At 43.7% G+C, this 282,552-nt stretch overlaps 5 protein-coding genes across 9 annotated transcripts; 1 reads left to right on the top strand and 4 right to left on the bottom strand.

The window, feature by feature from the left end:
- Positions 1-5,030: 5,030 nt before the first annotated feature.
- Positions 5,031-19,348, bottom strand: PPIB (peptidylprolyl isomerase B). Its single transcript, XM_083183694.1, has 5 exons — positions 19,086-19,348; positions 9,321-9,434; positions 9,137-9,230; positions 7,686-7,870; positions 5,031-5,455 (listed from the first exon to the last, which is right to left on the bottom strand). Exons 1-5 carry the CDS (start codon positions 19,218-19,220, stop codon positions 5,333-5,335), a joined length of 651 nt encoding a protein of 216 aa, XP_083039820.1. The 5' UTR covers positions 19,221-19,348; the 3' UTR covers positions 5,031-5,332.
- Positions 19,349-59,780: 40,432 nt separating this feature from the next.
- Positions 59,781-185,239, bottom strand: CSNK1G1 (casein kinase 1 gamma 1). Of its 5 annotated transcripts, XM_083183690.1 has the most exons (15): positions 184,553-185,239; positions 149,395-149,498; positions 121,590-121,995; positions 119,343-119,383; positions 116,925-116,994; positions 111,183-111,334; positions 110,533-110,767; positions 99,564-99,649; positions 98,677-98,761; positions 97,470-97,618; positions 93,713-93,820; positions 88,602-88,712; positions 87,698-87,804; positions 86,665-86,688; positions 59,781-64,776 (listed from the first exon to the last, which is right to left on the bottom strand). In XM_083183690.1, the coding sequence occupies exons 3-15, from the start codon at positions 121,768-121,770 to the stop codon at positions 64,719-64,721; spliced, it is 1,407 nt and encodes a 468-aa protein (XP_083039816.1). In that variant the 5' UTR covers positions 121,771-121,995; positions 149,395-149,498; positions 184,553-185,239; the 3' UTR covers positions 59,781-64,718. The 5 variants fall into 5 exon arrangements, with proteins under 5 accessions (XP_083039816.1, XP_083039814.1, XP_083039817.1 ...); XM_083183688.1 differs by lacking the exon at positions 149,395-149,498; XM_083183691.1 differs by lacking the exons at positions 86,665-86,688; positions 149,395-149,498 and having other exon boundaries at positions 184,553-185,233.
- A 7,369-nt stretch (positions 185,240-192,608) lies between these two features.
- Positions 192,609-195,085, bottom strand: LOC146074947 (uncharacterized). The gene is made up of 2 exons (XM_083183687.1): positions 194,581-195,085; positions 192,609-193,728 (listed from the first exon to the last, which is right to left on the bottom strand). Exons 1-2 carry the CDS (start codon positions 194,992-194,994, stop codon positions 193,156-193,158), a joined length of 987 nt encoding a protein of 328 aa, XP_083039813.1. The 5' UTR covers positions 194,995-195,085; the 3' UTR covers positions 192,609-193,155.
- Positions 195,086-211,824: 16,739 nt separating this feature from the next.
- PCLAF (PCNA clamp associated factor) lies at positions 211,825-216,483 on the bottom strand. The gene is made up of 4 exons (XM_083179741.1): positions 216,327-216,483; positions 213,161-213,244; positions 212,898-213,075; positions 211,825-212,228 (listed from the first exon to the last, which is right to left on the bottom strand). The coding sequence occupies exons 1-4, from the start codon at positions 216,379-216,381 to the stop codon at positions 212,189-212,191; spliced, it is 357 nt and encodes a 118-aa protein (XP_083035867.1). The 5' UTR covers positions 216,382-216,483; the 3' UTR covers positions 211,825-212,188.
- A 21,175-nt stretch (positions 216,484-237,658) lies between these two features.
- Positions 237,659-275,972, top strand: TRIP4 (thyroid hormone receptor interactor 4). The gene is made up of 13 exons (XM_083183686.1): positions 237,659-237,861; positions 240,792-240,958; positions 243,066-243,211; positions 244,486-244,704; positions 249,296-249,374; positions 249,775-249,904; positions 250,196-250,411; positions 252,122-252,242; positions 252,620-252,798; positions 259,549-259,673; positions 263,064-263,155; positions 266,004-266,106; positions 275,026-275,972. Exons 1-13 carry the CDS (start codon positions 237,782-237,784, stop codon positions 275,139-275,141), a joined length of 1,773 nt encoding a protein of 590 aa, XP_083039812.1. The 5' UTR covers positions 237,659-237,781; the 3' UTR covers positions 275,142-275,972.
- The last annotated feature ends 6,580 nt before the right edge of the window (positions 275,973-282,552 follow it).

Raw genomic sequence — 282,552 nt, 5'->3', positions numbered from 1 at the left:
GTTTCTTATTTGGGAAGAAATAATCACTAATACACAATTATAGAATTTATGGTCTTCTTAGTATATCTTGATCTGTGGTAGGGTGAATGTTTCGCAGAAGGAATAAATTCTTATTTGTAAGGTTGTTGGAATTACAAAATAGGGTACTTGTGAGTTATCCGGGCGTCCGATTTTTAAATCGGGTCGGATCGGGACATCGCATCGCATCGCATGCGACCATCGGATGCGATGCGATGCGATGACCCGATTTTTCCATAGGAATCAATGTTAAAATGGACTGAGTCCATTTTAACATGGAATTCAATGGGAAAAAGGGTACTTTTCATACCCCTACTATCCAAGTGGGCATGGAGTTGGATATAAACCTGTGGCGAGCGTAGCGAGCCCGAAGCGTGGCGAGCGTAGCGAGCCCCGCGAGGGGACACGGAATACCGTCCCCTCGCGGGGCTCGCTTCGCTCGCCACGCTTCGGGCTCGGTGGCTCGCTACGCTCGCCACAGGTTTATATCCAACTCCATGCCCACTTGGATAGTAGGGGTATGAAAAGGACCCCTTTTTCCATAGGAATCATTTTAACATTGATTCCTATGGAAAAATCGGGTCATCGCATCCGATGGTCGCATGCGATGCGATGCGATATCGCATCGCATCTGATTGTATGCCTTAACTTAAGGCATACAATCAAAAAATCGGACGCCCGGATAACTCACAAGTACCCAAAATAGTTTATTCTAAGTTAGTGCATATAACAGCACTATGTGGCTTTGTTATATTGATGTTAGTAGGTGTTAATATTTAATATGCACAGTACTGGCATTAGAGAATGAAAAACACATTTTCTGATGAAGGTGGAGAAATACCAGAACTTTTACTTACTTTATCTGCCATTCAGTTTATAAAGGCTGACTTCAGTCAAGGTGGATTGAATGTGCTAACCAGCTGAGAGTTGTCCAACAGACAAATATACGCAGGTGTACATCTGCAGAGGCCTTGCATGCATATATATTAACAGCCTAAAAGGAAAATACTATATCGAAGTGGTAAATATTTAATAAAAAAATGATTGTTCCAATGCTGGTATTGTGCATGATACATATCAACACCTACTAACATCAGGATAACAAGGTCACATTGTTATATGCTCTGTTATATGTGAAACTACACATCCCAGCATGCCTTGCCGTAGTTTTAGCATTCCCTAATTTCAAAACTATGGTAAGGCCTTCTGGGATGTGTAGTTTCACAACAGCTGGAGGGCCGCATGTTGGACATGCCTGGTGTACAATTCTTTCTTTCTGTGTTTTCCTTTTAAAATAAAGTGGGTCGCACTTTTCAGAACGTAGCCAATTCCAGGAAAAACCCTGCTAGCAACTCTCAGCACAGCTGGACCCAGTCAGACATAAGCTGGTCCCAGGGTTGATGCACCTTTGCACACAAAATCACATATTTAAAAGCTTATGTGTAAATGGGAATTCAATGCAGGTGTGAGCAAATAATATTGTATGGCAGATGTACTGTACAAAGTAATGGACAGTGATAAATTGGAGAAAGTAGCAAGCATCAGTTTTCTGTTTGGGTGTTACTATCTTTTACCATTTTCTCTCTCCAAACCTGAGTGTCTTTGCAAGGAGGTGGACTGTGCATACAAATATACAGCAACAATGTTTCATAATGCTGCACAGCCTATTGCACTTGGCATACACATTGGGCATTATTTTAAACAATAAGCACGATAACAACCAGTCATAATGACGTCTTCATGCATATACTAGATCTGGGGTAGCCAACCCTAGTCCTCGAGAGCTACCAACAGTGCATGTTTTGCAGGTCTCCTCACAGAATCACAAGTGAAGTAATTAGCTCCAGCTGTGGATCTTTTAAAATGTGTCAGTGAGTAATGAGTGCAGCTGTGCAGCAGCTAGGTTGTCTGGAAAATGTGAACTGTTGGTAGCTCTCGAGGGCTAGGGTTGGCTACCACTGTACTAGATCATTAACAATGCATTCTCCCACGAGTCTTTAGCGATAACCTTTCGTCTGTACATACAGCTCAATCTATGTATAATCGGCAAGGACAACTCTACTCCTAGATGTGGTCGCTGTTTGTGAAATCGCCCAGTGTGTAAGCACATTGTCTCGAAGTTTAAGAAAACCATGAGCGATATCACACTGTTTGCAGCGTCTTCTAGTGTGTAAGCAGCTTTAGAATCATCACATTTTGGCTTCTATATCAGTTATTTCTCACTTTATTTTTTTTCTTTACTGAAAGTAAAGAAGTGTGTACTCAGAAAATACCATTGGTCACCAAGTGCCTCAGGAATACAAGTGCATTATACTTAATTATAAAGAAGAGAAGACACTGCAACAATAGCCTGTAGTTACACATGGCCTAAAGCAGACATAGGGCCAATGACTAACGTAGGAGCAACTTTTTATTGTACTGCACAAGTGTTGCAATTAGCAATGGCAGACAGCAAGGATTCATAGAGTGAGTGATAAGTAGTGACCATTTGTGGGAGTATCTGTGGTGGATTAAAAAAATGCAGGCACATTGCAGTCATTTCAGAGGCATGTCTGAGCCTGCAAATTCATTACCCTTTTACAGGCTCCAGGGGCTTGCTTGCAATAGACATTCTAAGCAACCATAGATAAGCTCAGTTGATCAAGCAGGTGTGTCTGCACCAGACAGGGGCATTAACATATTGCAGCACCATGAAGTCATACTTGCCTACCTGACCCTCAATGCAGGAGAAAATGCTCTGCTCCTGGACTTCCATGGTAATGTATGATTGCCAGCACCTGTGGGGAGCTAGGTAATTGATAAGAAAGGTGTTTCACCACAGGTGATGGCAATCATACATTACCAGGGAAGTCCAGGAACAGAGCATTTTCTCCCTCATGGAGAGGGTCAGGTAGGCAAGTATGTATTAAGTAGGAAATTGCAGTAAAGTCAGCATGAAGAGAGCAAACCAATTATAAAGATACCAAAGTGGCATAAAGTGTACAAACATTCTAAAAAAACAAACAAACCCATGAAGAGCATTATATACCAATTGTAAGGTTTAAATAAATCTGAAGAATGGTGCATTAAGGAAGGAAGGAAGGAAGGAAGATCATGCCCCAGTGGCAGTAAGGAGCGCCACAAACCAATATTAAAATATAATTACTTTGCATGTCTGGCTCTTCAATTGGCAAAGTTTGAAGTAAATATGAAGTCAAATACATTTAGATTAAATTTTGCAACCAGTAACAGAAAAATGCATGTTTGGCATATTTAGTAGTACATAGTAAAACAGCAGTCACACATGGTGCTTGTTTAATTCTTCTTAATTGGGGGTATTAGCCCCAATTTTTTTTTGACTATTCAATTTTGTCTACCCTCCCAAAATAATATTAGCTAAATACAAAACCTGTATTTTCACTAAAAACCACCCTATTTTTCAGCCAAAATCATGTCGGTTTTCAGGGATTTTTCTTTGCCTGAGCCGGGGCTAACTGAACAGCCCACAGCAGCAAAACTACAGATGAGCAGTGATTGCAGATAATGGAACCCCCCCCCCCCCTATCTAATGTATCCATTTAGGGATAGGAGAAGAAAAAAAAAAAAAAAAAAAGAAGAAGGCCTCAGGATATCCAGATTGTATGGGCGTACTTTTAGCTTTGTAATTCTGGCAATTGTACACTACTGCCACTGGATGTTTCCCCTATCACCTCTACAATACTTATTTTTGGAGGTCAGAGGGATGTGCAGAAACTTGGAGGTTTCTACCAAAAGCTCATCCTTTCAGTCTCTGTATTAAATACATTTTGCTGTTCCCATTATGATGTTACTGACCCTGTGACACTACATAAACAACATGTATATATATATATATATATATATATATATATATATATATATATATATATATATATATATATATATATATATATATATATATATATATATATATATATATATATATATATATATATATATATATATATATATAAACCTTCCCCCCCCCCAATGCTTGATAGTCAAGTACGTACAAATCCATAGAACTTAAAAAAAAAAAAAAAAGGAAGAGGTATTTCTCCTCCCAATTTATTTATATCAATTCAGATCTGTCCCTTCTCCCACTAGAGTCAAAGTACTCAGGATTGAATAGCAGATTACACACCAATCTTTGTAATGCTGCCCGCCCATACACTAGGGCGATCTTGCATACAATCCTTTGATTTTGACTGTATCTGTGCGATAAAGCAAAGGATTGTAAGCCCGAATAATGGGTCCTTGACAATGCGTGGGCATATAGAAAAATGTGCTGCACATAACATTTATCAAATTTCATGGAGAAAACACATGTGGTTTTTAACCACATGTGATCCCTCAAATGCAATCGGCAGCAAGTTCAGGCACTGGAGGAGCTCAGCGGCGGCATTTGAAAAAACTATTTAGAAAGCACTGGTTGGCCCTCTGATTGGCTGAGTTTTAAAAGTCAGCCATCGATACGCTCTGCTGCCACCAGCATTCCTTCACAGCACTGCCCTCCACAGCTCTGGTCCTCGCTCTGTCGCCACCAGCCCTCTTCGAGCACCAGATGTGGCACGCAACATCACTGTGCCAGTGTAGGAAAAAACCCACACTGGGCACCACAAAATGCAATCTGACATCGCATTGCGATATCGCATAAGTGTACGGGCACCATAAAGTCCAGATTAAAACTGAATCAACACCCCTGAGGTGGTTTAGACCCAGGTGTTACATTTACTTGGCACTCATTGGCAAGCAACTATTTTGATTCATCATAATGACCTGTAATGTTTGCCTTATTTAGGATTTTTTTTTCCACATTTGAATTTATGTCACAAATGTGAGCAATGCTGGCAATTTTAGTGGATATTTTGAACATCTCAGACGTTGGTACTCAAAGGGTTAACCATGACCAATACTAAAAGTTGTCAATCAGAAGTAGCGTGTCTAATTACGAATGGATATCCGCTGCAAAAAGAAAAGATTTACAGAAGAAAAAAAAATAAAAATATCTGCACTTGTTTTATAGAAACCATTTATTTCAATTTATTGTACACATTACTTATGTTTCATATGTCCAAAAGGGGGGAAAAAAACATAAGTGGGTGGAATGTGTAAGTCAATTTATTTATGTTCCAATGGACTGACACTTCTTTTGGTCACTTTAAATCAGTTCTGAGTTACACAGAAGCCCCTGTATAAGTTGGAGAGCTCTTTGCCAATCATTATGGAACAAAAGGCAACTGGTTTAATAGATTTTCAAGCTAATTTATCCAGTGATGTAAGAGCATTTCCTGGCCGAGCTTTCATGGCCATGTTATTACTCTTTAGCAATTGCAAACGGCTTCTCCACAATAATCGTTCCACAGTCCACAATTACCACATCTTTAAGAGGCTTGTCTCGTGCATCTGTCTTGGTGGATTCAACTTTTCTCACCACATCCTGAGAAAGAAATAGAAAAATGTATAAAAAAAAAAAAGTTTAGGTACTTGTATATTATCACAGAGCCCACGATATTCAGTCGTATGGCACTGTATTCCATTTAAAATTGTATACCATTGTATATGGCATACAATGCAATGAGATGCGATTTTAAATTGTATATACAATCTTTAATTGTATAAGCACCTTAATAGGTGCTTACAATGTTAAATGCACCCCCATGCCACTGCCAACCCAAAGCGCGGTGAGCACAGCGAGCTCGCGAGGGGCGGCGGTACGCGTCCTCCAATCTTTTCATACCCCCACTATCCACGTCGGCGTGGGGTTGATTTTATATAGTGTGGCGAGCGCAGCGAGGGGCCGTGCATTACTTCACATGTATTCCGCGTCCGCTTGCCACACTATATAAAGTCAACTCCACGCCAACGTGGATAGTGGGGGTATGAAAAGGTCGGAGGATGCTTACCGCTGCGCTCGCCATGCTTCAGGTTGGCGTTGATAGCACGGGTGGTGTGGGGGTGCTTTTAACACTGTAAGCACCTATTACGGTGCTTATACAATTATTTTTCTTATAGGGGGCACATTTAACATTGAAAACACCCATTAGGGTGCTTAAACAATTTAAAATCTTATACCATTGTATATGCCATACAAGTCGATGGTATACAATTTCAAATTGTATAACATATATGCCTTATGGTATGCAATGCGATGGGCGCTGTGATAATACACAAATACCAAAGTTTAATAAAAATGAAAGACACTGGCTTTCCTTTTCAACAAATAAGCTTTAATAGCATAGTAACTTGACACTCCATTATTAGGGGACCTTGCAAAACGTAGTTAAATAAGTGAACCACCCATAGGTTGTATAAACCCGAATATGTAAAAGGAACAGGAAATATGTGAGTATTAGTGAACCCACAGGAACGCAAAAAAATTGGTCATCTTAAAAGCGTTACAAACGTTTTTAATTCAGTTAGTGCAGCAAGCCTTTGTAAGGATCAGGGTTTTCTAAAGCTGGGTAGTATTGTTTAATGTGTATGCACTATATCAGTGGTAACCAACAGTGCACATTTTGGTACTTATGTAGTATCTGGGCTGCCGATTTCTAAATCGGGTACATCGCATCGCATGCGACCATCGGATGCGATGCGATGCGATGACCCGATTTTTCCATAGGAATCAATGTTAAAATGGACTGAGTCCATTTTAACATGGAATTCAATGGGAAAAAGGGGTCCTTTTCATACCCCTACTATCCAAGTGGGCATGGAGTTGGATATAAACCTGTGGCGAGCGTAGCGAGCCACCGAGCCCGAAGCGTGGCGAGCGTAGCGAGCCCCGCGAGGGGACAAAGAATACCGTCCCCTCGCGGGGCTCGCTTCGCTCGCCACGCTTCGGGCTCGGTGGCTCGCTGCGCTCGCCACAGGTTTATATCCAACTCCATGCCCACTTGGATAGTAGGGGTATGAAAAGGACCCCTTTTTCCCATTGAATTCCATGTTAAAATGGACTCAGTCCATTTTAACATTGATTCCTATGGAAAAATCGGGTCATCGCATCCGATGGTCGCATGCGATGCGATGCGATATCGCATCGCATCGCATCTGATTGTATGCCTTAACTTAAGGCATACAATCAAAAAATCGGCAGCCCAGATACTACATAAGTACCCACATTTTCCATTCGACCTAGCTGCTGCAGAGGTGTACTAATTACTCACTGACATTTTAAACAGATCCACAGGTGGAGCTAATTATTTCACTTGTGATTCTGTGGGAAGACCTGGAAAACATTAACTGTTGGTAGCTCTGGAGGACTGGACTTGGCTATCCCTGCACTAGATCATTCACTGGCCATATCCAGGAGCATGCCGTCACTGACGATAGTCAGGATATAACTACATGTACAGAGGGGGTTGTTAACGACTCAGTTATAGTGCATTGTTAAAAATTATAGTGTGTTCACATTAGCTGATACTCACAAAAATATCATTAACATGCATATAGTTGGTAAAAATCTGTGTACCAAGCAATTTTCTCCATGAGCAATATCATTAACTATTATTGGGACTCCCAGGAGAACCGTATAGTGCATATTGCCCTGAATATTATTGTACGGCGACCTCATCAGCTCCCCGCTCTACACATGCAGTCATTGATTAAATAAATAATCTACTTGCATTCACACAGACATGATCATCAGCGTTCACAGATTACGGTCTTACCTCTCCTTCTATAACTTTACCAAACACCACATGTTTCCCATCGAGCCAGGACGTTTTAACAGTGGTGATGAAAAACTGTGAGCCGTTTGTGTCCTTGCCAGCATTGGCCATGCTGACCCAAAAGTTGCCATAGTGCTTCAGTTTAAAGTTTTCATCAGGAAACCTGTCTCCATAGATGCTTTTACCTAGGTTAAAGGACAGGTGGAATAAAAACACAAATGATGCAATGGTTACAAATATTAATTTTCCAATGTGCAATGGGTAAAAGCCTTTTCGATAACAGATTGTCTCAAGTGCATCACACAAGAGGGGATTCTAAAACCATTCTCCTACATGCTCACTTGGGATTTATAGAAGTGGTTCTGAAACACAGCCCTCATGTTTCCCAACAGGTCACATTTGTGTTTCAGTCTAGGGAAATAGCAGCATAAGTAATGATCCCACCTAACTACATTAATTCACCTGTGCATGCCTACAGATCCAGAGAACAGGACCTGCTGGGGAAACTTGAGAATTGGAATTACGAACCCTGCCTAGTCTATAGAATCCCAAATGGATTTACCAACAGGAACAAAACAATGGTTCTAAAATTTGGACTTTTGGTACTTGTCTGCTAATTTTGAAAACTGATCAGTGAAGAGACCCTCTAAGATCCAGGAAAAAAAAAAAAAACACTGTTTGTTGGCATTATCTAGTCACACTCTCAATCTTCAATTATTGTACTGTGGCACACCAGAGCTGCAGGAAGACCGGGTGCAATAAACAGTTATAGTGCCCCCATAATGGCCTCTTTACGTAAAAAAAACAACCCAAACACATTCTAGAGCTATATCTATATATTTATTTCATGGATGTATTTCGTGTTGCTCTGTATAGATACAAAGTAAAAGGCTGAGGGGCATTTCATCAGATACAGGTTGAGTATCCCTTATCCAAATTTTTCCGAAACCCAAGCACAACTTGGGACATTTGCAACAGCACTACTGAGGACATGATATGTAACTGGCACTATATATGTGCAAGGAAAGATTGCGTGGCATTTAAATGTAGTATCTGAAATACTACACAAACTGTGCTTCATGTTTTGAAACCTTGTTTTATGCACAAATGTGTTTTCATGTGTTTGTACATCATTGAAATATAAAGATATTATGGTATGGAATAATCTGTTATCCAAAATGCGGGGGACCAGAAGACTTTTGGATAAGGGATACTCAACCCGTACAGACTATATTTTAAGAAGATGTTCAATATTTGGGGTTTAGCGGTCACCAAGAAGCACCACAATATTTCAATCAAACGTAATGGAAGATGCTCAATGTACTATTCTTTTCAAAACAATCAAAAGGGAAGTTGAAGTATTTTTATGTTAATTAGTAGTTAATCCCAGAAATAGTTACATGTATAACACTTTTTGGATAGGCAAGATGTGTTATTGGAGGGGTACTTACCTCCGGTTCCATCGCCCCTTGTAAAATCCCCACCCTGAATCATGAAGTCTTTTATCACACGGTGGAACTTGCTGCCCTTATAGCCAAACCCTTTCTGAAAGCGAGAAGAGTAGTTAGTGGAGAGAATGAGAAGCATCTAAGGCCAGTTTAACGCCCTGCCCCACAAGTCTCATTCATAACTCACCTCTCCAGTTGACAATGCTACAAAATTTTCAACAGTCTTGGGAACAGTTTTTCCAAAAAGGGCGATCACTATACGCCCGGCAGGCTCATCTCCAATATTAATATCAAAGTACACCTGTAGAGAAAGTAAAGTAAAGAAACAGGTCAGCTGTGCAAATTACAGTTTGAGCCGTGTAAGTGTATTATACGCCAACATTGCTCGAGCAGGATTTCATGTAACCCCAAAAAACGTATTCAGGTCTTGTAAACAAATAGGGGTATGCAATCTCCCGACGGGGGAAATAGCAGCAGGGACCTATTCAATGCTGTCTTCTCCGACAGCACTGAAGAGGGATCACAGCAGAATGAGCCTGACTTTTAGAAGCGGTCAGGCCCATTCTGCCGATAACTGCCATGATCCCGGCCACAGATAGACAATCCATGGCCATTTATGTGGACACGCCAACTTTTCACCAATCAGCAGGCTGGACATTGAATCCATAGGGTCAGATATGTGGTGCTGGATTTGCTTTTGTTACTCACATATTTAGCATTGGAAGACACAAATAATGGTTTTGCCTATTTAAATTGTCCATGAATAATTTAAAATGGTCCTGCACCACCAATACAGGGCACCCCTTGGTGCCATGGCACAGTTTGGGAACCACTGGGTTAGATTATTTAGCACTGCTCTTAATTATAGCATATTTATTGGAAGCTTTGTGTCTGTTCTCCACAAAAGCAGACCATGAACTTATCCCAGATCTATATGGCAAGGGGTCAGTTCACATTGAGCTAGTCAACCAACATACACCCTAGGAGCATCTGAGCATTTTGATAAGAACAAAGTCTAGATCCTAGTGGAAAAAAAGGGCCCCTGACATCAGAAGCATGACACAGCACAACAGTGGGAGGAGCAATTACCAGACATGGGAGGTCAAATGTAAACCTGCAGGCTCACTTGGCTTGCCACACTTTCGGCTTTACCTCCTGGTTACTAAAAGCAATAGATGGTGGCGTGGATAGTGACCGTGCTATTCCAACCTTGCTTCTCCCTTTAGGGGAAGATTCAATACGGTGCGCAGCGAATATCCCTGGGGAGGGAGCTCCCACAGCTATTCTCATCAGCGTGCCCCTAACTCCAACCAGTGGATTTTTGCTTGCACCCATCCTGGGAGTGAGCAAAAATCTGACTAAACAAGGGCAGCAATTAAGTTTTAAGCCATAGCACGGTGCAAACAGCATTGCCATGGGGCACCCAAGTCAGAAAATGCTGGTACTTGTGAATAAACACCTGTGAGTAGCACTGTTCTCCAACTTAGCAAAAGCACTGATTACAACAATTCCAGTCACTCCCTCCTGGCGCTATTCCCTGCGCACCGCAAACTTCTGTCTGAAAACCGCCAGACATTGCAACCATTTAAAGAGCCACCATTTTACTCAAGACTTTCATGAATAGGAAAACAAAATCAGTCCATGGGGTTGATGATCTGATTCAACTAGCCATGTCGCAGGGGCCCGGACTATTCGACTTAAGCATTCACACTGCACTTCTCGGGTAGGATCAAACGGAAACACAAGGAAAGTAGGCAGATTCTTTAACCCATTGGGGGGGGGGGGGCTAGCAATAATTTGCCAAACGGCAAATCGGCATAGGCAAAACCAGAAGAAGCTGTCCGCAAATCTATATGGTTTTCCCCTGGCCAGGCAAAAAGAATTAAGCAAATTTAAAATTTGATAAGACATTAAAGATCTTCTGACAGGTAAAAATCTATGTAGAAATTTCAATATACACACACACACACACACACACACACACACAATCACCTCACTCCGTTATCCCAGGCGGTACTGAACCACGGATTCCAGAATGAAAGCAGACTGGCTGCACACACTCACAGTAGGGCTGGTTCCCAATCAGAGCTTAAACCAGCCTGACTATGGTATAATTGGCACTCCCATCTCCCCCTTGGGGAAAATATGTTATTATTTAAATAATAAAAAAATATATAATAATAATATATATTATTATAATATATATATTTTTTTTTTAAGAAGCTGCTGCTCCCGAACAGGGCAGAGGGCCCATCAGATCAATTTTACTGTATAAGTACTGTATATGCCTTAAGAAATTGCATACGATTTGTCACGTGTTAATAACTTGCATGCAATATATCTTTAAAATTAGCACTCAAGTACAAAATCTGACATGCAGGACTCCCGCGGAACTCAAGTCTTCAAATTTGGTGCAATTTTAAGCCTCAGATAAATTGCCCTATTGTATGGCCACCTTAAGTGGAAGACCATTTCCCTCTATTACCCCTTTCACATCACAAAACTGGGTCAATCACTTTCAAATTAAATCTGTGCACCAGCGATTTCTAGTCAAAATCAAGAAGGAGCATGCTCCGGCGACCAGTATAGTGCTAGTTGCAGGAGCACACTCCTAGCATCTGGCGCACTGTACACACTAGAAAACAAGGGCCATATGGCCGCTCAGCAACCATTTCTGGCTAATATCAGCCCGTGTGTACAGTATACACAAATATCAGATGCTTACTTGCGATATACTAAGGATGGCTAGACTGCCACTGATTTCACTGAACAAAGTTCATGAATTGTGGACCAGGACTACAATGCTATACACAATATTGAAATGCAAATATCAATTGCTGAATGCCTATATTAAAGAGACACGAGTCATATTTTCAATAAATATATTTTATTACATACATTCATTTAAGATAGATGTATAGATCATGCATTAATTATGGTGTATGTTTTAGTGTCTGCTTTCTGCTAATTAGTCTTGTGCATAAATCCCAATTTTGAGCTATTCATGTAAGGTATGGAGTGAAGGTCAGTTACCGCTGTTGCTACTGAAACACCTGTTTAAAGTTCTAAAGATAATGAGCTATTTGTAGATATTTTTATTCAAAGCCTAGAAGTCGGATTTTGTCACCCAATCTGGTAATGCAAGTAAACTGGTTCCATCTGTTCCGGAAACAAATGGAGACACACAGGCCGATACATCAGCCATTCAACTGAACAGCCAATATATTGCTGAACATCGGCCAGTGTGTACCAGCGGTTTGTCTAAAGGACTATGCTCAGACATATAGGGCGGTATTCAATGAGGCTGATCTCGCCAGGTTTTTATGGCGATTTTGTGCTGTAAGGCGAATTTCTGACTAAAACGGTGAATCACCCTATTCAATGACCAGATGGCGAATACATTTCAAGGTTTTTTTTCACCATGATTCACCGAGTAGCACCTTTTTATGGTGAAGTGGAAGGTGAACTTTTAAAATAAAGTGTTTTGTTTTTTACAATTGGTGTCCAAAAATCTGGAATTTTATTCTGAGGAGGGGCATGCTATTTTTACAGCACATGAATATATATTTAATTAAAAAAATATATATATATATATATATATATATATATGGTGTGGGGGGGACGGTGGCACTCAGCAACAAAGAAATACACCAGGCAGGATTAGTGAGCCAACGTTTCGAGGCGCGGCGGCCTCTTTATCAAGGTGAAAACAACCAAACCAGTGCAAAACAAGTGAATTAAATACCTGTGCAGCCTCTTTCCGTCCTCCCTCGCCTGAACTCCCGGTGGCGCCGTCTGATGTTCAGGCGAGGGAGGACGGAAAGAGGCTGCACAGGTATTTAATTCACTTGTTTTGCACTGGTTTGGTTGTTTTCACCTTGATAAAGAGGCCGCCGCGCCTCGAAACGTAGGCTCACTAATCCTGCCTGGTGTATTTCTTTGTTGCTGAGTGCCACCGTCCCCCCCACACCCTGCATATGGTCAGCATCCCTGACAACAGAGGGCACCAGATTTTCAGCAAGTATTGCATATTTGTGACTACCACAGTGGAGTGCCGCCCCCACAGACTTATATATATATATATATATATATATATATATATATATATATATATATATATATATATATATATATATATATATTCATATATTCACTTCACCCGATCATTACATATGCATGATCAGGTGTAGTGAATATACCCGGTCCCCTGCTGGCACCCCCGGGGGGGCTGTCTGTGCTGCCTGGCTCCCGGGGAGCCCACTTTCCCCCCACAAACGTTCTGGGGCAAGCAGGGAGACTTCCATCTCCCTGCCTGCCACCGTCCTCAGGCTCCCTGCAGCGTCCGCCACAGGAGCTCAAATTCGCCAGTCAGGGGCAGCGAGCCCCTGACTCGTTGAATACCGGAGCCGGCGAGGCTCCGGAACGCAGCGAGCAGTGGCGAATGTGCAGCGAATCCTAAACAGGATTCGCTGCACATCGCCGGTATTCACATTGAATACCGCCCATAGTGTCCAGTGTGTAACATAACCAACCCCAGATATAGCTAAATATCCACCAACTGCCCGTACCAGGAGCCAGTGGTGACTGACAGCTCAACCAAACAGGCACATGTAAATTCACCCATTTAGTTCTGACGCTAATCATGAAGGATCAGGTAGTATGTATGGGAAACACGCATATACCTATTGTGTGATCGGGCAGCATATCAGTTGATCTTCAAATTATATCTACTGTGTGCCATGGCACCCTAGGGTGCCCTGGGTTGGTGGGTCCAGGACCTATTCCAATTATTTATGGGCAATGTAACAGATCAAACCAGTGCTTGTGGCTCCCAATCATAAAATATGCAGAGAAGCAGAAGCGAATCCAGTCCCTCGCCACCTAAATTATCTCAATTATTGACATAAAACAAAACTTTTTTTTAAAAGTACTAAATAATTATTGTACTAGGGTGCTGTGATTTTGGAAAAGTTTAGTAACCACTTATTTAACCCAAGGTTAACCCAAGGCTTGACAATTTTTTTTTTTTAAATCTAGGAGCCAAGACGAAAGTGTAGGAGCCAGACAAGCTTAAGGGTGCCCATACATGGTGCGATGTGCACCATACATTTTTATTTAAAATCGCATCACATTTTGTTCTAAACACATGCTATGTGCTACAACAGCATGTGTTTTGAACTAGATGCAATACTTTTTGTACCATGCACTGCTCAGAGAACGGTACAAAAAGGTACCATGTATGGGCACTATATCTCACCCACTAAAATAAATAATTAGGGAAAAAAACTGGCCATCTGTCAGGCGGTGGAGAGCAGGTATATGTTAAAAAAATGTGTATCACTCACTCCAAAGTGGTTATCCGCCCCGGTGCCTGTCCTGTTAGGAATGTAGCAAGGAAAGAGACTGCCACTCCTGGGTCTGCGAAAACTTGTATTCAAATCATGGAAAAACCAACGTTTCGGGGCAGAGCCCCTTTGTCAAGGTGTATGTGAGAACATTCTCAGTCTTCTTTCCTTATTATTATTTTGGTACTTGTGTCGTTTCACGGCGCCGTGCTACTTCCGGGTGTACGCTCGCCACGAAATATGTCCAAAAAAGTAACTTAACTTCATGCCAACATGGATAGTTCATACCTCCACTATCCATGTTGGCATGGAGTTGATTTTAAATAGCGTGGCGAGCCACCGAGCCCGCAGCGTGGGCGAGCGAAGCGAGCCCCGCAAGGGGACTCAGACGCTGGCGCCGTGAAACTACACAAGTACCATTATTTTTTTAATGTACATTCTGGTCATATGTGGGTGTGTACCCTAAGCTTCCCCCAACTGGTGCTTTAAACAAACCTGCCTAAGGTAATTGAAATGAAATAAAATTTTAGCACAAATCGCTGAACAACCATATTGCCAGTGATTTCATTTGCTGAGGGAGATAAATCGCAGGGATCGATCTACCGCTGCCAGCCCTCCATGGTTGCAGGAGCATGCTCCTCTGATTATGGCTAAAATAGTGTAAATGAGGTAGAGACAGAATAGCTTGCAATTTTCAGCCCAAATTGCTGGTCGCTGATGAAAACGGTACACTGAGCAATATAGCTCAGCAATTTTCAGCCAAAATTACTCAGACCAAATCGCACCGTGTGTGCACAGCTTAAACATTATTAATGCCGTTTTGTAAAGAAAAAAAAAAAAAAAAGCTTATTTTGTAACCTTTATTTCTATACCCCCTGCAGCTTATGTAATATTACATTAAGTTTCTATTTTAAGGGTTCAATAATTGCCTAAAATGAACAATAGTCAGATTTTAGAGGTACTTGTACGGCGCCCATCGCATCGCAGACCATAAGGCATGCGATGGTATAAAATTTTAAAATGTATACCATCAAATTGTATGGCATTGTATGCCATTCTATCGCATATACAATGGTATGCGATTTAAAATTGTATAAGCACCCTAATGGGTTTTCCCATGTTAAAAGTGGCCCCTATAAGTTAAACATGTTGGGTGCTTAATATGTTAAAAAGCACCCCCACTATCAACGCCAACCCGAAGTGTGGCGAGCGCAGCGGTATGTGTCCTACGACCTTTTCATACCCACACTATCCACGTCAGCATGGAGTTGATTTTGTATAGTGTGGCGAGCGCAGCGAGCCCCGTGAGGGGACGCGGAATACATGTAAAGTAATATGCGTCCGCTCACCATGCTTCGGACTCGGTGGCTCGCCACACTATATCAGATCTACTCCACGCCGACGTGGATAGTAGGGGTATGAAAAGGTCATAGGACGCGTACCGCCACGCTTTGGGTTCACGTTCATAGTGGGGGTGCATTTAACATTGTAAGCCCCCATTAGGGTGCTTATACAATTAAACATCGTATAGGGGGCTTATACAATTTTAAATCGCATCGTAGTGCATCGGGTGTATGCCATGCAACCAAATATCGTGGACGCCGTGCTAGTACACAAGTACCAATTTAGAAAACATAAATGTATTAGGGGTGGCCACCTATTTAAAGCAGGCAATTGTATCAATATGCTACAAATGAGTCATCACTTAACAGAAGACTAGTTGAATTGAAAGAAATAGAAATAAATTGCTGGCATAAGTGAAACCAATAAGCCCATGGCACAGACATGCATTCAACAGCCTACAGCATTGGTGGATGGGCTGAACGGATCAAACTTTTGTCTGCTTGTTCCCTTTAGTACAATACATCAGCTAAACTGACAGTTTCCTGTCATAAAGTAACAGCAGTCAGCAGTACTACAAACATGTACCGGGATAAAAGCATAACCTGTGGATTTTAGTCAAACACAAAGTGACTGACCTTATCAATACTAAAGGTGCATACACAGTGAGATTACACTTTCTATTCGATCTGGATCAGTGTCTGGATTGGTTATAGTGTTCACATTCTATTTTGACTATGTAGTACAGATCTGTACTATATAGTGGGGTATGCAATCTCCCACCGCTATTTCCGACAGAGGATTATTCAATGCTGTCTTTAATGACAGCATCAAAGAGGGATCACGGCAGAATGAGCCAGACTTTAGAAGCGGTCGGGCCTGTTCTGCTGATAACAGCCGTGGATTGTCACGATCCCAGACGCAGATAGACAATCTTCAGACAGGCCCACTTTTCACTGATCGGCTAGGGGGAATTCAATTTTCTATCTGGGAAAATGCAAATGGACCCGGATCACGGCTGTTGGGAGGGATCGACAGCCGTGATCCGGGATTGCATACCCCATAGGGCTATTACACACACTCTGGCTCCTGCCGGGCGGCGAAACCAAACACGGCCAAGAAGCCATGCCGCACACAGCAGTTAATAACGGACACAAATGTGTCCATTCACATAGGACGGCCACCCGGTTGCAGCCGGATCCCACCACTGGAAGGGACGGCTGCCGCCATCCCCACCATTGTAAACTGCTGTGTGCAGCACGGCTTCCTGGCCGTGCTGGGTTTCCCCGCCCAGCAGGAGCGTGTGAAATAGCCCATAGCCTTGCTTGCCAAGACTATTTTTCTAGTCGATTCACACTACACTGGAGTGCGCATTGGAATTGAATCTGCATTGAATGTAGAAACACAATTCAATGCCCAATCTGTTTTCTATTAGATTTGATAAGCAAAAATTGAATAGAAAAAAAAAAAAATAGTGCACACCTCACCGTGTGTACAATAGAAATGTGTAGTGATGCTGTGGCGCTTCAGAAACGTACACTTTTTAGGACGTTAACTACAATGTCCTATTAAAAAAAAAAAAACACACACACAAGGCCATGCCACATATGGGACATCTGTACAGGTGGTAAAAAAAAAAATTGTTAACACCATGAGGAAGTTTATTAAACAAACCAAAAAAAAAAACCCATGCCTAAATAGGCTTATTTTTTATGCAAATAGAAAAATCCTTTTTTTTTCCTCTTTCTTATGAAAACCTACAAAAAAAATGGTCGTTAAAAATTCAGAAGATACAAAGCTAGATTTTTCTCTTTTAGTGTGACCTGTGGGCTTTTTTTTCTAATGGAATAGCCCATAATGTTAACTGACAAGGCATGTTTTGGGGTTTTCATGACACGCCCAAATATAGACTTGGTGTAGCAACTGTACACCAGAAATCCAGGCTAGCATGCTTGAACCAGAACTTTTTTCTTGTTTCTGCTCACCTCCTCAGGCAGCAGCGAGCAGAACCGTTGGCTGGTACAACTGAATAGATGCCATCAGCACACAAAACTGCTGCAGGCAGCAGAAACTACTGAATTGGTCACAAAACCCACTACCATGCTTGTTATCAATGCTGCAAATTTTCAAATTATTCTGAACAAGCAGTCCACAGATATTTTAAGGCACTGCGAATACTTACCAGGCAAAAATGAATTAGCACTATCATTTTAAGTTTCATTCGGGTTATTTCAATGAGCATTTTCAAGGTACATTAGCTCTTTTCTGACCTCCAATTGATGGGAAGACTTTGGTACAGGTAAGAGCTCTGCTACTTACCTACAGCCATGTAGGTGAGGACTGGCTCATCACTACACTGTTCGGCAAAAGAATTATAGGGATGGCAGTCTGAGGACATTTTTTCAATCCCAGGATCAATTTAATGGTGGCAAAGCAGGTATCTGCACTGCATATGCCACCGTATGCCTACCCCCTGTCCCTCAATCAACAGACATGTCTGTCCGTCTGTCTCCGATCCTGATATTACCCACCCTAATTATACCTGCACATATAAAGCTTCAGACTTCAGCTCTCTGCCGAGGTGTAGCATCTCGTCTAACGGAGCAGGGGAGTAAAAACTCCAGCTCTGGTAATACTTGCTAGAGCACATCAGCCTGGTGCTGATGCGCAGTAATCTGAAGCTCATAGGCTACCGCCATCTCAAGCTGGCAATAGCCCAGAGCCCTATGTGATATTTGTACATCAGGCAGAATCACTTCCACCATAGAAACTTAGCGTCAGAGATACCTGCAGCAGTCCTTCTGTGAAACATGCTGTAGCCCCTAAAGCCATCTATATAGCCCCTGTGGGCCCCTATAGCCATCTATTTGCAGGCTCAAGTTCAGAGCACGGGATGCCCCAGGCTAGCATAACAGGATTGCCTGAGAACACTCTGCACATAGAGGAGCAGAGGGAGCCCGCGGAGACACATTCTCACGTTCTGCCCAATTGTGATGCGGTTGGCTGGCAGGCTGGTGCAGATAGCGCGGGGGTCCCGCGCTATGGTCTGGATATAGATTTTTCCAGCAGATTTGTGCGGCTCTGGCTGACCCGTGCCCGGCACACCGGGGTGTAGCTTTGGTGTGAGCCCAGCCCCAGATGCCCGTGTCTCCCGCAGGGACAGCGGCAGCAAAGGAAGATGCCAGAGCCCGGGAGACGGGTGGCAGGAGGCGCCGGCGGGCTGATGCTATAGGCGGGGGGCGCTGGTGCCATCTCCCCATTATTACCTTGTGGGTGACCTTAGGCCCTTTCTTCTTCTCATCGGCCTCGGAGGCGCCGGGAAAGAGCAAGAAGATGACGGAGCCCGCGATCAGGGCAGCGGCAAAGATTAGCTTCATGTTTCTCTCCAGCAGCCGCAGCATGAAAGACGGGGAGCACGGGCCGGGGCGCGGGAGAGATAAACCACGGCAGGCGTGACGTCACCGCGACACGGACTCTACCACCTTGCTGCAAACACGAGGGTAGAGAGAGAGACTTCTAAATCAACATACTAGGCACAGCCCGATGCGGTGAACAAACAATGTCATACACATACAGTACGCACAGGTATTTACAATATTGGACTCGTCCCATAAATAGGCTCCGTCCATGGTCAGGTGAGCGGCCCAGCGGTACCCGGAGGGGTAATGATGATAGTGATGGCGGTCGCTGTTTCTATGCTCAGTGCCCCCTGCCCCATGGTTTATTAGTAGATACGGGACGTGTCAGTACCGACATAATAAAAAGAGGAAAAAATAATCACTATGAGAGACATTGCGGGTTATACCATCCTGCAGCGCTCCCCCCAGTATGTGCCACGTTACGAGTTTGGCATTGGTTATACAAAAGCAGCCAATCAGAAACCGACATGCCAGACGCTACGGCCTATGGCGCTGTACGGGGCGTTATCGGAGCTCGGATGCTCAGCATGCGCGCCGGGAGGCGGTGGTATGTGACTGCGACGAGACGACGACGTGGAGAGAGCAGAGCAGCGCTGCAGCAGGGGGCTCGGGCCCGGGGGATGTGGCAGAATAGCAAGAGCAAATATAAGGCGCGCGATAGGAGACGTTGCCCATGACAACCACCAGCTTCTAGATAAAATATAATAGTTAAATGATAGCTGCGAGCTGATTGGTTGTGATTGATATGGTGTCAGTGGTATCGGTCTTACCACACATTCCTTAACCAAGGAATGTCACCTGGAGCATCAGCCCGGACACTGTATATCGGATACAATTCACAGCACCTTCCTATATACTACATTAGTCTGGCATATTCATACAGTTTACAGGTCTGCAGTATCAGAAAAACAAAACTATTCAGTTAAGCTTGACATCCATGGTGGGAAACCATCTGGTACTCCCCCCATCGATGTCAAAACCATTCAACATTGGCCATAAACCATTGATGATTTCTAATCATGAATGGTCGATGGCCATCCCTGCCCCAGACACAACATACCACACACTGCAATGTCCAATATGCCATATACTTACCTACCAATACTGGAGATAGAGGAGAAGCAACATCTGCAAATTAGGGGGGCATGACCTACTATCGTGGTACTCCTACGAGGCCACATCCCCTATTTTTTCCATTGTGGGGGCATGGCCAGCGCTCAGAGCTGCTGGCTATGCCGCCAGCCTCTCTGAATAAACGCTGTGCCATATATACACATGCCACCAGCAGTGCCAGTTACACAATGCCCCCCAATACCCGCAGTAATGCCATAAACACAATGCCCCCCAGCAGTGCCAGATAAACAATGCCCACCCGATTGTGGTGCCATTCTAAATAAATACTCTGGTGGTACTGTGTGCGTGCACCATAAAATGGGCATAGCCACATGGGGTGTGGCCAATTAAAAAAGGGTGTGTGATACACATATGCTCCCAATAGTGCAGTGCCAGATATACATATGCCCCCAATAGTGCCAGATATACATATGCCCCCAATAGTGCCAGATACACATATGCCCCCAATAGTGCCAGATACACATATGCCCCCAATAGTGCCAGATACACATATGCCCCCAATAGTGCCAGATACACATGCTCCTACAGTGCCAAAAGCACATATGCCCCAAATGTGCCAGAATTTCCAAGCAGCAGCACAACTCAGCGTTGTTGCTCCTGCTGCTGCTGGCGGAGAGGAGAGTCTGGTGTCCCCCTGCTGGTTGTCTGTTTCCTCCTCCGCCGCTTCTCTTCTGAAATGATGAGTGCACAGCACATTGCGCTTCTCCGCACTACCATTTGACTGGGCCGTCAGTCAATCCTAGCTCATGATTGGCTGTCGGCCCACGAGCTCTGATTGGCTGACGGCCTAGTCACAGTGATACAGTGAGGGGAAGGAGAGACACATGATACGGGGGAGCCTCAGAAGCGTTTGAAATGGTTGATCACACACTTCTCATACAAACACTGCACTCCCTAGGTCTTAATGATACAGCCCGTGCTTGGTTCTCATCTTACCTATCTGATTGCTCTTTCAGGGTTCACTTCTCTGACTTTACTTCCTCTTCACTACCTCTGTCAGTTGGAGTTCCGCAAGGCTCAATCTTAGGGCCTCTGCTCTTCTAGGCTAGTCACCTGGTGTAGTGCCAACAATCTGCAGCTGAATGCGTCAACAACGGTAGAGATGATTATAGACTTAAGGAAGAATCCCCCTACTCTCCCCCCGCTAACGGTTGAAGGTAGTGTAGTGGCGGTAGTAGAATCCTTCAGATTCTTAGGCTCCAACATTGCCAGGGACCTGAAGTTGAGGGCTACCATCGATGGCATTGTGGGAAAAGCCCAACAGAGACTGTTCTTCCTAAGTCAACTCCGGAAGTTCAAACTGCCTCAGGAACTCCTAATGCTCTTCTACTCTGCAGTTATACAATCCATGATCTGTACCTGTCAGGACCTCGGTTCTCATGCTGCTCGCATGCGCCCCTTACCGGCACGCTGCTGTAATCTGCTCCGCAGATCAGCTGTTTGTACACTCTGCAACCCCTGGCGCCATCTCACAAGGTATTCCCTGTGTCACCTAGGACTCCAGGTGTATTCCCTGTCCTGATTGCGGGTCACATGATCCAGGTAAGCTCCAACTTACTTCCTGGTCTGTGTATTGCTGCTGCGGCTAATTCCACAAGCCTGCAGCTGATTCCCTAATCACCTGGAGGAATAAAAGCCTGCTTCCCAGCCTCCTCCCCGTCTTCATCAACTTGTCAGTTCCCCTGCAACTTCTCCAGCGTCAAGCTCCCTTCAAGACTCCCCACTTGCTCCAGAGGTCCGGTTACCTGAGTCTGCTGTTACCTGCTTCCATCCTCAGCGGTCCTGGTTATTCCACTCCTGCCAGAAGCTTCCACGAGTTCCATCTGCCGTGTGATCCAGCTCTCTGTGTGCAGCCCAGGTTACCTGCTCAGCATCCAGATACCAGTGGGGCCCTTTACCTCGTGGCTTCCAGGCCGCCCCAGCGATCCCCATAGAGTCCCCTCCGGCTCCCAGGCCGCATCACAAGTACTCTTCTCCGGCTCCCAGGCCGCACCATCGAATACCATCGACCGGCTCCCAGGCCGCATCCCACGGTACTCAGTCCCCTATACTGTGTACACTTTGCTACCTTCATTCCTCTCTGCCCTCTGTGTTGCTACCAAGCATTCAGTGCCATCGATCACCATCAATAGTTTAATTACCCCATAACATCTTTGCTCTACCAGTCTCCAGAGTATCAACCCTGCCAAAGCCACAGGGGAACCTGGGTAGAGGGCCGCGACCTGGTCGGCAGTTGCAGCTAAGTCCATATCCCCCTGCTGGGGTCACTGGTGAACACCACTGTCGGCTTAGACCCCGCGCCTCTGCCTTGGGTTCAGCCAATCCTCTGTGTCCTTGGCAGGTCATCATTCTCCATCCCTCCATGCATGAGCTCCAGATACCTCAAGCCTCCCAGCTTCCGATTCCCTGCACCCTCCACTAGCTCACCCAGGTCAGTGCCGGGAACACAGCAAGTCCAGGCCGTGACAGTACCTCAATCATAGTCTCGTATGGCTCAGGCTCGGCTTATGACAGAAATAGATTACAGCAAATTGTAAGAGCAGTGGAAAAAATCATAGGATCGGATCTCCCGGCGATTGAGGACTAATTAGTGTAAAACGGCCAATCCGGAGCAGACTTTCTCGGCTCCTGATTGGCCGACCAAAGACTACGTCGGACCAAGAGGACAGATCTTCGCAGGAGGACCTGGGTGAGTTGGATTTCCTTCCACAGGCCCCCCATGGTTTTCTTCGGACCCAGACGCCGCCAACATGTAGCCGAACGCCGACATGGACCAGGACACCGGACCAAGACCCAGGGACCTACCTACGGGCTCACGATAGGTATCAGTATGTATGGGCTTTGGCTGTATTAGTTTTATTTTTATTGTGTGTCAGTGTGTGTTTGTTTGACTATTTTTATTACTGTGGAACTACAAGTGCCAGCGGGCCCTTTAATGCCCCGCATGCTGGGACTTGTGGTTCTCCAAGTCCCAGCTTGCGGGGGAGGCTTGCTGGGACTCATAGTTCCACAGTATTAAACAATAGTTTTATCTTTCTTTTACACTGAAATCAGTCCGGTGACCACCACACCGGGTCACCAGGGACAGCACCAGGCTTCAGCCTGTTCAGGTAAGTCCTGGAGTGGGGGGGTCCCCACTCCCCCCGGGCCCCTGGCCAGGCTGACTGGTCAGTAGGGTAATGTTTTGGCCATGGGACCTTATATAATAAGCGTCGCCCGGCTGTGACATTACCCTGCTGGCTGGTTCTTAAAATACGGGGGACCCCTAGTCATTTTGTCCCCCGTATTTTCGGAACCAGCCCTGCTGCTGGTTTTAAAAAATCAGGGAACCCCTATTTGCCGGGCTTCCTGAGATTTTTTTTTTTCTATTACCGGCTCTTTTAGCCTGGTGCTGGTTACGGCTGTGGCGGGGACCCCACGCCATTTTTTTTTTCTATTATTATTTTTTTTTTTTTTTTTACACCTTGCAGCCTGCACGGATCTGACTGATCCGTGCAGACTGCCTGTAGGAATTCGTATTAGCGGCCGTATATACGGCCATTAATACAAATTAATAGGACATCGGAGGGTTACAAAGCAGTCTTATTTGACTGCTTTGTAAATTCCCCTCCGGAAAACGACTTTGCATAGGGCTGAAACAGCAGTATGCAGTCGTAGTCATTCGTATCAAGAATCCGAATACAATTTTTTGTATTCAGATTCTTAGTAAATTTCCCCCTTCTTCTCTAGGCCTCATAGTTTTGGAGATAGAGGTGGCTCAAAATTTTGAAAAATTGCTTGGAGATGCAGTTCCTGATGTTTCAGTTTTATGTGAGGTGTATATGGAAAAAGTTCTAATACACATATCACTTTTGACATTTTGACCCTTGGTCATTCAAAACATGAAGAATTTTGTCTGAATCTGAAGTCATTATACATTCCTTTACTTCAAACTAAATTCTTTTTTTGGGTGCAAAAAAGAAAGTCGGATTAATAAGCATTATCAAGTCAGGGAAGTTATGTCCCTTTGCTGTTTAAAAATTGAACCTTTAAAGTTATATAAAAGAAAGATTAGCTGCAATCATTTTACAGTAAATTTGACTTCACCACACAGAGCAGGTGCAAGGTTTGGAAAAAAAAAATCACTATTTGAAAATAAAAAACGTCAGGATATTTAACATTGGTTAATGTAACATCAAGTGTACAAAGTGTCATAAATATCTGAGGCGGTGGGTGCCATGTCTGGTTGAACGGACATGGAGTGGGATTGCACTGCATGCATGACAGACAGACTATGGGCTTAATGTCCAGCTAATGACCTTCATCACGAGAAGGGGATGGTACTGCAGCCGTTGTCTCAGGCACCACCTTGTTGCTCAGGGAAACTGCTGCTGCCATGGCTGTGCAGTGAATAAGGTGGCAAACTGTACATGACAAATAGCTTGGAGCTGCTTTCATCTTCAACTGGATAACCATAGCACGGTCCCAGGGAGAGGAGATCAGGGGTGAGAGCAACCCCAGGAAGAAGCACAGGTATGCAAGAGAGAGTAGATAGTGGCAGAGTCAAATATCATGCGCACAATTGTAGCAAATTGCATTGTATTTACCATAGGCAGACAGTGTTCCTTTATTAGTTCATGGAACTAAATAAGTACTGCTACCAGAGGCTATACCATACAGCTGAGTTTGAGGTCTCTTCCAAGTCCTAGGTTCCGTTTGACCATGTACAAGATACGTGGGGCAGATGTATTAAGCCGTAACAAGAGATAAATGCAAGGTTGATAACAAGAGATAAATGTCCAGCCAATCAGCTCCTTACTGACTTTTTTCAAACACAGCCTGTAACATGGCAGTTAGGATGTGATTGGCTGGATGTTTATCTCTCTTTATCACCCTTGCATTTATCTCTTGTTAAGACTTAATACATCTGCCCCATTCTCTGGTACTGACTTTAGTTTACATATGTAAATGTCACTTTGCGAAAACACGTTAAATGTGGATAAATAGAACAGGTTGAGTATCCCTTATCCAGATATCTCTAATACAAATTATTCTGAAAATCATAGTTTCCAGAATATATTCTTCTTTTTTTTTTTTTTGTTAAAAGCACTACTGGGGACAGGATATGTAACAGCCACTAAACATGATCAAGAAAATGATTGCTTAACATTCAAATTCAGTGTCTGAAATTGTACACAAACTTTGTTTAATCTTTATACATTATATATTTGTGTGTTTGATGTGTTTATACAAAATAAATCAAGATACTGTACCTCATTGAAATGTAAAAAATATTCCGTTATCCAAAATGCTTTTGGTCCCGAGAATTTTGGATCAGGGATACTCAACCTGTACTGTTTATAACCAGAACTGGACCCAGTTTCTTATATAGCGCACACATATTTTGCAGCTCTTTACAGAGTATAGTTGAACATTCACATCTGTTCCTGTCCCAGTGGAGCTTACAATCTATATTCCCTACCACACACACACACACACATTCTAGGGTTAATTTTTGTTAGAAGCCAAATAGCCTACCAGTATATTTTTGGATTGTGAGAGGAAACCAGAGTACCCATAGGAAACCCACGCAAGTACAGGGATGATATACAAACTCCGCACAGTTAGGGCCATGGTGGGAATCAAACCCATTCCCATTGGGACAGGGACCCCTTCTAAATACCACTATGGGGCCCACAGAGTTCTGATTACACCCTTGTGTTTAATAAACAACCCCCTTCTTAACACTTTAGGTGAGCTGTGTACACAAGAAAAGGAGATTTGTCCACTATACTTATTTTGGTACTTCTGTAGTTTCACGGCGCCACCACGCGCACAGTCTGTAACAGAAACTTGGCAGCCTGCCAGAGGCTCTGTTTCACTGTGCGCGTGCTGCTCTAGCTCTGTCTGACTGAGCTTGTGCCGCTCTAGCTGGACGTAAACAGCGCAGCGGCCGGCCAGCAGCAGCAGCGCTGCCCAGGCGCTGACAGGTCAATGTCACTGTGGCACTTGTAGTTCCACAGTGAAATAGGCAGCGCCTGGGCATCGCTGACAACGGGGGTATGTTAAAGTGGACACCCCGGCACAGCGATGCGTCTGAATCTCGAGTCACATAGATAGCCGCTAAGAAGCCGGAAAGCCTGAATTCAGACGTGGCCCTAGGGGAACACTATTGAAACCCACCCTCAGTGCCACTAGTGGACGCCACAGCTGTGGACTGTGTAAATCCCACTATCCACGCCCACCCGAAGCGTGGCGAGCGGCGGCGGTACGCGTCCTACGACCTTTTCATACCCCCACTATCCACGTCGGCGTGGAGTTGAGAATAGATTAGTGTGGCGAGCGCAGCGAGGGGACGCAGGTACCTTCACAGCTATCCGCGTCCCCTAGCGGGCTTCACAGGTGTCAGCGTCCGCTCGCCACGCTTCGGGCTCGGTGCGTGGCGAGCGGACGCTGACACCTGTGAAGCCCGCGAGGGGACGCGGATAACTGTGAAGGTATCCGCGTCCGCTCGCCACGCTTCGAGCTCGCTGCTCTCGCCACACTAATCTATTCTCAACTCCACGCCAACGTGGATAGTGGGGGTATGAAAAGGTCGTAGGACGCGTACCGCTGCGCTCGCCACGCTTCGGGTGGGCGTGGATAGTGGGATTTACACGGTCCACAGCTGTGGCGTCCACTAGTGGCACTGAGGGTGGGTTTCAATAGTGTTCCCCTAGTGCCACCTAAACTTCTTAGCGGCTATCTATGTGACTCGAGATTCAGACGCAGTTGCGTCTGAATCTCGCGTACAGTTTAGAAGCCCCGGCATCGCTGTGCCGGGGTGTCCACTTTAACATACCCCCGTTGTCAGCGGTGCCCAGGCGCTGCCTATTTCACTGTGGAACTACAAGTGCCACAGTGACATTGACCTGTCAGCACCTGGGCAGTGCTGCTGGCCGGCCGCTACGCTGTTTACGTATAGAAGAGCGGCACGCGCACAGTGAAACAGAGCCTCTGGCAGGCTGCCAAGTTTCTCTTACAGACTGTGCGCGCGGTGGCGCCGTGAAACTACAGAAGTACCCTTATTTTAAATGACACATATATAAGATATAAATACGTCTTGGAAGTCTTCACTATCTAGAACATGTTTAATAAAATAAAGTTTTAAGTATATGAACGCTTAAAAATGTGAAACAAAAAACAGAAAAAAGTATCTCAAATAGAATGTCTCACTTATTTGCAATCTTGAAACATATTTCATGGCTCAAACGCTTCCTCGAGAAGTCCAGGCAAATATTGTATAGTCACCTCTCAACATTTCATGCCCATATCATGGTTGGCAATTTTTACGAATTTGATGGGGTTTTTTTCTAAATGTTTTATTGACATCAGAAACCAATATAAATGCCATACAACAAATATGCAACAGAGTCTGGAATAATATAAATATTCTGAAAAAATATCTTCGTGCTCCATCAATGTTGTATGTACTGATGGAGCATTCGTATTGGTGTAAATCTCATTGGTGTAAATTTACTAAAATGGGAGTTTTATTGAACATTGGATGTTTCCTATAGCAATCAATCAGAATCTACTTATTTTTTAGCACCTTCTAGAAGATAATAGATAGAGTCTGATTGGTTGCCCATAGTGACACCCCATCTTAGTAAATACACTCAATTGTCTCTCCTGTAACTGAATAGCAAAACCCGATGGGTGCAGGAAAAAACAATAAACCATGTATTTTTTTTTTTTTATTTCCCACCCTTACCCTTGAATTACAATGGTACAATGGATGACAATTAGGACTGCGCTCAGAGCAGCTATCAAGTGGAAATATCAAGGATAGTGGGTCGCCAAACCCTCTAGAACAAATATGGAAAAAACAATAAGATATCTCTTTCTCAAAACAGCGCTCTTACCACCTCTAAAATATTTTTTAGGGAGATGATATGGAAAGTTCTCAGTTTCCTGTTCTTCTCAAATTTTCTTCCCGCATCCAAGATATGGAAAAAAATGAGAAGAATATAATAGTGTAGCAAGTCTAGATAATAGGATTTTTCAAACGGGGTCCCAAAAATATTCCGCTCCGGGGTGTGACGAAAATACTTTTTTATGGGATCACCGTGGTGCCAAAGATGTTAATTTCTGCTTACACTTGCTTACATAAAATGCGACGTCGCCATACACATAAAGGTTTCTTTTCACCGTTTTCTCATTTGCACCTTCTTCTCTTATTCTTTCCTCTCAAATGAGTTTATGAAATATAAACACGGAGGAACGATATCAGTGGGTGTCAAATGAGAAATTCTGAATAAATATTACCCAATCGGTTAGACTACATACCTAGTAGGTCTATGGGGTGTGTAGTTTAACTTTTAGAAAAGGGACCACCCTTGTGTTCTAAAAGTAGGAATAGCTTACACTATGCTTACATATAACAAAACATCACCATATATATAAAGGTATCTTTTTCCTTAAATTTTTCAAGCAGATGCTCACGTTTTGCTTACTTGTAATTTCTGTTACTCCTCATATCAGGGTATCTTTGGTAATTCTCTGATCCAAACAAAGGAGAGATGCTTCCAAATAATAGGCAAACTCAATTTATTTAAAAATTGAATATTAAAAAGGCAAAAACATCGGAGTTGGAATACAGGACCATACAGAGGACAAGGTGACCGGAACACACTCACCCACACAGGTTCTGACCAATGTAGTTACCCCAATAAAAGCCACCAACGCGTTTCGACTACTGTCTTTATCAAGGTGTACTGTGCATCACTCCTATAGCTTCTTTTATACCTGAGGGGAGGAAGGACATCCCATCCGGGGTGTGTCTATCCCCTCAGACCGGAAGTGGACTAAAAGTATAGTTTTGGCATTCGCAGTGTAGCTTATATATACTGCGCTACTATCCTAAATCCATTTCAGCCCATAAGAGGGGAAAAAAATGGGCTTACAGGTAACTGACAGCTGATATAAGTGCTGTTCGTTTATTTTGCGTTCCACGCTCGTGGAACGCACGCACTTCCGCCTTCGTCGGAGTGTGACTACTTCCGACGTCCGGGGTATCATACAGGTTATGACGCGTGCGTTCCATCTAGATGGAACGCAAACGCCGCTACTGCACTTCCTGATAGCGGGGGGAAACATTAATCCACGCGTTCCGTTCTAATGGAACGCAGACGCTACTTCCTTACTAGGTTTCTGATAATGTACAGCATAATGCAGTTGCATATAGATAGGCAAGATAGAAAAATTACACAATATAAATCTAAATATGAAATACAGAAATGCTAAAAAATGCTAAAAGACATAATTCATATTCAAAACAGTACATATTATAAAAATCATAAAAACCATTTTATCTCGAAATCGAGATTTAACCCACCAGGATGTAAGGTGCCGAAATTGAATATAGTGCGCATTTCTGTTTGTGCTAAAACCTCTTCTACGTTATTTTTTCGCCATGTACCATTAACAAGCTGTATACCACAAAATAGGACAAGGTGTTTGGGGTCACTATTGTGGCAATCCTTAAAGTGTGCTGATACATTGTGAGTAATCAGACCCTTTTTAATGTTTCGCACATGTTCTGCCATTCTGTCTTTTAAACGTCTGGACGTCCGCCCTATATACTGCTTATTGCAAGAACACTGTAGCAAATATACAATATTTTTACTATGACAGGTGATAAACTGTTTGATAGAAAACTCTTTTCCAGTTTTTGTTGCAGTGACTTTAATTATTTTTGTTTGGTCACTTTTACAGTTTTTACACATAGTGCAAGTACCACACCTGTGGAACCCCTCCGTTTTGATGGTACCCTTTTTCTCAGGTTGGTTTAGTGCACTGCTAACAAGTTTGTTTTTAATATTCTTAGCCCTGCGATATATGAATTTAGGTTTTATATCAAGAAATTCACTCAGGGTGGGATCATGAAGTAGAATATCCCAATGTTTTTTAATTACAAACTCTAATTTCTTATATTGACTGTTATACTTGGTAATGAATGGAATATTTTTCGACGAAAAATTCTTAGTTGGGGTATCTGTTGTCGATAATATACCTGTCACGATCCGAGCTCTCAGACAGACTTTCTTACCGGCTAAGTGCCTCCGCGGGTTCAGCTTGCGGTCCAGACGTCACCCCTGCCGGCGTCCTGTCTGCCGTGCGCCATCGCCGCTGCCATCCTCCAGTCTGCTCAGCGCTGCTGGGTCCGCGGCTGCGCGGCGCACCGCTCTCCTTGTCCCCAGTGACAGTACTCAGTGCACGGCAATCCACCTGTCCGCCGCCATTGCTTCCAGTATCCAGCATGGTGTGCGCAAACATACTTTCCCGCCATAGCCTGACATGGGGGCTGCCATGTTTTCCCAGTCACATGTCATTCCCGTCCAATCCTGTGTGATCTGATCTCCCAGTCATACCTGCCCGGCCAATCCTGGCCACCCAGTGGGTATAAGTATGCTGGGAGCTCTCAGATCAATGCTAGTGCTTCAGTTGTCTCCTGTATATGGTCAGCTGTCCTTGTCTCCGTGCAAGTGTCTCTCTCTGCTGGTGTTGTCTTCCATGCTGCAGTGTATTCCAGGTTATTCCATCTCCTGTTGAAGTCCAGGTTATTCCATCACCTGTGAGCCTGCCTCGTCAGCCCAGCGATCCAGCCTAGCTCCAGGACTCTGGTCCTCCGATGCTCCTGCATCATCCATCTCCGATGTTCTACCATCGATAGTCCGACACTCCGGACCCACAGTCAAGCTTCCGTCCGTCATTCCGGACCCACAGTCAAGCTCCTATCTTCCGTCCGTCATTCCGGACCCACAGTCTCCATATCCGATATCCATCCGATGTTCCACCATCGATACTTCATTCATCATACCTGTAAAGTATTGCAATCTGCATGAACTGTCATTACTCCTGCATACTTTACTGCCTGTACCGTTACAACCTTCTGCATAATAAATCTGGTTGTACTTTTACCTCTGACTACTTATTGGCTCTGGGTGCACTGTCGCGCAGTTCATGCGCAGGGGTCCTCTCCAACCTCCCCGGTTCAGGTACCGGTCCAGGTCCCCACCAGAGGTCTCAGTCTTGTCGACTGAGTCCCCTGGTGTGACAGTAAGCACTAGCCAAATGGATCCAGCCGCAAACCAAGCTTCTCCACCCAGCCCTGTACAGCAACTGGCTGTTCGCTTGGATCAGCAAGAGGCTGCGCAGAGCCAAGTGATTCATTGCCTGCAAGATCTGTCTTCCCGGCTGGATAAGTTACAGACCACTCTCAGTGGCCCTGAGCCTGTCAGAGAACTTCCAAGTCCCGTTCATCCTCCTGTAATGGCTGCTGCACCTCGCCTTCATCTGTCTGTCCCCACCAAGTATGATGGGAATCCCAAGACCTGTCGAGGCTTTCTCAATCAGTGTGAGATTCACTTCGAGCTGCAACCCAGCAACTTCCCTACTGAAAGGGTCAAGATTGCCTACATCATCTCCCTCCTGTGTGGAGCGGCACTAGAGTGGGCATCTCCCTTATGGGAAAGATCTGATGCCATCCTGTCCAATTACAAGGACTTCGTGTCAACATTCCGGCGTATCTTCGATGAGCCTGGGCGATCAGCATCTGCCTCCACTGAACTCCTCCGTCTCAGACAGGGATCCCGCTCCGTCGGGCAATATCTGGTCCAGTTCCAGATTCTGGCGTCTGAACTCTCCTGGTGTGATGGGGCCTTATACGCAGCTTTCTGGCATGGTCTATCCGATCGTATCAAGGATGAACTTGCTACAAGAGACTTACCCTCAGGTCTAAGTGACCTTATTTCATTGTGTGTTAAAGTAGACCTACGCTTCCGAGAAAGGGCTATAGAACGTCACAAGAGCGCTCCAGTTAAAGTGCCAACTCCTCCGCCTTCTTTACCCACTGCTCCTGCGGTCCACTCCAAAGAAGAACCAATGGAGATAAATCGTTTCCGCTTGTCTCCAGGAGAACGTCGACGTCGACGGTTGGCACAGCTCTGCCTGTATTGTGCCGATCCTGCACATCAAATTTCTGCATGCCCAAAGCGTCAGGAAAACTCCTCCTCCTAGCCCGTCAAGGAGAGGGTAGGCTAGGAGTAATTAAATCCTCTCCATCAGCAACCGATTGTGTCCTTCCAGTTTCCCTACAAGTTGGTCAGCATTTCAAGACTGTCTCCGCGCTTCTTGATTCCGGTGCCGCTGGCAACTTTGTTACTTCAGAACTGGTCCGCAAGTGGGGGTTGCCCACTGAAAGTCTTTCCAAGACTGTCTTCCTTACTGCTGTGGATGGCAGTAGGATTCCTGATGCGACAGTCTCCCGCAGAACTTTGCCACTTACAGTAAAAGTGGGAGTCCTGCACACTGAACTTTTGTCCTTCCTGGTTTTACCCCGAGCCACTCATGCTCTGGTTCTGGGTTTACCCTGGCTCCGTCTTCACAATCCTCGTCTTGATTGGAAGACATCTGAAATCCTTTCCTGGGATCCTTCCTGCTCCGGTACCTGTCTCCAAAAGGTACTCCCAGCTCGTCATTCTTCAGCCGATGCAGCAGACCTTCCGCCTCTTCCCTACCAAGAGTACTCAGATGTATTCAGCAAGTCTGGCGCTGATGTCCTACCTCCTCACAGACCGTGGGATTGCCCTATTGAACTTATCCCAGGCAAAGAACCACCCAGAGGTAGAACCTATCCTCTCTCTCTTCCAGAGACTCAAGCCATGACCAGTTACATCAAGGAAAATCTGGCAAAGGGATTCATCCGTCCTTCGACTTCTCCTGCTGGCGCAGGATTCTTCTTCGTCAAAAAGAAGGATGGAGGCCTACGTCCCTGCATTGATTATCGCGGCCTCAATGACATTACAGTAAAGAACCGATATCCGTTGCCTCTCATCACCGAGCTGTTTGACCGTGTCAGCGGTGCAACCATCTTTACAAAACTCGATCTGAGAGGTGCATACAATCTCATCCGCATACGAGAGGGCGACGAGTGGAAGACGGCGTTTAATACCAGAGACGGCCACTATGAGTACCTCGTCATGCCCTTTGGGCTCAGCAATGCCCCAGCCGTGTTCCAGCACTATGTCAATGAGATCTTTCGGGACATTCTGTACAGTCATGTAGTTGTATATCTCGATGACATTTTAATCTACGCCAATAACATCACAGAACATCGTTATTGGGTCAAAGAGGTTCTGTCCCGGCTGCGAGCTAATCATCTCTACTGTAAACTGGAGAAGTGTGTCTTCGAGGTGAAGTCTATACCCTTCCTCGGGTACATTGTCTCCGGTTCCGGTCTTCAAATGGATCCAGGAAAACTGCAGGCCATCCAAGATTGGCCAATTCCCTCTTCGCTGAAAGGTATTCAACGTTTCCTGGGTTTTGCCAATTATTACAGAAAATTCATTCGTAACTTCTCTTCTATTGTGGCTCCCATCACTGCCTTGACTAAAAAGGGGTCTAATCCAGCGAAGTGGCCGGCAGAAGCCATCGAAGCCTTCCATCTGTTGAAACAGAGGTTCACTTCCGCTCCTGTTTTAAGACAACCTGATACCACCTTGCCCTTTATTCTCGAGGTTGATGCCTCCTCCGTGGGTGTTGGGGCAGTCCTCTCGCAGAAAGCGCCCGATGGTCGTCTTCATCCCTGTGGGTTCTACTCCCGTAAGTTCCTGCCTGCAGAGCGTAACTATGCCATCGGTGACCAAGAGCTTCTCGCCATCAAGTTGGCATTAGAAGAGTGGAGATATCTTCTAGAGGGCCCTGTTCATGAGATCACAATTATCACAGACCATAAGAATCTTCTGTATCTCAAGTCTGCTCAATGTTTAAATCCCCGTCAAGCCAGATGGACACTTTTCTTTTCCAGGTTCCGTTTCAAGCTGTCGTTCTGTCCAGGGACACAAAACCGAAAAGCTGATGCCCTTTCCCGCTCATGGGAGCAAGAAAGTGAGTCAAAGTCCACACATCAACATTTTATTATTGATCCAGTGGCCTTCTCCGCAACGAGAGTTTCAAATCTCACGCCCCCTACAGGGAAAAGATATGTAAAGCCAGCTCTAAGAAAGAAGTTGCTCTGTTGGGCGCATGCTTCAAAATTCGCTGGCCATGCAGGCATTCAGAAAACTTACGAGTTTATCACCAGGTCCTACTGGTGGCCGTCCCTCAAACAGGATGTACAGGACTTTGTTTCCTCTTGTGCCAAATGTGCTCAGCACAAGACCAGTCGTCAGTCTCCTCCTGGGCAATTGATGCCACTGTCAGTGCCACATCGTCCTTGGACGCATATTTCTATGGACTTTGTAACTGATCTTCCAGAGTCTGACAAATTCACCACCATCTGGGTGATTGTTGATCGGTTCACCAAGATGGCTCACTTCGTTCCCCTCACCGGTCTTCCGTCAGCTTCCAAGCTGTCCCAGCTCTTCATCAAAGAGATATTCAAGCTTCATGGACTGCCTCTCGAAATCATCTCCGATAGAGGAGTCCAATTCGTAGCCAAATTCTGGCGAAGCCTGTGCTCCCTGCTTCAAATCAAGCTAAAGTTTTCCACAGCCTACCACCCTCAAACCAATGGCCAAACGGAGAGGGTGAATCAGGACCTTGAAGCATTTCTCCGCACATATGTCTCTTCTTCCCAAGATGACTGGGCTCAACTCCTTCCATGGGCAGAGTTCTGCCATAATAACCAATATCATTCTTCATCTAATGTCACTCCATTCCTTGCCAACTATGGGTTTCATCCTCGAGTTCCTGACTTCACTCTGCAACCTGTGTCCTCTGTTCCAGCGGTCGACACGACCATCCGGCAATTCGTCAAATCCTGGAAGCTTATTCGTTCTTCACTCCTGAAAGCTTCAAGCAGGTACAAAAAATTTGCCGACAGGAAACGCAGAGCTGTGCCAGCCCTCCGTCCCGGAGATCGTGTCTGGTTGTCAACCAAGAATCTTCGATTGAGAGTGCCATCGATGAAGTTCGCTCCCCGATATATTGGTCCTTTCCCAGTTGAGCGAGTCGTCAATCCAGTAGCTTACAAGCTCAAGTTGCCGCCCTATTTGAAAGTGCCAGCTACATTCCACATTTCGCTGCTCAAGCCGCTGGTTCTGAATCGCTTTCATTCCAAGCTCCCCAAGGCTCCTAAGGTTTGCACCCAGCGTGGAACAGAATATGAGGTCAGTAAGATCTTGGACTCTCGCATCCGATATGGTCGTCTGCAATATCTGATCGATTGGAAGGGCTACGGCCCCGAAGAGCGATCATGGACCAATGCCATCGATGTCCATGCTCCCAGACTCATCCGGGCGTTCCACTCCAAGTTTCCCCGCAAGCCTAAAAGGTGTCCTGGGGCCACCCTTAAAGGGGGGGGTGCTGTCACGATCCGAGCTCTCAGACAGACTTTCTTACCGGCTAAGTGCCTCCGCGGGTTCAGCTTGCGGTCCAGACGTCACCCCTGCCGGCGTCCTGTCTGCCGTGCGCCATCGCCGCTGCCATCCTCCAGTCTGCTCAGCGCTGCTGGGTCCGCGGCTGCGCGGCGCACCGCTCTCCTTGTCCCCAGTGACAGTACTCAGTGCACGGCAATCCACCTGTCCGCCGCCATTGCTTCCAGTATCCAGCATGGTGTGCGCAAACATACTTTCCCGCCATAGCCTGACATGGGGGCTGCCATGTTTTCCCAGTCACATGTCATTCCCGTCCAATCCTGTGTGATCTGATCTCCCAGTCATACCTGCCCGGCCAATCCTGGCCACCCAGTGGGTATAAGTATGCTGGGAGCTCTCAGATCAATGCTAGTGCTTCAGTTGTCTCCTGTATATGGTCAGCTGTCCTTGTCTCCGTGCAAGTGTCTCTCTCTGCTGGTGTTGTCTTCCATGCTGCAGTGTATTCCAGGTTATTCCATCTCCTGTTGAAGTCCAGGTTATTCCATCACCTGTGAGCCTGCCTCGTCAGCCCAGCGATCCAGCCTAGCTCCAGGACTCTGGTCCTCCGATGCTCCTGCATCATCCATCTCCGATGTTCTACCATCGATAGTCCGACACTCCGGACCCACAGTCAAGCTTCCGTCCGTCATTCCGGACCCACAGTCAAGCTCCTATCTTCCGTCCGTCATTCCGGACCCACAGTCTCCATATCCGATATCCATCCGATGTTCCACCATCGATACTTCATTCATCATACCTGTAAAGTATTGCAATCTGCATGAACTGTCATTACTCCTGCATACTTTACTGCCTGTACCGTTACAACCTTCTGCATAATAAATCTGGTTGTACTTTTACCTCTGACTACTTATTGGCTCTGGGTGCACTGTCGCGCAGTTCATGCGCAGGGGTCCTCTCCAACCTCCCCGGTTCAGGTACCGGTCCAGGTCCCCACCAGAGGTCTCAGTCTTGTCGACTGAGTCCCCTGGTGTGACAATACCCTCCTGGCTGTCCGTCTGTTTTTTTAACATCCGTTTCCTGTCATAGGTTTTATATTTTTCAAAGGGGATTTTTACTTCTTCCAATGGATATCCTTTGTCGACGAATTGCTGTTTTAAAGTATCTCCTTGGGTTATATAGTCTTCATGTTTAGAGCAGTTTTTTCTAATTCTATAGAATTGGCTATTGGGTACTGAAGATAACCAATTTCTATGATGATTGCTATTATGGGGGATAAAAGAATTGCAATCGGTGGGTTTCACATATGTACGGGTATTGATCTTATCCTCTTCTATAAAGATTGAGAGGTCCAAGAAATGTACCAATTCTTGGCTAATATCGTAGGTTAATACAATGTTTTTGGTGTTGTTATTCAAATGTGTACAGAATTCTTCTAGCGATTTTGAATCTCCCCTCCATATAAACAATATATCGTCAATATATCGTACCCAGAGGACCATTTTGTCCCCGAGGTCATGCCCACCCCAGACACACTGTTGCTCCCAGTGTGCCATGAATAGGTTTGCATACCCCGGGGCAAACCTGGTCCCCATGGCAGTCCCATTAGTCTGCAAATAAAAGGACTGGTCGTACCAGAAGAAGTTATTTTCCAGAATAAATTTTATTCCTGCTTTCACAAACTCAGTTTTAGGTCTGGTAGATTCTTCTTCTTCCATAAAATAAGATACTGCTTCTATACCGTCTTTGTGTTCTATTACAGTGTATAACGATGATACATCGGCTGTTATTAAGGTGAAGCCAGGTCCCCATTCTACATTTTCCAACTGGTTGATAACGTCTGTTGAGTCCTTCAGATATGATCTAGTTTTAACTACCAATGGCTAGATGATCGAGTCCAAGTAGTGAGATAAATTAGCAGTAATAGATTCTGTGCCGGCGACTATTGGTCGTCCTGGGGGTCTATCTTTACTTATGGATTTTAGGCAGCATGTATAGGACTGGTACGGACGGATTCGATATTATTATATATTTGCGGACAGTCTCGGTAAGGATGCCTTTTTTCTCATAAATGTCGAGTAGAGCTACTAAGTTCTTTTTAGTCTTTTCTGAAGGGTCTCCTCTAAGTTTTTTATACGTATGGGTATCAGACAATTGTCTGATGATCTCTTCATGGTAGTAGGTATAGTCCATAACGACAATCCCCCCCCCCCCCTTGTCCGCCGGCTTAATAACCAGGTCCTTGTTTTCTTGTAAATTTTTCAAAATTTCCTTCTCTGATTTTGTTAGGTTATTCTTTTGGATATTTTTTGTATTCTTTGTATTCATCATTTCTATCTCTTCTTTGACTAGTTTTTCAAACGTTTCTATGAAACACCCTTTCTTATAAGTAGGGAAAAATACTGATTTTGGTCTGAATTGATCAAACTGAACGTTATCATCTGAGGGCTTATCTGCAAAAAAATTTTTTAAGGTCAACTTACGCACAAAGCGTTGAAGATCTACATATGCTTCAAACGGGTCCAAAAAGCTGGAGGGGGCAAATTTAAGGCCCTTACTTAGGACGTGGACTCGATATCTGACAAGACATATTTGCTGATGTTATAAATTTTAGTGTATCCATTTTTTGGTATTTCTTTCCCAGTGGTGTTTTTTGCCATAGATGTTTTTTTCTTTTTTAGCCTACGGCGATTTTTCTTTAATTTTTTGTTGCCTCCTCTTTTGCCTCTCTTTGTGACTGGTTTGGTGGGACTAAGCCCATTTATTCTAAAAAATCATTATCGTTGTTATGTAGTTTGTCAAATCTATTGGAGCGTCTAATTCTGGGGTATGGTGTTTGTTCTATCCAACTCGACTCTCTCTCATTTCTAGAACTTCTTTTATGTAGTATTGGACTATAGTCATCTGATTTCTGATTATACTCATTATTTCTGTCTTTGTACTGACGAGAATATTGATGGGTGCTATAGTGGACATCCTCGTAATTCCTTCTATTATATCTATTTCCATACCGATAATTTACATATGGTCTATCTATATAATTTCTTTGATGGTCAGATCTATATTGAGAGCGTGGACGAACATCATAGTTATTTCTTCTAGGGTTTTCTCTTTCATAGTTATGTTTGTAATAAGGTTTCTCTTTATAATTTCTTTGGTAGTTTGGTCTATTATGATATTGATTATTTTTGGGATTCCTATATCTTTGTGGGGACCTTCTCTCACCTCTATAATTTTGCATGGGTTTAAAGGGAGTTTTGTCTTTTTTTGTCATAATTCTTTGTTGTCCCCTCTTAATATCATCCAGATCTCTTTGATATTTTTTCTTTTTTTTCTCCATTAGTTCCTTCTCGTTACGTTTAATTTTAGCAATAATCGCTTCCTCCATCTCCTTGAATTCCAATGAATCTTTGACGGGTTCTACCAAACTTTTTAGTGTGTCAACCTCTATTTCTAATTTTTTCAACTCTTTTGCTCTCTCTCTGATGATTAATCTCATCAATGAGATAGAGCAAGAATCTAATATTTGTAACCACTCTTTTTCAAAATCAGGTGATCTGTTGGAGAAGGAGGGTAATTTCTCTATTTTTAGGCCCCGGGGAATGATTTCCTCTGCAACATATCTTTCAAGTGAGTCCAACTCCCACCATATTCTTCCTTCCTTGATTAATGTGTTTTGGATTTTAAACATGATACTATCCAAATCATCATCAATCAAGGTAGTAGGATCCATTTTATCTGAAAATAGATCATCCATCTTTTCTCTCCTCACATTTCTGTGGGAAAACATTATTTTCAGCAGCGGTCACCAAAAAGTCTTTGACGAAAAATGGAATGACAATGGTACAATGGATGACAATTAGGACTGCGCTCAGAGCAGCTATCAAGTGGAAATATCAAGGATAGTGGGTCGCCAAACCCTCTAGAACAAATATGGAAAAAACAATAAGATATCTCTTTCTCAAAACAGCGCTCTTACCACCTCTAAAATATTTTTTAGGGAGATGATATGGAAAGTTCTCAGTTTCCTGTTCTTCTCAAATTTTCTTCCCGCATCCAAGATATGGAAAAAAATGAGAAGAATATAATAGTGTAGCAAGTCTAGATAATAGGATTTTTCAAACGGGGTCCCAAAAATATTCCGCTCCGGGGTGTGACGAAAATACTTTTTTATGGGATCACCGTGGTGCCAAAGATGTTAATTTCTGCTTACACTTGCTTACATAAAATGCGACGTCGCCATACACATAAAGGTTTCTTTTCACCGTTTTCTCATTTGCACCTTCTTCTCTTATTCTTTCCTCTCAAATGAGTTTATGAAATATAAACACGGAGGAACGATATCAGTGGGTGTCAAATGAGAAATTCTGAATAAATATTACCCAATCGGTTAGACTACATACCTAGTAGGTCTATGGGGTGTGTAGTTTAACTTTTAGAAAAGGGACCACCCTTGTAATCTAAAAGTAGGAATAGCTTTTAAAATTTTTAATTTTTCAAGCAGATGCTCACGTTTTTGACGATATATTGTTTATATGGAGGGGAGATTCAACATCGCTAGAAGAATTCTGTACACATTTGAATAACAACACCAAAAACATTGTATTAACCTACGATATTAGCCAAGAATTGGTACATTTCTTGGACCTCTCAATCTTTATAGAAGAGGATAAGATCAATACCCGTACATATGTGAAACCCACCGATTGCAATTCTTTTATCCCCCATAATAGCAATCATCATAGAAATTGGTTATCTTCAGTACCCAATTCTATAGAATTAGAAAAAACTGCTCTAAACATGAAGACTATATAACCCAAGGAGATACTTTAAAACAGCAATTCGTCGACAAAGGATATCCATTGGAAGAAGTAAAAATCCCCTTTGAAAAATATAAAACCTATGACAGGAAACGGATGTTAAAAAAACAGACGGACAGCCAGGAGGGTATATTATCGACAACAGATACCCCAACTAAGAATTTTTCGTCGAAAAATATTCCATTCATTACCAAGTATAACAGTCAATATAAGAAATTAGAGTTTGTAATTAAAAAACATTGGGATATTCTACTTCATGATCCCACCCTGAGTGAATTTCTTGATATAAAACCTAAATTCATATATCGCAGGGCTAAGAATATTAAAAACAAACTTGTTAGCAGTGCACTAAACCAACCTGAGAAAAAGGGTACCATCAAAACGGAGGGGTTCCACAGGTGTGGTACGTGCACTATGTGTAAAAACTGTAAAAGTGACCAAACAAAAATAATTAAAGTCACTGCAACAAAAACTGGAAAAGAGTTTTCTATCAAACAGTTTATCACCTGTCATAGTAAAAATATTGTATATTTGCTACAGTGTTCTTGCAATAAGCAGTATATAGGGCGGACGTCCAGACGTTTAAAAGACAGAATGGCAGAACATGTGCGAAACATTAAAAAGGGTCTGATTACTCACAATGTATCAGCACACTTTAAGGATTGCCACAATAGTGACCCCAAACACCTTGTCCTATTTTGTGGTATACAGCTTGTTAATGGTACATGGCGAAAAAATAACGTAGAAGAGGTTTTAGCACAAACAGAAATGCGCACTATATTCAATTTCGGCACCTTACATCCTGGTGGGTTAAATCTCGATTTCGAGATAAAATGTTTTTTATGATTTTTATAATATGTACTGTTTTGAATATGAATTATGTCTTTTAGCATTTTTTAGCATTTCTGCATTTCTGTATTTCATATTTAGATTTATATTGTGTAATTTTTCTATCTTGCCTATCTATATGCAACTGCATTATGCTGTACATTATCAGAAACCTAGTAAGGAAGTAGCGTCTGCGTTCCATTAGAACGGAACGCGTGGATTAATGTTTCCCCCCGCTATCAGGAAGTGCAGTAGCGGCGTTTGCGTTCCATCTAGATGGAACGCACGCGTCATAACCTGTATGATACCCCGGACGTCGGAAGTAGTCACACTCCGACGAAGGCGGAAGTGCGTGCGTTCCACGAGCGTGGAACGCAAAATAAACGAACAGCACTTATATCAGCTGTCAGTTACCTGTAAGCCCGTTTTTTTCCCCTCTTATGGGCTGAAATGGATTTAGGATAGTAGCGCAGTATATATAAGCTACACTGCGAATGCCAAAACTATACTTTTAGTCCACTTCCGGTCTGAGGGGATAGACACACCCCGGATGGGATGTCCTTACTCCCCTCAGGTATAAAAGAAGCTGTAGGAGTGATGCACAGTACACCTTGATAAAGACAGTAGCCGAAACGCGTTGGTGGCTTTTATTGGGGTAACTACATTGGTCAGAACCTGTGTGGGTGAGTGTGTTCCGGTCACCTTGTCCTCTGTATGGTCCTGTATTCCAACTCCGATGTTTTTGCCTTTTTAATATTCCATTTTTAAATAAATTGAGTTTGCCTATTATTTGGAAGCATCTCTCCTTTGTTTGGATCAGAGAATTACCAAAGATACCCTGATATGAGGAGTAACAGAAATTACAAGTAAGCAAAACGTGAGCATCTGCTTGAAAAATTTAAGGAAAAAGATACCTTTATATATATGGTGATGTTTTGTTATATGTAAGCATAGTGTAAGCTATTCCTACTTTTAGAACACAAGGGTGGTCCCTTTTCTAAAAGTTAAACTACACACCCCATAGACCTACTAGGTATGTAGTCTAACCGATTGGGTAATATTTATTCAGAATTTCTCATTTGACACCCACTGATATCGTTCCTCCGTGTTTATATTTCATAAACTCATTTGAGAGGAAAGAATAAGAGAAGGTGCAAATGAGAAAACGGTGAAAAGAAACCTTTATGTGTATGGCGACGTCGCATTTTATGTAAGCAAGTGTAAGCAGAAATTAACATCTTTGGCACCACGGTGATCCCATAAAAAAGTATTTTCGTCACACCCCGGAGCGGAATATTTTTGGGACCCCGTTTGAAAAATCCTATTATCTAGACTTGCTACACTATTATATTCTTCTCATTTTTTTCCATATCTTGGATGCGGGAAGAAAATTTGAGAAGAACAGGAAACTGAGAACTTTCCATATCATCTCCCTAAAAAATATTTTAGAGGTGGTAAGAGCACTGTTTTGAGAAAGAGATATCTTATTGTTTTTTCCTTACCCTTGAATTATTCACTGTGTGTATTTATTTATTTATTTACCTATTTATTACAGGTTTCTATATAGCACAACAAATTATATTGCATTATACAATTGGAAAACAGTGATAAAACTAAATGAATAGTTAGTGAGAGAGGTAGTACGCCCCCGAAGGTACGATCGAGGAAAATTAGGCATTGCTACACAAGGATAGCATGGTCCACCATATTGCAATGGTTCTTGGTGGGCTGTATGATATGGATAGCCAGGAGTGACACCCCCTGCCATGCTGGAGACACAGGGTGCCCTGTAAAGGGGTCATAGCCTCACAGGGACCTGTTTTCACCACTTCGGGGTTGTTTCCAGCCTCCCCGGCCAATCTTGCTGCCCCCAGAGGTGTGGCTATCTGCAGTTCCGGCTCTTTATCTGTAACAGGAGCCAAGTGCTGCAGGATATTATCACACTGCAACAGCCTGCTCACGCCAATACAGAAAAGTCGGTACTTTAGTGTCATCTCTCTTGATGGTGATAACCAGGTGCAGGGTGTACCCCCACACTCCTGCTAGTGATATAACTGTGGTCAACTAGCAACTTTGGCCTGGAGTCAGGAGTATGGGAAAGTGAAGAAAGAGAAAATAAGTGAGGATATAATTAGATTGTAATTGGATAGGAAAGGTTTATGAAGGTTATGTGGGCGGTGCTGGAATTTAATAAGGTTGCCGGAATTGGTGAGTTTTCAGGGAACACTTGAAGGTTTATAGACTAGAGGAGAATTATTGTGCTTGGGAGGGCATGCCACATAACTAATGCAGCTCAAAGAACGTTGTGATAAAACAGGGCATTATTATCCCACATACTAGATACAATGGACCTGGTTGGCAATTATGAAAATGTCATAGGCATTTTGACATTTCACTATCAATCTAGTATTTAGAAACAATTATCTGTAAACCTGAGAATGTTTTTTTCAATGATAATGTGCAGTGTAAGCTACAGTATTAGCAATGTACGGATTATTATTTGTAGATATGTAGTGCAGAACTTTATGGTTAGTGATTCTAAAAGCTGTAATAACTAGGATGCAGCTTAATCTCCTAATGCCCTCCTCTGTGTCGCTAAAACTGGCTGTATTCTACACTATCAGATAAAAATCCCCATTGGGCCTTATTCTAGTTCACGCTTTCTGACAAAATCCTTCTCAAGCCCTGTACATACACATCGATTTGCTTTTGATTCGATGTTAGATTCGATTTTCTATTAGATCTAGCATTAGATCTTTCCATTCGATTTGGCATTAGATCTGTACTTTTACATTAGATATTGAATTCGATATACATTTATGGTACATTGTACACATTCGATTTACTAGATCAAATTCTATATTTCCTTGGCTGCACAGTAGATTTTTCTGTTCGATTTTGTGAAAAACCGAAAGTGACACAAAAACCATTAAATTTCATTTAGGATCGGGAAAAATAGATGCATGTGTACAGGGCTTCAGATAGACAAAACCATGGGCCTTATTCTAGTTCACTCTTTCTGACAAAATCCTTCTTGGAGGGACAAAACCATGTGCACTGCATGGGGCAGATGTAACATGTGCAGACAGAATTAGATTTGGGTGAGTTATTTTGTTTCTGTGCAGGGTAAATACTGACTGCTTTATTTTTACACTGCAATATAGATCTCACTTTGCAGTAAAACCCCACCCAAATCGAATTCTCTCTGCACAAGTAACATCTGCCCCACCTGCAGTGCACATGGTTTTGTCCATCTAAGAAGGATTGTGTCAGAAAGAGTGAACTAGGATAAGGCCCTATGTGCACTGCAGCTGGGGCAGATGTAACTTGTGCAGAGAGAGTTAGATTTGGGTGGAGTTTTACTTCAAAGTGACCTTTTCATACCCCCACTATCCACGTCGGCGTGGAGTTGATTTTATATAGTGTGGTGAGCGCACCGAGCCTGAACCGTGGCAAGCGCAGCGAGCCCCACGAGGGGACGCGGATTACTTAACATGTAATCCGTGTCCCCTCGCTATGCTCGCCACACTATATAAAATCAACTCCACGCCAATGTGGATAGTGGGGGTATGAAAAGGTCGGAGGACGTGTTGCGCCGCTGCTCGCCACGCTTCGGGCTAACGTGGATAATGGGGGTGTGTTATGGACACATTCACACCAATAATATCATTCATCTGACACAGTAATGACAATGTGTGTTAAAGAGTAACTGGTCAAATTTAGTTAATTAAAAATAATGATTCAAGAACATATAACAATTCATTGTTACTATAATTGTTATTGAATCATTGTCACTTATTTATGATTAATGTATTCAAAAATTAAAGTGACAATGATTCAATAACAATTATAGTAACAATAAGATTAATTGAAAAGTCAATCAGCTTCTGGGAGCAAAGTCAGTGCATGCATGATTCTATCAAATGGGTGATCTCCTGCCAAAAATTTTCTCCAAATGAACTCTTGCAAATATGAGTCTAAATGGTGGCGAGCTGTCCCATGTTGGCGCTTGTTCCTCCATTTAGCTGAACCCCAAAATCTCTTAATTGTTTGGAGTGGACACCACTTTCCGGATCCACAAAATTGTACTTGTGACTAACACAAGCATGGTGGTATCCTGCCCGTTCCATTTTGTCCATGCTGTAAGCATGCCAGCAATCACTATAAATAGTGGTCCCGGATCTATGTTGGTGTTAATAGCGGCCATGAGGGTGCTGGCATCCCGTTGTGGCACTGTGGTTATAAAACACTGTCCCGTTTCACAGGATATCCCTCCAAACACCCATTGCTGAGGTAAAACTCTGCCCACATTACTCTTCCTTTTGACAAAGAGACTTTCATCTACCTCTACGATCTGTCCAGGGCCCCCAATGCGGCGCTGCGGCTGTGACAGCAAGTCCACTGTGCATGCCTCCCGCATCCAGTTATTGTAGCGGACCACTGTTAGACAGGTTCAGCTCACGCTGGCAAAAGTCAATAGAGGTCATCTCCTCTGACCATGCGTAAATGAACCACACCGGCTTCACAAAAGGCAAGCGGCACCCCGGGAAGAAATGGGCCGCTCTCAGGCTCACCTTTTGACGGCATGTCTTTATGTGGCACCTCCACATGCACTCCTTAACAGACAACATCAGGTGCCCTTTAGTGCACGTTGCCGTCACTAGCAGCAGGTGACGCTCCTGTAAGAAACGAACGGCGTCCTCCTCATTCTGCGGTTGGGTAAACAGGCTCACAGATGAAGATGCTGCCATTGCACAGGAATCAGTCGAAATTAAGCAAAATTCACTGAAAAATGCACTGAAACTACTATAAATCTCTCTAGCTCTGGAAAACATGTCTAATCTCACAAAATCACCTCAGAGAGAATTTCTGACAAGATGTGCCAGGGGGCGGGAATAACACAGAGCGGGAAGGGTAAAATCGCATCGCATGGTAATAGAACGTTATGCAATGCGATTTCACTAAGTTGACGTACGTATGGAAAGTGGGCGCTGTGATAATACACAAGTACCAAATAAAGCAGCCAGTATTTACACTGCACAGAAACAAAACAACACCCAAATCTAATTCTCTCTGCACATTTTACATGCAGTGCACATGGTTTTGTCCATCTAAGAAGGATTTGGTCAGAAAGAGTAAACTAGAATAAGGCCCTATATGAGTATCCTCCTCCACCCTGATCACTGCTTCCCACGCTAGAGTACAGGACTTTGCCTATGCTGCACCCCTTCAGTGGAAAGCACTCCTTCGCTCCATTATACTCTCACCGACCTTGCAAAGCTTCAAACGGGCACTGAAAACTCACCTACTCATCAAAGCATACCCTTCCACTGCATAAACTAGTCCTGCATAAACTAGCTGGCTCTCCGACCCCTTGCCGGTTTACATCCTATCTAGCCACCACCCACTTGCTTGCACCTCTTGTAATCTGTCTGTCTCCCTTTCCTACTAGATTGTAAGCTCCTCCGAGCAGGGCCCTCTTCCCGCCTGTTGTCAAAGCCCTCTTCTCTTCACATTTCAATCACAGCTCTCCTATACTCAAACACTCAGTGACCATCTTCGTCCGCAAACTCCTCTACATAATTGACCTCAAGCCTCTAGTTGTATATTGAGTCTTCACTACGTGTTAAGTTGTAATGTGTATTGAACTGTGGCGCTCTTTATTTGTACTCTATTTTTGTAATGCCAAGTTTTGTCTCCCTGTACTGTTCCTTGTGGCGCCTTATAAATAAAATTATTATAATAAAAAATAGTATAACTGCTCCTCTCTAGCATACAGGTCTCTGAGACAATAACACAGTGAGTATTTTTCCCTACTGTGCATGCTCAAAATGCCAGGGAAATAGCTGCAATGCCATTTTCCCAGAGACATGCACATGAACTTGTGTCTCTGGGTAAAGGCCTCCATACACTTATCCGATTTTGGAAGATTTCACCCAATTCCGACATCCCACCCAACCCGATGCGCGGTCCCTTGCGCGTTGTGTTGGACCCTACAGACTGAACATGCTGCAGGTTCAATCTGTCAGATTGGACCCATCAGCGGCACATCGCGGGTGCTCTTTAGCACCCACAATATGTTGGTCCGATTTGTAGGTGTGTGCCAGCGGTGAAGCACCTCTAAAACACCCGTGTGAAGGGGGTGGCGACGTGGGGGTCCAGGCTGCATGAAGCGCCTGAGGGCTATGGGTGCAGCGTCGCAGTGCGGTGGGCAGTCCCGCTGCTGATCAACTGAGAGAGAGAGCAAACAGCGGCAGGCCTATCTTTTGAGGGTTTTTTAAAATTCCACCGCTGCTGTCTGCAGTGTCCACTCAGCACTTCCCGGAGATTGCGGACTGCCTGCCCCACCACAATGCTGCACGCACAGCCCCCGGGTGCTTCACACAGCCTGGACCACACTCTGCTTATTTTTTTCTTCTCCTGCCGCCACAGCTCCCTGGGAATTACATGGGATAAATTGCATGCTCTCCCAGGCAGCCTTTCTTGCCACAGGACTCAGTAGAGATAAGTATTGGAATAATGGCTGTAGGATGTGCTGTGTGGGCTCTGCTGGATCCAGAGGCCATGTGCATTGCACACACTGCACCCATTATAGATATGCGAGTACGGAGAACAAATTGTAGAACCGGTCATACATGGTAGAAGGTTTTTATACCTGACTAATCAATAATCTGTGCTTGGTTGTGGCCATACATTGTGCAATTATCGAATCAAGCAACCCCCCCCAGAAAGGCAGTCCTAGGAGGGGTTGCCTGCAAGTCCAGACTGTGCCAGTCCCCTAAGCTAAAGCACCGTACACTCGGGTGACCCTTCCTCCGTACTAAGCAACGGGCACAACACGGTACACCCGTGATGCTGTATACTGTGGGCGACAGCGACGTGTGGGACTGCGCATCACCATTGCTGCAGGGCATACACATGGAGCAATCAGTGCTCCATTTCAAAGCTATCTGGCCAGAGCGCTTAGAAATGCGGCTGAAATCGTCCCGTGTGTCTGCCCCTTTACAGTATCTGGACGATTGATAAAAGATTAATACTTTAAACATCCACATGGACCTTGATTGGGAACAGAAAAGTATGTAACGTTCCACGCTACACTAATTGGGGGTCCACATGCTCAGATAATGACATCGACACACACATAAACAAAACTTCACCACGTTCTTTTTGCTTGTGTCAACCTTTCGTCACTGTCTACCTTTAGGTGTCGGCCTATTGATGATCTGTCTAGACACTTTTGCTACAAGGCAGTGTTAAAACTGTGGCAAGGCATGCTAGGATTTGTAGTTTCACAACATCTGGAGGGCCGCAGGTTGAGGACCCATGCTGTAGACCTTTTAACTGCTGTAACGACAGCCTTATTTATTCAGTTTCTTATATAGCGCACACATATTCCGCAGCGCTTTACCGAGAATATTTGAACATCAGTCCCTGCCCCAGTGGATTTTACAATCTATATTCCCTATATTCTAGGTATAATTTGATGGGAGCCAATTAGCCTACCAGTATATTTTTGGATCATGGGAAGAAAACGGAGTACCCAGAGTAATCCCATGCAAACATGGGGCAAATATACAAACTCTTCACAGTTAGGGCCACAGTGGGTATCGAACCCATGACCTCAGTGCTGTGAGGCAATAATCTTTACTATTACACAATAGTCTCGAGAATTTTGGATAAGGGATACTCAACCTGTATTAATCCAATACAGTACATCCCTTTGTTTTTCTATATCTAGCCATCTGGGGCGGACAACCACATTGCCAGCTGCTGATAGTCACGCACCTCTCATAACTCCATCTATTTTTCTGTATTAATCTAATACTTGTAGGGAGCAATTATGTCTAAAAATGATTTTTTTTTTATATGGACAAGAACAGTGTGAGCTAAAGCATTAGCAATATGCTGAACCGTGTGCATAGATATGTGGAGCACAATTGTTTCTTCAGAGGTTACAAAAACATTAACAAGAAATGTTTCTAAGCAGATTTGCTAAGATGCAGCTTGGTCTGGCAGGGTGTTTTGCGTACCGATAAAGGTGGCTATACTCTGTCCTATCAGCAGGGCCGATGCCACCACTAGGCAGGTTTAGGTATTTGTCTAGGGAGCGGGCCACTGGTGGGCGGAAGATAGAGCAGGGTTCTCCCTCTGGATGGTATGGCCACCTCCGCATCACCCATCCTCCCCTCCCCTCCGCCCCATGGAGTGACAGGCTGGGGTGACAACCGCACACCACGTGCCCTGTCTTTCTGCAAACAGTGCACGCTCACACCCGCCTGTGTCCTGGATGTGTCATGGAGGTGAGCGCCGCATCGCCCGGCACCCCTAAGCCAAAGATTTATTTATCACATGGATAGTCAGAAAAAATATAAAGATAAGTACATTTTATTTATATCTTATCCTTAGCGTTGATTATGTGGTAATGGACAGGGATTCATTTCTGTTTGTGTATATTACATTGGCCATAAATAATATGAATTGGTCATGGACTAGCAATCCAGGGCACCTCTGCAATTCCCCCAAGGCATCTCTGGGTGCCACTGGACACAGTTTAGGAATCACTGCCATATACTAAGCAAGTACCTGAAGCAGTTTCTGATTCCATACTGTCCCAGCCGAGTACTGCGATCTGTAGATGAAGGACTCCTAACAGTACCTAGAATCTCATCTGGGGGTCGAGCTTTTAACCATGTGGCTCCAACTCTATGGAACTCACTTTACTGCACAGTTCGAGAGGTCCCCACTCTATAATCCTTCAAAAACAGACTCATGACTTTCCTGTTTACTCAAACATTTCTGTAATACCTTTAAGTATAGTTCATGAAAAGCTTTACTGTACTTCATTGTTCCTGTACTGTATTACATTCATTCTATTTGTACTTTGAGTCCTATTGGAGAAAGAGCGCTATATAAATACAATTATTATTGTCCTGATCAATCAATAATTGTTTAGTGTATGGGCAGCATAAGGGCAGGCATTCTCCACTGTGACCTCCTTCACTTACATGATGGAAAGAGGTGTATACAGGGGATGTAGTCATATGGATTACAGTTTAGTTGGCATCTGCAGAATGTGAACACAGTATGTGAAAATACCAATATTCTGCACAGATTTCCAACAGAGGGTTAGGCTATGGTAGGATACATTAGGGTGGGTGATGTGATATTTCTGTTTTGCAAAAACATTTGACACGGTTCCATATAATAACAGAATTAAACTATTAAGTCTCCTCGGAAAAGGATACAAAGGAGTAGAAATGTAGTAGAAGTACAGAAGAGAATGTATACTTACAAATGTTATAATGAATCAGGTGCACCACATGGATCAGATTTTTATTTTTAAATACGGTCTCATTCAGTAACGTATTTTACCTAACTGCTGCCCAAATAGAATCTGCCATTCAAGTGACAGGCTGCCCGCCCGTGACATCCCATTCATTTATGCTTATGTGCAGGATCACAATCCTGCCCATACACATAAGCTGCAGAGTTCAGCTCAACTGACACTGCTCCTACTGTACATGACCTAATAATGGCAGAACACAGAATGACAGGTAGAAGCCACGCCCACCACAAGCTCCATTCACCACTGACAGAGACCTGTTTAGGTTTATTGACCAGGTACTGGATTACGACTATGTGCAGAGTGTTTTAGACTAAATGGGAACATTATAGACATCTTTATTTTTTTTTTAAAATCAAAATACATAATACCGCAACTGTATTACTTACACATTAAATATAACTAAGAAATTAGAGGACCTGGAAAAGTGCTTTGGAACATGTCTGTGACTAGGCCATGCACTGATGCCACCCCATACTATTAGGGCCCAGGCAGGGGCAGGGCCTCTGGGAGGGGGCATGGTCACGCCCCTTGAAAATAACAGGCCGCCGGTGCAGCTCTTTCCCCAGCTCAGCACACGACACTTAGCAGCCTGTCCTCTCTCTCCCCACTGCCCCCACCCCATTATTGACACGGTAGAGACTAGATCCCCTTCAGTTTTGATTACAGGATGTGATGTTCAGTTGTTAAATGCCCTCACAACATTTTTTCTTTTATCTGTAATTGACGTAGACGTGGGTTATTTTGTTTTATTTTAGCTGCATTGTACCCTCGTGGGCTTGCTACGCTCGCTCGTTTCGCTCGCCACAGATTTATCTCCCCCCTCCAGGTATACCTGGACCCAGGGCATGATGGGAAAAATGTCAAAACTGCCACTACTGATATATATTATCAACAGCACAAATAACAACTGCACTGCAGAGCTCCACCTCCTGCACGTTGGGGTAGATGGATGAAGCAGTGATAAGAGTGGAGAAGTGTGCTCAGGCAATCAATCATCTGCTACCTATAATTTCATACCATGTACTTGATAAACATGGCTTTAAAGCTGATTAGTTGCCATTGCACTCTTGTCACTGCTTCCTATATCTATCTTCGTGTGTAGAGAAAGACCTGGGGTGAGATTTAATAGGATGAGAGATTCAGAAAGTGAGAGATTTGGGAAGAAATCTCCAGTTTTTTTAAAGCGGCAATCATTTACACTGCAAAACCAGTTTGATTTTGCAGTGTAAATGATTGCCGCTTTAAAAAAACTGGAGATTTCTTCCCCAATCTCTCACTTTCTGAATCTCTCATCCTATTAAATCTCACCCCACGTATTCCTCCCACAGACTGAGCGAGGAGCTGTTGTGTGCAGGGCTGATCACAGCAGCTGCTTCTCATTTTTAATTCAGCTGAGCTCACACCTTGAGCCCCGTACACACGGGGGGGGGGGGGAGATATATTGCTCAGGAATATATTCCTAAGCAATATATTGCCCAGTGTCTCCTTTGCATCAGCGACCAGAGATGGTCACTGATGAAAAGGAACCTCTGCTGGGGGAGCCGCAGAGGTAATTAACTGCAAGCTCCTGCGACCAGCGATTACAATGGGGCAGAAAACGGAGATTTATCGCTGGTGCGCACTCCAATCACTGGCAATATGGTCGCCTACAACCATATTCCCAGCGATTATAGCCCCTATCGCCCCCGTGTGTGCACAGCATTACAGACTTATTGGCAGCCGGGAGAACAGTCAGGGGTGCCACCGGCGTACTCACTGCATGTTATTAGGAGGGTCCTATCAAATGAACTGGCGGAAAAGCGAAAACCGCCCAAAAACTTCATCACCAACCTCAATGTATCAAAAAGACTTTATGAGGTATATGGTGGAGGGAATTGGACCATTGCTAAATACCCAACATATCTTTCAGCTCACATATAAAGAGGAACCATGCAAACTGCTGAGAATAAAGCTGGCCACACACTACGGCAACGTCTCTCCTCTGAGAAGTCACACTCGTACCTCCCCTTGAGCCATCTGGGATTGCATGCTATCCAAACCAAGCCTACCTGGCTTGACTGCAATCCTGCAGATCTGCGCATCGCATCAGGCCTTCTGTCAAATGCTTTTTATGTGATAGGTTGCCGCAATTGCATAAAAATTGGTCAGATTGCATGTATATTGCCTAGCGTATGAGCATCTTAAATGTGACTTGCAGAGCATGTTAGTCTGCAGCATATACTTATTTTAGGACAGCTGGTCAACATACTGGCATTAGAGATGCCAGCAGTCGGAACACTGATGCTGAAATCTCGGCACAGGTCAGGAAACCAGCACTGGTACACAGACTCAGTATTCCGAATGAAAATATGTTGGGGCTGGTTAGTGTGGGTAGATGGCTTTGAAAAAAGTATATACAAAAATACTCAGGGGCACAGCTGAATGTTACATGGACAGTATATAGATATATTACACAACTGAATGTTACATGGAGGTTGAATATTGTACAAAAGTTGATGGGAGGGAAATTTATAGTTTTATTGGAGCCTGCTGTCCTTATTTAAATTTGAGCCATTAACCAGATAATTAGATCTCAGATCAGTGGAAAGATGAGCACAGTCACAACTATTTTTTTATTTTTCAAGAATGAAGTACTCATTTTGAAGACCTTTACCTTCAGGAAGCAGGATGGGACCAAATATGGGCCCTTATTCTGATCGGTGCGGCCGGAGCCGATTATGCGGCCAGGACCGTGCGTGCGAAACCCCGCCTTCCATACGGATCGCCAACTCCATCCGTATGCGGTAAGAAGCTGTCCGACCGGACTGCACGTGTATTTTTCACGGAATACGCCTCCTCCATCTAAGGGAACCTCCCCCATCATTCGATGGTCACAGACCCGCCCGCAACCTCAGACCACACAGACATTTTTCCATGCAAAAGCAGGGATCTGGGTGGGCAGCTGACATCCGGCGATGTCATATGTCCGCCCCCTACACGTGCGTCACGGCCGCATTACCATACGTACGCCCAGCGTTTTCATGGGAACTCCCATGAAACGCGGGGCGTATGCATATGGTAATGAGCCCAAATAGCCCTTCACGCCCCTCTCCACCCCCTGTTCGGAGTGTTCACATATCATGCGGGATTTGGCCGTACGCCCCGCTCGCACATGCGCAGAGACGCCTCTGCACATGCGCAGACACAAAACATCGGCGGGCCAAACGCACGCGGACATATCCGCACCGATCAGAATAAGGGCCATAGTGAGACAGATCCAGCTGAAAAAGACTTGTGTTTGCCTTTATGGGAAATCTAACTATACATCTAGAAGGAAACAGAAATAATGATTATATAAGCAATCACTGTGATGTGAATCGTCTTCACTCCTACAGAATATCTAAATATACTGAAGAACTAGATGACAGGTTGGATAATCAGGATGTAACCTTCGTCATCAAAACATACCCATATTTGCTCCATCACTAGACAGAATTATTTCTACTGTATAAAGCTCTGACATATCATGCCTTACAGAAGGTTGAGGGGGCGCATCATTTTAGCCCCGCCCCCTACTCGAAGACCCGCGAATCGCAGTGTTTGCGTGGAATGGGAGCAGGGCTTTGAGTCAGCTGCCTTGTTTCCACTCCCAACCATGAGATTCGGCTGGCTTCTCCCGAAGAGGCAAATGTAAAAGTCGGCAAGTTTGGTCTATGTTGACATAAAAAAAATACTTGTGTCAACCATATCTATGTCGACCTATGGTATATATATGACCCTCTATATCATAACCATGTTGATTAGGATCTTGTCTCTTTGCGCTAGCTGTATGCACTGGAGTATGCGTAAAGTTGGATAGCCTTAATGCAACTCTCCATGAAGGGCACTAGCAGAAGAATTATGTTTTAGAGTGATTAGCAGAACAAATATTGATATGAGACTCGCAGGACAACTTTCCAACTGCTACAGCAAGAGCCTATCTCGGAGCAGACTGCAATTAAACTTGGACTGCACACCAGGAGCACAACTCAAGCAGGCTGCAGGAAACACTGACCTGTATGTTGGAGCACAACAGTTGGCTGCAGGAAACACCAGGCATTGGATGCCAGAAGCACAACTGACACGGGATGGACTGCAGACTGTAGTGATATATGCTAAGAAGCAATGATAGAGCTGGTTTATACTGGAAAGAAATTGCATGAAACAAAGGCTAATGCAAGTTTGCTGTAATACACGGAGGCTGAATGTACTAAAGATAAAAAAGAGCAGGTACTGTGCACTCAGCAGCTCCTTGCTTAAATTTGGCACTCTAGGCTCAGAAGAACCTGTTGCTGTAGGCTAATTCCCAGAGCAAGTCATGATCTAATCCAAAATGGCAGCACCATATACTTTCTAGTGTATTGGGTATTGTAAATGACAATGTTGGACTTTAGAATTAAGGATGATGTTAACACTTCTTCACCATGCTGTGACTAGATGAGTAGATGTAGGTGAGCAACAGAAGCTTCAGAGGGAAATATGGAAAGAATTGTGAATGTGATAAGAAAAGAACATAACTCCAGCGGAATGGGATCATTATATAGACACACATAGGTCTCCAAGCACTAGGTCGATATGGGTTAGGTCAATAGGGTCATTAGGTCAACACAAGCATATTTTATTTTCCCACCACACCCTAGTGGATGGTGGGGCATGAAATAGAAAAGACTCAGTTTCTGGAACAGGAACTGAAGGCATGGAAGACTATTATAGAATCCACTAAATCAGTGGTTCCCAACCCTGGTCCTCAAGTACCCCCCAACAGTGCACGTTTTGCAGGTCTCCAATCAGTGAAATAATGAGCTCCACCTGTGGATCTTTTAGAATGTGCATGAATAATCTGTGCACCTACTGGGTAACCTTGAAAATGTGCACTGTTGGGGGTACTTGAGGACCAGGGTTGGGAACCACTGCACTAAATGGAGGAGAGTGGGAGGGAGAGATGTTGCTGTGGACAAATTCTGCTCATGAAAGGTTGAACCAGTAATCTTTTGAGGATATCTACAGCCAGGGCAGGCGACAGGGGGGGTCAAGTGTGACGGGCCCCAGAGATATGAAGGGCCCCAGAGCTTCCATGCCTGGGCACGGCCACTGCCTGTACTAGCTGGCCTGTCAGTGACCCTTGTGGGCCGGCCGTCTACTGTGCATCATCTGTTTTTGGCTGAGTCTGACTGACTCACTCACTGTGTGCCACTGCCGTCTACTGTGTGTGTGCCCTGCCACTTGGCGCTTAGAGCCATCTACTCCGTGTGTGTGCGCATGGCCTGGTGCCGCAGGCGCACAGCCTTACCCACCGCTGGTGCTGTGGCCTCAGTTTCTGGCTCCTGTACTTTTACTGCGCTGGTCGTCTGTTCCGCACTCTGCGAAAGACCTGCCCTGCCTGCTCGTAGTGCTCAGCATTCTTTTGTGAAAGTGACAGGACAGCAGCAGCCGGAGCCAGCAATAAGCAGGAGCCAAGCCAGCAGGACTGAGAATGGAAGAAGTCCGCACCTGAAAGCAGGATCTGGAGCAGCGAAAGGTTAAGGCTCATGCAGAAGAGCGTTGTTTGGATTTGGGATTAGGTGGGGGGCCCCAGAAATATCATTGTACAGGGCCCCAAGATTTCTGTTGCCGGCCCTGTCTACAGCTAAAGAAAAGTCTCCAAATCCAAATAATGATGCACTCACTTTAGCAATTTGATTGTGGCTGGTACACAGAGAATATTAATTGCAAAGCTTTTACAGAGGCCAAATTGTACTCTTCTCAGAATGGGGTGACCACTCCATGGTGCTGACGTCTTGGTACTTATATGTTAGTTGGGCGCCCACTATAGTAAGTACGTTCATACCCCCACTATCCATGTCGGCATGGAGTTGATTGTATATAGTGTGGCGAGTGCAGTGAGCCACCGAGCCCGAAGCGTGGGGAGTGTAGCAAGGCCAGTGAGGGGACGCGGAAAACGAAGCAAATAGCTTAGTGGGCGCCCAACTAACATAAGTACCAACTTCTCTAATCTGTTACTTAAGAATCCCCACATAATTTTGTTCCTTCAATGCTGCCATGTATGTGCAGCCGGCTGACCACACGTGTGGCATCCACGTTAACTTGCTAGGGTCCAGTAAAAATATTTTTTTTTGTCTGATGGGGTCCCAGAGCAAACTAGTTTGAGAACCCCTGTGCTAAGCAAATATATCCACAGCCACATTAACATGGTAAATTGATTATGGGCCAGATTTATTATGCTGTTCCTGATGGACTCCTACTACCTTGGAATTTACATAGAACTATTACATTGAAAGGATTGGTGACTGCTTGCATCATTGGCATCTCATTGCAGCGATCTTACTATTTCTTGAAAATATTTTTCTACATTAAATGTATTAAAGGAATTTATGTAGTTTAATGCCATTATTTTGGGAAGTCTAAATGCGTGTGTTTATATATACATGTAACATTTTATCATGCATATTTTCTCATCAGAAGAACCATTTTATTTTCTGAAAAAGTGCTCAGATGGCTGGTTGAACATCCCTTCACTGCCTGAGGAAGAGATAACTTGAACCTAGGTTTATCCCTGTCAGGCAGTCTTGCATTGATGTGAGAAATAAAACTTTAGCAAGGAAAGTTACATTAAGACTTCAAATATTAAAATGAGTGTCAACGCATATCTCCAATCTCTCTCTATCATCTTTTATTATGCTGTTAGAGCACAATACCAAGCAGCACCCACTCTGCCTCTATACAAATGCAGGGTCAAGATACAGAATATTGGATCAACGCATAGGGCTCATTAGTCATCATTCAAACAATGTGTAACATGTTAACTGTATAATTATCAGACCCAAATACTTTATTACACCCACAAGTCTTTCTAATTTAAGCAACAGATTGATTTGAGACTAAACTGAATACCTTATCTGGTCTTATGATGATGAAAATACTCGTAACACACCTCCAACTGATAACCCTAGCCTTATATAGGCTACCGACTGTTATTTACCATTTCCTCAAATCATTTAAAGCAGGCATGTCCAACGTTGGCCCTCCAGATGTTTTGAAACTACACATCCCAGCATGCTTTGCAATAGTTGTAGCATTCTGTAATAACAAAACTGTGGCAAAGCATGCTGGGATGTGTAGTTTCACAACATCTGGAGGGCCAACGTTGGACATGCCTGATTTAAAGCATGGGTCTTCAACCTGTGGCCCTCCAGATGTTGTGAAACTACATGTTCCAACATGCATTGCCACATTTTTTCCTATAAGAGCATGCCAAAACTGTCAGGGCATGCTGAGACATGTAGTTCCACAACATCTGGAGGGCCACAGGTTGAAGACATGTGATTTAAATTATATATAAAATGGTTTTATTCATTTCAAGTGAAGTATCTGGAACATAAATTTTGACTGCGTCTAGAACACTTTCACTATTGGCTTCTAGTAAAAACCGCAGACAATGCTGACTTTGTATAACGTAGCTTGAGGACACAAATATCAGACTGCACTTATTTCACTCCCACCCTTGGACCTTTTTCTTCTGTGTGCAAGTACAGTATACTTTTAATGCAGGCAAGCATGAAGGGACTTGTAGGATTGAAATGGGTGTTGTGAAGTTTAATTATTGCATGGAATAGGGCCAAAGATGTAGGAGCCCAAAAGGCAGTAGAGCAGATATTGTAGGACTAACACCTATTAGTATATATCACTATAACTGCACCATTATGAAGTGGCTGGGACATAGGCATACATAACATGCATAGCATTTAGACACTGCAAGTTACTCTTTACACCATGTTAAAAAGGTACAGGAGTACATGTTGTTAATATGGGTATGGGTCATTAGGTCAACAGTCAAAAAAGGGTCAACGGCTATTGATACAGTCAAAAGGTCGACACATGAAAAATGTCAGAATGAGTTTAAGTTTTTTGGGGTGTCAATTGACATAGGTCAACATGAACACCGTAAAAGTGTGCGGCTGTTCTCAGCACACTTATCTTCTCCCTCTATGCCCAATGGGATGTTAAAGTATGAACAAGTGGGTTAAAAAAAATAATGAAAAATGCATGTAGAACTTTTGCTTGAGTCGACCTTTTGACCATTGACCTATACTGATCTACCTAGACCTGGGGTAGCCAACCCTAGTCCTCGAGAGCTACCAACAGTGCATGTTTTGCAGGTCTCCTCACAGAATCACAAGTGAGCTAATTAGCTCCAGCTGTGGATCTTTTAAAATGTGTCAGTGATTAATGAGTGCAGCAGCTAGGTTGTCTGGAAAATGTGAACTGTTGGTAGCTCTCGAGGGCTAGGGTTGGCTACCACTGACCTAGACAATGTCAACCTAATGACCACATACCGTTATTATAGTCGATGCCAAAGCATATAGATACTTAAAATAAGGCCCTAATCTCCAAAAACATTGGCGTTTCTTGGTGCCTTATCCAAGTAACTGCATACTCTTAGTACAGACAATGGTAGGTTATGCCTTTGTGTAAGCTATGACTGTAGTGTGCTGTATCTGCTACCCCTCTAATGTAGTAAACACGCAAAACATGGTAATATCACCTCACACTTCCTAGCACGTATAGAACCTCAGCTCTGTAACAATATTTTAAGCAGTCATATTTACAGTAGATGAATAAATTACTGAACCAATACTTTAATATATATAGATATTAAAAATGGACATTCACACTAATATAATTTGACACCAAATGTAAGATTTTATATGCGAATGTGCAATATACTATGCAATGAAATGTATGGGAAACTACAAAATCTCAAAATGAATGTTCAAAAGGTAACAAATATGTCTATCACGGTCTAACCATAGGTTTACTCAAGTAATAAGCATTCTGAGAGTAATCATTAAGCTGCAGTCATTTACAAGGCAAAACCAGGTTGGCTTTGCTTTATACATAATGGTCCACACAATTGTTATGCTTGGACTAAATCACAGACCTCCAGCTACTCAGTCCCCATTACATATACCCCCATAGAATTCTACGTACTTTTATTTACCAGTTAGTCAAAAGTTAATTTTCTTTAAAACATTGCAGCAAAAAAGGTACATGGAGAGGACAATAGTATTTTAGGTACTTGTGACTTATCTGAGCGCCCAATGTTGAAATTGTATGCCAGTACCCTAAGCATGCGATTTGATGCGATTTCCCTTGAAATTCCCTTGAAGAGAAAATCGCGTTGCATTGTATGCTATTGTATTGCATGCGATGCGATTTTAATATGTACAGGCACCCAGATGCCTGTTTCATATGTGAAATGGCCCCCCAGACCCCATTTTTAATTGTATACCCACCCTGATGGCTAAATGCCCCCCATTGTTAACGCCACCCCACTATCAACGCCAACCCGAAGCGTGGCGAGCGCAGCAGTACGCGTTCTCCGACCTTTTCATACCCCCACTATCCACGTCGGCGTGGAGTTGATTTTATAGGTGCCTTCACATATTAAAATCGCGGCAAATCGCAGCGCATGCAATCTGATTGTATGCGATTTGACGCGATTTTTAGGTGCGATGAAGAAAATCGGGCGCCCAGATAAGTCTATAGACTACTACTTCTAAAGCAAGATTTTAAAGTCTACTGAAAACCTCCCAAACGCCCTCTTATCCAGTTGTTTGTGCAGAATTAAACCAATTGTTCTACATTTTTATTCAACACCAGTTCCTAAATCGAAAAACTCAAACTAGTAGACCATTTTTTTTATTTTCTAATCCCTCTTCAATAATAAATTTTCATATGTAAAAACAAAAGAAACACTGGTACTTATGTAGTATCTGGGCGTCCGATTTTGTGATTGTATGCCTTACCTTAAGGCATACAATCAGATGCAATGCGATGCTGCATAGGATTCAATGTTAAGAAGGTTCATTTCCCCACTATCCAAGTGGGCATAGAGTTGATTTTATATAGCGTGGCGAGCCCGAAGCGTGGCGAGCGAAGCGAGCCCCGCGAGGGGACGCATATTTCTTAAAAAGTATTCTGTGTCCGCTCCCCACGCTTCGGGCTCACAGGTTTATATCCAACTCCATGCCCACTGAGTTCCACTTACAGCTAGAATAAGAAATACTATACATAACTGAACTGTTGACACCACAGAATGCTATGTCATAGGTACAGTTGATATAAGGGAAGCTGTATCAATTACACTAAAATCATTTGCCCTTACCAACATATACCATTGCGGTCTGATCTGTATTGATGATGTAATGGAAGCATTACTGCCTCACAGTACAGAGGTCTTGGGCTTGATTCAAACTATGGCCATAATTTTGTGGCAATTGTATACTCTCACTGTGCTTGTGCGGCTATCCAACGGATTCTCCAGAAGTATACTGGCAGGTTAACTGGCTCACAAAAAACTAAACCTAGTCGGTAACTGTGTGTACATGGGCAGACTACATGGCCCAAGTGGTGTCATATCTAGTTTCTTCATATGTGGCTTATACCCCTTTCAGATAGAAAAGTCTGAAAATCCCGGCAAATACACAGCATTTCAAATGCTGTGTCCTTTTGCAGAGAGCAGCCTGACCCCCCTTCACACAGAAGAACAAAATTATCGGGTTGAAAATTTCTACCCGGTAATTTGCTGAATAACACGGGTATTTCTTCTGTGTGAAAGGGTCAACCCCAGTCATAAATCCCATGTCCTCGACCCTGGTCAATTCCATGGTCATAGACACGGGATTTACGACCCGAGTGTGCAGTTTCCCACAGAAAAAGGACCCGTGTTATTCACCAAATTAACGGGTAGAAATGCTTCAGCCGGTAATTTCGTTTTCTGTCTGAAAGGGTTATTAATTAAATCAGGGACTTTCCTAATTATTTGTTTTTGCTTCCAAGAGATTGTATTTTAAAAAGGATTTTACAAATTAGGTTATTTGGTGGCCAAGGATTAATAGAAATGAGAATAGTTTTACATTTTATTGCAACAAAAACGTAAAGCACTTATAGTGATCAAACAGCTTGCACCTGTTTTCTGTGGTGCAATTTTAATATTTTTGGAGTGCAACCTTAACACAAACACTAGTTTTAAAATATGAAAGCCAATAACAGAAATAACCCGTTATTTACTATATCAAAAAGAGCTACAAATATTAAAAACCTCTTATACTGTGAGAAGTCAATTCAGAGAACCTGTGTAAAAACATATACTACTGAGGCCTTCTGCCTTTTTTATATAAAGGCTGACATAACTTATATTGTATTGCCCATTAACATTAATGGGGTACTAGCGAACCTGACCATGTAACTTTACACATGCTGCTTTTCTGGTCCGTGGGGGTTCCGTAATGGAGCCCGGACCAAAAGGCAAGGGCCTAGGCCCTGTGATATTATTAAAATATGTGGGTAGGTGCCCCCGGGCCAACCTTGTTTTGACACTATTACCTACCTGCAATCATCAGGACATCCATCCCAGGATCGACCAGCTCCCTGAAGCATGATGTACCAAGATTTAATTAGCTAGGAACAGTTTTATAATGAAGTGTTTTTAGATTTTTTTTATGAGGGCATTTAACGCTTATGTTGCATCAAGTATTAAAGCTACTGAATGCTTTAAGAGAAAGGTGTGTGTCCATGCATACAATCTATTTCCATTATCAGCTGTAAAGCAGTTACAAACTTTACAATCCCATACTGAACACAAAATAGTAAATCCCATTTGTCAACCCATACAGTGGTAAAATCTTTCACTACAATGAGCCCGAGCTAAAGAAAGTCAGTAGTATGCACAGTACCTCAACATGTTCACTTTACGTTAACTTTTAAATGTGGAGACAGACATACATATACATATTTTATATATTGGTGTGTATATGAACAGAATGAGTAGATTAAAAAGTGTAAACATTTTACACAAACAGCGTTCAAATTAATTTACTGTAAATAGAACCATAATGTACTTTTCAATGTGGTAACAGTTTTTCTAAGAAGCCATTCCCTCTTCTCAGTTACAGGTCCACCAGGAAAAAGAAAAGAAAAAACACATTCTCAATGAAAAATGCATTCAAACCCTCCCAACTCAGGATCCAATGTAATAACCTCACATTCCTCAATCAGAAACATTAAACAGACAAACATTTATTAAGTCCTTAAAAGAAACACAAAACGGCATAAAAAAAATCCCCTTCTAGCTACAGTGCAATGCAATACTCTAAATTAAATATACCTTAAAAACAAAAACTAAAAAAAAAAAAAAAAAAACAAGATGGTGATCTTTGTACATTGCAGGTACATGGGAAGTTTCCTGAGGGGATGATCCATCAATGTGGAATAGTAGGAAACAGAAGGAGGATTAACTTAAGTCCTTTGTTTACCTCCAAAAACAAAGTAAAGTATCTTTACGAGGCATATCCTTGTGGCAATAATTTTCAGTGTCTGGAAGCTTGAAATGAAGAATCAGAATAAAATAAAAGGCACTGGAGCAGTAGGGAAACCTCTGTATCATACCACTTCTGGGTACCCCAATCTCATCAGTGCATCAGGAATAACCATTTCTGGATAGCAAAGGCTCACAAATGGTTAACAAGCTGCAGTACAACCTACATGATGCTGGATTATGCATAATTCCTCAATTTCAGACTGAAAATGTTAGACTTCATGGCTGGTTCTAAGCCCAGGGTAAGAACAGAAATGTAATGTAGAAATCGGATTGGCTGACCACTAAATTAGAGCACGATCATTCCTAGCATTCTAGTGTAACGTGTTTAATTGGCGGATTGCTATATATCATGGCAATCTGAGAATTGCTTTCTTGTTCTATTTACACGAATACCTAGATTTCATTGTTGCGCAAAAAGAACAAAATCCATCTGCTTTGATAAAACAATCTTGACCATATCTACAAAAAAAACAACCTAGAACCAGCTTTGATTGGTTAAAAGATTAAATATATATATATGAAAGGAAAAAAAAAATAAAGTAATGGATTCACAGTTTTCTTCAGCCTAACTCAGTGTATACTATAGAATAGGGGAACATTAGTTACCCTTCATATTTGAAACAAAAAACCACAAAGTTGTTTTGTAGGAAAGGTATTGTCCACAATACCATGCTCAAATAACAGATTAGAGAATTCTGATGGTGCCTATACCAAAAAAAAAAAAAAAAGCATAACATTGCAAAAAGATCAACAGTAGGAATTCAAGCATAGAGAGGTATTCCGATAGTATTTAGTCCATTTCTCAGTTTCTATTCTAATTTCTTTTCCCCTGAAGCAGCAACACTAAATACTTCTCCTCAGTTTATCAGTTGTGGCCTGCTGTTTACATAAAGCTAAGCAGGAGACAAGGCTTCATCATCCTAAAACCTGAGCCCAAGCCTCGCTCTGAGGTGAACGTGCAGCAGAGCAAGAGAATGTACACATCTTACAAAAAGGTATATTTAGTTTAAAGCCAGTAGTGCAACACAGACTCCGTGAGGCATTTACCCATGCAGGAAGCAGCCCATCTACTGTGGAATGCTTTAAATTGTCTATACTTTATTTCTAAGGAGATAGAAAAGGAACAAAGGCGTTAAAAAAAAAAAGTGAAGGAATAAACAGGATTCTTAAAATATAAAGTAGTCAAGTTTCTGTTCACTCCATTCACAAGTATTGGGATGGAGGTGAAATAGGGAGCCCATACGCAACCCCCAGCCCATGGCTATAAAGAAGGTTGGTGGGCTGCTGCATTCAAGCAATGGAGGGAGTGCAGTAACCAATACAGTTAACAAATAAATGGGAAGGGGTGGTCCCTGACAAACCCTATTCTGAGCCATAGGCATGCCCTTTCTCTTAGGACTCTTGGCTCTGAGAGATTGGCATTATTGCACCTTGTCTCAGGAACCATTTGTGGGTCGGCCCTCCATATCAGCCGACGACATTCGATTTTCTGGTGTTTTTATTTCCTTTGAGATTTACACCACGTAGAACCTACATCCTCTCCCCCAAAGCCCTGGAGTCATTGACACAGCGACACTGTAGACGGAATTCTCATTTTTCTACCCAGAGGATTATGGGAGTTCACTTGTGGTGTCTCTGAGAGTGGTTCTTCCTTTTTCTTTTAAAAAAACAGCAGCACCTGCCATGGAAAGAGAAAAACAGTGGAGATCAAAGACTGAAACCAGACTTCAATGAAATAATTACCTTCTTACTGGAGACTTCAACTCAAACGATTACTAATAGTTGTATGGCATTCATGTCTGTTTAACAGAACACCATTACTATTCTAGAATGTCAAGAAATACCTTTTAAAAAGCATATATCCACTTTTGTACTGTACATCAGCTTAACATTTCTCCTGAAAAGGTACAATAGGTCTCCTAACCTCACTCTGCAGCCCTTCTAAAACAATACACAATAAATGAAGACTGAAGGCACCACACGTACAGCAGGACAGTGTGTTGGAATGAGGAGGACAAGAAATACACCAGTGTGTTACATGCAGAATAAAACAGGGACAGTGAAAAGGAGAAGACACCTTCACCAGAGACAAACTCAGAGTTTGGGTAGTAGGAGATGTTCTCCAATCCCACCCATTGCAAACACAACTACCAAATGAATGATCCAAAGTAGCCTCCCTTCATTCCAGTGTACAGTATATATTATACAACCGCAGCTGTGTCTATCACTCACTTGCACTGGAAACAAAACATTATTATTTGCCCATGAAAGTTTCTCTGATGTTGGGAACTGCACAAAAACACATTCACTCTTGTAGATTTTGACAGTATAACAAATAATACACAGTATATATGTATGCGGTTATTGCTGAGAAAAACAAGGGTTTCAGAGCTCTGTAGTCTGCCAAAAGCTATAGATTGCTAATACCAAATAGAATAGTGTGCCATGTGAAGAGGCCAGTCTGCTGTGGTTTTGCCACACATCACCTCCAATCTAAACATAATTAATAGCAAGTATGGTAAACAGAATGGAAGAATGCAATCGCAGACTTTTAGAAAAGAAAATGTGCTGTTAACAAAACACGTTAATGGTGTCAGCACATTTCCCAGTCAGCATGTAGGTGGAATGGACTATATACAGCAAGGTTCTATAGGGGTGCTGCTCTTTCTATAAGCACAATATTCGGGGCACTACACTCTTTCGGAATGGACTATATGTTCATATTTGCATGACTGGCATGTAACATTAGTAAACCCATAATCATTTTGAAATTGTAGATCTATGCTTAACTGATATACTAGATTAGATAAACTATCTAGCAGACTACCTATTGTTATCCTTATATTCAGATTTATCATCTGTCTATAAGTTGTATTCACATATCCCACATCACGAACCAGGGCCAGACTAAAGCCCCTAAGTGGTCTTCGGTGAAGGCTAGCCCTATGTAGTCTGCATGTGGCAATAGAAGACAGGCAAAGGAAACCTTTTAATCTAATACCTTAGCAAGCAATACAATATACTGGGGGGTTTTGCAGTAGTTATGAATATTTATTTAACTAAAGTACAGCTTTATGTTCATTTTCTGCAAATTTATGTATTTAACAAAAATTAGCATATTCATTAGCCACTTGCCTGGTGTAGCTACATTTGATGAAACCAATGGGAAATGCCCACTGGGAGGCTGGCAGAAGATAATCTTCCAAAAGCTGCCAACCTCAGAGGGGACCCTCTGCACACTGGGCTCCTCCCACAATGGCCCTTATTCAGATCTGATCTCAGTACAAATTTGTTCTCAAAATGGGCAAAACCATGTGCACTGCAGGTGGGGCAGATGTAACATGTGCAGAGGGTTAGATTATTTTTACACTGCAATTTAGATTTCAGTTTCAACATACTCCACCCAAATCTAACTCTCTCTGCACATGTTACATCTGCCCCACCTGCAGAGCACATGGATTTGCCCATTTGAGAACAAATTTGTACTGCAATCAGATCTGAATAAGGGACAATGTGTTCAGGACACTGTTGGCCACAATAAACATGAAGTCTGGCAGCCAGTAGTATATTTCTCACGCAACTTATTATACTTTGACACTTTGGTAGGGGTAGTGGGGGAATTAAAAGACAGTAAATTGTGTTGCAGGCAGTATTAGTGGTGGTGGTATTGAGGTTGGGTGAAGGGGGCAGCTACATTATGGGGGGAGACCAACAAAGTCCCCCCCCTACAAATGTACCCTTGGTGGTGGCACCTATACTGTAGTACTCTGACAAAATCCTTTTTAGAGGGACAAAACCATGTGCACTGCAGGTGGGGCAGATATATCATGTGCAGATAGAATTAGATTTGGGTGGGGTTTTACTTCAAAGTGAGATCTATATTGCAGTGTAAAAATAAAGCAGTCAGTATTTACCCTGCACAGAAACAAAATACCTCACCCAAATCTAATTCTCTCTGCACATGTTACATCTGCCCCCCCCCCCCCCCCGCAGTGCACATAGTTTTGTCTATCTAAGAAGGATTTTGTCAGAAAGAGTGTACTAGAATAAAGCCCTTAGTTACACATAACATGCTAAAGGGCCATGCAAAAATGTCCATGAGATAAATATTCTCCACTTAGGCCAACTCAAGCAACTTTAAGTGTCTGTCCTGTGCTTTATCGTAATTAAAAAGCAGATCCTTAAAAGGAATAGAACTTGTCTGAAATTAAACTGCAACATTTTCCATTTCAGCATTAAGAAATACAATACAATACAAAACATACAATATTTACATTTTAATTAAAGAGCTTCTGTTCCTATTGACTTTAGCTGTAACATATAGAAAACCTTCAAAATGAATATTACTTTGAGGGGAAAAAACAAACTTTTTTCACATAAACGGCTAAGAACGGGAAAAAAAAGGAAAAAAACGGACAGGAGAAAACAGGTCATACATATCAATCTCTACCTAGTATAAAATAAATGCTCATTGTTACGATACATCTTTAACCCCTTCCTGACAGAGCCAGTTTTTGCGTTCCTGACAGAGCCCTTTTTTTCAAATCTGACATGTATCACTTAAGTGGGGATAACTTTTTTTTGCTTTTACTTATCCCAGTGATTTTGAGATTGTTTTTTCGTGACACATTGTACTTCAAATTAGTGGTAAATTTGGGTCGATAGAGTCTGTGTTTTTTTGTGAAAAATACCAAAATGTCGTAAAAAAATGGAAAATTTAGCAATTTGCAAAATGTTAAATTTTCTGCTTGTGAGACAAATAATCATACCACTCAAAATAGTTAATAACTAACATAGACCATATGTCTACTTTATGTTTCCATCATTATTTCAACTTCCTTTTAATTTTTTTGGACACTAGGAGGCTTACAATATGAATAGCAAATTCTCAAATTTTCAAGAAAATTTCAAACACTGATTTTTTTAGGGACCAGTTCAGTTCTGATGTGACTTTGAGGGACTTGTATGTGAGACACCCCCATAAATGATACCATTTCAAAAACTGCACCCCTCACAGTATTCAAAACAGCATTTTGGAAGTTTGTTAACCCTTTAGGTGTTTCACAGGAATTAAAACAAAGTGTAGGTGAAATTTCAAAATTTCATTTTTTTTGCAGATTTGCAATTTTAATACATTTTTCTAAGGAACACAGTACATTTTACTAGAGAAATGTGACTAAAAATTGATTCCCCCAATTCTTTTGTTTTCATAAATATCCTATATGTGGCCCTAGTGTGCACGTTGACCAAACCACAGGCTTCATAATAGAAGGAGCACCTACTTGATTTTGGAGCCTCCTTTTTATGAGATTATTTTTTAGGCACCATGTAGGTTTCTAGGCACCATAAGATGCTAAAATTTAGGAACCCCCCCACAAGTGACCCCATTTTGCAAACTACACCCCTCAGGGAATTCATCTAGGGGTATAGTGTACATTTCAAACCCCCAGGGGTTTCACCAATTGTGGTACAACTGGGCAGTGAAAATTAAAAATTAAATTTTTTACACAAAAATGCAGTTCTGGCTCAAAATTTTTCATTTTCAGAAGGTATGAAGGAGAAAAAGCACCCCAAAATCTGTGCCCCAATTTCTCCCGAGTACGGCAATGCCTCACATGTGACCAAAAAATACCATTTGGGTGCATGGCAGGACTCAGAAAGGAAGGAGTGATTTTTGGATTTTGCAGCTCAGATTCTGGTGGAATGTTGGTGGGTGCTATGTTGCATTAGCATGACCCCCCAAGCACCAATACAGTGGAACCCCCCCACAAGTGACCCCATTTTGCAAACTACACCCCTCAGGGAATTCATCTAGGGGTATAGTGTACATTTCAAACCCCCAGGGGTTTCACCAATTTTGATACAACTGGGCAGTGAAAATGAAAAATTACATTTTTTTACACAAAAATGCAGTTCTGGCTCAAAATTTTTCATTTTCATAAGGTATGAAGAAAAAAAAGCACCCCAAAATCTGTGCCCCAATTTCTCCCGAGTATGGCAATGCCTCATATGTGACCAAAAAATACCAGTTGGGTGCATGGCAGGACTCAGAAGGGAAGGAGTGATTTTTGGTGGTGGAATGTTGGTGGGTGCTATGTCGCATTAGCAAGACCCCCAAAGCACCAATACAGTGGAACCCCCCCACAAGTGACCCCATTTTGCAAACTACACCCCTCAGGGAATTCATCTAGGGGTATAGTGTACATTTCAAACCCCCAGGGGTTTCACCAATTTTGATACAACTGGGCAGTGAAAATGAAAAATTACATATTTTTACACAAAAATGCAGTTCTGGCTCAAAATTTTTCATTTTCAGAAGGTATGAAGGAGAAAAAGCACCCAAAATCTGTGCCCCAATTTCTCCCGAGTACGGCAATGCCTCACATGTGACCAAAAAATACCATTTGGGCGCATGGCAGGACTCAGAAGGGAAGGAGTGATTTTTGGATTTTGCAGCTCAGATTCTGGTGGAATTTTGGTGGGTGCTATGTCGCATTAGCAAGACCCCCCAAGCACCAATACAGTGGAACCCCCCCACAAGTGACCCCATTTTGCAAACTACACCCCTCAGGGAATTCATCTAGGGGTATAGTGTACATTTCAAACCCCCAGGGGTTTCACCAATTTTGATACAACTGGGCAGTGAAAATGAAAAATTACATTTGTTTACACAAAAATGCAGTTCTGGCTCAAAATTTTTCATTTTCAGAAGGTATGAAGGAGAATAAGCACCCCAAAATCTGTGCCCCAATTTCTCCCGAGTACGGCAATGCCTCACATGTGACCAAAAAATACCAGTTGGGTGCATGGCAGGACTCAGAAGGGAAGGAGTGATTTTTGGATTTTGCGGCTCAGATTCTGGTGGAATGAATGGTGGGTGCTATGTGGCATTAGCAAGACCCCCGAAGCACGGTGAAATGATGAACCTAAAAATCCATAGATGTGTGGTATATTTTAAAACACTCCTTTATACATAGGCCGGGTTTGTCGGGGCAAGTGTCACACTGGAAAATAGTTTGCTTTCTTATTCCCTTTTTATAGCAAACTTTGCACCTTTTTTGTGTCCTGCCCTTTTTTCCAGTGGAGGGGATTTCATCAGGAAAATGCTGCCCTGGTACAATACGGGGGCCAGTACTAGAAGTACTGGGGCCCTCTGCCTGCTGGTTCCCAAATACTAGGCCCTTTATGACTTCCTCTTGAAAGTGCATAAATGTCCCCCTCTGGCCGGTAGAACGGAATAGCACGTAAGCGTTATACAGTGCCATCTGGATGATATACACGGCCAGCTTCTTGTACCAGATTTTTGTTTTCCGCAGGGCACTGTATGGCTTCAGTACCTGATCTGAAAGATCCACTCCGCCCATGTACCTATTGTAATCCAGGATACAATTAGGTTTTGAGGTGTGGGTACTGGTACCTCGTACAGGGACGGAGGTGGTACTGTCTCCGTGAATTGTTGTCAGTATAAGGACATCCCTCTTGTCCTTATATTTGACCAACAACATATTTTCGGTGCATATTCCCCTGCTTTCACCCCTTCTCATTACTTGGGCAATGTGCGTTTTTGGGAGGCCTCTTTGGTTCTTGCGCACAGTACCGCAAGCTGCTGTACCTCTTGAACCAAGGGCCTTAAACAGGGGGATGCTGGTGTAAAAGTTATCCACATCGAGGTGATAACCTTTATCCAGGAAGGGGTGCACTAAATCCCAGACAATTTTTCCACTAACACCTACGAGGGAGGGGGGGCATTCTGGCGGTTCAATTCTTGAATCCTTCCCTTCATATACCCTAAACCTGTGGGTGTACCCTGAGGTGCTTTCACACAGCTTATACATTTTTATGCCATACCTTGCCCTCTTACTGGGAAGGTACTGGCGGAATTTAACCCTTCCTTTAAAATGTATAAGGGACTCGTCTATGCAAATGAATTTATCTGGGATGTACATCTCTTCAAATTTGGCACTGAAATGATCAATGACCGGCCTGACTTTGAATAGCCGGTCAAAGGTGGGATCATCTCTGGGTGGGCACTGTGCATTATCGTTGTAATGCAAAAATTTAAGGATCGTCTCAAATCGAGCCCGGGGCATGGCCATACGGTAAAATGGGGTGCTGTACAGAACATCTGTACTCCAATATTGCCTAATTTCTGGCTTTTTTACTATGCCCATATGAAACACCAGACCCCAAAACGTCATCATCTCTACTGCATCTACAGGGGTCCACCTAGCAAATGATGACGTGGGGTTTTGAGCAATAAACTGCTGGGCATATAAATTAGTTTGGTCCACCATTAAATTTATAAAATCATCAGAGAAAAATAATTTAAAAAAGTCAATTTCTCTGAGACCTGTGGAATCAAATTGGATTCCTGGCATGGCCAAAAACTCAGGAACCTGGGGCTCAAAATTGTCTGGTGGTGGGGTCCATACGAGATCAATTATTGGGGGGGGGGTCTCAGCTGCTCTACGGGGGCGTCTTTGAGGGGGTCCCTCATCACTAGAGGAGGAAGAGGAGCTTAAGACGAAGCCTTCAAATTCCCCGCTTGCATCACTGGCTGTGTCAGAGTCAGAGGCAAGCATGGCATATGCCTCCTCCGCTGAATACATTCTTCTGGATGACTGGGATGACATTTGGGATGACATTTGGGATGACATTTGGGATGCCATTTTTATTTTTGTGTTACTGGTAGTGAAATGTTTCAACACGTGTATAGTGTAGGGGGGGGGGGGTACAAACTTTATTTCGACCCGGGGGGTATGTAGTGTGTAGTGTGTATGTAGTGCAGAAAAAAAAAAATACTTTATACAAAAAAAAAAAATTGAAGGGGTTAAAAAAAATAAAAATTGAAGGGGTTAAAAAAAAAAAAAAAAAAAAAAAGGTCCTGCGCCAAAAATTGAGCACAGATGTTGGTCAGTAACGTCCGTCACTGAACAGCGCTCAAAGGCAACAGGAATTTGATCAAAAAAAAAAAAAAAAAGATCAACCCTGTGCCGAAAAAGCTGATCAGTGATGTACGTCACTGATCAGCGCACAGTGGCCACAGGACACCCACAAAATCACAGTGTGTGTAAAAAAAAAATTAAAAAAAGACCCCACAGCAGCCTCAAAAAAAAAAAAAAGGTGATCAGTGATGCGACACTGATTACCAGTGAGGGGCAGCAGGTGCACAACCTTTGGTGCAACTGACAGTGCAACTGGCAGCAACTGGCAGGTATATATAAAAAAAAAAAAACCTCTGCACCCCCAAAAAGTTGCTGATCACCTCAGATATAGTGATCAGCACAAAAGGCGGGGGCAGCAGACACAAAATTTAGCACTCTCTATCACTCTCTGTCACTATCTCTCTCTATCTCTCTATCTCTCACTATCTATCACTCTATGACACTGCAGCAGCAGCACTGACAGTTATATATATGAAAAATAACCCCTGCACCCCCAAAAAGTTGCTGGGGGTGCACAAAATATAGCAGTCTCTATCACTCTCTCACTATCTCTCTATCTCTCTATCTCTCACTATCTATCCCTCTATAACACTGCAGCAGCAGCACTGACAGGTATATATATATATATATATATATATATATATATATATATATATATATATATATATATATATATATATATATATAAAAAAAAAACCTGCGCCCCCAAAAAGTTGCTGATCAGTTAATTTATACTGATCAGCACAAAAGGGGGGGCAGCAGTCAGTTATATAAAAAATATATAGCACAATCTGTCACTATCTCTCTATCTCTCTCTATCTCTCTATCTATAACTATATCACACTGCAGCAGCACAAAATATAGCACTCTCTGACACTATCTCTATCTATCTCTCTCTATCTAACGCTATTACACTGCAGCAGCACAAGTTCACAACACAGGAAGTCACAAGTAGTAACAGGATCCAGGAAGCATCCAGCACACTACAAGCAGTGATGAAGCAGTGATCAGGTAAGTATTTTGCTCGGTTCAGGTCAGTATACTGCGGCAGCTAGGCACGGTGACCGCACTGCACGCAATTCCAGACCGGAATGGCATCTGCAGTGCAGTCACCGTTAGTTTAAATCCCCCTCCTTGGCTGTGATTGGTCCGTCGGTCCGACGAACCAATCACGGCCTTTGGGGGCGGGCGGGGTGAGGTGGGGTGACACCAGTGTCACCCTTACACCCCGCGGTGATTGGTGCTGTACTTTACAGCACCAATCACCTCCGATCGCGTGTCACCGGCGAACGTTATTCGCCGGTGACACAGAAAACGCTGTGAATGGCTGTTCACACTGAACAGCCAATCACAGCGATCGCCGACGGGGGGGCGGCATCGCAGCCCCCCCTGGGCATGCAGGGACATGTCTGCTGTCAGGGACAGCAGACATGTTGAAACTGTCACCGCGTCTATAGACGCGGTGACAGTTACAAGCCATGACGTACATTTACGCCATGTGTCGGGAAGTACTTCCCGACCATGACGTAAATGTACGTCAAATGTCGGGAAGGGGTTAACAGCTTAGACAACGTGGCAGATACTGATTGAACTCTACTGGATATACCTAGGCTCCAGAGGGCGCAGTGCACCTAACGGTATATGAAAATTCTGCAAATCGTATATAAGTCCCACTGGCAGTATTGCGCAATACATTAACAGACTAAGGGAACACTGTTAATTGAATATCCCCACTCCTTAAAGAGAGGAAGTACAAACTCTGCATAAACCATCTGGTCCATTCTGAATGATGGTGAAAAAAACCGCAGCGGAGGCGGCGGCGGCAGCTAAACTTGAAAAATACGCACGCAATACCCAGACCTCCAAAATGGCGTCCCAGAGCGTACCTAGCTCACCCTCCTCTCGAACAGAGCTAGAAGATTCAAACATAGAACCAGTACAATCGACACAACAGATCCTACAAGCAATTAATGCCTCAGAGCAACGCGTAACAGAGAAGATCGGCCAGGTCCAAGTAGACGTCTCTTTGCTGAGACAAGACATACAAAATATCAGGGAAAGGGTGCAAGAAGCAGAACATCGTATCTCACAAGTAGAAGTCACTACCGCTCCCTTAATGAAAAAAGTAGAGACCCTTGCTCAACAAATGGTGAGCATCCAGTCTAAGATGTCGGATATGGAAGGAAGAGCCAGACGGAATAATATCCGCATTGTCGGACTCCCGGAGAGGACGGAGGGGTCCGATCCAGAAAAATTCATTGAACAATGGCTCATGAAAATATTCCTAAAAGAATCATTCACGCAGCAGTTCGCTATTGAAAGAGCGCATAGGATACCACTGAGACCATTACCTCCAGGAGCTCCGGCAAGAACTTTAATAGCCAGATTACTGCATTATAAAGATAGGGACACTATCATGAGACTGGCACGAGAGAAGGGTACAGTTATGTATGACAACCATAAAATAGCATTTTACCCAGACTTTGCCACGGATGTACAAAAAAGTAGAGCCGGCTTTATACAGATTAAGAGACGCATGCGAGATCTGGACATAAAATACTCAATGATATTCCCGGCAAGACTGCGAGTAATCTATGAAAACGAAACCCACTTTTTCTTAAATCCAAAAGACGCCGAGGACTGGCTTGAGAAAAAAAATATAAGAAAATCTGATGCCCAAAATTAAAATCTGATGGGGGAGGAAGTCTAAGAAAGGAGAGAAAACGGCACTTTTTTTTAATTTTTTTTTTATTTTTTTCCTTTTCCTCTCCTTCTTGCACATGCGACACGAGACTGTATGGGAGATAAACATTATGTATTCAGCTAGTATGGTTATTATTATATGCAAAATTAAACTTAATACAGCTTAAAGTGGAGACTTTTTTTTTTCTACTAAAAATGTTTTTTTTTTTTTTTTTTTTTTTTTGCCGTCAAGAAATAATAGGGATGACATGGATACAAATGTGGGAGCCTCCATGTGCTAATATAGCCATGGGAACTAGAAGGTTCCTTTACTCCCGGTAGGGAATGTAGCTTGGTGTATGTTGAGTGTAATGGGAACTAGGTATACCTTAAGGGATGAGGCTATACAGGGTGGGCTAGGGTGGGGGGATGGGTTGTTATATGTATTGTATTTGTATGTAAAAATGTTTTTGTGTAAAACAGGTCAATTGAAAATAATTTCTAATAATGCGCATAGGACGTCCGACATAAAATGGGATGAATCAGTCCATGTTTTGAGGGGTCATTATATGCCTAGTAAATGCCGTAAAATGTATGAAATATGGTGGATGGAACAGACAGAAGCATATATATGGCTGAGCAGTTAAAAGGGATAGGGTTCCTGAGCTGGAACGTCAGGGGATTGAACAATAAAATAAAAAGGAATCTAGTGATGTCGCAGCTCAGGAAATATAAAGCCGATGTTGTATGCCTCTTAGAAACACACTTGTATGGGGATAAAACCAAGGCGCTAAATAAATCATGGGTGGGTACATCGCTCCACTCTACATTTACCAACAATGCTAGAGGTGTAACGGTGTTGATAAGGAAATCTATAAAATGTCAAATAGAAACTAGTGTTATTGACCCCCAGGGTAGGTTCGTCTTTCTTAAAGCTATCATAAGTTTTAAACCTCTAAATATTTTGGCAATTTATATTCCCCCCCTTATAATAATGAGGTAATGAGGCAGATAATGTCATTTATTGCAGGATCCCCCGATACACCAGTAATATGCATGGGTGACTATAATAATATAATGAGCAATGAACTTGATCGATGGAAGGCTAATAGAAGTCAAATGAAGCCCCCAGATAAAATTCAAATGACTGCATTTTCGAAATTAACACAAGAAATGGGCCTAGTAGACATATGGAGGGTCAGGAACCCAGATGTCCTTCAGTTTACATGTTATTCCCCTACGCATAATACTTTCTCTCGAATAGATTTATTTCTGATATCTCCCTCCCTTGCCCCTGCTATACTTAAAGTAGAACATCTATCTAAAGGAATATCGGATCACTCCCCTATATGTCTCACCATTGATCTGAATCAGGAGCGGGGTAAAACAACGTGGAAATTAAACCCATACTGGCTAGAGGTAATAGATAGAAATAAAGAAATGCAGACAGAATGGGAAAATTATATGGAGGACAATAAGATGCATTATAACCTAGGAACACGCCATGATGCTCTGAAAGCTGTATTAAGAGGCTCCTGCATTAAAAAAATAGCAGAAATTAAGATAAATAGTAGAAAAAAAGAGAAAGACCTAGAAACTAAATTCCAGCAGTTGGAAGCCGTCTATATCAACTTTAGGACATTAGGTAATAAGACAGAAATGTTAAATGCAAAAGAGGAGTGGGTAGAATATTTGTTCAATAAATCTAAAAGGAAAATGCAATTCAGCGGGCACTGTCAGTACTATCAATCGGAAATAGGGGGCAGTCAACTAGCCTACCTTGCTAAAGACGGGAAAAGCTGTAATGTAATCTCCAGCATTAAAGATCAGCACGGCAATACATGCTATACAGGGAAAGAGATAGTGGAGGTGTTCCGCAAGTACTATGCTGGCCTATACGGATCTGGAGAGAAATGTACATATTCGGAACTTCAGGAATATCTAAAGCATATTACAATGCCCTCTCTGACGATAGAAGATGCGGATATGTTAGAAGTCCCATATACCAAAGAGGAAGTGGCAGAGGCCATCTCCTCCCTTCCCAATGCGAAAGCACCGGGGAGGGATGGGATTCCCATAGAAATATATAAAAAGTATGCAGACTTTTTTGTACCATATTTGACAGACTTATTTAACTCATTGTTAGAATGGGGCTCCCTTCCCCCCACGATGTTGGAAGCGGTTATCATTTTGATATTGAAGAAGGAAAAGGATCCTGTCTCTCCAGATTCATATAGGCCAATATCGTTATTAAATACAGACGCAAAGATATTGGCCAAGATAATGGCCATCAGATTAAACAGGGTGATTGAGTCCATAGTGCACATGGATCAGGCAGGTTTTATGCCAGGTAGAACCACTACCCAAAATCTGCGTCGTCTATTTTGCCACCTACAAGGGGAGCAGAATGGGGAGACAGAGGCCTTGGTTGTGTCTTTGGACGCAGCCAAGGCCTTCGATACGGTAGACTGGGACTACTTGTGGGCAGTCCTACAGAAACTGGGATTTGGGCCCCGATTCATCAAATATATCCAGATGCTGTATACATCCCCACACGCAATGATGTCGGTAAATGGATATGTTTCAGATTCCTTTGAACTTAGGAGAGGAACTCGGCAGGGATGTCCGCTATCCCCCGCCCTGTTTGCCATGGCAATCGAGCCATTGGCCTGTAAGATAAGGTCAGACCCAGATATCAGGGGAATCTCGATAGGTGAAAAGGTAGATGTTATAGCACTCTATGCCGATGACATGCTAATCTTCTTGCAAGAACCAGGGAAGTCTCTTCAAATAATGCTAGATCAAGTAAAAGGGTTTGGGAGAGCATCAGGGTTGCGTATTAACTGGGACAAGTCGAGCATGCTCCCAATATCAGGGAGGATACCTGAGGAGTATCGTAACCAGTACCAGTTGAAATGGACCCTTAAATTTAAGTATTTGGGCATTTGGATAACTCCAAAAATGCATATGTTTGTCCAGTTAAATGTAGAGCCAATTACAGTTTGGTTTAAGGAAAAGGCACACATATGGAAAAAACTTCCAATTACAGTCACTGGGCGCATAAATATGATGAAGATGGCAGTACAGCCAAAATATCTATATGTCTGTCAAAACTCACCTATATATATATCCAAGGCAGTATTCACACATATAGAAAAAACCATACTCTCATTTATCTGGAAAGATAAACAAGCCCGTGTGGCAATCAGAACCCTATACAAACCAAAAGAAAAAGGAGGACTATCACTGCCAAACTTTAGAAACTATTACATGGCTTCACAATTGGCACATGCTCAGGGATGGGTTAATAACAACCTGGACCAAACTACCCAGGCCCTCTTTGAAAAGCAGATGGGTCAGTGGGAATCTCCAGTTCATTTCCTGCTGTCTGGATGTCCCCTAAAAGGGATCCATCCAATGCTTCGACAGATGGCACTGATCTGGAGACAGGTGCATGAGACGGGGGAATGGACGGGAATAGAAGCCCAATGTCCCATATGGTTTAATAGGAATTATAAAGAGTTTGTAAAAATATCAGTAGATAATATATGGGAAAAATGTGGTATAGTGGAAATGGGACAATTGTATGACAATGAACAATTTAAAACATTTAGTCAATTGAGTATTGAATTTAATATACCAAATAAACAATTTTTTAGATATCTCCAGCTACGGCATGCCATATATAAGCAATTTGGAGGATACACTTTGGAGACCTACACATCCCCCATTAAAAAAATGTTACAAACTATGAATGGGAGGTCGCAGATTTCTAAATTATATGCTAATATAAACTCGAATCAACATCCTGAGATATTAGAAAAATTAAAAAACAAATGGGAAATGGATGTAGGTCACCTGTCAACAGAAAACTGGAAAAGCATACTAAGGTCAATTAAATACGCAACAAGTAGTATTAGATACCAGCAGATATATTTTTATGTCCTCCACAGGGTTTACCGCACTCCAATGATGCTATATAAGGCAGGTATAAGGGACAATACTAGATGCCCAAAATGCACCATGGAAGGAACAGGGTTTTGGCACCTGATATGGGAATGCTCTAGAGTACAGATGTTCTGGGAGGAGGTATGGAATGATATTAGACTTACTGTCCCAAATATAGCACAGTGCGGCCCCAGGGCATGTCTTTTTGGATTAGAGTTAGGAGGAAGCAATGAAACACAACTATATCAGTATATTATCACTTTGACGACCCTGGCGAAAGTGATCATTGCACGAACTTGGTTCGCAACGAACCAACCGGATATAGTAAAATGGAGAGCCTTGGTGAGAGATGTGATTAGGCACGAGAACCATATGCACTATACAAGGAAAACGATGACTAGGTTTCATGATAAATGGGATAGATGGCGGAACTCCAGACTACATAAAATAAATGATGAAGAAGAAGAGCAGCGATATGATGGGCACTGATTCATTCAACACAAGAAAAGGGGTAAGGAAAGAGGGAGGGGGGGAGGGAGTGGTAAAAGGGAAGATAATACATGGCCACAAATTATATATATATAAAAAAAAAAAAAAATCACATATGTCAAATATGTTGAAGATGGTTTTTTGCACATTAAATGCACATACTATTAAATAAAAGTAAATTAATAGAAATGAATTTATACACGAGTAAATACTAAAGTAAATAGGTAAAAAATTTTGAATATATAGATAAAGTTTCTTTTTTTTTTTGCACAAGTAAATACATTTGAAAATTACACTATAAAATCTGGTATATAAAGGGTTAGATATCGATTTAATAATAATGTGCTGCATGAATCAATGCCTAAATTAAAAAGGAATTTAAATGAAAGGAAAAGAAAGTAGAAAGGAAGGGGAATATCCCGAAATATCTATAAAAAGTGGACTGTATTAATAAAGAATGCTAGGAGGAGTATGCGTGGTGAAATAATGTATTGTAATTGATCAATGACCTGTAATTGTTATTATTTAAATGTATGTTAGTCATGTAAATATAATTGTAAGTGTATGTTTGTGATATTATTTATGTTTCTATTTTTGTATTTGTTTCTTCTTCTTTTTTCATATATAAAATCAAATAAAGAATTTTAAATTAAAAAAAAAAAAAAAAACAGCTTAGACAACGTAAGCCAAGAAAGCACTCAAATGGCTATTTCTGTTTAACTAAACCTTGTCACTGCTCTGTTCCCTATTGTCATAAATTAAAAGTTTCATATGCCTAAACCTTCACTGACAAATGCTCCATAGAACTGAAAAAAACATCAAAATCTGTCCAGTAGTTCTTGAGATTAGCTTCAACGGACAGATGCCTAACAGAGACTTTATTTAAGAATAGTAAATAAAAAAATATATAAAATACATACGCAAACCTGGCGGCACTACGGTAATGTATAAGCGGCCTCGGTGCCCAAATAAAAACTAAACAGAAGTCCAACAAACAACTGCACTTGAAAGAGCAAAAACAGGAATATGACCTGAAATATACCTGTTCTTGTTCTGTTGGAATTTATCTTTTGAATACCATTATTCCTTGGAAACATACATAGATTCTGTATGCTTGTTTGTTCCATTTTTTTCCCTTAGGTGCCCTGCTTAACTTGTTATAGCTTTTGTTAGCCGTTTGACTGTGGACATGAAGAAAGGCAATATCTGAGCTCTCCGCTTCCCCATCTTCCTTTGTACACTACAATACAGATTATCAGGCAGCCAGGAGGAAGTGTATCTTTATTGCAAAAATGGTGCATCATTCTCTAAACCCTAAAGCTGTGTACACACAGAGCAATATTAAGCACATATCGCTGGCAATATGGTCACTGAGTAACCATATTGCCAGTGATTTTTATGTGCTGTGGGCGATAAATCGCCGGGTGCACGCTCCTGTGTTCAGCCCCTAATGATCACTGGTCGCAACCAGCTGTTTCCCCCTGTGGCTCCCCCCCGGCAGAGTCTCCTTTTCATCAGAGACCATCTCTGGTCGCTGATGAAAACAGGACACTGAGCAATATGATTGCACCTTGTGTAAGTGCTATAGACAAATGCAGAAGAGATTAAAAATATGTGTATTAAATATTTTATTAACTGGTAAATTTGATGCACACTGACACTGATAAAACAATATATTTGGATGTTATCTGAAATAAAATGTATGGGATTACTGGTCAGTCTAAATGGAAACCAAGTTAATAAATGAAACCAATCATTGCTGTGTATCTCAGTCAGTGCAGAGTTCTTTAGGTTTGTGTGGAGATTGTAACTGAACATGTCAGCCCAGGAGACCAAATTCAAGCCTGCGTAGATGTAAATGGGACTGCAGCAAGTATAGCGTGCTACAGCAAAAATATCTACCCCCATAGCTCTGTCTGCAAGACTAATGTTAGACATTCACTATGAAATGTCTGACAATCCTTTATGTGACAAGCTGAAGCCCTCAAATATGAGATAAAAGGTGCGTACACACGGGCATAAAATCACTGGCAATCACTGGCAATATGGTCGCTGAGCGATCATATTGCCAGTGATAGGAGTGTGCACCAGCGATAAAATCACCGGGTGGGCGCTCCCGTTTTCAGTCCCCTAATGGTTGCTGGTCGGAGGAGCAACTTCCTCTGCCTCTTCTCCCGGCAAAAGACTCCACACAATGATACTGAGCGCTGATTGTATATTCGGTACTGCTGCTGAACCTGTAGGGGGATTACCAAAACCCCTTTTTTATGTACAGAACCAGAAAAAGAAAGATAGGAACAGCGCTGTACTGAATATATGAAATATTTAATAAAATTTACACATTTAAAATACAATATTTTGGCCAATTTAGACAAACAAGACACACAAACATAACAAGAACTCCCCCTTTGGTGTTAGAACTGGTTAGTTTTGTTATGCATGCAATTGCAGACTTTCATTGCTCATTAGCAGAGCCAGTTAGTAGGTTTAGACAGTTCAAGTCCCCACAAAAATGTGCACATTAGTATTGTGATAATACTTATTGTAATCCAGGGGTATTCAGTACAGCGCTGTTCCTATCTTTCTTTTTCTGGTTCTTCTCCCGGAAGTGTGACATTTTCATATGCAACCATCTCTGGTCGCTGATGAAAACGGAAAACACTGAGCAATATGATTGCTGAGCAATATATTGCCAGCAATCATATTGCTCCGTGTGTACACAGCTTTAATATGGCCATACAATATCGGTGATCCTTTTCTGGTGAGGAACATGGGAAATGTCAGACTGCCCATTATCGGATCCATCAGACAGGTTAGGCGATTTAATCAGGTCCAGCAGACAGATAGGTATTGCATGGTCATTGAAATATGCTGTTCAATTATTGACCCAATCACCTGATTGCTTTCTACAAAAATTGAAGGCGCATAAGTAGGAGACAACAGCCACGCTCAGATTCTAAATATATAGAAATCTTTCATACTAGTGTATATTTAGAGGTTACTTTTACCAAATAGCTTTTGTGTGGTAATATGAATTTTTATTTTACAATTGTGCAGGATATCCCCATCAGCATATGGTACTGTTCCAATAGAAGGAATTATACCTCAATTTATTCATAGGCAATATTTTTCTTGTAAAAAATATTGTATAACAGGTTTCGCTCTACACATACGTTGATGCATGCGCATAAAATTACGAACCGGTAGAAGGAGCAGTATAGTGCGGTAGTGCTAAACCGTTTGTAAACTACCAAAAAAAACAAAACTAAATTATGTTGGAATACTTATCCTTATTAAGTATTGCTACATTATTTTCATCTTTTTTTCTCACAGACTATTAAAGTTTTAGCGCCGCCACACTGTACCGCTCCTTCTTCCGTAAGATACCCATTTCGTGGGTCCAAGGGATCTAACCCACAGTGTATAGTTGGGCAGCTTCGTCTTCGTGACGCATTACATTTGCTCCTTACCCATTTTTTTCCATTATAAAATTATAAAAGACTAGTGAAATGATTCAGCATACACCACCTCATCTTAGTAAATCCCAGCTCCGCCCCCTCCATTACATAACCCTCTGTTCCCGGCATAATGATCCTCTGCTGCATGTGGGCTGTCCAATATTTGCTATGGTGGGATTCCTAAATGGAGTTATTTTTATTGAGTATGATGGTGAAAGGACCGATCTGGCCAGTTGTATTAAAAAGAACACAAAAACCTCATCAATCCAATATAAACCTATTTACTTATCTACACATGGAATGGTCTAGGTGTAAACAAAATAAGGCAAATTATAAAATCTTTAAGACACGAGGGTAATATTACAATTAGACACATTTCGTAACCTGCTTGGTCGTTATTTGGTTGTAAGTTATGGCTATATAGGCCAGGATAGACATTAAAACTATGTACATAAAACGGCAATGGCGGATCGGAAGGAATTTTGATGACACATGGAGATTTAAGCACTAAGTACATATTATCACTTCTTATCCCTTTTTTTTTTCTCCCTTCTCTCATTTTTCTTTTTTCATGGTCACACAACACTGATAATAATGAGTTCTATACTCGAGAGTGATTCAAGATAAACATGGACACTTTTGCAATTCCACAACGTTGTTCATATGATAATACAAGATATGGATAAAAACTCACCCGCACATGTTATATTATATCCTTAGACACGACGATGCAATTATAACACTATTTACATAGATGTGATGAACAAATCAGGGCCGGTGCAAGGCTACTCAGCACCCTAGGCAAAAGTTCAACCTACTGCCCCCCCCCCCCCCCCCCATACTTGCCTAACATTCTGGAATGGTGGGGAAGATCCTAAACATTGGGGGGGGGGTCCTCCCAGCCCCCCTGGGAAGGTGGGCATGTCCCCTGCTTTCCCTGTAGCCCCCCACCACCACCACAACAGAGTACAAAGAGGAGGGGGCAGCAAAGTAGGGAAATATGCCCCCAGGGAAAGTATGGAGGTGAGATCTTAGAGGTTCCACAGCCACCACCTGCATTAAGTACAAGGATCCTCATAGACATCATTGATTTTTTTGATAGGCAGACTTGGTGGCGCCCCCCAGATTCCGGCGCCCTAGGCAGCTGCCTAAAGCTGCCTAATGGTAGAGCCGGCCCTGGAGCAAATACTTCTGGAAATTGGCAGGATTTTATTAGTATCCAGGGACAGACTAGGAATCATGCCAAGCATATACTCCACTCTTAGTCGATAGATGTAGTCCTTATACCTTGCCCCCTATAGGGGTAGCTGACCCGGGCCCCCTAAGGGAAACTAAAGCAGGGTCTACCCTTAGCCCGTTCTCTAAGTAAGCACGGGGTATCCTCTATATGACTTAGGCCCAAATAAATATGGGCAAAATGCCTTTCTTCCAGGCCAGGTATCAAAGAAGATTGGCAAAAGTATGTAAGCCACAACAGTCGTCTCGACCCTATCTTCATATAATTAGTGTATTCTTGTTTATCTTCGGCCAGCTGAGCAGCGCAGTCATTAGACAGAGTTTATGATGTGATGTATTCCTGTACCACAGTGTCTTTTTATGATTATGATTTGTATGTTTATGGAAATTGAAATAAAGACTTAAAGTTAAAAAAAAATTATAAAATCTTTATTTTTTTCTACTTTTTAATTTTCTTTTTAAAATATATGTGTTGCACTACTTTTTGCATGCGCTGAAGGACTCAGCGAAAAACTAAAGTGATGCCAGCAGGACCACATACCTGGTGAATTTCTGCCCATTCACTTTGAATGTGGTGTGCGGTGATTGGGGTATAAGGAACGGTCATTGAAAACTGACCAGAAAAGTTTTATTCAGTCATTCGGGGACTACTTTAGGAGATCAAAGAATCAATTTTCAGTGCCCAGGTCAGTAAAAAAAAAAAAAGATTGTACAGACTTAACAAGTGGTTAATTTAGTGCAATACCTACTTCTAGCCTGTGGATGTCACTATTGTTTTTAAAGTATATAGAAATATTTATGATCTTTAAAAGTGCATCAAAGTGCATGGAAGTATATATAACTAGTCACGTTGGATGCCTGCATAATTTATATTCACTGCAAGAATGCCATCTCTTCCGATTTCCATGCCCTGCCTCACATCTGAATGACTACCAATTCCCTAGTGCAGCTTGAAAAGGAGCGCATCAATATGCAGCACAGCTACAAACAGTGGCCTTGTATATAAACTGTATTTACTTACTATGTATACATAGTGAATAAGAAACTGCAAGAAAACCACAAGCTGGTTATAAAATAAGTTACAATAAAGTGTCTGACTTCTAAATGACTCCCATTGAAAGTTAGTACCCTTGTTTTAATCAGTCAGAATAACAACAACATACATATTTTCAGGTCTGAATATAGCTCCTTTAAACAGTTATACTATGGGCAAGATGGATCTAGCTTCAAAAAGTTATAATATGGAGTGTGGTAAGCAACCAGCTCCTGCCATGTTATAGGCTGAATTTGAAAAATGACAGGTAGGAGCTGATTGGCTGGTTGTTTATCACTCTCCAAATTATCACTTTGTGAAGCTTGAAATATCTGGCTCTATGAATCAATTCACTTCCAAAACGAATTTCTAATCCTTCTGCATGAGTAGTGAGCCTTGCGCTACGTCCACATAACCATTAGATTTCAGAGTGCATATGAGAGACCAACCTTTCATAATGGTAATTAAACACCATGAAGTTACAGAATGCAAGAGCAGATTGGGGTTAACAAAAAAGAAGTGCCTGCCTGGAATGGACACCGCTCTCTCTAGACACAGGCACTCTGTCCCTCCTGAAAGTTTAATGATGGTCTCTCTTGTATTCCATTGTTAGAAAATGGAACAGGAGGGGAGAATTAATAAAAACCGCGGTGTGTGCACATGCCCTTAGCTGTACCCCAGCTCACCAGGCAGGATGTATGTATTAAGTACCGTACAGTACAGTTGGCACAATGAAAATAACTAATGACCAGCTGGCAGAAGGCTGCTACGGTGCAACTAATGAGTGGAGAAATACTGTTGTTCAACAGTGTAGAACTGACAGTCTGCTGGTAAGTTATATACAGTGTGTTACAATCCAGCATGAGATTTTGACTATATAGTCAAAATCTTATGAAGATTGCACAGGTTTTTTACCTTGCGATCACGATGCGCGCTCACGTGACAGCACAAATCGAAACCCAGACAGACAGGGCAGCAATGACTATATAGTGCAAATCGAATGTAGATAGCATGAATAGTATGTAAAAAGTACAGAGTTAGCAAAGATTGTATAGCAGTCGAATCTTAAGTCGAATAGCAAGGGAATCTCACCGTGTGTACATATCATAAGAGGTGTCAAACTCATGGCCCTCCAGGTGTTGTGGAACTACTCATCCCAGTATGCCCTGCCACAGTTTTAGCAATCCATTATATAAAATCGGTGTCAGGGCTTGCTGGGATGTGTAGTTCCACAATAGCTGGAGGGCCATGAGTTTGACACCACTGACCTACAGCAACTCAACTAAATACAAGGATAACCAACTTTTCCATATAAAAGGCCCATACACACTAGAGGATATAGTGAAAGATATCGCTCTGTAAGGGCTTTCACATAATTAACGATGCACACGCCCATGCATTGTTAATGATTGATGTATGCTGAACATGCAAGCCAATTTGGCTATTGATAGCCAAACAAACTGCATGTTTAGCGGATCCCAGTGACGTCACTGAACGGTATCAGCAGCCAATATCATTCAGTGTGTACGCACAATATCGCCAGCCCTCGGCATATGTGTATGGGGCTTAAGCTTAGCTTTCCTCCCAACAAAAAAATGCACAACCAAAGCTGCGACCTGTAAACGTCTGAGCCAGAAATCCCCGGAAAGCAAGCTCTTGTTATTTATTCCATAACTAGGCTGGATGGCCTAATGAGCACTACCCCGGAATAGGTACACATGGATAAATTAGAAGGGGTCCTCTCCCTGGTGTGCGCTCCGCAGAGAGAGACTCACCACAAGTTGAGCATTTTCACGCAGCTACAGAGTGTTAAAAGACAGAGAGAGAGAAAGATATATTAATACACCCAAGAGACACTAGGGAGAGGATGGGGGATGCAGCCATGCAGACAACATGCCTTGCAGGTCAGAATAAAGGGATATTAAGGTCAGGAGAGGCTGTGACTGTCCAGACACTTGGCGATAAACCAGCTTCCTTCCTTCTTGGCAGAGGGCAACATGTAAGAATTCTTATACTAGATAGAGACCACAATGCCATATGATTAACGTAAATCTATTTAACGGTTTGGAGATTTCCTGTTTTCTGTCTATCTGCAGCTGATTTTGAAAATCAGGGCCCAATCCAGTGGTCTTAAATGTAGATTTGGCATTACTAGCTGACTGATCAATTGCTGTTTCATGGCAAATGCCTTAGGAGTGCACTGATGTATACAGATACACTTTATAATGACAGGTAATTCCCAGGCTAGCTCTAATGATTACATCAATGGTGGGCAGGTGTTTCCCTGGCATAGGATATTCCAGACATCTGACTACTACTAATGGCAACACCAAAGAGGTAACAAAACAAAAAAACACACTGGATATAGTAAGGTGGCTAGCGTTACATTACACTTAATGTGAACATTTTGTAAAATTGAAATAAATAATGAAGAAAGGAGATTCAGAAGCTGGAGTGAGAAACACCTAAACAATCTTATCCCCTTTCTAAGCCCTGTAATGATCACACAAACTGGTTATTATGGCATACACGAGCAGCCCCAAAACCCCTCATTCTATCTATAGACGTGGCACCAATCACTTTACAGACAGTATGACTAGCAGTTGTGGCTGTGCAGCAATATGTGTCCTCTTAAAAACTAAGCTTGCATGCAGAAAAGACTTTAGGCGGTGATTGTATAGTGTAGGTAAGATGTGCTGACAAAAAGGCACAAAGACAGTAATGTTGATGAGGCACATGGGAAGAGGTGTAGATGGGAGACACATGCAGGGTAGGAATCCAAATAGTACAGAAGTAGGTGGCACATACTTTGCTTCCTCCACAACCTCCACGTCGGCCTGCGCTGTGATCGGTGCGTTGGAGTGACCACCTGTTTGGTCATCGGCATTCAGCTGCCCATTGGTTGAACTCATCACCTGTGCCAGACAATAATAAAACAAGCAATGGTCACACAAAGCACAGGACTAATACAAAAATAAATTAAACAAAGTTGTATCTTGCATGCTAGTAAAAAGTTTTTTTTTTTCTAAACGTTGTGCCCTTAAAACGTATATACTGTGTATACAATTATTATTCAACTCACAATAGATGTCACTAAGTCATTAACTAACTGAACTCTAGCATCCTATTCTATGTGTGCTTGTCATGCAGGATCTGGGAGTGACAGAATATGGCACTGCCGCTACCACACCGGGCCCTACAGCAGTGGTTCTTTTCTTTGATGCTCAAGGACTCCCAACAGTTCATGTGTTCCAGGTCACCCTGCAGGTGCACAGGTGTACTCATTTTAAGAGATCCACAGGTGGAGCTAATTACTTCACTTTCGATTCTGTGTGGAGAGACCTGTAAACGTGAACTGCTGGGGGTCCTTGATGACTGAGGATGAGAACCACTGCTCCACAGAACTTTCAGCTCACTCACTGGCAGCACACATTTCCTTACTTAAGGAAATACACTGGAGTATAGGAATTAGCTCCAAAATTAATAGGATACCACCCCCACCCCCTACCGCAGATTCTAGTACAATAATTGATGGAAACCTCCCTTAACACATGCACTTAAGATTAATTCCCATATTACTCAAAGATTCTTTTACTGATTAATTCCCATATTACTCAAAAGATTCTGTTACCGATATGCTAATAATCTCGTACAACATTTCTTTATAATTTGTCATGTGATTCCAAAGAATAAACCCAACATGCTCTAATACCTGCACAGATCCCCCATGCCGGTCTGATGCCAGGTGAGGTGCCAGGTATGCGGGGTGAGCCTGTCTGCCGGCCTGTAGCTCCCAAGCTCCTCGGCGGTCTGGGGCACCCGTCTGCGCAGAGGCATTAGGAAGCATGCGATTGCAAGGTGAGGGGGATTTGGGGAGAAGGAGGTCAGCAGCCAAAGCAATGGAAACAGATCACTGTGTTAGTGAGGGTGAGTAGAAAGCCAAGCTATGGCCGCGTGCTGCAAGCAGAGCAATATACTCAGCCCTCTCCATACGGAAAAAGGAGACGTGCATTGTGCTTTCTCTGGCAAGAGAGGGCTGGTACAGCAGTGCAAATACATTATAAATACACAAAAGTAATGGGATAGTAGAAAGATGTTCTTGTTTCACAAAGCTCCAAAGCATCAGTCCAAATGGTATTTGTTAATACACTTTTAAAGCTACATAAATGCTTAAATGTCAACTAAAATCTCACATGAGAACAAAGATAAAAACGTAGACATTTTCAGAACTGGTCATATTCCAGTACATGTTCAGGTACATCTAGCCTCCTTTTGAGTTAAACAGCCCTTCAGTAACATTTACAATTAAAATACATCTTATTTGCAAAACAAAGTGGCCATGTCTATAGCTACATAAGTTTCCCAGAAAAAAACAAAAACATAATTTTGTATGCAGATCATTTTAAAAGAGAAGCTGCTTGTGTGCTATTCATTCTGTTTTGTGAGTAACATGAATTTTAATGGAAAAAGTTGCCAAAAAAGATGCCCAACTCTACCGTCAAATGGAGCTCATTCGTTATGTCAGTTCCCAAACTGTGTGTCGTGGCACCCTGGGTGCCTTGGGGGACTTGCAGGGGTGCCCTGGGTTTGTGGTCCAGGACCAATTCAAGTTTTTTTTATGTCCATTATAATGGTCAAATTGTGAACAAACAGAAGTGAATGCTGCCCATTACCACATAACAATGAAGATGAGATATAAACAATTTATTTTACTTAATATTGGCTTCGGACTTTCTCAATAAGAAATCTTTAGCATATGGGTGCCGCAAAAACATTTCTGATGCTTCGGGGGTGCCGTGATTTAAAACCTTTGGGAATCCCGGCATTACGTATAAAGTAACTTGTACTGCATGGAGCTTAAGCTGGCCATACATCAGAAAGATATTGTACCCAATCATACAATCTCAATTGATTGTAAGATGGATTGTATGCAGATTGTGTGCACATCTTGTGTACACAATCATACAATCAATCATAAGATGGATTGTATGACTGATTGTATGATGGATTGTATGCAGATTGTGTGCACATCTTGTGTACAAAATCATGCAGCAGATGGATTGTATGACTGATTGTATGATGGATTGTGTGTCCAAAAACCACCAAGGACTGCTGGGGATTTCAAGGGAAATTGTACACAATCATGAGTGCAATCGATCTTAAGATCGATCTTTCTGATGTATGGCCAGCTTTAGATGTGGACACATCTGTTTTTACCGGTTATAAAAGGAATACTTTGCTTAGTACACTGTAGTACTAAAGGACGACTCCAAAGAGATAGTCAATGCCATTAAAAACTAATCTTCAGTGTAAAGCCAAAGTAGTCCTGGAAGTAATGATATGGTCCCCACAGAATGCATAGGTCAATGTCCTCAAGTCTGTCTAGGATTACATGGAGACAGAAAAATTTGAGCAACCCCACATCCCCAGAAGATCTGTAGAACAATCTCCTTCAGATTTTCTATTGATCTAACCCTAAAAGGTGTGACTACATATCTACTTTTAGAGGATTAGTAAAAGATGGTATTCCTAACCGGGTGATATACATGCCTATGGAATCATTTAAACATACAGGAGTGAATAATCATAGAGTCCTGTCAGCATAATCCATTGTGAACGGTACAGAAACAAAACTTACATATAAGGATTTACACCCAAGCTACTAAATAGGAAGGCGTTAAGGAGCTTCCAATAAAAGAAAAACTAAAAAGACACCAGAAATACTACAATAAATTGAGACAACGTATACAGTTTATATCACTATAAAGATTCTTTCAGATTATTACAAAATAATTGGCACACCCCTGATGAAGTCTCTAGAATGAGACGAAACGCGTCGTGTTTGTTGATATCATCCATAATCAAAGGATAATACCAAAGGCAAGCATTAACTACCTAAAAGTTGGTTTTAATGTTTTTATACATGTATTAACAAATGTTTTTTACATGAAAGAAAAATCTTAAGTGTGTACAAATTGGTTAAATAAGGATTGGGGAAAGACAGAAATGGGTTAAATTCTAATCATATGTAAGGGCACCATATAACACTATTGTGGGATATATATATATATATATATATATATATATATATATATATATATATATATATATATATTTATTTATTGTTACCGACATGTAAAGATGTACAGACTAAGATATTATCATGACAACATACAGCATTATATTTGCAGCACTACAGGGAGGACAAAGATACAATAGATTTTGTCCTTGTATATTAGAGAATGGCATCCTTGATATGTCTAGTCTGATGGAACACTTAGAGAACCAATTAAAAATGTATTTAGAATACGACTAAAGTTTCAAATCATTATGTTCTATGTTTTGAAAAAAGTTCAAAGTGGACAAATTTGAACGTCAATAGCCTGCAACTGCAAATTAAAAATTTAAATAATCAGTTATATTAAAAAAAGGGAATGAGATGTGTCTTTATGGGACAGTCTACACACAACTTGCTCTCCAACAACTTGGAAAAGATAGCCAGGTCTTGCAAATCCTCCAAAAGTTGTATAGAGACAAAAAGCAATTTCTTAAAAACTATATATATATATATATATATATATATATATATATATATATATATATATATATATATATATATATATATATATATATATATGTGTACAGAATGAGCGATAGCGATCACAATCTACATCATCCAGGACCACTATCCTTGCTTAAGTAAAATCACTTAACAAAATTTATGCATCTGTATGGGCGATCTAGACACTGGGAAATAGCCTGCCATAAAAAGCTTAGCAAAAAGGCTTAGCACACATCCCAATGTGTGTATGCCCTTATCAGTGATTCTAATTCAAAATGACCACTAAGGCTCAGCATTAATCGCGGTCAAAGCAATGTTGAACTAAATGGACTATAAATTTGCAGCTACATTACAAAAGTAAAAAAGTTAAGAATATTAGTGAAAACTTCACCCCAATAAATGCACTTAAGAGGCAATCTCCTTTAAATCTCAACATTTCCTATATGTAGCAGACATGGAGTTTACATACAGCTGTTTGACATACATAATTTAGGGACTAATTCAGAATGGATCACTAATTAGAGAATTAAATAACCTGGTAGAATATAAAATGAATGTGCATGCAAAGCTCTTGCACTGCGCACATGCATATTGGAAATAAATATCCGCACACATAGCAATCTCATAGCAGCCGCCGTTTGATTGACAGGAAGCCAGCGTTTAGGGGCGGAAACATGGAATTTTCTGGGTGTGTTTGTAAAAACACAGGCGTGCCCAGGTGTTATTGGGACACGACTCTGCATTGACCACACTCAGCCTGATCTTTAGCAGATTAGTGGAAGCCTTAAGGTGGCCATACACATGCATATTTATCTTCAGATCTGTCTGGTTGGAACAAAAACATGGTTATGGAAGAGAGCAAATGACAGATGACCATTTGCTTGGAAATGCTGGAAAACTGACAAACTGTCACTCATCCATAATCATGTTTTTGTTCCAACCAGTCAGATCTGAAGATAAATCTTACTAGTGTATGGGCACCTTTAGAATGGCAAAGATGAAAAAAAGAAAAGTCTATGTTATGGTTTATGTGAATGCATCTATGAATGCAGTGCTATTTGCGATACATTAGCAGATTTGCAATGGACGCTTATTCTTTCTTTCTGGGCCGTGACTTTTTGATTGCAGGGAACTGCTGTTTCTCCAATTAACAATCCATGTTGAATTAGACCATTAATGTGGTTCCCATGTACTTGCTTATCATGGGATCTCATTTTGACTTGGCCCAGACAATGATGTTACACTCTTTTCCTCCTCAATGAACACCGGACTGTCAAGAGGAATATCTCTTAAGACAAATATCAACTACACTAAAAGATTTGGATTGTGCAGCAACTCATAATAGACTGCCTAGTTTCTAACAAACATATGTTTATACAATAAACCTTTATGACTCCAATGTCTATATAAATAAATACAATAAAAAATGTAGCGTGTAAACTGTATTATGATGAGAGTTGTCATTCAAAATCGGAAGGGTCCATTTAAATGTATGAGAAGGTGGTGGCAATTTTTTATTCAGATAAGGATCTTAACATCAAACTAGAATGAATGTCAATATTTTTGCCTATGAGCTACAATGCTTTCTATACTAAAAACGAGTATGATCAAACCATATCACCGTCTCATTTGTCTACTGCACCAGTGTCATACCTGGGATACACTAGAAGCATGCAATGGATCATTAAGAGTTACTACTTACATTAGGCACAAAGAATGGAAATTATATATATATATATATATATATATATATATATATATATATATATATATATATATATACGTACATTTACTAAAAAAGGCACATGTATGTGTTGCTCCTAGCAACTAATAACATTACAACATTTTATAGTATGCAATAGAGAAATGACACAAAAATATCCGTTTGGGATAGATTTGATAGGTGTTTGCTATAGGAGTCATAGGGGTAGAGGACCTATAAACATGACTTGCAGGACACAGAACAGAATGACAGCCAAGGAGGACATGTTATACCCAGTACCACTGTAAAAGTAAAACTGATGCTTTTGGAGCTTAGGAAATAACTTGGAGCAAATCATTCAGCATAAAGGGCAGGATACTCTCCCAGTGCTTACTCTAAGCAAACACACAAATAAACATGTGATTTACCAGAAGATTATTTTATTTAGGGTTAATGCCAGGCAAAGCAGCAGAGAGATGCTCCAGTTGTTACTGGTAAAATAGGTGCATGATAAACATGGGTAGAACGTAGTGTGTTACTTAGCAGGGAAAGAACTGACCTGGTTTCTCAGGGGTTGAGTCTGTGATGGTCGCTCCCGATGGACATGGCTGTCCCTGGTTATAGCAGATGTTCCAGAATCTACATGGACGGATCCCACCGGGGTAGGCTGGAAGAAGCATTTGTAATTACTGCCCCTTCAAAGTAGTCTAGACCCAAACAAAGTAAACAGCAAGTACATATCCTACAGTTAACATAGGTGTATTACTGAGCAAAATAATACACAAGACACAAAAAACACATTCCTACCTAAACCTGCTCAGCATGGACACTTTGGGGCATGGCAGAAGCCTAGAGGAAGTGCTTGGTCTGTACATTTCTGAAGTAATAGAAATGCCCACTACATGAGACACATTCAATCCCTCCACTATTTCCAATGGGGGAAATAGCAGTGGGCGCCTATTCAATGCTTAATTGCATCCTCTGCTTCCTCCACACAGAGCGCCACAGAATGATGATGTGTGATATCTTTAGACACACATCCACCCGTGACACTGTGCGGGATGGAACAGAGACTCAAAATCAGGCGCACATTAACCAATACAATTTCCTTAAATAATTATAAAGTGTTACACTTGCAGCTCTTAACTGGGGAGTATCTGCAAAACCCCAAAAGTAGGTAAAATTTTCAAAGAATATCACAAGAATATATAAAGAGCGCAATTGTGACACTGGAATTACTGGTAAAAAAATATGTTTTTTATTTTTTGTTAATATAATATCTTGATCTTTATAATTAGCACACACCTAATCAATAGGCAGACAAGCTAGTATGCCATCTTAAAACACATGTAATACATTATACATATAATAATAGCAAGAAAAATATATATAAATAAAATACAGTTTAAATGAAGGACATGGACATCCAATAAATTGTTAGGCTGGCCAGCTCAACTTTAAAACACTTAAATGAGTGTATATATTTCTGAATTTGAACAATAGATTTCTCCAACCGGTATTTGTTAGTAAGCAATCAAATGTGCATTAGCCAAGAACTTGAGGCTTAATGTGCCACTTTCAACACAGTCTTTTTAGATGTTATTTATTTGCCCATATTTTTAAAGGCTTTTTATGCAAGGATGACGCTTAATTCAAACAGTCACGATAGAACCGTAGTGGGAAAAGCTTGTTCTGTGTGCTGTATCAGATGTTTTACAGCAGACCTTCAATGAGGTTAGATAGTAATGGCTTTGTACTCCGGGCTACAGGTGCTGACAGTGGGTTTTTTTTAGATCAGGGAGACATATAGATAAATTGTGGTTGCTGCTTACAGAATAATGAGTGCAATATAATATTTGATTTTTCCTGCACTCAAAGGCTGTCCGTACTCACTCAGCTGGGGACGGACGCCTGTGGGAGCAGACTTACGGCCACGATGTTTCTCCTCACTGCATGCAGAAGTGTGGTATTCAGCAAGGACGTGGACTCCAACTACCGTGTGTGGCTGTGTCTTTACAACATCCTGGTCCCTGTGCTGTTCTACAAACATCACGACGGTGCCGGTTACTTACCTCTGACGGGTGGATGCTGAATACCACACTTCTGCATGCAGTGAGGAGAAACATCGTGGCCGTAAGTCTGCTCCCACAGGCGTCCGTCCCCAGCTGAGTGAGTACGGACAGCCTTTGAGTGCAGGAAAAATCAAATATTATATTGCACTCATTATTCTGTAAGCAGCAACCACAATGTATCTATATGTCTCCCTGATCTAAAAAAAAACCACTGTCAGCACCTGTAGCCCGGAGTACAAAGCCATTACTATCTAACCTCATTGAAGGTCTGCTGTAAAACATCTGATACAGCACACAGAACAAGCTTTTCCCACTACGGTTCTATCGTGACTGTTTGAATTAAGCGTCATCCTTGCATAAAAAGCCTTTAAAAATATGGGCAAATAAATAACATCTAAAAAGACTGTGTTGAAAGTGGCACATTAAGCCTCAAGTTCTTGGCTAATGCACATTTGATTGCTTACTAACAAATACCGGTTGGAGAAATCTATTGTTCAAATTCAGAAATATATACACTCATTTAAGTGTTTTAAAGTTGAGCTGGCCAGCCTAACAATTTATTGGATGTCCATGTCCTTCATTTAAACTGTATTTTATTTATATATATTTTTCTTGCTATTATTATATGTATAATGTATTACATGTGTTTTAAGATGGCATACTAGCTTGTCTGCCTATTGATTAGGTGTGTGCTAATTATAAAGATCAAGATATTATATTAACAAAAAATAAAAAACATATTTTTTACCAGTAATTCCAGTGTCACAATTGCGCTCTTTATATATTCTTGCCTATTCAATGCTGTCTTGCCAGACAGCATTGCAGGGGCAGATCGACAGTATGGGCCCAACTTTAAAAGTTGCCAGGCCCGGTTTGCCGATAACGGACAAATCTCAACAATCTACAGCCGTTTAAGTGGACACACCCCCTTTTCGCCGATCGGCAGGCGGGACATTGAATCTTGTCTGGCGATATGCTGTTGAGAAAAACGAAAATGGGCCAGGGTCACGGCTTTCGGGATGGATCGACAGTTGTGACCCTGGATTGAATAGCCCCATTGACTATTACATTACAGCAAGCATACTGCTTTACCATTTTAACTTTTTGTCCTATTTCATCACCACTTTAGACCATGTGTACAGTAAGACTCGTGTTGCTGCTAGACTGATTTCCAGATGACATCCCACCATGGCTCTAACACCTAAATAGCCGTTTGGCTTTACTCAAGCAGTGCAGAAAGTGAGCACTATGGATCACATATCACAATAAATGGCTAAACCAAAGCAGAACAAAATGACAAAAAATATACAGGTAACAAAAAATAAATAAAACACCAATCATGCAGAATTGAAATGACTATCAGTTACTTATGGTTTCACTAATTGTATGTGTATGCTAGGGTCGTAGGCCATACAGAAAGGCTTTAATCTTAAGGCACATACACATTGGGCGACTTTGAGCTGAAAGCAGCTCAGTTTACTCATCTAAGCTGCCCAGACGCTCATCTGCTGGTGTTACCAGCAGATGAGCAACGGTGTGGACGGCTTTCCATAGCTTCCTGCTATGGAAAATCGTCCACACCCTGAAAAAAATAAATAAAAAAAATAGGCAAAACAGGCGAAAACCGCTGCGTGTGTATGCACTGATCATTTTTTTTCATCCCAGCGATTTATACTATACTTTCTCACCATGCACGCTGGGCAAATACGCCCAGTGTGTGTGGACCTTTAGACTGTTATGGGTCTCATTGGGGCAGTATGGATGATGTAATGGTTAGCATTACTGCCTCACAGCACTGAGGTCATGGGTTTGATTCCCACCATGGCTCTAACTGTGCTGAGTTTGTATATTCTCCCCGTACTTGCGTGGGTTTCCTCCGGGCACTCCGGCTTCCTCCCACAATCCAAGAATATACTGGATGGCTAATTGACTTCCAACAAATTAACCCTAGAATGACTGTGTGCATGTACATGTGGTAGGGATTATAGATTGTAAGCTCCACTGGGGCAGGGACTGATATGAATGTTCAAATATTCTCTGTATAGCGCTGCGGAATATGTATGCGCTATATAAGAAACTTTTAACAAATAAATTATAAGCAAACCAATCCATTCACAATTGCACTCCCTAGTTTAATTATTGTTATAACAATTAATAAATCCTGTATTGAGCTCACTGTTGTCAAAGTACCTTTGTCAATTAAGTCTCTGTTGGAGACGCAAGTAAAATAATAAAAACACTCACAATTGGCCTGCCAACCCAGTCGTAAACATAGTCAAAGGTGTATCCTTTCCTTTCAAAGAGTTCCGAAAAAAGTGTCCGTAGATAGTCATAATCTGGCTTCTCAAAGAAATCCAACCGCCTCACATATCGCAAGTAAGTTGCCATTTCCTCTGGTGACACAGAAGCACAAAATTAAAATCTGCTTTTCCAAGTTGATATTTGAGAAAACCTGAATGACCCATCCAGCACACTAAACATAATGGAATATATATCTGTAGTCTCTGCACAACTCAGTTACAGAGGCCCAAGACGATAATGTGAAAAAATATGATCTAAAACAGACTTCTTTAGTGATTTTGAAAGCTAAAACATGTGAATGCAGTCCTATTTTCATATTAACCTTATGTTTGTAATCATCCATGTATATTTACATTATCACTCTGAGATTGGCTAAAGCCTTTAGCTTTTTACTGATCATTAGATGATCATCTTCATAGCTGCGGATCTTATTGGCCCTCAGCAACGGTTAATCCGTGCCTGGCTCCTTCCCCATGTGACCTATTTTGAAGACTAGCCCAACTGGGTGAAAGCTTCTAACATACTGTATTGCCTAGGAGGAATCACCACAATGCTCAGAGGCTGGGGTGAAGTATCTTTAAAAACAGGGCTTTGGTTTGGTGTATTTAGCGGTGTAAGCTTAAAGACAAGTAGACTGTACTCAATGCATATACTTCTAACTGCTTGGAATTCCATTAGTCATGTCAATCATGTACATATCAACTTGTGTAAAATATTAAGAAATAATGAATGTCCTTTGTAATAACCATATACAACAAAGCTGCATGGGCAATATTATATGCAATGCCAGCTTGTCATCCCTCGCAATGACTTGTTTAATAAATACATCAGCTGCATTGGGTACCATACACTCCTCCACAGCTGGATGATAGGGATCTCAGAACAATATGCCTGAAAAATCTAATTGATCTTTATAAATCGGCTTTATTGAGCGATTAAAAAAAAAAACCCACTGGAGCATCTTTTTAATTGTGGATTGTACCCTGAGGAAGGGGCGCTGACCCCGAAAATGTATACATTTGTTGATATCCACTTTTGATAAAACCTTTTGCATTGGAGAAACAAACTGACTAGAGTGCCTTTTCTTTTGGAAAGAGATAGATTTTTTTTTTTAGGAGACCCTTTCACTGCTAGAGACCAGTAATGTTACCTGGAAAATTCTCACAGAGGACTTCTACAGGTGTATTACGCTTTGTGTCTCCAATCTTCTGGTACCGCTCCTTAAGCGTATCTGCCTGTGTGTTTGAAACAGGAAATATATTCATTATGAATAATAAGCTATTCTGTAATTAAAAGTAGTGGAACTGTAACAGATATGGACATTTATCAGCCTGCACAGATTTGGCAATTTAGGCAGCAAATGACAAACCCGTACATGGATTTTTTGGGGTTGTTCCAAACAGGTTTCATAAACATGGAAAGCTGAACTCCTGGCAGTAGCGAGTAACAGTAGTTTAATATGTGTCATGATCCATTTACAATACCTGTGCATGTCTTTCAGAACCTACAGCACTGAATAAGCAGGCTTCTATGAGTGAATACAGCCAAGAAGCCCAGTTTCTTCTTTTATAGGTCCTTATAAAACAGAGTAAGGTCCCTTTTTAAATTTGTGTCTGGAATGATACAGCATTTCTACTACATTGTGAAATTCTGGCTAATTCTGACTACATGAATGGAAGTTCTGACCATGTTACATTGACATTTTAGCATGTTAAGTCAACTATGGCACCCGTCCAACTGTAACAATGCTACAGGTCAATGAGGACTGGAAGTTTGATTAACGCACTAGTCACCCATGTAAAAGATAAATCAATTAACCTGATAAGAGATTAATAAGATAATGAAATCAATTACATAATTTAGAAAGTCACTATATACAGTTCTGTTTAAACCATTTTGCCCTCCATAAGCTGTATTTGGCCTGGAGTGAAAAATACACTCAATACTGTGCAAGGGGAAAGAGCATTCATCTTCTAGATTTGCTTTTTGGCATTTGTGCACGTCACGTCATAGAAAGGAAGGGTGAACCATGCTTACCTTTAGCCCTTGCCATGGAAGGCTTCCTCGCAAGAAGTACATAAACATGTGTCCCAAGGCCTCTAGATCATCCCTCCGACTTTGCTCTTTAAAATAACACAGAAATAAGAAAAAAATCATGAAATAAGAAAACCAGGAAATACCATAATTCTAGAAGAAACAGTACTGTATTTTTATGGCAAGGAGATCGGGAAACTATTTTACATACACAGCATTTCACTTTTGGACTTATGGTTCTTTGTGAAAGGCAAGCCTCTATACCCCTCTAGTCCTACGATGTCCAATCTATTGTATCACCAAGGCACCTAAAAACTTGGCAGAATATACTTAATTCTAAAAATCCTTTAGACAAGTTTTGTGGCCCCTGGCTCACCTCACAAAAAGATCCCTCTCCAATTGAGTTAGGATGAGCTCCCTCCCTTTATATTGGTATATACCCACCAGGATCACTCAACCTCTTTTCTCATATCTTTTGTCTATGTCTGACTCTACTCTTCATGACCTGAACACCGAACACCATCCCTTTCCTCACCTCCTTCCTGCTCTTTTGCATCTCTTAACTATAAAATCAGTCAATATACTGTAATCTATACTTCGATTATTGCATTTTAACTTATTGTTTTCTTCTGTGAGGGGTATTTAATACCGGCAGATCTTTCCTATCCTCCGAAATATCTGCAGTTTTCACGTAAAATAGATTGAATACACATTTGATCTATTTAAGGTTCTTGTTTTTGGGGACTTTGGAAACACTCTAAAAATGCCTTTTTCTGCAAAAACGATTGCTAATTGGCAAAGTTAGCAGACATTTCCGCGGATGCAGATTTAGCTTTTTAAAGACCCAAATCTGCAGCATGAGACTGATTGAAAAGGTCCTGGCCAATATTTTTGAGTATTGGGAATATTAGCCAGCCTTTCAATGAACTTTGTTAAAAATTCATTTACACACACGTGATAAAATAGAATCTTTGAGAGAAGTGGTAGATTATCCACACCCTACCACAATTTTTTTATGCTATATAAATAAAGATTCTTCTGTGGTAATACAGTACATGGATATTTGGGTGTGGTACAGGGTTCCGACAGTCATTAGGCAGATGTCGGGATCCCGACTGGCCGGACTAAAACAGCATGGTGAGCGCAACAAAGCCCCTTGCTGGCTAGCTGTGCTCGCCACACTGCGCTCGCCACCTATTCTATTCTCCCTCTATGGGGGTCATGGACTGCCACGCAGGACCCCGCCCGGCACCCGGATATTTAATCATACCCAGTTTGTCTATAAAAAAACAAAACCAGTTTATAGATTCAACAATGCATACATAACCTTCATCATGTTCTATTGAGGAGGTAAAGTAAATAACATTACTGATAAAATTCTATTTTACAGTTGTTGCCATAGAAATCATGCCATCACGCTACAGGGCCTGTCACTGCAGCTATCAAGAAAGTATAATAACCTTAATTTACATAGAACCTGGATATTATGTAGGGCTGCATAGAGTGAATATTTCAAACCATCATTTTCTGCGCCATTGGAACGAACAATGTGTATCCCTTACGGCACAGGGTTAGCTTGTCAGTAGCCAAAAAACTAACTCAATACATTTTATTTGCAGCATAAATGGCAACCAGAGAACCAGGAGAACAAATACACAATTTGAGAAAGTACAAACTCTACACAAATAATGTGATGGCGGAAATTTGTTGCAGTAAGCTTCATCTCCAAAATTAAGCACTAGCTGGCAAAGATTTCTGCTCGCACCCGCGGGAAGGTACGAGCAGAAATCAGTGTTGAGCGCTTAATAGGGCCCATATACAGTGCGATGTGCGCTCCCGTGCGCAGCACAAGGCATGTGCTGCAGGTACTTTTTGAACTAGATCGCATCTAGTTCAGAACGCACGGTGCTTTAGCACATCGAATGCGTTTTGAACAAGATGCAATGTGATCTAATTTAAAATGCACGGTGCGCATTGCACTGTGTATGGGCAACTTTACTGTGGCTTAACTGAATAGTACAAGGCACTTAACCCAGGAGCTAATTCCTCATTGCACTAGGTGAAATTTGCTCTGTTACCAAATCACTTTAAACAGACTTAAAGGATATACATATTACATTCCTGCAAGTGTTTGTAATGCAACAAAAAGATGGCAGACATCTAAAAAATTTTTTAAAAAAATCACAATTAAAAAAAAAAAAAAAAATGCTCAAAAGTTTTATCATCTCACACAGGTGTACACCTGTACACCTGTGTGAGATGCTTGCGTGTCCCAGTGTAATGGAGTCCCTTTCAGCCAGCGGGGACATTCTGGTGAGCGCTGGAGATGACGGAGAGGAGCTCCATCTGTACATCATGCACTTACTTACATACTTCATGCCAAACAGCCCCTCTTGACATGTCTTGTCCCTGAGGATAATCTAGTGGCAAACACCATTTTTACTGAGATTGCATCTTCGATGCAACATGACAAGGACAATGTGTAGAGCAATTGATATATGACATTTTCATATGTGTGTGTGACTAAAGGCCTCCATACACTAGCGTGACTTATCGAAGGCTTAAAGTCGCATTCTATTTTCCTTCAACTCCCTGTCAGTTTCCCAGACAGCAGGGTCGCATAGGATACACCGCATACGGTCCTTTTGCATACAATGTATCGTATGTGATTGCAGTCATGGATGCGAGATCTGATAAATCTTTGTGGCAGCCATGGTGATCTGTGCCTCCAATGCACATGGGACTGCACATTGGATCCAGAGGTAAAACAAGATTTGACACTTTTCACGCAATTTCACTGCCCGATGCATCAGAATTACATGAATAGGGCCAAGTTCATACGAAAATATATTGGTAGTGTATGGGCACATTGAGTCTCTAAATCTGTTAATATGAAGTGCTACAATGTAGCAATTTCAGCTTTTTTCCAATACAATGCTGCATTGTATACAAACTCAGCCACACACAACATACAAGTGTCATATCAGATTAACCCAAAGGTTGCATGGGACCTGGTGGTTTATTCACGCCAGGCATCTCGCACTGCATAGCATATTGAGGCTAGATATCTGAGGATACAGCTGTACATGCAGCACAGAGATGAGACAGCAGATCTCAGAGCTGCAGTCCTCTGGTGTATAAAGCTTAGAACTTATCACTTGCCAGAAAACGTATATCTTCCATGGTGGTTCTATGGGGAATCGAGCACTCAGTGCGGCTGTTAGTTTCTCTGGCCCCCCCAGTATTTCCTCCCTGCGAGCCTCCTCAATAACAGTGGCATCAGGTGATGTGTGGAGAGCTGGCCAGCACAGCTGGCTAATTTTTCTACTAAGCACCAAAAAGCTCACACTTTATAGGCATGGGGATGGATGCCTGGGGATTCTGTCTGCCTCAGCCTGCCCACATTCGGCCAGAGAGTGGTCAGGTTCTCCAGCAGAATCCAGGAAGTAGAGCAAAGGAGGGAAGCAGACTTTCAGGCACCTGTCCAGATGGTCTCTGGCACAACAAAATTAGCATTCCACATTGTCTATTAGGGACAATGTGTCATATGTGTATGCGCAGCACATGTACAAAGCTTGATTAAGAGACCCAGGTGATATTGAGTGGTGGAATTAGATTAAAAGACTGCAAGCCTCATGTGTGCATTTTCTCTGAACACCAGCAGACTTGTGTGACATATTGCATGCTGTGAACTGTCCCCACAGTGATCTGGTTTTAAAAAACAACAACCTATGAGCAATCTTTTTGCTTCAAGATGCCTGCAACTACTGTATCCTGTGACCACCATGGTAGTCTGATATCTGGACATTCTAGATAGAAAGTCTTCAGCTTGTAGACAGTGGGCTCTATTAGCTAGTCAGTACTGCTGGTCCACATTGCGGGACCAGTGGAAATTGGCCAACACTAACCAGGAAGTGTTGCACCAATGTGTCCGTATATACAGAGAAGTAGGCGATTCTGGTGGTAGGAGACTGGGGCACATTGTTCCGGGTGCTGGTGTAGGAGCCTGATGGCGGCAGTGAGTTACCCTCTCACTATCTGATCATCAGTAACAGACAGTAACTGATGGTGAGAAAGAATTCCTAGGATTGATTAAATAAGACCATTAATATTACTCAGGGACGACTACCCCCTCCTCCCCCTCTATTCTATCAGTGCCAAAAATCTGTGACAATCTGGCGGAGCAAGGTCCGTATCACAAATATGCTATATAAATTTCTTGGTAAGTGGTAAAAGAACTATATTATTAAAGTACTATATGATCTGTATTCACCTGCATTGTAACACTATACATGTTCAAAAATAAAGCTTCTATAAAATATGTAATTATATAAACTGCAGTCAAGCAAACCTGACTAATTCTGTGCACACACTGTACAATTTTACATTCGATTTAGACTATTTAGTCAAAATCGAATGGAGATAAAACATGTTTTTAAGCTTTCTATCCTGATTCGATGCCAATGCGCGCTCCCGTTCAGCTGAAATTAAAAAGCAAAATAGACAGTGCAGCAATGACTTTAGTGCAGATTGAATGTAGATAGTATGAATTGTATGTAATTAGCACATGAGTTCGCAAAGATTGCAAAGCAATCAAATTATATGGTGTGCACACACGGAGAAATTCCTTTGCTATGCAATCTTTGCTAACTCTGTACTATTTACATCCAATTCACGCCATCTACATTTGATTTGTACTATATTGTCATTGCTGCACTGTCCATTTGGCTTTTCTATTTCAACTGAACGGGAGCGCGCATTGGCATCGAACCAGGATAGAAAGCATAAAAACATGTTCTACCTCCATACGATGTATATGCGACCCCGATTCAATTTTCACTATATAGTCAAAACCGAATGTCAAATTGTACAGTGTGTATACAGCATTAGTCAAATAGCAAAGGAATCTCATTGTGTGTACACACCATTACTGTAACAAAAAAAACGATGCATCTAAACTTGGATGAGGAGCTTGCTCAGTGTTTGCCAGTTTGAACTGAATGGGGCAGTGTTGTGTCACCTTAAGGAATCTCAGGAGTGATAGCAATAGGATGACCAATGAAGACTAATATAGAGTCTGACATTAGGACATGTAATTGAAACCACAGTAGACATCAGATCTCTCCACAGCCAAACCAGAGATGGATCACTGCAATAGGTATATTGGTAGCACTAGCAAAGAAACAATATAGTGATGGAACAGGGAGCTACAATGTATGCAGAAAGTCAATTATGTAGAGATCTACAAACAAAATAAATGGAGCTAATACACTGCAATGAACTGATGGCTGTATAACTTATACGTATATGGAACTGGGACAAGGGGTCTAAAGCAAAATGGTCAACAACCATTAGGCCGACAAGCAAAAAGGTCGACATGGGGGGTTTTCACCTTTTTTTTTACCCGAATGTCGACACAGTTTGGAGTGCACCGCATCCCTATAGATTGTAAGCTTGCAGGAGGGCACTCCTACCTCCAAGTCTGTCTGTCGTTACCCAGTTTGTTTTATCACTGTCTACCATTGTAAAGCGCAATGGAATCTCCTGCGCTATATAAGAAACTATGACTAAATAAATAAATAAATCCCTTGGGCATAGTGCCTCGCTACGCTCAGCACACTATTTTATTCTCCCACCACCACGCCCATGTGGATGGTAGGCTATGAAATACCGCCTGCAGATCCCATGTATATACTAATAAGCCTGATCGAAGCAAAAGTGTTGAAAGTTAGTCTGCAACCTTCTGTGTTTGTGCATGTGTGAGAAAGATGTAGTTTCACTCTCTGCCAGCAGATGGCAGTGTTTAGGAGAATCACGGACTCTAGCAGAGAGATGACACTTTGAATACAAGACCACTTCGCAATATTAACAATGTCTGTATAATAAAAACAAATTTTTATTAGAAGTTTAATTCAGTTTAACACTACTCATATGTTTTAGCGATAGGCCTCATGTTTAGCTGTACTATACCAATGCATCTGACTTGTTCTAAGAGAGTCTAGGAGACCAATTGACATGGTGGCTATCCTTTAAAATGGAACTTAAGGTGCAATTAAACTTTAAATAAGAATACCATTAAAACAGATATAGTCTTTTACTATATCATTTTAAGGGGGATGTTCAATGTGGGGGTCACGGCAGTCTAGCTTGCTCGACCGCCGTGACCCTGTCCCGTTCTCAGTCAGCTTGACCGAGACCATGAAGGCGGGATTCAATGTCCTGCCTGCAGTGGGACAAGATGGGACGTGGCCGCGAGTTGCGGCCGGGAAGAGGCGAACTGCAGCCGGCAACTCGCCACTTCCCGGCAGAATGAGCCCGTCTGCTTGTGATGTCAGGCTAGTTCTGCCGAGAAACCCTGCTCAATGCTGTCGGGGAAGACAGCATTGAATAGGGCCTGGCGAGCATCTCCCCACGGGGGATTGAATACCCCCTAAGTGTGTGTGTAGCCCTGCTACACTTATTGGTGCTATAGATGACGAAGTGGGGTTTTCAATTTGTGACGATATTTCCAACAGTTAGAAACATAGTCAATTTTCAGCAAAAAAGGGTCAAATTTACATTCAACCTATTCAATCTGTCTTTTTGTTGGAAAATTTCCTAAGGTCACTTTAAATTATCAGAAATGTACCTCCTGATGATGGTCCTATTTGGAATAAAACTTTAAGAATTCTGAATTACCATATTGGAATAAATCTGCATTGTTTTCAAGTGCAATAACAAATTTCCTGGTGGGTGCCCCTTCTCTATGGTTCATATATTTGGATACAGAGTCTGGCCATTGTGGGAGACATAAGATTTACTGACAGTTTTTCAAGCGCTCCTTTCGTGTATCTCCTTCGCATGGACCACTGTAGATCACTCGTGGGACATGAAAAGGAGAAAAAAAAGCAATATGGTGTAACACCTTCAAATGTGGGTGAATCAATGTAGATATTGCTGTAAGATGGGAACCGTACCCTCTTTGATTGTCCACACACAGGTAGACAATAATCGCTTAATGGAGTAAGGTCTGGAAATTAGGTCCTCAAACACATCCTTTGGCCTTGTCCGTGGTCGCCCAACATGTAAAATATTTGAGCAGAAAATTCTCCAATGGTGAAATAACGTTTTTATTATTAAAAAACAATGCACAATGTATAAATGGGTAATAAACGATGGACTCTCACCAGAACACTATGTCTACTTGTATGAAAAGCAGACATAGACAGCATGAATGGAAAAACCTCAGGCGTCTCTGGAAGCTGGAAGATGTAACCAAGTCCTGGTGGTCCGTCCAAAGTCTATCAGTCCATTCAGCCAACGTGTTTCAGACATGAAAATCTAAAGTTTTTTATGTATTTGGGGTCGCAGTTGTGTTCCTCCCGGAAATGTTGCGAAAGAGCATGATTTCCGGGAGGAACACAACTGCGACCCCAAATACATAAAAAACTTCGCAGCCCTCAAAAAAAATCAATATGGGAGAAAGGGGGGGGGGGGGGGGGGGTAATATTGCCACACTATTAGCCAAGAGTGAGAGGAGTATGATCTATCAATTCAAAACATTAGTGCCCAATGGACTCAATAAAGATTTTGAATTAAAATGGTTTTTATAGGTCTTTTAATCATCCTCTGTCCCCTGCTGATTTTTTGTATTTAAATATATCTCTTTTATCATGGATTTACATTAATGTATCGATTATGGTTTTTAAGTGGTTTTATGAAATCATTTGCTCATTTTTTTCATGAATTTTTTAACATATTTTTAATGTGCACGATCCCTCTATTATTTATATGTCATTGCGAGGTGTACTCATTTATATCTTATCTTTTCCTTATATATGCGGGGACATCAAAAATCCACGCACCGCCAAACAAAATGGCGGTGGAACGCAAGCTAAAGTTGTATCCATCCACATGGAACGCATATATGGGGACATTAAATACGGCCGGACCCACGCATAAACTAGGAAACAAGAGATGAATACTATATGCATACCACCGCGGAACCGGAAGTGACGCAGAGACGCATACACCTTACGACTTCCGGTATCAGCTGGAACGCACGGAAGTGCAGATGCGCAAAATACCGGCATCATACCACATCTCCCATAATAGAGGGAGAAAAAATCCAGGAATTGAACATCATTATTATGTATAGGACTAGAGGTTAGAAATCCATGTCTGGAAATAGGTCTCACTGTGTGATTAGAAGGTCTGGGTATAAATACCCGGACATAGGGGTATGTCTCTATGCCTTGATAAAGGACTTTCATGTCTGAAACGCGTTGGCTGAAGGGACTGATAGACTTTGGACGGACCACCAGGACTTGGTTACATCTTCCAGCTTCCAGGGACGCCTGAGGTTTTTCCATTCATGCTGTCTATGTCTGCTTCTCATACAAGTAGACATAGTGTTCTGGTGAGAGTCCATCGTTTATTACCCATTTATACATTGTGCATTGTTTTTTAATAATAAAAACGTTATTTCACCATTGGAGAATTTTCTGCTCAAATATTTTACATGTTGGGCGACCACGGACAAGGCCAAAGGATGTGTTTGAGGACCTAATTTCCAGACCTTACTCCATTAAGCGATTATTGTCTACCTGTGTGTGGACAATCAAAGAGGGTACGGTTCCCATCTTACAGCAATATCTACATTGATTCACCCACATTTGAAGGTGTTACACCATATTGCTTTTTTTTCTCCTTTTCATGTCCCACGAGTGATCTACAGTGGTCCATGCCAAGGAGATACATGAAAGGAGCGCTTGAAAAACTGTCAGTAAATCTTTTGTATTGTTGGTCTGTGTTTGGTGCACTTTGGTGAAGCACCCACTGTACAGGTTTAGCTGCTCTGCAGCGCAGGATTCTCCCCCAAAAACCCCATTTGCATGTATTGTGGGAGACATACCCGTTGTTGCTTACCGCAGTTTGAGGAGAGTGCGACCAGTAATGGAATATAAATATATCATGTATCTCGGAAGTAAAAGGTCTTAATTTGTGTAAAGTCAACATTTCAATTATTTTATTACAATTTTCTTCAAGAATAAAAACAGATTACGATCTTGCCTTATTTATAGTGAAACATTGAAGGCTGACTAGTGCACTCCCATGTGCGGCTCAATTCCGGTATGTGATGACGTTATGCACAGTGATGCACATGCATGGCGCATCATCATTAGACACATCATGGTGGTCCGTCGAGGAGGTGTATATGTAACCAAGGTAACAATGTTATGTAAGCAAAGACTGGCACTAAGAGAAACACTAAGTAATGTAAATCTAGTGTGCATAACATAACATTTAGTTACCTTGGTTATCAATATAGACCCCCTTGGTGGTCCTCTGTGATCCAGCCAATTACGTAGCTCACTGGAGCCCGTCGTGACACCAGATTTTCACTGCGCAGGACGTCATCAAGTACAGTTGCACGGATTGAGCTGCACATATGAGTGCACTAGTCCGCCTTAGATGAGACTGAGATGAGGTAAGATTGTTATCTGTTTTTATTCCTAAAAAAAAATCTAAGAAAAACAATTAAAACTTTGGCTTTACAGAAGCTGTGGCGATTGAATTCCAACGTGTGCCACCATTCTATTTGATAAGTAAGGGGCTGCATACCCATCATCTGGATGGGAACCCAGGTAACTACTACTACTTTTTATATGGAGTTTTTGTAATATATCATCTCTGCGCAAGCTGTCAAATGTAACATTGCTGACACATTATACACCTCAATACGTAAACAATTCAGAAATTAGTGATTCACACTCAGTGATGTGAACGGTCGTCAATAGTACATCAAATGATGAATATAAAATACTAGATATAAAACACATAGGGCCAGATTTGTGGCCAACTGAATCTGCTCCAAAATACACCGTCAAATAAATTCTGCCTACAAAAAAACATAATACATTTTGATCCATGTGTTTTTAAAAAGAGCATAAAGTGTGGCTGCGCTTACGAAAGGTTACAGCGTGGACCCTTGGGCCATGTCAGTAAAATCCACCACAGGTTCAGCGGTGGTTCAGAGACAAGACCAATATGTTAAAATTATATGCCATCATATCTTTGATTTTGGTACATATAAACTCATGAAGGTTGGCCAATACCACATGTTATTTGCATTTCATTTTTAACCTAGTAAATGCAAAGCATGACATACTGCAAATAATGACTATGTTTTATAGTTTATATGATGGAGCATTGAACTAGAACATAAACAAATTTAACATCTAAATACTTATTTTTGTATTTCTGAAATTCCCTATTAGTCAAGGTTTTAAAGATATCCATGGTTGAGCACATGTGGCCTAGTTAAAACCCCAGTCAATTTAATGTAGCCATCAGTGCTCAACCATGGATATCCTCAAAACCTGGATAGTAATGAAGAGAGTATTATTGGAGTATTATATACTTTGGGCAGTACGGATGGTGTAATGGTTAGCATTACTGCCTCACATCACTGAGGTCATGGGTTCTATCCCCAACATGGCTCCAACTGTGCAGCGTTTGTATATTCTCCCAGTACTTGTGTGGGTTTCCTCCAGGTACTTCGGTTTCCTCCCCCAATCCAAAAATATACTGCTAGGCTGATTGGCTCCCAACAAAATTAACCCTAGAATGTCTGTATGTGTATATGTGGTAGGGAATATAGATTGTAAGCTCCACTGGGGCAGGGACTGATGTGAATTATCAAATATTCTCTGTAAAGCGCTGCGGAATCTGTATGCGCGATATAAGAAACTTAATAAATAAATATTGCCAGCAAAAATCAAATGTATTTTGTTATGCAGAATGAAATATTAATGACACTAAATCATTCTCTTCTGGAATACCAGGAAACAACAACACCCCTCTCCACATATAGACATTAGCCAGCTATATGATCATACAGGCATGAAGGGTGTTCATGTTCAATACTTTCTAGTACACCAATTAAATTGCATGCATATAAAAGGATAAAAAAAAGAAAAGCATTGCAAACCTTTCCCCAGGTGGGTGTTTATGGACATATATCTGGCTGTTCCAGTCAGGCTCTTGTGTTCCCGATAAGGTATGTGCTTTTTGGTTTCTGGATCTATATACTCCTTGGCCAGTCCAAAGTCTATTATGTGAATGACATGTTCCTTCTTATTCCCTTGACGACCAATTAAGAAGTTCTCTGGCTTAACGTCTCTGTAAATTAGGTTCTTGGAATGAACGTATTCCATCCTTGAAATCTGCAGATTTTAGACACAAAGCAATCAGAAAGAACTCCCATTAACTTGGAACTTGCAGATTAGTGAGGTTTTTCTTACAAAAGCTGGTAGTGTACTTTGAAAGTCTGAGTGATTGCCCAGATTTATTTTTTGAAAAAGCTTCTCATAGTACTAATTATAGAACCATAAAGGGAGGATGATGACAATGGTCCTGCACCAGTCCTTGGTGCTAAAGTGCCAAGAATGAATGTAAACATGGGAACTAAAATGAACAGCTCTCATTTAGAATTAAAACCATAACATAGAATACAACAATCATCATAAATATAAAATACTGATATGGTTACAATAAATGCACAAGAAAAGAGAAACCAAATAAATAACTTTGGGAAAACTGAGCAGCTAGGATGGAGATAGGAGGAAAAGTGCTGCTCACCAACTGAATAGCGATCATCAGCACAGTCTTCAAGGTGAAAGTCCTGTCACATAGGTCAAACAAGTCTTCTAAACTTGGACCAAGGAGCTCGAGTACCATGGCATTGTACTTTCCACACGGGCCAAAGTAGAAGACCTGGGGAAGTCCATCAGCTGTAATAAAGAAATTAGTAGTAAATTAGAAGGCAAAAAAAAAACCAACAGAATCCGTTAAAATAAATTCCTTAATTGGTTGAAGCAATTCTGTATTTTTGTTTTGTTATGAGAATTCTGATATATGTCTAACAGTATGGAATTAATTTCAGGTTTAGATTTTGCAGTTAGACTGCAAAATAGTCTTGAGGTCAGGCTACACTTCCTTGCTGCTGTGCCATGACACATAAACCACATCAGCTCATGCGTTCAGTATCCTATTTTTGATTCAAAAAGGTTATATATAATCTAAATCTATGCAGTTTCACTGGCTACAAATAGGCTTTGACCTGCTATACAACTATTTGTATTTCTAGATGTTCTATAAAAGAATTTGAAATTTCATGCAAATACTTTTGGTTCCAAGCTTGGAAGTAGGCTTAAAAAGCTAAGTTATAAACCTGATTTAGCAATAATGCTCGTGATTCCATTTTACTTGTATACATTTGTACTCATCCAACAAAATGTATTATAAAATAGATCGATAGACAGTCTACTCTAAGCCAACAGTTCACTCGGACTTCCACAATTTATATATTGCTGAGGATTCCCCTGTACCTTTAACAAACAGCAGAGGGCAGCATAATGTGCTAACAGTACATCCAATATACACAGGTATAAACAATTTAACTTGCAGGAATGATTATATCTCCAGGAAGATGTGCAGCAAGAGCTCACGAATAAGCAACCAATACTAACATTAGGAATGCTTTTAATCACTTTATGATTTTATAAGTAGTGATTCATAAGATTTATTTATTTTTAACAGTATCTTATATAGCACACACACACATATTCTGCAGTGAATATTTGATCATTCACATCAGTCCCTGCCCCAGTGGAGCTTACAATCATCTATATTCCCTACCACATGTACACGCACACACAGACATTCTAGGGTTAATTTGTTGGGAGCCAATTAGCCTACCAGTATATTTATGGATTCTGGGAGGAAACCAGAGCACCCGTAAGAAACCCACGCAAGTACGGGGAGAATATACAAACTCCCCACAGTTAGGCTCATGGTTTGAATCGAACCTCAGTGCTGTAAGGCAGTAATGCTAACCATTACACCATCCGTACTGCCCTACAGTACATTACTTACATTGAGCTGGATGACACTTTAGAACTTGTGTGTCCCCAACCTATGTAAAAGCCCAGCTATGCTCTCCTTCCTGCTTCAATCATGTGCCAGATTAGGCAGCAATGGGGCAGATGTATCAACTAGCGTTAGCTGGGGGAATTACATTTTTACAAATATACGAACAGCGCACCTAACGTGCGCTAGGGACAGTCCACCAAGTAACACTTGGCGGGGCTGACCCCTGCAATTTCCCCAGCAAGTAGCGGCAAGGGCAATGTAAGACCAGCCTCCTAGGCATACATCATCCATTAACTGTCCGGGCCGCTTCACCAGCTCAGGGCTAGCATTCTCCTATCCCCACTGCAGGGTTCCAGGGTTAACGGCTCTCCTTATGGGTACTCCCACAGCGCTGTGCTTTAAAAAACAAAGCCTAGGCTGGCGGTGGCTAACCTCGACACTACAGCTGAACTACACATCCCAGCATGCCCTGCTACAGTTTTCCTATTTGGCCATGCTAAAACTGATGCAAGCCATGCTGGGATGTGTAGATCAACAACAGCTGGAGTGTCAAGGTTACATAGTTACATAGTAGGTGAAGATGAATAAAGACTTGCGTCCATCTAGTTCAACCTATGTTTATAGCAGCTAATCCCTTGTTGTATAGTATGTTCTGATATTTTAAAGACAGATTGTTAGCCTTCACTAGCCTAGGAGGCTGTTAAGACATCCCCCTGGCAGCTAGTTACTGGGAAGGATTGCAGGGGACAGCCCCGCCAAGCATTACTCAGCGGGCTGTCCCTAGTGCACGTTAGGTGTGCTTTTAGTACATCTGCAAAAACTTAATCCCTCCCTGTTAACGAGCATTAAGTGCAGAAATGCACTTAACGCTAGTTCATACATCTGCCCCAATGTGCTGCTTGTCTGAAATACCTGCCCCAGCAGGAGGAAAGGAGCAACGAAGGGCTCTTTACAGATGCTGGGAAGCTTACTGGATGCCTAGTATAGTTGCAGGTTCAGGTACATAACATTCAATACTACTGTTTAGCTTAAAGGCACCTTAAAGTGAAAAGTAATTGTTTCTTTTTCCTTGTAATATAATAAAAGCTTTTGCAGAGAACATGGCCAAACATTTCCGAATTTCATGCTGCTTTTTATAAAAAAAAAAAAAAACACAACAACAACACACACCTTAGAAAACAATGATATTTCTCCAGAATAATACACAATTAGTACACAATCTACAAAACACATTCATATTTGAACTACAGCAAATTTAGTGTGAAGCCAGTTAACCCTACTGGTAGGTTCCTGCACCATAGGAAGAAGCTGGCAGGAAACCAATGAGAAGAAAAAGTGGAACAAAGACAATGATAAACATTAGTGCATACCATGTGCCACCATTCTGCATCACTACGCTTGGCACTTTTAGAAAAAAAAAAAAAAAATACACAAACAATTATTTTGAGAGAGGTTTGTGGTCTGTGATAACTGGAGTATGGGTTAAGGATTACACTGCTAAGCTGGGTGTATTATGAGCCGTGTAATCTCTGGCTGTTGGAAATAGAATAGATTAAGAAGGGGAAAAAAAGCAAAGCAGCAGAGTATAATTTAGAAATGGTAGGAGATACTCTGAAATCGTTATGTTATTCTGCAATCAACATGGTCACCATAGCAAACTGCATTGTTATCAGTCACTCTCACACATCAGCACTAACAGTTTTGCAGTTCTATAACAAGTGTCTGCACCACTCATAAAAACGTACAACCCTTATGACCAAAGTACTGTAGAAGGCCTAGTATTCTTGTAACTGATACTCCTGCAGTAGCATACATTCACTCTATATGATCAACATATGTCAAAAAGGAAAAACCCCTATAGCACCCCTCTGTTCAAGTGTCAGAGTCAATTAAATTACTTTCCACCATCCCCTGGTCATTGGGTAGATTGATCTATTATCTATTTTAACAGTCATTAGACCAACGTCTGGACTACAACGGGGGTGTGTGTGTTTAAGCTCCTTGGGCGGTCGCCACTGTGGGCTCGGTGGCTCGCCACAGGTTCTATTCTCCTTCTATTGGGTTTGTGGACCCCCCATGTGGGAGAATAGCCCCGTAAATCAGGATCCCGACTGTCGGGAGGCCATCTGGCGCCCTTACCTATGTATCATTCACTTATTGTTCCCATTTTTACTTCATGCAGCCCAAAGCTTGTCTTTGTAGATGAATGACAGCAGCAATGCACGGTCAGCACTTTTATTTGCATACGGTAGCTGTGGGTGCCCACATAATGGATACAAAAACCTTACTATATAGAAGTACATAACCCAAGTACAATCTCTTTGGTACTCCACATAAACGAATGAAATACTTAACTAGCAACATTGCATTTCAGGAGAAAAAAAAATAGTGTTTTGCACTACGTTATTTCAACAACATTTCATATTACTCTCAATACATATCCTTTCAATAAAAAAAAACTTTCCATAACAGTCCCAGAATAGAATTCCAAACCTCCAAGTAAACTATATCAAACAGATTCGGAGGGAAGCAATAACCAAATTATCTCTCGTCTTACAAGGCTGAGGACGGGGAAGATTATTATTATTAATTCATTCAAAAGCACTGCTATTGTAGAATGAAACAAATTATTTACATACAGACATGTGAAACAGGCTTTACACACAACCAGGGCAAACATGAGATAGCAATCTAAGGTAATACTCCCTAAGTGCATTTAACTTCTTAAAGATCCCCTTCTAGTGAATGCCTACACTCCTACAGGTTCCACTAAACCATTTATAAATGGAGCATAGAAACATTTTTGATACCAACCTTTAATAAGGAGCTAAGAAATATACCTAAAACTGGTTACATCATCTTAATAATTTGGTTATAAAAAAACCTGAGAAAACTACTTTCCCTGATCTCTGGATAAGTTATGGGGCCTACACATGTAGCGATGTGTGGAGATGGGCGTTCTGATTGCCAAGCACAAAGAGCTCCAAAGAGATGTACCACTGGGTTCTCTGGTAAGAACACTGGCGCTGACAACCGGCATTTATAGATTTACATGCTGGATATGCATCCCTGGGCGATTGAGAAGCAAGGGACCGTGCATCACTATCGCTATGGCCCCTACGCACACAGCGATGTCGGGCCTTTTTCTGAGCGATGTAGTTAAATTGAGTAACATCGCTCAGAAAATGGCCTGAAATCTCTACGTGTGTAGGCTCCATTACTCTTTTGGGTACTCTTTACCTAGAACGGCGCCCATCGCGGTGATCGCGACATCGCGGGCAGCACATAAACGGCCGCGACGCGATGCCCGCGATCACCGCGATTTTCCCATAGGGAACAATGTTAAAAAGCCAGATTGACCGCGATTTTGCATTCAATGCCTCAATGCCCGCGATTTTCCCATAGGAATCAATGTTAAATGGGCTACAGAGCCCAAATAGGCTAAATTAACCCTTAAATGTCACCCCAATTTTTTGTACGCCACCCCACGATCCACGCCAACCCGAAGCGTGGCGAGCGCAGCGAGCCCGCGAGGGGCGGCGGTACGCGTCCTCCGACCTTTTCATGCCCTACTATCCACGTCGGCGTGGAGTTGAGAATAGAATAGTGTGGCGAGCGCAGCGAGCCACCGAGCCCGAAGCGTGGCGAGCGCAGCGAGCCCCGCGAGGGGACGCGGATACCTTCACAGTTATACGCGTCCCCTCGCGGACTTCACAGGTGTCCGTGGCGACGCGGACACCTGTGAAGCCCGCGAAGGGACGCGTTTACCTGTGAAGGTATCCGCGTCCCCTCGCGGGGCTCGCTGCGCTCGCCACGCTTCGGGCTCGGTGGCTCGCTGCGCTCGCCACACTATTCTATTCTCAACTCCACGCCGACGTGGATAGTAGGGCATGAAAAGGTCGGAGGACGCGTACCGCCGCCCCTCGCGGGCTCGCTGCGCTCGCCACGCTTCGGGTTGGCGTGGATCGTGGGGTGGCGTACAAAAATTGGGGGGACATTTAAGGGTTAATTGGGGCTATTTGGGCTCTGTAGCCCATTTAACATTGATTCCTATGGGAAAATCGCGGGCATTGAGGCATTTTACAGTAAAATCGCGGTCAATCAGGCTTTTTAACATTGTTCCCTATGGGAAAATCGCGGTAATCGCGGGTACCCGATTTTGATGTACCCGCGATTTACCCGCGATGCCCGCGATTACCGCGATTTTTTACCCCCGACGCCCGCGATTCTGATCGCGGGCGCCGTTCTAGGTAAAGAGTACCCTCTTTTGTAACAAACTTGCTAATGTGAGTAAATTTCAATGTCTCAGCTATTCACAGCTCAAACGCCGTCATTAGCCCCACACGGACAATTCATACATAACACAACCACACCTTACTGCTACGTTAGTGAAGACTAACACTTGTCAAATAACTTCTACAAAATGTCATGCATAAATAGCTTCTGTACCTGTTGTCCCGAGTTGCTTGTAAAACCGGTATTCAAGATGAAGCTGAGGAGCACGTGATTTAATTGGTTCCTATGGGGTAAAAAAAAAAAAAAAAAAAAACTTTCACTTTATTTCAAACTACAATCTGTATATAAAGCAATTAATACCACCAATAATGTTATTTTAGAACATATGCCCAAAATGACCAATCACAGACTGTGGAAGTGTGACTGGCTGATCACCACTATACATTTGTGTGGACAATCACCAATTTAAAAAGCTGAATCTGCTCTACTTAACTGCAAAGACTTTTTAGTTTGGTCGGTGTAGGAGTCATATATAACTAATATAGTTATGGATCACTGAAGGGTTTTAAATGAAAATTAATATCATATTGCGAACGGTTAGCTATATCTGCCAACGTCACTGATGGACTCAACAACCCTCACTACGAAACCTATTGCATACAGGCAATGTGAGAATGCTCATTCCGCTACAATTCTGAAAACCTTCCATTCATGCATTAACATAAGGAATCAGTAGCAAGAGGGCTGAACACAGAAATATCAACTTACAGTATAATCCCCATACACACTAAGCTATTAGCAGCACCGCCGATATAAGAAGGGCCCTTCTGCGTGATCTCTTTTAAAAACTTGCTTAGTGTGTATAGAGTTTAGACCATTTTGTGCATATCTAAACTACCAAAAACAATACTGGTATTTAAAATGGATTAAATATACAAGAACCTCTTGCTATGTAAATATATAAAATGTTTTTATTTTTTATATTTTCAACTGGGAAAAGGAAAGGAGGGAACCAAAAGTATGGTCTATAAGGCAGATTTAGAAGACGTCACGTCATGGTAGCTGTTAGCAGTAAACTGGGCTCTTTGTCAGAGAGTGGGGTTTAAGGTCTTTATGGCTCTTCTAAACTTTTACCTATTAGATGCCCATTGCTCAGCTAGGGCAGTGTACTAATGACCACAGAACCTAGAATTACAAGATCTTAATGCTTTACATTCTCCTCTACACTTACTGTGTCATCAAATTATTCAGTAATCCTGGTCTAGCATGCGATCAAGGAGACTACACAATGTTCTGCACAATGCTCCGAACTTACACAGAGGTTATTATCATAGGTGTGTGCAGCACATTTTATTAGGTGTTGAACAGTCAATGGGGTGTGCCTTACACCTTCTATTGGGCATGTCTACCATCATCTATTGGCACTCACTACCATATAAAACATCTCTTAGCTACACCATAATATCCAGCCTATCACAGTTTTAATCTTCTAATTACTCTGTGTAACAGTATATGCAAAAAAAGTCAAACATATATGAAAGACACAGGTATGGAGTGATAGGACAATGGCCAAGTACAATTAACAATGCAAAATACACATAATTGATTGACGGGCACTTCCTTTAATGGATAACAGTTCTAAAACATATTGCTGGTATTGCTAGTGGCAGGGAGGTGTTCATAAGGGAGGGCACAGAATTAGGGTGTAGCTGTGCACCCCCAACACGCAATGTGCGCACACCTATGGTTATTATATATGTGGATAGAGAACCACATTCCATGCAGTTGCTAGGAACTACATTTGTAGTGGAACCTCCCACATCAGTGTATAAAAGTTGTGGAAGATCTGCATGTAAATAAAACGGTTGATGAATCAAATGGATTTCATTCAGGCTGGCAGGAGAGATGGACTAGAATACCTGCACACAGTCATGCCAGTGCTGCATTGGGCTGCTAGAAACACCATATTAATATTTATTATTGGAAGGTCAATGGGGGTTGGGGGCATGGGATAATTTACTTAGCATCATACTTCATTTAAGACTGATGTTCCGGGTCACATTTAGAGTTTTGAGCAAAGCCATCTTAAATTTTAGCAAACTGGCATGCCTCAATATCAAATACTTTAGCCTTAAGCTGAGGTGTTGGATTTGGTTGGGTTGAGCTCCAGCAACCACCCCAAACTCAGAAATCTGTGCAGACATCTCAAAATATGCTAAGGTGTAAAAGTGAACATTCTAAATGTATTTATGTCTAACCGTAAAAAAAGTCCATTTATGTTCCTTCCCTCATAGCTACAATTGTCAGCCATTTATCTGGAAGTAAATGATGCTTTCAGTGTCCTTCCTTAGAAACTCACCGGCATGATTAAATACCTTTAGGACAGACTGCCCACAGATTTCAGCAGTCATACTATTTTCTAATAGGTCTGTAATGAAACACTATTAGCATTTGTGCTAATCATTTACATCACTACTTTCAAATAAATCTATGAACCTTGACATCTTGAACCAGGAAGCCAGTCCTATTTTTCACACATGGTTAACAGCAAGAAAAGGAAGGAAGCATGGGTTTAGATCAGGAAGCTGTAGACAGAAGCTGGAGCTGTAAGAAGAGTACACGCATACTCACCAGTTTAATTGCCACATACTCATTTGTGTAAAGATTCTTGCCTAGAAAAGATGCACAACAATTCAGATTACAAATTCTACATAAAATTGATTGCAATTTCACAATATCCTTTAAGATACTGATGGGTCTTCAACTTAGTTAATACTTTTTTATTACCAAAACCATTTAATATTATTAAAAAGAACCAGCAGAACTAAGCAAGTTACATAAAATAAAAGGAGTGCAAGACACCTAAACATCAAGTAAAATAATGAAAATGCACAAGTCTTTCAAAAAGTCTTAAGGCCCCCATCCACATATGACAAGTCGGACCAGTTTGCCCTTGAGAGCCCCCCCAGGAGGTTGCTTACGATTTGGCATTTGATGTGTCAAATTATAAATGCAGTAAATCGCATGCCGTGTATTGCATGTATATCCCTGGGGAGCTGACAGCAGTGGGCAGGGGGTCTGTGCGGCACGGGGCGGGCAGCGGGGTCCATGCGGTGCTGGGCAGTAAGTCAGCAGGGTCCATGCGGTGGCTGGGAACCAAGTAGCGATTTTTCCTGGGTGGCAGCGCAGGAAGCGCTGCTGAATTTGAAAACATTTGAAAAGACTGGCCGGATGCCGATTGGCTAATTTTCAGCCAATCAGCGTCCACCCAGTGTATTCAAATTCAGCAGCGCTTCCGGCGTCATCACACAGCAAATAGCGCTAGAGGTAGTCCCACAGCAATGACCTTAAACCCTGTACATATGTTGAGATATTGGCTAATGGCCAATTTTGACTAGATACACTGGAGATTTTGACTAAGCGATTTTGTCAAACTAATGATAGCTTATGAACTAGGCAAAATTCCCTTGCCTGCACAGACTATCTATGCTAGCTGATACTGACTTAGCATCAGTATCTAAGCAGGAGAAACACTGGGATATTTTGGCTAACCTTCTAGGAGATTTTGACTATCTACTCAAAATCTCACCATGTGTACACCCCTTAAGTCAGGCATGTCCAAAGTCAGGCCCGGGGGCCAAATGCGGGACCTGCTGTCATTTCAAGTGGCCCGCAGCCTCCAGCTGGAAGCGGGCAGAGCATCAGATGTGGGAAGCACAGGACACTAAAAGGTGAGGCCCCCATGAGCGTGCCTTTACCTTGCTGTCTGCTGCAGTGAGGAGGTGCCGGCCACCACAGTCAGATGTGTTTGGTGTCCTACCACTGCTGCTGCAATCGTATATCACCCTACTCCACAATCACAGTGACAGCAGTGTTTGGGGAGGGGAGCAGCAAGGCGGAAGCTTGCTCCCGTAACACGCAGAGCGGAGGAGGGCAGCAGCGGGAGCCCAAGCATCTCCTGTCCTTGCAGTGCCTGCTTTGCCTCTCCTTCCTCTGGCTCACACAAGGGGCTGGGAAACATACATAGAAGGGAGGGGGCGGAGTGGGGGACATACAGTGAAGGAGGGTCAGGCTTGGGGACATACAATAAATGGAGGCACTGATGGACATTAAGGGAAGGGAGGCAGGCTGGGGACAGAGTGAATGGGTGCAGAGTGGGGAACATACAGTGAATGGGGGACATACAGTGAAGGAGGGGCAGGCTTGGGGACAGAGTGAATGGGGGCAGAGTGGGGGACCATTCTGATGTAATTAATGATTCAAAGAATGTCAGACTGAATAGTCGGCCCCCACACATTTACACTTCACCAAATCTGGCCCTCGTCGCAAAAAGTTTGGACACCCCTGCCTTAAGTTATGTAAAAAAGTGCATATTTCATGCTAACCAACTAGCCTTAAGAGGAGGCTGGCCAGCAAAAAAAGAAAACAAGCAGCCATAATTAGTTGATGTATTTGATTGTTATCCTGGCAAACAAAGCTCTCTGTGTGTAGATCATAACTAACTGCCATAACATGCCCAATTGGTTACTGGAGTGCAAGCATCACTCTCAGGATGCTAGGAAGCAGGAACAAGATTCGGTTATCAGGATAAGTCACCTTGGCAAAGCAACAATTCTGCACCACACTACTCAAACACCAGTGCAAGCAATTGTCTGAGGACTTGTTACTCACCACCTCCATTATAAAGAGGCTTTCACAGAATACATAACCCTTGAACAATCAGCTCTATATAGCAGGCTCCTGTCACTCACATATAGACAAACTCTGGTTATCTTATTCAAACTATCTAGTATGGCAAGTTAATGTCTCTACATGACCAGAGTTTAGAGAACCAGAGTTTAGAGAACATACACCAAAACAGGATTTACATGGTCTCACCTAATCGTAGTTCTCCAAAGTTTCCACAGCCAATCTTCTTCCCCACCCTGAAGTTAGGTCCCACCATAAGGACCCCTGAGGAGGTGGTTGAGCTGGATGGCCGGGAACTATGGCCAGTCCGCACTGGCAAAGCTTTAGCTGCTCGTGGCCTGTCATCCTTCTCCCTGTTACTATGGTCCATGTTCCTATACCATAAGAGCTAGGTCTTGGAATCCCAGCAGATGCTAGGGGACTCCCAATCCAAGCAGCCACAAAAACAAATAGAGGCTTAAAAATGACCCGGCCGGATATCCTCAGGGGCCAAAAGAACAGATTACATCACCAGGCAGTGATGCCAGTGTACCACCTCAAAGCTACTCCACAACTTCATGATGACGTCTTCCCATTGTACCCTCTATGAAGGTTCCTGAAGAAAAGAAAAAAAAACAGAAGACAACTCAATTACTTGAGAACAGCAACTATAGAAACATTGGGTGAGAATTAATAGGATGAGAGTTTCAGAAAGTAAGAGATTTGGTAAGAAATCTCCAGTTTTTTAACGCGCCAATTATTTACACTGCAAAACCAATTTGATTTTGCAGTGTAAATGATTGCTACTTTAAAAAAACTGGAGATTTCTTACCAAATCTCTCACTTTCTAAATCTCTCATCCTATTAAGGGGGGTATTCAATCCCAGGTCACGACAGTCGATCTGGCCAGACAGCCGTGACCCTGGCCTGTTTTCGTTTTGTTCGACCGCAAATCGCCAGGTGCGACTCAATGTCCCACTTTTTGATTGGCGAAAAGGGGGCGTGTCTGCGTAAACGGCCATGGATTGTCGATATTTGGCCGCGATCGCGACAATTCATTGCCGAAATCGACAACACGGGCCCGACTGCTTTTAAAGACGGGCCCATTCTGTCGATCTGCCTCTTCAATGCTGTCAGGAAAGATAGCATTGAATAGGCGTTCACCGCTATTTCCCCCGTCGTAAATAGTGGCCCAGATTGAATACCCCCCTAAATCTCACCCTTAAGGTTTTCATTCTATAAAATAAAATACTCAATCTGCAATATCATGCAACTTCAGCACAGTTGTTAAAAGTAGCAGTTCAATGATTTTTTATAAAGCAATCTGTACACATTATTATTAGTGCTCACCAAGTTTTTCTTGTCATTTGTAGCAATCAAACACTGTTATCAGAGTGCAGTAAATAAACTGGAAATGGATATAAAAAGGAACATTTGAACCAGAGCTTAAAGTGACCATGCAGAGGTGGGGGAACTCATTTCCACCCCGTTTACCCTCACTTTAACCCCTGATTGGAACCCATAAGCAAAGACGGACACCACAGAATGTTGAATAATTGTATTTAGGAGGTAGTGGGATCTTTTAAAAATGTAATTTGTGCGCACAGTGCCTGATTCAGGTCCCTTGCGCCAAACCCAGAGTGGTAGCAGATTGTTGTTGGGGGTGGGCAGTGGAGCGAGGAGGCCAGAATCTACATCAGAGGACAGATTTCAAGGCCTCTTGGTTGTAGCTGCAATGCCATGGGTCACTCAACCAACCGATGAAACTGCAGGTGATCTTATGTTGAGTCATGATGCAGTACAGATCAGTAATACCCCTTTCCAACTGCAGCTGTTAAAATGGTAAATTGCATTTGTTTTAGCCTTTTTAAACTGGTAGAGATGCAGTGGGAAAGCTGCAGGTTGCTTGACCCGTGTAACAAATACCGGTATTTGTTAAACGGGTAAAAAGCAGTGTCCTACCCGTTTAAGAGCCTTTTTTTGCCAGTGGGAAAGGCTCTTAAATGGTATATAGGTCTCAGGCAGTAGCTATGAGAACACAGTGCATATGTAATGAGCGCAGTGCATATGTAATGAGCCGCTCATTCATATGTACTGCGCTCATCACATATGTGCATATGTAATGAGCGGCTCATTACATATGCTGTCTTATAGCTACTGTCTGTCCTGCTTTCACACTGCAAACCTGCTTGAGACCCGGTATTCATGTGCAGTGTGAAAGGGGTTTAAAACGGTAATATACAGTTTTAAATACAGTTTCAAAATACCAGGTCTCAAACGTTTAGACAATGTGAAAGCAGCATAAGGCAGCAGGTGGTGGGATGCCTTCTGCTGCATTAACTTATTAGTGTTATGGCTGCTGCTACTATGTTTTCCTAGTGGTGTTTTGCTATTAAAACCATTGCCCTGTTAAATGTTGGTATAATCACAATTGGAAAAGCCGGATTTTAGAACCAGATGCTCATTAAATACACCCCCTGGACCCAATTTATGAAATATGCTCTTTAAGGAATATACCTACTTTTTATTCTCAAAAGAGACAAGTTTGTTTTGCCATTAAAATGCTGGATTAGTTTCTTTTATACCACTTTCTGACATAAAAGAGCAAACTATGTTGTTACTTGTAATGGACAAGACCACCTCAGAAAGTTATTTTAACAAGGCTGCGAATTGCTTGATTGTAACACAGACCATTATTCGTATACTGCCAGTAACAAAGCAATGAACTTTATTATAAAAAAAAAAACAACAAAAAAAACCTTTTCCTTTACAGGTAATTTCATCCTCATATACTACAAGCAGCAGCAGCTGCACAAAGTCTGGACAGCTTGTCAATATTTTCTTCTTTTATTAAATCATAACTCTAATAGAATACAAAGTCAGAGCAAACCTAATAAAGTCTGACTTGTACATCAAAGTACAGAATATAGCTTGCTACACTAAGCTGTGTTCACATAATGTGACTAAATCAAGACTGATCAGCACAATATGTATCATAGTTTGTGCAATATAAAGGGTAACAGCAGAAGGACTGCAGACAAAAACTAGAGAAATCGAATTCTCACTCATGTATAATCTGTCTTGTAAAAACATATGTGTTGCCAATTATAAAGAATAAATAGCACAGTCACAGCGCAAACAGCAGACGTCAGGACTGAACAGAAAGCACTCTTCCAGCATGTGGACTTCCTAATGAAGAATGCGATGTTCTCTAGTTTTCCTTACAATTTAGGGCTGGGGTAGCCAACCCTAGTTCTCGAGAGCTACCAACAGTGCATGTTTTGCAGGTCTCCTCACAGAATCACAAGTGAGCTAATTAGCTCCATCTGTGGATCTTTTAAAATGTGTCAGTGATTAATGAGTGCAGCTGTGCAGCAGCTAGGTTGTCTGGAAAATGTGAACTGTTGGTAGCTCTCGAGGGCTAGGGTTGGCTACCACTGATTTAGGGGCATGCAGTTTTTAATTCAGTTTATTAAATTGGTTACCTAAAATAATGTAAATAATAATGAAATAGTCTAAAAAGTTTTGTACAGGTAGAAAAAAAAAAAGGTAGGTTAAATCGTAGCTTTCATTTTCATATATTAAATCATCCTACTTTCAGCCCTACCAGAGTCATTATTACGCCCTTTCTCTGTTGCTATAAATAACCATGGATCTCACCCCTGCCGGCTGCTAGCTTATTTCACAGATCAAAGGACTTCGATCTGGGAAACCACCACCCAGGTTAATGTTTCCTTGTTTACTGCCCCAACCCTGCAACAATCTACAACCATGGTTCACTCGGTCAGTGGCAGGTATTCAATGCGGCTGGCGAGGGGGTTAAACCGCGAGGATTGCAGAAAACCGGCGATCCTCGCTGTTTAACCCCTTCACAAGCCGCTCGCCCTATTCAACGTTCAGGGGGAATCCTCGCCATCACAGGACAACGAGGATTCCCACAAATTCACGGCTAATGCAGCGAACCCGCTGTATTTAGCCGTGAGTCTCACTGCTTCTAGAGCCGCATACGCCAATTCTCCCTCGCTCAAAAAACTGAGCATGGGGAAATTGGCGTATGAATGGGGGTGCCTTGAATACTGATGGGTGAGTGGTGACAGCGAGTATGAAGCCCTGCTCGTTGTCGCCGCCCGCGGCATTGAATACCTGTCAGTGAGTCTGCTTAAGGTGTTGTCTTTAAGGGTGAGCTGCACGACAACAAAGGTGACACCAGTTGTATGAGAATACTTGCTCTTTCATTAGCACTTGTAAAGGCCTGGATCAGACATGTGGTGTGTAACTGCAACAGTGCCTTTGTTGATTGCTCTGGCTGGTTCCTCCTGGCAACTTACATTGGTCAAGGACTACAAAATAGTGAGCAGATCAATGGACTTCGGTTACTGGGGACACTGCATTCATTACTGTTGTTCTAATCTGTAGATCAATCAAGTACAGCATGTACAGACCACTCCCAGGAATACAGCATCAATTTTAGCAACGGAAATTATTGTTATGTAGGGTACACACCAGGACGACCTGCTCACGATGCACATCGTGAGCGGGTCGTCAGTGTCTCGTCCGACCCGCTCACGATGACGCGGGAGGGCACGACCCGCTCACGATGTGCACCGTGAGCGGGTCCGATCCGATGGCGACCCGCACCCGGTTGTATGGTCGTCATTGAGATCCTACCTGCAGCAGGTAGGATCTCAATAACGACCGACCGACCCGCGGGACCGCGCATCGGATCGGAATCGCTCCACACCAGCTCAGAAAAGGGCCCAATCAGCACACAATCTGCATCCAATTGATCGGAATCGGATCTAGATTGTGCTGATCGGGCCCTAGTCGTCCTGGTGTGTACCCAGCATTACACATGAGATTGCTTTAAAAAGTAGCCATTACACATACAACCCAACAATAAGGGGCCAATCCAGTCAGGAGCAAGACTTCAAAAAAAGTGTTTCTTGGAGCTTGCATACATCTCATAAATGCGCACCCTGATCCAATTACCAACAGAATTTTGCATTCGTCGCTGCAAGGTTGTGCATACGTTCATACAATATGCGACATGAGAGAAATAGATTATATAGTGGGGAAACTATACTGGACCTGAAAAAAAGTAAAAAATTTGTTCGCAACGCCATATAATAAATAGGCTGTTAAGTCACCACAAATAATATTTTTAAAAGATGGATTGCTAAATAATAGCAAGCCAGTGTTTCTCATCTAACTGAAGTCTTTCCAGAATTTTGGGGTACAGAAAAAAATGTCTGTATGGTAATTTGTGTTTTTAGAAAAGTAAAAAAAAAAAAAAAACCTTCTCGTCTGCAAGTAATAAAAAAACGCTCTCCCATTAGACCACCACCACCACCACATCATTAAACACATTGGGGTGTATTCAATGCCGTAGCGAGCGGCCGGCGAGGGGGTTCAACAGTGAGGATCCTCGCTGTTTAACCCCCACGCCGGCCGCTCGCTCTATTCAATGTTCTGGGGGAATCCTCGCCGTCACAGGATGGCGAGAATTCCCCAAAACAGCGAGACCCGCGGCTAATGCAGGAAACTCGCTGTATTTAGCCGCGAGTCTCGCTGCTTCTGGAGTCGCATACGCCAATTCCCCCTAGCTCAAAAAATGGAGCGAGGGGGCTGCGTTGAATACTGTCAGGGTGAGTGGTGATAGCGAGCAGGAAGCTCTGCTCGCTGTCACCACTCGCCCACAGCATTGAATACCTGCCATTATTGAGCTTTTCATAGACAATCACCTGAAAACAGACATGCCTTCATATACACCTGCTTTTTTCACCATCATCTAGAAAATCCATAAGTTTGGAATTGGACTGTAATGCACAGCTCACAGGACTCACACCTAGGTAATTCAGAGTTTATGCACATCCTAATGTGGTGGCTTTTTTTAGCCCCACACACCCCCTACACTTATAGACCGTAAACAAGCACTCTGCTCCTTTAACAAATCCAAGATGCCATTATCCATCAGGAATAATCAACTTGAAACCTTATCTTACTTTTTCTATTATGCTGTGGCAGCAATGGGAGTTCCCAACTATGTTAACACACACTGCCAGGCTCAGTTCATTCTTCTCTATGGAAACAATAAATGGAGGCAATTTAATCTATAAATCTCTTGCCAAAATACTTTGTGGACTTTTGTATCCAATGCGGATGCCTAGGCAGACTATTGCTCAAGGACCTGCAGCAACCACGTGTTGGTGATTCATTCCAGGGGATTTGTGTGATACAGTACTGGTGCCCATTAATCCCCATATAAGCAAGCAGTAGCCCAAATACCTCCAGTCCCATCTCTAATTGTTGTAACAGGGTTCAGAGGAACTCCGCTACTGTAGCATTCCCAGCACATGGGCAACCTTAACACCAATGTTGTCAGCTGATCAACTAAGCAATCCTTCAATGGCGCACTACCTTTGCCCCCCCCCTCCTGTCGTACCCCCTACCACCCACCCCCTCCACTCCCCTGCCGCCATTTTCTATTTGCCTAAGTGAAGTAGGCGGCAAGCTCAGGGATGGTCGGCGTGGCTCGGGGGTACTCAGGAGAGTTCAGGCGCCCGAGTCCTGCCGAGCCGCCACGAAACATCCCAGAGCCTGCTGCTGTGGATTCGGTATTAAATCCCGATGGTCACAATCTCGACATATAGAATGTACAGGTGAAACAGTCAACATGACTTTCCGTCGACAGGTTGCGAGGTCAACATGGGTTTTTTCACAGTTTTTTTATCCAAATGTCGTCACTGTCAACTGGACACGGTTTGAAGTGAACCGCTTTGCTCGCTATGCTTCGGGTACGGTGCCTCGCTGCACTCGGCACACTATTTTATTCTCCCACCACGCCCTAGTGGATGGTAGGGCATGAAATACCGCCTGTCATCATTTTATAGGTCGGGATTTTGACTGCATCCCGCTGCTATGATGACTGACAGGCGGCAGGGGGAAGCGGCGGCATGGGAGCTCCAGCGTACTAACGCCGGAGCGGAGGTGAGGGGGGTGGACGATCTGTGGTGGGTTTTGCTGGGGCAGGACAAACCTACCAGGGCAGGTCAAGGGGGTTAATACATCTGCCCCAGTATTTCCTAACTCAACCTCTCTGTTCCTCACAAGATCTACAACTCTCATCCACATGCATTACTTTATTTGCAGTTTCTTACACAGCAATTACCGCCGCCATTTAACTACCAAGGAAAATGATCTCTTATATCAACAGTGGAATATCTTTTCTCAAACCAAAAACATGGCCGATTCCACGTATTATGTTCCAACATATATATATATACTAAAAAAGAAGCACCAAAGATGGCCACCGCGATTGTATATAACTAAAATAGGGATGGTGGACGTGCACTTAGATGATGCGCTCCGTATGTCCGGAAGCGCATCACAGGAGAAGCGAACAAACACCCACCCGGCAGATCGCTGGGACCACTTGTTTGCGGTCCAGCGCTATGGATACCGGAAGTGGCGTGCGTTCCAAATACCGGAAACACGTCACTTCCGGATATCCGGAAGCGGCACCACTCAGCTAATAATAAACAATATCTGTTTTTATGACAAAATCATGTTTACAACACTCGTTTTTGTATGTACACATCTGGTATGAACAGCCCTGTCTCCTGCTCATGATAGGTAACATTGGATAAGAGGAATTTGGTACCTACCGGTAATTCCGTTTCTCTGAATCCGCAGGGGACACTGGCGTTCACGCTGGGTAATAGAGGTGGATGGCTGGGAACTGGCACACTGTAACTTTAAACAGCTGGCTCCTCCCCTCTAGTACCCACAATCCCCAGTTAGGAAAATTGGAACGAGAGGAAGGACACCAGACTACTACTGACAAATAACCACATATTTACAACATATATGCATATATACAGACAACAACAACTGTACACACATGACAACAATGACCGGCAGGCGACCAGAGTAGGGAGGGAGGCCAGTGTCCCCTGCGGATTCAGAGAAACGGAATTACCGGTAGGTACCAAATTCCTCTTTTCTCTATCATCCAGCAGGGGACACTGGCGTTCACGCTGGGGAGGTTCCAAAGATTCCCCCTTGGGTGGGAGAACTCGGAGGAGCCTGCAAAACCAAACGACCAAAATCCGCCGCTGAAGAGGCGAACGTGTCAAATCTATAGAACCTAATGAAGGTGTGAGAGGACGACCAAGTAGCCGCTCTACATAGCTGAACTGAAGATGCGCCTCGTCGCGCCGCCCACGACGTGCCCACCGACCGGGTGGAGTGAGCTGTGATAGAGGAAGGCGGAGCCCTACCCTCAGCCAAATAGGCCTGCCTAATAGTGAGCTTGATCCAGCGAGCTATGGTCTGCTTAGAGGCCGGCCAACCCCGTTTAAGGGCGTCATACAGGACAAATAGGCCGTCTGACTTCCTCAAGGACGCAGTTCTGGACACATAAACTCGCAATGCTCGGACCACATCCAGGGAGACCGATTGCGGGTCGGAGTCCGTAAAGGCAGGGATGACAATCGGTTGATTCACGTGGAAAGAAGTAACCACTTTAGGCAGGAAGGAGGCCCTCGTACGAAGCTCCGCCCTGTCCAAATGAAAAACAAGAAAAGGTGCCCGGCAAGACAGAGCACCCAACTCTGAGACTCTCCTTGCCGAAGCCAGAGCCAACAGCGTAACTGTCTTCCATGTTAGGAATTTTAAATCTACCTGCTCCAAGGGCTCAAAAGTATCGGACTGCAGGAAACGCAAAACCAAAGGCAGATCCCACGGCGGTGTAGGAGGAACGAAGGGGGGCTGGACTCTGGCCACCCCCTGCAAAAACGTCTTGATTTCTGGCACAGAAGCCAGCTTCTTCTGAAATAGGATGGACAGTGAAGAAACCTGCACCTTCAGGGAAGCTAGACGAAGCCCTGAATCCAACCCCGACTGCAGAAATCGAAGTAGCCTAGGTAGATGAAAACTCCTGAACGGGTAACCCCGAGCGGAACACCAAGTGGAATATGCTCGCCATATCCGGTGATAATGTCTTGCGGAAACCGGTTTACGGGCCGCCAACATCGTGGGGATTACTGAGGCCGGTATCCCCTTCTTCCTTAAGATGTCTTCTTCAATAGCCACGCCGTTAAACGGAGTGGCTTCAGTGCCGGGTGCAGAAATGGTCCCTGCTGGAGGAGATCCGGCCTGTCCGGGAGTGTCCAAGGCTAATCTATGAGCAGGGACTGAATCTCGGCGAACCAAGTGCGTCTGGGCCAGAATGGAGCAATCAACACGGCTCGGACCCCTTCCCTTCTTATCTTTTTGAGAATCCTTCCTAGAAGAGGAATCGGAGGAAATAGGTAGACGAAGTGGAAGGGCCACCGAACCTCCAGAGCGTCCACTGCCCAAGCTCCGGCGTCCCTTGTTCGTGAGACGTAACGGGGAAGCTGATGGTTCTGCCTGGAGGCCATGAGGTCTATCTGAGGCAGACCCCATCTCCTGACTAGCTCCTGAAACACGTCGGGATGCAGAGACCATTCCCCCGGATGGAACTTCTGCCTGCTCAGAAAGTCGGCCTCCCAATTGTCGACTCCTGGCAGGTATACTGCCGACAGAATCACTTCGTGTTTCTCCGCCCAGTGTAGGATCCTTGCGGCCTCCTTCATGGAGCCCCTGCTCTTGGTGCCTCCTTGTCTGTTGAGGTACGCGACAGCCGTCGCGTTGTCCGACTGGACCTTGACGGTCTTCCCCCGAACCATGTCTGGAACAGCTAGTAGAGCATTGTGAATTGCCCTGAGCTCCAGCACGTTTATGGGCAGACTTGCTTCCCACTGACTCCAGAGACCCTGTAGGCGACGATCTAGAATGACCGCGCCCCAACCTGTGAGACTGGCGTCTGTTGTCAGAACTATCCAATCCCATATGGCGAACCGCCGGCCCTGAGTCAAATTCTGTCTGTGTAGCCACCACAGCAGTGACGACCTTGCTTGACTGGATAGCTGTACCCTCCGGTGGATGAACAGGTGAGAGCCTGACCATTGACGAAGCAAGTCCAACTGAAGGGTTCGAGAGTGGAGCCTCCCGAACTGAAGCGCCGGAAAAGCTGCCACCATCTTTCCTATTAGTCGAATGCAAAGCAGGATCTGAACTCTCTTGTGGAGTAGAATCTGACGCACCAACAACCGGATGGAGGCGATCTTGTCCTCTGGTAGGAATATTCTCTGTGCGCTGGTATCCAGCAACAGGCCCAGGAATTGTAGGCGTTGGGACGGTACCAATGAGGACTTTGGATAATTCATTATCCACCCGTGCTGCGTCAGGAACAGAATCGTTCTGTGAGCATGCTCCTGCAGAATCGAAGGGGATGATGCCTTTATCAGCAGGTCGTCCAAGTACGGCACGATATTGATGCCCTGAAGCCTCAGACAAGCTAGCAGGACTGACAACAGTTTCGTAAAAACGCGAGGGGCAGAGGACAGCCCGAACGGAAGGGCGCGAAACTGGAAATGCTCCTGTCCAACAGCGAACCTGAGAAAAGATTGATGGTGAACCCATATTGGAACGTGGAGGTATGCATCCTTTATGTCTAAAGAAAGCAAGAACTCCTGGGGCTCCAGAGAGGCTATGACAGAATGTATTGACTCCATCTTGAACGGATGGTACTGGACGTACAAATTGAGTGCCTTGAGGTTTAAAATGGGTCTGGCGGATCCATCTGGCTTGGGAACCGTGAAAAGATTTGAGTAAAATCCTCTTTCCCTCTCCATGAAAGGCACCGGCATGATCACTCTGGATTTCAAAAGCTTCTCCATAGCCCCTTGCAGCTGTACTCTCTTCTCCTGCTCGCGTGGCAGAGCAGTTGTGAAAAATCTTAAAGGTGGGGGACCCGCAAACTGAATCTTGTATCCGTCTGAAATAAGCAGATGGACCCAAGGATCCGACGTGGTGGCAAGCCACTGCTGTCGAAACTCCAGAAGACGGGCCCCAACCTGGGAATCCCCCAGCATGGCTGGAGGATAGTCACGCTGCAGGCTTCTCCTGGGGCTTGGGCAGCTGGGCCCTGGCCGCAGGCTGTCCTCTTGTCTTTCCACGGGACCCACGAAAGGAAGAGGAAGATCCTCTTCCCCTGCCGCGAAAGGACTGCTGTGGGCGAAAGGAATTGAACGATGGCCCCGTGTACTGCCGTCTCGCCGGTGGAGGAGCAGATGGCAGAAAAGCCGACTTACCTCCCGTGGCCTGGGAGATCCATTTATCCAGCTCAGGGCCGAACAGCATGTCTCCAGTAAACGGCAAGGCCTCTACCGCCTTCTTAGACTCCATGTCTGCTTGCCAGGACCGCAACCACAAGGCTCTTCTGGCAGCGATAGAGTTAGCCGATACCCTGGTAGCAACCGTCGTGATATCCTTGGACGCGTCCGTAAGAAAATCAGCCGATTCTCGGATATGCTCTGCCAGGACCCTTAAATCCTGGCGGGGAACCCCCTCTTCCAGGCCTTGGATCAACTGTTCCGCCCATTTGGAAACAGCTTTACTTACCCAGGCTGATACTACTGCTGGACGTAGCTGCATCCCTGACGCCACATAGATAGCCTTGAGCGTATTCTCCAGCTTCCTATCTGCAGGGTCCTTTAAAGTGGTAGCCCCCGGGACCGGCAGGGTAGTCTTCTTGGACAAGCGCGAGAAAGAAGCATCCACTGGTGGAGGCGTCACCCACTGTGCAAGTGCAGACGGCTGAAAAGGATATAAGGAAAGAAACTTCTTCGGAACCTGGAACCTCTTATCCGGGTTCAACCATGCTGAATTCAGCTGCTCCTGTTTAGGAAAAGGAAAAACAACCAGCTGTTTAGGACGTACCTCAAAGAGCTCTAGATCCTGGGACACAGGCTCAGGCTCTTCAGGAAAGTTAAGGACCCGCTTTACAGCAACTATCAGAGCCTCCACCCCAGCAGGGGCCGGTTCTGGATCCGTTGCCTGTAGAACCTGGTCCTCATCCAAATCTGGGTCCAGGTCGTCCCCCTAAAACACCGGATCATCTCCCGAATCATCAGAGTCCTGGCAATGTAACAACGGCCGTTTCGGACGTCTCTGCTGAATGGCAGGGGCAGACATCGAGGAAACAAACGAATCCATGGATCTAGTTAAAGAAGAGACCCACGCTGGCTGAGCCACCCTGGACTCCGCCAGTTCAGAGGACAACTGAGACATAGCACCCACCAATGAGGAAGCCCATGCAGGGGGCGCACTAGAAGCCTCAAGCTGACCCTGGGCTATACCACGGCATGCCTCACATTTAGTAGCCTTGCCCTCCGCAGAAGTCTGCGAGAACTTTGCACCACAGGAGATGCAGCAAAAAGCCTTTTGAGAGGCTTTTGTGGAAGCCTTGCCAGTCATTTTGTATCAAATGAACCCACACAAATAACACAGAGGAGGTGTAGGGGCAAAGGGACTGTGGGCACCAGAGGGAAGCACAGCCTCCTTGTAAGCAAACAACCCTCCCCCTTACTCAAAGCAAATACAGCTATATTAAGGGGAACCAAGGGTTAACAGTCCCACTGCTGTGTGCACCTAAAGAAAAAAGGTGACAAGCAGAACAGCGCTTTAGAATAGAGCTACAAACAGCAATATTCAGCACAGCATTAAGGCATTATAGCATCTTACACTGCCCCAAAGCCCCCCTCACCCGCGGCATTGATTTTTAAACATGGCGCCCGCCGCGTGCGGTACCGCGTCTGAGCTGCTTCTGCCAGCGCTATACTCAGCGTGTCTCCCGCAGCAGCCTCCCGCCCAGAGAGGGTTAAAACCCCCAGCGCTCGGCGGTAGCAGCGGTACAGGCATACACGCGCGCACGCTGACGGAGCCCACACAGAACGCCCCGCTGAAGGGGTACTTACTATTAGAAGTCTTCACCGCCGGAACGCAGGACAGACAGGCAGTTTGTGTCTGACGGTCCCTTTGGAGGGAGACCGCAAGAACACAGGACTCTGGCAGGCGTCTTTGATGAGACCCTGATAGAGAGCGCTGGACTAGCCAGCGGCGCCAAAGCTCCCTTGCAGGGAGAGAAAAATCTCAAAGCTGCAGCAGCAGAACCGTTGAGCCAAAAGCTAGAAAAAATAAGCACTTAAGGAGAAGGTTAGAACGGAGACACACTCCTGCGTGGCCAGCTCCCTGAGCACAATTTTTCTAACTGGGGATTGTGGGTACTAGAGGGGAGGAGCCAGCTGTTTAAAGTTACAGTGTGCCAGTTCCCAGCCATCCACCTCTATTACCCAGCGTGAACGCCAGTGTCCCCTGCTGGATGATAGAGAAAATAGGATTTATGGTCTTACCTTGATAAATCCCTTTCTTTGAGTCCATAGGGGGCACAGGAGTTCACGCTGGGTATGAGAGGTGAGGTAGCAGAGCGTGCACCAAAGGGTTACAAAAATGTACCCAGCATGCTCCCTGCCTCCCTTCTCCCTCATAACCCGCCCCCTGACCCTGGGTCACCAGTTTCGTTAGCAAGCCCAAGGTAGGAGCAGAGCCAGAGAAGAAGGAAGAGCAAACGCACACCCACATAGCATACAGGCCCTAAAGCCATGGAACTTTCCTACATAGGAAGCCCCGCTACCAGGTGCGTCTGGGAGGGCGTCCTGTGCCCCCTATGGACTCAAAGAAAGGGATTTATCAAGGTAAGACCATAAATCCTATTTTCTTTTTCGTCCACTAGGGGGCACAGGAGTTCACGCTGGGACGTCCTAAAGCTGTCCCCTCACGGGTGGGGGACGCTCCTGGACTGCGGAAAGCACATGTCTACCAAACTGTGCATTAGCCGATGCAAAGGTATCAAATGCATAAAACTTGATAAAGGTCTGGGAAGAGGACCAAGTAGCCGCCTTACAGAGCTGTTCAGCCGAGGCGCCTCGATTAGCGGCCCAGGATGTACCCACAGACCTGGTAGAATGTGCAGTAATCCCCTCCGGGGGAGTAATCAGTGCGGAAAGATACGCTTGGCGAACCACTGATCTGAGCCATCTCGCCAAGGACTGTTTGGAAGCGGGCCAGCCCCTCTTATTGGCCCCATAAAACACAAACAGTGAACCCGACTTACAAGTTGACTTAGTCCTGCGAAGATAAATCTGCAACGCACGGACTACATCAAGAGAAGCTTCAGCTTCAGAAGAACCTGGAAAAGAAGGCATCACTATTTCCTGGTTAAGGTGAAACTCAGACACCACCTTTGGATGAAAATCCAGTTTGGTACAAAGAACCGCCCTGTCCGGGTGAAATACCAGAAAAGACGGTTTCCATTATAATGCACTCATGTCAGACCCCCTTCGTGCTGAGGAAATAGCCAACAAGAAGCCACCTTCCAGGATTTCAGATCCACCTCCTCCTGAGGCTCGAAAGGAGACGATTGAAGTGCCCGGAAAACCTCTAAAGAGGGACACCTCAACAGCCAGCCCGTCAAAGCCAGGCGACTCAAATCCGGGTGTCGGAATGGCCCCTGTGAAATTAGGTCTGGACGCAAAGGTAGACTCAGAGGAGAGGCTACCAACAGGTTCCATAGATCCGCGTACCAACCTCGACGGGGCCAATCTGGGGCCACTAGGATCATCATTCCTCCCTCCTTCCTGAACTTCCACAGAAGGCGAAGTAGGAGTTGAAACAGGGGGAATGCGTACACTATCTTGCCGACTTAAAAAGTCTGCCTCAAAATTGAGAACCCCTGGGATGAAGACTGCAGAGATTGCAGAAATCTGCTTCTCCGCCCACCTGAATATCTTGGAGACTTCTTTTATCGCTCCTTTGCTGCATGACCCGCCCTGCCTGTTGATAAAGGCCACAGGCGTGGTGCTGTCAGGCCGGATCTTTACAGGGCACCCTCGGATGAGGGACCCCAACCTCTGAAGAGCCAGAAGGATTGCTCTCAATTCCAGGAGATTGATCGGAAGGCGACTCTCCTGAGCCGTCCAGCGACCCTGAAAAGATTGAGAATTGCAAACCGCTCCCCAGCCCCGTAGGCTGGCATCCGTGGTAAGCAAGACTCAGGTTGGAATCCAAAACGGGCGGCCCTGAGACAAGTTGTCTGTCTTTAACCACCATGTGAGAGACAGGCGAACCTTCGGGGGCAGTGTGATCAATTGACTCCTTAGACGAGTATGATCTCCTGTCCACTGGCTGAGAGTGTAAAGCCGAAGTGGGCGCGAGTGAAACTGTGTATACTCTACCATGTCGAAGACACCACCATACACTTGTGTACTGAGACCCTTCTGTGACCTATGAGGGAATGAATCTTCCTCTGAAGGGAGTGGATCTTATCCTCTGGAAGATATACTCTCTACAACCGAGTGCCCAGCCGAGCTCCCAAGTGAAGTGTCCTTTGGGAAGGAGTAAGAAACGATTTCTTCCAGGTTATCCTCCAACCGTGAGATAACAGAAGTGTAATCACGACCTGCAAATGACTCCGTAGTAGGTCTGGGGACTTTCCAAAATCAGTGGGCCGTCCAGGTATGGAATCATCCGAACCCCCAGCCGGTGCAGGTGTGCAGCCCTGACCGCCATCACCTTGGTGAACACCCTGGGAGCCGTAGATAGACCAAAAGGTAGCGCCCTGAACTGGAAGTGTTCGACCCGAAGGGCGAACCTCAAAGTGCTCATGTTCCTGTCGGATGGGGATGTGAAGTATATCTAGCGAGGCCATGAAGTCCCCTGGCTCCAGTGAGAGAATGATCGAACGCAGGGACTCCATGCGAAACTTCGGCACTCGCAGAACAATAGTGAGCGACTACAGATTCAGGATAGGACGGTGAGAACCATCCAGTTTGTGAATCAAGAATAGGGTGGAGAAGAACCCCTGACCCCTCTGCTCCTGAGGAACTGGAACAATGACGTTCGAGTCCAAAAGAGAGCAGATGGAAAGCTGTAGCACTTGTTGTTTCGCTGGGTCCTTTGGAAGACCCGTGCAAAAATAACACTGAGGAGGGGGAACCGGAATGTCAGGGCATAGCCCCTGGATACCACCTCCCTGACCTGTTTAGCCACTGGACGTCTGGTAGCCCAGGGCTGCTTGGTGCAGGGCTTGGCTCCCTTAGTGGATGAGGAAAATCTAGAGGAAGGACTAGTGCCGTCGGACAAACCTCTCTCCACCTTGCCCGCCCACTCAGACACTGCCTTGGCCACCCATGACGCGGCAAGCGTGGTACACCCAATGGCCCCTGCCTGTGAAAAGCAGTCCTGAGGAAATTCTCAGAGGGGTCCTTCAAAGATGAAGAATCCGAAATGGGCAGTACTGAAGCGCGAGCTAATCGCGCAACATGATCATCCGCCAGGGGAGGATTTTCCCACTTAGCCCTCTCTGTGGGAGGAACAGGTTAAAAAGTAGTAAGTCGCTTGGAAAGCTGGAACTTTCTAAACGATTGAGACCACGCAGTCTCCAATAAATCCTCCATGAGGGCCGAAGGCGGGAGCTGGGCCGATACTTTCTTAAGACGCTTAAAAAGCAGGTCTTTACTTTTAGGGGCAGGAGCCTCATCCTCCCTCTGGAGGACTGCCTTAACCTCCTGCATCAGAGACTCTACCTCCACTGAGGACAAAGTGTCATCGGCCCCTGCGGATTCCACCACTGAGCTGGAATCCGAATCGGAACGCGGAGAACCCGCATCGGGACTTTGCTGCCTACACTGCCTCCTGGAATCCCTGCCCGCCCGAGTAGCCGTCAACCCCTGCACAGATTGTGCAAAGGATTGCCACCAAGGGGGCGCTACATAAGCAGGAGCTGCCCCAACACTGGTGCTGGCCACTGCCACAGGGGGCATGGGCACAGGGGGCAGGGGGCAGGGGCGCAGGAGGTACGGAGTTGACAAGCGGTCAATATGTCAATACCTGAGTCAAGGTCGAAGCCCAGGCCGGTTCCTGCTGTGAAGGCAGCAGAAGATCTGCTTCCAGGGCCAAACACCTGGAACAGATATCCTCCTCCTGCCGAGAGAGTATGTCCACACATACCCTACAGGTACGCTGCATCGGAGATGGAGTCTCCTTGCCAGGTTTCGCCTTAGGCATACTGTCCATGATAAAAGACAAAAAACACCAGCAGTTACAACACTGACACCCAAGCAACACACTTGCAGCCTTACCCACAAAGCTTTAGCAAAGCCATTTGGTATGGGCAGATAAACTCAACAATTCAGCAAGCTGAAAGGGAGACACCGTATATGCAAAGCCAATACTATGAATGGTGACAGTGTTTCAAACTTTCATCTCTTCCAATGATATTGGAAGGAAGACAGCATCAGAGTACCAGCCGCAGGAGAGGATAAATACCACAAACACCAGGCTCCAGAAGCAGGGTGTGGGGGAGAATCCCAGCAGCCTCCATCACTAAACCCAGCAAGTGCCAGAATGGCTGCTGATTAGGACCTTAATGAGGAGCTGGGACACCTGGGGCAAAAAAATATATATATATTTTTTTTTTTTTTTTTTTTTTTTTTTTTTTTTTTGGGGGGGGGGGATTGTAGGAGGAAATCGGAGTACCCGGAGGAAACCCACTCAAGTACGGGGAGAATATACAAACTCCGCACAGTTAGGACCATGGTGGGAATCGAACCCAGGACCTCAGTGCTGTGAGGCAGTAATGCTAACCATTACACCCTCCGTACTCCTACAGCACCTGGTGTTCCTATGTGGTCACCCACTCAAGTACTTACCAGGCCCAATATACAGCATTAGCTGTAGATCCCAGGCTGTCTTCAAGCTTCCAATGATATTGGAAATAAGACATCCGCAAAACTCAACAATCCAGCCAGCAGCAGGAGAGGAGAAATACCACACACACACACCAGGCTCCAGGAGCAGGGTGTGGGGGAGAATCCCAGCAGCCTCTGTCTCTAAACCCAGCAAGTGCCAGAATGGCTGCTGATTAGGACCTTAATGAGGAGCTGGGACACCTGGGGCAATCCATCACCTGGTGTTCCTATGTGGTCACCCACTCAAGTACTAACCAGGCCCAATATACAGCATTAGCTGTAGATCCCAGGCTGTCTTCCAGCTTCCAATGATATTGGAAAGAAGACATCAGCAAAACTCAACAATCCAGCCAGCAGCAGGAGAGGAGAAATACTACACACACACCAGGCTTCTAGGAGCAGGGTGTGGGGGAGAATCCCCGCAGCCTCCGTCTCTAAACCCAGCAAGTGCCAGAATGGCTGCTGATTAGGACCTTAACGAGGAGCTGGGACACCTGGGGCAATCAGAGAGCAAGCCTCAGCACTTCCCCAGGGGTGGGGGAGGGACTAACCTACAGCACCTGGTGTTCCTATGTGGTCTCCCACTCAAGTACTAACCAGGCCCAATATACAACATTTCCAATGTGTATGGCTGTAGGTTCCCAGGCTGTCTAACCTCCCCCTCAGGCATCAACCCCCGGGACATAGCCTGACTAATTGTCCCTGGTGATCTAGTGGAAAGGTGGAGCAGTCCAGACCCTCACTGCCTGCCCCCCCGCTGACTCCCATACAAACGGGGGGGGATCGCTGCTAGACGCGGCTCCCTGCAATCAGGGAACCGCCGCTTACCTGCCCGGGGACGGAGTGCAGCATGCGGGAGCCTCCGAGAGAGGGTCCCGCGACGGAAGTCCCCAGCCCAGTCGCCAGCGCTGCCGTCGCCGCCGCCGAGTGATGGAGCTGCGCTGCCGGTGATTCACTAAAAGAGCACCTGCCGCAGCAGCTCTAACCCATGGCTGTTCTAACAGCCGCGATAATGGTGCTGCTCTCTCCTTGGCACCAAAGAAAAAACTGGTGACCCAGGGTCAGGGGGCGGGTTATGAGGGAGAAGGGAGGCAGGGAGCATGCTGGGTACATTTTTGTAACCCTTTGGTGCACGCTCTGCTACCTCACCTCTCATACCCAGCGTGAACTCCTGTGCCCCCTAGTGGACGAAAAAGAAATGTACTTTTAACTTTATGTAACCTTATGTGATTCTTAATTGATTAATTGTTGTGCCTAGTAACCGCCCCCTTGATAACAGAGAGGGGTATTTAAACACCCTAGATGCAGCCTCACATACACCTTGAAAAAGCTCTACCATAGAGTGAAACGCGTTGGTGAACCTGCCTAAGTGACTGACCTCCAATACAAGACCCTAACAGCTGGTACCACCTGAGAGACCGAACCAGCCTCCAGACCTTGTTTTTGGCACCAATTGGGGAGAAAGTTTAAAGTCTACAACCAAGCCATTTTTCTGGCACCCGAGGAAACAGCAGGAGTTCTAGTCACTCCCTAACACTGAGCTGCTTTTCCCTCCCCTCAGCCTTCCAGGTCCTACATTCGAGGCAAAATAGGAACGGATCCTAACGGGCACTTCACCCTTTGCCCATAACCCAGCTGGACTCACTGCCAAAATATACGGTACCGTATGGACACATTTTTTCAGTCACTTTAGGAAGTATCAAACCTTCCACATTTTTTTCAGTGCTATATACCCATTGAAAGTTTTATGTGCATAATATATGTATTTTATATCTGAGCTGCTATCAATGTCTATTTTTACATTAAATCATGTCTAATTAATTTTTAGGTTACTGGCATTTCGTTTCACTTTTTATTCTTAAATTAGCGCAGTCTACTGTATTTCCTTTTTGTATCTTACACAGCACAGCATGTTCCAACTATTTGCTCCCATTCGTGATTGCAGGACTTTCTTTGTGCTGCACTCACTCTGTGGAATGCCCTCCAACGCACAATGAGACTCTCCTCTTAAGTCTCCAATCCAAGTGCTCCCTGAAAACTCACCTCTTCAGGAAACCTTATAAAATTGTAGAACCTGCCATATAATCTTCATAAACCTTTCTTATTCAAATGGATACACTGTACAGTCCAAATATATCTTCACTTTCTCTTTCACACTTTTCATCCTCCTGACCCATGGCCAACATTGCCGGGGGTCACATATCAAACTCCACCAAGAACCTTTGCAATCTGGTGTACTTTATGAAATGATTACACCATATTTCAATTTCCCAATGTGTCACTTAAAGAAACCAATAACTTCATCCTAAATGTCAACTTATTTAATTAAGCGCATACTTTCTCTTTTAAAAAGAATTATACGTGACATAAAAATTACTTTGCCAGTTATCACAAAACAAAAATAGTTAATAGATATTAAATCCCTTGGAAAGAATGTTTGATGCTGCTCACAACTCAGTACCAAGCTAATTTCCTGGAACAACTACATGTGTTTTCACAGTTCTGAGTGTAGAATGCTTTATTTGGTCTTTTAATATTATATTACTGAAGAGTCCATTAAAAGCTGTACAAATTAGTCTCTTGTGGCCAAAGTTCTCTCTAAGCTAATAATGTTGGCTGAACCCTGTAGACTGTGCTGTCCTGACTGCCTGCAGAGTAGACCAGGAAAATGGGTGAGATTAAAAGTGCCAGGGTCTTGTATCTTGTATACCAGAAAGCTGGTCCTGGGTAATTATTAGTGTAAACCGATATGCAGGGTCATCTGACCCAGTTCCCATTTACAGCGAAGTGGCAGATTTTCCGGCGCTTAAGGCCCCCATAGACTATGCGATTTGGGCACGATTTCACCCGATTCGGGCCGTGAAATCGGCCCAAATTGCACTTGCAGACACCCCTTCCGATCCGCGGTCCTGTGCGCATCGGATCAGGGTCGGGAGGTCGGACTGGCTGCACATAAGAGTTGCTAAATCTTATGTGCAGCCCAGCCCCGGAGCCGTGCGGGGGATGCCGGCTATAGAGAGCCGAGCAGGGGGAGGCTGCATAGGGAGCCAGGCAGGAGGCACTTGAAGCTGTTGTGGTGGGGTGACAGCGTGAGGATGACGCTGGCTGCTGGGCAGCGGTGGGAGCCGGGAGGAACACATAACTTTTGAAAAAAAAAAATGCCCATACAGATGACTAACAAGCCATTGATTGGCTGAGACCTCTCTCAGCCAATCGCTTATTGGCTGAGAGAGGTCTCAGCCAATCAATGGCTTGCTAGTCATCTGTTTGGGCTCTTTTTTTTTTTCAAGTTATCTATCTGTTCCTCACGGGCCGGCTCCCGCCGCTGCCTGGCAGCCAACGTCATCCTCCTTGCCCGGCGCCCTGCTCTCTATTAGCCGGCATCCCCTGCCCGCTGATATCCCCGCATGGCTCCCTCCTCCTGCAGCTCCCCGGGGACTGCCTATGATAAATCCATGCGATTTATCATATGCAAACCTTGGCACATCAAGTGACTAATCGTGTGTCCCCCTCCCAGGGAGCTGCAGGGTGAAATCGGGTCCGACTTGTCCCTAGGACAAGTCAGACTAATGTATGGGGGCCTTTAGAGATGTAAACTCCAAGTGAGAGAAAGAGACCAGTGTGAACTGTGAGACCAGTGTGAACTGTGGACAACGCAGACCCAGGAATTAACCAAGTGAGCAGCGGTGAGGACAGTGTTCCAAATCTCAGTACAGTCCCAAGATTTGGGTGGAAAAGGGGTAATTGATTTCCATTCAGTGTGTAAAATTGGCTGAATGATGGTCGGGAGTGATTGGTTGGATTTCATAACCAAATGATCCAAACAATTTTGATCATTTGTGGCAATACACTTAACAAAAATTGTTCTCCAAAGTCCTTTTATTGACTGATCTGAATGATTATTGCTCAGTGTATGACTAGTTTTACATAATCAAGTATGTAATAAATTACCTAAATGTTAACAGTTTAAAAACACTTATTTATTATAGGACAAATAACATTTAAATAATCCTCACTTACATTTTTCATAAGGGTTTAAAAGATTTAACGTATAAAATGGACTGTAGCCAAACATATTTTAAGGAGGAGTAGCTCACTGGAGAGCAGGTTAACAAGAAACCACACAGGCAATATACACATCCTGGAGTTCTTGAAAATCCTGTTTTACCTTGTGAATTAACCAGCCCCCTGTTATAAATTACCAGTTAATCTTTTACATGGCTGTTGAAAAAGATTGTGAAGGTCAGTTAACCTGGAACAATACAGAACCAATTCTAAAAATGATTACAATTGAGAAAAATTACACATAATATTGTCGTAGTCGAGTTGCATATACACCACATTAGAATACTATGGCCGCCATCTTGGTTCGCAGAGTTACGTAAATGGAGTATAGGAACCAGGTGGAATAATAATGCAAACCCACATGGCAGCCATACTACTACATATACATTCATATCACACACTGGTTTTAATTTGCAGCACAGCTTAAATGACAAAACGTGACCTTTTCTAAACATATTTCGCATCTGTGTATTCCGTCTCATGCGCAGCGCTCCGGTTCTTGTCTAAAATACACAGCTTGTAACAATCACATATTTAATGGTCAAATTGCCACGAGGACAGTGTGATTGAGAGATCCGGATGAAACAGGTTTTCACCCCTATGACGATGCCTTGGGACAAAGATGCATTCCCCTGCACCAATCCAAGAGAAGCGACACCTGATTTTCTGACCAATGGAGACCCTCACTGCCCCTTCTACTTAGACAGAGGATAAGCACAACCTTAGAGCTCCCTCGTTGTACTTTCTTCTTCTTCCTGGACTGTAATCTGGATAGAATACAAGGAGCTCGGAAGGAGTTGCGCTTGTGTATTGAAAGACGGTAACTGTTCATCTCTGTATGTGTAGTTTGTATTGTGGCTGATTGTATTTGAATCTTTTTCCCCCTTTTTTTCAATATTCATTCCTCGTTAGTATAGTGATCTGTATAATCTGCTATTGTATTCTTATTTTCTGTAATCCCCTGTTGTCCACTAGGGACTCAAATATATGGTTAAGGAATTTATACCCTTATTCGACAATTTATACCAAAGTCTTGTGTATTATTCGCAATAAGCGGAAGGGGTTTTAAAGGAAATTATACCAGGTGTTTGTACTTATAACTAAGTACAGCGAAAGGATACCACCATCGGGGTATCGGTTTAGCGTGTGTGATACACGGATAAGGTCAGCTATGTGGTGCTACGCTTTAGTTAGCCCGTAGTTAGGAATAAAGGTTGTAAGTTTACGGACACAGTACGTAAACTGCGCACTTCACTTATTGTCTACGGGTTTGATATTAGTTATTGACAACATTGAGAGGGGTATTTCATATACTCCATTTTTTTTATAAAAAATGTTTCCGTAGGAGTGAACACATTGTATTAAATACAACACTATTTAATACTGTTAATATTGTGTAGGGGGTGAGGGGCACGTGATAGATTAGTTCAATAGAAAAATAACAATCATTCAATGTGTTATTGCAGCTCAGATGGTCAGCTTTTGGTGGATTATGCTACGGTACCTAACAAAGTAACAGTAGTTTAGGTTGAAAGAAGACCTACGTCCATCATGTTCAACATTTTACAGTACCCTTTAGAGGATGTTGTCTAGATGTTAAACCTCCGTTTGCCCAAGTCATCTTGGAAACGCGGCTAGGGCTAACATACATTACTTTTGGCAGTCTTCTACACAACCGCCCATATCCCGTTGGATACATAGAGTTGACTTTTACATGGCTATGGAAGACCTCACTGTTACCTCATGGACCCCATTTTCTAGGTTTATTACCACTTGACTGTTATGTCTCACCTTCAAGGAGTCTCCAGCTTACAAAAACTACATGATACCAGCAACCAGCTCGACATCTTAGTACCACCCCGATGAACCCCTCTCTTTTCTGCCTACTCTTCTCGGGTTTTATCTACTTCCCTCTCTCTCTCTCTCTCCAATCTTTAACCTCTCCCCCCACATTGCTTATTTGTATTAAATGTCTGACTATTTGGTTGTTTTATATATTGAAATACTCTATATTCAAGAGCTGAACATATTACTGCCAATACTGTACACTTGAATGTTTGTTCTTTCTTCTATGACTAATAAAATTTAGTTTGCAATAGAGAAAAATCCCAATTTGATTTTATTACTTTGATTCCACTTTGGGCTAAATTATTGTTTATACGCTGTACCCATGGATGTTTTTATCCAATACATGTTTGTCCAACCTTAATTTAAATGTATCTTTTGTGTCTGCAGACAGCACTTCTGGAAGAGCGTTCCATACTTTTAAAGCCTTTCCTTGAAGAATTATTCTCTCCGCATGCCCAAGTGTCCTAGTCTCAGACCTCAAAATAAATAGGGTGTCTGACATTTATATTGTCCCCTGATGTATTTGTACATGTTAAGCATGTCTCCCTTTGAAGGTCTCTTTTCCAGAGTAAACCTTTCTTAAGGAGCCCATAGAAGCTCAGTTTTTGCCGGCTCCGTTCTGTACTATGCGATACGCGCTCCCGCATGCAATCCGATGTGTACTTTAAAAGTACAAAACAGACCATGTATGGGGGGCTTAATTCAGCTAATCTGTCCTGATAGCTTAATGACTCCGACCCTTTTATTAGCTTGGTTGCCCAGCTGTGGACTTTTTCCAGTTCTAGAATGCCCTTATTGTAGTGAGGAGCCCAGAGTTGCACTCCAATTTCAAGATAAGGTCTAACTAGTGCCTTGTACAGTGGCATAATTATTCTGGTGTCCCTAGCTTCTATGCCCCTTTTTTCTACATGCTAGTATCTTGTTGGCTGCTACATGACACTAAGCACTGTACCTCAGTTTGTTGTCAATTTTGACTCCTATTATCATATTAACAGTTTCTTATACAGCGCACACATATTCCGCAGCGCTTTACAGAGAATATTTAACCATTCACATCAGTCCCTGCCCCAATGGAGCTTACAATCTATATTCCTTACTACAGGGCTCGACAAATACCGGTCGCCAGGTCGCCATGGCGACCAGATTCTGCTTCCTGGCGACCAGACTTTTTGGGAGAGAGGAAGCAGAATCTGGTCTGGGCAGGTCAGTGGCAGCATTTCCTAGTCCCCACCTGCTGGAGGGACCAGCGGCAGCGCACTGAGCAGCGCCCGCCCCCTGGAAGTCAGCAGCGCGGGCTGGGTGGCCGCCCCCCCTCTCCCCCCTCCTAAGGGACCAGCGGCAGCGCACTGAGCGGCGCCCACCAGCGTCTCCCACCTGCTGGAAGTCAGCAGCGCGGGCAGGGTGCCCGACCCCCCTCTCCCCCCTCCTAAGGGACCAGCGGCAGCGCACTGAGCGGCGCCCACCAGTGTCTCCCACCTGCTGGAAGTCAGCAGCGCGGGCAGGGTGCCCGACCCCCCTCTCCCCCCTCCTAAGGGACCAGCGGCAGCGCACTGAGCGGCGCCCACCAGCGTCTCCCACCTGCTGGAAGTCAGCAGCGCGGGCAGGGTGCCCGACCCCCCTCTCCCCCCTCCTAAGGGATCAGCGGCAGCGCACTGAGCGGCGCCCACCAGCGTCTCCCACCTGCTGGAAGTCAGCAGCGCGGGCAGGGTGCCCGACCCCCCTCGTCCCCCTCCTAAGTGACCAGCGGCAGCGCACTGTCGACCCTTTCAGTGCGGCAGCTGCTGCTAAAGAACTCGGCGCCTCCTCTATGCCCCTATTAACCCCTGCAGAGAACACATGTTAACCCCTGCAGAGAATGTTAACCCCTGCAGAGAATGTTAACCCCTGGCAAAGTATGTAACCAAAAGGGGATAGGGAAGGGGATGGGGATATGGGGGGGGGGGGGGGTAATGCACACTACCTCTACTTCCAGTGTGTCATGTTTTGCTCTAACCACCAGCATACATATGTCGTCGCCCCCCCCCCCCCTGTGTGGGCCTGCACCAACACCCTACCCTTGCAAATGCCAGCCTGCCCCACCTGTGTAGTCTGCACCCCCCTGCTAGTGCCAGCCTGCCCCACCTGTGTGGCCTGCACCCCCTGCAAGTGCCAGCCTGTCCCACCTGTGTGGCCTGCACCCTCCTGCAAGTGCCAGCCTGTCCCACCTGTGTGGCCTGCACCCTCCTGCAAGTGCCAGCCTGTCCCACCTGTGTGGCCTGCACCCTCCTGCAAGTGCCAACCTGCCCCACCTGTGTGGCCTGCAAGTGCCAGCCTGTGCCACCTGTGTGGCTTGAACCCCCCCTGCAAGTGCCAACCTGCCCCACATGTGTGGCCTGCAATTGCCAGCCTGCCCCAACTGTGTGATCCCCCCATACTGTCTGCCCATTTGCCCATCTTTGCCCCAGTCCATCCATATATTCATAGATGCAGCATATGGTGCTCATTCCAACCATTTTCCCCTATGTACCTCTATGTCCATCCATCCTACCTGACTGTCCTGGCAATGTCTCTCCTGCTCACTCTCTTTCTCTCCCTCCCTGATGTTGCCTCTCTCTCCCAGACACCCTTTCTTTTAGTTACGCCCCTGGCCATGGGCATTACGGCGTGTGGTATTATATGTAATGGGCATTACGGTGTTTGGTTTACCGGGTAATGGGCGTTACGGTGTGTGTGGTATATGTAATGAGCATTATTGTGTGTGGTATAGTATGCAAAAGGTTTTTCGGTGTGTGGCACAATGTGTAATGGGCATTGTGGCATGTGTGTATGTGTAATGGGTATGTGACATGTGTAATAGGCATTATGGTGTTACTTTTTGGCACTCACTGTCACTATTTTTTCGTGGCTCCTACATTTTCATCCTGGCTCCTAGATTTTTTCTAAATTTGTCAAGCCCTGCCTTACTACATGTACACAGACACAATCATTCAAGGGTTAATTTGGTTGGAAGCAAATTGACCTACCAGTATATTTCCTTTACCCAATTCTACCCCATTTAGATTGTAAGTAGCACATTGGTTAGGTCTCTAAAGATGCATAACCTTACTTTTTCAACATTAAACTTAATTTTCCTTTTTTCGCCTACTCATCTAGTTTATTTTAATCCATCTCTAGCGTGGAGGCATCCTTGAGGTTCTAATCACCCTACACCGTTTTGCTTCATCTGCAAAGATAGATACTTTGCTTGGTATTCCCTATATATCATGAATATGTTAAATAGAAGTGGTCCTAGCACCGATCCCTAGTGTACACCACTTAGACCAGGTATCCAACCTAAAAATGCCCCACTCTGTTCTTTATCCTGAAGCTAATTTCTAACCCAGCTACAAATTTTTACCCCTAGACCCATATCCTACATTTTGTGGCTGAACCTCTTATGTGGCATAGTATCACAGACTTGCAAATTCAATGTAGATCATGTCTACAGCATACCCCATATCTAGGGTATTGTGGACTTCCTTGTAAAAATGTATTTGGTTCGTTTGGCACGAACCATATACTGCAAACTCATTGCTGGTTTCTTCTGATTATACTTTGCACCTCTAAATAATTCAGTTTACTGTCCCTTACAATTTCCTCAAATAATTTTCCCCACAATTGATGTTAAGCTCACAGATCTAAAATTTGCTGGGTTCGCTTTTTACTTCATTGAATATTGGTATTACTCTCCAGTTCTTTGGCACCATACCAGATGAAAATGACTTATCAAAAATGTACTGCAGAGGATATGCTAACTCCTCCTTGAGTTCCATTAGAATCCTAGGATGAATCCCTTCTGGCCTTGGTGATTTATTTGTTTTGACTTTGAAAGCATCTTGTGGATGTAGTACAATCTATATTTAGTTCTAGTGAGCTCCACCCATACCTGAAGCTTTCTAAACATTACATTACAGGTTAAAAAAAAAAAAAACTCATTGCAGCAAGATCAGAAAAGGTGATCACATTTAGGGGCAGATTTATTAAGCTTGGAGAAGAGATAAACTGGAGATAAAGCGGAGAAAAGGTAAAAGGAGATAAAGCACCAGCCAATCATCTCCCAACTGTCTTTTTCAAACACAGCTGATTGGCTGGTGCTTTATCTCCTTTTACCTTTTCTCCGCTTTATCTCCAGTTTATCTCTTCTCCAAGCTTAATAAATCTGACCCTTATTTCCATAACATTCACCTGAATTTACCAGCACCTCAGTGGGAAGTAAATGGTGAAACACTTTGTCTAGATAGGTTACATTAAAGTAGAACTGCTACTATTTATTCAATAAATGTCAATGATGTAATTTATTGTTGTATTTTAATACTAGCAGAGCTGCCAAACCATGTTAGAATGTGCTTGTACTGATACTGCCACAGCCCCCAGGCCATGGGGGGGAGGGGGGGGGGAGATGGGGTTCTTACCGGGTCCGGGGGCGCTGGTGCTGCAGATGGCAGAGGTCTGGGCAGCGCGTGTCCCTGGCAGCTGCAGGCAGCTTGGTGGACGGAGAAAGCTGGTGGCTTCCGTGCTAAAGGAAATTTAAAGTTACAGCAGATGAAATTAGCAGATGTCCTCAGATGTCTGCAGGTTATTAAGGGAAGTCTCTGGCAGGCATTCCCTTAAGGGAGTATAGGTTCACCCTGATCCAGCGTCCTTGTGCTACTATATTGTTACTACTATGGTTATTAACCCCAACCTGTTCCTGGCTATTCTTACGCCTCATCCTACTGAACTACAACCATGTTTTCCTGTGTTTCACCCAGTCTGACTTTGGACTCTCCATTAGCATAATCCTTTGGTACCTGCCTTGCCCATTTGTTTCTGACCCGGCCTGACTATTACGCTTCCATATTCTACCTCCCTAGTATTACACCAACTCATAAGGGGAACCTGACCAGGATACCGCGACTGACGTGTCGGGTGGGGTCACTGGCAGCACAGTTAGACTCCGCGACAGGTCACCCTAATCGCCTAGTTGGTAGATCAATACTACAATTTATGACAGATACTCAATGACAGCAATTAAATAAGGTGTGGTGATTAGTTTGAAACACACCGCTCTGGACTTAATCGCTTGTGTGTGTTGATGAATTTAACATCCACTCCTGAGATTTAGCACCTATGATGCATTTATTTTTTTGTGTGTTCTGTAATGTTTTTTTTTTTATGTGTGTGTTGTAGTGTATGTGTGGTGTGTTATGTATGTGTGCATGTGTTGTGTGTATCTGTCCAATGTGTAAGTTTGTGATGTGTGCTACATATGTTATTTATTAACAGTTTCTTATATAGCACAGCATATTCCGTTGCACTTTATAAAGGAGATAGTGATACAACAAACTGGGTATTTCCTAAATTTTGAATATGTTTTTTAGCTGCATGTGGCATGATATCTAGACAGATTGAATGTGGGGAACAAAGGAAAGTTCAGAGTCAAGGATAACACCTAGGCAGCTAGCTTGAGAGGTAGGAATGATTGTCATCTTCTCAACAGCAATGGCGATATCAGGTTGGTACCTACTATTTATTGGCGGAAATAGAATTAATTCTGTTTTTGAAATATTAAGTTTGGGGTGGCGAGATGACATCCAGGATGAAACAGCAGAAAGGCATTCAGAGACACAGCCCAATAAAGATGGGGACAGGTCTGGGGAGAATAGGTAGAGCTGAGTATCATCTGCATACAGATGATACTGAAGTCCAAAAGAGCTGATTAGTTTGCCAAGAAATGAGTTATAGATTGAGAAAAGTAGAGGACCTAAAAACGGAACCCTGAGGTACCTCCAACTGAAAGAGGTAGCGGAGAGGAGGTAGAATCAGAGAAATGAAAGAGCGGTTAGATAGGTAGGATGAGAACCAAGAGAGGGTTGTGTCTTTAAGACCTAGGGATTGTAGTGTTTGTATGAGAAGTGTGTGGTCAACAGTGTCAAAAGCAGCAGAGAGATCTAGAAGAATTATTAGTGAATAGTGGCCTTTAGACTTAGCAGTGACCAGATCATTCACACCTTTAGTCAGTGCTGTCTCTGTGGAATGTTGAGAACGAAAGCCTGACTGAATCGTGTCCAATAAGTTGTGCGAGTTAAGAAAGTGTGTGAGCAGGGCCTTCCTTTCTACCTCTACTACGGTTTGTTATTTCCTAGTTTCTGTGTGTCCAATTGTTACATATTTACATAGTTACATAGTAGGTGAGGCTGAATAAAGACTTGCGTCCATCGAGTTCAAACTAGTAAATTGTAAAGTGCAACGGAATTTGCTACACTATATAAGAAACTAATAATAAATTGGCACAACTGTAACTGTACATGGGTGATATACGTCCTGTGCAGTGATCACAAAAAAATACAACCTGAGTCAACAAGAGATTGACAGCATTAACTACCCCAATAGTAAATTATTTAATCAATAGACATTTTTTACATTTCCAGCGAAGCATATGACATACAACTGTTAATGGGATTTTTTGTTGCATTCTTGAGGTTGTCAATCTGATCACATTTGGTAAATGATTGTGAACAGCACAAATAACATCTGCTCCTCGGGAAAAAAAGTAATCATGGTTATTTTCAGACCAAGGTAAACACATTGTGCTGGAGTAAAAAAAAATATGTTAATATACCACACAAAATGTACATCAGTGGGTACAAGATGTAACCCTTCCATATACAACAATATTGTGGTCACTTTGAACTACATGGCGTGTTTAGCTGCTAATGAACCCCTTGTGTAATTCCGTTATAAAGATCACCTCCAGGGTTAAAGCTTCTGAAGTGCAAGCTCTGTGAAGTACATTTTTTACCATAGCAAATGGGATTTGGTGGGTAAAAGTTTAATAAAAGATCAATTGTGTGAATTTTAAAGTGGCAATACATTACTGCAATGTTTTTTCCATCCAAATATGATAATAAAAACAAACATATGTATGTATCAAGTGCAATAAACATGTTCGGAAATTCAATGTGACAAATTGCACAAAGTAAAAAATACCTATGTAAAATAACTTTAAATAAGATAAGATGTTTCTAATGTTTGTTTGTTTTGTTCACCTTAATGAATGTTTGGGATCCAGTTATACCTAGGTTGGGGAGGTTTATTTTGGGTCCTTTGGGGGGTTTTGCTTTGGGTAGTATAGGTAGTATGTTCCAGATAGTGGGTTACTTATAACCCTTTTACACCGCTGAAAAGTCCGGGTCAGACCTGGATCAGCGGCGGTCTAAATGGGGTATATCCGTGTCCATTTACACGGGTCCTCTACCCAGGTTCTGACCTGGGTAGAACCCGCATAGGACCCGTGTAAAGGCCGGTGTAAATGGTCCTGCTGCGGACCCACACCGTGCAGCGCTGGGGAAGCTGTCCCCAGGTGCTGCGGGAGGAGGGTGGTCCCTGCGGCTGCTGAGGGGAGGTGGGGGTACCTCTCAGCCTGAGGTTGGAGCCGGAAGGGATGATGTGTTCTGCCACCGCTGCTGTACCTCCACCGCAGCCGCGAAGTTCTTGCGGCAAATGGATTGTCAGCATCGGGGGGTCCCTCCGGCGCATGGGAACTAGTACTAGTCCCATGCGCCGAGGGACCCCCGCCACTGACTGTCCATTCGCCGCAGGAAATCCATGGCTGCGGGGGGGGGGGGAGGTACAGCAGCGGCGCACATCATCCCCTCCGGCTCCAACCTCAGGCTGACCGGTACCCCCACCTCCCCTCAGCAGATGCAGGGACCCCGCTCCTCCCAGCACCCGGGGACAGCTTCCCCCTTCAGAATTTCTATTTGAGTAGGAATAATCACATCAATGTTTGATTCCAGGCATGCTATCTGGTCTAAAGTTCACAGCAGACTGTGCTTTTATAGGTGAGCAGTTACCAACACACCTGTCACTAATCATCTAGGGAACTGGTTAACATAAGCTATGCACTATAGGTTAAAATAGGGTGCATGAGAGAATGTGACCACAATAAGACTAATTTAAAAAAAATAATCTAAAACAATATATACACTAAAAATGTGCAGATGTTTAGTGTATATATTGTTTATTAGATTCATTTTTTTAATTAATCACTACCTTATATCAACTACCAGCATGCTATTCTCCTAAACAATGTACTAGAAATGAAGAGGTAAAAAAATGGGTGGAATTGGATGGTCTATTCCTGGGGTAGCCAACCCTAGTCCTCGAGAGCTACCAACAGTGCATGTTTTGCAGGTCTCCTCACAGAATCACAAGTGAGCTAATTAGCTCCATCTGTGTATCTTTTAAAATGTGTCAGTGATTAATGAGTGCAGCTAGGTTGTCTGGAAAATGTGAACTGTTGGTAGCTCTCGTGGGCTAGGGTTGGCTACCACTGGACTCTATACCAATTCCTTAAATTTTTTCCCTGGCTTCCTTTTCTAGTTCTGTGACACCGAAGAAAAATGGAGTCTGTACAATTGCGCAAGATAAAACCAAAGCTGCTCAGATCACTGACCAAGTTACACCACAACGTGAAAAAACATGTACACCAGAAAGAAAGATGTCAGTGTCCCAGGCGCTGAGGTTGGAGAGGCGCAAGATAATATCACTTACACTCTTAGTGAAACCCTTGTTCTGTTGTGCCCACAATACAGTAGTTTTGAAATGGGTGTAATTCTTCAGGAAAAGAAATTACATAGTGCAACACAGGGGGGAACAATTTATTCAAAGATTGCACTCACAAAAGTAGGATAAAAACAAGTGTATAGTCACCAGCCGGTGATAAGACACGGATGAATAAGACATGCTCCTGATGAAGGACCACAAGGTCTGAAATGCATTGAACAGCTGTACCCGTGGCTGGAGGACAGTATCGTTATTGGGAAGGACCACCGAATTCGCTTGTGTTATCCGCAGTTCCGAACACTAGAGGACCCTTGTCTGGCATCCCTATCGGAACAACAGGCAGTAGTTGGTGAGATCGTCCGTGTTTTATCACCGGCTGGTGACTATACGCTTGTTTTTATCCTACTTTTGTGAGTGCAATCTTTGAATAAATTGTTCCCCCCTGTGTTGCACTAAGTCATTTCTTTTCCAGAAGAATTACTAAGGGACAAAAGTGAATCATTTAACCTGTGAAAAAAGAACTGGGTCTAGATTATCTCCATCCTAGGAGAAACCCTTTCACTAAGAGTGTAAGTGATATTATCTTGCACCTCTCCAACCTCAGCTCCTGGGACACTGACATCTTTCTTTCTGTGACACCGTAGATACCCCGTTTAGGATTGCCTTGCCCGGATATCTTCTTCAACTGATCTGCAACTCCGCAAAGCTGACCTGCACTCTTCCACCCACTGTGCTTCAGTCTCTACCCATTCTGTGAATTAAACTGAATCATCGAACCTCGGTCTATCAGGTCTTAACTTGGTCCTTTCCACTGAATTGGATTACCTGGGTTGCTTCCTAGATAAACTGATTATTTTTTTGAGCTCCTTTGACACTGAACCCTTGTTCTGTTGTGCCCACAATACAGTAGTTTTGAAATGGGTGTGTGTGTGTGTATGTATATATATATGTATATATATATATATATATATATATATATATATATATATATATATATATATATATACATATACATATACATATATACACACATACATACATACACACACACACACAATAGTTGCAAACATTGCATTCTCAAAATAACTCTTTAGAAACATTAATTGATAAAAAGCCTACAGTATATACTACATAACCGCATCGGACCTACGCAAAAATATATATCTCCTGTAAAGATAAAAAAAAAAAATTATATATATTAGGAACAAAAAAAAAAAAAGCACATTGTATACCTCTACTGCAAAGTTAAAATGTTTTAGTGTCCTGCACTATTAAAACCTTTTTACCTACAGAACTTAAAAAGGCTAAATTCATTGGGTTTCTGCTTCCACACATGAAAATGTCAGTAGGAAGGAATTGTGTGAAACGGCAAGAGACAAAATCACAGCTAAGTGTCCGATTCGGATTTGGAAGCAGAGCAACTTTGGCACCTTAGGAAGACTATGCTGCACGGAAGAGGGTAGGTGTAAATCATGCCGATACTGGCTGGGCAGGCTGCAACGGCGTGATCAGGGGCAGCGACTGATGCAGCACAGCAGTCGTTAACGAGGACCTACCTTGTCTGTATGTGAATGGGGAGGGGGGGGGGGTCATTAACGATGTGGTGGAGCATGCATTGTTAATGATAGTGTGTACATACTAGACAAGATAGTAAAAGATATTGCTCAGAATGGCCCTTCTGAGTGGTGATCTTTTACTATGGCTTTTAGTGTGTACACGCAATATTGTTAAGGATTCGCGCCCCTGTGCATCATATGACCCTGTTGGCTGAACATGCAGGTCAATTTGGCTATAATGACAATGACTGCATGTTCAGTGGGTCCCGTTCAGTGTACACATTGAACGATAAATCAGCCAACAATATCAGATCCGGGCGTTATTATGAACTACATCGGCATCCACCAAGGTTGCCTAGTGAGTATGGGGATTAAGATTTCAGAGGGGCTTGTTCAAACTCCATGCTCTACACAGGAGATTTATCCATGCAAAATAAATGTATTTCACCCCTTGCATTGCAACATGGTTTTTTCCAGTTACTTGAATGTTATGCTTTCAGAATCATTCCCTAAATTAGCCCCCAGGACTCATCAGCATCAGACCGTAGCCGGGGTAACATTTATACTCCAGTGCATTCAAAGCACATTATGCTGTGCAAAAAATTATGTCTCAGATTTCATTTGGTTACTGTAAATAAAAAAATAAAATAAAAAAAAAAAAGTGTTGAGAAATCACTGTGGCTGTCATCTCCGTTTTGATCAAGAGTCAACTGAAAACAGAAAAGCCAAGCTTTATTGTTGGCTTTTATCATTTATAAATGTATATTAAAAACATGAAACAAAGAGGACAATTGCATCAACACCAAACTTCCTCATCTAGAAGGAAACAAATATACTCCAGAGTAAAATAGACATTTCACAAGGTCCTATTATTATTGCCATATTTATATGGCACCTCAAGAGGTTTGCAGAGCCTTACAGAGTAAACAATAATGAGCAAAATAATAAAAAAAGTCACTTGCAGTAATAAACACTGCAGAACATGGACAAGGTAACCCAATATTCGAAACTAGCCTTAACCCAAACCCATAAACTAACCCTAATACTCAAACTTCTAATGCATTAACACTAAAGGGAAGACTGGATGAGCCATATGGTTCACATCATATATCAAATTCTGTGTTTCTATTTTAGGTCAATAAACATTGCTGCATTAGCCATACATAGCAGCAGGTAGTCAAACTCAAAAGGTCCATACACACTGGGCGTTTTTGCCCAGTGTGTAAAGCAGTGGCGTAGCTATACAATAAGCCCCGCCCCCCACAATAAATTGGCAGCGCCCCCGTGTCCAACATGCGTTACCTCAGTGCCCCCCCCCCCCCCCCTGTGCCCAGCAGCAGGCAACCGCAGATCTGGTCTGCGGTGCGGTCTGGCTCTCTCCTCCAGACTTCTGCTATATAAAAAGGGACCATCACAAAATGTCTGCCCCCATACAGACGACAGTTTTATAGAACTGTCTGCTATATGGGGGGGGGGGGGGGGGAGACATTTTATGATGGTCCGTCTCCATAGCAGGAGAGGAGCCGGGACAGGTCAATCTGCGGATCTGTGGCGGCTGCGTTATAATAGCTCAGCAGCCCCCCAGCGCCCGCACTTATACAGCGCCTCCCCGCCACCGCGGGGCTATTGTTACGCCACTGGTGTATAGAGAATGATGGTCTGAAAAATGTTCAGTGACTCCAGGAGAGGGAAGCAGCAGCAATATTTGGACTCTAGTGGCTTATACACCTTTATATAAATGTTGGTAAGATGGACCAATATTATACATATCCCATAGATGCAATTCCCAGTGGTTCATCAAACAGTGAACAAAGCATTGCCTGGTAACTCATAATAATGTTGCGGTTATTAGACTAAAGGCCCCCTACACTATGCGATTAGGGCCAGATTTCACTGGATTCTGAAACCTGTACCCCGCCTGCAGCTCCATTGGTGACTTTACATGCAGTACTGTACATTGATTGCAATTTATTACACAAAAGAAAAGGCACATCAGGTTCCAAATCAAGTGCGAGACCTCTCGGGGAGCTCAGGGGAAATCAGGTCTGACTTAAGGCCCTTTACACTTGTCCAACAGGTTGGACCTGATTGACTTGAGATTTATCCTATGTGCAGGAGTATCAATCTTTTGGTTAGACCCAGAGCGCACGGGATCCTACAGCATCAGGCACATCAGATTTTGTCAGATAAATTGGCCCAATCCATCTAAATTGGGTCAAATCTGACAAAATCTCACAAGTGCCAAGGGGCCCTTAATCCCTAGGACAAGTTGTCCTAGTGTATGGGGGCCTTTAAAAAAGGGAGCAGATCCTTGAAACTGTAAACAATGAAGGTCAACCCAGGTGAAACTAGGCACATCATATAGTATATTTAATATCACACACAAAAAATTCGGGTAGATGGTTCCCAGAGGTTTCTTTCACACTGCATATGTTCACTAAGGGCAGTATTCAATGAGAAAGTTCTCCGTGCATGGAGAGCATTTTATTTCGCTCTCCATGCACTCTCCGTGTTTTAGCGGAGATTCTCCCTGTTCCGGAGCCTCCTGCTCCCACTATTCAATGTATTTAAGACTCGCCGCCACTCGCTGCGAGTCTTAACCCCTGCAGGGAGCCGGGGGACGGAAGCAGCCAGAGAGATTAAAGTCTCCCTGGCTGCTCCAGAGGAATGTGGAGGTGAGGTGGGCTCCGGCCCCCTGCTGGCTGCACTGTGTAAAAAAATAAAATAAAAATTAAAAAAATATATATTTTTTTAAATTAAATATATATTCATGTGCTATAAGCACATGAATAAAAATAACATGCCCCTTCACAGAAAAAAAAAAACAGATTTTTTAACACCAAAATTTAAAAAAAAAAAACCTTTTAGTTTAAAAGTTCACATTCCAGATCTCCATCAAAAGATGGAGAATTTCTACACGGAGAGAGACGGAGAAAATCACTTAGAAAGACGGAGAATATTTCACATTGAATAGGGTTGCTCGCTTTTGGAGAGCAAAATGCTCCGTCCAAGGCGAACAAAGCACAAATTCTCCATAAAACACGGAGAATTTTTCTCATTGAATACTGCCCTAATAGGCAGACTACCTCCAGCCAACACCACCGAAGAGCTTAATCTCACAGCTATAAAGAAAGCAGTACAACTGTTGTTCAGACAAGTTGACTTCTAAAACTGATTTAGCCAACTTGTCTAAATGATCATTTTCCTGCATTTGGGTGTAAACAACAGATAATCATTAACAAGTCATTAGATGTGTCGCCAGATTTCGGTAGCTAGCCCCCATAACATGACTCTTGCAACCAGGTACAAAATCAACTTCCCACTTCACTCCACTCCCACTTACTGCAGTCACCTGTGTTAGACTAAATAAATTATGCAAAATGGACTCCAAATCGTAATGAAGTAGGAAGTCACACCTGGTGTACGTGGTGGAAGGGAGTCATGTTGGAGGGCTTCTGCCAAAATGCTGTCTGACCTGGGTTTTCAAATACCAGTCGAACCTGTGTCAGAACCATGCAGACACCATACAACTGCATGCTGGACCTGGCATATGGTGAGTAGACCCCTTTTCAGACGGCACCCATGTGCAGTCCCTCTGTTCTTCAGGCACTTGCAAATTACAATCTCCAAGCACCGATTATGCGTTGCTCTACACACTTTTAGCCATTTACTACATAGGATACCCAGGTTCTTCCCAGGTAGCTAACTGGGTCAGATTCTCATGTTATTTTTTAAAGGACATTTTCCCACCAAGCTGCAACCCAAGTTATTGTGTCGGCGTTAGTTTACCTGCAGTTAGTATTTACACTATTATGACAGCTCCACAATCTACATACATATAAAAGGCCAACTACTCCCCCACCTCTATGAGGCCACTCGACAGACCAAATTAGTCCTGTGTGTGTCATAACAGAAAGTGAAAGCAATTTTTGCAGGGACACTGATCTTTTTAAAACTTGCTGGATGTGGTTAAAGGGAGCTGGAAAAAGAGAGTGGAGGTAGGTGCAGATAGGGACTGGGGGTGGAGAGCTTGTGGGCTAAAGACTGTCGCAGCTTCTAACTAGTTGTTAATAAAAAAGGTTGTATTTTCATGTGACTATTCCATTAAAGTCTTGATCGTTCTACAGCAAGACAAGTAGTTGTTCCCATCCATTACTGCAAATAGAAGTAAAAAATATCTATAGTAGTGAACAAGATAAAATAAAATGTAAAATATCTTATGTAAGGAATAAAAAAGGACCACAATTTGCTTTATAAACCAAGACAATTGCAATGAAATATTTGGCTGTGAGGTGACCAAATATTTTACATAGAACAAGACCAAAAAGCCCAAGGAGTCCCCACCGACGCAGATATTGGGGGCAGGGGCTGGCATCGAGGGGGCTGACTGCAGGAGGGGGGCGATCATGTTGCAGCTGCAGCATGGCATTTGTTAACGAGGACTCCCTTGTCCAAATATGTTTGGGCGACGGAGGGGTTGTTAACATTCGAGAGTGTTATTGTGAACAATATAGCCTAGTGTGTATGGAGCTTTAGCCATAAAATGTGAGAAGAAAAATACCTTGGACAGCAAATGTGACAAGAGAATTTCCATCTTTCATAGAAGAGGATATGGGGGGATATTTATGAAAACTTGGGAGCGTGATAAAGTATGTATACAAAAGGGGAAGGGGAAGGGGACAGGGGATCGCACCAGTCTCTTATGTACTTGTTTAGATTTGTTCTATAATTTTGTGGTTTTTATTAATCTGTATCCTTTAGGACTACTGACTGATGGAGTTTATAATCTCCAAATCGGTCACCACAGCCCTTGGTGCATGTCCCTTAGGGTTTTTTTGGTGACAGTCAGTGGTGCACCCCGAGTTTTGAAAAAGGTCATGCACGACTATTAAGTTCAAGAGAGAACCAGAAGAAAAGAAAAACTCCATTTGGGGGCACTCTTATGTCCTAAAGGAATGTATGTACTGTGACTATTATTAATACATAGCTTTTATTGATAATTTATAAAAATTATCACCACCTTGTGTTTATTTATTGTCTCACTCATTGCGAAATATTTCAACACATTCTGCAATCCATAATTCGTTTATCCTTATAAAAATGACCATCATATATCCAGCCACTTATCACCAAAAAGGGGATTTTTGTAAGAACTTACCGTTCGAACCCCTTTCTCTGAGTCCAGTCCGGTGACACAGCTAACCTTGGGATGTAGAGGGGTCCGCCAGGAGCCAGGCACCTATGCTTCAATTCTTTGGAAGCAGGCTCCTCCCTTCTGCATCCCATCATGCTTCAGTTCAACTTCAAGAGCACATTAGGATACATAACTCAGAACAATGCCTGATCTCATATATATATATATATATATATATATATATATATATATATATATATATATATATATACACACACACACACACACACACACACACACACACACATATATATATATATATATATATACACACATATATATACACATATATATATATATATCTTTCAAGGCAACATAACATTAACCATAACATGGCAACACATGAACGGTACACTTAACTGAGCGTAAGGGAGGGATCGCTGTGTCACCGGACTGGACTCAGAGAAAGGGGTTCGAACGGTAAGTTCTTACAAAAATCCCCTTTTCTCTTTCGTCCAGTCCAGTGACACAGCTAACCTTGGGACGTTCACGAGCCGGTCCTTTGGGAGGGTACGCTCAGACCAACAGTTCTCATCACTGCCCGTCCAAATGAAGCGTCCTCCGACGCGAACTCATGAAACCTGTAAAATTTGGTAAAGGTATGAACAGAGGACCAGGTGGCAGCCTTACACAACTGTTCTGCCGTAGCCCCATGGCGCACCGCCCAGGAGGAAGCAACCGACCTGGTGGTATGTGCATTTATCCGAAGACGGAACTGGTCGACCTGCTCTACAGTAGGCAAAAGCAATGGTAGATCTCAACCACCGAGCGATGGTCTGCTTCGAAGCAGGCCACCCAACCTTATGCACATCATATAGCACCAAGAGCAAATCCGATTTCCGAATGATCTCCCCTTTCAATGTATTATTCGCAAGGCGCGAACCACATCCAATCTCTTTAGTTTGTCCCTCTATTTAACCCCCTCTGGGGGAGAAAACACCGGAAGTACAAGGTCTTGATTCAGATGAAAAGACGACACTACCTTAGGTAGAAATTTAGGGACTGTTCGCAATCACAGCCCTGTCATCATGAAAAATCAAAAACGGTGACTTGCACGCCAAAACACCCAACTCAGACACTCTTCTGGCTGATGCAATGGCCAACAAAAAAGTAAGTTTCCACGTCACATACTTCAACTCCGCAGATCTTAATGGTTCAAAAGGAGGATTCTGTAACATGGATAAGACCAAAGACAAGTCCCAAGGCGCCACCGGCTGCCTGTAAGGAGGTTTTAAGCCTAGCAACCCCTTGTAACAAGGTTTGAATCTCAGGTAGCAAGGCTACTCTTTTTTTGAAAAAATATGGATAAGGCCGATAACTGCACCTTTAAGGATTGCAGACTAAGGCCTGATGAAAAACCATCCTGTAAAAAATTCAAAAGTCTTGATAATTTGAATCTTGACGTGTGAAGATTCTGTCTCTCACACCATCTGATGTAAATCTTCCACACCCGATGGTAATTAGCTGCAGACCCCGGCTTACGAGCTCTCAGCATGGTCTGGATAACCTCATCAGAAAACCCCTTCTTTTTCAATAAGGAGGTTTCATAAGCCTCGCCGTTAAATTGAGACGACCTGGGTCCTCGTGAAGAAACGGTCCTTGGCTCAACAGGTCCTGTCGATGAGGAAGCCTCCAGGAATCCTTCGACAACCTCAGTACAGTGGAGTACCAAGACCTCCTGGGCTAGTCTGGAGCAATCAGAATTGCTCGTACCTTCTGACTCTTTATTTTCCTCAACACTCTTGGCCACATGGGAAAAAAGGAGGAAAGATGTATACCATCTGGAAGTCCCACTGAACTGTCATGGCATCTACTGCCCAAGCAGTGAGATCCCTCACTCTGGAACAGAATCTCTGAACCTGACGGTTCGATCTTGTCGCCATCAGGTCTATGTCCGGAAGACCCCAACGACTCACAATCTCCTGAAAGATTTCTTGATAAAGGGACCATTCTCCCTCCTGAAGGGATTCCCTGCTAAGGAAGTCCGCTTCCACATTCCTGACTTCTGGAATAAATATCGCCGACAATGCTGGTACGTTTGTCTCCGCCCAGCTAAAAACCTTGGAGACTTCCGCCATCGCCATCCTGCTGCGAGTCCCGCCTGGATGGTTCAAATAAGCCACTGTTGTCGCATTGTCCGATTGTATTTTCAGCGGAGACCCTTTCAGCAAGGATTCCGCTTGGAGCAATGCATTTAGAACTGCCCTCAGCTCCAAAATGTTTATGGGTAGTCTCGACTCTTCTACTAACCAAAGGCCCTGCAATCTCAGATGAAGACTTACTGCTCCCCAGCCCCTTAGACTGGCGTCGGTCGTTATGACCAGCCAATCCCAGGACCTGAGAGATCTCCCCAGTTGCAAGTTCTCCACATTCGTCCACCACAAGATGGACTCCCTGGACTCCGGTGACAGGGCTAGAACTTCCATTTTCATTCTCTTGGCCTTCCCTGACCAACAGGCTTGGATGTTCCACTGGAAAATTCTGGAATGGAACCGGGCAAACTGTAAGGTGTCGAAACTTGCCACCATCTTTCCTAGCAATCTCACACCCTGCCACACCGATGGTGTTGGGGCCTGTAGAATTTCCAAGACCCTCAGTCAAATCTCTACTTTTCTGACTAAAAAACCAAAGAAAAAGTGTGGCTGCTGCGCAGCCACTCAGCATTGCACCCACTCCTGTGGGCACCTAAACGAAACTGAAGCATGATGGGATGCAGAAGGGAGGAGCCTGCTTCCAAAGAATTGAAGCATAGGTGCCTGGCTCCTGGCGGACCCCTCTACATCCCAAGGTTAGCTGTGTCACCGGACTGGACGAAAGAGAAAATCAGATGTTTGTGTGGTTAGGTCATCGGTTTCTCCTTTTGCCATCTCTATGTATATGCTTGTTTTCAATTCGCACTTTGATATTGGGAGATAAGGAAAAAATAGTGTCAGCCCTATATGGGGATAATTCACTTCTGCTTTTCACCCTTCTTGTTTGTCAACAGAGGAAGGGGAATGAGAGAGTGGGTTTCCCCAGGGTTGTGACAGAGATAGGTTGGGTAGTTAACTGTAGTGCAGTCACAGTTCCTCCTGGTGCCCCTGTTACCATACAGCCATTGCAGGGTGCTTCCCTGATGAACCACGGTCAGCCTTTCAGTTCGCTACGAATTAGTTAAATGGATAGTGACCAGATCATTAATATAGGAGATCTATGTAGGTGGTCAGCCCTGACGGAAATACTCCACTTCTGCTTTTCTCCCTCTTATTAGGAATAGTGACGAAAGAATGAGAGAGTGGGGTCCTCCCGGGTTGTGACCGAATTTAGATTGTATGGTTGATTGCAGTGCCGCCAATTATATTGCAGATGACCCTGATACTATATAAGCATTGCAGGATATATTCCTGAAACCATTGGCAGCTCTCATATCAACCATGAAACAAAGTGTAGTACATAGTAGAAGAGTTGGAGGGAGAGTGGAATTACATCAACAATTGCTACTTAGAAATCTTCTCTGACCACTTCCTATTAACAATATATCTCTTAATAACAATGTAGCTAGTATTCCTGGTACTGAACCTAGATGGGTCTCTTCAGCTATCAAATCTCTCTATATTCCCTTACCGATATCTTTGTGCTCTATAATTGTTTACGATCTTGAGACATGGATAATTTTTCTTGACGGTTGATACGCCATAAAGGACCATATATCATGCGTATTTCTTACAATAAATTTGTCTTTAAGCTCCCCACAGGCGACAGCATATAAAATACAATTTTTGCTTTGTTAAGAGACGGGTATCAGTGTATTTGGGTATTTGCCAGTAACTGTACTGCCTATCAAGCAGTCAGAACTGTTGACACTGTATCGATAAAAATTTTTTTTTACTTGTAATGTAGGTTACACCTTCATCTTACATAGGAGGTAGAGTCGTCATGTGCCCAAATATATTAAAGGAGTCCAATGCTCCTGAGAAATATATTGAGAGGACCGCAGGTGTCACTCCTTACCAGGGGCGACTAACAGTCACCTGATTTTCACTTCACGCTACCCCCACTTATAGTGTCCAAAGTAGGACTCCCCAGCATGTGTGTGTTATATTATAAGCACAGACCATCCACTTGCTGCCTGTGGAGCAGTCAAATAGGTAGACACTGTGTCGACTTGCTCCCCAAATTATTTATACAGCGTTTCTATACATGGAAGATAAGAATCGTTGAATCACCAAACACATTATGGGAGTCACATGCTCCTAAAGGGTATATGAGAAAGATCTCAGGTGCGACTCATTAATAGACACCACTGCAATCACCTCGTTATTATCCCACACTGTTTAGTATTGCAGTGTCCAATACAAAGTTTCCCCAACCTGCGTGTGTTATAGTATAAGCAGGGGGCACATGTGTAATCCACCAAGTTTGTTACCCACACTTCTCAATCTTACAGTGTCCAAAACAGGTTTTGTCTGTCACATATGCCTCCAAACACAGTGTTATAATATCAGCAATTCGACATTAGCCCGCCTGCTGTGCATAATACACACTCCCACTGAGCATAGACCCAGCAGGTGTATGCCGATATCACTCCTAATTACAATACGTGACACGGTTGGACCGCCCGGATGTCCACACAACCCTGCGGGTGCTTTTTGCTGGACTCTCCGGCGTCCCCCTTGTTACCTTTACCACTCTGATACACGTCTCCCCGGCTGTCCGCTTGCGGCTTCTCTGAATTGCGCCTGGTTCCGATACTTGCGGTCACGTGACCCGCTGCTACTGACGTACGTTTCGCAAATAGCTTTCTCAAAGTTGTGCGTGTGTCCTGCCTGGTCTTATCGTCCACCTATTTACGGGTGTTATCCTATCACAGGCTGGCTATTTTTAACTACTTCAGGGTTGTCTCGTTTCTCGATGGTCATTTAATTACCATTACTTTTAAACTCTCATTTTTCATCAATTCTTATGACGTTTTATTGGATACAGTTTTTTTATATATTTCTAGAGCGGGGACTGCCCTCCGGCATTCTTTGTTTATGGTCAGTTATTTTTGACCTATGTTTTTATTTTATTTCTATTGTACTTTTATCACTTTTTTTTTACTTTTTTTATTATTTTAAAACTACTCCTGTACTCCACCAATACCTGAACCTTCTTGCAGTGCACGGATTGGTTAATTATAATTATGCATATATTTTTACTGTGTATATAGCTTAACCTCCCAGCATGTTTCTTATCAGTCTAATAAGTTTACTCAATTTTCTCCTTCTCAGATTACCTTATATATAGTGTGCGTGACCCCAATATATCTATTGGTTTGTGCTAAGTCAGGTTATATTGACCAGTGATTTTACAATATTTAGTTAGAAATAATATATTTTATTACTCCTGTGAAAATTATTACAGTGATTGATAAATAATATCATATTCTCTTGGTGCAAAGATTATTTTTAAATCAAAATAAGTGGGAAGAAAAAATATTTTTGGCATAAAAATATTTTTATGGTGATAATTTAAACCGGTCAAACTGTGTAAGAATTATATTATTAAGTGATATTGTGGTGAGTTGAGGTATCCAGAATGAAAATTTATTGTGGTTAACATGTATGATGTTTAATTAAGAAAAGCTCCAAAGTTGATGTACTCATTTAATCCATTCGGATTCAGGGCATCCAGACTGAAAGTCCATTCGCTCTCTTTCTTTAACAGAGCATTGGTCAAATCCCCTCCTCGAATTCCTAACGTGATCTTTTCCAGGCCGCATACTTTTAAATCCTGCCATCTGCTGTTATGATGTTTGAAAAAATGACGTGACACTGACGTGAGCTTCTTCATTTTGCTCATGTCAGATACTGCATTTCGTATTGTGCCTATATGTTCCAAGACTCGCTGTTTTAACTGTCTTGTCGTCATTCCTACATATCGTTTTTGGCAGTTGCAGGTGATACAGTACACGACCCCCCTGGTATTGCAGTTGAAGTATCCTTTAATTTTCCGTGTCTTACCAAAACGATCCATTATTGTTTTGGTTGCTGTCATGTGGTCGCATGCTTTGCAGCTCCCACAGGGGTATGTTCCCACTATTAATGCTTCCTTTTTCGGTGTTCTCACGTAGTGGCTGGAGACCAGTTGATCTTTAAGGTTCCTTGCCCGTCTCCAGCTCATCGATACTCTCTCTCCCAAGTTGTTTGCTAATACCGGGTCCAAGTGTAGGACTGACCAATGCTTCTGTATGGCTTGTTGGATATCTTTCCATTCATGGCAATAATTGCCAACAAACCTAATTTTTGTGTCTTGTTTGCTCCTCTTAGTACCGAAGATCAGTTTTTCCCTGTCCTCGGATTCTGCAATCCTGGCTGCTTTCTTAATTGCTGTATTGCTATATCCTCGTTCTTTCAATCTGCATGTGAGGTCTTTGCTCATGGTTTTAAACTCCAATTCATCAGAGCAGTTCCTCCTCATACTATATACTATAACACACGCAGGTTGGGGAAACTTTGTATTGGACACTGCAATACTAAACAGTGTGGGATAATAACGAGGTGAATGCAGTGGTGTCTATTAATGAGTCGCACCGGAGATCTTTCTCATATACCCTTTAGGAGCATGTGACTCCCATAATGTGTTTGGTGATTCAACGATTCTTATCTTCCATGTATAGAAACGCTGTATAAATAATTTGGGGAGCAAGTCGACACAGTGTCTACCTATTTGACTGCTCCACAGGCAGCAAGTGGATGGTCTGTGCTTATAATATAACACACACATGCTGGGGAGTCCTACTTTGGACACTATAAGTGGGGGTAGCGTGAAGTGAAAATCAGGTGACTGTTAGTCGCCCCTGGTAAGGAGTGACACCTGCGGTCCTCTCAATATATTTCTCAGGAGCATTGGACTCCTTTAATATATTTGGGCACATGACGACTCTACCTCCTATGTAAGATGAAGGTGTAACCTACATTACAAGTAAAAAAAAAAATTTATCGATACAGTGTCAACAGTTCTGACTGCTTGATAGGCAGTACAGTTACTGCCAAATACCTTGAACTGATACGCGTCTCTTAACAAAGTAAAAATTGTATTTTATATGCTGTCGCCTGTGGGGAGCTTAAAGACAAATTTATTGTAAGAAATACGCATGATATATGGTCCTTTATGGCGCATCAACCGTCAAGAAAAATTATCAATGTCTCAAGATCGTAAACAATTATAGAGCACAAAGATATCGGTAAGGGAATATAGAGAGATTTGATAGCTGAAGAGACCCATCTAGGTTCAGTACCAGGAATACTAGCTACATTGTTATTAAGAGATATTATGTTAATAGGAAGTGGTCAGAGAAGATTTCTAAGTAGCAATTGTTGATGTAATTCCACTCTCCCTCCAACTCTTCTACTATGTACTACACTTTGTTTCATGGTTGATATGAGAGCTGCCAATGGTTTCAGGAATATATCCTGCAATGCTTATATAGTATCAGGGTCATCTGCAATATAATTGGCGGCACTGCAATCAACCATACAATCTAAATTCGGTCACAACCCGGGAGGACCCCACTCTCTCATTCTTTCGTCACTATTCCTAATAAGAGGGAGAAAAGCAGAAGTGGAGTATTTCCGTCAGGGCTGACCACCTACATATATCTCCTATATTAATGATCTGGTCACTATCCCTTTAACTAATTTGTAGCGAACTGAAAGGCTGACCGTGGTTCATCAGGGAAGCACCCTGCAATGGCTGTATGGTAACAGGGGCACCAGGAGGAACTGTGTCTGCACTACAGTTAACTACCCAACCTATCTCTCAGTCACAACCCTGGGGAAACCCACTCTCTCATTCCCCTTCCTCTGTTGACAAACAAGAAGGATGAAAAGCAGAAGTGAATTATCCCCATATAGGGCTGACACTATTTTTTCCTTATCTCCCAATATCAAAGTGCGAATTGAAAACAAGCATATACATAGAGACGGCAAAAGGAGAAACCGATGACCGATGATTTAACCACACAAACATCCGATTTTTGGTGATAAGTGGAAGGATAAACGAATTATGGATTGCAGAATGTGTTGAAATATTTCGCAATGAGTGAGACAATAAACACAAGGTGGTCATAATTTTAATAAATTATCAATAAAAGCTATGTATTAATAATAGTCACAGTACATACATTCCTTTAGGACATAAGAGTGCCCCCAAATAGAGTTTTTCTTTTCTTCTGGTTCTCTCTTGAACTTAATAGTCGTAGAGTGATAAAGTAACAATTAACTCCTAGCTTTCATTTTTCAAACAGCCTATAAAATGACAAAAGCCGAGTGGTTATATCTATAGCTCACTCCACTTTATCTCTCGTCAAACACTGAAAAATATTCCCTTGAAATGTGAAGTTTATTTGTACTTTCAGATGAAATGCCTGCATCTGTCTACTTCCCCTATCTGAGCTGGTATTATGATAGGAGATGGGTGAGGTCAGTTTGTTGACAAACACTAGTGTATTATGCAATCAATAATCTAAGTAACAAAACCGGTTCGCTCCAGCATAAGCACAGGTATATCTCTGTGTGGAGTCCGTTATACTTCTGAATCTGGTGTATTTGTTATTGCCACCTGGGATGGCATCTACACAGCTGTAAGATAGTGAAATGATGTCCCATGTTCATTACCGCATAGAGGAAATCTGGAACAAGCTTACACGAGTGGGTGTGAAATAATGATCTTCCCCACATGAATGTATGGGAGGAGGAACATTGTTACAGGAGCAGAAAGCTCAGCATGAACTCACTGCCTGGAACAAAGCACCCCCACCCTGCAGAAAGTACAGCAGTGAAGAGAGAAGGCCAGGAGGAGGAGGGGAGAGAGGAGAGGCAGCCCAGCAGGCACAGCTGACAATCAATACAGCCATTTTTAACTCCCTATCCCCTGCTGAGTCCTCATTAATATCACATAACTGTATAAGACGACAATACTGTAACCATTTACATGTCTTTTACTGAAACAAAAACAAAATCCACTTCCAGTAAACAAAATCAATATAAAATAATATACAGAAGTAACAAATAGTCTTCTAAAGCTGGGGCGCTGTCACCATCCTTCAGGGTGCTGCAGTTTTATCAATTTAAAACCATCAATTGATCCATCTTCCCCTTACCCTGTGAGCTTCATCTCCACAGAATCCTAAACTTGTCTTGTCCCTAGCTCTCCTGATCAGCACATCTATATCTACCTCTGTACCCATTAGGCTTTCCAGCTCTCCCAATCATTTCCTCTCCCTTCACTTCCCCTTCTAGACTTTCAGTCACTTGATCTGTCCTGTTCACTTCTATTGCGCTTTCATCTCTGTTTCTCCTCCCTGTCAGAGCAGTGGCTGGAGCCATTCACTGATGGACTGGCTTAATGAGAGCAGCAGATTTGCTCCCGCCCTCTGATGAAAAGGGATAGGGACCTTAGTGCCTCTTATGCTCAATATGGAACAAATTTATTCACAAAATTCATTTACACAGCACTGCCCTTCCTTACAAAATACAAACAAAAAAACAATTTATGGGGAACCCAATACCCATCTTTTAGTGCAATTTGTAGCGCTACTAATTTGTTCTCAATTAAGACAATAAGCCATGAGTTGACGCTCCATTACTGATAACAAATCAGTGCACACTATTCTTATACAGCAAATCTATCCTGAGGAAGCTCATCCTACTGCAGAGGTACCTATTCATTAGCATGACATTCTTCAAAGGTGTGAGAGAATGGTGAAGATATTCATACCCCTTTTCTATTAGAGAAGCCGGGTCCGGCTTGCAGACCCTTTCCCACTACTCACCTGACTCGGCATAAAGACGGGCGGGTGATGGCAATCGGGAGGCAGGGCAGCACTGGGAGATGAGAGCATGTTACAGTGGATGCTTCCTCACTGCAGTGAACGGGATCAGGGTCACCTCGACCCAGGATACCAGTTTCCACTGCCCATGGACCATCCCAGGTAACTACCGGGGTTAGAATCCAGGGTCTCATTTGGACACGTTTCTACTAGTAAAAAACCCGGGTAGATGTTATGTATTTGGACGTACGATCATGCAGCCATCGGGAGTTGCACACCCCAAAAAAGGCATTGGCATACCTGCATTCTCAACCACTCCCCTTAAAATCCCTTTTACCACCTCAAAGCGGCCACTTCCTATCAGTCACTGCGCGACAAAGTTCTCAGTGCAAGTGGGATCACAGCACATGTGCAGTATTCCAATAAATCACTCCACTGCATGATAGTGGCCACTGAATACAAACATGAAGTAGGCCCTTTGCTATATATTGTCAAATAGTCACTTGCTCTAAGAACTAGTGAAAACGCAAAACAATCCTCAGCTCCACAGAAATCAAATGAATTCTCAATAAGTTCAGAAGGTAGAGACACACATGCATTCACCTTCATTTTGCGTTATTTGTGAATAATCTCTATGTTTGCAGTAAGCTCTTGTTATTACAGATTGCAATGTCACAGGATTTGTGAGATGGCGAGCAGCATATAATCCAGCAGCCACCTTTAGCACTAGAGTTCTGTTTTTAGCAAGTAATCATCCTTTTCAATAAATCTCTATTAAAAGACGTCAAATACTTTAATTTAGAGCACAGAGAAAAAAAACACATCAACTTTAAACTACAAGTGTATGTTCCACAAACGGTACAGAAGCTACATTTCAGAAAAAAATAAAAACAAAAAAACAAAAACACACAGAGTAATAAATCTGCCAAGAAGCCAATATATTGTAGTTGTTCTGTGTGTGGGCAGTAGGGAGTCCCATCTGGAACATTGTTCCTGGAGTGGTTTCAGTTGTCATCTGTACTGGCAGACCATTACTGAACACATGCTGCGAATAGTACCACAGTCCTGAACACAAATCCCCTAACATGGGCAAAACTGGAATAAAGAAAAAGAAAAGACATGACTTCATGCCTCACGAGTTGGCTTGTTAAATAAATGATGGCATGGGAACCATAAACAAATGCAAATGGAGGGACTACACATGGGGCAATTTTCACCCCATACTTAAATGATCTAACTAGAACGCTTGGAAATAGAGCACTGATCGCGTCAAGTGTATAGTCCCAGGATATGGCGATGTAGCCACCCGCAGCGGAAAACAGTGCTTGCACTGTCTTTCCTGATAGATAGATAGCGCGGCTTTGCCTATAAATAGTGCCCAGCGATGTGCAGATCGTTTAGCACACATCGCGGTGAGCTTCGCAGGTGTATCGCAACATGTGCTGACCAATCGTACTCAAGCCGGTCGCTCAGCAAGAGAGCTGGGTCGCTCCACGTGTACAGGGTTTACTGCATGCTCCAGTGTGCTGGGAAAAGAAGATGGCAGTGTTGGGAGATCCCATATTAACTTAAAGTAGGAGTGCGAGCAAGCAGATGGGTTCATTGTGTGGTGTCAATCTAGTTTCTCCATAAAGGGGATGGAGAGAAACTGCCAGGAACCTCCTTCTGTAGTGAGGGCAGCATGCACCAAATACTTATGGTGTGCTGCCAACTGTAGGCCCTAAAGGTGCACTTCATACAAATAGTTGGTTGGGGGGGGAATCTAGTACTGGATAGGAGCATATCCAATTTGTAAGTCAGTAAATTGCTGCTAAAATCTGGAAACTGACAAAACCAGCCGTTCAGACAAGGGCCCTTATTCTGATCTGTGCGGCCAGATCAGAATATGCGGCCAGGACCGTGCAGGCGAATCCCCGCCTTCCATACGGATCGCCACCTCCGTCCGTACGCGGATATGTGGCGGTCCGCATGAAAGTGGACGGGGATACGCCTCCTCCATCTTGGGAGCAGCCCCTGCATTCGATGGTCGCCGAACATCGAATGCAGGGCCGCACGCTCCACCAGCGCCCGCCACCCTAGACCACACGGACACTTGTCCGTATGAAATCATGTATGGGGGCGGGCAGCTGACATCCGGCGATGTCAGATGCCCGCCTCCTACACATGCGTCACGGCTTCATTACCATGCATACGCCCTGCGTTTGCATGGGAACGCCCATGAAACGCGGGGCGTATGCATAGGGTAATGAGGCTAAGTAGCCCTTCACGCCCCTCTCCGCCCCCTGTGCGGCGTCTAAAGAATAGGTACGGTGAAACCGCCTGCACATGTGCAGAGTGACCTCTGCACATGCGCAGTCGGAAACCATCGGCGGTCCGACCGCATGCGGAAAAATCCGCACCGATCAGAATAAGGGCCAAGGTTCTGTAGTTGAATCTCTTTGATTTAAACAATGTTTTTGTCCATTTTCCTGGGTTTGTGGGCAAACCGCAGATTGTAATTTTCTCCCATACATTACCAGATTTTCAGTCCAACCAACCAGAAAGTTGGTCTAGTGTATGGCCAGCATAAGCTATGGGCACTACACTATATAAAACTTGCCTAAACTCTGTTAAATTATTGATTTCAGGCGTTTTAAATTCAGACCAGTTGCCACAGCTGTACAAAAACATGCACCTAGCCATGTAGATTACACATTTGCAAACATTTGTGATACAAAATGGGTATGAAGACCTCAATGACTTAGCGTGGTACTGCGATTTTACCTTTTCAATAAGATGGTTCATGAAACTTTATTCCTGGTGGATATTCTACAGTCAACTGTAAGTGATATTATTGGAAAGTGGGAGCATTTAGCACCAACACAACCACAAAGCAGAAGAATATGTAAATTCACAGATCTGGGTCAAAAACTGCTAAGGAGCATAGTACGTAAAAGTCGCCAACAATCTGCTAATTCCATAGCTGAATATTTCTGGCCTTCAACTGGCATTAATGTAAGCACAAAAAACATACAGTGGGAGTTTAATGCAATGTGTTCCCATTTCCAAACATCTTTATGCAAGCCTCACATCCCACAGTCCAATACCAGTTAAAGCGCGACGGAATCTGCTGCGCTATATAAGAAACTGTAAATAAATAAAATAAATACCAAGCGTGAAATGCATCAGTGTAAAGCACAAGACAGTGGACTGTGGAGTGACTAATCAGGATAAGGTTACCTGCCTGACTGCATTATGTCAACTGTGAAGTTTAGTGGATGAGAGATAATGGTATCGGGCTGTTTTTCAGGGTTTGGCCTAGGCCCCTTAGCCAGTGAAGGGCAATCTTACTGCTTCAGCATACCAAGACATTTTGAACAATGCTATGCTTCCAACATTGTGGAAACAGTTTGGGGAAGGTCCTTTTTCATTCCAAACTGACTGTGCACTGGGGCACAAAGTCAGGACTATAAACACATGGTTTAAGGCATTCAATGGGGAAGAACTTCACTGGTCTGCACAGAGCCCTGACCACAACCCCTTTAGGTACCTTTAGGATGAAGTGGAATGGAGATTCTGGCCTTCTCATCTGACCTCATAAATGCTAAACAGAACGAATGGGCACAAATTCCCACATAAACACGGCAAAGTCTTGTTTTTAAAGCCTTCCAAGAAATGTGGAAGCTGTTACAGCTGCAAAAAGGGGAGCAACTCTGTATTAAAGTATTTGAATATGATATCATTACAGTCCCTGTGCAGGGTTCTCCCAAGGCATAAATTTCCAGGATGTCCACCCAGCAAGACATGCCCTGCCATCCAGCACTCAGAGACTCTGAGTCCCCTGTGCCCTGGCACTCTCAATTAGACCTTGCAGACAGCCCGCTAGATGGGAGGATCATGTGACTGACACAGACGAGCTACGCTGATGTCACACAGGAACCTCAAGCTGTCTGTATTAATGCGCCCTGTCTCGTCTGCCACATGCCAGAACATCACTTTGCACCTCAGCGGGAGCTCCAGGTAATAAAGGACTCCAGCCACGGCTTCATCTCCGGGCAAAGCTGCAATGAGCAGACACTATCTGGCTCCTGCCGCAGTGTGTGGATGTGGAGAATGGAGCACTGGATCTAGTCCTTCACGCTTGTCTCGGCAACCATTGTACACACTGACCCAGGCCATGGCTTTGTCCCCCATACGGCGGCAGTGAGCACATACACTATCCGGCTCCTGCTGCACAACGTGGAAACTGGAGCGCTGAGTCTTCCTCCTATTGTATTGAACAGAATTCAGTTTCCGTCTCTTGTCACTCTGTGCAGATGCGGACACTTGCGCCACGAGTCTCCCCTTGAACTGTAATTAATACCAGCTGCCACACCAATAGGGCACATTATTATTTGCTCAGAATTTGCTACTTCATCAAGCTTGTTAAACAATCGGGCACCAGAACATTACCCACCTCTAAGTCACCAAGCAAAAGCTGCTGCAATTCATATCCTTATTTTTTCGCCTAGGAAAATCCATCCTCACCCTCTTCAATTTTTGGGAAAAATCCTCACCGAGTCGGCTGCATTTTGTGGTGAGCCCCTCCGTTTCAATGGTCATACTATCCGTTTCCACCTCGCTGGAAAGAACAAGCGGGGTGGAAACGGCAGTAGTGGAATACTCTGACGGCGAGCTATCGGCACTGTTTGCCATCACTTGCAGTCAGAGCATTGAATACACCCCCAATATAGGGAGAAATCGCTCATCTGGGTTTTTATGCTCAACAATAGTTTACTTTTTAGTTTTTTTTAAAAGGGGACACTCACATTTTCCATAGGTAATTAGCAAATTTATGCTATAAACGCACACCCTTCAAAACTTGAGTTGGCAGGATTCTGTGTGTATTGCCATTACAGGGGAGGGAATTGAGACCAGTAAAAAGTTTGGTACTTATGTAGTATCTGGGCGCCCGATTTAGAAATCGGGTCGGATCGGGCACATCGCATCGCATGCGACCATCGGATGCGATGGACCGGATTTTTCCATAGGATTCAATGTTAAAATGGTCTGAGTCCATTTTAACATGGAATTCAATGGGAAAAGGGGTCCTTTTCATACCCCTACTAGCCAAGTGGGCATGGAGTTGGATATAAACCTGTGGCGAGCGTAGCGAGCCCCCGAGCCTGCAGCGTGGCGAGCGTAGCGAGCCCCGCGAGGGGACACAGAATACCGTTCGCTCGCCACACTTCGGGCTCGGTGGCTCGCCACAGGTTTATATCCAACTCCATGCCCACTTGGATAGTAGGGGTATGAAAAGGACCCCTTTTCCCATTGAATTCCATGTTAAAATGGACTCAGACCATTTTAACATTGATTCCTATGGAAAAATCGGGTCATCGCATCGCATGCGATATGGTCGTATGCTATGTGATGCGATATCGCATCTGATTGTATGCCTTAACTTAAGGCATACAATCAAAAAATCGGGCGCCCAGATACTACATAAGTACCAAAATTTTATTTAAAAGATAACACATTGACAATGACTTATGGGTCCCACAACTAGGGGCTCACCACGTTTTGAGCATAAAAATGAATAAGTTGTGCTACAAGCATGGTAGATGCCGATCTTGCATATACATTAGTATATACTGTATGCCTGTGTGTACAGGTGACACGCTGACTAACCCATATACTGGCTGCAGGAACGTTGCAACGATGTCACTATCAGTTCCTTTGGCCAGGCATGTGGAATGGCAGATTGGAATGGGTGTATACACAATTTTTTATGTAGAACACTTATACCAAATTTTTGACTGCCATAGGTTCTTCCCATTCATATTTTAAAAATCCTTCTCGGATGATGCTGTTGTAGCTCTTACAAGTCACCTTGGGTCGATTCAATATGGTGCGCAATGAACAGCCCCAAGATGAAGCTCCTGCAGCAACACTAATCAGTGTGCCACTAATGCCAACTAGTGTATTTCTGCTCGCACCCACCCGCTGACCAAACTAGCGCGGCAATGCTGTTTTAAGCCCTAACAACGAGCAAACTGCATCAGCTTGGGCATGGGCACTTAAGTCGGAAAATGAAGGTACTTTTAACTAAACACCAGCCAGTACCGGCATTCTCCAACTTAATGCGCTGATTACACTTGTGCTAGGAGCTCCCTTCTGTCGCTAGTCACTGTGCATTGTATTAGAATGACTCCAATGTGTATACATTTCAAACCACTTAAAGATTCGTTTTACAATAGATAAAAAATGTTTTTTTGGGGGTCTATACTCCAAAGAAGACATGGTTAAGATACCTAAGGGCACACGTACTTTGCTTACGAAGCTTGCAGCAGCCACAAAAAAAGACAATACTGTCACAATGGATAACCCCAGATCCAATTCCGTTGAACTTAGTACATCCTAGAATAATTTTCTTATTTTCTATGGACTGGGCAGAAGCTTCTATAAACAAAGAAATGCATACAGGGAAGTTTTTTGAGATTTGGCTACCATATGTACAAACTGTGTCTACAGTCCTGAAAGAGGCATCGCGGAAGAGTTTCCACAATACTTCATGGTATGAATTGGAGACTATTAGTAATGATCCTCCTTTCGATAGCTTGATAATGTTGTGTTCATTTAAGGTGGGAAACAACCACCATACACGGTTAACCAGGGGATTAACTACTGGACTCTAGAAATGTACATATATGTTAAACACGTGTCATTTTTCTGTATTTGTCAAAGATGGCAACGTTGGATTTACCTGTTTATTGTGACGAAATGTTTGCTTACTTTTGTAAATTTTAGTGTCAATAAATATATAAAAAAAAAAAAAAAAAACGACTCCAATGTATTCTGAAAAACTAAAGCATTTAAGTGCCTGCTGGATGTCCAATAATTAATGCGACCAAGGTCTACTAGTCAAACTAGGAAATTGATCTAGTTTGACATCTGACTTATCTTTATAATATATTGCATTGTGATTTAATTTGAATATGGATGTTATCTGTCATGCATTACTTCACTGCAGTATAATTGATTATATTGATTGACTTCAACTTCTTAAGAGTTCATGGTTAACACTGAACCCATCCTCTTAATGTGGTCACACCTCAGGTTATTCCAGGGCTGCTGGGGTTTTTTCTTCGCTTTAGTGCTTGATGGAATTCAGTGTATTGCAATTTACTTAAACAGTTTCCAGTGAGAACTGTATCTGCTCCTTAATGTTGAAAATGACAATATATACATTTATTCCTTATGTAAGTCTGCTAACAATTCTGAAATGTTGCTGGCTATTAGTGCTTTATACTACTTACTAGTACTATTATTAAAGTGGATATTACACGAATTGTCTGCTAGTTGCTAAACTGGATGAACAGCATGTTCTATCTGCATTCATGAGGATATGACATGGAATTAATTTGCAGCTGCTCATTGAACTAATGGAGCTGTATGCACCATCTCACCCTCTCCTATACTGTTGTTACGACTACATTTATCCTATTAAATGCATAATCCTACCCCAAGTACAGAAGCATTCAGTGGGGCAGATTTATTAAGCTTGGAGAAGAGATAAACTGGAGATAAAGCGGAGAAAAGGTAAAAGGAGAAAAGGTAAAAGGAGATAAAGCACCAGCCAATCAACTCCCAACTGTCTTTTTCAAACACAGCTGATTGGCTGTGCTTTATCTCCTTTTACCTTTTCTCCAGTTTATCTCTTCTCCAAGCTTAATAAATCTGCCCCAGTATTCTTAAGGCCCCCATACACTATACGATTTGGGCACGATTTCACCCGATTCGGATGAATCGGGCCATGAAATCGGCCCAAATCGCATGGTTTGACAGCCCCCCCGATCTGATGCGCGGTCCCGTGTGCATCGGATCGGAGTCGGGCAGTCGGACCGGCTGCACATAAGATTTCCTAAATCTTATGTGCAGCCTCCGGGCGGGGGACGCCAGAGCCAGGCAGGGGGAGAGCGGGCAGCGTCAGCGGTGACAGACGCTGGGGAGGGCGATGCTGAAGAGCCGGGCTGGGGACACAGGCAGCAGCGGGCGGGGGTGGACGCCGGTGAACAGAGCTGGCCGGGCGCAGCATGACCGGGGACGGGGAGAACGCTGCAAGAAAAAAAAAAAACATTACAAATGAATTGGAAGCCAGTGATTGGCTGAGAGAGCTCTCTCAGCCAATCAGCAATTGGCTGAGAGAGCTCTCAGCCAATCACTGGCTTCCAATTCATTTGTAATGTTTTTTTTTTTTTCTTGCAGCGTTCTCCCCGTCCCCGGTCATGCTGCGCCCGGCCAGCTCCGTTCACCGGCGTCCACCCCCGCCCGCTGCTGCCTGTGTCCCCAGCCCGGCTCTCCAGCGCCCCCCCACCGCCCGCTGCCTATTTGACAGCTACAATGCCCGGCTCCCCCCCTGTTGCTCCCCAGTGTCCCTCACCCCGCTCTCCCCCTGCAGCTCCCCGGGAGTTTTATATGATAAATCGCATGGCGATTTATCATATGCACAACTTGGCACATCAAGTGCCTTATCATGATGGAAACCTCCCGGGGAGCTGCCGGGGAAATCGGGTCCGACTTGTCCCTAGGACAAGTCGGGCTAATGTATGGGGTTACTTTGTAGTTTATCTGTAAATTCATTAAATGCCTGATGCATCCTATAATTGTGAAGCCACAATGTAAGTTATTTTGCTTATTTTTCCATTATCCTCAAAGCACTTCTCCCATAATCCCAAATATATGTTGGTATAGGTAGATGAACGCACCACACCACATAGCTGTGCCTCTCACTAGTAATTAAAAACAATTGGAATCAATAGATTGTGATACTCCATAATAACTTATACTGCTTATGTCGCAAAGCTCTTTTCAGATATCACTGGAAGCAAATGGTATCTGGTCTCATGGCCGACAGTAACCATGTCAATACCCCAATGCTCACAATTCTGAGAATGTAAATGTTTAGTGCTAGGGTACAGGCAGGTGACTACCACTGCCAATGGGAGAATGTAAGAGACCATCAAGACAGTGTGTAACTCTAGCACTTTGCATTGTGACTTCTTACACAAACACAAGAGAACAAAAGGCACATACACACCTAGTGATCCCCTCAACCGATACCCGTCGAGGTGCCAGCATCAGCAAGTGCATGCACACTTGCCCATGCAGGGGGGGGGGGGGGGGAAGGTTTGACAGGTCCATTCAGCATTGCCCTAGTTCACAATCTGATCCCTTGTCTGTTCATGTACAGAAAACGGAGGGTGTCATTAACGACCAGTGGGAGCATGCAGTAGCCATTGGACAGGGCATACATACTGGGCAATATAAGGAGCGATATTGTTCAGCAGGGCTAAAATGAGCGATATAGCTCATTTTATCACCCAGTGTGTACAGAGCTTAAACGTCAGATAAAAACTCAATTGTGAGTTGAGGCGCAAGTAACCATTGCCACAGCGTTTAAATGCCAGCAATTGCACTGTATGTACCACCCCTCAAATCTGCTTGCTGCCATATGGGGTTAAAGATATTCCATGTGCCTTTTAACTATTTTTAAAGTAAAAAAACTTTCCATGCTTTTTCTGTTTGTGTTCAGCAGTATGTTGTCTTGAGTTCCTGTGTATTTTATAACACCTTGTCTATAGTTAAAACATTAGGCATCCACATACTAAGGAGGAAGCATTTCAGGCCAGCCACTTAAAGCTTCATGACTATCTAATTCAGCAAAGCTTTTAGTTCCACCATTTTTCACATGGCCGTAAACAACCAATAAGGTCATCAGTCTCCATGCTTTCTGGCAGCATCCCTATTTGTCCAGGGCTGCAAGATGTACAACAGAGTAGCACCATTGAGCAATGTGGCTCTGGTGAATAGCACCTTGAAGATAGCACTTGGGGGGGGGGGGGGGGGGTACTCTATGCTCTCACAAAGGAGTATTTCCCCTTCCTACTAGATTTTAAGCTCCTCTGAGCAAAGCCCTCTTCTCTTCACATTTCACTCACAGTTCTCCTATACCCAAACAAATACTCATCTACATCATTGGCCTCAAACCTCTTATAGTATGTTGCTTGAGTCCTCACTACTTATATTTAAGCTGTAATGTGTATTGAACTGTGGCGCTCTTATTTGTACTCTATTTTTGTTATTTATTCAATGTTATGCCACGTTTTGTCTCCCTGTACTGTTCCTTTGTACGGCGCTGCGAAACACTTGTGGCGCCTTATAAGTAAAATTATTATAATAATAATATTTCACCCTTGGATATGCAAACAAACATGTTTTGATGGCAAATATGCAATAATTTCCTTACTACAGTAGATTAAACTACTTCTATTTGCATCCCCCCCCCCTTAGGAAACAAATGTGTCTGATCAAAGTAAACACACAATGCACAGACAATTCCCCATAAACCGGTTGGGATTCTTCCTGTTGTCAGTCTGCACAAATCCAGTTCTTGGTGACAATGTTACTTCATTAATATACTACTCGAAAATGCATACTTCATTTTCCGGTACTTGTGTAGTTTCACGGTGCCAGCATGCTGCGGGGGCTGTAAACTCCATGCCAATGTGGATAGTTCGTACCACCACTATCCACGTTGGCATGGAGTTGATTTTAGATAGCGTGGCGAGCGTAGCGTTGGCGAGCCCCGCAAGGGGGACACAGACACACGGCTCCATGCTGGCGCAGTGAAAGTACACAAGTACCCATTTTCCTTCTCTAATTGTTTAATATTGAAAATAAATGTAAACGTTTTACCTAACATTCTAAGCCCATTCTCCTGTGAATCTTATTTCTACATAAAGATTTTAAATATTTTTTGGGATATTTGGCTGAATTTTCACACCACACCTCAGACCTAGTTATTGCCAGGTTGCTGCCTGGTCGACACAGGTCAGGGTGCAGTGTGAAAGCACCAAACCTTATAAACTGGGGGACCAGGGGTTTAATGTGAAAGGGTCTGACCCAGCAATATCTATGTGAAAGTGGTAAATGTGATGACTGACATCAGAGGACCAGTAAGAAAAATTATGCAATAGAAGTCTGCTATAGAGATACAAGTTATAACGTCAAACCAGATCAAGAATAAACATTGATTTATACAAAGAACAGCGAATGGGGGCAACAAACAGGGAGATAGGAGCTTTGTGCTGAACGATCTAGCATTGGTCAGATCGCTCAGCACAGATCACTCAGCGCTACACTAGCAATGAGTATTCACATACCCCTATAAAACCCTTACACACTGCCATTAATATCCTGAGCTATTCCGCTTGAATGCACAGCAACCCAGGATATTGTGCTGTGTGAAAGCACCCACATGAAATCGGGTTGAGAAACCCAGCATTTCAACTCTGATTGCGAGCAGGTTTGAACACAGGTTCAACCCAGCTTGTAGTGCAGTGTAAAAAGGTAAGCCAGGTCAATGTGACCCAGCAGCAGTTCACAGCATAGGATTATCATCTCCAAGTGCCTGCTCGGGATCCGTCAGCAGTGACATCATCAACCGAGTAATAAGCTGGGTCACACCCTGATTGGACCGTGTACAAAATACCAGGTGTGACCCTGCTTAGCGAACATAATTCAATTTGCTAAATTAGAATATAAAGTTGTACTATATTTGTATAATTGCCTTTTTTTATTTGTTGTTAAATGTACAACATATCTACAGTATATAGTCAAGTAGTGTTCCCGCTAGGCTGTTTTAGCGCCCTGCCCCTCCAGCAGCACCTCGTTAAAACAGCCTGCTGGCTGACTTAATGGTGTGCCTGGGGAAGCTCCAGGCACAGCAATCTCTGCGGCGCTAGGCTTCCCCAGCAGCTCATGGACTTCGGCGGGGCCAGGTCCACCCCCTTGTACGACGTAGGAAGCCCGGGCACGCCCGCTTTAGTGACGTGGTGGCCCGGGCAGGCCTCCTTTAGTTACGCGGCGGCTCGGGCACGCCTCCTTTAGTGATGCGGCAGCCCCGGACTGCCTCCTTTAGTGACGTCGGTGGCCCGGGACCACCTACAACGATGACGTCGGCGGGCCCGGGACCACCTACAACGATGACGTCAGCGGGCCCGGTCCGCCCCCATTGCGAATGCCCCCATGCAGCGGCGCCCTGCCCCAAAAAATTCCTAGGGGGAACACTAGTCAAGTATTCAAAGAAAAATAAAATATTAACCACCTTATTACTAGCAGTATCACTGATGGAAAGAGTAGTCATGTAGTAGTCAAGAGTAGGCATTGCATGTAAACTGGCATATCGCATGTCCTTTTCATATGATTGCGATGACAGGTGCGTTCCTGCGAGCGTCGCATCTAAATAGCAGGTGAGGGGCTGCAATTAATATTTCTCGCAATCGCACATTGCAGTGCATTTGTACATCTGTGATGCGATCGCATGAGATGCCTCGGAAAAAAGTTTATATATGGTAATAAGGAGGAGGGGTTTGCAGGTGCACACTAAATAATAAATGCTAGACCTTTTAATATCATTGCTATATTGCATTTCTGAGGTTATTAGCATAATGATGCCCATTATTATCGGCTTGTCCACCAACATTCAAGACTGCACACCTCAGCTTGGCACTATGAGGGTAAGTCCTACTATACATATATGCTGAGTGTTAGTCTGTGGGACTGTGATTGGGGCGCATCTGGAACCTTTAATCAGACCCTGCACCCTACCGGCCCCTTCCTACAAAATTGGCAGGAACTTGAGGCTTGGCAAGTGCCACGTACACGAATAGACAATATCAATGGGAAGAATATATTATTTATATTACATATTGTTCCCCAATACTTACTAATATTCAGATGAAGCCATTAGGGTATTCTATTGGAAACAAACTGAAAACATGACAATGTGATATATTATCACCAGGTGTAAGGGCTATTTCACATGCTCCGGCTCCTGCCGGGCGGCGAATCCCCGCACGGCCGAGAAGTCATGCCGTACAAGGAAGTTTAGAAGGGAGGGGATGGCCACAGAACTGGCAGCCATCCCCTTCCAGTGGTGGGATCCGGCTGCAACCGTGAATGGACGGTGTGAATGGACATTTGGCCGTGCAGGGTTTCGCCGCCCAGCAGGAGCCGAAGCGTGTGAAACAGCCCTTAAGGCAGTGGTTCCCCAAACTGTGTGCCTAGGCACCCTGGCGTGCCTCAGGACACTTGCAGGAGTGCCTTGGGTTGGTTGAGCAGGTACAATTCACATACCTCCCAATATGACCCTCTCCAGGAGGGACACAATGCTTTGTTTCTGGACTTCCCTCTTAACTTATGATTATCATCACCTGTGTTGAAGCACCTTTCTTATCAATTAACCAGTTTAAAACAGGTGATGGTGATTATACATTAAGAGGTATATCCAGAAACAGAACATTGTGTCCCTCCTGGAGAAGGTCATGTTGGGAGATATGAATTCATATTATTTATGGTCAATGTACCAGGCAAAACCAGTGCTTGTGGCTGCCAATCATATGTGGACAAACAGAAGCAAATCCTGCCCCTCACCAGATAACTGACATATAAACACAACGCACTTAATTTAATATTTTTTTTTCTGAATTTCTCGATAACAAGCATTTGGCCTAGGGGTGCCTTGAAAATATTTTGATTCTCTAGGGAGCCGTGATTCAAAAAAGTTTGGGAACCCCTGCCTTAAGGTTAATATCTTGTCATATTTCTTATTTCAATAAAAATGTGGTCTAGCAGTTTGTTTATATCGAAACATTAGGAAACAAAATTAGAAATTGCTGAAAACCCTTGCAAATGAATCATGAACCTGCCCTCAAGAAACGCAGGGGCATATTTTACAAGTGATATACTGGTTATCACTGATTACAAATCTCAAATTGTGCTCCAGTCAATCAGCTCCTAGCTGTCAAAAATTACACTTTGGAGCAACTTGTTTGGGGCACAATTTGAGATTAGCAGCAAGTGATTACTGGGTCCCTTAAAAAGTTAAGGACATCAGGCAGCAAATGCTTGACTATAGACCTGGACACAGGGGGTGGTGTCTGACAAATGCTTTGGCCTTAGTGTCCAGCTGGAGAAGCACTTGTGTCCTTAGCTATCAAACATATCAATGCTCATGCACTGACACACATAATCTAGTGTCCAGTGTATAGAAGTCTGACACCACCCTGACGGCATGTCCAGGCAAGAAGGGATGCATTCATTGGTAAATACAGGAAAGCAAGTAGCCAAGGGGTAGCTCCTATTGTGACATATATGGCTTTTATTTGATGTACACTACAGACTTTAGCCACTCTAATACCACACATCAAATTTCTGTGTCATCCATGGTAACGCCACACTCGCACATACAATGTATATACCTGGATCAGGCAGAAACTATTCCAAAGAACAGCTATAGTATAGTGTAGCAGCAACATTTAGTTTTGTCACAGTCCCTGGAGGGTGTGCACCGGCCAGTGACACCCAGGTGCGGGTCCCTGTGCCTGGAGAACGGCTAGGGGCCACAGCCAGAATCATGGCCGTGATTCGAGCTATAGTATGAGGATGGGGAGAGGTCTCACCTAGTGTCCTGCAGGTGCCGGTGGCCGCCCGAATCGGGGAGTGTCCCAGAAACAATGGATCCTGTATCCTCCAGTCGGGTGTATCGCACAGCAGCGGCAGGGCCACCCACCCCCTCCGGTGCCGTCTGCCTCCTGCGCCCTGGCCCTCAACGCGGCCCTGGCTGCCTGCGCCCGGGACTGAGGCGGCACTTCCTGGATCTGACAGCTTCCAGCGCTTGGGGAGGCGGCGGAGACCGGTAGCCTAGTGCCCCACGTCAGTTCGCTTCCCAGTGCCGCGTCCCTGCCCTTCCCGGCACTCGCTCACTGACCACAGACCTCACGGTAACGCTCCAACTCCGCCGTTGCCGGAGCCTCGCTCCACCCCCGGTGTCCCGGTTCCCTCACTCAAACACGGCGGGGCCGGACCGGAAGCTCCACTGCCAGCTCCGCCCTGCGCTCCCGCACAACAAGGAAAGGGGCGGTGTCGGGAGGGAGACGTGAAGTGACGCCATCAAATCTCCCGTGGGCGAAACCAATGGAGGACATTTTAGTTTTTGGCAACCTGTCTTCCTGGGTACACTGAATTAAGCACCATCTGGGCATAGCCATAAATTCTAACTGACGCGCACGTCCGCTCACATAAGCAATAATCCAAAACGGGTGAGAAGGGCGCGGCTCAGCCTCCCGCAACCAACCTAAGGAGTATTTTTTTCCAACACTAAAAATGGCGCTGATATCTCCGGCTTAGTAAGCTGTGACATTTCCGGTGGACACCGGCATTTGCATCCTGCGCTCTGGGTAGCGACCGCTTGTGATGTTGCCATGCGGAAGTGTGTAATAGGAATCTCTGCAGTAATACTCTAGCGCCCCCTTGTGGTTAGTGTGTGTCAGTCAGTATAATGTGGCATTCGGGGCGTCCACGTCTTTTTTTCCTGCTGTTTTGGACGAAATGTTTACGCAAATTAAAATCCCTACAATTTGTTAATGTTTCTTGAGTAAATATTTACGGGTGAAGGGATCCTGTTTCGTTTTCACAACCACCTGAAGTACTCAACCCTGTTAGGCTACACCAAATATGGACAACCAAGTGCTTGAATTGTATTTGGCTCTTTTCCTGTCCTGGGACTTCCTCTTTATGGTCTTAACACTACTCCTTTTTGCTGATCACATGGAATATTCAAATTTATATGATCTGTTTCCATGGTCACTCTGTACACACACGGTGCTAAATGCATCTATAAGGTATGATGCAGAGAGAATTAATGAAGGGTGGTTTGTGCTGGGGGGGGCTCTTCTGCCACCAAATCATTTGAATCACCTTCATCAAATATAGCAGCAGAGATGAATCACTTGGTTCACCTGGTTTACATAAACACATTTACATATATTTACACACAAGTGAGTACATTTTAGACACAGCCCTTTATTGGTTCTCATCCTGCCTATCTAACCTCTTTCAATGTTTGTTTCTCTGATTCCACCTCCTCTTCACTACTTTTATCAGTTGCAGTACCTCAAGGTTCAGTCTTCAGTCCTCTGCTTTTCTCAATCTATACCTCATCTTTTGGCAAACTCACACCCCTTTCAGACAGAAAACAAATATTGCCGGGTGAAGCAGTTCCACCCGGTAATTTTGTGAATAACTCTGGTCCTTTTTCTGTGTGAAAGGGCACACCAGTGTTGTAAATCCTGTGTCTCCGACCCTGGAATTGACCAGGGTCGAGGACACGGGATTTATGACCCGGGTTGACTCTGTCACACAGAAGAAATACCCGTGTTTTTCAGCAAATTACCAGGTAGAAATTTTAAACCCGGTAATTTGTTCTTCTGTGTGAAGGGGGGTCAGGCTGCTCCCAGCAAAATGACACCGCATTTGAAATGGCGTGTATTTGCCGGGATTTTAATACTTTTCTGTCTGAAAGGGGTATAATCAACTCTTTTGGATTCAGTATCCTATCTTTCTGTCTCCATCTCTAGAAGTCCGTGTCTCTGAATGCCTTTCTGCTGTTTCATCTAATACCCCTTTCACACTGCAGCTCTTAAACGATATACTGACGTTTTTTTTGCCTTTTAAAATGGGAAGAGCTGCAGTGTGAAAGAACCGTTTTAATGAAGATGGCTCTATTTCTATGGCTTGAAACGTGTTCCTTGGGGATTAAACAGGTTGAATGTGTGAATGGTACTTACATGCTATTTAAAACGGTTTTCACCTGCAATGTGAAAGGGGTTTAGTGGCTCAGACCTGTTTTAAATACCGTTTCGAAATACCGGGTCTTAAACGTTTAGGCAATTTGAAAGCAGCATTAGGCGTCATCTCGCCACCTCAAACTGAATATTTCAAAAATAGAATTCTATTTCCACCAATTAATAGTAGTCACCAACCAGATATCTCTATTGCTGTTGAGAATATGACAATCACTGCCTGAGTGTCATCCTTGATTCTGAACTTTCTTTTGTTCCCCACATTGAATCTGTCTCGAAATCATGCCACATGCACTAAAAAAAATCAAAATGCACCCTTACCTTACACAAGACATCGCTAAAAATCCATGCTCTCATCATCTCACGCATTGATTATTGCAATAGTCTCCTTATTGGCCTTCCCCAATACAGACTCTACCACTACAATCCATCATGAATGCAGCTGCAAGGCTAATCTTCCTAGCCAGACGTTCATTGTCTGCAAAGCTACTCTGTCAGTCACATCATTGGTTACCTGTATTCTACTATATCCAATACAAAATACTTTTACTTACACACAAAGCCATAAACCAATCTACACCAACATACATCTCTTCTCTTATTTCAAAATATCTTCCAACCAGACTTCTTCGCTCCTCACAGGCTCTGTGTCTCTCATCCACACACTTATTACTAGCTCCCATTCCCGATTGCAGGACATTCTTCAGGCTGCACCCACTCTGGAATGCTCTCCCACACACAATAAGACTCTCCTTCAGTCTCCAAACCTACAAGCGTTCCCTGAAAACTCACCTCTTCAGGCAAGCTTATCAAATTTCAGAACCAGCCAATTAACCTTCGTATACCGTTCCTATCCAATCACCTCCCCACTGTACAGGCCACACATATTCACTCTGTCTTTTCCACATTTTCCATCCTCCTGACAAAACTGCTGGGTCATCATATCATACCGCACACCAGGAACCTTTGCATTCTGGTGGTCTTCATGCATTAAAGAATATCTATCCTTTTGTATCAATGCCTATTTTACTGTAGATTGTAAGCAGAGCCCTCATACCTTTGACGGTCTGTAAATACCCAGATTGTTTTATCAATGTCTCCTATTGTAAAGCCCAATGGAATATGCTGCGCTATATAAAATAATAAATTAACCTACCAGTGTTATTTTGTATTGTTGAAGTTAAACATATGCAAGCATTTGGAAATTCCAGTTATGGTGTTGGTTATGAATCATACTCATTTCACCATCCAAACTGCTCACAATTCATAAAAGGCCACCGTAACACCAGCCACACAGTAATTAATTTATTTATTAACAGCTTCTTATATAGTGCAGCATATTCCATTGCACTTTACAATAGGAGACAGTGACAGAACAAAGTGGGTATTTACAGTCAAAGGTATGAGGGCACTTTTTGCAAGCTAATAAGGTATAGTGGGTCGACAATGTGTAGATCGACCACAAGTAAACACAAGTAAAAGATTGGCATTGGAGGCTAGATGTGGAAAGACGCACATGTGTATAAAATACATATGCCTCAGACTGCTCTCAGTATGTCATGCAAAAGCAGTGCCAGAACATCTCACATTACAGAGCTCAAGTCGCATTCCAAAGCATAGAAACATAATCTGACAGCAGATCAGAACCATTTAGCCCATCTATTTTACTTATTTTTTTATCTGTTAAGCTACAGTATCTCATCCCTTTTTGAACCATTTGTGTATGGATATTTATATGCCTAGAGCTATATCATCTACCCACTTAATAGCGACGTAATAGTAAAAACTAAGGTGGAAACTAAAGCAATATGCAAGTAGAGGTTGAAATTAATGGGTGTTCTATTCCTACATGTGAATAAATGTTCACATTGCAGTACAGATGGTAAAATGGTTAACATTACTGCCTCACTGCGCTGAGGTCATGAGTTGATTCCTACCATGGCCTTAACTGTGCAGTTTGTATATTCTCCCACAATCCAAAAATATACTGGTTTCCAACAAATTAACCCTAGAATTCTGTGTGCATGTATATTTGGTAGGGAATATAGATTGTAAGCTCCACTAGGGCAGGGACTGATGTGAGTGTTCAAATAATATCTGCAAAGAGCTGCGGATTATGTGTGCACTATGTAACAAACTGTTAATAATACTAATAAATGTTGGCAGTATTTTAAATTCTAACTGTTCATCTCAAAGTAATAAATGCCAAAGCCTGGCTGACATAACAAGGCTCACAGTTGAAACAATAGGAAGCACCAGAAACTGAAATATGCATGTGTAATTTGAGTGCAGTTTGATAAATACACTGCAGCAACTTCTCCCCTTGAAACTTCCTGGGGGGCAGGATAGAATTGCATGCGGTCCTTTTGAATTTTATCTTGCGCATGCAATCCCAGCAAAGTTAGCCCAAAAGTAACAGAGAGATCATTTCTGCAGAAAGGGCTACTTGAAAGGTCTGGCACGATGCACACAAAACCGCACATTGCATCAGCCTGCTGTCAGACTCCTGCAATTCAGATTTTATTTTCCTGTGATTGATTGCTACAACCACAGGAAAATAACCCATAATTGCATGTGAATTGCCCAGTGTATCCAAATTGCAATCTCTACCTGGAAAACGCTCCTTTGTATTTTGAGCTCTGGCAGAGCAGTTGTCACTTCACCACCATACTGTAGGTGGCACTTCCTTACCCAAACATGTAAGGTCAAAGATAGATAGCAAGATAATCAAAATAATACTGTGTATACTGTATCCAATGCGCAATGTCATAATTGCAAGTAGAAATAAACTTGTCTGCACCGTCTATGGTAACAAGGGCCAATTCAACATGGCCCCAACATCATTAAGCATATGTCATATATTTTTTTTAAATTAAAATATTATGTTCTTCTGAGCAATTTTTATTAAATGGGGTTTTGGGTTATATGGTCTAGGTCACATAAGAGTATTTTTAGTTTTGATAGAAAATTAATAGTTATAGATTGATAGCTACAAAGCACTTCAGTAACGACTAGTAGTCTTGCTAATGCCATATAAAGTAAGTTACGTGGGTTGGGATCATTTGGTCTATTGCATTATGGTCAAAGTCATTAGGTCGAATCCATTAGGTCGACATGCTAAAAGGTCGACATGACTCTAGGTCGACATGGGAAAAGGTCGACATGATTCTAGGTCGAAAGGTCATTAGTTCGACAGGTCATTAGTTCGACATGGTCATTAGTTCGACATTGTCTATGTCGACATTCACAAGGTCGATATGGGGTTTTTCACTGTTTTTTACCTGAATGTCAACACAGTCGACATGGACACAGTTTAAAGTGCACTGCATCCCCTCGCATCGCTCGCTGCGCTCGCAATGCGTCGGGCACGGTGCCTCGCTACGCTCGGCACACTATTTTATTCTCCCACCACGCCCTAGTGGATGGTAGGTCATGAAATACCGCCTGTCGGCACATGTTGGCTCAAAAAACAGTGAAAAACTCCATGTCGACCTTGTGAATGTCGACATAGACAATGTCGAACTAATGACCTTGTCGAACTAATGACCTGTCGAACTAATGACCTTTCGAACTAGAATCATGTCGACCTTTTCCCATGTCGACCTAGAGTCATGTCGACCTTTTAGCATGTCGACCTAATGGATTCGACCTAATGACTGTCGACCATAATGCAGTAGACCAAATGACCGCATCCCAGTTACGTATAATGAAGCACATTGTACTGTCAATATAAACCACATTAATGCACTGCAGCAAAACAATTGTGGTCACCAGACCCTGCGCACTTGCTGCCTATAAAGTCTTGTACTGAGGAAAGGCTTTCCTTAACCCTTCACCAATTAGTGCAAACAAAACAAAAAAGATTTAGTGCATATCTTTCACAGGCACATGTAGTTCAATTTCCAATTTTTTTTTATCTCCCCAGAGCATGGGTTATCATGAGGAGAAAGATGGAAGCATATATAGTGAAGTACAGCTTTAATACTTCAAATCACAAACAATCCATTAGATAAAACGATAAATAAAAATTGTATGCCAAGGTTCAAATTAATACATAAAAATCATATGCCAAGGATCAAATTAATCCCCCAATGGTAGAACAATTCAGCTAATGAAGTGCATAATGAAAAAATTGGGTGGATAAGTTCCTAATGTAGGGTACACACCAGGACGACCACCGTCGTTCACGACCGATAGACGACCATGGAACGATTTCCCTTGGACTTCCCGGGAGCTCCCAGGCAGTCCCCAGCAAACGATTAGCAAAAATTGTGGTTTTTTTGCGGAACGATCTAGATCCGATCCCGATGTGCCCGCGATGGTCGTTAAGACGGTCGGATCGCTGGTTTTTGTTTTTTTTGCAAGAACACATGCGACCGTCGTCAGATGGGCCTTTGAAATTGTAATGAAGGGGCTGGACTAGCAGAGGGGGAGGACTAGCAGAGGGGGATAGGAATAGCAGCAGCCATTTTAAACCAGTGTATTTCTGCTTTGTTACTAGTGAGGCTTGGTTTATACCTGCTGGACATAGCTATTTACACATTACTTTGTTTTGCCTGCCATTACAAAGTGTCTTTTAACCCTGCACTATGGAGAATGCAGTGATGGGTAGTCACCAGCAACAGTACCTGCTCTATTATGCAGTTTTGAAGCTCAGGCGTCAGAGAGCCCAGCGCAGGAGAGAAAGATCATGCTGGACAAAGCAGTGGCTACTTCAGCGTCAGACTCGTTCGCACATGCCACTGCTCAGGGACATCAGGGAGAATAACCCAGACGATTTTCGTAACTTCTTGAGGATGGATGATGCCACATTCCAGGAATTGCTGCGTCTGGTGACTCCCCACATCGAGAAGCAGGATACCAAGTATCGCATGGCTATCCCTGCTGAGGAACGGCTGGTGGTGACCCTGAGGTTTCTGGCGACAGGACGGTCTCTTGCTGACCTAAAGTTTGGATCCCTCATCTCCCCGCAAGCTTTGGGCCTCATCATCCCGGAGACCTGCAAAGCCATTGTGAAGGTGCTGCAGTACCAGTATTGCAAGGTAAGGATGAAATATACACTGTACACTTTATTGTGCAAACAAAATATTTTTATTTATAATTTAGGCCTAGGACAGAAACAGGTTTTTTAGGCCTTTCATGGTTAAAACATGTAAAATAGTAAATAGATTGTGTCAACACAAATATATTATAATACCATATATAAAAGATATTGTACAAAAACACACACTATATATAAAGATTTAAGTATGTATGACCCAGTTTAAACTTTCCCAATAAGTACGGGCTACTGTGTGGCAGAGGATGTCTGCCGCAGATAAGTAAAGGCTGCGGCCCACATGGCGCATGGCGCAGATGCAATGGTCCCGGCCCCATTGATGTGCGCCATACGCCATGTGAGCAGTGGCCATCACATACCTGCAGCTGAGACCATGTCTGCCGCACAGTACCCCATACTATTGGCAAAGAAAAAAGGGCAATAAATGGAGTTTGCTATCCAGATTGAGGAGAATCCTGTTCTCCCTCTGGTAATGCAGGTACAGGTAGCAGCATATAAATAAACAAAAAAAACACACTCTGGTAACTTCTGGAACATGCCCTTACAACAGTAGGGATAAGGTACTGTGCGGCAGAGGATGTCTGCTGCAGATATGTAAAGGCTGCGGCCCACATGGCGCATGGCGCAGATGCAATGGTCCCGGCCCCATTGATGTGCGCCATACGCCATGTGAGCAGTGGCCATCACATACCTGCAGCTGAGACCATGTCTGCCGCACAGTACCCCATACTATTGGCAAAGAAAAAAGGGCAATAAATGGAGTTTGCTATCCAGATTGAGGAGAATCCTGTTCTCCCTCTGGTAATGCAGGTACAGGTAGCAGCATATAAATAAACAAAAAAAACACACTCTGGTAACTTCTGGAACATGCCCTTACAACAGTAGGGATAAGGTACTGTGCGGCAGAGGATGTCTGCTGCAGATATGTAAAGGCTGCGGCCCACATGGCGCATGGCGCAGATGCAATGGTCCCGGCCCCATTGATGTGCGCCATACGCCATGTGAGCAGTGGCCATCACATACCTGCAGCTGAGACCATGTCTGCCGCACAGTACCCCATACTATTGGCAAAGAAAAAAGGGCAATAAATGGAGTTTGCTATCCAGATTGAGGAGAATCCTGTTCTCCCTCTGGTAATGCAGGTACAGGTAGCAGCATATAAATAAACAAAAATACACACTGTGGCCCTTGTGTGGCAGAGGATGTCTGCTGCAGATATGTAAAGGCTGCGGCCCACATGGCGCATGGCGCAGATGCAATGGTCCCGGCCCCATTGATGTGCGCCATACGCCATGTGAGCAGTGGCCATCACATACCTGCAGCTGAGACCATGTCGATGGTAAATGATAAAGTAGCCTATTTTTTAAGACAGATCCTCAAAAACAGGACACTCTGGATCTTCTATCAGTAAAGAACTGTAGAATTGACGGTACTGGGGGGGTTGAGAAGACTGTGTAGGTGTTGACTGGGTATGTGTTGGAATTGTGCTCGACTGGCCTGCTACGGTGGCAGGCGGAGTAGGCACTGGTGATTCTAATGACAGTGGTGTGTCTGGTGCACTACCAATGCCAACTATTTTAGTGCCACTGTTGAGATACCCTAAACTGCCATTATACACCAACTCCATGCATAACTTTTCAAAAGTAAGTTGCTGGTTAGGAGCCATGTTGCGAACACACTCTGCCACATAAGTGAAGTAGTTGTCATGTTTGTCCGGGTTTCTTTGCAGGACTTGATGTGCCCGCATCATAAATTCTTCATGTGCCGCTGCTTCTCCTTTTTTTCCTTTGCCACGCATTTTTTTGGCACGGGGGAGTGGTGGAGTGGGTTCCAGGGTGGGTGGCGGAGTGCGTGCCGGAGTAGGAACTTCGTTCGATGTGCATGCATTCTCAGATAGGACAGATAGGTCTGGGGTTGCAGGTGGGTAGTCACCAAGCTGTAAAAAAATTGAACATGTTTACTAATCAATTCTATTTACTTCTAATTTCAGTTCCCTACCAGCGTGAATGAATGGAAAGTCATCGCAGAGGAGTTTGAACAGCGATGGAACTTCCCAAATTGCGGTGGAGCCATTGATGGCAAACATGTCCGCATAGCCCAGCCTATCAATAGTGGTTCCTACTATTTTAATTACAAGGGCTATTTTAGCATTGTACTAATGGCTGTTGTTAATGCGAACTATGAGTTTATCTTCCTGGATGTAGGAAGGAATGGCCGTGCATCGGATGGTGGCACTTTCAAGGACACAAAGTTCTACGAAAGGCTCATAGCGAACACCCTTCACTTGCCGTCTGTCCAGGAAACTAAACAGGGGCTTAACTTTGTTTTTGTGGCTGACGAGGCTTTTGGCCTGCACGAGCATGTCATGAAGCCATATGCGCAAAGGGGGTTGAACCATGACAAAAGGATCTTTAACTACAGGCTATCCAGGGCACGGCGTGTTGTTGAAAATGCTTTTGGCATCCTGGCAAGCCGGTTTCGCATTTTCCACACTGCCATTAACCTGAGGGTGGACAAAATTGACTGGGTTGTCACGGCGTGCTGTGTCCTGCACAATTTGCTCCGCAGAAAAGCCACACAGCAAAGGGCTACAGGCACAGCACTCCAAGAAGACCAAGAACTGCCAGAGGAGGTAGTGCAGATATCCTCCTTGCAAACCCCAACACAACACTACACAGGGAGTGCACGAGCCAAACAGGTGAGGGAAGAGTACATGGCCTACTTTAATGGGGAGGGCGCTGTGGATTGGCAGGAGGAATCAATTAGATAGCCAAAAAAATAGACTCACCGATGCAGACTGCGAATTCTCCTCCTCCTGCGCCGTGACTTCTTGGTTTTCATGTTCGACCATCAGGACTACTCCTGTCCTCATCGACTCCTGGCTGAGGGTGAATGTCAACCGATCATAGTACCAGAGCGATGTTTGATACATCTCGTCGACTCCAGCACCAGACTTCTTTGCAGCCTCCACCTTCTTGTGTTCCTTTAAGAACACCGTGCGCAGATTCTGGATGCGTTTCCTCACCCATTCAACATTGGCCTCTGGGTGAAATGGAAGACTGTAGCGTGCCAAGTCCTCCAAGGCTTGGTTTCTTTTCATTTTGTTCGAATACTCTTTGGATTTTGTTCGCCACAGGCATTCGTGTGAACGATATTTTTCAATAAACCCTTCCAAAAACTCTTGTTCCTTTGCGTTGGACATTGGGACTGTAAAAAGATAAAACCATTTTAGTTGTTATAGTTATACCCATGTTTTGTTTCATATTTAAATTTTTATAGTTATAGTTACCAGTTTACCTAGTTCTTATGTTTTAAGTATTTAAAATGTTAATAAACTTTTATGAAAACCACTATACATTTTATTGTGCAGATTGCTATTCACACACACAGGTGAATGGGGCCTAGCAGAGAGGAGTGCATGGAATACTGCAATGGTGGACAATGGTTTATGTATATATATCTATATATACACAAACACACACACAGGTGAATGGGGCCTAGCAGAGAGGAGTGCATGGAATACTGCAATGGTGGACAATGGTTAATGTATATATATCTATATATACACAAACACACACACAGGTGAATGGGGCCTAGCAGAGAGGAGTGCATGGAATACTGCAATGGTGGACAATGGTTTATGTATATATATCTATATATACACAAACACACACACACACAGGTGAATGGGGCCTAGCAGAGAGGAGTGCATGGAATACTGCAATGGTGGACAATGGTTTATGTATATATATCTATATATACACAAACACACACACACAGGTGAATGGGGCCTAGCAGAGAGGAGTGCATGGAATACTGCAATGGTGGACAATGGTTAATGTATATATATCTATATATACACAAACACACACACAGGTGAATGGGGCCTAGCAGAGAGGAGTGCATGGAATACTGCAATGGTGGACAATGGTTTATGTATATATATCTATATATACACAAACACACACACACACAGGTGAATGGGGCCTAGCAGAGAGGAGTGCTTGGAATACTGCAATGGTGGACATTGGTTATATGTATACACACACACATGGGGCCCACCCAAAAAAAACAGTGACATGGTCGGGTGCACGGTTGCCAAACCAGTGCTTTATACACACTATATACATTGGTGGCATCAGTGGGCATGCATAGAAGAGCATTGGGAGTGCAAACATACCAGGTTGTTGTTCTGGGAGATGAGACAAGAAGGAGAGTCCAACTGCTGCGCCAGCGCTGTTTGCTATGTGGAAAAACATGGCGCCGGGGGAGTGTTTAGGAAATGCCACTCAAATAGGCTGGATCAAACGACGGACGCACCGACGGACGGACGACGGAGGCGGCAAAAAACACTCACGATCTGCATACGATTGACGGTCGGTCGGCCTGGGATTGACGGATCCTACCTGCAGCACGTAGGACCAAAGATGCGACCAAACGAGCGGCGTGAACGCGCATTGGATCGGAATCGGATCAAATAAATGTCAAAAACACACGATAGTACATACAATCTGCATACAACCGGTCGGAATTGGATCTAAATTGACAGAATCGGGCCCTAGTCGTCCTGGTGTGTACCCAGCATTAGTGACTGAGAAACTGAAATTACCAGATTGGTATGAGCTGGCACGACAGTTCTAATGAGCATGTGTGTTGAGTCCCGGGGGAAATCACACCAGCCAGTATCCGGTCACTCTGGTCTCCAGTCAGCTTCATTCAGGGTCCACCAACCAACGCGTTTCGACTCTATTTCAGAGTCTTTTTCAAGGTCATCTGAATGCTGGACAAGATAGCAGGTCCAATAGACAAATAGAGGCACGTGGAGACAATAGGGGAGACTGGAGAGAGTCCCCCAATAATAGAACCACATCACCACATTTTCTTGATGTTACGGTGGAGGTGATAGAGGGAATCACAACAGTGAGTGGCTACAAGAAAGCTGTTGATGTTTGTAACTTCATTCCATATTCAAGAAACCACAAAAAAAGTTGGCTAAAGAATGTGCCCAAAAGTCAAATGCATAGGATTAGACATAATTGCACTTCGGATACCAAATTTAAATTAGAAGCAGAAACACTAATAAATGAATTTAATGAGTCGTGATTATCCTCAGGCAGTCCTTACGGATGCCCTAAATTATGCTAGTACACTTGAACGTAATGAAATCTTGAGACCCAAAATAAAAATAGGAACAAAATAGACAAAAATAACAAGTCAAAAACTGTGCTTTATTTCTAAACATAATGTAGCAGCTAAGAAAATTACTAACATAATCAAATTATAAACAACATAGTAGTACGTTTATTTATAAGGCGCCGCAAAGTGTCCGCAGCGCCGTACATAGCAAACAAAAAAACAAATTACAAGGTAACGTACAGGGTGTGTTGAAAAATACAGTATAAATAGGGGTTTAGCTGGTAGAACTAAAATCAGCATCAGTTTAGAAGTAGGTGTCAAAATTGTCGAGTAGACTGAAGATGAAGTAGAGGAAGGGAAGAACAGGACAGGAGCACAGGTGAGGTAATGAGGTAGGGTGAGTACGTGAGGAAGGAGGACCCTACTCATAAGAGTTAACATACTAAAAATAGGTGGGTGGACGAACGAAATACAATAGGATAAGTAGGAACGGAGGGGAACGGAGGCAGGATAGGAGGATCAAAAGAGGTTAGGAGGAGGGATAGGCTAGTCGAAAAAAGTGGGTTTTGAGGGAGCGCTTGAAGGAGGTAAGGGAATCAGATAGCCTGATGGGTGGCGGGAGGTTGTTCCAGTGCAGGGGGGCAGCGCGAGAGAAGTCTTGGACACGGGAGTGGGAGGAGGTGATTAGGTGAGAGGTCAGTCGGCGGTCTGCGATGGAGCGAAGAGGACGGGAGGGAGTGTGGATAGAGATCAGTGAAGAGAGGTAGGGAGCTGTGGAGGAGGAGAGAGCCTTGTAGGTGGTGGTGAGGAGTTTAAAGAGAACTCGGAAAGGAATGGGGAGCCAGTGAAGAGATAGACAGAGGGGGGAGGCGGAGATAGACAGAGGGGGGAGGCGGAGGTAGAGCGGCGGGAGAGGAAGATGAGCCTAGCAGCAGCGTTAAGAATAGATTGGAGAGGTGCGAGGCGAGTGAGAGGTAGCCCAGAGAGAAGGATGTTGCAGTAGTCAAGGCGGGAGATGACAAGAGAGTGAATGAGAATTTTGGTCGCGTCAGTGGAGAGGAATGGTCTGATGCGTGAGATGTTGCGTAGGTGAAAGCGGCAAGACTGTGAGAGAGCACAAATGTGGGGGGTGAAAGAGAGGGAGGAGTCAATGATGACACCGAGGCAGCGCGTTTGGTCGGTGGACGTGATCTCGGTTTCACCAATGCTGATGGAGATAGTGGGAGAAGAGGGGATGTTCGGGGGATGGAAGATTAGAAGTTCAGTTTTAGCCATGTTTAGTTTCAGGAAGCGTTGGGTCATCCAGTCTGAGATGGCCGTGAGGCATTCGGAGACCTTGGACAGGAGTGATGGGGATAAGTCGGGGGAGGAGAGATAGATTAGGGTATCATCAGCATAAAGGTGGTAATGAAAACCATAGGAGCTGATGAGGGTGCCCAGAGAGGTGATGTAGAGGGAGAAGAGGAGAGGGCCAAGGACTGACCCTTGGGGAACACCGACTGGCTGCGGGGTAGTAGGAGAGGAGGAGCTTGGAGTGGAGACGGAGAAGGAGCGATCGGAGAGGTATGAGGTGAACCAGGAGAAGACCGTGCCAGTGATGCCAAAAGAGCGGAGGGTGTTGAGCAGGAGAGGGTGGTCAACAGTGTCAAAGGCAGCCGACAGATCAAGCTGGATGAGGATAGAGAAGAGGCCTTTGGATTTAGCCGATAGTAGATCGTTAGTGACTTTGGTCAGGGCAGTTTCAGTGGAATGTAAAGGGCGGAACCCGGATTGGAGGGGGTCTAGAATGGAGTTAGCAGTAAGGTGGCTTAGGAGACTATTATAGGTCAGACGTTCTAGGAGCTTGGAGGCAAAAGGGAGGAGGGAGATGGGCCTGTAGTTGGATGGAGAGTTGGGGTCCAGATTAGTTTTTTTGAGAATTGGGGAGACAAGAGCGTGTTTGAAGGAGGAAGGGAAGATCCCAGAGGATAGGGAAAGATTAAAGAGGTGAGCCAGGTGAGAGCAGACTGACGGACTGAGACGACGGATAATATTGGAGGGGATAGGATCGAGCGGGCAGGTGGAGGGAGAAGCGGATTGAAGGATAGAGTGGACTTCAGCAGCAGTGGTGGGGTAAAATGAGGACAGGGGTTGGAAGGAGGGGAGTAGAGATGTAGGGGGGAGGAGGGAGAGGGTGAAGTCATGGCAGCAGTGATGGCAGTCCTGAGAGAGGAGATTTTGGTTGAAAAGTAGGTAGCAAAATCAGCGGCTACGATGGAGGACGGAAGAGCTGGAGGAGGGGGGGAGAGCAAGGAGTTGAAGGTGGCGAAGAGCCTGCGGGGATTGGATGATTGGGAAAGGATGAGGGACTTAAAGTAGGATTCCTTGGCCAGAGCAAGGGCAGAGCTGAAGGAGGAAAGAATGAATTTGAAATGGAGATAATCCGCAAGGGAGCGTGATTTCTTCCAGCAGCGCTCAGCAGTGCGAGAGCACTTTTTAAGTAATCGGGTGATAGGCGAGTGCCACGGTTGGGGGTTGGAGCATCGAAGGGGGATAGAGGAGGGAGGGCAGGCAGAGTCCAATGCCGAAGATAGGGTGTCATTATAGAGGGAGGCGGCGAGGTTCGGGCAGGACATGAGGGTGATTGGGGCGAGAAGAGGACACAGCGTGTTTGAGAAGGCAGCAAGATCAAGTGTGTTGACGTTATGCTGTGAGACAATGCGCTTGGGAGGGGGGGTGGGAGAGGGGGAAGCAGTGAGGGAGAAGGAGATGAGGTGATGGTCAGAAAGAGGAAAAGCTGAGATAGTGTAGTCAGTAAGGGAACAAGAGCGAGAGAAGACGAGATCGAGGGAGTGTCCTTGGATGTGGGTGGGAGAGGTAGTCCACTGAGATAGGCCAAGAGAGGAGCAGAGAGAGAGGAGTTTGGAGGTGCCCGGATCAGTGGGGTTATCCAAGGGGATGTTAAAGTCACCAAGAATGACAGATGGCAGGTCAGAGGAGAGGAAGTGTGGAAGCCAGGCGGCGAAGTTGTCAAGAAATTGGAAGATAGGGCCAGGGGGGCGGTAGATTGCAGCGACACGGAGGTGGTAGGGGTAGTATAGACGGATAGAGTGAGACTCAAAGGAGGAGAAAAGGAGAGAGGGTTCAGGGTGAATGACACTGTGGGTGCATGAGGCTGAGAGGAGAAAACCCACACCGCCACCTTGGCGACCGTCAGGCCTGGGAGTGTGAGAGAAAGAGAGGCCACCTTGGGAGAGAGCAGCTGGAGAGACAGAATCAGAGGTGGAGAGCCAGGTCTCGGTGATAGCAAGGAGGTGGAATGCTCTAGAGATGAATAGGTCATGGTTGGCAGGGAGTTTGTTGCAGATGGATCTGGCGTTCCATAGTGCACAGGAAAGAGGGGGGGTGGGTTGTGTATTTATGTGGATAAGGTTTTTGGGATTGCAGAAGCGAGGGGAGGTTGTTGGGAGGGTGGGGGTGAGTGGTCAGGATAGGTATGGGAGGGGGGAGGAGCAGTTGGAGAAAGTGAAGTTGAGAGATTAACAGCCATGAGGAACCGAAGGTGAGAGGGTAGGTTAGTGAAAGCAGACAGAGGGATTTGGGAGGACAGACAGCGTCTGTAGTAGATTTGCAAGGATGTGGTAGAAAACAGAGTGAGAGAGAAGGTAACAGGCAAGGAACTACTGTCCTTAAAACCAGTTTGGATGAAGAACCATCCATAATTTTCAGAAGAGCACAGAATCTAAAAAATATCCTGGCTCCCAGCTTCTTCAAAGGGATTGGAAAATCTAAAGAACAGAGAACACTTACTGGCCCCCAGGTAGTAGGGTTCTTTAGATGCAACCATGCTAAATGTATCACCTGTAGTCATGTGTACAACCAGATAGTAATATATCAACTACATCAAAGAAAACCTTCAAAATAGAATCTTTTATAAATTACACTTTTAGTTATGTCATTTATTTGCTCAATCTGTCCCTGTGAGACCTACTATGTAGGACGGATGTCTTGTCCCCTAAAAACAAGAGTGCTTGCACACAGGAGAAATGTCCTGAAAAAAAAAATTACCAAAGGGCTGTGGGTGGTAGGCCTGAAACACATTAAAATCACAAGTCAAGGGGGGGATCGGTTCAGGAACTTATGTTGACAGGAGGCAGCATGGATACTGAAGTTACAAACCCTTAAACCTCAAGGCCTTAACAAAACTATAGATTTGGAATTTCTCTGAAAATGTAGCTCTTCCCTTTCTGAATTATATTATTTTTCCTTTTCTCTTTTATTCATACTATATATGGAGGGATGTAGTTTAGAATTATCAAAAACCCATAAGAGATTTGTTTCCTCCTTTAGGTATATATGTATGGTGTCATTTTGAATTTAGTTAGATACTCTTCCTGACTAGAATAGGTGCCACAAAGGTAGATTATGAGAACATAACTCTGTAGTCTTTCTCTCATTCCACTGAAATTCATACTATTGGAACCCCTTATAGACAGTAGGAATGTTACAATGTTTAAACACACGGGTAGATACACTGTACATTTGTAACATTTAGAATATAATGTACATTAGTACAGAAGAGTATAACAATATAATGGGACCAAAATATACTTTTGCCATCAAAACTCCCTAAGATTGGGTTTTCAAATGGTATTTAGCATTATTCCAATTTTTGCGTGTACCACTTCTATATTACAATTTTCACATGATTAATTTTTTTTTTTTATTCTTTATTTATTGAGTTTTCAAAAAGACATTACAGGCATCAGCAATTTTTCATTATGCGATATGTAAATATGTCAAATATGCCGTTAGACAGTATAATACCATACAGTATACATGAATAAACAGACTTTTGTCAAGCAGTATATTTCAGTTAGATTTGTGATTATCCGTCTGTTAAATTACCATTCTGTTAACTCAAACGATCAGAGGGAGAACTGAAGGAGAAGACATAAGGGGAAGAAAAAACTGTGGTAAGGCCAAGGAAATCAAGGGAAAGTGGGGAGGTGGGGGGGGGGGGGGGGGTTCGCCAGAAGCTTAATATTTTCCTTTGTGTTTACGGGAACAGATTTTGGAAAGTTCTTGAGTCTCAACAGGGTTATGGGTTGATGGTTATGTTTCTGTATGTAGGAGTAAGTTTAAATTCCAACCAGCTAAACCACCGGGCCGTGAAATCAGGTTGTTTTTCCGGAGAGGACAGAAAGATATCATCCATACTCATATAGAAGTCAAGTCTCTGGTACCAGTCTCGAATTGACGGTGGAGTGGTGGATCGCCACCTGACCGGGATTACTGCTCTAGCTGCATTATTCATGTGGCGTAGGAGAGATTTCTTATATTTGGACAATGGTATGTTTGAGTGTGAAAGGAGCCAGAAACTAGGGTCTTTTGGGACCTGGAAGCCTAAGATTTCAGAGGATCTCTCTATTACTTCCTCCCAGAAGGGTCTAAGTGACTGGCAGTCCCACCAGATATGGAGCAGTGTCCCCCTCTCCCCGTTACATCTCCAGCATGTGGAGGGAACACTAGGAGAGTATTTGTGTACAATGTCTGGGCAGCGGTACCACCTCGTCATTAGTTTATACTGTGTTTCTATGACCTCTAAGCTAGAGGAACACGCATTAGTGTATTGAAAGACTTTTTTCCAATTCAGCTGGATTCCCTTACCCGTCATGTCTCTGTCCCAGTCATCTTGAAACTTAGACCTGGCTGGCAGATGGCTAGACAGAAGGGCTTGGTATAAGTTGGATATGGTGTGTTGGGGTGGGTAGTCAGCTGTGCACATTGATTCCATAAGCGTTAGTGATCTGTTTAGGTTTTTCGTGTCTTTAAGGGACGAGGCAAAGTGGCAAGTCTGCAGATAAAACCAATGCTCTTTTTTGTCTAACCCGAAGTCAGTCATCAGTGTGTTGAATGGCTTAAGAATCCCGTCTGAGTACCATTTACCCAATCTATCTAGTCCCAGGGCTGTCCATTTGGGTGACATTTTTTCATTGTTACCGGGTTCGAACAGTGGGTTCTTTATGAGTGGTGTGAGTGGTGAGATTTTTGAGGATATATTTGGTTTGGACCTCAGTTTGTTCCACATCATGAGAGTTGGGCCAACTGTTGGGTGTGTGGAGAGTGGGATTTTTTGGCACCACGGAGTTATGGATAAATGTATTTTAGAGGAGATGGATTCAATTTGGACCCATTGCTTCTCTGCTTCTCTGGGGAGTTCCTGTACCAGTCAACAACTCTATTGAGGATCGCGGCCTGGTAGTAGGTCGAGACCACCGGAAGTTGTCTTCCTCCCTGCGCTTTCCGTCTAAATAGTATCTGGTGTCTGAATCTGGGTCTTTTGCCATTCCAAACATATTCTCGGATCACCTTGTGGGCTCTAAGGAGATATTTGGATGGCAATCGGATTGGGAGCGTTTGGAATAGGTAGAGCAATCTGGGCAATATATTCATTTTTATAACGTTTACCCTTCCCATCCAGGATAATTTTTTGAGTGACCAAAGGTTGAGGTCTGATTTAATTTTTTCCAGCAGAGGAAGGTAGTTTAGTGCGTTTAGTTTGGTTAATTGATTTGGGATTTCTAAACCCAGGTACTTCAGATGTGAGGGGTGCCAACGGAAGGGGAGGGTGGTTTGAAGTGTCGCTACCGTGTGTTCGGGGGCGGTGATATTGAGCGCTATAGATTTAGTGTAATTAATTTTAAAGTTTGAGAACCTACTAAAGCGATCAAATTCCTCCATAAGGTTCGGGAGGGAGTTTAGTGGGTCTGTGATGGTGGCTAGTAGGTCGTCTGCAAATAATGAGAGACGATGGTCTCGGTCACCCACTCCCAGGCCCGAAATGTTAGGGTTAGCTCTAATTGCTCTTGCCAGTGCTTCCATGCATAATACGAATATCAGGGGGGACAGAGGGCACCCTTGACGTGTGCCATTCGATATGTGAACAACCTCAGAAAGTGTCCCGTTGACCCGAACCCGGGCAGAGGGAGAACTGTATAATGCCAAAATCTTGTTTCGAAAGTTTTCTTTCAGGCCAATTCTCTCAAGAACCACGGACATGAAGTCCCAGTCCACCCGGTCAAAAGCCTTTTCTGCGTCTGTTGAAACTAGTACTAACTGATCCTTGGTGGTGTGAGCATGTGCAATTAAATCTAGTACTTTGGTGGTGTTGTCTCTGGCTTCTCTCCCCGGGACAAAACCGACCTGATCCGGGTGGACTAGGGATGGGAGTAATCGTTTAAGGCGGTTGGCCATTAATTTCGCATATATCTTAACATCTACGTTCAAGAGGGAGATTGGTCTGTAACTTTCTGGCAGGCTAGGGTCTTTGCCCTCTTTAGGTATTACTGTTATATGCGCTTCCAGCGACTGGGCAGAGAATTGTGTTCCCTCTGATACAGCGTTACATGCATTAAGCAACAAGGGGGTCAGTTTGTCTAGATATGCCTTGTAATATGTGATGGGGAACCCATCTGGGCCGGGGCTTTTGCCATTGGGGGAGCTTTTAATAGCCTCAACGAGTTCTTGAGTAGTGAACGGGGATTCTAGTGTTTGAATATCCTCTTCCTTTATAGAGGGGAATTTGATTTCATTGAGGTAAGAGCGGATATCAGTCTGTCGACTAGTCTCTCCTGATGCTGCCCTATTCTCTGTGAGGTTGTATAGTTTTGAATAATAGTCTTGGAATATGCCCGCGATCTCTGTATCAGAATGTTTGGTGACACCTGAGTGATCTTTAAGTTTCTGTATATAGGTCTGTGCCCTCTGTGTTCTTAGAGCCTTCGCAAGCATCTTCCCAGGCTTATTGCCCCACTGGTAATATTTATGTCTGCATCGGCTAAACATCTTTTTTGTCCCTTCTGATAGCATATCTTTTAGGGATTCTCTTGCTTTTTGGAGCTCTAAATAGGTGTCTGGGTTCAGCGTATCCTTGTGGGAACGTTCGAGGGTACTGATCTTGGCTAGTAGGGAATTCCTACATTCTATTCTCTGTCTCATGAGTATTGTACCAAGTTGGATACACTTGCCTCTAATGACACATTTGTGGGCTTCCCAAATTGAGATGGCAGACACCTCATCTGTGACATTTGTCTCTATATACTGGTCAATCGTTTCCTCGAGTTTATTGCGGCTATTGGTGTCTTTTAGCAATTGTTCATTGAATGACCACCTCCAGTTACGTTGGTGGGTAGAGAACTTCTTGATTACCAAGGTTATGGGGGCGTGATCTGAGGTAGTGATCTGTCCTAAGGATGCTTCTAGTAAGGATTCGAAGCTAGAGTGCTTAATAAGGAAATAGTCAATTCGGGAGTAGGACCTATGGGGGATTGAGTAGAAAGTATAATCTTTATCAGTTGGGTGGAGGATCCTCCAGGGGTCGACTAGTTGAAAATCTTGGAGAAGTGACCTGAAGCCGTGAGCTTCCCTAAAGGAAGAGCGTGTGGCCCCTGAGGAGGAGTCCATGAGGGGGTCTAGCGCCCAATTCAGATCTCCTCCCACTATGAGTGTTCCCTCCGTGTGTGAATCAATGATCTCTAGTGACTTTCTCATGAATCTTAACTGGCGTGTGTTAGGAGCATATAGATTTACAAAAGTGTACTGCTGCCCAGACAGTGTTGCCTTTATTATGATACCCCTACCATCACCAATTAGGACCTCCTGTACCTCGGTAAGCGGCAGGTCTTTAGAGAAAAGAATTGCTGCCCCTCTGGCCTTAGCATTGGAGAAATTATTAAAGTATCCCGTGGGGAAATGTCTAGAGGAGAGCTTAGGAGCGGCATCCCTCCTAAAATGTGTCTCCTGGATGAACGCTATGTCAATCCTATCTTTATGTAATAAGTGTAGAAGCTGGGAGCGTTTCTCCGGTGTGTTAAGACCCTTTACGTTGTTAGAACTAAGTGTTAACCTATCCATTGTGTGGTAATAATATCTGTCTTGAGTACATAATACCCTATCGAAGAGTCCCGACATTCCCCGGGGCAGCTTGGATTCTGGCTGTGTGAGGAAGGGTGAGGGTGGGTAAACAGGAGGAAAAAGGGGGGGAGGAAAGCAAAATTACTCAAAGTACATACAGGGGGATACATACGGACATTTAGATTGAAATGTAATACAAGGCTCCCGATGGGAAGCCCGAGGCTTGCTAAGTTGTTAATTTTGGCAAGTACAAACATGAAAGAACAAAACCCTGGGTAGATGACTAGGGGAAACCGCTTGGGGCCCATAGTCAGCTTGTTTACAACAGGGCGAGAGGGGTATGAGGGTACTAGTGCCAGTGACAAATAAACCTGGTTCCCAGATTAATCTGGGTAACCCTACAACAGTAAAACTTAGAAAGATATAGTAAGAACAGTTCCTATACGAGAATGCTAGACCAACGTGGTTAACGGGGCATTCTGGGTAATACTCATTTAAACGAGGCCTAGAACGGAAACATGTTATCTAACATCCTCCACACCCTCTGAACCGCAACCGAAAAGAGCAGGTCAAGAGTGTGTGGAGTGAACGTCTGCGCTATCTACCAGCGCTACACATTTTAACAGATTATAATATGACATGGATACTTAGCGGGAGCTTGCCAGTCAGGTTACATTTGGTGCATCTGGAGGGCGGGGAAGGCGTGATTTGCGTCTTGTGCTCTTGACTTTTTGCCAGGTCTCCCTTTGGCTTAGGTGGGTGGGTGTTGCTTCCATGGGGCTCAACCAGTTCGGGATGGTTATATCCGGGAGCCCCAAAGTGGAGCAAAATTTTGGTAGGTCCTCAAAGTCTTTTAAAACCAGAAGGGAGCCTTCGTGCATTACGTTGATGCTGAGCGGGAAACCCCACCTGAATCTGATGCTTTTCTTCCGCAATTCTTCCAAGAGGGGCCTGAGAAGTCTTCTTTGTTGCAGGGTGTTCCAGGAAAGGTCCTGGAAGATCTGTATGGGATGGCCATTGAAGTCTATCTCCGAGGCTGTTCTAGCCTTTTTTAGTATGTCTTCTTTTACTGTGAAGTGGTGTAGGCGACAAATAATGTCCCGTGGGCGGTCTGTGGGTAGTCCCCTGGGGCGCAGTGCTCTGTGAGCCCTGTCATACCGTATTAGAGTGTCAGGATTGTTGTTAAGCAGTTCGTTGAAGATCTTTGTCAAGGCGTCGATCAGGCCGTCCTGTGGAACCTCTTCAGGCATGCCTCGTACTCTAAGGTTATTTCTACGCCCTCTGTTGTCGACGTCATCCAGACGACGCTGCATGTCGATTAGTAGTTTGGCCTGGCTCTGCAGTGTGGTCGTGATGAGTGCCAGTTTGTCGTCAGTCTCAGCTTCATGGTTCTCTAGCTGCTCAACTCTATCCGCAACATGACTGATATCTGCTTGTATTGTGGATATATGGTTGTTAATCGATTCTTGGAGACGTTGTTCTGTACGTTGTAGGTCTTGCTGGATTTCTTGCCTAGTCGGCAGTGAGTGAAGATGGGCTAGTATTTCCCCAATCTCTGCGTTAGGCCCCTGGGTAAACGGTGACATACAGGGCGAGTGTGGCTCGGGGGTCGCCAGGTCTTCTGGGCCTCCTGTTGCCATCTGGAGGGGTTTGGGGTCGATTTTCTCAACGTTTGGGGACGTACTTGTATTGAATAAAGAGTTGAAAGCCGATGACTGGGATTTTTTGGCAGGAGTAACACCAACTTTTTTAGGAGCACTGCGTCTCCCCATAGGTTAATGTATAGATTCAGCTCACGTTGGACGGTTTATGGAAGCAGATCGTTTGGAACTTTTGTGTCACATGACAGTTTTCCCCTCAGCACATCGTGCTCATGGTCAGGCAGGCATAGCGTCTCCGTGTCTCAAGGCATTTTTTTTTTTTTTTTTTTGTGAGGGTGTGAGAGTGAAGAGGTGCCTCTCTATCAGTTGGCCGGGCAGGTTATCTTCTCTGAAGCGGGTACGGGGGGAAGGCTCGGGCGATGATCTGCCCCCACTGCACCCCCTCTCCTCTTGTAGCGTGAGGGACAGGTGTTGGATTGGTGGTAAGGGATCTTTAATCTGTCCCCTCAGAGCCCCCGGCTTGGAGTGGTGTGGGATTCAGCCACTCCAGCTCCTGGGAAACAGGGTGGGCAGCCCGTGGTGGTTGTCTCTCAGTACTGTCCCTCCTGTGCAGTGGGTAGGTGTCTGTAATGGGGATCACCTTACAATCTATCCCTCCCACCAACCAATTGATCTCTGGGGTCCTCAGACAGGGGATACCCTGTTTAGGTGCAGCTCCCAGTCTCCAGCAGGTCCAGCCTGCACACTGTGACCCTGGTATCCTGCAACTCACCAAGTTGTGCCTGCAGGGTCTGTCAGGGGTGTCCCTAGGAGGTGAAGGGCGGCAGAGACTTCACCTCCCACATGATTAATTTTTACTTTTATTTTCATATTATTTTTTAAATAAAAAATATATTTAATTTTATTAATACAATCTTGTATAGTATCTGAATTTTTATATTTGATTATGGCAGTATTGTAAATTTATTTTGCAGTCCAATAGACATCAGTGTAAACACAAATATAATTTAAAAAATTGCTTTGTTTTTAAATGCTTTGCTATGTGTATGAGGGCACTATTAGTTTAGCTAATGGTTAACTCAAAAGATATGACAGAAAGACACAATGATTGGCTGAAGCTTGATTACAACACCTGGAATGGATCAAAAACGGATATAAATGAATGTAAAGACAGGCTGTCAGTCACTCAAATGTAATAACGTCGCCCGATGTGCGGCAAAACACGTCTTTGAGAATCTATACACTCCTTTTAACAGTGCATATCCAGAGAGAGATTCTACAGTGAATGCCGCAACCCCTCCCCCCAGCGCGACCAGCACACATGCAGTAAGTCTTACCCGGAGCAGCAGGAGCTGACATACTGCTTGCAGAGTGCGATAAAGGAGCCTCTCGCCACCCTGCTCCTTCACTAAAGGACTGTGCTACCAGTTGCCTGATGGACGTTTACCAGGTTCACCTTGGCAACCTCTGCCCCTTAAGAAGACGCTGTATTGGCTGTAGAGTTGTGTGGAAACCACACACAAGACCACTGCCCAGTGGTCTTGTGTGGTGAGTCGACACCTGACAGAAAAGGAAGGTTATCGTGGGTGGCTACTGATAGACACCCAAACTGATTTATTTATTTTCTGCACCCCAGATACCAAGCTGTACAAAAGGGGTCATTTATCCACATCTTATGTAAGTGAGCTCAAAATGTAACTTTATTCTGAATGCGTTGCTTATTCATTTAAGGGCCCTTGGACTTTAATCCATGGATATCCACACTGTGGAACAAACTCTATGTTTGGACCATTGGATCTGCACAAAATCTCTGGGTCCTACCTTTCAATTTGATTGTTTGAGTGTTAGTCAATTGCTTTTCTAGGCATTGGTTTAAATGTATTTTTGTAACTGGTACATACTAAAAATGTAAGTAATTTTTAACAGATTCATTATTTATATGCAGAGCGCCTAGTGGTAATTTTTTTTTTTTTTACAGAACTGAATATGCCTTAATGGGGAATGTTTACAGACCTATTTTTAAAGCGAGCTAAAGAGATCACTTATAACAAACAAAAACACAGCTCGCTCTGTGTATATAGCCACTGGCAATGCAGTGCTGCTATTGCCCAACTGGATTTATAAATCTAGTTATCGTCAGTGTTCTTAAACTTCATCACCCCATGTGACAGACACAATGATATATTAGGACTTTTAGAAATGTAAAATAAAAATAAAAAAATTCTGACTAATACTGCCCAAAAACTAAATCAACTTTCATGCAACCAGTTTGCTAGACAGAATAAAAGTCTGGATGGTTCAGTCGCTAAATCAGAAAAAAAAAATCCAGACTTGGTACTGTAGTTCAACCAGTTTGCTTTAAATAGTTTTAATATATCCATTTTCTTGGGTTTGGAAGAAGACTGATAATTGTCATTTTCTCTCATGAGAAGTTGGATGAAAGTTGGTCTAGTGTAGTGCATTACAAGCAAAAGCCATTATCCCTGGGACAGCTTAAAAAAAAAAAAAAAAAACTATTTTGAATGCAGTCTGGCACATGACTCCTAGAGCAGGCTTGGTTAACCTGTGGCTCTCCCGCTGTTTTAAAGCTACACACCAGATTCTGGTTTCAGATCAGCTAGAAAGCCACAAGTTTGTTAGGCCTGCCCTAGAGTATGTGGTAGGGCCCGTTGGGTGTTACCCCGTGTGCCAGTCTGGTCTAAATAAAGTACGCTAGTTCACAGTACGCTTGTTTTACTTCTATTATTAAACATTTGCCTTTTTCTAGACCAGTGGTTCCCAACCCTGGTCCTCAAGTACCCCCAAGAGTGCATGTTTTGCAGGTCTCCACACAGAATCACAAGTGCTAAAATTAGCTCCACCTGTGGATCTTTTCAAATGTGCCTGAATAATGAGTGCACCTGCCGGGTGACCTGGAAAACGTGCACTGTTGGGGGTACTACCAGGGTTGGAAACCATTGTTCTAGACCAGTGGTAGCCAACCCTAGCCCTCGAGAGCTACCAACAGTTCACATTTTCCAGACAACCTAGCTGCTGCACTCATTAATCACTGACACATTTTAAAAGATCCACAGATGGAGCTAATTAGCTCACTTGTGATTCTGTGTGATCTGCAAAACATGCACTGTTGGTAGCTCTCAAGGACCAGGGTTGGCTACCCCAGTTCTAGACCCTTGATGGCTAACGTTGACACTCCGGCTGTTAAACTACACATCCTATCATGCTATGCATCAGATTTACCATGGCCAAATAGCATAACTGAAGCAGAGCATGCTTGTAGTTCAACCGCTGGAGTGTCAAGGTTAGCCATCAATGTTCTATACCAGTGGTTCCCAACCTGTGGTACGCGTCCTCCCGCGCGGGGGGGTACGCGGTGGCCCGGCCTGTAATGGCGGCCGCGGCAGTCAGACGCGCCACCAGCTTCTGAGACTGAGGGGAGGAGTGCATTGCGCATCGCTCCTACCCCTCACCATGGTTCCCTGTGACTGGGCCCCCGTCAGCCAATCAGAGCTTGCAGGCCAGCAGCAAATTAGGAGCCACCCCGCGAACTTTGATTGGCAGGCAGCCCAGTCACAGTGAAGGAGAGATGCGCAGTGTGCTGTACTCTCCTTCCCTGCGAGAAGCAGCGGCGGCTACAGCGACTGCAGGGTGACACGTTCTCTCCCTGGCAGCAGCACCAATGGTGTGTGCTGCTGGGAAATACTATGGGGGCATTGCTGGCACTGTAGGGGCATATTTGTTGCTGGCACTGTGGGGGCATACCCAGTACCATGGGGTCATACCTGGCACCGTGTGGCATCCCTGTTTCTGGCACTGGGGGCATAACTGGAGCATATGTGTATCTGGCACTATTGGAAGGCTAACGTGATCCTTTGGAATGTCTGTTGCTTCAGTAATAGAGATTTGACAGTGTTTTTATGTGCTGTCCACAGAATGGGCTGAGCTTATATTGTGGTCAAGTAGTTGCACTTTTTTTTCTCGTCATTGCCAGTATGACTTGCCCCTGTTAAGCCACACCCCCTAAACAGTTTCACGAGAGTACTCATAAATGAAAATCCTAATCAAGGGGTACAGGAGACAAAAGAGGTTAGGAACCACTTTTCTAGACCATTGGTTCTCAACCTCAGTCCTCAACGACCAATTAGTGTAGGTTTTCTAGGTCTCCACACTCAAATGTGAAATTAGCTCCAGCTATGATCTTTTAAAATGTATCGGTAACTAATGAGTGGACCTGTTCACCTTCCAGGTGTCCTGGAAAACATGCACTGTCAGTGGCCGTTGAGAACCACTGTTTTAGACTCACTAGAAAGGAACAAATTATAGGCACTTTCTACTTTAGTTAAATGTTCTTTACATGGCCACCCTTTTTTTTACCTACGCTTTAAAGTAAAACATAAAACCAGGCTCTCAACTAATTTTATTTAGCACAAGCTTCATAAAACATCTAAAATAATGTTTCAGTCCAACTATTAAAGGTCTTAATAGGGTATCAGACAAGCATTTTGCAAACCACAACTTTTCCTTGGGTCCACAAAAACCAAATAAGTTTAACAGAAGCAAAGTAACATGTTCACAATACAAGACAGTAGGAAACTTTAGGTTTCACAATTTGTCACTCCAGTATTGTTGCATTTGTAAAACTAGGACATTAAACCTGCCTTTTAGTTAAAAATCACATATAGGAACAATAAACCAGCTGTCAAAAGATATGTACAAAAAAAACAAACAAGCTTTATTTACAAAATGTACACAATTTAGAGTTTATCATTCTTCGTCTGAAGCATCTTCCAGCAGAGGACGAGATCTGCAAATTAGACAGAAGAAATGAAGTAAAAAAAATTTTTTTTCCTTACCCGTGCCAGTTTAATTTCATTCACTCAAATTGAACACATAACTCTAGTGTAGCAGAATTTAACTTATGACTACAAAACTTAAGTTACAGCTTCATATGAAGTGAGTAAGGTGTATCTCCCAAGCAAGAACAATTGTGATTGTACTTTGTTTTAAGTCCAAAGAGTTTTATTGGACTTCTACCAGTGATCACAATCAGACAATCTATATAAATAAACCAATGTAGTAGAACTTTACACCTATGATTCATGCATTTAGAATAAAACAATGCAGCTTTCAAAGTTCTGGTTTGATTCGAGTATAACATTACATATTGTTTTTAAATTGTGTACGGCAAAAAAAATAAAAAATAAAGTTTAGATGGACACACTTTATAGTATTCAGGTCAATTTGACCGTACTGCAGTTTTCTCCAAAAAGTGTATATGCAGCACAAGGGCAGTGGAGTAGCAATGCTTCCACAAACCCTATGGTTGCTTGAGGCGGCCAGCACTGGGAAACTGTGCATCAAGCTTTACTATGCAGTAGTTTCCAGGAGACAATTGCTCTTTAACCCATCTCATTAAACTCATCACTTTTACATAATAATCTAAACTAGACCCTGGTAGAGTAAGCTTGCTTACTTTCTTGGTGCTTTACCAATACCACTGCCTCCAGCTTCTTCCTCATCATCTGACGGAACACGGTTCTCTTTTTCCGGGGAACTTGTAGATGGGGATCCGAAAAAGTCTCCTATACCTTTCTGCCATTTTGGAGTAGGTCTGACACAAACTGGATTACCACCTGCATATTTGCCTTCAGCTGTAAATGAAACAAATTTAGTGTAAGTGAACACTATACTTTACTTGGGAGCTCTACTTTTAAATCAATGTACGTGACAACTTACATTTTTTTCCTGTTGGGGATGTGTTGTGGCTTGAAGTACCAGGTGTGGCACCAAAAGACTTCCTTGGTGCTCTAGCAGCAACAGCTAGAAGAAAAAGATAAAATGGATGAAAATAGGGCAAGTAACTCCTAAATGAAGCATGCAAATATTGACTCCATTCACTTGTGTAGCATTAATAATCCCTCCTTTGAGGTATTAAATCTGCATAGCAAGCAGCAGTTAAAAAAGTTAACACTCAATCTTGGAGTAAAGCAGGGTACACACTTGTTTGATTATCCAGTCATAAACCACTTGGACCCCTGTGAGGTATGGTAAGCAGGGGGGGGGGGGGGGGGGGTAGTAGACTGCAACCAGCCATCAATAGTAATAAACCGTGATTGTTGCACACCGATAGGTTTACCCATCGATGGTCATCCATTTTCTTTGACTGGCCCTTGGGACAATCAGTATGTGTCACAGGGCTTCACTGGTGTCTGAGCTATCACGCCCCAAAAAAATTATAGTTTTGCAGTGTTATCTATGGAGGGAAACCATCTGTTTCTCCTGATCGATGGCAAAAGTATTCAACATCGGCCATAAACTTCAAACAATCGATGGCCATCCCTAGTTTAGCAGAACTTTCTATGGGAGATCAGGAGTTCCCCAGTGCAGCACATAAGACGGGGGGACCTCTGCTCCAACTGGCCACAGAGAAACCCGGCCAAGCAGCTTGTGGGGCAGCACAGTCCAGCTGTAGGGACTGCTTTGCTTCCCTCATAGAAACCTATGGGGGATGAGGCCGGAAAAAGTGAAGGGGGCCCTACCATCCAGGAGCACATTGCAACAAGGGATTGTTGCAACAAATCCTTACAAGGGAAGTTATGTCCGGCAGAAGTTCTGAAAGAAATCCATCCCCACAAACTGTTCAGCTGGGTACCAGTGGGTCTACACATACACAGTCAGCACTAACCACTGCCCTTAGGTACCCATAAACTTGTCCCATTTGGTACAATGCCGAAGGATTAGGTCGATAAATCAGAGGTGTTTGATTGCACCCTCGGTTATGATGCATGTCACATGCACATCAGACCTGAGACAAACCTGCTGCCCATCCGACTCAGCCCCCACCCGGCGGTGGGGTTGCATGGGATCCACTGCATGCAATACTGCTGACCGGGAGGGTCCTGAGCAGCTCAGGTGGCCCATAAAGTGCTGTGATAGCTCAAAAGGTGCCCATTCACTACTGTGAAGTACCATCATCTAATAATGGCAGTAGCTGTAGGACTCAATGCTGTCCAAAATGTGTACATCAGGCCGCATTGCATCCCCCACAGAAGCATGTACTAAAGCTCTGGAGAGAATGCAAACCAGCTACTGTCTTTCAGCATAGCAGCTAGGAGCATTTTGGATGGTACTCTCAAAGGGGCTCATTTATCACTTAATTTCAGCTAATTGACAAACAATTATTATTTTTTTTAAATCTTGGTTGTAGCAGCAAATATTAAGTAGGTACTTGTGTACTAGCACGGCGCCCCGATAATTAGTTGCCCGATTTTTTAATCGAATCACATGCCATACACCCGATGGCATGCGACGCGATTTTAACTCATCTTCGATATTAAATTGTATTTTAAGCACCCTAATGGGTGTTTACAATTCTTAAATGCACCCCCCCCCGCCAAGTATAAACGTGAACCCGAAGCGTGGCGAGCGCAACAACCCCGCGATGGGCGACGGCACGCGTCCTACGACCTTTTCATACCCCCACTATCCACATCGGCGTGGAGTTAATAGAAAGTGTGGCGAGTGCACGCGGATACCTGTGAAGGTATCCGCATGCCACGTTTCGGGCTCGCTGCGCTCGCCACACTTTCTTTTCTCAACGCCGACGTGGATAGTGGGTGTATGAACAGGTCGTAGGACGTGTACCGCTGCGCTCGCCACGCTTCGGGTTCACGTTTATACTTGGGGGTATTGTGGGGGTGCATTTAACCATTGTAACCACCCATTAGGGTGCTTATACAATTTATAATCGCATCGTATGGCATATACAATTTTAAAGTTGTATGCCATTGTACAACATCGGCCGATATCGCGTCGCATCCCATATGGTCTGCGATGCGATGGGCGCCGTGCTAGTACAAAAGTACCATTAAGTATTGCTGGGGCATGCAAGACTGAGGGACTGCAGCAGGAATGACTAATACCTGCTGTGATCCCACCTGTCCTGCATCACCCATACACTGGCTGCCTCTGAGTCAGTGAACACCAGTCAGCGAAAGGCGGCAGTTCCTGGAGCAAGTCGGTTCTTCCAATCAATAACTTTCAAGTGGCAGCTCAATAGCGAGCGACCCATTTCTACATTCACCTCACCGTTACACAGTAAACAGGCAACCACACACACACGCACAAGAATCCCCATGCTACTCAGGAAATGCAACCGCATCGCTAATGGTTTCCACACACGGTACAATTGCTGCCGGGTGGGATTAGATCTCATAGCACAGCTCAAAAAGTATGTGCTTCATATAAGTACTAGATTGCATTACAAAACATAGGTGATGCAATCTAGTCCAAATTGCATAAAATTGAACCTTGTCACAACGCAAGGGAGAATAGCCCCTGTGCGTCAGGATCCCCTCTGTCAGAGCACCGGCAATCAGGATCCCAACATCGGGATACCGACTGTCAAGACCCTTGTTGGAGCATCATCTGGGACCCGCAGTAACATGCTCCACACAGGTGTTACAGAAAACACTAGACAGTGGTAGATGTACGAAGCAGGGAGAAGTAAAAAAGTGCCTGGTACTTTATCACCAGCCAATCATCACCTGACTGTACAGTACATGCCGTGTTTAAAAGGTGAGTTATGAGCCGATTGGCCAGTGTACTAGGCGCTACTCCACAGTGCGAGGGCGCGGGACAGGAAGCGGTGCAAGCGGGAGCTGACAGAACTGACATATGTGGTCGCGCTCCAGGTCTTGGCGCCAAAATAGTCACCCCCACTGCAGCCCAGGGATAATGTTGCAGCAGTGCAAAGGCTCTCGGTCTAACTAGCCTACAGGAACAGTGGACATACCACGCAGCGCTGCACATAGGACAGAACAGCGCGCACACCGCCGTATGGAGGATGAGCAGAGGATAGAGAACACACAGACAACCGGAAGACACTAAAGCACGGACTCACCCTTCCTGTAGCTGCCGGTGGAAGGGCCCGCACTGTCTGCCTTAGTTCGTACCATCTTGCCGCACTGAAACCAGTCACACACCGCACTGCGCGCCGCTCGCTCTCCGCCGCAATTTAAACATCCCAATTTGGCGCTCGAAATTCCCGAGCCATCCTCCCTTCCACCTATTGGCCAAACACTTCCTTGTCCCGCCCCCTACACTGAACTGCCAGTAGCAGCACAGGGTACGCCGTCCATCACCTGGCCACACCCCCTCCCGCCTAAACTGCAGCCTGTTCATTGCTCGCTGTCTTAGGTCTGGGAGTAGCGGCAGTCACTGTGTGTTAACTCAGTTTCCCGCTCTCTCATGTGATTGGACTGGGGTTGTGTGCTGCTAATATGCTGCTAATATATATGCACTGTGCACTGCAGTCACACGTCATACACAGTAGTGACATCCTGAGTGATTGTGCTCTCGAGTCGTTATACATTAGTCCTTCTTGTGAGGTTAATTGTGAATAGTAATGTACCTATCACTATATTCTGTAGCATTACATACTAACGTTCAGCACCTGCAAAATCAGTGATAATGTTGTGGAAATATCCCTCAACTACTTCTATACACTACACGTATGCTTACGATTGCGATTTTCAGAGATTTGAACGTATGAACACTTATTAACGGTTTCTTAGGAACTTCCTCATCTTTGTGGCCACCGCTTATGCTACGGAACTAGCATAAGCATCATCATCCCCTTCGCACGCCACGCTTCTAGCTCGGTGGCTCGCTCTGCTTCGCTCGTATGAACACTTATTAACAGTTTCTTAGGAACTTCCTCATTTTTGTGGCCACCGCTTATGCTACGGAACTAGCATAAGCATCATCGCCCCCTTTGCACGCCACGCTTCTGGCTCAGTGGCTCGCTCTGCTTTGCTCGCAAATAGGGATGGCCATCGTTGCCATTGCCATTGATGGTTACCATCGATGGCAATTCTACAACTGGCCATCAATAGTGCTAAACTATGCAATGGCTGACCATCAATATTTTTACATATCGATGGTCATCCATTGTGTTTGATTGATTGGCCTGTGGGCGGGGGTTCTTGGTGTTGGGAGGCGGAGCTATGCTCCGTGTCCCAGCACTTTGAAGAAAAAGAAAAAACATTGTTTTGCTGTTCCATCGATGGAGGGAAACCATCTGGTTCTCCCCCATCGATGGCAAAAGTATTCAACATCGGCCATGAATAATTAATGATTTCAAATCATCGATGGTCGATGGCCATCCCTACTCGCAACTAAAGGTAATAGATGGTGGCGTGGACACAGTAGGGTGGTGTAAAAGTACCTTTAGTTGTCGGAGACAGGTGTCCAGACCTCAGGAATTGCTTTCAGAATAGCAGCTAACGTAACTGGCATAGTGGTGGCTGAAAAGTTGAGGAAGTATTGTTTCTTATATAGCGCAGCATATTCCATTGCCCTTTACAATAGGAAGCAGTGATACAACAAATTGGGTATAGACAGTCAAAGGTATGAGGGCCCTGCTCGCAAGCTTATCATCTATAGGAAAATAGGCATTGATACACAAGGACAGATATTCTTTATTGCATAAAGAGTACACCAGAATGCAAAGGTTCCTGGTGTTCTGTATGATATGGTGACTCAGCAGCTTGGCCAGGGGTCAGGAGGATGGAAAATATGAAAAAGAGAGCGGATGTGTGTGGCCTGTATAGTGGGGATATGATGAAATAGGAACGGTATATAAAGGTTAAGTGGCTGGTTCTGGAAATTGATAAGCTTGCCTGAGGAGGTGAGTTTTCTGGGAACGCTTTAGAGACTGGAGGAGAGTCTTATTGTGTGTGGGTGCTGGGAGAGCATTTGAGAGTGGGCGCAATCAGGAAAAGGAGTGAGTAATGAGAGTGGATGAGAGATGTAGATCTTGTGAGGAGCGAAGAGGTCAGGTTGGAAGATATTTAGAGATAAGAGAAGAGATGTATGTTGGTGTAGTTTGGTTTATGGCTTTGTGTGTAACTAAACTTAGTTTGTATTGAATACAGTAGAATACAGGTAACCAATGAAGTGACTGACAGAGTAGCTTTGCAGAAGATAAACGTCTGGCTAAGAAGATTGGCCTCACAGCTGCATCCATGATGGATTGTAGTGGTGATGGTCTGTATTGGGGAAGGCCAATAAGGAGACTATTGCAATAATAAATATGTGAGATGATGAGAGCATGGATTAGAGTTTTAGCAGTGTCTTGTGTAAGGTAAGGGCAACATGCAATTGCAGTTTTAGTTCTGAAGAGGGTGGCAACAAACAGCTGGGGGGGTCGGGTCTGGAGCAAAGCTAGGCACTTTAGCGATGTGCCCACAGAAATTTGCAGGAACATCATGATGAGGGACCAGTGAGTAGGGCAGTTGCCCTGTGATGAGCAGCACACAGACCACTGCCGCCAATTGTACTTTGTAAATTTAGCAAAAGTACAACTGGGTCTGAATCAGGGCCATAGATGGTAGCTGAGTAGAGCAGAGCTACATTTGAAGTGCAATAGATAGAGTTCAGCGAGAACTGGAGGGAAGAGGGCCCTGCTCCAAGGACCTTACAATCTAGAGGGACGGTGAAACAGGAAATGAGCATGGAAGTGGTGACCGACAAGAGGCGGCAGGTATGGAGATTGGCCTTGGTACTAGCTTATGCAGAAGGGTACACTGTGATAAACAGGTGGCTTTTCAATGTCCATTTGAAGCTGTACAAAGTCGGAGCTTGATCAACAAATGAAGGGTAGACTATGCTGAATACACATTGGATGATGTGTAACTAGCTAGACATTGTTGGAGACAGGATCCCCAGTGGTGGGGGAGCAGGCGTCATGAAGTGCATACACACTTGCCAATGCGGGCAGTGGTGGCCATGCTGCATTTGGCCCTGAATTATATTATGTATACCCCTTTTACACCAGCCTAACCCAGGCTGGCACGCGGTGTGATCGTTTCCATTTGAAACCCTGGTAGGGCGCCGTGTTGAACACATCTTCAACCCAGCTCGCTGGGTTGACCTGTTCACTGCAGGACCCACCGCTGGCGATGTCACCCGCCTGCCATTATTCCGGGTCGGGACGCTGGTATAAAAGGGGTCACAAGCAGAGTCGCACCCGGGTTGGGGCCAGGTACAAAATCCTGGGTTCGACACGGCCTGTAGGTGTAAAAGGGCATTAATGAACATCAGGGAGGTTTGTAGCCCATTGAGGCTTGGTGTCCATCTATTCTAATTACATCTATTCAAAGGACAGCATAAATTTGATGTTATACGACTGAGGGGACCGGGCATTGAGCAAATAAAAATTTTAAAAATACAAATGAATAGGCAGGCGCTGATTGGCTGAGAGCGCTCTCTCAGTCAATCAGTGGCTGCCCAATCATTTGTATGGAGTTTTTTTTGTACTCTCAAAAAAAAAAACAAGAATGGCAGCGCTAAAAGTATAATAAAAGATATTTTACAAAAGCTTGAAATATCCTCACAGTAATAAGATTTTAATCAGAAAGAAAGTGAGAGATTTTGGGAGAGTTTTCCCATTTTTCTTTTAAAAGGGCAATCAATTACATGGCAAAATGAAAAAAATCAAAACAATCTCACACTTAGAGGGTTATTCTGATTGATTTGTTCCCCTGTGCGTTTGCAAGGGGGACACATGTGCAGATGCAAGGTGTGAACAGGCACAGCGAACTACATGTTTGCCGTCATGCTCGCAACTAGCAGTCAGGGCGGGGGGAGTGGGTTGGCGGTGGGGGTTACAGCCCATGGGAACGCCCAGCATTTCCAACTTCAGTAGTTTGTAGTCCCTATCCCCTCCTCTAATGTTAGGTGGCAGATGGTCTATGATCATGTGTCTTAGCTCGGCAAGGGTATGTCTTTGTTCGGCGAAGTGTCTTTAAAATAAATTAATTTGCACGGGAATATAATGATATATATGATGTAGAGATGTCAGGTTCGGATTTACCCGGATCTCAAAATGGGAACTTATTGGCTATCCAGCTGTCACATGTTTTGGAGCAAAAACATGTGACAGCATATAACCAATAAGATCCCGTTTTGAGCTCTCTAATATAATGTTATTGCATGTCTAATTTTGTATTTTTTGTTATCCGCCGGGTTTTCAAAAGTATTTCCCGTTATCATATGTGTACATGTGGTGCATTTTATGCACTTAAAGCACCCCCTGCTTTTGTAAGGAATGTACCTTTGTTCTCAGTATCAGTACTGTCTCTGTCAAATCCGGTTATATCGGTATGTACCACTGTGTCTTTGATATTTTTTTCACAGGTGTAGCAAATCATTGGTCTTTTGTTAAAAAAGCATGGTAGGCTCTTATCAGTTTTTACGATTGGCCAATTGGAGTGCTCTACTTGCTCTCGGGAGCACTGGGCTAGTGGTTGTAAATTTGTTTACCCAGTATTATTTGTGTTTGTTTACGTTCTTTAGGGGTATATATGTGGTTTTGAACACTGACCCATAAGTAATTCAGCGCAGTGTTACTTGTCTGATATGTAACTTTAATGGTCGAGTCCCTAGAGTAGATGTTTCCATGGTCTGTGTGAACCTTTCTAGTCCACCAGTCCATTCACAACTATTCTACAATGAATTTGATTGAAGGCACCCAGGGCCAGTGGAGTGCCGGTCCTCCATATTGACTACAGAGTTTGAAGTACTGCGTTGCAGCAGTCATCTGCATGGGACAAGGCAACCAACACTTTTTATCAATTATACCAGCACATCAGGTGACAACCACATAATTTCACTCACGTCTGACTTCCCCACCAGGAAGACTGATAATTTCTGCATGTAGCTCAATATACCAACCAATATTGCAATTCTTAGATGGCTTGAGTCAACCGCTGATACTAAGACAACAAAGATACATCAAGGACACTTCAAGTCTTTTGAGATTACCAAAAACAATCGATCATATCCCCGAAGATGCATTATTATGTACCATCGACATCTGCAGTCTCTATACTAGCATTTCACACCAACAAGGATTGCACAGGATGGACGCATCATTTGATTATAAAGAAATAATACACGCAGACCTTGGTAATGTGGAGATCACGGATCTGACCCTGTGTAGTATTATTATTGATGTCCTTAGTGAACACAAGGGGGGGTACAGAGTAACACACAATACATATATATTTAAACTATAGAATAGTACAGTACAGCTTATACATGGAATAGAGACATTACTACAATAGATATAAATGCAAGTACCGCTGACACACATAAGAGCTAACACATATTAGGGATACAATTACCATCAAAAGGAGCAGATACCACAATTGGATAGGGTTCCTCCATTATCCCTGAGAATGTGTTCTGTTTAGATCACATGTGTCTCTCTCTGCGATCCCGAGGCCAGACTTTAAAGCAAGGGGGAGTGGGGACAAGCTGGAATATCATTGGATGCAGTAAAGGGACTAGGCATCTCTTCATTGGTCCTCCACATCACGGGTATGATTTCCTGTCCATGAGAATCTCATCCAACCATGCTGCTTCTTTGTTCAGGTATTTGGACAGAGACTAGAAACCGGTTTGAACTGGAGAAATGGTCTATGTCTTTCTACACACAAAGGTTCATCTGATAACATAGAATGGGTATCTGTAAGGCCCAGTATAGTGATTATTTCACTACAATGACCTCGGCAACAGTTGATGGCAATTTTAACAAAACAAATAGAAACCAAGTTTGGATTTACTCAAGGGGGTTTCATAAGGCCCCCATACATTAGGCCGACTTGTCCTAGGGACAAGTCGGACCCAATTTACCTGCATTTGGCACTTGATGTGCCATTTTTTACATGGGATAAATCGCATGCGATTTATCCCATGTTAAAAAAAATCCCGGGGAGCTGCAGGGCGGTGAGGAGTAGTGGGGGCGGGCAGCGGCAGTAGTGGGGGCGGGCAGCGGCGGCTGCGGTGGTGGGGGCGGCCAGCGGTGGTGGGGGCGGCCAGCGGTGGTGGTGGGGGCGGCCAGCGGTGGTGGGGGCGGGCGGCGGGTGCGGTGAGCGCTGCTGACCTGGCCGGGCAGTGTACTTACTTACATAGCAGCAGCGGGGACGGGCAGAGCAGTGGAGGCTATTATATTTTGAAAATACTTGTCAAATGACCGGCCGCTCTCTGATTGGCCGGAGAGCTCTCAGCCAATCAGAGAGCGGCCGGTCATTTGACAAGTATTTTCAAAATATAATAGCCGCCACTGCGCTGCCCGTCCCCGCTGCTGCTATGTAAGTAAGTACACTGCCCGGCCAGGTCAGCAGCGCTCACCGCACCCGCCGCCCGCCCCCACCACCGCTGGCCGCTGCCCGCACGCACCACCGCCCGGCCAGGTCAGTCAGCCGGTGCTCAGGGACCCGCTGCCCGCCCGGTGTCTGCATGCATATGCCTGTCAGGTGGCAGGCATATGCATACAGGGAGGTCGGACGTGATCGTATGTACAGACCGTCCGACCTCCCTGATCCGGTCCGATGCGCACGGGACCGCGCATCGGATCGGATCAGACATCACACACATACGATTTTGGGCCGATTTCATCCGATTATCGGCACCAAGTGCCGAAATCGGATGAATTCGGACCAAAATCGCATAGTGTATGGGGGCCTATAGACATAGGAGGGAGACAAGAGGAAGCATATCATGGGGAATTAACCATTAACATATCACGTTCATCCTTGATCATTACATGTAAGCTAATAAGACGCAACTGCATCCTAGAATTGCGTAGAGGGCAGCCATAATACGTTAATGGCGTAGTGATGCAATTTCGATTTCCACAACATGGTGGTACATACCAATATAACCAGATTTGACAGAGCAGTGCTGATACTGAGAACAAAGGTACATTCCTTCCGAAAGCAGGGGGGTGCTATAAGTGCATAAAATGCACCACATGACACATATGATGACACATATGATGACGGGAAATACTTTTGAAAATCCTGCGGATAACAAAAAATACAAAATTCGACATGCACTAACATGCACATCTACTTACATCATATATATCATTATGTGCCCGTGCAAATTAATTTACGTGGGTAAAATAAAAAGGAACCTCAGAACTCGCATGGCAATGCACCGGTCTGCCATAAAGTCGACCCTAAAAAAGGTACATCAGATCAACATGTGGCCAGACATTTCTCAAACAAAGACATACCCTTGCCGAGCTATGACACATGATCATAGACCACCAGGGACGTGCAGTCAGGGGAGGCATAAATCATAAAAAAAAGTGTACTCAGCTGTTGGATTCCAGTGAGAACACTTTCTGCAACCCTTATATATATGGGCTGTTATTCTGCTACTGTTACCCCACCATTGAAGTTATACTGATTTGGAGCTGATAAAAACCCCCATTGCTTCTGATGCCAAAGACAGATTGTGTCCAGGCAGTGTTTTACATTCTTATTCCATTTTTTGGCGGCATATTCCTATTTACTGCGATCCTTTATGAAATACAGACTCCACTTTGACAGGGTGTATGAGATTTTCTCATCCATAAAGTGCCTGTTGGTTTTCAAAAGTCTTTGCTTTCTAAATCCCCTGATGAAGTCACTCTGCTGACGAAACGCGTTGGGCCTATGAGTACTGCTGGAAAGTTCGAAGTTTTGAGATTTTGTTACATGTTACATTGGATGTAATTCTGTATCTCTTTTTATTGCCCATGGGGCATTTTTTATTAAATAACATTCGTTTTTAATTATCTCTAATTATTTATAGCGCACCCTGAACCCTTCCTTTTTACATATATATATATATATATATATATATATATATATATATATATATGTATATTATATATGTGTCTATATACTTAGTAAAGAAGGCAGCAAATTCAAGGTCTCGTGCAAATTCAATTTTACATTTTGACTGTCTGTAAATACCCTGTTTTGTTGTTTCACTGTCTGCTATTGTAAAGCGCAACGGAATATGCTGCGCTATATAAGAAACTGTTAATAAATAAATAAATAAAATATCTTAACCTTTTTCATTTCTAAAAACTTTGGATCCCGACTAACAGGGGATCCCTCAGAGGTGCCGCTTAAAGTTTGTTGAGTGCAGTTTGGGGTTATTCTGTATCTGTTCATATATATATATCCTCCAATGTGGACAGTATATATATATATATATATATATATATATAAATATATATATACAGCCTTGAAAAAGGGTCTGATCTTGACCCGGAACGTTGACAATGCCTTGAGCTTTGATACTTTGTATATATATATATATATATATATATATATATATATATATATATATGGAAAAAATGGGGGGTTTCCAGGGTGCGCTAAAACCTTATATGATTGAACTGTGCAATTCAAATAACAGTAACAAACAATTTATTAAAAAGTTGCTCAAAAGAGCATAGCAGTATGTATGTAAGGTCCAATTACAATTGCAGTGAACCGATAGTATTACAACAAATTGTACAATTAAACAATAGACGGATGTCCATAAACGCCAGTTTAGGGGCTAAACTGGCGTTTATGGACATCCGTCTACTGTTTAATTGTACAATTTGATGAAAACCAGGACCCCCTGGTTGAAACGGCTGTCGGGTCAGCTGTGGCAATGTCTGTTTAACATGCTTACATTGTGAATACAATTTTCTTCTTTCTTCACCTTCATTTGAGTGCTGGTCGTTTCTTGCTTGGTCTGCTCAGTAGATTGGGTGAGTGTGTCAATTATATATATATATATATATATCGAAAACAAAGGGGTAGTGACCCTTTTTCTGCGCTAATGTAGGGGCAGCACTTCTATTGTGCCTTGCTGTTAATAAAGGCACGATGGATACAAATAGAGATGAAGAAAGTAATAGGAGTGCGCCCTAAGAACAGTTTAACACCACAGAGCATGTACAATTAAAATATCTGTATTTATTACAGCAATAAAGTACATATAAAAAACAACAATAGTTTTGACATAAAATTTGATCGGTAAATCCAAACAGAATGATCCCAGAGCAGGAAACAACCCTACGCGTTTCGTCCGTTTAGGACTTCATCAGGGGTAATTCTGGATCCAATTCTATTTAATGAAACGATAATTTTCCCGCATAAGATGGTAATTGGGGGAAATATGTTGTTAATAAACGGTCTATAAGGATTTATCAGCATCAATTCTTAGACGTGATATCACAAAAAGGCTCCAAAATAACCAAAGTTTTTGTACTTAGATGTTGAGCGAGGATGCAGATAAGCATAGGCGACAGTAAATAGTCAATATCCAGTTCAATAATCACGTTATGAGCTTCAGGGAGCCAAGAGCTGTGTGTATTCCAATGGAAGTACCGCGTACAAAGAACGTCATCTTAGCTTATGGGAAGAGGGGCCAATTTTCAGGCCAGGGATATTTACGTTATTGCGGATAGAGGCGGCGAGGGGTTCAATTGAAAGGACAAAGATCAGAGGTGATAGGGGACATCCCTGTCTGGTGCCGTTCGTGATGTCAAACTTATTTGATAAGAATCCATTACTAAACACCCGGGCCGTGGGGGAGCTATATAATGCGAGAATGGAGGTTAGAATGCGGTCTTTAAAGCCAAAGCGGGTAAGTACTTCACGCATGTAGTTCCAGTTCAACCTGTCGAAGGCCTTCTCAGCGTCTAGGGATAAGAGGAGTAAATCCTGTTCTCCGGAGAGGGAGTCGATCAGGTTGAAAACTCTTCGTGTGTTATCGGAGGCCTGTCTCCCCGGTACAAATCCCGTCTGGTCCGGGTGGACCAACAACGGGAGAAATTGGTTAATGCGGACCGCGATCATTTTGGCAAACAATTTGATGTCACTATTTAATAGAGCTATGGGGCGATAGTTATGACAGTGTGCGGGGTCCTTTCCGGGCTTAGGGATAGTCACAATGCGGGCCTCTAGTAGTTCGGCGGGAAGGGCACCAAGGGTGGAGAACTCATTAAAGAGGTCAGTTAAGTACGGGGCTAGAAGCTCTCGAAATGTGATATAGAAATCCGTGATAAACCCATCAGGGCCAGGAGCTTTGTTATGTGGCAGAGATTTAATGGCTGCCTGAACCTCCATCGGAGTCCAGGGGGCATTAAGGGATGTTAATTGTTCAGGGGTAAGAGTGGGGAGCTGGATAGAGTCAAGGAAGGAGGAGATAGTTACATTGGTGGGCTGGGGTGTGTTAGGGTCAGAGGACAGATTATATAATTGGGAGTAGTAGCGTGCAAATTGGTTTGTAATATCCTTGGGGTTTAGAATTTTTTCATTATTGGGAGAGAACACATGTTTAATCCTTTGTCTAGCCTGTTGTGCACGCAGTCTACGAGCTAGCATCCTACCCGATCTATTGCCTAAGAGATAGAATTTTTGTCGCATCCTATTTAGTGCTGACTGCGTGCGAGATAGGAGCAGTTTCTGTAGTCTGCTACGTACACTTGAGATTTCTTTTTTAAGGGCTCTAGAGGGATTAGTTTTATTTCTAGATTCCAGTTCAGTTAGGCTGGACTCTAGGTCAGACTGCAACTTAAGGGATTGTCGTTTAAGGGTGGCACCCGCCTGAATAGCGGTGCCTCTCGTTACTGCCTTAAAAGCACACCAATGGTTGATAGTGGACGTGTCGTGTGGGACATTGTTGGACATGTATAATTCTATGGAGTCCAGAATAGTTTTTTTAGACACAGGGTCTTTTAGGAGGTGGGGAAAGAGACGCCAGGGTCGGGGTGGGGTCTGGGCGGAGTTCAGATTCCACTTCCAGAGAACGGGGGCATGATCAGACCAAGTTATGGGTAGAATGTCAATGTCTTTAGTATTTTACAGAGTCCATTTATCGCAGATAATGAGATCTATCCTAGAATAGGAATTGTGGACAGGGGAATAGAAGGTGAAGTCACGCCCAGAAGGGTTACGGGATCTCCAAATGTCGTACAGATCAAATTCAAGTAGTAGATTACGGAAGGCTAGGGAGGGGCCAGATGTAGGAGGGGGCCGATGGGGCGGTTGTTGGGACTTGTCTAGTTTGGGGTCTAAAACTAGGTTAAAATCTCCGAGTATAACCAGAGAGCCCTTAGAGATCTTACGTATTAGAAGGAATAATTTACGGAGGAAGGGTACTTGGTTGGAGTTGGGGGAGTATAGGCATACTATGGTAGTCAATTTATCCTCCAGGAGGCCCGTTAAAATCAGATATCTACCACATTTGTCGGACGTTTGGGAATGTAAAACAAAGGAGGAATGTTTGTTAAACAATATTGCAACCCCGTTACGCTTAAATGGGCCATTTGCATAATACCCTAAGGGAAAGTTTTTATCCTTAAATATTGGGGGGTTATTGGAAGAAAAGTGAGTCTCCTGTAGTGCGACAATGTCTGCCTTCTGCTTGTGAAAGAAGGAGAGCGCTAATCTACGTTTATTAGGGGAGTTTAACCCCTTAACGTTCAGTGAGAGGAGATTAGGCATTCCGGTCTAGGGTGTATGCGCTGTGTGGATTTAGCTGAAATGGGACATGGGGGGTGTCCAGTGAGAGGGGCGAATGTATTGCTCCTGGGAATAGTGAAGTTCTGGATAAGGGGCGGAGGGGGGGAAGAGAGAGGATGCAGGGAGGGAATCAAAAGGAAGAGATCAAAAGGGAGGAAGGACAAACAAAAAGGTCCAGTGTATCGGACCTGCATGACTACTGCAGGGGGAAGAAGAAGCATGCAGTAGTGTAACATAGAGTGGGGGTGGCTTGGCTTAAAGAAAGCTGCCACTCAAACAGTACAGTAGTAAATACTAAACATATAACAAGATACATCTATAGTGTATATATATAACCTAACTAGTAAACATTTTGTAAACATTAGTGTCCTGACTTGTAATAGTTGTGGACAAAGTAAACGGGTGTAAAAGACCTCTAGTTGTAGATCTAACAAATATAAAGCATACTTATCAAGAGTTTCCCATCCCGGTGGAGGGGAAATAAGGTCAAGGGCACCCGAGTTGAACTAACTTGTAGTTATCTGAAGTGTTATATTGGAGACCCTCAAGTAGTGGACCAGTCCTGGCGAAGGGTCTGGGGACGTTTTGGCTCCGGGGGCCGAACAACAGAAATATCCCAGTCCAGCAGGAGCTTAACTCCTGCATCAAGAGAGGAGACGATGTATGTGGAATCTTCGTAGGAGATTATCAGCTTGACCGGAAATCCCCAACGGTATCGGATGTCGTGAGATCTGAGTGCGGAGGTGATCGGGGCGAAGGCTCGTCTATTGGCAATGGTCGCCGGAGAGAAGTCCTGGAATATCTGAAGGCCACCCAGGAGATCTGTATTCTTCGCTTCTCTCGTCGCTCTGAGGATTCGCTCCTTGACTGTGTAAAAGTGGACCCGCAGGAGGGTGTCTTTTGGAAGCTCGGAAGAGACTGTCCGCGGCCTGGGGAGGCGGTGGATGCGATCAATCAGAAGCTCTTTGGCATCAGCAGTTGGAAGGAGTTTACGGAACAAGGTGCAAGCATAGTCCTCTAATTCAGAATTAGAGACCGAATCAGGGATGCCCCTGATCTTGAGGTTATTGCGTCTGGACCTGTCCTCGAGATCCGCAAGTTTAGATTTGAATTGTTCCATGTCGTGCTGTTGGCGATCATATGAAGAAATTAGGTCGTTATGAGAAGTAACGAGTTCTTCCATCTTGCGTTCCAATTGGTCCGTACGGTCACCTATAGCGACCAATTCGGTCTTTACTTCGTGGATAGCAGATTTCAGGTCCTTGGACAGTTCTGTCTTGAAAACAGAGAACACTTGACATAAAGACTTCAAAGTCACAGGAGCATCAGAGTCACAGTCAACACCCGACACCACAAAGGGGACAGCGTTGGGATCCATTGAGGAAGTCGCCGTTGTTGGTGGGCTGTGTCGTGGAGGGGGTGTTTGTGGGGGTTTCCTAGGAGGGAGGGAGACTCTGGATGGCTGTGGGTCTTTAATCTTCTTGGAAGGCATAGCGTAGCAGCGCCGGATACTTGTTATGAGGAGATTCTCCAGAAGTTGGAGTTGCCAGGAAGCTGTTTAAAAGATAATTCTGTAGTGGTTTGTTACATGTTTTTTTTTTTTTTAGAAGAGATGAGTGGCAGCTAAAGTGTTGAGGTGGTTACATACGGAGACCGTGAGCAAGTAAGTTACAGAGGCAGTCCAGGGGGAGATAGCCCTGCGTCACCTGTTGGACCCACCAGGGTAAAGTTGTGTGGAGTTTGGTGGTCGGATATGCACAGATCTACTGTATACAGGGAGATCGCCGTAAGTCGCCTCCCCAGTTACCAGCACCGATAGTCCCGCAGCTAAATTGGTGAGCTGAACCTTCCCTCCGTGGCCAGCAATGAGGGGAGTTATATCAGGTAAAGGCAGGTAGCCTACAGTATTTTCTGTGTAATTACAACCAGCGGTCACTAGATGGGGCTAGCTCTTCAGAAATAATAGATAGCTGTAATATGCCTTTACAGCATAAGCATAGGTTTGAGTGTCCCAATGAAGGCAGAGAGTTTGGTTGTATTGAGCTGAACCTTGGGGTGTATGTAGGCTAGGGATTGCTTCAGCCAGTGGGTCTGAGTGGCGGCAGGGGGATTAATTATAGCTCAGGACAGAGCAAGGGATTGTAGGTCTACCAGGGGTTATGGGAACGTGGCTGCCCAATGGTAGCTGGAACCGTGTGGGTATTCTGTAGGTGAGGCCAGCGCCTACTGACTCACCCAGGGAGGCTCAGCACTGCTCCCTCAGCGTCTCACGCAGGCTGGGATCCCCCTCTCTCTGTCGGAGGGTGAAGCCGGAGCCCCTCCGGAATCCAAGATGGCCGCCGGCTGTCTGTAAGGGGAGCCACGTCCTCCCCCGTCCGCACACCGCACACCTCGCGGCGATGCTCCGGCGGCAGTGGGGGGGAGAGGTCGGGACAGCAGCGGGAGGGAGGTCCAAGGCACCCGGGAGCGGCGTCTCGGGGACCCGCACACCTCCGGCGGCTGGCTGCAGAAATCTAGGCCCCGGCTCCTGCTAGAGAGGTAGGCCGCAACCCGCGGGGAGAAGCGCTAGACTCCCCCGGCTCCGCAGCACATACCTCGCACCACAGGGGGGTTCCGGACTGATAGATGGTGGGTGCCCGGTGCCGGACGGAAGGTAAAGGGCTCCAAATAGTGAGATTCGGGCAGGAGCTGATCTCAGGCACGTCTGCCTCGGTTGCCAGTTAGGCCACGCCCCCCCATATATGTATTTTAAAGCATACCTAATAAAAGTTATATTTTACTGTTGAACCTAACTATTTCTGATCTGTTATATCAGGGTGCCCCCACCTAGAGTTTTCTTTCTTCCTCCTCCTCCCTTGGCATTGTTTTCCGTGAGGAAGGCACCAGGTGCTACAACATTTATGATTGCGGAGTGCCGGGCAACACTGGAGATATATATATATATATATATATATATATATATATATATATATATATATATATATAGACTATGCTTTTGGCTGAATTGACATCTATTACACAGATTCCAGAGAATCTAACTTTAGCAAGTATAGATGTCACAAATTTATACACCTGCATTCCTCATCAACAGGGACTGGCAGCAGTACAGGAGTTGATTGAGGATATTGCATTGTACTCTGGACCCCAAATTTACTTTTTTCTGAAGTTGATACTGATCAATTTAACACATAACATAACATAACAGGTTTTACAACCAGAGTTCCGGATGCGCAATGGGTTCGGCGGCTGCTCCGGTATATATTTTTTCTCTCTCTCCTAATCTAATAATGGTTCATCTGCTGAGGAGACTGAGGTCCTTTGGAGTGCAGGGAGGGCTCATGAAGACCTTCTTCAACTGTGTAGTGGCATCGGCCATATTCTACAGAGTGGTCTGCTGGGGCAGCAGTGTTTCAACAGCCGACAATAAGAGACTAAACGCTCTGGTAAGGAAGGCCAGTTCTGTCCTAGGAATGCCTTTGGATTCTGTAGAGATTGTGAGTGAGAGGAGAATGATCAGCAAGATGACATCATTATTGGATAATGCTTCACACCCGCTCAAAAATGTTTTGATGGATCTGTGTAGCACTTTCAGTGATAGGTTGCTTCACCCTCGATGCTCAACACGAGAGATATCGCAGATCTTTCCTTCCGGCTGCAATTAGAATGTACAACTGTCATGTTCTGAAGAAGACCTGCATGTTCCTAGATTCTTGAGTTATATTGTTTGGATCTTATCTTATTATGTGTGTTCTTATTATTATGCTATAACTCTTATCTGTACTTGAACCTTGCTGTAACGATTGAACATTTCTCCATTGAGAGACAAATAAAGGAATTCTATGATATTTAGTAATTGTTCACAAAGAATGTCTTTATATATTAGTTTAGGGACATCAGTAGACAAATTACCTGATAGTGAATAATACAGTATGTATTTAAGCTGCAACTGCCACATGTGGTAAAATATTTGTATTTAAAATCAAAAGGATCAGATTTACATATATTTTTTAGATAAAATAAGAATAATACACATAAAGTGGATAATCACATGAGTTTTTCACAGATTTGTATGTTTTGAGTTTTTCACTTATACTCCACACATTTATATCCAGGTAGTGTTACACAAACACTCCTTGGTCTTAAGTTTTAGCAGCACGTTTAAATCATGAAGGTCACTTTTTTAGCAAACAAAATTTCAATAGATAATAGTAGAAACAGCAATAAGTGAAGCACAACAGCAGGGTTCAATGATGAAGTGTAATATAACATGAATTTTTTATATGCTTTCTCGACAGATGAAGAGCACCATCTAGTGGTTTGGAAATATAATGTATAACATTTTATAAATAAGTATGCAAAGTGCAAATGTATCACTGTAAATAGCAGTGGCGTAACTATAAAGTTTGCTCCCCCCTGCCAAAAAGTTTGTGCCACCCCCCCCCCCCCCCGTCTCCTCTCCAGCGTGTTTCCCCTGCATGTGATGTGATGACATCACACGCATAACGGAGAAGCTGAAGCAGGAGAGAGGAGGAGAGGCCAGCAGACACTGCTGCTTGCCTTGGCTCCGACGCATCCCAGGCCGCCCTAGCACGACCATCTGCCCACCCATCCTGTAAACAGTAGCCAATAGCCGACTCTGTGTACAGTCAATTGAATCAGTGGGGGGATTTGTCGTCTCTGCAATGGTCGCACCCGCGCTGCAGCTGACTTGCCTCCGGTACTCAGCCAGTGGGCAGCGGCAGGCAGTAGCATGTCAGTGCGTCGAGCGGGTGCCGGCGCCCACACAGACCCTGCTGCTGTTTGCTCCCCCAAGCGGCAGCTGGGGCTGCCTTACAGTAGTTACGCCACTGGTAAATAGGTATATTTTTAATGGAGGCACTACAAAGATAATAAGCATTTGAAATATGAAGCGTTATTAGAATGTCATAATGTTTTGTTTACACTTTGGCAGAGACGCCGCTGACACATCGGCATAGCGTCCTTTGATGGGGGCGCCGTGTCACTTCCGGTCTGACAACCCGGAAGCTGGTCCCAGAGACCGACAGTAGGGCGGAATGGCAGCGTAGAGGCAAAGGGTCTGGTAAGCTATATAATGCACACACCCATGTTAAATAACTGTTATTGCCCTGAAGATGGGCCCCGTCCCTAAACGCTGTTGACTTACAGTAAACACTGTGTTTTAAAGTACCTGGAGTGATGTCTATTTCCTACAATTATATATATATATATATATATATATATATATATATATATACAATATAGATATATATATCTATATATATCTATATATATCTATATATAATATAGATATATATATATCATAGTTGCCTACCCTCCTGCATTCTGCAGGAGACTCCCTGAAATAGCAGCAATCTCCCTCTCTCCCTTATTAGTCTAGCAATCTCCCTCATTTCACCTAGCCCACATTTCACTGTTACATTTTTGGGAAAAAAAGGAATGAGAGATAGATACATTTATATAGAATCGTCAGCACCATTTCCCAGCACTTTACCAAGTATAGTAGCTCTTACTAACTGCTTTGGGGCTCATCTACATTTGGATATAAGTAATTTTAAATTACACACCCACGCTTCTAGGTGCCACGTTCACAATCTCTTTTCACAATCTGTCCATATATGGAACTAGACACGCCCTTTGGGTGGAGCATGACACGCCCCCTCAATGGGGCGCTTTGCAAAATTCTATTACCAACTATAATCTCCCTGAAACTAGTTTTCAAAAGTAGGTCAAGCCCCCGTCGTCAGGACAAATAGGCAAGTGTATAACCTGTTATCACCTGTGCATCATTAGCCCGGCCCCTGCTCTTCCTGTGCCCAGGCTCCTATACTCCGGGTGTCTGTGCGCAGAGTTTCCTGCAAGCGGGTCAGACATCATAGGCCACCAATCTCCTGTTCCCTGGGTGTGTGTTACCACTGAAGGGAGACATGGGACAGCGGAGCAGCATTTGCCCGCGCTGCAGTATGTGGAAAAAAATAAAAGGGTACAAGGGATAGCCTGCTGGGTCTTCAGGCACCCCCAAAGGCCGGGGCTGCATCCCCTGCACCTTCGGTATTTACGACACTGACTATACCAGCATTAAACTAAAGGAAAACAGATGGCAAACAAACCAACATTACTAAAGAATGACTGCGGTACAAAAACAAAACTCAGGATCATTATGCGGCCTCTCCTCTGCCATGAGAACACCAGGACCACCACCGCTCTGACTAGGAATATCAGGACTGCCCCATGCCTTAGCCCACATGGTGGGTAGGGAGCTGTGAGGGATAGTACCAGGACCAGTGTAACATCCTGCTTGTGGTGGATGTCGGTGAAATGTATCGTAGCCGTTGTTCCTCTGGAGCCTGCTCACGGCTGTGATGCCAGGTGGATAAGGGCCATTATTCTTCTGGACTCCTCCAATCACAACAAAGGGACATACCCAGATCCCAGTACATAAAACTGTTCAACTAAGTTAATAACAAGTATATATAATACAACGTCCCAATTGTATACATCCTTAAATAGCCTCTGTAATCTTCGCCGGGCCACATTGGACCTCAGTTGTGAAAGAGAATATGATAACAGAATATGTGTTCAGAATATCCGGGTAGTAAATGTAAATAGATCTTATGAAATAATGTTGGGGTTTTTGTTAACAGAATTGATGGCAGCATTCCATGCCACCATCCGCACCCCCAGCTGACAACGCAGCAGTGCTTCTGTGCCCCCCAGCAAGCCATGCTGAAGATGTTTGCGCATGTGCAAAGAAAGACTTTGCAAATAATAATAATATATACATTTATTTATATAGCGCTCTTTCTCCAATAGGACTCAAGGCGCTTAACAGATAGAATGAATGTATCATATGGCTTCTAATGTCCATTCCTAAAGCTCTTCCGAAATCCGCTAGACTACATTTGTACATTTTACCATAATGAAGCCTTATGAGTGCCACCTTCTTCTCTGCTGCTATACATAGGGGCTGTTTCAACCCTTGAAGGAGAGCCAGTGGCGTAAGTTCGTTCCAGTTGCCCGGAGGCAAGATATATATTGGTGCCCCCCACACACAATCCTATATAACCTTATATAAAATATATATTTTTGTTCAGAAATATAGATATAGATACCATATATATTTCAGAACTCAGCCACAGAAGCAATATTGTTGGCTTTTAAATTACTAATTTAAACTTCCAGGGGGAGGAGAGGTGCCCCCTTGGGTGCAGGAGCTTGGCGGCAGATGACTCCATTGCCTCCCAGAGTTCTGCCTCTGAGAAGAGCACCAAAACCAGTTACCATGACTGGCACTGGAGTACCAATGAATCTACATCCTCCCCTTTGTACTATCCCTAGCAGCAGCAGCAGAACCACTTGCTTCAGGTCACCCGTTCTTGTAGCCAGCAGTTCTGACTTGATGGAGGCTTCCCCCTCCCATCTTTGGTGCTCAGTCTCATGCTCTAGTACAGTGGTTCCCAACCTGTGGTACGCGTTAGACAGGTTGCTGAAGGTTGAGGTATGCGGCGCCAGCTTCTGAGACTGAGGGGAGGAGAGTGCATTGCGCATCTCTCCTACCCCTCAGTGTGCTTCCCTGTGACAGGCCGCCCGTCCGCCAATCAGAGCTTGCGGGCCGGCAGCCAATCAGGAGCCAGCCCGCGAACTTTGATTGGCGGGCAGCCGAGTCACAGTGAAGGAGAGATACGCAGTGTGCTGTACTCTCATTCCCCGAGAGAAGCAGCGGTGGCAGCTACATGGCAGGGGGACACTGGACTGTCCTCTCCCCAGCAGCAGCATCAATGGTGAGTGTGCTGCTGCTGGGAAATACTATGGGGACATTGCTGGCACTGTGTGGGCATACCATATTGCTGGCACTGTGGGGGCATATTTATTGCTGGCACTGTGGGGGCATTGCTGGCACTGTGGGGGATACTTGTTACTGGCACTGTGGGGCATTGCTGGCACTGTGGGGCATACTTGTTGCTGGCACTGTGGGGCATTGCTGGCACTGTGGGGCATACTTGTTTCTGGCACTGTGGGGCATTGCTGGCACTGTGGGGCATACTTGTTGCTGGCACTATGGGGGCATACTTGTTGCTGGCACTGTAGGGGCATTGTTGGCGCATTCCCAGTACCATGGGGTCATACCTGGCACCTTGGTGGCATTCCCGTTTCTGGCACTGTGGGGGCATACCTGGCACCATTGGAGCATATGTGTATCTGGCACTTTTGGTGGCATATGTGTATCTGGCACTATTGGAAGGCTAACGTGATCCGTTGGAATGTCTGTTGCTTCAGTAATAGAGATTTGACAGTGTTCTGTTATTTTATATGCTGTCCGCAGAATGGGCTGAGCTTATATTGTGGTCAAGTGGTTGCACTTTTTTCTCGTCATTGCCGGTATGACTTGCCCCTGTTAAGCCACACCCTTCAAATGAGGCCACACCCCTTTTTTAGGCCACGCTCCTAAAAATCACGAGGGAGTACTCATAAATGAAAAGCCTAATCAAGGGGTACGGGAGACAAAAAAGGTTGGGAACCACTGCTCTAGTAACACACACTGAGACACTGAAAAAGCTCACAGAAGTGGAGCTGTCTTGCTTCAGAATGTGAGTGGCCAGTGAGCAGCCACAACTCTGCAATCATCCTGTCTACAGTTCCAGCAGCCCCCAGCATCCTTCCTGCCTCCGGCTCAAGCAGTCCCCAGCATCTAACCTGCCATATCAGAATGGCGATTGCCCAGGGGTGCGAAGCCGGGCTGCCCGATGTTCATTCATCAGGCAGCTTCACATCCCCCATAGAAACCTATGGGGGATGCGGCCGGTGGCGTTGAAGGGGTGATTGCAGCAGGGATCTGAGATTCTTGCTGCAGTCCCCCTTTGATACATTGGGGTGATACTTAATATTTGCGACTAACCCCCGAAAACACCATTTAGCCACAAATATTACTTGATAAATGCAGCCCTAAATCTATTGTATTATGGGCCCGATTAACAGAGTGTCCTGCGCCAGCAGCTGCTTAGACACATAACACAGTACAGTATGTGTGACTGTGTTGAAATGAATGGCCTCGCCATACTTGCCTACTTTTGAAAACTAGTTTTAGGGAGATTATAGTTGGTAGTAGAATTTTACACAGCGCCCAATTGAGGGGGCGTGTCATGCTCCACCCAAAGGGTGTGTCTAGTTCCATATATGGAGAGATTGTGAAAAGAGATTGTGAACGTGGCACATAGAAGCGTGGGTGTGTACTGCTACATCTGGGAGGAATCTTTTAAAATTACTTATATTCAAATGTAGATGAGCCCCAAAGCAGTTAGTAAGAGCTACTATACTTGTGCTGGGAAATGGTGCTGGTAATTCAATGTAAATGTATCTATCTCTTATTCCTTTTTTCCCCAAAAAAATTTAGTGTAATGTGGGCTAGGTGAAATGAGGGAGATTGCTAGACTAATAAGGGAGAAAGGAAATGCTGTTATTTCAGGGAATCTCCTGCAGAATGCAGGAGGGTAGGCAACTATGGGCCTGGCACATCTCACTGACTGAGGTTGAACTCAGTTGTCAGAGTCAGCAGCGCACTCGCAGGATCAGTCCTGGTTCTGGCTCATAATGTAGTTAGTTAGTTATCCTGGAATGGATGTGTATGTGTGTGTATTGTATTGCTGTTCCTGTGAGTATGCGCGAACCACTAATCTTTAAAACTATCGATGGTTTGTTATAGGTCGATATCTCATGTTGTCATCAGCATTGATGGCAACAATCGAAGATACCGATGGTCATCCCTAGCCTCTCTACCATCGAAGCCCCGTCCCTTACATGCTGCCGGTAACGTCACGTGGTGCACAGTGACCCGTGTACGTGCAGTTCCGGTCACATGACTGTAACGTCATCATACAGCCATCAGTGTTTGCTGTCTGTCAGAGTTTCTGATGCCGGCTGCTGTGCTGTTTATTCTCCTCGCAGCCGTTAGACGATTTCCCGCAGCGGCGTCATGTCCGAATCCCTAGTGCGCTGGTGTGTCGGGGAGCTGGAGCGCAGCTTTGGTCTGAATGTCAGTGAAGACATAGTGCAGTGAGTCGCCCTTACTAGCAGTACCGGTACAGTATGGGCAGAGGAGAGCCGGTCATCGCTAGGAGATCCAGCATGTTGCGCACTTGTTTATTACACTTTAGTTTGCGTACGGGGCGCTTTCATGTTGATTTTGTGTTTAAGCATTGGGAGTTATTGTGTCCAGTGCTGGCGTGAAGTTATGAATTGGTTGTGCATTGTATATAGGAGTTATGAACATTAATGGCAGTGACTTCATTTTTGGGTTCAAGTCATCTCCTACCTCCCCCTCCTGGGGACAACACAGAGAATTGTGGGGTAGATTTATTAATGGTCGCTGTGGGGCATATGCACTATCCCCGTGCGCTAAAGCAGGGGATAGCGCTTCCCCTCATCTATTAAACCCGCTGTAACGCGGGTTTTAACAACAGCTGCAGGCGGTGATGTCCTTTACCTACAGCAGGGACAGCGCTGTCCCTGCTGCTGGCTCTGAGCTGCGCTGGGATCTTGCGTGAGTAGCGAGATCCTGCACAGTCCAGCCGGCCGGGGAGAAGCAGACAGCTTGCCAGTGTTAACTGATGCGCTGTCAGCTGGAGGGGACATCGCCAGAAGGGGGAGTTATGTAGGGTACACACCACGACGACACGCTCACGATGTAAAGGGCCCAATCACCACACAATCTACATCCAATTGATCGGAATTGGATCTAGATTGAGGGGATCGGGCCCTAGTCGTCCTGGTGTGTACCAGGCATTAGCGCTCCCCCGCTTCGGCAGCAAGATCTTAGTAGATCTTGTCGGTGTCCCCTCCTGCTTCGCCTTGCTAATGAGGCGAAGCAGGGAGTGTTAAGAGCGCCGCTATAATAAATCTACCCCTGAGTCCCCAGGAGGGACACAATTCTCTGCTCCTGCACTTCCCTCTTAATTTTGATTGCCATCACTTATGGTGAAACGCCTTTCTTATTATATAACCTGTTCAAAAACAGGTGATGGCAATCACACATTAATAGGAAAGTCCAAGAGCAGAGTATTCTGTCCTTCCTGGCAAGGGTCGTGTTGGGAGGTATGTGATCTGTATATATTTAGTTGGAACAACAAATGTTCTGTTCTCTTCATAGTTGCAGTTTATTGGAAATGACATGCTACAGGTAATGTAGCTGCTATGGCCCAGTCTCCGTGTAACCCTAGGCACAAAAACATAACATTTTGTAGATCATATTAGGTCAACAATGCTCCCAGTGACAGAATTTGTGGCTGGTGAGATCAGGTACAAAAATATAATTTGTCCACCCTAACCCAAGTTCACAATATGCTACATAGCAGTTAGGGGGGAGGGGGGGGGATCCTCAGCACGAAGATCAACAGTCTCCACCCTCAGTGCAGGGTGAGCTGCGCCTGGGAAGGTAGTTTGGAAGGGTATTATGTGTGAATGGATTTCTGTAAAATGTGTGTAATAAAGTTTTACTATTCTGTGTGTTTGTCTTTATTTAAACTTTCTTTTTACAGGTGAGCTACAAGTTAAAGGGGGTCCCATTAATGCCCTGCCTTCTGGGACATATGGTTTGCCAAGTCCAAACATTAGGAATTCTGGGACTTGTAGTTCTACTGTAAAATGCAATTTTACACTTATTTAATCAGCCTGGCGTCCACTACCCAGGGATACCCCCGGGCTTCAGCCTGATATGGGTGAAGCCCCCGTATTTTTGGAACCAGGAGTGGTCCAAAAACCCGGTGCTGGTTTCTTAAATATGGGGTTGTCTTTCTCAAGCATAACCAGACCGGCACTGGTTGTGCTTGGTAAGGGGGGAACCCCCATGCTGTATTTTTTTTTTTTACACTTGTACACACTTTAAATGCTATTCCATACTTGCACACCCCCACTATCCAAGTCAGCCCGATGGGTGGCGAGCGGACACAGTTCGCGTCCTCCCGACCTGCTCATACCCCCACTATCCACGTCGGCGTAGAGTTGATTTTATAAAGCGCAGCGAGCCACCGAGCTCGAAGCTTGGCGAGCGGACGCTTAAAATTATCCCGAAGCATGGTGAGCGCACACGGATTACTTGAAGTGTTTTCCGCGGGGCTCGCTGTGCTCGCCACGCTTTGGGATCGTTTTCTACGTCCCCTCGCGGGGCTCGCTGCACTTCCTACGCTTTATAAAATCAACTCCACGCCAACTTGCCACACTTCGGGCTGACTTTGATAGTGGGAGTGTGCAAGGTTGGAATAGCATGCAAATCTGCAAAAAATTGGCTGCAAATCGCTTCGCGGATCAAATCGGCAGCTAAATTGTAGGCGATTTACATTAAATCGGGCACCGTGATAATACACAAGTACCAATATTTATTTGTGTGATGGAGGAGTAAGGACTGGATGGGGAGAGTCAAGATTAAACAGTAAACTGCCCCTAGACTACATCTGCCAATGCTACATACTGCCTAAAAAAAAGTGTAATTCAACACTGTAATAGTGGCCCTGTGGGATGCCGGCTGACCTCGGACTTTATTTTTAAAGGTGCAATAATTTACTAGGCATGGTAAATAATTGCCCTTAGAAAGAGATCATAATGCCAAAAGCCAACATCCCGAATGGAAGTATGACAGGACCGGTTAGGCTTTAGGTTAGGATGTGACGAAGGTTTAGGCTCTTTTGCTTCTCCGAGATACCCTCACTTGGGTGTTCTATATCAGTGGTTCTCAACCTCGGTCCTCAGGGACCCCCAACAGTGTGTGTTTTCCAGGTCAACCGGCAGGTGCGCTCATTATGCATTGATACATTTTAAAAGATCCACAGGTGGAGCTAGTTATTTAACCTGTGATTCAGTGTGGAGACCTGGAAAATGTGCACTGTTGGGGGTCCTTAAGGACTGAGGTTGAGCACCACTGTTCTTTATAATTCTCGATAAATGTTGAATGGAATGGATTGCAGTTTTATTAATTGAATTGTCACCAACAGGTACATCCTCTCAATTGATTCAGAGGAAGAAATTGAAGAGTACATTGGTGACCTTGTTCAAAGCTCTGAAGAGAAAACGCAAGACTTCATAAACAAGCTAAAGATTAGATGGCACAAGATTAAGCAGCCGTATAGCTCTCCAGAAGCACAGAACAGTACGAAAGATGGTCAGTACATAAAGCTGCACTAAATGGTTGCTTGTTCCATTCTGAAAGTGTGCACAGCTTCTACTAAAAAAAAATATATATATATTTTATTGCATTACCTGTGCGGTTCTAACCCTATTACTTAATAATGTCAAGACTGTTGGTTAATGTATGATACTGCGGAGATGCCAGGGAGATGTGTATTGTGGAAAAGAAGGGTCATTGTAGGTGTGTAACAATCATCTGATCAGGGGGGTCATTACATAACCTTCTGAGACTCTTATTTCTGCGGACACTGCAGGTGGGTTTTTAAACACATGCGATCACTTGTGGGTTCAGGGAGTGGGGTCCAGAGCCCTGGTGGCGGGTTCAGGGACCCGGGGACTGGAGCTCTTGCGTTGGGTTCGGGCAGTGGGTGCAGCAGTTCTGGCTGCGGAACGTAGCATTGCGCAGGAGGGCTTGTAGCCATGGAGTGCAGTGCTGTGCAGGCATGCTGGCAGCTGCAATGCTCAGCGGTGGCATAATTTGAAAAACTATTTAAAACACTAGTTGGCTCTCTGGCTGAGAAAGAGCTCTCTCAGCCAAACAGAGGCCTCACAATCAGGCGGACAGCTCTCAGCCAATCAGAGGGACGCCCAGTGTTTTAAATGTATTTTTTGAAATTCTGCTACCACAAATGAGCCCCGCCAGCACTCCTTCACATCACTGCGCTCCACCACCAGCCCTCTTCCAGCACCTGATGTGGCATCGCGAATGGCATGCAACATCGGGTGCTGTAAAAAAAAAAAAAAACACCACGATACAATGGCGCATTCCATCCGATCACATATGTGTATGGGCACCATTAGGGTGGTATTCAATTGCTATATCATGCCAGATCTCCTATTTAAAGAGTAAGGAGATCATAGGACAATATTCAATTGATAAGTTTTGTTTATTTCTCGCATATCGTGCTCTTTATGGTCGGGTTTAGCTACGCATTTCTGCACTTACTCATTTCAGTTCACCACCCTCCAGAAAGCAAGCTGAAATGCTGGTGAAAAACAATTGAATACCACCCTTAAATGTTTGTTTTTATATTACAAATGCTTTTGAACAGTATTGTACAGCTGTACCACATGAGCACTTGGGGGCAATTCAATTGTTTTTTTTCCATGGCTGCCACGAGATGGCACCCATGTGGAGCAACTGAGTTGTTTCTTTATTTTGGCATGAGTGCCACAAGGGACTGATTTCTTCTTGCTACCTGCTGAGGGGTGAGGAGAAATGTGCAAAATAATTATTGGTGTGGGCTAATTTTTTGCCGTTTGTGCATCCTAACCAGGACTTTAGACTGGTTTTGCTGCTATATGCAGCTAAACCCCATCTATTTGGGCGCTATAATGTTATTGCTAAAGAAAATCTTTAAAATTAAATTCAGAATTGAAATGTATTCACATGTGTGGGAATATTGCCTGAATAAGAACATTGACTCATTTAAATCGACTCAACATTGGTTAATTATTGCTAAATAGTGTTCATTCTAACACCCTGCTTTTTGTTAAATCCTTGCAGTTCCTCCTTCCTGCCTGAGGTGTCACTGGTTTGTATCTCAGCATTGAGATACAATCCAGACTGTTCTTGAAGTACCACAGCAGACAGCGACACCCCAGGCAGGAAGAAGGAACTGCAAGGATTTTACAAGGAGCAGGGTATTAGAATGAACACTACTAAAGATCATAATTATAGTGATGATTTCCTGGTTTGTTAATTGTTCTGAAATAAATAAATAATATGATGTTCATGTGGGAATATTTAACTCTTTGAGTGCCAAGTGAATTTGTCAAAATAGGTGTAAAAATTGCCAAGCAAACCTTTTTATTCATCATAATGACTTCTACTGTTTACTTTTATATAGGAAGTGTAATATTTTTTTATTTGAATTTATATAACAAATGTGAGCGATATTGGCATTTTTAGCAGGTCTATTGCACATCTATCTATCACAGATGTTGGCCCTCAAAGGGTTAAAATCTGTAGTGAAAAAAATATATGTTAAATCTCATTTCATAAATGAACACATTCTTAAGACATAAAATTGGTGATGGTGACACTGTTGAACCTGTATCCTTCTTTGATTAAAATGCAGCCGCCTCATCCATGCAAGAATTATTTTCTACAGACCAGTCAAAAAGAGGTAGGCGTAAGGGGAGGAACAAGTTGGATCCTATCCCAACCTATGCTGTGGCTGATACTGTAGCTGAAGAGGTTAAGACCCCTATGGATTTGGCCAAGGTCAGTGCAATAAAATAATATCTAAAATTGATAAACCTTGCTATATGCTTGGAATGAAAAACTTTTACCAGTAATGATTCCAATTGAACGTACTGATGCTAAAACACGTTGCTAATCATATCTTGTTTTGCGGAGAGCAGCTGAGGCAGCTGGGTTCCCTACCCACATACTAGCCATTCACTTACCTAAGGAAATGACAGGCATGCTTTCACACACTATCTGTTCTATGGCACTGTTGTGGTAGCTCTTTATAAATAAAGATGGAGGGTTGGTACCATTTACCCATATAACAACAGTTTATGGGGGAAATTTACTAAGATGTGTATTTTACTTCACATGTGATGTTGCTACGGGCAACCAATCAGAATGCACTTCATATTTATTTAGCACCCTCAAGAACAGGCATGTCCAAACTGTGGCCCTCCAGCTGTTGTGAAACTACATATCCCAGCATGCCTTGCCATAATTTTAGCATTCCCTAATAGCAAAACTGTGGCAAGGCATGCTGGGACTTGTACTTTCACAACAGCTGGTGGGCCATAGTTTGGACGTGTCTGCTCTAGAAGATAGTAGACAGGATCTGATAGCAACATCACATGTGAAGTAGAATTCACATCTAAGTAAATTTGCCCCTGTGTATTTATTCCCTGCATCAATGTGATATTTTGACATTTGCTACAGCCAAGTCGCTTTTGCCTATGGTTAGGTTACTTATACCTTAGGAGTTTACAATATTATGTTATATTATTGATGCCCTTCTCTGTCTGTCTGTAGGGGGCAGATGTAATGTGCAGAGAGAGTTAGATTTGGGTGAGTTATTTTGTTTCTGTGCAGAGTAAATTGTGGATGCTTTATTTTTACACTGCAATATAGCTATCAGTTTGAAGTACACCCCCCACCCAAATCTAACTTTCTCTGCACATGTCACATCTGCCCCACCTGCAGTGCACATGGTTTTGTCCATTAGAGAATCTGCTTTTTAAGGGAACTAGAATCAGAATGTGCATTAACTCCTATGTGCATGCACAGACCCCCACCATCGGCATCGGAGACTGGGCTGAATTCGGACCTGTGTGAGCAGGTCTGAATCAGCCCCTCTATATGTACTATATAGTCAAAATTGAATGTGTTTTGCTTGTCGTGCAATTCGATCCCGTTTGATGGAATCGGGATCTGATTGCAAGCCAATCGCACCGTGTCTCCACCCCTTTAGGTGCACCTCCCGAGATGACTTTGGCCCATATGTTGGTGTAATTATTGGCCTTTCCTCTTAGGCTCAGGAATTGGCTGCTCTGTCATCTTCCAAGAAAAAGCAGAAGTATGTTAACCTGTACACCAAAGAAGGACAGGACCGGCTGGCTGTGTTGATCCCAGGGCGCTATCCTTGTGAATGCCTGGCCCAGAAGCATAAGCTCATAAACAACTGCATGACATGTGGGCGCATTGTCTGTGAGCAGGAGGGATCTGGACCATGTTTGTTTTGTGGGAACCTGGTAAGAAGTGTCTTTCCGTTTCTCTACAAACTAAAATATGTCTCAATAATATCTGCAAATATGTGTTTCACTTGTTTTATTCACAACGAGAAGGCTGGAGAGAGTTTCCTATATTTTTTATAACTTATTGAAAAACCAAAGGTAGTGTAAAATACATACAATTCAAGTAAGGTACAGTATTTAAACATAAAAGTTAAAGGAACAAGGGGAGTGGGGAAAACCAGTGCACAGGATAAGTAGTTGAAATATGTACGTTAGTATATATGATCCACCGTCATATTTTCTGGGGGGGTTTTTTGTGCATTATATCAACTGTCAGGTCTAGGGTGGCCAATCCCGGGATCGGCAGGATCCCGGGATTTGGCCCCCAAAACTCCGGGATTTCAATCCCGGGATTGGAGATTTCAATCCCGGGATTGGAGATTTCAATCCCGGGATTGGAGATTTCAATCCCGGGATTGGAGATTCCAATCCCGGGATTGGAGATTCCAATCCCGGGATTGGAGATTCCAATCCCGGGATTGGAGATTCCAATCCCGGGATTGGAGATTCCAATCCCGGGATTGGAGATTCCAATCCCGGGATTTCGGGATTAGACTGCGCATGCGCAGTCTAATGGGCAATGTCTGACCTGCTTCAGACCTGCTTCAGACCACGGGTCTGAAATGCGTAGGACCCTTCTTTTTTTACTGTTTTGAAGTACCGTGGTTTTTTTAAAACGACGAATTCACTCTGGACCTTCTTAGATGGACAAAACCATGGAGGTTATTCTGGTTGGTGCGTAAATATCCGAATTCTTTCGGAGCGGTCCGCACGTCACGCTGTGCGGACATCGTCCGAAGAAACACCCACCGGACCTCCGCATACGGAACGACTCGGGCGTGTTTACGGACGACATCCAAACCTTGCGTGTGCGGTGGACACACACATATTCTGCACGGTCTTACAGCGTTTGCACGGTCTTACCGTCAGAACGGACGGGAACCTGCCCATACGCACCGATGTTATTGGTGAATGTAAAAGTGACATGTATATTTATATTAGTGATAGCAAGTTCTGTCCATTGCTTGCAGTGTAAATGTGTGTAACAAATGCAGCCGTGCTTTGAGCATATATTTGTGTGTTTTGTAATGGTCCAGTTAAGCTGCAATGGTTCCAATTGAAGCAATGACAAGAGTGTAATTAATGAGTAAAGGAGTGGATTGTATTGTGTTCAGCTGACATTGGTTCAGGTGCGCCCGTACTGATTGGGCGTTCCGAATGCCTAGCGCATGACCGAGTGGTGTCCGCAAAGCAATACTTGCTTATGAAGACCGCATATTTCCTGCCTTTTTGTTCGTGTGCAGTCGGTGTGCTGTCCGAATGCACGCCTACCAGAATTAATGCACTCCCTCATGTACGCCCATGTTTACGCCCAGTTTAGCCCACTTTGAAACTACGCCCCTGTGTACTTCCGAATGACGCCCATATTACGCCCATATTTCCCGAGTGAATGCGGTGCACATTTCTGTACGGTATTAGTGAGAACGAGTACGGAGACCTTGCGTGGCACATGCGCATAGCGTTGCCCAAGCATGCGCAGACGGCTAAAAAACGCCATCCGAAAGAATTCGGAAAATTATGCATCGACCAGAATAAGGCCCCATGTGCACTGCAGGTGGGGCAGATGTAACATGTACAGAGAGAATTAGATTTGGGTGGGGTTTTACTTCAAAAGTGAGATCTATATTGCAGTGTAAAAATAAAGCAGTCAGTATTTTCCCTGCACAGAAACAAAATAACTCACCCAAATCTAATTCTCGCTGCACATTTTACATCTGCCCCCCTCTCCCCTGCAGTGCACATGATTTTGTCCATCTAAGAAGAATTTTGTCAGAGTGAACTAGAATAACCCCCTAAGTGCAATCTGAAAGGGGCATTAGTGTGATACAAAATTTTATTCACATAATGATAGAAATTGCTACAATGTGTATGTTGGAATTTTCAGTGACTACTTTTCAATGAATAACACTGTTGCAGATAGAATGATACAAGACCAACAGTGTGGTCATATAGCCTGTGCATCGCAGGGCTTTGTCACCAGGTTATAGTTCCTAGTCCTCATGTTTCAGAATTAGAAATATATAATGTCTGTATATACCTACCTACTTGTTTGTGTGTCCCTTTTGTATACATGTGTTTGTGTCAAAATCTTTTAAAACAAATGATTCAAAGTTAAATATTATTATAACTCACGGAGGGAATTAATCCCTTCACTAAAATCAAGAAAACTGGAAAATGTACCAAGTTTTTGGGTCCTGAAGTGTGCATAGTTCTACAAGTTCTAAGTTACAATATAATTTCCAACAGTATTTAAACAGTCACATATATGGAAAAAGTACAAAATTGCAGAGGCAGGAAATAAGAGGCGCCGTACATGGACAAGAAATGTATGCACATTAATCTCTCTTTTGGCCATTTATAGATAACCCTGATTTTCAAAACCGATCATCCTCCTACCCATTTACGCTGTGGCATGCGGGTGGTGTTACCAATCTGGGAGACCTGATAAATGAGACAACACATCATATATTGACATTTTATAAAACTGTTGAGAAACACAGCTGTCTGAGTTACCCCCTGGCCTTCCTGCAGGCTAAACATTATATAAACTCAGTGAATCGTGCATTTTCAGATAGGGATAGTCCAAATCAAATTGACGCTCCTCTGACTGGCCAATTGATTCTCAAAAAAGCTCTTTCATATTATTATCATTGCTTCCTTAACCCTTTGAGTACCACCTGTGCTGTGAGAGATGTGCAAAATATCCTCTCAAAATGCCAGGGTGGAACTCGAGGAATTTGAATCACTGTAGTTCTTGCCGCCAAATGATCTGAAGTCAATTAATTGAAGTTTTGTTAAACATTGCACCAAAAAAAGAAGTGTCTGTGAGCAACGCTGGAATTGTTAGCAGGAATTTTGGACATCTCTCACAGCAACGGTGGCACTCAAAGGGTTAAAAACATAATGCTCTGACATAATGGTTAATTAAAGGTCCTGCATATATGGGCCCTTGGGGTCTCCTGCAAAATTCTTACATCATCTATGTGGAGAGAATAATGCATTTATACCACTGCTTTTGGCCCTATTTTTAAGTAGCTTTTGACTACAAGTACAAAAATATGCGGAGACTCAATCCGTTTCGTGCCTTTAAAGGCAGAGAGGGCTATATTTGGTTTTAAGCCGACAGAGATCAGAATCCGTAAAGGAGGCAAGTGCTTCTTATTGGCAATTAGTGCTGCAACCCGAAACATTATATCATTTTCATCTTTGTCATTGTCTTTATTCAAATCTAGCTTCTTAATATGTTTCTAATCAATTGGATCAAAGTCAATTTACATGGGGCATCCAGAGTGGGAAAGTTTTTTCTTTATTATGTGGGAGAGTTATATTTCCATTTTATCATTGGAAATGGCACATCAGATCTATTGTCTTGGTATTTACAACGTATGATGGATAATGACCCCCCTAATAGAGGTTGATTCCACTATCCGATAGACTTGTCGATCTTGCGGAAAGGAGGGGGGGGGGGGGGGGAGGGGGGTTTGAGAGAGAGTGCCCATATTTTAGATATTTGTTTTGTATCCTGTTTAATTAATTTGCTTATTTATTAACACTTATATAGCGCACACATTTTCCACAGCTCTTTACACAGAATATTTGAACATTCACATCAGTCCCTGCTCCAGCGGAGCTTAGAATCTATATTCCCTACCACATGTACATGCACACAGACATTCTAGGGTTAATTTTGTGGAAGCCAATTAACCGACCAGTATATTTTTTTGGATTGTGGGAGGAAACCGGAGTACATGGAGGAAGCCCACGCAAGTACAGGGAGAATATACACACTCTGCACAGTTAGGGCTATGGTGGCAATCATGCTCTATAAAGCAGTAATGCTAACCTGCTACCATTACACTGTACGTACTGCCCGAATATATGTATATGAGACTGCATGCATTTAAGCTACTTATTAGGACTTATGCTTAAAGCTCGTATGTTTATTGTTTCGTATAAAAATGTATTTGTCTTGGCAATTGTTATCCAGATTTATATATTGCATTCTATATAAATCTGGGGGGGGGGTCAGCTGGCAGGCAGGCAGCACTAAAAAAACGCTGCTGCCTCCTTCATAGACGTTACTGGGACCCGGATTGCTCAGTCCGGGTTACCCTCTCACACTGCCCAGCAGCCTGGGTCCGACCTGGGAATTACACTTCTATTTACCAGGGTCGAATTGCTGGGTGTCTAGAGCTGGTATTTTTCAAAAGGCCCTTTAACACTGCACAGTGACCCGGGTCGGACCTGGGTTATTTGTATGGTGTGAATGAGGTATAACTTAACTTTAGTCTTTATGTGTATTTTTACAAATAAATGGGAAGTTAGATTTAATTGCACATCTGCAGATGGAAAGAGAAGTATGTATTTGTGAAAGTAGACTTGCTTTATAATGTGATGCTACTAGCATTGCTCCAAGATTTGGAATTCAAGTGTATATTGTCTTCAACTTAATAATTCCTACCTCATTTAACTGGTAATGCCCTTTTAGGTTTGCACAAAAGAAGAGCAGGATATCTTACTGAGAGACTCAAACAAAAGTCAGAAATTACGTAAAAAACTTTTGGGAGGTAAGCCAATCTGTTTCAATGAACAGTTAAAGTTTAAAAATATATACAAAACAAATGCATACCCCACCTATACATTCATAATTGGTTTTTAAATGTAATATATTTAAGAGGTAAAAAAAAATTCTCTGTGTGATACATTAGTTGATTAAAGCTGAAATTAGGTTCTTGTATGATTGCAACAACAAAATGAAACAAAATAATACCTTGCTATCTTTATTAATACCCATATTTCAACTCTTCATATGTTGATCTAGATAGAAAGCTTTGGGAATAGTTTCTAGCCGTTTTAGTATTTTGGAAAGGGTTTCTCCTTTTTTTTTTTTTAACAGATTTTTATTTACATTTTAACATATTAAGTAAAGGGTTTCTCCTATTTGAAAGGTGCTTCTTGCCATTCCAGGTTCTGACACCTCTTCAAAAATGGATATCTCTTCAACGGATCTTCTCCCCCGTCAAGAGATGAGGGTTAACGAAGGATTTGAAAAGGCCATGCAACACCGTGACAAGCTCCTGGAATATGACAAGACAAGGTATGAGATGGTTATATTTCAAGCTCAAGTGAATATATATCTTATATAATAAACGGCTAAAGCTGCGCCTCACCTCTAAGGGTGAATTCAAGTATCTTGTGCGTCAGTGGCTACTTGATGGTGCGAGCGCAGGTGCTGGCATTACTGTTATGCTTTTTCATCATTTTGACAGGCTGGTATCTAGTGTGTGTTTGTGTAATATATAAAAAAAAAAACATTTTTAATGTGTGTGTGTGTGTGTATATAATGCATATATTTAATGTCTTTCTGTTTTGCATATTCATTATACAGTGTACGGCGCACTCATGTTATTGATGATGAGTCCGATTATTTCTCAACGGATTCCAACCAGTGGTTGTCGCAGGCAGAGCGTGAGGTTCTCCGTAAGAAGGAACAAGAGCTGCAGGAGCTGCGTCACACTTCTAGACTCACTCGCAAAGTGACTATAGACTTTGCTGGGCGCAAAGTTGTAGAAGATGGAGATGACATGGCTGAATATCACAAGCGGTAAGGTTAATCTTTTTCATGCTGGACAAGCTGAAGTCATAATTTTAATTTTGAATATTATTTCATGCAATCAAGTGATCGACTTTCAGTGATCTAATTTTAAATTCAAAACTTAGGCCCTTATTCTGATCTGTGCGGCCAGATCAGGATATGCGGCCAGGACCGTGCAGGCGAATCCCCGCCTTCCATACGGATCGCCACCTCCGTCCGTACGCGGATATGTGGCGGTCCGCATGAAAGTGGACGGGGATACGCCTCCTCCATCTTGGGAGCAGCCCCTGCATTCGATGGTCGCCGACCATCGAATGCAGGGCCGCACGCTCCACCAGCTCCCGCCACCCTAGACCACACGGGCACTTGTCCGTATGAAATCATGTATGGGGGCGGGCAGCTGACATCCGGCGATGTCAGCTGCCCGCCCCCTACACATGCGTCACGGCTTTATTACCATGCATACGCCCAGCGTTTGCATGGGAACGCCCATGAAACGCGGGGCGTATGCATAGGGTAATGAGGCTAAGTAGCCCTTCACGCCCCTCTCCGCCCCCTGTGCGGCGTCTAAAAAGAACGTACGGCGAAACCGCTTGCACATGCGCAGAGTGACCTCTGCACATGCGCAGACGAAAACCATCGGCGGTACGAACGCAAGCGGCAAACACCGCACCAACCAGAATAAGGGCCTTAATGAGGAATCTACACTCCAGATATGGAATCTATTGTGTGAAATGTTCAAGACTAAGGGCCGGATGCCTCAAGCTTCAAAAAGTGATAAAGTGGAGAGTCAATAACAACCAGCCAATCTGTTCCTGTCATGTTACAGACTGGGTTTGAAAAATGACAGGAGCTGGTTGTTTAACACTGCACTTTTTTGAAGCTTGGTGCATCTGGCCTTAAGAGTTTCCAGGCTGAAGGGTTGTTCTGTAATATGTTGTGCCATGCTAAAAATCTAGTAAAACCCATCGCAGCATCTGCTGACTCTGCGATGTTCATGTGCAACCACAGCAGTGTGACTGGGTGCTGGGGGAGCGTCGGGCACCATAGCAGCCATATCCTCTGCACCCACTTATGTGTGAACTTGCATATTTATGAATGTCTGTCTTATTGGTTGCTTCTTCTGCTACAGATCCAGTTGGCTGTAAGTTCATTTGCAGTTTGATCTTGCAGTGTAAATGATTGCCGCTTTAAAAAAACTGGAGATTTCTTACCAAATCTCTCGCATTCTGAATCTCTCATCCTATTACATTTCACCCTCTGTATTTTGATCAATGATGCATATGGGAAATGTCTAAGTATTTCTTATTTTAGTTAAAAAATATATTTTTTTTTTGTATGACAGCTGGCATTCTGTAACCTCATCTTTATCCAGACCATTGCTTGGTTTTCAACTAATTCTCCCTTCTGTCTTCTTTCGTAGCTCATTTAGCCTCTGTTACAGCCATTCTCCTCACTCCTCTCAGCTCAACTTAACAGTCACCGCTCTCTAGTCAGTTTCCCTCACAGGACCCAGACAGACATCTCACATCTTCTTGCTGTAAACTGTCTACAAGTTTGGGAGGCTTCTCCTCAAACTCTTTAGGTTACATTGGCAACATCTATACAGAGGTTACAGTACTTACTGTATCAGCGCTTCTCACCACATATCCTAATTTACATGTGGAAGTGGGGGGGACACCGTATGATTTAAAAAAAAAAAAAATTCTCTCCTGATAGGTTTGAAGAAGCTGTACATGCCATAAACTCTGGTACAGTAGTGAAGCCATTGAAAAAGTCAGGGGAGACTGGGAGTGATTCCTACCTTTTGAATCCCAGCATGTCATTAGCTCAACCAATGGTAAGCTGCTTTTCATTTGTTAGCACTTTTTATAATTCTGATGTCTATTCTCATATACACATAATAACCAGTAGTGCGAGTCATTGGTAAGCTCTTGTTTGTTGTGGTGGTGATTTACGGTTTTGCGAATCATCTGTTTTTAGGGAACATGATCAATTTCGGCCCTTTTTTGTTTCCTTTTACTTACATCTGTATTCATCTGTTGTAGGCGGATGGCCTAGTCCGGGCACACAGATGTAGATGATCATCATATTTCTACATGTGAAATGCTAGTTCAGTATATTTTGTAGAAATGTATACACCTTTTACATTAGACATGTCAGAATGTTAATGCTGATTTTAATGTCAGCCCAATGTCCTTTGTTCTGTTCTACCAGTGGGTTGATCAGGTGAGCTCAGGCCCTAACAGACGAAAAGCCCCTGCATCCACTGCAGATCTCAAAGAGAGGAACCAGCTTCGATTACAGGACCGTGAGCTGCAAGAGATCAGTGATCAGGGCATGTGTCTAAGCATGCACCAGCCATGGGCTTCTCTACTTGTTGCTGGCATAAAAAGGTGAGATGGTATCTAAATTTTCTAGTTCTGAATATGTCTCCATTGTCTCACCATAGTTGTTTTCTTCTTCTTCCCTGGAGGTCACTGGAGTTACACTGGGGTATAGAAGATTATGTATGGAGCCTGTCAATTTAAATCTTGAAATCTATAAATCTAAGCGTATGCATTTACTTTTATTTTTGTTCCTGAATAGGGCTTAAAGTGGTTCTGGGGACGTGGTGGAACTCCTTTCCCTCGACCACCTAATTTCTTCCCTTCCCCTTATCCTATTTGGCAAATCCAGGGCCAGTGTATGTTGTTTTTGGCATCCGTCTGCAAACTATAATGCTTTTCTGTTAGAATTATTGTGCAGTGCCAAGGTGGAGGTTGAACTAGTTCCATGTAACCATTTAACCCCTGTTCCTGCGGCAGATTCTCATCTACCTAAAGGCCCCCATACACTACGCCGACTTGTCCTAAGGACAAGTCGGCCTAATGTCTGCCTAATTACGGCCCGACTTCCACTGAGCTCCCCCGGCAGCTCCTGATATGATTTGGCACTTGATGTGCCATTTTTTTACATGTGATAAATCTGGGGGAGCTGCAGGAGAGCAGGGTCTGGGGGGAGCTTGCAGGGAGGGGTGGGGGCGTCAGGGTCCGTCTGGGGGAGTGGGGACCAGAGACCTGGTCCGGTCCGTGTGTGATGCAGGGTCCGGTCCGTGGGTGATGCAGAGGGGGTAGTCAGTTAGCGGCAGGAGAGGTGGCGGGGAGCGGGGTCTGGTCCAGCTGCTGGAGAGGTAGTGGGCTAGCTGGTGGACTGGAGAGGGAGCGCACAGCGCATAACAGAGTCCGGGTAGCGGCGAGCGAGAGAATAGGAAACATCCTATTCAAAAGACTGGGCGGCCGCTGATTGGCCGAGAGCTCAGCCAATCAGTGACCGCCCTGCCCGTCCAGTCTTTTGAATAGGATATTTCCTATTCTCCCGCTCGCCGCTACCTGGACTCTGTTATGCGCCCTGCGCTCCCCACTTGCCGCTACCTCTCCAGTCCACCTGCTAGCCCACTACCCTTCCTGCAGCTGGACCAGACCCCACTCCCCGCCACCTCTCATGCCGCTAGCTGACTACCCCCTCTGCATTGCCCACGGACCGGACCCTGCTCTCCGGTCCCCAGTCCAGCTCAATGCCGGCTGCACATAAGATTTATCTTATGTGCAGACCGTCCGACATCCAGATATGATCCGATGCGCACGGGACCGCGCATCGGATCAGATTGGATGTCATACCCTACGCTATTTGGCCAATTTCACCCGATTTCTCAGCCTGATCCTCCAGAATCGGGTGAAATCAGGCCCAAATCGCGTAGTGTATGGGGGCCTTTAGTCTGCCAGCTGGCTATCCGTATGTATTCCATTTACACATGTCTATCTGAAAACCTCCCCAGGCCTTCCTTCAATTTGCAACTCCGAACATTAATCACCAATTCAGAGCTCTTCCTTGTGGACTTTCTTTCATCCCTCGGTTTTTACCAATGTGATGGTGTCTCCTATTCAGTTGTTGGTGGTAACAATCATTTTTTGTCTCCATTATTCCTTATAAAGGCTCCATATGCGAAAATCCCTCACTCCCACATGATTTTCCTGTCCCCTCGTGCCTGCCTATCATTCTCTGATGGTTAGGTTGGACCGAAGTCACCATGGATTGCAACCTTAGGCTAGAGTGCATATACAGACACAAAAAGCAAAGAGTAGCTCTACTATAAACATATATTGCACATTGGATCATTTAGGAAAGATAAATATTATTAATTAAAAATCAATGTTTAAAACTTTCAGCATGCAGCGTATGAAACTGGCTGTAACTCCTAGCGAAACCTAAATCCTGCTCATTCCTATTGTTGCTTAGTCCTTCATAGCGATAAAGTTGGTGTTTGACTCCTGTAAGTACTCAATCCAAATGTAGGCAATACATCACCACTGTATGGACCACTTGGAGCTGAAAGGTTTGGAGTATTCCAGATGTGAATGTATGTGACCTCATTAGCTGGCAGCTGTTCCAAACTGATGGTGGTAAAGATGAGTTGAAGTCCCAAATGCATTTGGAAGGGCAAGATCTGGTTTTGGCAGGTGTCAGAGATATGTATCCTCCGGTGTGCAGCAAACGCGTTTCATTGTGTTCTCCACAACTATTGGAAAATAATCTCTGAAGGTACAGGCTTTTTTTATCCATTTTTTTCCATAGATGCTTGGTATTCCTGCAAGGGGTTTTTAACTTTAGCCTCCGTATCGTCCGCCACGGTATTTGAATCTTGTATTTCAATGTTGCATTTCAATCATTTTAAGTCTCCGATACGTTGAAGACTTTTTCTCCTTGCCATTTTTTCAGATAATAGTTTTGGAGACTTTTTTGTTTCATGACAATAGGGCAGAATTTAAGATTACTCCCTTTAATTTTTTTATTTTTTTTCCTGAAAGTGGTCACATAAATCAACCTATTTTGGTTCTGGGTTTCTCTAGTGGAGATACTTTGGTCCAGTCTTCGGATGTTGGACAGGCTTTTGGCCTTCATCTTTGTTTCTTACTTTGCAGTTGCAGAAGACTGATGTTGGCTATGATTTTTCACAAGAGGAGTTAAAAATTGATCTTGAGATTATCAAACAAGTTTACATTGTTTACATTGTTCGTGGTCAACCAAATATTTGGCTCATTCCAGTCAAGCCTGTATGGCTGCCACAAGGTCTTCCATGCATATGTTTGTCAAATTGTACTATTTTGACACTTATACATCCATTAGGTGCTGGGTGCTTTCTGCACCTACATGTGCTCCCTCCCATTAGGACTGCTTTGTTATATTCCCAGTGCAACTCCAGTGTTACCCAGGGAAATTAGCTAAAGGGAATTTTTTATTGTAAAATCCCTTTAGCTAATTTCATGAGGGGCACAGTGTTCTGTGTATATGGTTTTGTTTTGCTGTTTGTGTATGTTCTGATTGGATGGTCCTTCTAGTTTATTTTTCTTTCTCATTTTTATTTTTAAATAGTCTCCATTCCTACTTGTTAAATAACTTAAGTCTGTTGGGGGTGTAATTTAGGGCCTTATTCTAGTTCACTCTTTCTGACAAAATCCTTCTTAAACTGGCCATACACGGTCCGTTTAACGGATCCGTTTGGGACTTAAACAGCACACATCGGATCGGATCGCATCCCTTGTTGCATGCACTGCGATCCGATACGATGTTTACCTTGTACAAAAAGTATGTGCAGCACATACTTTTTGTACCGTACTATGTAGGGTGACCAACTCATCCCTTTAATCCGGGACACATATTAATTACACAGGTTCTGTGGCAGTTTAAAACCAGGTGAAATGGAGTCTTGGGTGTGGCAGTTTAAAACCAGGTGAAAGCCAGCCACAGAACCTGTGTAATTAATGTGTGTCCCGGATTAAAGGGATGAGTTGGTCACCCTAGTACTATGTGATGCGCGGGAGCGCGCATCGCATAGTACAGAACAGAGCCGGTCCAAAACGGAGCGTGTATGGGCTCCTTTAGATGGACAAAACCATGTGCACTGCAGGTGGGGCGGATGTTACTTGTGCAGTTATAATTAGATTTGGGTGGGGTTTTTCTTCAAAGTGAGATCTATATTGCAGTGTAAAAATAAAGCAGTCAGTATTTACCCTGCACAGAAACCAAATAACTCACCTGAATCTAATTCTCTCTGCACATTTTACATCTGCCCCCCTGCAGTGCATATGGTTTTGTCCATCTAAGAAGGATTTTGTCAGTGAACTAGAATAAAGCCCTTAAGGTGACCACACACTAGAACGATTTTTGGGCCGATTGGCCCATTTCCTATTAATCGGCTGATATATCGTCCGATGTTTACCGATAATCGGTCGAAAATCTGCCGATTTTGGTCCGATGCGTGCTCCCGTGGATCTTTAGCTGAATCTTCTGATCTTACGTGCTGCACAAAAGATCAGAAGATTTAACAAAAGATCCATAGGAACGCACACGGGATCTTAAGAAAAATCTTTGGTAAAGATGTGCGCTTGTCTGAAATCTTTTGTCCAGGACGGAATAAAGATTTTAAGGCTAATTTATGCACACATCTTACAATCGCAGATCTTTCTAGTGTGTGGGCACCTTTTAGTTTGTTTTGCTCTGTGTGAACTAAAGGTGCCCACACACTAGAAAGATCTGCGATCATAAGATGTGCGCATAAATTAGCCTTCAAATCTTTTGTCCGATCTGGACAAAAGATTTCAGGCAAACGCACATCTTTACCAAAGATTTTTCTTAAGATCCCCTGTGCGTTCCTATGGATCTTTTGTTAAATCTTCTGATCTTTTGTGCAGCACGTAAGATCAGAAGATTTAGCAAAAGATCCACGGGAGCGAGCATCGGCCGATTTTCGACCGATTTTCGACCGATTATCGGTAAATATCGGCCGATATATCGGTCGATTTATCGAAAATCGGCCAATCGGCCCAAAAATCGTTCTAGTGTGTGGGCACCTTAAGACAGTAAAGGTAACCCCTAAAGGTGCCCACACACTAGAAAGATCTGCGATCTTAAGATGTGCGCATAAATTAGCCTTCAAATCTTTTGTCCAATCTGGACAAAAGATTTCAGGCAAGAGCACATCTTTACCAAAGATTTTCCTTAAGACCCCCTGTGCGTTCCTATGGATCTTTTGTTAAATCTTCTGATCTTTTGTGCAGCACGTAAGATCAGAAGATTTAGCAAAAGATCCACGGGAGCGAGCATCGGCCGATTTTCGACCGATTTTTGACCGATTATCGGTAAATATCGGCCGATATATCGGCCGATTTATCGAAAATCGGCCAATCGGCCCAAAAATCGTTGTAGTGTGTGGGCACCTTAAGGCTAGTAGCATTTACTTTTACTGGAAGGGTCGGAGTGTTACAGAAATAGGGTAGAGTTAACCCTTTCTAAATATCTTCAACAATAAAATGGTTTGGTACTTGTTTCCTAGAACGGCCACACCAATGTTGATCGGGTCGGTCGCATCGCATTTATTGCATCGCATGCGACGCGACTGACGCGATGGGACCCTATTTTACATTGGATTCAATGTAAAATTCTCCCCAGACCCCAATTTTAACCCCCTCAATGGCACCCCACGATTGACGCCAACGGTACGCGTCCTCCGACCTTTTCATACCCCTACTATCCACGTCGGCGTGGAGTTGAGAATATAAAGTGTGGCGAGCGGACGCGTATAACTTCACAGGTATACGCGTCCGCTCGCCACGCTTCGGGCTCGCTGCGCTCGCCACACATATTCTCAACTCCACACCGACGTGGATAGTAGGGGTATGAAAAGGTCGGAGGACGCGTACCGCCGCCCCTCGCGGGCTCGCCACGCTTCGGGTTGGCGTCAATCGTGGGGTGCCATTGAGATAGTAGGGGTATGAAAAGGTCGGAGGACGCGCACCGCCGCCGCTCGCCACGCTTCGGGTTGGCGTCAATCGTGGGATGATGTTCACAATGGGGGGGGGGGGGGGGGGGGCATATACAATAAGAAATGGCCCATATTGGCCCATTTCCCATTTTTTTCCTGATTACAATGTTAAAAATATTTTAACATTGAACCCTATGGCAAAATCGGGTGCATCGCGCCGGTCGCGTGCCATGTTAATGCACCCGACCGACGCGATGGACCCGATTTTGCCTTTGCCGGCAAAATAGACCTGATTTCAAAGGAAATCTGGTCCATCGGAGATAATCGTGTACCTTAAGTTAAGGTACACTATTACCCCCGATTGTGGCCGTTCTAGGAAACAAGTACCAATGGTTTTAATAGCGATGCAACTATAAAGGGGTTATCTGCATTTCATATTAAACTGTTTGTGGATAACAAACAGAAAAAACCTTGAACAGTATAAAACACAAGCACACACATACACCTAAACATTGCACAGATATACACAGCACACTACACACGCATATATATATGTAGCGCGCCTCACACACTTACACATTGAACAGATACAAACACACACATACACCAACACACACAACCAACAATAAATGCATCAAAGTTGCTGAATCTTAGGAGTGGATGTGGAATTTATCAACACACACAAGCTATCAAGTCCAAGCGTTGTGTTTCAAACAACAACACCTTACCTGATTTCATTGCTGTCATTGAGTATGAATGCAAACACATTCTAACATTATGGTGGAAGTTTAACAAATTACAATATTGGGTCTTTGGCACAGCATAAGACAAAATTTTATCGCAATTTTGGAAATTAAAAAAAAACAAAACGAGGTTTTCACGGGCAACGCCAAGCGGTCAGCTAGTCCTTAATATACATTTGACGTTGTTTTTGCATACCTTGGTAAGGTGTACATTATCCATAGATTAGTACACAAACCGATAAATCACTTAACCACATTCCTTGTTCCTCTATTAGATTATTATTATTTTTTTCCTCATGTTTTTCTTTTCTCCAACTATGATAGACGCTGGGGACAACACATAACGTGGTCCTTGGCTCTCAGGAAATGTGATTTCAGTGTTCCAGCTTACCGAGCTTCATAGCTTTAATTTACAAGCTCAACTGAGAGTTGTCAGTCTGGAACTGCACGGTTTTCACATCCTCCCCTGCTGACAAGGAGTGTGACGCTGTGAGGATGTCTCTGTGTGATTCTTGATACTTTATTTTGACATGTGACACTGCAGTTCAATACTTGCCTTTTTAGACCAGTCATCATGGTCTCACTTCTTCTCTCCCATGCAGGGTGGAGGGCAGGACCTGGTACAGTGCTCATCGAGGGCGGCTTTGGATAGCAGCCGCTGCTAAAAGGCCTTCCCCGCAGGAGATCTCCGAGATAGAGGCTTCATACAGAGTGCTACTTCACAAAGGTTGAGCTGCCAAACCTTATGAACAGGGAAATAAAGGCATAGTGCAATTAAACTGGAGATGACTCTTAGAAGCTGTAAATGTATTGTCCAATACATAAGTAGGGATAAGGTTTTATTCTAATATGTCGGTTCTCCCTTATGGCGCTAGTTATCCTGGGCTTAGCTGGCTTGTTTTAGCTTTCAGGGCAACTTCGTAATTGGAGAAAGCTCATATATCTGGTATGCTGAAATTTGTATTTCATCAAAACTATATAATCCTTAAATGTAAATTTTCAGATCTAAATCATTACGTTGATTAAAATGCGAACAATCCATTTAATTGTGTAGTACCACGAAGGAGGGGTGTTAGATACCCTAGATCATTTGCCTTAAAAGTATTTGCTTTTAAGAGAAAAAACCTGATCTCTTAGGTCAGCAACAACACCACAATGCCAACTGTTCTCAATATCAAAAGGACAAAAGTCGACGTTACGGTGGAACTGGGGGGGGGGGGGGGGTTAGGGGTGATACGGTCATATTGTCCGTTGGGTGGACAGGCTACAAGGTCGACAGGGTTCTAGGTCGACATGGATGAAGGTTGACAGGTGTCAAGGTCCACATGGTGTTAGGTCGACATGGGGTTTTTCACTGCTTTTTTTTCAGCCTACGTGTCGACAGGCGGTATTTCATGCCCTACCATTCACTAGGGCAGGGGTGGGGATTGTGCCAAGGGCTGTTTGCATGGGGGAAAAATCCTGCGGGGGCCATATGCAGAGCTGGCGCTACCACTAGGCAAATCTAGGCATTTGCCTAGGGCGCCAGCCACTGGAGGGCGGTATTTCGCCCCCCCCCCCCCCCCCCCATGCCGCCCGGGTACCTGTCCTGCGGCGTATATGTGCGTAAAAGCTGGCGGTGGCAGCGGGGGGGGGTCGTCCCTGCAGTCAATAAGAAATACCGAGCGCTTCTGTTTTGGAAACACTGGCCGCACGCTGATTGGCTGAGATTCAGCCAATCAGTGTGCGCTGTGCGGCCAGTGTTTCCAAAACAGAAGCGCTTCCGCATAGCCTGGCGGATAGCGCTCGTTATTTCTTATTGACTGCAGGGACCCCCCGCTGCCGCCAGCTTTACAGCGCCGCAGGACAGGTACCCGGGCGGCAGACACCGGGGCGCCCCCACCCCGACTTGCCTGGGGTGCTCTGGTGCCTTGCACCGGCCTTGGCCATATGTAAAAACTTCTCTTACAAATTGTCCTGCTGCAGTCGCCCCATGCTCCGGCGGCTGCCGCTCAATAGGACTGACAGTCATCGGCTGCTATTGATTAAGAGGAATCTTGTGAGAACTACCGACTTCTCGCAGGAATTCTCCTATACTTGATTCCCAGCAAAGCCTGATGTTCCTCACCCCTGCGCTAGGGTATGGTGGGAGTATAAAATAGTGTGCTGAGCGACTGTGTTGACATTCGGGTAAAAAAAACCATGTCGACCTAGACACCTGTCGACCTTCACCCATGTCGACCTAGTTGCCTGTCCACCCAACGGCATCGACCTAATAACTGTCGACTTAAGTCAGGTCGATCATACTATCCACACCCGGTTAGAGATAGTGGTAAAATACTTAACATAAATATCATAGGTCTGACCTGGAAGTGTAAGTCACATAAGCACCAGCACCTAGAAATTATTGCAGATGCTTTAAGAAAGAAGGTCACTTCTAGGCCACCAAGATGAAATGGGGTGCCAGTGGGGTTCCCTACAGTCATTTACCTGTTAAAACACCGACAGACGGGTTCCTGACAGCCACCGGCTATTCTCCCTCGTGGGGTTCCACGACCCCCACGAGGGAGAATAGAATAGGTAGCGAGCCCGCATAGGGCTTTGATGCGCTCGCCATGCTGTCTGAGATGACTGTCGGAACCCTATACCACACCCGATGAAATGATGACGTTTTAACAGCCCAATATTACATCACTGTCTACATGATTATTGTCGACATTTTGTACCTAGTCCTTATATAAAAGAGAGTGGTCACCCTTAATACCTTTTTTATTTTTAGAGCCATATCTAATTAGCAGTAACTTACCACTGCTAACAGATTTGCCAGGGATTATCCAATTAGCCCCAGTGCCGGCTTGTTCTTTAGAGCTGCGATAACACACTGGTCTGGGATCTTATCCCAAATACCATGTGTTATTGTGCAAAAACTGGACATTTTCAGCTAAAAAAAGGCATGATGGCCTGATGCTCGCCATCACGCTAAAATTGCGATTTTCTTTTTGCCAAAAAATGAACGGGGCTAATAGGGTACCGGCCTAATTGGTAGGATCCCATGCAGGTCAGCCAGCTGTGAAAAACACATTTTGTATTTCTTTGATATTACTGACCCTGGCCTGTGTATAAATACATTACTCTAATGGAGTATGTATCATTTGATAGACAGCAACTAGGTCGACAGGGTCATTAGATTGACAGGGTCATTTGGTCGACAGTCAAAAGGTCGACATGGAGTAGTATATTCACCACACACACTGGATGATATCGTTCAGGTTATCAGTCAGTGATGTCACTCTGCCACCCTGTGCTCAGTGCATGTGGTTGCTGTCGATTTGTTGTCCGATTTTGAGCTGCGTGTACAGATTGCAGTGGAGTAAACGACCAGCGGTCATGTGCATCGTTAAAAATATTGACTGTACACACTTGACCATGAATACTCGATATCCTCATTAATATCGTTGAAGATATATCTCCCAGTGTGTACCCAGCTTAAAGTTACTCAATTCATATACAGCTCTGTAATTCACATCTTTGGAGCATAAGAATTTAAACTGGTTCACTGCACAATAGGCAATTTACGATTTATGACTGCCGGTTTTGCCCAGTAAATGGTTTCTGCTTTAGAAATATGGGCATTCTCGCACAAAGTCCTGCACCTTCGGCTTTTCACAGACTACTACGTTAACCTCCTTGACTGCGAAAGAGAGTGACTGTTGTCCTTGAGGGACTTCTTAAATCCCTTTTTACAATGAACTCTCTCTGTTTGGGTTTACTTCGGGTACTCCAGTTTTCTCTCACAATCCTAAAATATATTGGTAGCTTAATTGGCTCCCAACAAAATGAACCCTAGAATGTGTATGTGCTTGTACATGTAGGGACATATAGATGGGCCAGATGTGAGTGTTAAACATATTCTCTGTAAAACTCTGCGGAATATGTGTGTGCTATATAAATATCTTATAATAATTAAACTGTGCTAGTTCTGTCACAGGCACAATGTATTCACTGGCGGCTGAATTAATGTTTTTGTTGTTTTATTAGAATTTACAACCGTTCTTTAAACTGCGATCTCTGCTTTGCGAAGTCTGGGTACATGTTTAATTTTTGCACTTAATCTTATAAACCACTCTTGCATTTTCAGGTATTGCTTTTCCCAAGGATTATCCAACCGGCTGTGTGCTGGGTTGTGTAGAAGTGGCTGACTGCCTGTCGCAGGAACAGTTTATAGAGCAGGTGAGCGATTCATGTAGGGAAAGGGTATTTGAAGTGTTTACAAAATAATTGTACATATAAACTCCTTAGAGAACAAGACCACATTTTGCCTCTAGTGCAGTGGTTCCCAAACTGTGTGCCGTGGCACCCTGGGGTGCCTTGGAGGACTTGCGAGGGTGCCCTGGGTTGATGTTCCAGGACCAATTTAAGTTATTTATGTCCAATATAATAGTCAAATTGTGGACAAACAGAAGTGAATCCTGTCCGTTACCACATAACTGACCCTAAGGATGAGATATAATCACAATTTTTTTAACTTAATATTTGTCTCTAACTTTCTCATTGATAAACCTTTAGCCTAGGGGTTCCACAAAAAAATTCTGATGCTTCGGGTGCCGTGATTCAAAAACTTTGGGAACCCCTGCTCTATTGGATGAATTATGATGGACTGGTAGCAAGCAGGTTAAACAATGACCTTTCAAAGATGCATCTACTGGACTTTGATGAATCTGTGATTTATTCATAAAGAAGTTTATGATCAAGTGAATTATTAATTACTAATACATGCTGAAAAAAATTCTTAGTTTAGCTATAAAGCAGCAATTATCTGATAAATAATTTTACATGTAATAGAATAGAATTGTGTGTGAATTAAATGTACTTTCGACTTAAATTTAATACTTACCTTGTTTTTGTTTGATACTTTGCTACCTTTAATCTTTACTATTATACTATAATAATACTATAATTTTGTCTCCATTCCTCTGATGTCCTATCTGGTGGACACTGCAGGTTGTAGGTTTAGAGGGGTGCTGAGGAGTAGGCACTATTTTTGTAGCGGAAACTCCCTCCAATTTGTAGGTGTTACTTCTGCTGCCCATTGTTTCCGCTAGGAGCCTCTTTTAGCTGGCAGCGCTGTTGGTTAGTGTATGCGTTTCCTCCTGATTTTACACTTTAACAAGGCAGGGCTTCATTCTCCGCCTTCTCTCTAACCCTGGCATTCCCAACCACGTCCTCAAGGCACACTAACAGTGCAGGTTTTAGTGATATCCAGGCTTAAGCACAGGTGACTTAATTAGTACCTTAGTGATTCTGATTAAACCATCTGTGCTGAAGCCTGGATATCACTAAAACCTGAACTTTTGGTGTGCCTTGAGGACCGTGGTTGGGAATGCCTGCTCTAACCCAATGTGGTTTCTCCTGAAATAGTGTTAACAGATTTGTGTCCTTCTAATTGTCCGCTCCACTTCTTGAATGTGTCCAGACATTGAGCATTTATTTAAACTGCACTGCCCATGATTGGAAGCCTGTATTTTGTATCACTTCCAAGTGTTTGTGGATAAAGACTTCAGTTTTTGGCATAAGGTTCTGAGCACAGCTTGGTCAGTGTGTGATCTCTACTTCTCTTAAACTTATTTGAAAGTCCCACACTTTTTTTTTTTTTTTAAATCCTTGCGACAGTCGGTATTCTGTTCAGATGATACCCAGCCTGCTCCAGCTGCTCTGTTTGGTACGCCCTCCAGCAGTCACTGTAAATTGTGGTCCCGGGGTGCACGTGCCTCTCGATGGCAGCCATGAGGGTGCTGGCGTCCCGCCTCTCGACTGCCGTCAAAAAACGCTCTCCGGTCTGTCTGGAGATGCCCCCTAAAAATCCACTGCTTGGGCAGCATGCGTCCAACATTGGCCTTGCGCTTCACAAAGAGGCTTTCATCAATCTCCACAATGGTGCCTGGGCCGCCAATTTGTTGCTGAGGCTGCGACAGGAGGTCGACAGTGCAGGCCTCCAGCATTAAATTATTATATTGCACAGTGGTGGCCTGGGTGACAGAGAGGTGTCGCTGACAAAACATACACTTGTCAGCTCCTCAGCCCAGCAGAATATAATGCGGATGAGGGTAACGAAGGTCAGATGACACCCTCTAAACCACTGTGCAGCCCTTAGACTGACCTTTTTTCCGCAGGTGCGGATATGGCAGCGCCACATCCGCTCCATAATACTGAGCCTCATCGGGTGCCCATTGGGGTAGGTCTTTGTCTCAGGCAGGAAATGTTGCCCCTGAAGGTATTCCACTGCCTCCTCCTCAGTCTGGGGCAGAGTAAAAATTGTCAGCCTCTCTGCAGCCCTGTCATGCAGCACGTATCGTGTGCCTCTCAGAGAATACAACAGCTGACTGACTACGCTAACTGCGTACCGCTCAATCTACCAGCTGACTGACTTAGCCGCGAGAACTAGACGCTGTTTCTGACAGGGACGCTAATTCTGGCTATGCTAGAACTAGGCGCTAGATTCTTTTCAGTAAATACGATGACTACGCTAGTCTCGAGAACAGTACTGCCTACGCTGACTACACTACACTACACTATGCTACTTCTGCCTTACTACGCGGTACTTGTTTACGGACGCTGATAACGTAGATTACACAAGTAAGGCAGCTGGCGAGCTGCTAGGATTCAAACAGGCGCTACGCTTTGGGTGTCTTCAGCAATTGCTCAGAAGGCCCTGCTCATCGCGCCGCACCTACACATGTGAGAGATGTGCAGGGCCTTCTGAGAGACTGCTCTAGAAATATCCAGCAGGTTCATTCTTCATCACGACCCAACTTCAGACAGTAGGGCTGCGCATTTGCATCGCTGTGTAGGCCACACACACAGCGATAAGCAGCCACTTTCTATTGCTGTGTGTGTAGGGCCCATAAGCAGTATGTAGTGGTAGGACAATCGCATTTGTGTTATTTTTTTTTACCTATCCATCTGATACAATGGGAATGTAACCGAAAAGTTGCGTGAATTAGCTGAAAAATATATAGTCCGTGTTTTCATATGTGACACCAATGTCTAATTTGTATTTCTTGTCTTTATCTTCTAACAGTATCCATCGCTTAGCCAGGAATCTGCATCTCCTTTTGTTTTCATCTGTACAAATCCTCAAGAATTACTTGTAAAATTCCCAATTAAAGGACAACACAAGATCTGTAAGTGTGAAAGCACATTGACAGCTAGATAACTACCCATAATTTCAAGTACTATTAGGGGTAAATTTACTACGCAACGCTATTGGTTACTACACAACGCTTCATGGTTTTGGACCCAGGATTTAAAATGGAAATAATAATCAAAACCAGGTGTTTTTAATTTTTTATTTTCTAGACCCTGTAAATGAAGTGGCTGAAGATATGGCCACTTTAAAACATGTCCCCTAAAATGAGGTATATTCAATAAAGTGTAGATTTGCATATAGCAACTAATTACAATCTATCTGTTATCTTTTAGAAGGTGTTAAGGTGCCCATACACGGTACAGTAATTGGATGCGTTAGGGACTAGATCGCATTGCATGCAATGCGATCTAGTTAAAAAAAAATATGTGCAGCACATAATTTTTGAGCTGTGCGATGGGATGTGTGCAGGAGAGGGCATCGTGCGCGCAAAAAAATTCACCGTGTATGGGCGCCTTAAGATAAATAAGTAGAGTTGCTGTGGGTAACATCTCCAGCTATATAAACACTCACTTAAGTAAATATACAACCCTATATGTGTTTATGCTGATGTAAGCACCCTGTATATCTGTTTCACGTTATACCACCTTTTGTAGTCTTTTTCTGGAAGCTTTTTAGTAAACCTACTCCTTACTCTGCTTCGGTTTAGCTCTCCTACATGACTCCCGGCCAACTCTAAACAAGCTTTGTATGTGAGTTTTCATTTTGCCATTGTGCAGATTTGTGATGTGCCTAATGAATCTTTGCCATGGAAGACTCCCTAATGAGTGTGCTCACACTGCTGTTCCGTGCAGATGGCTACACCTAGGCCAATTTACTTTTTTGTATTTTTTTATTATATTTTCCGCTTTTTCTTCTTCTTACTTCATGGCAGCCGTACAATGGGTTCATCCCTCTCTCCCCTCTCAATTAGACAGGTAGTTTTTCCCTAGGACACGCCCCCATCTCCACCTGTACATTAGCCAGCACCTTCCCCCATGCCTTCAGTCTTTTTCCTGTCTCCTTGATAGATAGACAGAGTAGTGTAGGTTTTTTTATTTTCACTTACTGGTAGGCGTTACGCTGCCAGTCCTGGGCAGCGTTGGGATGGCGGTGCCGGTTCTCTAAGAGGTCCTGGCCGGTGGTGTGGACCCCCAGACACGGAGCCCCTGGTGAGCGGCGGGAGTCCTTGCTGCTTCTCAGCAACTCGCCGGCGTTAGCCCGGCGTGCCTGTGCGGCTTGTGTATGGACTTCCGGCGTGCTCATGCGGGTCAGCAGCTTGCGTTCCACTTAGGGCGCGCTGCTCTGACCTTAGCCGGATGGAGGCGCGTCCCGGTATGGCGCGCAATGCGCAGCACTAGCGTGTGCGGTTCACTGGGTCCGGAAGTCGGGTTGGCGTGCGTTCCAGCGTCACAGATGACGCGCACGCCGGCCGCAGGGCGGAAGCAGCCTTTATAATGCGCCTGGTCGGTGTTACAGGCGCTTCCTAAATGTGCTGGATACAAGGTGCTGTGTGAACGCCTTGTCTAAACATGGAAGAGGAAGCCTCTCAGAAGGTTTCTACATTGCTGCCCAGGTAAGTCCTCTCTGAGGACTTAGTTTCCTTATGTTAGGTTTATGCAGTATAGTTAAGTGATTACTGTTTATTTAATCTTCTAGTGTGCCTGTGGGGACTAAGAAGAAATTGGCTAAGAAGAAGCATATTAGCAAAACATGCATTGGATGTGATAAAGTTTTCACTGGGGAAAAGTCCTTGTGTCAGAGCTGTGCTAAGGAGGCGGATACCAGTATTGGGACCGTATCCCAGATTAGCGAGTTAATGGCTTGGATGAAGGAAAACTTTGTTTCCAAAAAGGAATACCAGGCGAAAAGGTCAAGGTCTCAAACCAGTTTGGACTTCTGATGAAGCCGCTGACCAGAAGGCGGGGAAACGCGTCATCGAGCGTCACTTCCGCAAACAAACTAACACCACGTGAGCTGGGGAGATATCTGCCGGAGCTGTGAGTCCTAGAAAGAAGCTGCAGAATTGGGAAGACCAGCAGCTGGGGACCCGCTTCAGGCCAACAAACCCTCACCCATTTGTGGGCAACAAAGCGCTGCACTCGCTGAAAAGCCTAAGTATCACATTATTCTTTACTCCAATACGCTGCTTTGCCTGAATGAATGAGCACCTGCAGTTTTCATATGGAGCAATTCTAAAGGCTGCTCTGCATCTGAGCCTTACTGTGTGACTGACTAACACGCTTGCAATTAACATCTATGCTTACCAAAGTGTTTCAAAAGTTCTCTGGGACTGTCTAAATTATTAAGAGGATTTAAAATTACCAAGCCTCAATTTCATTATATGCTGCAGCCTAATTGGGCAAACCTAGTTATAATGGCAATGGAATACTGAGTCTAAGGCATACATCACAGCCTAATGAAAGAAGCCTTTTTTTCTTGTCTTTTTGATGGCCAGAAATTATTGTGCATATTTTAATAGCTCTACCGGCCGGTGGTATTGTTTGTATTGTTGTGTATATTTTATTTGATTATTTAATTTTTTAATAAATTTATAAATTTTTCTTGATTACTAATTAGTGTGGTCCATTAGCGCCGTTTACTTGGTGTGTATGCAGTTTGGACTTAGAATGTGATGTGCCTGCGGCTGCAGATACTGACGATGATGCGGGGTCTGGGGGCTCTGGTGCAGAATCTGGCGAACTAGTGGAGGAGGAACGTTCCTTTAACTTGGAGCTTGTGGAAGTTGTCCTGAAAGAGTTGTATAAAACACTGAACTATAAGCAGCCAGTTAAAACTGAGTATGACGCGTTGTTTGAGGACAGGTCCAGGAAGGGAAGGTGTTTTCCCGTTCACAAAGTTGTCAAGGAGATACTCACTAAAGAATGGGCCAATGCGGATAAGCGTATTGGGTCTGTTAAAAGGACAGAAAGGATGTACCCAATAGAGGATGCGGAATTCCTAAAGTGGTGCAATATCCCCAAAATAGATTCTGTGCTGCAGTGTCCGAAGTCACCACCAAGACAACAATTCCCTTAGAGGACGGTGCCTCTCTTAAAGACGCTATGGATAAGCGTATGGAAAGCGCTCTGAAGAGGCTGCATATCTCCAGCTCAACCTCCATTAAATCAGGGGTGGCCATTGCTTCCTCGGCCAGAGCTCTCAGGATCTGGTGTGCTTCCTTGCAGGAAGATCTACAAGAGCGTGTCGCCAGAGAACAAATTATTAGTAGTCTAGCCCAGATTCAGCTTACCGTTGATTACATCTGTGAGGCATCATTAGACATGCTGGATTACTCAGCTAGGACGTTGACCTCCGGAGTAGTGGCGAGGAGGGCCCTGTGGCTTAAGTCCTGGGCGGCAGACTCCCACTCTAAAAACAAGCTGGCGACTCTGCCGTTTGAGGGAGAATTCCTCTTTGGCAGTAAACTTGACCAGATGATACAGAGAATGTCAGGGGGTAAGTCAGTGAGACTTCCCCAAGATAAAAGGGGAAGAGGGTCCAATTATTTCCCCAGGCAAAGTTTTAGGCAGGCCAGATCTTACAGACCTGGGAGGCCATTTCGGGAGAGATATATCTCTGGTATCTCCAGGGCATTCTTCCGACAGACAGTTAAAAGAGGCGATAAAAAACAGTGACAAACTGTGTCCCGTGGACAGTTTCCAGGTTGCCGGAAGATTGCTGCAGTTTGCCCACGTGTGGGAACAAACGGTTCAAGACACCTGGGTACTAGAAGTGGTGTCCACGGGATATCGTCTAGAATTTCTTTCAAAACCCAGACGGGAAAAATTTTTAGTTTCACAAATTCCAGTTTCAAGGGCGGAGCAAGAGGCTCTAATCTCAAGTATAAAGGATCTGGTGGACTCGGGAGCAGTAGAGTCTGTTCCGGAGGCAGAGGAAGGCCTAGGGTTTTACTCTCACCTGTTCGTAGTGACAAAAAGTTCTGGAGGTTTCCGAACAATCCTGGATTTAAGAGATTTAAACGCCAGAATCTGGAAGCACAAGTTCCATATGGAGACAGCCAAGTCTATTCTTATGGGGCTAAGAAGGGAAGACTACCTGGTCTCAATAGATCTAAAAGACGCTTATTTTCATGTCCCTATCTGTATACCAGACAGAAAATTTCTCAGATTCTGCGTCAAAGGAAACCATCTTCAGTTTACCTGCCTTCCCTTTGGTCTCACGTCCTCACCGAGGGTATTTACAAAAGTACTAGTGGTCATGATAGAGTGTCTAAGAAAGAAAGAAGAATATAGCGATTTGGGCATATCTGGACGATCTACTCATCTCAGCAAGATGAAGCCGTCCGAGATGCAAATACAGTTGTTCAATTTTTACAGGATCACGGGTGGTTGATCAATTGGAGCAAGAGTCATCTGTCCCCTACACAGACTATTCAGTATCTAGGCGTCGTCATAGACACATTGCAATTCGAGGTTACTCTGACCAATCAGAGATGCAGCAAAATTCAAGATCTGGTAGAGGCGATTCAAAGAAATCAGAAAGTTCCTCTAAGGCTGGTGATAAGTCTCTTAGGAATGATGGCATCTACAGTGGAAGTGGTTCCGTGGGCCAGATGGCATATGAGAACACTGCAATGGCGTCTCCTTCCCTATACCAGGAGCCAGGTTCCTCTTGACCGTTACATCACGTCAAGTGGTGTTGTCTCAAAGCAGGTATATGGCGTCCAGAAAAATGTCTCTCGCAAGTCCGCAGTACGTAGTACTGACAACGGACGCAAGCGCCACAGGGTGGGGTGCGCATTGTTTAGGCAAAACTACCCAAGGTATCTGGTCCATTCAAGAGTCAGATCTGTCATCCAATCACAGAGAACTTCGAGCAGTGTATATGGCCATAAGGGCTTTTACCATCGAGATAGAAGGATCCCATCTACGAGTCTTTTCAGACAACATAGCCACGGTCGCATATATCAACAAACAGGGGGGGGGGACAAGAAGTCGCCCACTGTTGGAAGAGATTCGATTGATCATGGTCTGGGCAGAAGAGCATCTCCTGTCCATTTCAGCACTACATGTGCCGGGGGAAGAAAATCAACTGGCAGACTTCCTAAGCAGGACTCAAGTATTGCCAGGAGAATGGGAACTGAAGAACTCTGTCTTCAGGCAAATAGTTCACAGATTCGGCCAACCACAAATAGATCTCATGGCGACTCCGGAGAATGCGAAGACTCCTCGATTCTTTTACAGACTCCCGACGCGGGGTTCAGAAGGGGTGGACGCTCTGTCCCAAAGGTGGGAGTTCACCCTAGTGTACATATTTCCACCTTTCCCACTCATCCACAAAGTACTATGGAAGATCAGGTCGGAGAGAGTTCGGGCAACAGCCATTCTTCCATACTGGCCCAGGAGGTCCTGGTTTCCGATGGCAGAAAGCATGGCGGTGGCAGAGCCATGGTTTCTGCCAGTATCGCACGATCTCCTGATGCAAGGTCCAGTAATGTGCCAAGATCCACAGAAATTACATTTAGCGGCGTGGAGTTTGAAAGGAAGCAATTAGCGGACAAAGGTTTGCCCCCCGGTTGTAATAGACATACTTCTGCAAGCAAGGAAGAAGGTGTCGTCTGACATATATTACAGAATCTGGAGAATCTTTGCTGGATGGTCAAAAGATAGGTTTCCATTTCCCAAGGCAAGAATATAGCATGTTCTACAATTTCTCTGTGAAGGTTTCAATAAAGGACTATCAATAGCGACTCTGAAGGTACAAATTTCGGCCCTCAGCGCCCTGCTGGATAGAAAATTGGCAGACCACGGTTTGAAGGTTTTTTCAAGCAACAAAGAGAATCCATCCAAGAATTAGACCAATAATTCCTCAGTGGGATCTCAATCTAGTACAGGCATGTCCAACGTTGGCCCTCCAGATGTTTTGAAACTACACATCCCAGCATGCTTTGCCACAGTTTTGCTATTAGAGAATGCTAAAACTATTGCAAAGCATGATGGGATGTGTAGTTTCAAAACATCTGGAGGGCCAACATTGGACATGCCTGATCTAGTACTTAATGGTCTCATGAGCCGTGTGAGAGGTCTAAACTAAAATTTCTCACATGGAAAGTGGCATTCATGGTGGCTATCACGTCAGCAAGACGAGTGGGGGAGCTGCATGCGTTATTATGTTGCGAACCCTATCTTAAGTTATTTCCGGACAAAGTAGTCCTGAGAACCAAACCATCTTTTTTTCCAAAGGTGGTTCCCTCTTTTCATATGAGTCAAGATATTGTTTTGCCTTGTTTTTTTCCAAACCCAACCAGTAGAAGAGAAGAAGATCTTTATACGTTGGATATGGTTAGAATAATAAAAATTTATTTGGATCGAACAGCAGGCTTCAGGAAGTCGAGATCATTGTTTGTGATTCCACAAGGGGCGAAGAAAGGATTCGCTCCTTCAAAACAAACTACACTACAGGAATTTACACCTGGATATATTTAGGTGTATGATTTATGTCAAATGAAAGGTTTCAATTGAACTGAAATATTCCTATCTGTGTACTTATGGTTTTTCTGGAATTCCCCAATCAATATCGAAATATAAAGTTACGGATTATACTTACGATAATTCCTTTTCTTCGGAGTACTTCATGGCAGCCGTACAATGGGTTCATCCCTCTCTCCCCTCTCAATTAGACAGGTAGTTTTTCCCTAGGACACGGGTGGTTGATCAATTGGAGCAAGAGTCATCTGTCCCCTACACAGACTATTCAGTATCTAGGCGTCGTCATAGACACATTGCAATTCGAGGTTACTCTGACCAATCAGAGATGCAGCAAAATTCAAGATCTGGTAGAGGCGATTCAAAGAAATCAGAAAGTTCCTCTAAGGCTGGTGATAAGTCTCTTAGGAATGATGGCATCTACAGTGGAAGTGGTTCCGTGGGCCAGATGGCATATGAGAACACTGCAATGGCGTCTCCTTCCCTATACCAGGAGCCAGGTTCCTCTTGACCGTTACATCACGTCAAGTGGTGTTGTCTCAAAGCAGGTATATGGCGTCCAGAAAAATGTCTCTCGCAAGTCCGCAGTACGTAGTACTGACAACGGACGCAAGCACCTTCCCCCATGCCTTCATTCTTTTTACATGTCTCCACCACCGATCCTAGGGAAAAACACAAACATGGGGGGGGGGGGGGTAATAATATAGGCTGCCATGAAGTACTCCGAAGAAAAGGAATTATCGTAAGCATAATCCGTAACTTTCTTCTTCTTACTTCATGGCAGCCGTACAATGGGATATACCAAAACAGTAGGGTGGGCTACAATACCTTAGATCAAGGCCTGATGTAGAACTCTGCGCCCAAAAGATTCTTCAGATACATCCAATGCATAATGTTTTGCAAAGGTATGTATAGACGACCATGTCGCAGCTTGGCATATGTCTTTGACCGAGACGTTAGCCTCTCTCGCCCAGGAAGTTGCCATTGCTCTAGCCGAGTGTGCCTTTATGCCTTCTGGAACTTGTCGGCCGACTTTCTTGTAGGTGAAACAAATTACTTCTTGATCCAGGTGTAAATGAACGTCTGGCTAGGAAGATTAGCCTTGCAGCTGCATTCATGATAGACTGTAGTGGTGAGAGTCTGTATTGGGGAAGGCCAATAAGGAGACTATTGCAATAATCAATGCGTAAGATTCATATAGAAAGTTTACAATATGTAGTGTGAAACTTCATTTAGCAGAGAATCTGGGTTAAAATAGGTCCCAGGTCCGTCAGCTGCATGTGTAGTCACCTTCTGAATAGGGTCTTCCTAACCGCTCAGCACTCTCATATGTCCTTTCTAGCTGTACCCGACCCAGGTTCTACAAATCTCCACCACATGCCCCCCCCCCCTTTCCCAGATGTAACTTGTGTTCGGCAGCACTATGGGACCTCTTGCCCCAGGTACCAATTAGTATTGGCAATATAGCCTTTCTATTTTTATTTTTCTTAGTTTTCAAGTGGTATGTAGGAAGTTGTAATTGTATAAAATGTAAGCATCAAAGCAATTATATTTATGCATAACATAAATTTCCTTGTTTGTATGTTAGTGGGGTTGAGCTTTTTAAACTTAAAAAAAAAAAAGTCTGAATCCATCCAATTTTTGCCCTCCTCTACAGTATATCAATAGGTTGAATTTAATGTTCAGCCTGTCCACTGTCGAAAAGGGGGCGTGTTGGAGAAAACAGCCGTGGATTAGACATTCCACGGGCGCTTTGACAAAACAGACCCAACTGTTTTAAAGTCAGATCTGTTATCTCGAATTCCACCTTCAATGCTGTCGGATATATCGGCAGTGATTGAATTCCCCCCTTATAGTGTAATCCAAATTTTTTTGTGTAGAAAATACCAGTAGGGCAATAATATGTTATGTTTATGTAAAGAAACGTAATCAAAATTGTAATTCAGAAATGAATCTGTGATCTTCCCAGAAAGTTGTGCTAGCAGCTTGTGTTTAGCCAGATTACACTGCCCCCAGATGTAATTTATAGAGATATTGCCCACTTGGCAGAACAAGGATATTATTATGTCCAGCAGTGCACAGAACCGCAGTGCTACACGTGTACTCTGTCCTGTGTACCCTCTCTGCAATGTAACCGCCGTCCAAACCACACACTGCTTCTTGAAGACATTGAGGGAATTGCTGTTACTGTGCCTGGAAAACTAACCTAAGAGATTTGGGCAAGCAGCCCTAGATAAGGATAGAGCAAGTAAAAGGAAAAAAAAAAAAAACGTTTAGTGCAGTGTTTTGGAAATTTCACCCTGGGGAGAACAAGGTTCATACTCCTTTGTCCGGTAACATTTGCTTGTTAATGTTATGTTGTTCAGTAGATATTTTAATATGATTTTATTTGTAAGTGTGGTATGGTCATCTGCACTCTCTCTACATGTTTTAAGGTTCTAAAATATGGTGCCTTCTCTTTTTTTAAGGGAAACTGGACACAAAAATTCACCAAGGAGCCAAGAAAGGATTGATGTTTAGGAAGGAGAGAACAGGACATGCTGGAGAAAATGGCAAGCAAAGTCAACCAGGAAACGGAAGATAAAGGGATTACATCAGTGGGATTATCATAAAGAAACAAATTTGCAAATGGCTTTCTGGGATTTCTTTTTATATTTATGTATACTGAATTATGTTTTTGTATATGTGAATTTCCAGCAACTGAAATGAAATTAAAATGATTGCCATGTTGTTACATACATTTAATATACATGCACATAGCCCATGGATAATGATGTGTAAAACAGTGACACAGAAAAAAAGGGCTCACATATCTCTGGATTGCAGGGAGCCAGATTTCCTTTTCTGGGATAAAAGCATGCTAGGAATCTTCTATAAAGTACAGTCTATCCATCATTGGTTTGGGGATGTTCTAGAAGAGTTTTCAACCTCAACACACAAGTTTTCTTAACATGTCATGTTTTGAGGATTTCTCTCTGTGGAAGGAAATGACTATATTACTGACCCAGCAAAATAGATTGACTAACCTGTATTAGAAACTGGTGTCGGACGGTTCCCCGACAGTCGGGATTCCGACAGTCATTATTCTGACATCGGAATCCCGATTGCTCCCTCGTGGGGGTCCGCGACCCCCATAGAGGGAGAATTAAATAGGTGGCAAGCGCAGCTCGCCACTGTGCTCACAGCGTGGCGAGTGCAGCGAGCCTGCAAGGGGCTTCATTGCGCTCCCCACGCTGCGCAGCCGGGATTCCGACGTCTGAGTAATGACGGTCGGAATCCTGACTGTCGGATTGGAATAGAGAACCATGTTCTCGAATAATGATTGCTGATCAAATGAATACCGTATATGCATGTTATGCTTTTCTGGTCACATTGTGAAGGAGCATTGTGGATGTGTTTCCTGAGGGAGTGGGGACCCCCCCCCCCAAATAAAGCGCTCCCCCCTTGTAAGTGTTGAAAGAGAACATATATGTAAAGTTACCTGTGGACTATAGAAAGGGGAACTTGTTCGATAAAATAGTTTTTGGAGGTTATGTGAATCATTCTGGAATTTGAGAAAGCATGTGTGAAGTGGATAGTTCCAGGGAACGTTTGTAAGCTAGAAGAAAGTCCTCGCTCAATGAGGAAAAGCATTCCACAGAGTGGGTGCAGCGCAGAAAGATTTTTTTTAATCCTGAATAAATGCAGGTGATGCATGTGTATATGACAGACAGAGATCTTGTGCAAAGTGATGGGGGTTAAGCTGGGAGATTTTCAGAAAACTTCAGAGATTTATGTTGGTGTTAAAAGGAATTAGTATTTTAGTAAAAGTATTTCTTATTTGGTAAGATACAGCCAGACAATGATATGACTGACTGCGGAAAATCAGCAGCTCAAAGTTTAGGGAAAATCCTTCTAGACACGAGTTTAAAATAGATAATGGTCTATGGAGGCTATTGCAATAGTCAATGCGGGTGTCAATGAATGTTCAAAATGATGTTTTTGCAGTGTCCTATGGGAAATTTACATATTCTGGAAATATTTTTTAAATGCATGCAATAATATATTGGATACCTACAGTATATATGTGGGGAACTAAGTACAATTCTGAATGACGGATAACACCTAGTCAGTGAGCTTGTAGGGTTGATTTTATTTTCCACAAAGCAAGAGAGCGAGATAGGAAGGTAAATACTGTTGACTGGTGGGAATATTATTGATTCCATTTTTGTAATATTTTTTTTTTAATGGCTTAAATTTGGTTAGCTTGATATAAAGGAAACCTTCCAGATATCTTCTGTCAAATACTTATATTACAAGACAAGTGTTTGAGTGAGTTGGGGGGGTCTATAAATACATCTTAAGTCTTTCCATTTTGTAGAGACTACATACATACATACATACATCTATATAATAAGTTGAAGAGTCTGTGTGTGTGTGTGCGTGTGTGTGCGTGTCCGACGCATTGCGGACACACCGTGGCACTCAGAGACACCAAATTTGGCAACAAGGTACCTCTATACCCGGTGGTGTGCACCTCGAAGCCGTTTTTGGGAAATTTCACTTAGAAATTTAAAAAACACCAAGTTGTAATTTTCCTTCATTGATGTTCTGGGGAAAAGATCGGCGATCTGGGAAACCGTTTGCGAAGGAACAACTCCACACCTGATTTCATTGCTGTCATTGAGTATGAATGACACATTCTAACATTATGGTGAAGGTTTTAAACAATTAGGAAATAATTGAGGATATACATAGACCACACAACACACACACACACACACACATACACATACACATTGTACACACACACACAGTACACCACATACGCACACATAGCAATCAACACACACATTTATACGTCAAGCACCTCACACACTTACACATTGGACAGAAACACACACACACACACACCACATGCAGTACAATACAAATCCATACACACTACAACACACACCCAAAAACAGTACAACAAACACACAGAACACACACACTTAAACATTGCCAGGATACGCAAAGCACACTACACACAAATATATACATAGCACACATCACAAACACACATTCGGCAGATACACACAACACAACACTCACAGTACAACACACACCCACATTCACTACAACACACACCCAAAAACAGTACAATACACAAAACACACACTTAAACATTGCACAGATACACACAGCACACTACACACACACACACAGAGATTTATACATAGCACACCTTACGCACTTACACATAGGGCAGATACACACAACACACACACATAACATACCTCTAACAGCACAACACACACCCACATTCACCACACACACCCAAAAAACAGTACGACACACAGAAAACACACACTTAAACATTGCACAGATACACAAAGACACAACACACACATACTGTATATACGTAGCACACCTCACACACTTACGCATTGGACAGATACATACAATACAACACACACAACCACATACACTACAACACACACACAAAAACAGTACAATACACACACAAACACATAAAAAATAATTTGCCGTTTATTTAACTGTCAGTACCGGCAAATAAAAACTGTACCTAATGTACCGTTTTTACTTTGTTTCCCATATCCGTCTCTCCAGTCCTCCAGCCTGTCAATGCGCTCCCCGGCCAGTTGCACTGATAAATCTTTGTCCTGGCCAATGCACCCATTGATCAATACAAAGTGGTTACACTGCACTCACCCTGTTAGTCAGTTGGATATCAGGCACTGCTCTGCCTTAAGGGTTTCCCAGACTCTTTTGGTTCATAGATAAAGTTTGGTCGATGGGCATGAGCGCTGCATGCATTTGTTTGAATGTTATGAGTGTAAGAAGTTGAAGAATAAGACTGAGATGAAGATTTGTCACGTTATAGTGTACAATTTACTCAATAAATCGTGAAAAAAATGTGTACATAGAAGTACAGTACAATCAAGAAATGAAAGTAGGATTAAAAAATAAATTCTGATTCAAACTGATAATTGTTTGGATGGCGGTGGGTTGCGTAACAAAGGTAACAAGGTGGAGGGGGTATGGATATTGTGGGCATAATTGGTGTTTGGTAGACCTACAGGATTGTAAAGGGTCCCTAAAAGACCACCTGGACCCCAATTGGGAATCCCCCTATGGTGACACTGTGACCGTGACACTGTAGTGAAAATCCCATCAATTGAGGGCCCCCTGTAGGTGTAACAAACACCAATTATGCCCACAACATCCATACCCCCACCTATAGATTTGTTTCACAACCCACCCCATCCAAACAATTCAGTTTGAATCAGAACTTATTTTTTAATCCTACTTTCATTTCTTGATTGTACTTCTATGTACACTTACATTTTTTTTCACGATTTATTGAGTAAACTGTACACTTTGTAACATGGCAAGTCTTATTCTTCAACTTCTTAAACTCCAAACCTTATCAATGCATCCATTGATGATTGTGATGGCTGGATCAGTGGATTGGCCCAGCAGGTGTAGGGAAGAATTTGGCCCATTGCACCCATTCCCAGTGGTGCATTACAGTGGTGCGGATAGTGTGCGTCGCGTCATGACATCATGTGGCCAGGCCCGCGGACCTGCTCCCACACTCAGGGGCTGCCCCACTGTTTGGTAAAGATGCTCGGTGCATGTGCTTTACAGATCCCCAGACGTCAGAGACTGCTGCAGGCAGGTTCGGTGAGGGGAGGGGAGTGGCAGTGGCAGGGAGCAGTGAATTTTTAATTAATTATGGCACGGTAAGTAACGCCCACCCCGGACCCCACGCACTCAGCGCCTGTAATTACACACCCTAGAAACTGTACCATTGAAAGTATAGAAATTGAGGTGTGGACATGTCCCTTTCTGATTTTGTACCGATTTCTGACCCTCAGATGTTGGAGGATATGTCATACAGTAGGTGCTAAATCTCAGGAGTGGATGTGGATGTGGGTGCTAAATCTCAGGAGTGGATGTGGAATTCATCAACACATACAAGTTTTCAACTCAGGAGCGTTGTGTTTCAAACAACAACACCACACCTGATTTCATTGCCATCATTGAGTATCAATGCAAACACATTCTAACATTATGGTGGAATCTATAACAAATTACAATCTTAGGTCTTTGGCACAGCATACTGTAAGATGACATTTTTCAGCAATTTTGGAAATAAAGAAACCCCAAGGTTTTCCCGGGCAACGCCGGGCGGGTCAGCTAGTGTATGTATAAACAAGTAAATAATGGACCTGGCATCTACTGGGTCACCTCAGCCATCACACCCTCTAATTGCAGCTGTGGCGTATACATGTAACATATAATGTGCATGACACGTGTAGTTGGAACAAGGATTTGCTCTTGCAAAGTGCACAGCCGCAGTTAAATTGTAGTGCAAATTAGTGTGATATCATTTATATCATGGTCCAAAATAATTATATATGTGTTATACGTGTGCATACTGACCAGTCAGTGGTGAACCTAGTTGGATGGATTTTACTTTAAGGTAGGGCCAGGGGCGGATCCAGGATAAAATGACAGGGGGGGCACCATGATAAAAGAGGGTTTAGGTGGGGGAGGGGCGGTGTTAGTGGTGCCAGTGTACATGCTGAGAGCGGCAGAGAGAGGGTGGGAATGGGATTAAAAATAGGCCCTGGCATTTAAAGTACGCAGGCCCACCATGGTGACAAAAGTGAAGGATGTAGTTGTGCGCGCGCCGAAGGCGCGCTCCGGAAAATGGGGTGTGGCCACTCAACAGGGGGCGTGTCCTTGAGTGTAGTGTACAACACCATATACAACTTCTACACATTATGCAACAAAATACTAGACCCCATTATACTTGCCCCTTACACATGATGCCAAATGGAATGAGCCAAAATTCACATAATGCCACACGAATTGAGCCAAATTTCAAATAATGCCACATGGATTGTGTCAAAATTCACATCAAGCCACACGGATTGAGCCAAAATTAACATAATGCCACATGGATTGAGCCAAAATTCAAATAGTGCCACATGGATTGTGTCAAAATTCACATAATGCCACACGGATTGAGCCAAAGTTTACATAATAACACACGGATTGAGCCAAAATTCACATAATGGCAAATGGATTGAGCCAAAATAAACATAATGCCATATGGATTGTGTCAAAATTCACATAATGCCACATGGATTGAGCCAACATTCACATAATGCCACACGGATTGAGACAAAATTCACATAATGCCACACATATTGAGCCAAAATTCACATAATGCCACACGGATTGTGACAAAATTCACATAATGCCACACGGATTGAGCCAAAATTCACATAATGCCACATGGATTGAGCCAGAATTAACATCATGCCACACAGATTAAGCCAAAATTCACTATACGTTTCATAAACAGGAACATTGTCCACCAAAGGCGCGCATTAAACATTTACACCATAATGTCCATTACACGTTAAGTTACACGCCATTCTGTATTATGTCAAACACCATAATGCCTATTAAAAATTATGCTACATAAGTGCTGCTTATCTACATGCTCATTGCCAAGGGTTCCATGTTCATTGCCAGAGGTTCCATGCTCATTGCCATGTGGGATTACATGCTCATTGCCAAGGGGAATACATGCTCGCGGTAAATGGGGACATCCGCCAGGCAGAAGTGATAGCCACTGACAGTGGCAGAGCCTGGCTGTATTCAGAGCACTGCAGGTCCCGGCTATTTTAAATAATACCCCTTTCACATCAGAAAAATGCATTCCCAGGTTGGCCCCTTTTACACCAGCCTAGTCCCTGCATTTTCTGGTGTGAGGGGGAGAGAAAACCACCCCTCCCCCCCCTTTAACCAGCTATCTTATTTAACCGGCTATATCTTCGGAACCAACTGATCCATTTACATGAGATAAGTATCATATTGAAGAACTTTTGAGTGGGCTTTGAATGATATTGGTCCAGTGAAACTGGAACGTTTGGTTCTAGAGTAATCTGCCCTCAAAGAACAAGAACAGCCATGAAATTACATTTCAAAAATAAAAAAATTAGTTTACACGTAATATCTCTGGAACCGATTGACCGATATGGACCAGCCTGGTATCATATTGAAGGCCCATCGATTTGGAATTGAATGAGATCAACCACAATGTGATGCCAGGGGGAACTGGCAGCCGTCGGAACCGGGTGGGTGTCGGAATTGACGGGTCCCATATTATCCTATGGGGAAAAAAACGTTACAGCTTCGCCAGGAGATATCTCTGGTTCCCAGGGGGCTAGAGACACAGGGCTGGGCTCGTTGGAAAGCCCTGGTCCTCAGCTACAAAATGAAATGACAGGGGGGGCACGTGCCCGGGTGCCCCCCCCCCCTGAATCCGCCACTGGGTAGGGCTGATTAAACACGTGTTCCCAGGTGGTCATCGTAATTTAATAATGTTCTTTGATAACTGTTGAAAATCTGGCTGCTCTTTGTGTTCACATATTGTTTGCAATGTACATGTGTTATTGAGGACATTTCCATTTTACCATTCAGCAACACTTACAATCTGTTACAAGAAATTAGCCTTTATAACTACAATGTCCAGTACTGCTACTTTGTCAGTGCGTGGAGCTGTTTCCACAGGAGTATCCATTGATGACCTAACCATGGCTTTCTGTAACAGCACACTTGACCTTAAGGGACTGTTTTGATCCAGTTCTTTAAATACTTAGCAGGTATTCTAGTGTAAGGCATGTACGGCCTGAACTGTACTGCTTTTAGTGGGGGTGCAAGATGATGTGTAAGTAAGTTTAATTTATATAGCGCACTTTCTTCAACTCATGGTGCTTTTACAGATATTAAAAAAACAATGCACATAATACAAATGATGTTGGCAGTACAGTAACAGACAAGTCACAGATAAAAGAAACTCTTGAGCACACCGTAAGCATAATGCAGGATTGGTGCAGCATTTCAGGTAATAACATCCATGGGTTGTGTACTCCACCCTGACAAGGTACCAGTTGCGGCAACCATTTTTGGCGCTCTGCGTAGGATTACCC

Source organism: Crinia signifera, chromosome 4, assembly GCF_055691185.1.
Source record: "Crinia signifera chromosome 4, ASM5569118v1, whole genome shotgun sequence".
NCBI classification, from domain to species: domain Eukaryota; kingdom Metazoa; phylum Chordata; class Amphibia; order Anura; family Myobatrachidae; genus Crinia; species Crinia signifera.
This window is presented reverse-complemented; position numbering and strand designations above follow the sequence as displayed.

Excerpts from the sequence above, each read along its gene's own strand:
- PPIB (XM_083183694.1), bottom strand. The coding sequence starts at position 19,220 with ATGCTGCGGCTGCTGGAGAGAAACATGAAGCTAATCTTTGCCGCTGCC. Across the intron at positions 9,435-19,085 it reads GGCCTAAGGTCACCCACAAG|GTGTACTTTGATATTAATAT; the intron begins GTAATAATGGGG and ends CTTTCTCTACAG. Across the intron at positions 7,871-9,136 it reads AAGGGGCGATGGAACCGGAG|GTAAAAGCATCTATGGAGAC; the intron begins GTAAGTACCCCT and ends CCTTTAACCTAG.
- CSNK1G1 (XM_083183690.1), bottom strand. The coding sequence starts at position 121,770 with ATGGACCATAGTAACAGGGAGAAGGATGACAGGCCACGAGCAGCTAAA. Across the intron at positions 116,995-119,342 it reads AGTATGTGGCAATTAAACTG|GAACCAATTAAATCACGTGC; the intron begins GTGAGTATGCGT and ends TTTACCCCATAG. Across the intron at positions 97,619-98,676 it reads CCTCTGTGAGAATTTTCCAG|AGGAAATGGCAACTTACTTG; the intron begins GTAACATTACTG and ends CTGTGTCACCAG.
- TRIP4 (XM_083183686.1), top strand. The coding sequence starts at position 237,782 with ATGTCCGAATCCCTAGTGCGCTGGTGTGTCGGGGAGCTGGAGCGCAGC. Across the intron at positions 237,862-240,791 it reads GTCAGTGAAGACATAGTGCA|GTACATCCTCTCAATTGATT; the intron begins GTGAGTCGCCCT and ends TGTCACCAACAG. Across the intron at positions 266,107-275,025 it reads TAAAGGACAACACAAGATCT|GGAAACTGGACACAAAAATT; the intron begins GTAAGTGTGAAA and ends TCTTTTTTTAAG.
- PCLAF (XM_083179741.1), bottom strand. The coding sequence starts at position 216,381 with ATGGTACGAACTAAGGCAGACAGTGCGGGCCCTTCCACCGGCAGCTAC. Across the intron at positions 213,245-216,326 it reads CACCGGCAGCTACAGGAAGG|CTGTTGCTGCTAGAGCACCA; the intron begins GTGAGTCCGTGC and ends TTTTTCTTCTAG. Across the intron at positions 213,076-213,160 it reads ATCCCCAACAGGAAAAAAAT|CTGAAGGCAAATATGCAGGT; the intron begins GTAAGTTGTCAC and ends TTTCATTTACAG.
- LOC146074947 (XM_083183687.1), bottom strand. The coding sequence starts at position 194,994 with ATGTCCAACGCAAAGGAACAAGAGTTTTTGGAAGGGTTTATTGAAAAA. Across the intron at positions 193,729-194,580 it reads AGAATTCGCAGTCTGCATCG|CTTGGTGACTACCCACCTGC; the intron begins GTGAGTCTATTT and ends ATTTTTTTACAG.